The sequence below is a fragment of the Lemur catta genome, chromosome 13 (assembly GCF_020740605.2).
Source record: "Lemur catta isolate mLemCat1 chromosome 13, mLemCat1.pri, whole genome shotgun sequence".
Lineage (NCBI taxonomy): Eukaryota > Metazoa > Chordata > Mammalia > Primates > Lemuridae > Lemur > Lemur catta.
The window spans coordinates 12,095,795-12,384,152 of record NC_059140.1 but is presented as its reverse complement, the minus strand read 5'-3'; the positions used below and the strand labels follow the sequence as shown (position 1 = coordinate 12,384,152).

The 288,358-nt window shown below is 43.9% G+C and overlaps 1 protein-coding gene and 1 long non-coding RNA gene across 6 annotated transcripts; both read left to right on the top strand.

Annotated features, from left to right (window-relative positions):
* The first annotated feature begins 59,047 nt into the window (after positions 1 to 59,047).
* LOC123649373 lies at positions 59,048 to 64,409 on the top strand. The gene is made up of 2 exons (XR_006739000.1): positions 59,048 to 59,284; positions 64,265 to 64,409. It is a non-coding gene; the product is annotated as an uncharacterized LOC123649373 (long non-coding RNA).
* Positions 64,410 to 98,489: 34,080 nt separating this feature from the next.
* On the top strand, positions 98,490 to 261,622 carry ARHGEF7 (Rho guanine nucleotide exchange factor 7). 5 transcript variants are annotated; one of them, XM_045567476.1, is made up of 22 exons: positions 98,490 to 98,672; positions 130,297 to 130,383; positions 170,088 to 170,172; positions 173,832 to 173,962; positions 181,945 to 182,146; positions 196,459 to 196,547; positions 206,915 to 207,009; positions 207,244 to 207,339; positions 222,673 to 222,795; positions 228,938 to 229,076; positions 229,912 to 229,971; positions 230,699 to 230,845; positions 233,059 to 233,145; positions 235,628 to 235,706; positions 235,900 to 236,039; positions 238,464 to 238,688; positions 241,629 to 241,722; positions 245,663 to 245,752; positions 249,081 to 249,257; positions 257,115 to 257,214; positions 257,538 to 257,592; positions 258,776 to 261,622. In XM_045567476.1, exons 1-22 carry the CDS (start codon positions 98,508 to 98,510, stop codon positions 258,896 to 258,898), a joined length of 2,589 nt encoding a protein of 862 aa, XP_045423432.1. In that variant the 5' UTR covers positions 98,490 to 98,507; the 3' UTR covers positions 258,899 to 261,622. The 5 variants fall into 5 exon arrangements, with proteins under 5 accessions (XP_045423432.1, XP_045423427.1, XP_045423430.1 ...); XM_045567471.1 differs by lacking the exon at positions 249,081 to 249,257; XM_045567474.1 differs by lacking the exons at positions 98,490 to 98,672; positions 249,081 to 249,257 and adding an exon at positions 130,050 to 130,110.
* Positions 261,623 to 288,358: the final 26,736 nt, after the last annotated feature.

The window sequence follows — 288,358 nt, the reverse complement described above, 5'->3', positions numbered from 1 at the left end:
TCCCCGCTCCTTGGTTCCCTGCCATGTTCCCTCCAGCTGAAGGAGAGGGCCTTCTCCTGAAGGTCTTCAGTCTCCTCAGCCTCGATCTCCAGGACACTGTGGAATGTCAGGGACCTGTGACATCATGACCAGGAAGTGAGCTGTGTCCTGCCCTGGGGGTGGGGTCATGTCCAGGCACCTGTGACATCACGACCAGGAAGTGAGCCTGTTCTGTCCTGGGGGAAGCTTGTGGCCACAGGTCTCCTGCCTTCTATCCCCCAGTCTGGCCAGTTCTAGGACCGTGAAGAATAGGGGACTGGAGGCCCCAGGGTCCAGCCTCTTTTCTCCCCTCTCCTCTCTCAGTGTCAGCCCCAATCTCGCCCTGGCAGTTGGACTTTCACCAGAAGGTGGAGAACGTGGCTGTGTTTCCTGTCACCCTCCTCCCAGCCCAGGCTCCTAGAGCTCCTGAAGTCTCCTCCATCAGCACCAGGAAGAAAACCCCCAAGGAGTCACTCTGGTCGGCTCACCTGGGTCACATCCCAGCCCTGGGAAAATTCCCATGTCCAGGGCTCAGAGTGGGGTGTCCGGTCCAGACTGGGCAGGGGGTCCTGGATGGACAGTTCTCATACTACAGCCCAGTGGTCCAGAGGGATGAGGAAGTGGTCCTGGACACAACACCAACAGTGCCCCTAAGGCTCAATAAGAGCACTAAAGACACTGGCCTGCCACGGACCTTTGGCTCTTTGATATTTTATTGCTGATGTGAGGAGCTGAAAGCACTTTTACATTTTATCTTATTATTTTTATTTATTTATTTATTTTATTTATTTTTTGAGACACAGTCTCAGTCTGTTGCCCAGGCTAAAGTGCCATGGCATCATCATGGCTCACAGCAACCTCAAACTCCTGGGCTCAAGTGATCCTCCTGCCTCAGCCTCCCGAGTAGCTGGGACTACAGGCATGCACCACTGCGCATGGCTAATTTTTCTATTATTAGTAGAGATGGGGTCTCACTCTTTTTCAGGCTGGTTTCGAACTCCTGAGCTCAAGTAATCCTCCCGCTTTGGCCTCCCAGAGTGCTAGGATTACAGGTGCACTTTTATATTTTAAACATTCTTTTCCACCTCCAAATTTTCATTTGATTCAATGTCAATTAACTGGGTTTTGTTATTAATATAACATTTTCATTGCCCTTCAAATAAGCTCATGGATATTATAATCCAGGACTTTCTTAATGCTTGACACCAGGTCTGTAGACTTTATAATCTAACAACCAATTAGTTGGGAATGATATACTTGGGTCAGGCTTTCTTTTCCTCAGAATTTTAAAAAATTTGTATTTCATTTTTTAGAGAAGTTTTAGTTTAACAACAACAAAAAAAGATTGAGCAGAAAGTTCTCACACACCATAGAAATTTTAGGGAAATACTAAATGTTGCTGTGGAGAAGTCTGAGGCCAGCGTGATTACTGCTGTCTGTGACATGTGATTTGCTTTTGCAGTTTGAACACCTGAAGTATTCTTTCTTTATCTTGAAGTCAGTAGCAAAATTCGGATTTATCTTGATATTTTTCTTGTCCATTAAATTTCACAGAAAAAAATATGTTTGATCTGAAAATCTAAACTTTTAGTTTCAGGAACTTTTCTCATCTCATATCTTTGCATGCGCTGTCAGGATCCTGTGTTTGGTTCTTGACTCAGGGATACCAGTTTTCCTTATACGGGACTTCCTTTGTCTGCCTTGCATGTCTATCAGCTTTTTGCTGATCAATGTATTTCCTTTGTCATCTCTACTCACTGTGGTTTTGTCCGTGTGAGTCATTTAATTTCCAGAACCATCTACTTTATTCCTCGTTTTGAACTATTATGTCTAATGATATTGTTAGACCCTCAATTGAATTATCTACCTCTGCATCCAATTCTATTGCGTTTTGTTCATCCTTGGGCTTTTTTGTAATGTGTTAGGTTTTCCATAACATGAAAAATCATGAGAACTTTCTTCTGTCTCTTGTGCTATGTTTCTTCTGTGTTGTTTTGGTTGGCTTTGTGCCTAGTATTCTTTTTCTTTGATTGTTATTGTTTCAGTACGTTTTTACATTTGCTTGTATTTCTTTCCATCTTGCTCATACTTGGGCAGGTCTCCCAGATGTTATTCTGTTACACAGCGAATGATTACTTGGTTTTCTTCCAATCATCTTTAAATCTGGTTTGTTTCCTCCTCACTTTCCCATACCCTGTTCCAAACAAGAGTTTGAAACTGGGTTGTGTAAGCTGCCTCCTTTTCTCCAGTCTAAGGACTTGGAGTTGGGGAAGGAGGTGGAAGAGGAGGAATTGTAATAGGCTCACATTTTGGGGGTTTCCAAGTCCATAGAATAAATTTCTGCTCCCAAAAAACTTCAGAAGAAAAAAATAGGATATTTTAACTCATTGTGAAGAGATGACTGTTAGAGCATGCGTCTTTCCGGCACCAGATTCCTCAATTAAAGGAGCATTCAAAGCATGTTTGCCGCTGTTTTCACTTATGAAAATATCCTGTAGACCCATAATTTGGCAATATACATATTACCAATTGTTTTAAAACCAGAAGTGATGCTGGCTATTATAATGTAAATTGTTTTCTAAATGAAAGAATTAAAGGAATGTAATTGGGGAAGTATACAAACAGTGCTTAGTTAATATGCTGCTTCTTGCAAAGACATATTACAACTTATAATCTTGCTGTATGAGTATTTGTTGTTAGTGTTTAATCAGGCATGCAGATGTATTCAGGTGTTAAGCCATTCTATTAGCTGGGAAACTGCACTGTTATTTGCTGAGCTGTTTATGTTGCATTGTTGTTGACTCTGAGTTTCTCTTTCTCCCCAAGTTCCTCTTACTCTGGTCTCTGCAATCCATATAATTGTCTTCTTTGCTTTTGTCTTTAGAAAGCTTTCAATAAAGATACTAGGAATGATTAACTGTTGGAATCACAAAGTTCTGGTGCTTGACAGATTGATTGTAGAGACATGACGCTGATGCTTTAAAAGGCAGAAGGGACCTAGATCTACATGGAGGGTCACAGTGGGGCTGTGGCCCATGGCCCTTCCCACCCAGGGAGTCCCCAGGTGGGGTCCGTGCAGACCAGCCCTGCTGTGGACCAGCCTGAGGCCACTGCAGTGCAGGGTGTGGTCTTGGGGACATCAACCTTGACCTCAAAGGGCCATAAGAGTTCCACATTCCAGATCCCTCTACTGGGAATTTCAAGGGTTGGTGCCAAAATGAAATGCCGAGGAGACTCCATCTCTTCTGGGGAAGCCACAGGGAAAGATTTGCCCAAGTAAGGAAATCCCCTTAAAGCCTTCCTGTTTGTTTCCTTCGTCCCTCCCTCCCTTCCTTCCTTCCTTCCTTCCTTTCTTCCATTTTCCTTGTCTTTTCACGGAACGTGTTTTCTGAGGGTCAGGTTTTTCTGTTGCTGTTACAGGAAATCAGATTGGCTATAAATTCTTCCATGGAATAAAATCAAAGCCTTTGACATCTCTGTTTTATTCTCAACAGCTGATAAGTTTAGAAGTTCAGTTTTGAAACCAGTTGTATAAAGTTGCAGAGCTCTTTAAGAAAGCCAAGATTTTTTCACACACATCAGTACTGGTCTGTTAACTGAATTCAATTTGACCTTTTCGGATTCTGTTTTGTGTTGGTCTCCTCTTGTTAAAGAAGAAATCCAATAAAAATTTAACAAATATTAATAATTTTGGCAAAATTGAATATAATACACAAAACATATTGTGAGCTGGCTTAAAATTAAGGAAAGGAAAATAAGAACAGCTTAGAGAGAATTAGGTGCTAATTAAGTACTAGGGGAACAGTCATCGGAGTGGATAAAAAACCTCTAATATCTTTCTAGAAATATTATTTATGTTAACCCATTTCTTTCTTGCACATCTCACTGGCTAATTGAGAAAGCAATGCATCTTAAATCCACATTAAAATGATGTAATATGATAAAAGGAAGAAATGAAAGGTAGCCAAGACACAGTTGCAAATGTGGAATTTTTTTCAATTTGAAATTGAACACTTATAACCAATTTTAAATTTTTTAATTTTTTGTCCAGTAGCTCTTGGAGGTGAATAGACTAAATAATTCCATTTTAATAGGTCTCATCATTAATCTGTGCTCATAAAAGTTGCTTCACTGCAGTAGCGTACCTGAAACTGGAATCTTTGGGTGGTCCAGATGTTCAATGCAAACTTGTCTTACACAAACAGATCTGCAAAAACAATCTGGCTGCTATGGTTTGAATGTCCCCTCCAAAACTCACGTTGAAATTTAATTTCATGTCACATGCCATTGTGACAGTGAGACCTTTAAAAGATAATTAGCTCATGAGTGTTCTGCCCACCTGAATGAACTAATCCTACAATCATGGGCGTAGGTTAGCTATCTCATGAGTTCAGCCACATTTTCTCTCTGTCTTGTGCACCGCCGCTTTCTCACCCTGCCTTGCCATGTGACACTTCCTACCACCTGATGCTGCAGCGAGAGGCCCTCACCACATCCACCCCACAGTCTTGGAAGCAGAGAACAGCCCTCACCAGACACCCAGTATGTCAGCACCCCGATCTTGGACTTCCCAGCCCCCAGAACTGCGAGAAATAAATTTCTGTTGTTTATAAATTATTATTTTGTTACAGCAGCAGGAGTGGACTAAGACAATTGTATTGAACATCTATCTAAAGACATGTTACTTCCTTTACTCAAAATAAGAGATGAAGTGTCTGGAGGCCAGGAGGGCCTCTTAGATCAGGTTCAAACTCTGACTCTGAGATTTGATTTCCTGGCTCCTGTGCTGAGTCTGACTGCTATCTCTTTGCTAGATTTAGGTGTTCCCATCTACCGTTCCCCAGCACAGCCCCATGGCTCTCACCTTGCACATCACTTTGGTTGCACTTTGGAGTCTTGTAGGGAGTTTTAATATGGACTGACATGGGCATGAGGATTTCCAAAGCTCCACCTTGTTTCTCACATGCAGTGAAACTTGAAAACCCCTGGCCTACCCACCCTCCTACTCCCTGTAGCCACCTAGAGTTGGGCTGGGCACCTGCAGAGTTTGTTCAAAAATTGAGGGTGGGCTGGGCACAGTGGCTCACACCTGTAATCCTAGCACTCTGGGAGGCTGAGGCGGGTGGATCACTCGAGGTCAGGAGTTCGAGACCAGCCTGAGCAAGAGTGAGACCCTGTCTCTACTAAAAAAAAAGAAAGAAAGAAATTAGCTGAACAACTGAAAATATATAGAAAAAATTAGCCAGGCATGGTGGCACATGCCTGTAGTCCCAGCTACTTGGGAGGCTGAGACAGAAGGATTGCTTGAGCCCAGGAGTTTGAGGTTGCTATGAGTGAGGCTGATGCCATGGCACTCTAACCCGGGCAACAGAGTGAGACTCTGTCTCAAAAAAAAAAAAAAAAAAAGAATTGAGGGCGATGAAAGAAAGATGAATACCTTAATTGATCTATTTTAAAGTGTTGACTTTTTTGGTTTATATCCACTTGAAATTCTAAACAAGTAAACTCATGCCTGCTTTGAAGAATAAACAAAACTACCATTATGAGGCTATCATCACTTTAGCATATAATTAAATGATTTCTGATAGAAACCAAAACATTTTATAAGCCCAGAATGAATAATCTAAAAGGTCATTCTACCACCATCTTGTTCAGTAACTTGCCACTGAAAAGATTAGATTAATTGCATGTATAATTTTTATCTGCTCTTCACTTACACAGAAGAGCTAGTTTTACAGACAATACACAAATTTATCTTGACAGATGAAATGCAGCCATGTTTTTATCAGTGTGAACAATAATAAAATTTAATTTAAGCCATAAAAACCTCAGACAATTCAGGCATCTTTAGAAGTTATGAAAGCACTGCTTCGTCTAAAGGCAAAGTAGCACTCAATCGCTCTGCTAGCAAATATCTCGTAGCAAACACAGCATGGGTATACTTTAGAATGTAATTAATTCGGTGAAAAATATATACTCTGTAAGTATATACAGTTTTAATATGGACTGACATGGGCATAAGGATTTCCAAAGCTCCACAGTGTTTTCCATGTGCAGCACAACTTGAGAACCCCTGGTCTACCCACCCTCTGACTCCCTGCAGCCACCCAGAGTTGGGCTGGGCACCTGCAGAGTTTCTTCAAGAATTTCAGGTGATGAAGGAAAGATGAACATAGAGTGCCGCCTCCTGCTGCACCAGCTGTGCACACTCACCTCCCTCTCCACACTGACACTCCTCTGCAATATCACAGGCTCTGAGTTCTTTTGTAAAGATCCCTTCAACGTTGCTCTATCCAGTGTTTCCAAAGTTATTATCAAATTGGTGATATGATAATATGTGTTTTTTGTCAACACATTAAATAAGAATGATGAGCGGCTATTTCAGGATACCTGCAACAATTTAACATGGATGTGAAAATGCATGGTTTCTATTGGTGACAAAGTCACAGGGACTGTGGTTTGTTATTTACATTTATAATTGGAGGTAAAGCTAAATTTCAGATAGAGGTTAGTGAAAATGAAAATGGCATTATTTTCTCTTCCAAGTTCACAGGCCCTGTGTTCTCTGTCCGTAGACCCCAGTAAAGAGCCCCCAAGCTAGAGCGGGTCCTGGAGCCTTTCTTTGACTTGGGCTCCTGTAAACACGAGGAAACCAGGAGCTCTCGTGGCGCTGTGGGGGGAGAGCTGCGTTTCTGTAGAGTCACCGGAAGCCTGAATGTACGTGGGTGTCTGGTTCTTCCTGCCCAGGAGCCCGTGCGGTGCCAGTCAGTCTACAGCAGGGACGCCTCGCTCTCCCCCGGCTGTCGGCTGTCGGTGTGAAGGTGGCTGCTCCGTAACCTCCCTGCAGGAGGCTCCTACCAGCCTCAGGGCTCTCTCCCTCTCTGCTGATGGCTGATCAGAGCCCACTTCAGGTGTGAAGGCTTCTCACTGTTGCCCTTCCTGGGATGAGAGTCACCTATTTCCACGGAGAGGCTTCTCTCCGAGTCTCTTGGTGACAGGCATTGAGCAGCTTCTCTCGTAGCCACCTGTGGGTTTGGCTGATTTGTAGCCAAAAGATGGATTTCTACTTCTGCATTTTATCTGGAACTTTAAAAGAAACTTCCAGATGGCATTTGGGCTTTGCTATTTTTGGTGTGATGTCATTAAATGTTGCCTCTAAGTTCAGCAGCTAGGATTTTACTTTTTAATAATAAAAAATATATGGACCTTTAGCCCAGTAGTGCAGAGAACGGTACCCAACTTTTATTTTATGTATTTATTTTATTTGTGTCCTGTGATGGGGTTCAGGACACACTATCCCAAAGCATGGCACCTTGGCATGTGAGAAAACAGCAGACACCTTCCCCGCCCTTCTACCCTGAGGCAGGTCATAAGACCCTCATGTACATCCTCTCTCCAGAGGGAAGGAACAGCCTTCCTCTGAAGACACAGGGACACAGAGAAGATCTGAACACACAGGCCTTGCAAGGTCACCTCAATTTATTACCATTAGGCCATGCTCCCTTTTGTCCAATCAAACTTTCCTATGACTGTCCAATCCTCATCAAACCTAGCATAGTTCTTTGTTTCTTTTTTTTTTTTTTCAGAGACAGGGTCTTGTTCTGTCACCCAGGCTGGAGTGCAGTGGCACAGTAATGGCTCACTGCAGCCTCCAACTCCTGGGCTCAAGAGACCCTTCTGCCCTAGTCTCCGGAGTAGCTCAGACTACAGGCTCGTGCCACCACGCCTGGCTAATTTTTTAAAAAATATTTTTTGTAGAGATGGTGTCTTGCTATGTAGCCCAGGCTGGCCTGGGACTCCTGGCCTCAAGCTGTCCTGCCTCAGCCTCCCAGAGTGCTGGGATTGTAGGCATGAGGCACTGCACGTGGCCTCTGTTTCTTTGGGTCTTTATTTCTGAATACTCCCATGTCACAAAAGACTTACATTAAATACATTTGTATGCTTTCCTCTTGTTAATCTGACTTTTGTTATAGGAACTTCAGGCATGAACCTAGTGATTGGTGAGAAAAGATATTTTTTTCATCCTCTACCTTTGTATCATGTTGAAATGCAAAGGCAGGCAAACATAAAGGGCTATAAGAATTTAGAGGTATTCTGAATAATTAATTTGGAAAGTACTTTCAAAATTTGGGAAAAGCTTCTAACTATTTTTGGAAGGAAGGGCAACATTATACAAGAAAAACCACATTTTCTCTCGTTTGTAACTAAACCATCTAGAGAAGTCATATCCTTTTGCCTTTTCATAGCTAATGTGGCTTCTGACCCCTATAAACTGACAAAGGCAAACAACTTACAGCATGTTGAGGTTGAGAACAAGTTATTTCAGCACCAAGTAATGGAAGGATGGGGCAGTCTTAAGATAAACTCAGCAGAGCTACAAGTATCAGTGCTTCGAGTAGGGGCAAGAAAAGAAGGGGAAAGTTGGAATTAAACTGTCTTAGAACATGTTCAGATTTGTTTCAGATGTCTACCTAAATGCCACAATACTACTCTCAAACTGTACATTCTTGAATTTGAAGGTCAGTGAACCTTAGATAATGCAGAATATCTCTGTAGATCTAATTAGCACTCTTGCTATCTGTTCCCTTTATTCTTCTGCTAAGAATTTTTCAAATTTAAAAGTTTACCATATACAATATCTTGCTGTCCTGGTATCTCTGTATGCCCTACTCCTTGAAATATTGTAATTTATAAGTTTACCCTGTAAACTACCCTTTGTTATACAAAGAACCGGACCAGTTCACCCATTCCCGAGTCCAGCGCCCTTTATTTCCTCCAGGTGTGGCCTTAGCAGAGCTTTCTTTTGGTAGCTGCCTGCATGACTGGCAAGTTGAAATTGGGATGTTTTATGGTCTGTATTAATGGATCTGGTTCTCAGAAACTAAGTTGCTCGCTAAGAAAATTACCCTCTTCATTTCTGTTTTTAGTAGGGAGGCCTTGACATTTGTCCAACAGTTAATGAGAAATTATCATACAAATTTATATTGAATTTTTTTCAGCTCTTTCTGTCTGACATAATGATGAAAATTAAAGAAACTTGAGTGGAAAATGTATCAATAAAATAAAAGCATATTGCAATTATATTCTGACCTTGTTTTTTTCTCTGTAAGTATATATTTTTCACAGAATTAATTATATTCTAAAGTGTACCGTGCTCTTTGTGTTTGCTATGAGATGTTTGCTAGCAGAGCGATTGAGTGCTACTTTGCCTTTAGACGAAGCAATGCTTTCATAACTTCTAAAGATGCCTGAATTGTCTGAGGTTTTTATGGCTTAAATTAAATTTTATTATTGTTCACACTGATAGAAACATGGCTGCATTTCATCTGTCAAGATAAATTTGTGTATTGTCTGTAAAACTAGCTCTTCTGTGTAAGTGAAGAGCAGATAAAAATTATACTTGCAATTAATCTAATCTTTTCAGTGGCAAGTTACTGAACAAGATGGTGGTAGAATGACCTTTTAGATTATTCATTCTGGGCTTATAAAATGTTTTGGTTTCTATCAGAAATCATTTAATTATATGCTAAAGTGATGATAGCCTCATAATGGTAGTTTTGTTTATTCCTCAAAGCAGTCATGAGTTTGCTTGTTTAAGATTTCGAGTGGATGTAAACCAAAGGAGTCAACATTTTTTAAAAGATCAATTAATAATTTAATAATTTTAATTGTTCTCTGAAAATTAGACATGTTCATTGAAAATAAATGCAGAAATTTCTTCCTTGTGGTCCTAGAATTTCTGGCATTAATTCATATGCCTACGTATAAGGGAGATTGTCTGCACATAATTGATCCCATCAGCCTTTACAAGGATAAAATACAAGACCTATGTGTGTGCACGCACACACATACACACACGACACACACACACGTGTACACATATAACAGCAGTGAGCAGGTCAGAAATAGTCCCTGTCCTCATTCTTGGTGAGTGCTGTTCCCGTGGGGAGAGAGACAAGGCCGTAAACAAAGGTGTAATCCCATGTGTTTAGCACTACTGGGCAGTAAAGAAAAGTAAAGGCAAGGCATAGAAAGTATGGAGAAAGAGTCGGGAGGGGACATTTTAGATTGGAGGGTTCACCTAGAAAGGTTGTGAAGTGTTTATGTGTGCATGAGTGTATATGTGTATGTTATGTGTGTACACATGTGCTATGTGTGTGTTATATGTGTACATGTGTGTGGTGTCTGGTTTTTCACAAAGTTCCCATCCTCTCGCAGATCCCCCCATCTCCACTCTCCCCTGCTTGAGCAGCCTCTGTGCTGAGGGGCACATGTGTATAGAGTGTGGTGTGCACACAAACACCACACAGTACAGTGCACACGCACCACACACAATACAGGGCACACGCTCAACAGAGTGCACATACACACCACACAATACAGTGTGAACACACACACCACACACAATACAAGGCACACACTTAATACAGTGCACACGCACCACACACATACACAAATTCACACACACACACACACCATATGTGGACACATACACTGCACAGATAAACACAGACACCCATACACACAATACACACACACACAACACATGATATACTCACACACCATACACATCACACACACCCCACACACACTATACACACACACCACACACATACACACACCCCACACATACTATACACATGCCACACACACTACACACACACCCGACACACATACGATACACCCACTCACATCCCCATCAGGGCTGACTTGCCAGAGTTGCGCAGGGAAGGAGAACAGCCGTGAATGTCTAAGGAATTTCGGTGAGGCTCATTTGTGTTTGTCACGTTGGTGTCTGATGCCTGGCCTTGACCCTGTCCATCTGTTGGTTTTTATATTTCTTCCCTGCAGAGGCGTTTCACTGTCTCCGCTTGGCCTGCAGGCCCCTTTCGTAAGAGGAAAACAGAGATACCAATTCTGGGTTGTTAAGCAGGAGATCGGCTGACAGTGAACGTGAGCATCGAGGTGGCTCCCAGAGGGCTGGAGGCGGCACCACTGGGTTGCAATGCTGAGCTGGGCCAGGGGCTCGTGCTCCATTTCTGCACTGAGTGCCAAAGTTTTCAGATTTTGAGGAACTTGCCAGATTTTAAAAGTTACTGCTTTTTATGTTCTTGCCCTAGAAATTAAAACAGAATTACATTATAACTTTTTCACTCATTTTCAGGAAACAACTTTGATCTCACCCCGCATGCCCCTAATCTTTAAATTTCCTTTCCTGCTACTTTTAATTTTTCCTCGTCCTTCTTGGCACTATATTTCTTGGGGCATCATTCTTCATAATGACTATATTAAATCCAGATTTTATTTATACAAACTTTGATTAATTCAGGGATCAATGGGGTGTATTTGCAAGGTCATTTCCTGTCTTATTATTCCAAGGCCATAACTACGGAGTTTAGCTGGATCCCTAATACGGAAAAAGTTGATTCTAGTTAGTTATGATTTGTTTAACTAATGCCTGGATATGTTTATATTAGAGCTGCATTGAGAAAAATCCATTTATTTTGCACATGTGACGTTTGTGACTCTGACATCACCTACACAAGCGTGGATTCACTGAGCAGCGAACATCTGGGGATGCCAACCACATGCCACTTACCAGGTCGGGCATGTGGTGTGCAAATGTGAGCAGTTCCACTCGGAAGTTAACCGGCTGCCAGCAGTGCCCCTGGGTTCTATGTCTTCTTCTCCCTTTAGGTTACCTTGTGTGCTTCTTGAGCAAGTTTTGGTAATTCAAACCAGGTGACAGTGGGCTTTCTTTAGATCTTGGAGGCCAGATCTGTATTTGTCATGTCTGTAATTACATCTTACAGCTGTTTCCACAGTAAATATTTGTTCAATGAATCAACAAGTTAATAAATAAGTGAATGAGATAATGAATTAGTAAATAAAAGAAAGTTGTTTTGGGCCAAATTCTTCCATTTAGTACAGCATTTAATTTTTGTTCCTGACGGATATCTACAGAGTGAACAGCAGTTTTGTAGCGATGTGAAAAATCATGTTAACCTCGGCCTCATTCCTGGTGAAAGTAAATAGTTCTGAACATTCCTGAGTCAGGATTCAAACTTGGATGCTCTCTTCCTTACCACGCTGTCTCCTGTGGCTTTCGCAATAAACAGAGTGAGAAAAGAGTCTTGGAAGGAGAGTGAGGTGAAAAAGGAAAAGGGTAGCACAGAAGAAGACCCTCTTCCATAAAAACGTATGAGGGTAGGTACGACACAGAAAAGTAAGCGCGTGGACAGAAACCTAGGAGACAATTTGAACTCCAAGCACTGAAGGGACCAGCCTTCTAGTCAATTGTTTGGAGAAGAAATTTGCTTTTTAACATAAAAAGTATCCTTTGTCCTTAGAATGAAAAGCTTCCTTCTTGGCTTATTCTGTGAAGAGGTGGTTCTTTCATTAGCAGACATTGTTTTGAGGATAGAATAACTTAATAAAAATAAAAGCATTTGGAGAGTAAAATCATTGTAGTATTCAAGTTCAAACATATTACAAATGCCAAGTTTTATTAGAAAATCATATATGAAATTCTTATACACATTTTAGTAAGCTTCCATCTTAGCATCTAAACCTGCATTCCCCTTTAACTACCTGAATGCCAGGTATTTGACTTTTAAGTTCACAGTCATGTTTTCTTTTCAAATAGGTTTTGCTGTGGTTTGACTGTGTCCCCCAAAGTTCATGTTTTGGAAACTTCATCCCCAGTGCGGCAGTATTGAGAGGTGGGGCCCAGAAAGAAGTGATTAGGTCACGAGGGCAGAGCCTCATGAATGGATTAATGTCATCATGTGAGTGGGTTAAGTATCAGGAGAGTGGGGTTTTTATGAAAGTGAGTTCAGTCTCCTCTTGTGCTCTCTCTCTCACTCTCTTACCTGTGTAACTTCTGCCATGGGATGACGTAGCAAGAAGATGCTCGCCAGATGCTGGCATCTTGGCATTGGACTTCCCAGCTTCCAGAACTATGAGAAATAAATTTCTTTTCTTTGTAAATCATCCAGTCTGTGGCATTCTGTTATACGACACAAAATGGCCTAAGACAGGGTCCCTTTTCCCTCTCTTTTAAAAGGGAAACTTGCTATATTAGTAAGAACCTCTCATGACCACTAACATTCTTTTTTCCCTTCTTTTTAGTTTTTTATTTTTTCACTTATTTAATTGGCCAATAAAAATTGTATATATTTATGGTGTATAACATGATGTTTTGAAATATGTGTGCATTGTGGAATGGCCAATAAAAATCTTGAAAATCCTCTATGAATCTTTCCTTCTTGCTATAAATAGAGGTCTAACTAATTTGTGTTGACGATAGCTTATTAAATGCTTAGAAGTGAAAGTAGAAGCTGTGATTTGATCTTTTGGGAGTGTTTTTTTGAGTTAAAATTTTTATTTTGAGATCATCGTAGATTCACATGAAGTTGTAAGGAAAATAAGAGAGATTCTGGGTCCTCCTTACCCAGTTTCCCCAAGTGGCAACCTCTTGCCAAACTACAGGATGATATCACAGTCAGGATATTGACACCAATGGAGTCAAGACAAAGGACATTTCTGTCCCACCAGGACCCCAGCTGTTGTCCTTTTGCAGACACACCACCTCTATCCCACCCAGCCCCTCCTCAACCCCCAGCAACCGCTGATCTGCTCTCCTTTGCTGCACTTTTGCCATTTCAAGAGTGTTACATAAGCTTTGGGGATTGTCTTTTTTCACTTAGCCTCATTCTCTGGAGGTTCCTTGAGGTTGCTGTGTGCACCAGTAGTTTGTTCCTTTTCATTGCTGATGATTCTTCCTGTGATTGGACAAACCACAGCCTACTTAGCCATTCACCCATTGAAGGACGCCTGGCCTGGTTCCAGTTTGGGGCTATTGTGAACAAAGCTGTTACAAATATTTATGTACAGGTTTTTGTGTGGACACAAGTCTTTAGTTCTCTGTGATGAGTGCCCAGGAGTGCAACTGCTAGGTCACATATAGTAGTTACATGTTTCTTTTTTTAAGAAACTGCCACAGTGTTTTCCAGAATGACTGCATCCATCTATCTGTCATCTAATCAGCTTTATTGAAATATAATTCATATATCATCAAGTTCACGCCTTTAAAGTGTACAAGTCAGTGGATTTTAGTACATTGGTAAAGTTGCGTAGCCATCACCACTCTCAAATTTCAAACAGTTCTCATCACCACAAAGAGAAATCCCATATTCGTTACCAGTCACTACCCCCACCCCTTGCCCCAGCCCCTGGCAACCACGGATCCACTTTCTGTCTCTGTGAATTGCCCTATTCTGGATATTTCATATAAATGGAATCATACAGCGTTGGCTTTTTGTGTCTAGCTTCCTTCTCATGCATAATGTTTTTACGATTTATCCATGTTGTGACACATGTCAGGACTTCATTCGTTTTTATAGTGGAATAAAGTTCCATTATGGTGTGGATATCCCACATTTTGTTTATCCACTCATCAGTTGGTGCACATTTGGGTTATTTCCATTTTTTTCTATTATGAATAATGCTGTTATAAACATTTGCATACAAGTTTTTTATGTGGAAATATGTTCTCAGCTCTCCTGAGTACATACCTAGGAGTGGAATTGCTGGGTCATATGCCATGTTGACCATTTTGAGGAATTGCTGTTCAAAGCAGCTGCACTATTCTATGTTCCCACCAGCAATGTAGGAGGGTTTCGATTTTTTCACATCTTCTCCAACACTTGTTATTACTTATCTTTTTGATTATAGCTATCCTAGTAGATATGAAGTGGTATCTCACTGAGGTTTTAATTTGCATTTCCCTAATGACTAATAATGTTGAGCATCTTTTCATGTGTTTGTTGGCCATTTGCATATCTTCTTCAGAGGAGAGTGTATTCAAGTCCTTTGCCTGTTTACTAGTGGGGTTATTTGTATTTTTATTGTTGAGTTGTGAGTTCTTTATTTGGGAGGTATAAGTCCCTTATCAAATATATGAATTGCAAGTACTTTTCTCTGGCTGTACCTTTGTAAATTTCCAGCAGTAATGTTGTAAGAGTGACCAGTTTTTCCACTTTCTCGCGAGCACGTAGTGATGTCACTGTTTTTTATTTTAGCTATTCTAATTGGTGTGTGGTGATATCCCACGTGGTTTTAAGTCACATTTTCCTAATACTTAATGATTTTTCAACATTTTTTATATACATATTTGCCATCTGTAGGTCCTGTTTGGTGAAATGTCTGCTCATTTGCCCATTTTCTAATTGGATTATTTATTTCTTTACTGTTGAGTTTTGAGAGTCCTTTATATATTCTATTCAGTCCTTTGCTACACATGTGGTTTTCAAATATTTTTGTCTTACTCTGTAGCTTATCTTTTTATCCTCTTAACAGTTTTTTTTTTTTTGCAAAATAAATGCTTTTAATTTATGAAGTCAAATTTCTCAGTTTTTCCTTTTGTAGATTGTGCATTTAGTATCAAGTCTAATAATTCTTTGCCTAGCTTGAGATCCCAAAGATTTTTCTCTAATTTTTAAAAAAGTTTTATGGTTTTATAGTTAAATCTTTGATCCATTTTGAGTTAATTTTTGTATAAAGTTTGAGACTTAAGTTTGTTTTTTTTTTTTCGTTTTGTCCTTTCTCTACAGATGTCTAATTGTTCTAGCACCATTAGCTGAAAGACTATCTTTCCTCTGTCAAAGTGCTTTTGGACTTGGTCAGAAATTGGTTTGGTGTATTTTCATGGACTTATTTCTGGGTTCTCTACTCTCTCTGGATCTACATGTTTGTCCGTCTGCCAGTGTGAGTCGCCCTGATTACTGTCCCTACAGGGAAGTCTCGACGTTGGGTAGACTGGCTCCTCACACATTATATTTCTTTTGCGAAATTGTTTTATTCTACTTGTCCTTTCCATGTAAATCATAGCATAATCTCGTGTATATCTACCAAAAAATCCCGCTAGGACAGTGATCTACTTTTAAGATACTCCAGGTGTGTACTGGTCTTTCACATCTTTGTCACCACAGGGCCTCCTTGCAGGGGGACAGCCCCACCCTTCCCTCCCACACCATTTTCTTCAAGCCATTTATCACTGTCGTGATGATTGCAATTATTTTAAAAATATGCATGCTAATTAATGACTAAAATGAAAACCCCATTAAGGCAATGCCAAGCAAGGTGCCTGCCACATTGTAGGAACTCAGTCTGAATTGGTTTAGTGAAGGAATCATGTAGGTAATTAGTTAGGGTGATAAGCGAGTCTTTTAAATGGATTCATGAGAACGAATGAAGTCTTTTTTGCCTCTGATGAATTAAGATTTTTTTAAAATAGAAAATTCACAACTAAATTTTACCTTTAAGCCACTGACTGGGAATAATAAACAGAACAGAAATTTTAAAGAGAGCCGTTAAGTGGATGACTATGTAGTATTTGAATTAAATTTGCTTCTTAACAACTTCACTCCTAGGCTTTACAAAGTCCTGCAAAGATATTACCATAGTTTCTTAAGAGCTGTGCTTTCAAGGAAGAAGAATGAATAAATATTAAATGATATGAGTTTTTTATACACCTTATTTGGATAATAAACTTATAATTCCTACATCTATATTCTTCCAATCCAATCTGTTTCATACCTATTATTAGTTCCAAACATCTGGTAATATTTGGGAGGAAAAAAAATGTTGCACTTTAATTCTGCCCTAATCCATGCCTGGCCTTCCAAGATTGCTCTAGGACAGGCAGAGCAAGGCCAGACCACCGGGGCTCCCAGGCCAGGAGCAGCTCTGCAGGCACACCCCGCCCCCCACTTCCCCTCAGGTCTTCCCTACAGCGGGGTCCTCCCTACAGGGGTGTCCTCCCTGGGTGGAGGGAGGTGTCTGTTCCTCACTTTTCACACCCCTTCTCCCCTAGGAGCACAGCCCTGCATACCTACAGATCCTGGCTGTGGAGTGGAGGGTTCCAGGCCACTGAACCTCTGAAGTAGCCCCTGCTCGGTAAATATAACTTGTCCCTTCTGGCAGCAGCAGCTCCACTGGTGATGGTGCAGGTGCAGAAGCTGGAAGAGCCTGCCTGCTGGAGCGGGCAGGACATGCGGCCTGGGGCCAGAGGCCGCTCTGAGGCAACCAGCTTGGTTTCACACCCTGGCTCATCACCCCACTGCCTGGCGCAGACTACTTAATTTCCCTTTGCCTCAGTTTTCCCATCTGTAAAGTGATGGTAATCCTTGCTGAATTGTGGACTGAATTGTGTCCTCCCAAAATTCACATGTTGAAGCCCTAACCCCCAATGTAACTATTTGGAAATAGGACTTTTGGGAGGTAATTAAGGCTAAACAAGGGCCTAAGGATGGGGTCTTAATCCAATGTGGTTGGTGGCCTTATAAGAAAAGGAAATCTCTCTCTCCCCCCCACCTCTCCCTCTCTCTCCTTGCCTCTTTCTGCCTCTTTCCCCCTCCCTCTCCCCCCCCTCCATGCTCATGCTCCAAGGAAAGGCCACATGAGGACGCATTAAGGAGGCAGCCGTCTGTAAGCCAGGAGGAGAGCCCTCACCGGGAGCTAAACCCTGGTGGACCTTACTCTTAAGCTTTCCAGCAACGAGAAAACTGTGAGAGAATAAATTCCTGCTGTTGAAGCCTCCCAGTGTGTGGTATTTGCCCGGCAGCCTGAGTGGACTGGGACCCCTGCCTTTAGGGCCACTGGAAATTTAAATGAGATGATGACTGCCAAGCGCCTGACCCTAGTTCCTACTACCAGAAGAGCTAGGGTCAGAGTCTCTAAACCCTCTGTGCCCCCAGGCTCACTCTCCTCAGCTGTCCCATCAAGGACAGGTGTGAGTCTCTAGAGAAGCCCTGAGAAGGCGCAAGAGCCATGTGCACCTGGGGAGTCCAGGTGGGGCCTGAACTTGCACCCGTCATAGGCTGCAGAGGAGGGTCATTAGAGCTGCCTTTCTACAGACAGCCTCGGGGGCTCTGAGAGAGACTCTGGAAGGAATACCAGGACGAAGGGGCAGGTCCTAAGCCCTGGAAGACTGCCTGGAGAACTCAGGGAACTAATTTGAAGTAGGAGAGACAAAGGAAGACGGCACAGTGGTCTTCAGACATACGGAAAGGTTAAAAGAGCTACTCGGTGGCTCCTGTTGTGGCCTCATGTCCATTTCCTACAGGACTTGGAGTGAGTTCAGCTTTCAGAAAGCTGTTCATGGTTTTTCCCTCTCTCTTACGTATTAACCAAATACCTGTGATTCTCTGCCGCGAACCAGACATCATGCTGGATGCTGGGGTAGGATGGTGAGCAAAGGAGGAATTATCTCTGCCCTGTGGAATGCACAGACTTTAAACAAGACTGCCAATAGTAATAAAAACATGATTAAATTACAATAAGTGCTACAAAGGTGAAAGATACATCTATGGGTGGGGACTTCAAGTGAAGCCTACTTTAGCGTGGTGGTTCTGGGAAATTGCCTTTGAAGATACAGCGTTTAAGCTAAGACCTAACAAACACATCAGAATCAAGGGCACATTTGCGATTCTGTTGAGACTGTAGGAAAAAGTTGTAAAAGACTTTGAAAAAGGCAAACAAAATAAGCAAAAAACCCAACTTAGAACTCTAGAGGGTGTAGAAAATGTCCATAGAGATGCAAATCGTGTTCAGTGGAATGCAACTGATCATTGCCCTATGGATAGCGGCCAGTTCTGCGTCTACTTATAAATTCATTTCAGCACTCCTTTTATGCCCTAAAATGTGCTAGTCCTTTATAGTCACAAATGACTATATAAATATGACTGGAGTCAGTCCTTCCATGGCTAAAAAATTTTGAATTCTTCTTTGTAACATCCATATCTGAATGTCTATGAGCTCTCTCTGGGTCTGTGGGATTGTTTGTAACTCAGAATGGCCTTTTACTTCTTGTGGGAGTGTGTGATGTTTTCCTTCTCTGGATAGCATTAATTAATTAAATGATAAAATCTCTTAAGTTAAAGGATCTCTGTGTGATTGGCTTACAGAAATAAATAAGCACTTATGTAAAGTGAAACTTCTGAGAAAATAAGGAAATTGAACTTAATTGAAAGCATGCTTTAAATGTGATATTTTAAAATATTATATTATTCATACAAAATCTAATTCAGAAATGTTTTAAGAATCCAAGTTTATAAGTGAGGTAAATCTTTGGCAACTGAGACTAGTTCAATCTAGTCTAAAATCTAGTTTTAAAACAGCTCTCCCTGATTTATCAGTGTTAAGTAAAATACTTAACTTCTTGGGTTTGTTCTTCCTAAGCTAAAACAGGTCTACTGATCAAATAAGTTTATGATGCTCCTTTGTAATGTTTAAGGTTATGAAAAATGCACGTTTCTGGTCAAGTTAATTGAATCATTATTCTGATGAGCTTTTTACTTCAACAGCAACTGTGTTTTGTATTGTTAGTTTGAAGATCATTTCAAAGATCTTTAGATAACCTAAGATCTTAGAATGATTTCAAATCAAGTTAATTAAGGTATAATTTTTATATACCTAGATAATTTCTAAGTGAAATAGAATACTGAGACACTGATTAGTAAGCATAATTTTAAGATTATATACTTTCACTTATTTTTGTATGCTAGATAGAGGCTATGTCTTTGGGTCATGTTAATGAACATGTTCACTTTTACCACATTAGAAAGGGGTGTGGACGGCATATAGAAAGCACTGCCCTGCTGTGCTCTGCGGAAGTGCAGAAGCACCAGGTGTCCGCAGATGCCAGCGCCAGGCTTCGTGTGCAGAGCTCAGAGCCCAATAAACCTCTTTCTGTATAGACTGCCAGCCAAGGGTATTCCTTACAGAAAGCAAGTGCACCGATACAGTACTGTATCTTGACTTTATGCTCTTAATTATTTAATGGGGAAAAAGTTTTTCTCACGAATATACTACCTTTTAAAAATATCACATTATTTTCTATATTTATTTTTAAATATTTTATTTTACCTTTGATTAAATACTAACCAAGTTATCTCCTGCACTCCCTTCCCTCCTTCCTGGGGTTTGGGGCAGCGGAAAGATGGGAGCCCCCCACCTGGCAGCTGAGGAGTCCACCCTGGAATCTGGGGCTCCACTGCCAGGGGCCCGGGGTGCCCCGGGGGGCAAGAAAGGTGCACCCGTTCACTCCCCTCCACCCTTCAGTATGAATCATGTCTGTGAGAAGAACTGGGACATTTTACATAAAAAGAAACACAAAAAATATACACAAAAAAAGACATGAATAAAAAAAAAATAAAACTTTCAGAATATCTTTTATACCTAAAAACTGCCTGAAATTTCCCAGAAAGTTCCTGAAAAAATCACAGAAAATTGTTTTCCCACTTTCTAAAAAGATAAGTGCTAGAAGTAGTATTAATAATTCAGGTTGATACTGTTACACGATAAATTTTCATGGGAAGGGTTGTCAAATCAGAAGCAGTATTCAGCCTTACCCAGGTGAAACTTGCGTAGATAAAATACAATTCATATAAATGTTTCAGAAAGCATACGTGTAGTGGGCGGAAGTCCCTTGCTGTCCACAGTACGCTTCAGCCTCAGGGGAACACAGACCAAAACTCTTGAGAAATAGTGTGGCCGGTTTCTTCCCAGTTCTATTAGGCAATGGCAGTAAACTGTCAACAGTCACATCTGTCATTATTTAAACTCCTCTGAACCAAAGGTTTTCAGCTGGGGATTCACAACAGACTTACCGGTAGATGTTTCTCTGCATTAATCGGTATAATCGTGTGATTTGTGTTCTTTGCCCATGGATGTGGCCGATTCCATAGGTGACCTATGGCTGTTGGAGGAGCCTTGCACACCTGCAGTGAAGCCCACAGGGTCATGGCATGTAGTTCTTTTCATATACTGTTGGATTAGATTTGCTAGTATTTTGTTGAGTATTTTTTACATGTGGGTTCATGAAAAATATTGGTCTGCGGTTGTCTTTTCTTGTAATATCTTTATCTGGTTTTGGTATTAAGGTAATGCTGGCTCTATGCAACGGGTTAAAACGTGTTCCTTCCCTCTGCTTCTGTTTTCTGGAAGGGATTTGCAGAAATGGATTCACTTCTTCCTGAAACAGTTCACAGAATTCACCAGCGAAACCATCTGGGCTGGTGCTTTCTTCTACGAAAGGTTATTAATTATTGATTTCAATTTAATAAAGCTTATATGGTAAATTAACACTCTTGCTCACCTATATAAATAACCAGGCCAAACCCAACGAGACCAGCCTTATTTTGTAATCAAGGATAACCTTTGAGGCTGGGCGTGATTGTTCATGCCTGTAATCCTAGCACTTTGAGAGGCAGAGGTGGGAAAACTACTTGAGGCCAGGAGTTCAAGACCAGCCTGAACAAGAGGGAGACCCCTCCCGTGGTCCCCCCCCACCCACTGCACTCTACCTGAGGTGACAGAGCAAGACTCTGTCTCAAAAAAAGACCAAAAAAAGAACCCAAGAAAAATAACCTTTGAGATTACTATAATCACAAGGGAGACTGTAGGGAAAGATTCTGAGATGAGAAGAACAAGATTAGTGAAAGTCTTGTCTAGCTTACCCTCCAAATTACCTCAACCTTTTATTGACCTTGAGCTATTTTATAATTCTGTAATTTATAGAAAACTGATAGCAATGAAGATAATCCCTATCCACAGAAATGCAGATTATGTTTGGTGCAATGCAATTGATTATTGCCCTGCAGATATTGGCTAGTTTTGCATCTATTTGCAAATGCTTTTCAGTATTCCTTTATGACTATAACTGTACTTTGAATTCTTCTTAAATTGTTTAATATCCTACTGGTTCCCTTATTAACGAGTTAAATAGAATCTTTGACATGTATTCATTTTACACTTTATACAAGAGTCATGCCTTTACTTTTTAAAAAAATTGTCCTTTAACAAAAATAATGAAACTTCTCCCCAGAAAATTGCACATTTGCAGTACCTACAATTTAGGGGTATACACCTACAACTTAGGGGTATACAGCCCTTCAAACCCAATAAAACCCTAGGTGTTCTCAGACTTGGTAGGCTAAGAGGACTTGATTTAACTTGCCGTTAATTATTATTTATCTTGTTACCCATGAAACAATGTATTAGCAGGAAGGAAAGTTTATACATTTGGGTATCCCTGGTACGGTGGCTAGCACAGAGTGTGCATTCAGGGTGTTCAATAGGCTGAATTGACAGAGAGCTTCCTTGGGAGGACCGGGAGGGCTCGGCTCATGGTTGGGCCGTGGACCTCGATGGCCACGTTGAAGGTCTGTGCCCGCAGCACTGTGGAAGCGTCTTGGTGAACCTCAGGGCTCGGTGAACGGTGAGACCATGGGATCGGGGTTGTGCCAGGGCCTCCCTAATGGGTCTCACTCAGGAACGTCCATCTGCACGTCTGTGTACCTTAACTAATATTTCCCTGTTGCTCGGAGAGATCAAGGAAACCAGTTATTCTACTGGCATAGTGTCAGGAAGGAATTTTTGGTGGAGTTAGAGACTCTGTACAAAATTCAATAAAAACTTAAAAAATACCTGTTGGATTATCTTTATGAATCTTGATTGTCAGTGTCACCTCAGGGTACAATGTTACAATGATAAGTAACGATGTACATTGAGGAATGCCTTGGAAACAACCCGAGGTGGACAATCGGATGTTCTGATGCTGGCATTGACATGGACGCAGAATAGCGACAAACTCTCCTCCAGCTGTTCTGTACTCTCATCCAGCTAGGCCTCGACATTCAGACTTCAGCGTTCATCTCTCCATTGTCCAGTTTCAGCAGGAATCCTACTAAGTTGGCTTAGTTAGAATCCCTCATATCCAACCATCCTCAACATTTGACGGGCTCCTCCTCCTCCACCCGCCCCTAGGTGATGTCTGAGCACCTGCTCTGCCTTCAGTGAGGATCTTTGCTGGTGGGTTTGGCAGAATCCCCTCCCGCCAATGTCCCCTCTTAGTAATCTCCCTCCACTGACCCCACCCTGTTCCTTGGCTACACATCCCGTCTGCTCCTGCTGTACCTGGGGTCAAGCCAGTCTCTCTGCCCCAGTGCAGTGGTCCCTGCTCCCAGGGTGGTGGTCCCCCTGGGATAGAGTCTGCTTACCGTCTTCAACAAGTGTCATTGAATAACTTTTCTCTCCAACAGTAACATCAGGTGAGTCATTTCAAGTTTCAGGCCTTTAAAAATACAGTGATGGCTGCTGTCCCCTTTTCTCAGAGTTGTGTGAGGATCAAGTGGGATAATGTGTCAAAATATCCTAAAATATTGTGGGAGTAAATGAAGACCATCCACTCGAGAAAAGCAGAGCCTATTTTTTCCAAGCTTGCTATGGCAAGGGAGTCAGCCCCCATTGCTGGAGCTGGCAGAGACTCAAATGGTGGAGGAAAGGGACAGCTTTATAGAGAAAACGAGGCGCGCCCTGATGGGGGCTGCTGGCCAGAGGACAGTGCAGGCAGCTCAGGAGACACGGGGCAGCCTACGTGACACTCCATGGCTAGAGTGTATGCTTGGCTGTCTCGGGTTGGTCTTGTGTTGGAAGTAGGGACAAAAGTTAGGGAAGCTGTCAGTTATTAATTGACCTTGGCCATCATGGGCCGATTGTTACAGAAGTTATTGTCACTAGAGACAGCGGTTATTGTATCTACGTACAGGCGTTGGTTTCTTCGTCATATCACTACAGATTGTGGGTCAAAGTTCTATTTTTATATGTTGTCCGGCCATTGTCCATTTATATATTTAGTTTCTCCACATGTATTAAAGACCTAAAATTCTGAATATGCGACTACACTGATTTATGAGGTTAGTGTTCTATATTTCTCATTAGCATATTTTGAAACAAACTTCTAAAATATTACTTGAACTAAGTAGACACATTCCCAGAAACTTCCTTGAGAAGGCAACAGCTGCTACTATTTAAAGATTTCCCTTAAGTCAACTGCCCGGAAATCTGAGTTCGTTTAACTGTGAAGGTCTCTTCCCGGCTCCTGGCTCAGCAGGTGCCCGTGACAGAGCAGCTGGCTGGAGTTCCTGCCCCAGGGCGCTGCTCAAGCCTGACTTTCAAATCCAGGGTCACAGAATTGGGAAGGAGCTCAAAAAGAGACTCGCCCAGCCCCTGCCCCAGAAGGGTATTTGTAAATTGTTCTTTAAAAAGTTCCATGGAGACCAGCACATGATAATCTTACTCGGCCGCTGATTCTGGGATTTGAACTTCCAGACAAGTCCAGTAGAAAAAGAGACAAGAGTAGCTGAACACCTGGGGGGACTGACCCACTGGAGGACTTGGGGAGGAGGCCTTGTGAGCCAATCTGAGCCTCTGCTGCCTGAGGTCACCAGGAGGCTGGTCAGCTAATGCCCCGCCAGGAAACAGTCTTTTCTGGATTGTTCAGCCTCACAGTTCCCGTACTCAGCAGGCCTTGGCTAAACACTCTCATTCCCAATTTCTCTTTTAGACTTTACTTCCTTAGCCGCAGGCATTGCCACTATTTTTAATAAACTTTTTAAAAAAAAATCTCAAACTCACATGAAAATTGCCACTAACACTACAATGAAATATTTTCCCTCCTAAACCATTTGAGAGTAAGTTGAGGTCACGATGTTCCATAATCCTATCTCATCAGTATGTATTCTTTACAAACGAGGGCTTTCTCCTACACAACTACGAAATAGCTGTCAAAATCAGGAAAATAACACTGTTACATTACACATTATATAATAACAAATTCCAGAACATTATCACTCGCTAATCCATAGACCCAGTTTAGGATTAACACTTAGTCTCAAGTTTAGCAAGACGGTGAATATTAGATTAACAGAATCAAATAAATAGCTTTCCCATAAGTAACTAATAACCAACCCTAAGATGTCATTTTAAAATATTCCTCGTGAGAGGACTTCAAAAAGTTCATGGAAAAAGTGGAATTAGAAGATAAAAATATAAAATGTAAACTTTGTTTCTCAACGTAAGTTCCACCGAGTTCAAGACACTTTGTTCAGTGGCGGCACCAGCCATTTAGTCCATTCCTAAAGAACTGAGGGTGCTGGAATTTAACCCGTCAATGCAGTCTTGGTTACATTTTTAACTGAAGAAAAATGGGTGCCCTTTAAAGACTTTTTAAGATTAGGAAACAAAAAGAAGTCAGAAGGAACCACATCAGGACTGTGGTGGATGCCTGATGATTTCCCATCAAAACTCTCACAAAATTGCCCTTGTTTGATGGGACGGGTGGGCAGGAGTGTTGTCATGGTGGAGAAGGACTCTCTGGTGACGCTTTCCCTGGTGTTCTCCTGCTAACGCTTTGGCTGTCTCAAAACACTCTCATAACAAGCAGACGTTATCGCTCTTTGGGCCTCCAGAAAGTCAACAAGCAAAATGCCTTGAGCATCCCAAAAAACTGTTGCCATGACCTTTGCTCTTGAACAGTTTGCTTTTGCTGTGATTGGACACGAAGCCTCTTGGTTGCCGCTTTGATTGTGCTCTGTCTTCGGCATCGACTGGTAAAGCCAAATTTCACGTCGTGCTGCAGTTCTTCAAAGAAGTGCTTCAGAATCTTGATCTCACTTGTTTAAAGTTTCCATTGAAACCTCTGCTCTTGTAACCCATGGAATGGAAAGTTTAACTTTAATTTTTCAGCCAGCATTGTGTAAGCCGGACCAACTGAGCTGTCTATGGCGTTGGGTATTGCCTCTGCTGTTCACTGTCGGTCCTTTTCAATGACGGCATGAACAAGATGAAGTTTTTCCTCAAGAATTGATGTGGATGGAAGGTCTTCCACTGCAGGTTTCATTATCAACATCATCTTGTTTCTCCTTAAAATAAGTGATCCATTTGTCAACTGCTGATCTCTTTGGGGTTTTGTCCCCACAGACTATTCATAAATCATCAATGATTTCACTGTTCTTTCACCCAAGCTTCACTGTAAATTTCGTGCTGCTTCTTGCTTGCTTCACTTTTAGCAGAATTCGTGTTGCTCTGATAGGGGCTCTTTTCAAACTGATATCTCATCCTTAGTGCTTCAAACTAGATCCTGTTTAGACATGTTATAACAAGTTAATGAGTGTTTATTTGGTGCAAAAAATTTTTGAGCTCCGTGCATAGTTTCTCATGATACACATTTTCCATGAACTTTTTGAAGACCCCTCATAATAGCAAAAACTATATTGCAAATATAACCCTAATACACCCAATGAAAACTATATAAAAGATGTCATATGTTAAGGAAATGTAATAAAGTTGGGTATCTCTTCTTAGCCATCCAGAAATGGCCCCAAAGCTGAAAGGAGCACAAGAAACAGAGATGCTGACTCCAGGACATAAAGTGTGAAGACGAACCCCCAACCCTCTGAATGGGGGGAGAGCTACTGAGAGCATAAAGTACCCACGTTGAGTAGGAAGTTGTGAAGGGAGGATATACTGCTTCGTTTAAAAAATAAAATAAAAAGGGACAGTGCACAATGATTTCTATAGCATTGTTATTGTTAAAAAAAACCATGCACAAACTGACGTTACACATTTGACCACACTACGTACGGTTGTGTAGCCCACAACTGGTCAACGCCGGACTGTGTGCAGCAGTGGTCCCGTGAGATTATAATGGAGCTGGAAAATTCCTATCGCCTAGTGTTTATTATACTATACTTTTAATCATTATTTTAGAGTGTGTTACTTCTACTTATTTAAAAAAAAAAAGCTATCTGTACAGCAGCCCCAGGGAGCCCCTCAGGAGGCATTCCGGAAGGCGCTGTTACAGGAGTGGCTGCCTACTGCCCTGAAGACCCTCCAGTGGGACGAGACGCAGGGGAGACAGCGACACTGATAATCCCGACCCTGTGTGGGCCTAGGCTAACATGTGCCTGTGTGTCTCAGTTTTTAACAAAAAAGTTTAAAAAGTAAAAAAAAAAAGGAGAGAGACAATCTTACAGAATAAGGATATAAAGAATGTTTTTGTACAGCTATACATGTGTGTTTTAAGCTAAATGTTATTACAAAAGCATCAAAAAATTAAAAAAATTAAAAAGTATATAAAATAAAGTTACAGTAAGCTAAGGTTAATTCATTATAAAAGAGATAAATATTTTTTATAAATTTAGCATATCCTAAGTGTACACTGTTGCAGAGTAGTGTACAGTAACGTCCTAGAAGCCTCCCACTCCCTCAGTGACTCACCCAGAGCAACTTCCACTCCTGCAAGCTCCACTCAGGGCAACCACCCTACACAGATGTACCATTTTTAATCTTTTATTCCACATTTTTACTGTACCTTTTCTATGTTTAGATACGTTTAGACACAGAAACACTTCTCGTTGTGTGACAGTTGCCCACAGTATTCAGCATGGTCACGTGCTGTGAGGTTCCAGCCTGGGAGCAGTAGGCCACACCAGGCAGCCCGGGAGTGTATAGCCTGTGCCTTGTCAGGAGTGTAAGTGCACTCTAGCATGTTCCCACAACAACAAAGTCGCCTGACGACACATTTCTCAGAATGTATCCCAGCCATGAAGCAACCCATGACTGTATTTTCCAGGAGAGCACGTGCATGTAACTGTACAAAAGTTCTGGAGAAACCACATCGACTTGATACGAGGTGCCCGTGGGGACATGGAGGAAGGCACTAGGAAGGCATGCATGTTCAAGGACATCTTTAGTGGTATCTAGTATGTTTTAGTTTCTTAGAATTACTTTAAAATGCCCTTGCATTGTTTATGTAAGTCAAATATGATTGAAAAGCTAACTTAAAATTTATGGACACCTTCTCCTGTGGTCAAGCACTAGAGATCAGACCAGGACAAATTCTTGTCCTTTCACGAGTCTCCATTTGACTTTGACTTGCAGAAACATCACTGAAGATGGTCTGAATAACAGAGGGTCATCCTCTCACTATCAGGGAAATACTCACCACAGTCACACTACTGTGCACAAACATCATGGCTCAAATGAAGGAGAGACACAGGCTGGATCCACAGGAACTTGGATAAAAATTTAAAACACTGATGTAAGGCTGGTGGTGGGCACCCCTCCGCTCCCTAATGAAAAAAGGAAAAAGCTCAGGAGACCTGCCGAGAACTATGCCTGCTAGGCCCAGTTGAGTTCAAAGAATAACCACACCTGGATGGTTACCCTGACAAGGGTCTCGGCTCCTGGAGTCCATCACGGTTCCTGGAGTCCACCCATACCACCAGCCCCTCCTATTTCTCCACACCTGCCCTAAAACTGCAATGGAAAATTCCTTGCTCTCTCCGCCATAAATCTTTCCGCCAAAGAAACCCCCACCCCCAGCCCTAAAAATCATATATAAACCCACTCAGACTTCTGGGTGGGGCAACTTCTCAGGTCTCTCTCTCTCTCTCTCCTGGGAGCTGGGAACCTCGCCCATGCCTCTTTCTCTTGGGACTCGTTACCCTCACTCAGGAGCGCTCCAATAAAGCCTCTTTACTTATCCCTTTCAACTCTGTTCATGTTTCTTTCTCTGGTGCCGGCCACTCCAAAAAACTTTACAGCTGACATTAGCACTGCCATTTCTGGGGACACTGGCACATGCTTACTCAGACGATGACATCTAGCATTAAAATGAAAGTTTAAATATAATCTCTAATCATTCCCATTACTATGAGTTCTGTTTTTTTCTTTTTTTATTATTGCTATGCCTGTGTGGGGGGGGTTAAACTAGAGATGTCCTTACCTGTGGACTACCAATCAACCCACTGCAATCTGACTTCTGCCTCTGCAATTGCTCTTGCCTTGTCTATGATAGGCATGCTACTTGCCAAATTTGAGAAATATTTTTCAGGCCTTTTTCATATTCTCTTAGACATTTGATTCTGCTGGCAGTCTTTCCTGAGCTCTTCCATCCCTGGTTCTCTTATTTCTCTCCTAAATCCTCAGTCTCTTTTAGCTACTGGTCTTCTGCCTGTTTCCTAAGCCTGGGTGTTCCCCAGAACTCAGTTCTGGGTCCCTGTGGTGGGTTGCCAAAATAGCTCCAATGCTACTTCCACCCACCCCCCCCAAGCCCTTGCAGTGCGACTTTGCAGGGTGGGGTCTGCTTCCCCACCCTGGAATCTGGGCTGGCCTTGAAGCTTGCTTCGGCCAGTGCTTAGCAGGGGACATGGTGCTGTGTCAGCTCGGGGCCTAGGCCTTGAGAAGCCATGCATGAGTCACCTCTCTCCAAGAACCACACCAGGCAACACGTGAGCAAGCCTGAGCCAGACTATGGGTGGTGCGAGAGACAGCCCTATGGCCCTGGCTGCCCCAGCAGGGCTGAGAGGGGGTGAAGAGAAGGAGGCCCTAGCCTTGGGTGAAAAACCAAGTCACACAATTGGCCCAGTTGTGAAATTGCAGGGTCGGATCCTATTTAATCCTGCAATCTATGTCCTGACCCACTGCCAGCAACCCTAGAAATAGAGTCACCTGGCTGGCCTAGGCCTTTGAGGGACAGCCAAGACCAAAAGAACTGCCCAGCTGAGTTCAGCCCAAATTGCTGACTGACAGAATTAGGGGTGAATAAATGGTTGTTTAGTATGTAGCAAAAAGCTGACTGTAGCAGCCCCCATTAAAGAGGCTCTGATTCTTTCTGGGCCTTCTACTCACAGATGAAGCTTCTGCTCCTGTGACCTGATGGTCTCAACCCAGTCCCCAAAATGTTTTGATTGGATGAAGACACAAACTTTCAAGGGGACACCTGAAGAACAACCATTCTTCAAAGATTTATTACCTCCAGTACATCTTTATCTAGGTCCACCTCCTTTTGTTACAATCATCTCTTAATGTTATCAATATGGTCATTATTTTCAAACTAACAATGATTTATTTGAACAACATAATTGGAAAGATCAGAAATTGAAATGATACCTTTTGCTCCTAATCGGAATAGTTGAATAAAAGAATACACTTGCAAATAAATCACAATGCTACTGGGTTAGCTCAGGTGGCACATGAATTTGGAGCCTGCTCTGGCTACTACTGGTGCCCAGAAACCACTCCAACATTTACTGACCACACAAAACACCGTCTTTGTGGGCTCACGGGATTGGGAATTTGGAAAGGACACAGCAGGGACAGCTTGTCTCTACTCGGTGACATCCGGACCTCAGCGAGAAGGTGAGACGGCTGAGGGGGGGAGCCAATGGCTCAGGACTGGAATGTTCTGGAAGCATCTTCATTATCAGTCTGTGGTTGACCCTGGCCATCAGCTGGACACCAGCCGGACTACCAGACCACTCTCCAGGTGGCCTCTGCCTCGGGCTAGTTTGGGCTTCCTCACAGCATGGCAACTGGATTCCCAGAACCAGAGTCCCAAGAAAGCCAAGTCAAAATGCTTGGCATTTTTATGGTCGTCTATTCTCAGTGGTCACATGACATCGATTCAGCCACACTCTGTTGATCAAGGCTGCCATGATGTCTGCTCAGATTCAAGTGCAGGAGACTGATCACTTGATAGAGGGTGTCAAGGTCATGTTGTTTTTAAGATAAAGCACATGGAATGGGCAATATTGTTGGGATCATCTTTGGAAATTACAGTCTATGAATGAACCATATGTAGAAAGCATCTGAGAATTAGCACATCTGTGTCTTACAGGGAAAGGAAACATGTTACATTATCCTTTGTGAAGTGAATTTAATAAACAATGGGGCTTCTGTGTAGACATTTAGTAGCTTGCTAACTTGATAGGCGGTTAGATAGTCTAGGGCGGTTTCTCAGTCTGGGGCCCTTCTCGCACTAGAGGTCCTTGATGTCAGTAATGAAGGTATTTTTTCATTTTTCAAAGCTCTAAAGAGAAACTGTGCATTGATTGGACATAAATGTAACTGAAGTGTAACTAAATCTTTTCTTTACTTTGGGCTAGAATGTAGACTAACAAAGTTGTGATCCGCAATTATGTATGTTTTTATTAAATAAGAAAACAATCAATGAATGTGTTTTATTTGGTAGATAAATATTTCAAAATGTGAAAGCCCACTCTGGGAGGACAGGGATTGGAAAGAGAAATTAGTCAAAGGGGATCTGGTGATGGAAATTTTGGAGATGAGTATTCCAGGTGGCTTGAGGACGAGCTCGGGAAGACAGGACGGCGGGGAGCTGAATCTATGGATCTGGCTGCTGGCTGGTGCGGGGGTAGTTGGTTAGGTTTTCACTCCTGGAGAACCTTGGTGCCATTAACTGCAGGGCACTTCCCAGTCACATTTGCCAGATGCCTGGATGCCCCCAGAGGCCACAGCTTGGGAGGCAGAAGGAGGGACGTGTTTGCTCTGACCCTGCCAGGACTCAATCAGTGCTGGGTGGTGAGGAGAGGGATGACCTGAGCCTCTTACCGGTGCCACGTGGGGCTCCAGGCTGCACCTTGGCCATCCCCATGGGCAGGTCTGGAGCAGCTTGGGTGGGCCTGCAGAGGTGTCCTGGGCTGGCCTCTGCAGCCCCATGAATGGGTATTGGATGTGGCCACCCTGGGAGGGCATGGACTTCCCAGCAGCTGGGCAGAGCGCCCTGCAGCAAAGGGGGTGTGGGTGGCACAGCGCTGTGTCAGCCCACTCCATCCTCACTCACAGGGACTCTGGGTGGGGGGGCATTTGACATTTCACAGGGTCTGGAATGGGACTTGGAGCCAAACTGGATGGATGTTGAGAGGCTGGGTTGGATTCCATAGGCAGCGCCAAAGCGGAGAGAACATGGAATGTTTTAGATCATGGGATTTGCAAAGGTGCTTTTTGTTTTCCTCGGTATTTTTCTGAATTTCTTAAGTTTTCTAAACTGAATGTGCTTTCATTTTCTGATATATTATAGAAATAAAAATATTTATAGTTATAAAAATAATGAATATTTATTTTGAAAGGTAAGTTGGGCAAGAATAAGGTGAGAAACCAGATGAGGAAGCAGGTAATGTGAGAAAGGGCTCCGCATCTCCGTGGAGGACTGAGTCAGTCTGTGACAGGGGCCAGGGAAGGGGGAGGTGGGGAAGCAGTAACATGGTGACTGTTAGGAGGTAGTGTTGTTGCCACGCCTGTAGGATGGGTTCACTTTGGGGTGTCCCAGTTCAGGGACGTAATTGAGCATGTTCAGGAAAGGACAGCTAAGATTACGAGAGGTCAGGAAACTTTGTCACTCAGGGGAAGGTTGACGGCGCCGGAAATGCTGAACTTGGAGAAGAGAAAACTACAAGAAGGACCTCGCTCCGGGCTGAGTCCTGAAAGAACAGTCATGTAGCAAGGAAGAGGCTTGTTACTGGAAGTGTCAGAGCATCAGTGTGTGGATTTCCATTTCAAACATTCTGTAATTTTAAATTTTTGTTATAATTTTTAGTTTGACAAATTTTTTTTTAAAAGAGGCATAAATATAGTAGAGCAAAGACCTGAGAACTTCCCACCCAGAATGGGTGATTTATAACATGTCATCATATTTGTGCCATCTTTTAAAAATAAATTAAGTAAAACATACAAATAAAGCCGACTTTGCCCTATCTCTACTTCCATTCCCCTTGCCCCAGAGACAATCAGTACTAAGAATCTCACATTTTCTAACAACCTGTAAATGCTCCATAAATGTTTATTTCATGAATGGTCTATTTTGCACATATGATGACTCATGCAATTGGTCCCATGCTGGAAATATCTTTTCCATTCAACAGTTTTTGAGTTTTTTCCATGTTGATATAGACAAATAGCTCATCTTTTTTAACTGCTCTATAGTATTCTGTCGTGTGAATATACGATAGTTTTGACCAGTTGATGGATGCTTAGGTCATTGCCAATGTTTTGCTGTTGTGGAAAATGCTGTAATGACATCTTTGTGTGTGTCTTCCTGTATTCATGTCTAAGAGTTTCTTTACAGAAATAATGTAGAATTTTTACATCATAAGATATGCACATTTTCAATTTTACTAAATGCTCTAAACAAGTTGCATATATAAATGTCTTGGCAAATTTTATTGAAAATCTATTGTGTGCAAAGTATTGTATTAATATTACCCCTGTGAGAATGTGCAGATGAACCAGAGTCCCCTAACTTCGGAGAAGAGCTGCCTGATGATGTGACAGCCCACCTGAGGGAGTAGGGAGGTGCCCATCACCAGAGACGCTTAACCAGAGGCCAGATGATAATCGGTTCAAACAATGAGCATAAGACCTAAATGATTCTCTGAAATCACGTGCATTGAAGATTCAGTGATTGCCTATAATGTTTGTTTATCTTGTCCTCCAAAGTGCTATTTATTTTCTATTTTAAAATTTGCTTTTGTAAGCATAATATATGTTCATTGTAAAAAATTTAAGCAACAAATAATAGTACAAGGAAGAATATTTAAAAATAACCCCATATGTCAGCTTCTCAAAAAATTAAAAATGGAATTATGATATGATCCAGAAGTTTCACTTCTGAGTATATAACCAAAAGAATGGAAAGAAGGGACTCAAAGAGATATTTGATATATAAACACTCATGTTCATAACAGCATTATTCTTAATAGCCAAAAGGTGGAAGCAATTCAAGTGTTCATCTATGATGAATGGATAAACACGATGTGATATATGCATAAGATTGAATATTATTCTGCCTTAAAAAGGGAAGAAATTCTTGCACATGCTACAACACGGATGAACCTTGAGGACATTGTGCTAAGGGAAATAAGCAATAATAATGATAATAATAATAAATGAAAACAACAAGAATAGATGGATGAACAAATAATAATTTCACTAATATAAGGTATCTAGACTAGTCAATTCATAGAGACAGAAAGTAGAACGGCAGTTACCAGGATTGGGGGGAACAGAAATGGTGCATTTGTGGTTAACGGGGGCAGAGTTTCAGTTTTGCAGGATAAGGAATTCTGGAGATGGATGGTGGTGATGGCTGTACAACAGGGTGAATGTAGCTAATGCCACTGAATTGTACTTGAAAATGGCTAAGATGGTAAATTTTATGTGTATTTTACCACAATTGAAAAGAATTTTAAAAAGTAGGTGGTGAGAATGAGAAATGTTATTTTCATCTTCAAGATAATAAAGATCTGTCTCAACCACACATATAAAGAAGCCAACCTAAATATCACCACCTGCCTTTGACATTAAAGATTTGAAATTTAGCAGAAGAAAAAGAAGTGGAAAGGAAGTATTTCTTCACTCAAAGGTTAATAGAGTTTTTTTAAATTAAGAGGGCAAGTCATAATGTTCTTTTAAACTATGAATTTAAATTTTAAACAGTATAATTTGACTTCTGGCTCTGAAAGAATAGGATTTTAGCACTTTTACACTCCTTCCCAACTTCTCTCCCCAACCTCCCAAGTTTTGTAAAGATGTTTAGTCTCCAGGTTCAGAAATGTCCAATCTACTCCGCAGTCACAAAGTGACGGTGCTCTAGCATTAGTGCCATGCTTATGTGTATTCCTTACTCAATACCATTCCATTTATGTGTCTTACTTTCAAGGGATTTTTCTAAAAGAAAAAAAAAAGAATCTATTAATTGACTTTATTTCATCAAGAAAGGGCCAAATGTGTTGCATTTTCTAACTCTTTAGTGTTTGAATGTTTTTCCTGTTGCTTTATACCTGAATGACACCTTGGCTTGGAATAAGTATCTTTGGTTACACTGCATTTTCTTCAGCACTTTGTAGTGTTGCTTTGTAGTTTCCTTTTACTGTATTTTTTGGAGAAGAATAAAATGTTAACCCAGTTTACAACCCTTGATTTTTTTTTATTTTGATTTTTTTTCCCAGTAGACCAGAGAATTTTTTCCTCATCTTTGAAGTTCAATAATTCAAGCAGGCACTTGGCATAATGTATTTTCCAGAACATTAAGCATCAGGGAAATGCAACTTTAAAAAAAAAAAAAACAGTGAGATACACTATACATGCATTACAGTGGCTAAAATTCAAAAGACTGACAGTACTAAATGTTGGTGAGGAGACAGAGCAACTGATATGCTCATACACTGGTTTGGGGACGTAAAATGATCCAGCCACATTGGAGAACTGTTTAGCAGTTCTATAAAAACTTAATCATACACATACCATATGACTCAGACTTTGCACTCCCACACATTTACCCAAGGGAAATGAAAATGTGTCCACAAAAAGACTTGTACAGGAATGGTTATAACAGCTTCATTTTCAAAATAGCCAAAACTGGGGACCGGGGTGGGCGAGGGGATCCTGGTACCTGAATAAACAGAATGTGGTATCTCCATGCGATGGAATACTATTAGCAGCAAAAACGAAGCACTGGCCGCCATGGCAGTCTGTGTGCACCCACTGGGTGCTCCGGGCCTGCAGGGCACTGAGAGGACAGGTCCCCGGTCCAGAGGGCTCAGGAGGACGGGGTCCTGACAGGCGGCCGGGCATGCAGGGGACTGGGCACCCTCCGCAGAGGCGGGGACAGTTGTGTTATTGACCAACCTTCGTTTTGCCTGCTGCCTGGGAACAGCCAAGGCACTGAGACAGCTGGATACAGCAAGGAGGGGCTTGTTAGTCAGGCAGCCAAGCTGGGAGACGGGAGGAAGGTCTCAAATCCATCTCCCCAACAAGCTCCAGGCTGGGGGTGTGAAGGGGAGTTCGTCGGCAGGGGGCTTAGGGCATTGGAATTGCTGACTGGTTGGGTGGGGGGGGGTGAGATCGCAGGACTGTAGCAACCACGTTCTTGCACTGAGGCAGGATCATGGGCACACAGGGTGTGGAAAACATCTTAAAAGGCAGCCTCAGATTTTACAATAGAGGTGTTTTCCACAGAAGCGATTAAGGGAAGTTATAAATCTCATGATCAAACTCTTAAGCAGCAAGGTATTGTAGGGAAGCAGGCTACAGGCAGAAGCTGGTTAATTCTTAACTATAGCTACACCTTGTAAAGCATAGACCTCTAGCAAAGTTTTAACCCCTTGGTTTCAGTTGATTTTATAGGGATGGTTTCAGTTACAGGTGATTCATTCATTCATTCATTCATTCATTCCTTCTTCCTCTCTCTCTCGCTCTTTCTCTCTTTCTTTCTTTTCAGGGTCTCACCCTGTTACCCAGGCTGGAGTGTGGTGGTGCAATCATAGCTCACTGTGGCTTCAAAAAAGTTAATTTTATCAAGTAACATAGTAATTTAATTTAATTAATAGACACCTGGGATTGAGCCTTAGAATTTGATGTGTTCTTTTGTTCTAAAGATTCCGTTTATTCTTTATTTCAGATAAATTTTCTCATATTTCTTCTTCATTTACTATTTATTTTCTGTTTCGTTCTCTATCATCTTTTTTTGTCTTCAACATCGGTTATCTTTGCTCTCACCTCTTTAGATTTTTATCATCTGCATTCACTGTGATTGTATTAAACCTTTCATCTATGCCAATAATTCCCTTTCAGCCATGTCTATTTTGTATGTTGAGTTTTCAAATTTATTAATTAGTTCTTTAATATTTTTATCTCTCTAATTCCATGCTTTTCACTAAACTTTTTCCTGTCATGGTAGACATAGAAAATGATAATATTTTTGCAGCTTATTGATGTAAATGTCTGATGTTTTTGCTGTCAGAAGACAACTTATCCAAGGATCTTCGCTATTAGAGTCCTTTTTCAGCCTTCCTGGAAGCCAAGAATATCTGTATCTGACATAGGTTGGGAAATTATGCCCTGTTTGTTTCTTTGGGCTCTAATGTTTCTTTTAATCTTATTTACTTTTTTAAACACCCCATCTTTTTACTCTTTTGCTTTACTGAATTCATGTTGTTAAATAGTTGTTTTATATCTTAAAGCACTTTTGGAGAATTTACTCCATTTTTGGAGGAAATATCGTGTGTATGTTTGCATGTGTGTCTTTTATGTCACTCTCAAGATATATTTCTATTTGGTTGAAGTATGATTGTATAGTATCCAGCATATTTTTTAAAAAAAACTCTTGCTCATACTTGTGTGGATTGTTTTGATACAGTGCAAGTCACTTTTTCAGCCGTTGGTTGTTCTCTTCATTGTACTGTCATTTGGGGTCTAAGAAGTTCACGTTCTGTACAGTTTTCTGTAGCTCAGGAAACAGGCAGGGAGGATAGTGTCCAGCTGAGGCAACGCTCGGTCTCTATTAGACCACTGGCCCTCCAGTCTCACTTCTGAGGTTCTGTCCCACGTCCACAGCAGTGATGATCCCTGCTACTTGGTAGGCTCCTTCACTCTCCCAAATGCTGCTGGGAGGTTGGGATCGCTGCATCACCGTTTTACAGAGGATGGGCTGGGTGGGCAAGATGAAGGCAGTGGAGTCCACGGGTGACAGGCAGAACAGAGACCTAGACCCAGATCTCCTACTGGCAGTCTGATCTCCTCTAAGCTCAGCTGTCCTCAGGCACGTGGTCATTCCCTCCCCCTGCAGGGGACTGGGGTGCTTTGCCTGGGACTCAGGCCTGGCCCACCATGGCAGGCCTCCCGGCAAGCCATAGTGATTTTCACAGGAGGTGGGCGTGTGAACTGTGAGGAGATGCTCAGAATGCTCACGGTGTTAATCAGAGGAGACAGATAGCAAAGTTCTTTCTGGTGGGGTTGCAGATGGTGTTTCTGGTAGGAATGTTCCCTGCCATTAGGGAAGAGGCTGCCTGTGGGGACAGGAAAGAGGTTGTGCCAAAGACAGAAGCAGAGATGAGAAGCAGAGGGAGGAAAGGAGAACATTTCGGTGGTGTGGGGCCCAGTCTGAATTCCCGGGGCCCTGGCTAGTACAGTCCTCCCTCCGGTCTGGGACCTACTCACACATCTGTGCCAGTTTAGGTGTGAACCTGAGAGCGCCCTGCCCACAACAAAAATGTTGGGTTTATGTGGAAGGATCCCTTTGTTCATACCCATGGGGTCTACGATGTAGCACCAAGTTATAAGCCTTGATATTGAGATAATAGCTGACAGTAGCTGATGCTCACTGAGTCCTTGCAAGGATGGTACATACTTCAATCTTTTAATATCATGTGTGCTGTTTACGTGACATTTACACACATCAACTCATTTACTGTTACGTGTACTATTTTTATTCTGAAATTATTTATTCAATACTACAACTATTGTTTCAATACGATCAAGCTCATCGTGTGATTATGTAACCACACACGCAATGTCCCCTGAGGTTGTATCTTTCATGACCAGCACTTTTCTCTTCTATCCAGCAATGGAGGACCCGCAGCCGATTACCCCATAGGTCACATCTGCCGTGTGCCAACACCGTGTTACGAGCTGGGCCTCCAAGATAAGGAAGAGTCTCTACCCAAAGTCCAGTGGAGGGTGTGAGCGAGTGAGCACACAAGTCATCCCTGCAAGGCGAGAGCTGCTGTGCAGAGAGGGTCAGTGTGCTGGGCAGGGGGAGGAGGGGAGGGAGGGGCAGTGTGCTGGGCAGGGGGAGGAGGGGGGGAGGGCCAGTGTGCTGGGCAGGGGGAGGAGGGGGAGGAGGGGAGGGAGGGTCAGTGTGCTGGGGAGGGGGAGGAGGGGGAGGAGGGGAGGGAGGGGCAGTGTGCTGGGCAGGGGGAGGAGGGGGGGAGGGCCAGTGTGCTGGGCAGGGGGAGGAGGGGGAGGAGGGGAGGGAGGGTCAGTGTGCTGGGCAGGGGGAGGAGGGGAGGGAGGGTCTGTGTGCTGGGCAGGGGGAGGAGGGGAGGGAAGGTCAGTGTGCTGGGCAGGGGGAGGAGGGGAGGGAAGGTCAGTGTGCTGGGCAGGGGGAGGAGGGGAGGGAGGGTCTGTGTGCTGGGCAGGGGGAGGAGGGGAGGGAGGGTCTGTGTGCTGGGCAGGGGGAGGAGGGGAGGGAAGGCCAGTGTGCTGGGCAGGGGGAGGAGGGGAGGGTCCACCAGGTGCAGAGCAGGCTCTGTGAGCCCTGTGTTTCTGGGCACTGACTCTGAGCCTGGTAGAAGCCAGTGAGTGGCTTACTTGAGTTCCCGCTACAGATGCAGGAACAGAGGCGAGAACTCAACCAGCTTTGGAGTGATTAGCATGTGCCCAGCCGGCATCTGACAGTTGTCAGTGACACCAAAGGGGATCTGGGGAGAGAAAAGGTGCGGAGGGAAGCGCTAGAGCTGGGAATGGAATCTCAAAGGATCCAAAGGCGGGAGCCCTGGGCACGAGGCTGGGAGGGCCTGACGGGAGGCCCCCCAGGGGGCACCAGGAAAAGTGTGTCAGCTCCACCTGGATGGAGAGAAGGCATGGCCACTGTCCCTTCATGATGCCTGGGGGAAATGGAGTGCGGGGTGGGGCAGCCCTGGAGGTCTGAGGCTGTGTCACCGGCGTGGCTGTGGACAGGAGAGTGGCCCTCAGCTCCAAAGCTGTCTCACCCTCTGCCGTGGGGACAGCCCCCGCACGGTTCTATCCAAGGTTCTAAAGGCCCCGAGAGAGGCCAGATCTCCACTTAATATGGATAAAGCTGTAAAAATGTGCAGGTCCACCTCGTTTACAGTTTGGTTTTGGCGAAATAAGAATAAAGAAAAAGACCCCATTCTAAAGCAGGCCTGAGGTGGTGCCCACTGCTAAATTATACAGCGTGCGACGATGCCAGGAGAAACATGCTCCATGAACACGGACTCCCGAGTCGGACAGCCCCAAGCACGGCTCCATTCTCGGGTGTTCACCCCTCCCCTGCCCCTGTCCTGTTTGCTGCCAGCGTCTCTCCACACTCTCCACTGTCCTCCTACAAAGTGCGGTTCAGCCCCGAAATGCTCTCCCATTCTGTGCTGCGATGCATTTAATGAAATTCTGTCTAGTACCCAGGGAGCCTCATGACAGGCCGTCCCGAGTCCTCAGGGGCGGTGACGCCTGTGAGCCTGCATACCTACGCCCAGCGCCACGCACTTCCTCTGCTTCCTGGGCTGTCATCCTGGGCCGACACCCTGCTCAGAAGGTGCCTGCTGTCCCCACACCTCCCGCTACCATCACCAGGAGAGACCTGCCTGTCTTCTTGGTCAAAGCCTCCATGGACTTGCCCCTTGTGCATTCAAATGGCAGCAGGTGTGACTGGGCACAGGCGGAGGCCCACTTGACACGCAGCAGAGACCACACCTGGGCTGAGAGACGTTGCTGAAGCATTCTCAGTCTGCCCGGAGCAGCCCCTCCTCCTAGCCTGGTGGCCCGCCATACCTTGGCCAGGACTTGTGGGGGCATCGTCCCCTCTGCACAGAGGCCTGCCTGGCAGCCACCAGGACACTGACGAGCTTGTGGTGCTGGGACAGACAACACTGCCAGACACGGTTTCAAAGGCCGACTTTAACCTCTTCTCTTTCCTCTTTGTCACGGGGTAGAAAAAAGAGCTGAGCCCACGCCCACCTGGACTGCTTTTAGATCTTGGGCGCAGCCTCAGAAGGCTTCCACAGCTCGTGCTCAGATGGTGCTGGAAACGCGGACACCTTTGTACACACGCTGCGCCCGAGTCCTTGCGTCTCCCCCCTTCCTTCCGGCCACAAATGACAACGGTGGCCACGACAAATGTCCAGCTCATTTGAGTAATTGATTTTGACATCTGAAACTCACAGAAATTAGAAATTCTAGGATGAGTCATTGAAGAGATCAAATGAATTTAAATCAATCATCTTAAACAGTAGGTTTAATTTTTAAAGAGGGTTTCGTTTTATATCTCTGGTCATATTTATTCAGTTTTTAGGCTCTGTGCATCAGAGCTTTAATCACAGAATGAATACAAAACGCTCTGGGACTCCCCTGCAGATCGAGATGGACTTAGGAATCCAGGTGACCTGCTAGTGCAGCCTGTCATGAAGTCCTCGCAGGCCTGCCCAGGCCACCCCGCCGGCCGCTGCTGTGTTTCCCGTGCCAGGCCACTGTGTCATCGCAGACCTGAGAGCTCAGGTGTGCTGGCCCCTTCTCTACACCTCGCGAAGCCCCTTTAGAGCGGGCCATGGGGTGACTGAATCTTAACTGTCTTTCAGTGAAGTCACGCTTCTCAAATACTGGCTTCGTTAAGGGAATGACCAGTTAGGCTGCAGTTTTACTCCGCAGGCTTTGCTCTGCCTGGCTCGTTTGCACTCTCAACATAGATTCACTCGTCATTAACAGCTGTTCCACCGATGGATGGCAAGCCGCGCAGTCATGCTAGGTCATGCCCGGCCTTGGCCCCGTTTGAAAGGGTGCAACGGCCTCTCTAGGCCAGTCTGATTTTGGCCTTTTTGTTGTGACTAACGCATTGTGGTGGAGACACCTGTCCACAGGAAGGAGACAGAAGTCCCCACTGACCGGCAGGCATTTGGGCCCAGCTGTCCCTGGCCCTCATGTGAACCAGTGACCTAGAATCCAGAGTCTTCTTGCCAACCGGCGGAAACATCCTGTCACATGTTATTTTTACTTTAAAGCTTTGGCCCGCTGTGGAGGCCGGCGCTGAGATGCCCAGCTGTGGTCAGGCCTGTGAAGACACGGCACTGCCCCGCACGCTGGCAGATGGCTCCGCAGCTCATGCGCTTGACCCTCCCAGCTCTTGCCTCGCTGGGAGGGTCAGCCCCTGACCCGCACCCCACGGCATGCCCCCAGCTCCCCCTGCCTTCTCCCCACCCCTTCAGTGGGACATGACCGCACCACCCAGGGATGGCAGGGAGGCTCGGTGGGCAGTTCCTGCCCAGGCTGCCCTCCCAACTGTGAGGATGGTCAGGCCTGTGCTGAAGTCCCAGCCTGGACCTCGCTTGGTCCTGAGGGCCTTGCCGGGCAGATGGGCAAGCGCAGGCTGGCCTGGGCTTCAGAGCTGGGACAGAGGCAGCTGCAGGGCTCCTTGATTCCTGTCACATCCTCCCCGCTTCTAGGTCTAAACTATTTGAGAGATTCTGTAGGAGGCTGATAGAGTGAGAATTTTACTATTACTAGTCAGGCTGGATTTGGGAACAGAGCATGGACCTGGGCCCCAAACTAGGCTTCCTGCCACATATGCCCCCAAATTGAAGTCACCCACTGAGTCACAGGTGGGACAGTCCCCTGCTAGGGGAAGGTGGGAGTATATGTGTGAAGAATGGCAGGTCCCTCAGACCAAGAGGGTCTAGAACATCCTCTCATGGGGGAATGGCCCGGGCGAGGAGAAGGGGAGGTGCCCCCGAATGACTCATAAAGGTGGCATCTCATTTCACAAGCTGCAGTGGGTTGGGTAGTATGCCCCGAATTCACATCCACCTGGAAGCACAGAATGTGCTCTTGTTTGGAAATAGGGTCTTTGCCAATGTGCTTAGCTAAAGATCTTGAGATTAAATCCTCTTAGACTTAGGGTGGGCCCTAATCAGTGACTTCTTAGGAGAAGAGGAGGGGACACCCAGGATGCAGCAGGAGGCCACACGGAGGCAGAGCCAGAGACTGGAGCCATCGGTGCTGGCGGAGGCCAGGAAGGTCCTGCCTGGGGCCTTTGGAGGGAGCGTGGCCCTGCCACTAGCGAGGGGTCGGGCTTCCGACCCTCAGGACTGTGAGAGAAGATGTTTCTGCTATTTTAAGCCACCCAGCTTGTGGCGCTTTGTTATGGCAGCCCTGGGAAAGGAACACACAAGCCAGGCAGAAACACGGGCGGAGAGAGAATTGTTCCCCCTGCAGCGCTTCAGGGACCCAAGGCTGAACTTCCACAGCCCACCTGGACACGGGGCCCTCAGGGGAGGACGCCTGCCCACTGAGCCCTGTCCCGCTGGGAATACCTTCCCTCCCCACCCAGCCCTGCTCAGCCGAGCCTGCGCCCTCGGTGGGCAGTGTGCGAGTGGGTGGGGGGTGGCTGAAATCTGGGGGTGCTCCTCACAGAGATGCCGCCACCTGAGGGTCCCCACTAACGAGTCTGCGGTGACACTGCACTCAGAATCCCGTCCAACAACCTGTTCCCCGAGACTGGCTTCTCTATGAACAGTGAATCACAATATTGAGTCACGGTTCTTATTAGAGTTGTGATATTTGATTTCAAAATATTTGAAAGTTTACAAATTCATCCTTGGAGTTGATTTAGGTTTTCTCCCACCTTAAGAATCTAGCTCTAATACCATGCTAATCCTCTCACAACAACGACTTACACAGACGGGAGAAGAACAACTTCTCCAGAAGCGCTTCCTCGTGTCTGCGCGCCCCTCGTGCCCGAGCCAGGAGGATGTGGGCTGCAGCCGGCCGCCAGGGCAGGGCCGCTCGGTGTCTGGAAATGGGCTTTATGACATTTAAAAATGATTTTTAACTGTGAGCTTTGATGATGTCAGGTGGCATTTTTATATGAGTGAAACTGTTAGTAAAAAGACATCATAAACGTTCACATTTGCTCACCAATCATGTGTGGGCTGTTTCACATGTTCATTCTTCTCATGACAAGCTTGTTGTCAGCCCTTCACTCCACACCTATCCCACCTGACTCCAAGAACAGCAACCTGGGGTACTCCTCCTTCCTGGCTAGTCCTCTCTCTTGGTTAATCCTCTTCCTGGTTAGTCCTCCCGCTTGGCTAGTCCTCTTCCTGGTTAGTCCTCCCGCTTGGCTAGTCCTCTTCCTGGTTAGTCCTCCCGCTTGGCTAGTCCTCTTCCTGATTTGTCCTCTCCCTGGCTAGTCCTCTCCCCTGGTTAGTCCTCTGTCCATCTTAGTCCTCTCCCTAGTTAGTCTGTTCCTCTGGTTAGTCCACTTCCCTGGTTAGCCTGCTCCCCCTGGTTAGTCCTCTTCCCTGGTTAACCCTCTTCTCTGGGGTACTCCTCCCTCCTGGTTAGTCTTCTCCCCTAGTTAGCCCTCCCTGCTGGGATAGTCCTCCCTCCTGTTTAGTCCTCTCTCCTGGGTTATTAGTCCTCTCTCTGGCAATAGTCCTCCCTGTATCCCTAGCTCTTAGCACAGTGCTAGATTCAGAGTCGGAGGCAAAAAATATCTGCAAAAATTGAGCTAAATATCAAAATACCAAATGGAACTCAATTTTTAAAAAACAATATAATACAATAGTTCTATAGCAAACAGGTTGGAGATTCCTCAGAGAAATAGATGTAGACCTACCCTTTGACCCCAGAAGCCCACTGCTTGGTATCTACCCAAAGGAAAAGAGGTAATTTTATAAAAAAGACACCTGCACTCAAATGTCTATTGCAGCACAATTAACAATTGCAAAGATGTGGAATCATCCCAATTCATGAGTGGATAAAGAAAATGTGATATATATATAAACCATGGAGTACTACTCAGCCTTAAAATGGAATGAAATAATGTCTTTTGGAGCAACTTGGATGGGACTGGAGACCATTACCCTAAGTGAAGTATCTCAGGAATGGAAAAACAAACACCACGTGTTCTCACTGATAAGTAGGAGCTAATCGATGGTCGTGTACATGTGCAAAGAGCTGTAAAGGTCACTGGAAATCAAGGAGGGGTAGGGGGGAGGAGGGAAGGTATAAAAACCTACCTATCAGGTACTGAACACTATTCGGGTGATGGGCACACTAAAAGCCCTGACTTAAGCATTATAAAAGGTACCCATGTAACAAAAACAATTGCACTCCCTTAATATTTTGAAATAAAAAAGTGAAAAAATATAATAAGATAGTGAGGAATCAGTTGAGGAATGTGAGATGACTGTGGTTAAAAATTTTTAAAGCTCAGTTGTTCTAAGCTTACATGCAAAAGCAGCCTCCATGAAGGACAGGAGAGACTTAAATTTAAGGAAAAATGTAATGGCATAAATTATATTTAAAAACAAAGTCTAAAGGAATAATGACAAAGGATAATATAACTAATACATAAAGAATGCTTATAGATCAATAAAAAAGACAAATGTACTAGCAGGAAAATGAGCAAAAGACAGCAGATTATACACAAAAATATATAGAAAATAAGTATCCAATAAGCCTATGGAAAAAGTTTATTCTCACAAATAAATAAATGAAATTAAAATATTATATCTTCCCAATCAAATTAGCAAATATCAGACAATTACCAACACACTGTTGGTCAGGGTGGGATTTGTACGCCAGTGAAAGTGCATGCCAACAAGACATCCTCAGACAGCAGTTTGGCAGTTCCTTAAAAAGTCTTTGACTCCTGGCTTCCACTTCTAGGAACTTAACCTAAGGAATTATCACTGACGTTTACACAGATTTGTCTATTATTATTTTTATATATTTTTTAAAGACAAGGTCTTGCTCTGTCGCCCAGGCTGAAGTACAGTGGCGTGATCACAGCTCATTGCAGCTTTGAACTCCTGGGCTCAAGAGATCCTCCTGCCTCAGCCAACTGCATATCTGGGACCACAGGCACACACACCCACACCCAACTAATTTTTTATTTTTTGTAGAGACAGGATCTCGATATGTTGCCCAGGCTGGTCTCAAACTCCGGGTCTCAAGTGATCCTCCTGCCTCGGCAGCCCAAAGTGCTGGGATCACAGGTGTGAGCCACTGCACCTGGCCCTCTGTCATTATTTTAATATGATTATTCGAATCCATGAGAAGTTGAAAACAACCTGTATTCATCCATAAAAGAGTTTAAACAAAAATGATGGTACTCTGTAAGATGAAACACTGTAGTAATTTTAGAAAATCTACATTTTAATAATCATAAACATATCTATTGATATAGGAACTATTCACAATATAATATTGAATAATAAAAGGCAGATTACAAAACTATATGTAGCATGATTCTATTTTTATGTTAAAAATTCTGTACATCTAAGCAAATGTAAAGACTCAAGGTACATACCTCAAAATATTAACAATCATTTTGTCTGTGTAGATAGGATTATGAATGCTTTTATTTTATACCTGGGCTGTTCTGAATTGTTTCATTTTTAAACTTATAAGTAAACACTATTACTTATAAACAGATCAAAACTATTATTAAAAAAATTAAGCTGTAATAGTGTAATAGTAAAACAAGTGGTAAAGTTACTAAATTTCAATGATATTCAGGCAGGTAGCTGAGCTGATACGAAAAACGTTCAAGGACATTTTTTGTGCACACACTAATCAGTGCATGTTCTTTCCCAAGTGGTACACAGTAGTCAAATTTGACTTGCGCGTTCTCCTAACGGAACCACAGCGTGGCTCTTCAAAGCATCCAGCAGTGTACAGCAACCTCTCTGCGGAAGACTGACAATCACCAATGACTTAGAGCTTTCCCAATTTGGATGATTTTGAGGAAAGATGATTTTCTTTGCTTAAGTTATGCAGATGAGCTATTGGCTTCAAATTCCAACATAATTACCTCTCAACCACTTTCCAAAACATGGTCTCTTGACTCTTGGTATTTTCAGCCGAATATTCTGCTGTGGGTCCATCCTGCGCCTTAGCGCGTGTTCAGGAGCATCCCGGCCTCTGCCCACTGATGCTGGTAGCACTTCCAACCCAGGGTGACAACCGAACATGTTTCTGGACATTGCCAAATGTCTCCTGGGGGGCAAAGTTACCCCCGGTTGAGAACCATTGCTCTAAAAGAAGCATTGTTTCTAAAAAATAGAGAAGCAGAAGCATCTCTTTACCTCATTTGCATTGTTTTCAAAATCACCCCTAATTTTGTAACACTTTATGCACAGACATATGAAACATGAAATATTATACCTGTAGTGTAAAAAGAAAATCAAAGTCTTTCAGGGCCACACCCCTCAACTCTTTACATAAAAGAGAAGGTAAAAGTCTCAGGCCCCTGCGAAGAGCTGGACCCACAGATCATCCATTAAGGAAATTCCTTGCTGACCTCCCAAAGCAAGGACATGCAACTGGCACCTATATCTAGCACCTAAAACTAAGCCTGTTCATCCCACACTAGTAATGAATTACGAGTTTATCTCCAGGTGACAGAACTGGAGACAACGGAATCAGACATTCTTCTACCTGCGCAGGGACATTCACATAACTGATGTTCCCATCACCCCCTTTTTCTCTTCTAACATTGCCCTGATTTTATGTAAAGTGTGGATTTTGTGGGCTCACAAGCATGTAACTGTTTTGCCTCACCCTGTCCTTTTCCTTTCTCTCTTTGCCTGTCACTGCTGAGGTTTCCAACAGCCATAGCTTGTCTGTGGTTCGTGTGTCTTCCCGGGTGTCCTCAACTCTGGCTTCATAAACCTCCACCGATTGAGATGTTTTTCACCTCAGTCATTTACTTGGGTGACACCTTCTGCAAAGGTAACCCCGCCCTCTTTTTATGTCTCATCCACCCAGTAAACGTGAGGCAGCCGGTGCAGGCGGAGAGGCTTTGCAACCCGTCTCCCACCTGGGAACACGCTGCTGTGCGGTGACCTGGCTTACGCTGGGTTTTGTTTTGTTGATGGAAAAAAACCCAAACTCTGTACAATAATTTAAAGAGGTTTATTCTAAGCCACATATGTGTGATCATGGCCCAGTGAGCCACACCCAAGAAGCCTTGAGCAAGTGCATTCCCCATGGGGGTTACAGTTGGTTTTTTTTTTTTTTTTTTTTTGAGACAGAGTCTCGCTCTGTTGCCTGGGCTAGAGTGCCATGGCATCAGCCTAGCTCACAGCAACCTCAAACTGCTGGGCTCAAGCTATCCTTCTGCCTCAGCCTCCCGAGTTGCTGGGACTACAGGCATGTGCCACCATGTCCGGCTAACTTTTTCTATATATATTTTTAGCTGTCCATATAATTTCTTTCTATTTTTAGTAGAGACGGGGTCTCGCTCTTGCTCAGGCTGGTCTTGAACTCCTGACCTCGAGCGATCCTCCTGCCTCAGCCTCCCAGAGTGCTAGGATTACAGGCGTGAGCCACCGCGCCCAGCCTACAGTTTGGTTTTATACATTTCATGGAGACGAGAATTACACGTGAAATCGTAAATCAGTACATGGAAGGCATACATTGGTTTGGCCCAAAAAGGCAGGACTTGAGGGAGGGATTACAGGTTATAGGTGGGTTTAAAGACTCTTTCACTTGCAATTGGTTAAAGAAATGAAGCTTTGTCTAAAGGCTTGGAATGTTTTCAGTAACTGATGACCCGCAGGTGTGGTTTGAGCTTGTCTTGCATAGCCTTAGGCCTGTTAACTAGTGACAAGGGACATCTCCAAGAAGGGAGGAGGGCATGATGTGTCTGACCTCCCTTATCATGGCTAGTAACTCAGCTTCAGGGTATTTCTGGGGTCCCTTTGGCCAAGAGGGGGTCCATTCAGTTGGCTGGGGGCTTAAGATTTTATTTTAGTTCCCAGTTTCATTGTTTTCATTGTTATGTTACTGTATTTGTATCTCTCTCTGGCTTGTAGCTTTGACATTTGTTGACTTAGAGGATAACAAGGGCTGCCAAGCAGTTGCAGACTCAGTGGCTCTTAGGACCAGACCGGGGAGGTAAGTTAGGGGAGCGTGGTGAGGCCGTCGGGAGGGTGGGGACCCACGGTTCTGCTCTGGGTGACAGCAGGATTCTCGCACAAATGCCCACCCCGCATTGCCAGGTGGCGCTAATGTTTTAAGATGAGTGAGAAACACATATTTTATGTCAACTCTTCCTATTTTTAAATGTGCCTAACCAATTTAAAAGAGATTAAAACCACTTTTCAGCTCCAGCAAAACCATTCCGCAGGCCAGACACAGCCCCCTGGTCTGAGGCACCATCTGGTCATTAGGAAGCCGCATGCCACTTGCTTCTACACCTGCTAATTCTTAGGTCTGGAGCCAAGAGGAAGACACACAAAGCCTTAGGGGTAGCAAAATGCTATTTATTTGAACATCTGGGTGCAGAGGGAGGAGGCCAAAAAGAGCCTCCACCCTGAGGGAGGGGAAGCTTTGGGTTTTATAGGGGTTTTTCAGGGGGGCAGGTAGAGTGATGGGGCCAGAACAACTGCTCTAATGAATTCTTATCAAACAGCTAGTTCCTGGGACCCTTGCCTGGGTCACATCTGTAACTCCAGTGTCCTTATCAGGAGGTATAAGGAATGCAAGTTCCCCTCTTGCATTCCATTCCTTTATCTCCCTAGGGGTCTGGCAAAGGCTACCTGCCTCATGCTAATAACCCTCAGGTCAAAGTGCTCAGCTTCAGACATAATGAGCTGCTTGCCAGATTGGAACTGTGAAAACTCTAACTCTTCCAGTCACTCCAAAGAAGCCTCACTATCCTGTCTGGCAGGTGAACTAATCAACTTGGGTAAAGCTCTATTCACAGGTCCGTCCAACTCAAAGAACACTGTGGATGGTTTGCACGTCTTCTCCCTGAAGTTTCTGAAAAGGTAACCATGGGGGCCTCGGATCAGCCGGACACCATGCACGGAAAGTAGACTGGCTTGAGCTGAAGTTACGCTTAACACACTCCATCTGCCTCTGCTGTGTTGAATTTCCAGGGTTCTCTGTGACTGGAGGAATCAGGGCGCATTTCTGCCAGTGCGCATTAGGCTTTCTCTACCTCAATGTGATAGGAAATGGAAGAAGAAATTGAGGGTGGGCTGCTAACGGGCAGGAAGCCAAAGAAAAGCTGCAGCCCATATAGAATTTCCACTCGTCTGAATTCTAGTTCCCTAAAATGCCCTAGGGACACTTTGCAAGGAAAATGACATTGATATTTCTATTGAATGATGATTGATAGTCACATACGAAACTAAGATCACCAGCGAAGGAAGTGAGCACATAAAATAATCAACAACTTGGAATTTAGACTCCACTTCAGACCTGGGCTGGGATTTACTGAGCTGTGTTTGGGCGCATTGGTTGGCAAAGTGCCTCCATCTTCCAGCAAAAATCTGCTACATTCTTAACGCTGAAATAATTTTTGACTGAAATATGTGGTCTTCACCAGTTCTATTCAGTTTTGTGTAACTTACCTTTGTCCATAAGTGGTGGTAGAAAAGCTGCCAAAAAAATTGAGTTTATAAAAGCTTCTGAATTTCTGGCCCAATGTGACCCCGGAATGTTTGCAAGATTCCATTGTTAACTAAAAAAAGATTGACAGGGAGGTCAAAGGAAATAGCATTTATTTGGGAAACAAAGAATTGCAATTTGGGTACACCAAATCAGGGAAACCTGGAATAGTGTCCCGTAAGGCAAGTGCTGGAGGGGTTTTCTACAGGGGATTTCTATACAAAGTTGTTTTTGGCTATAGTGCATTGGCCGGGCAGAAATCCCAAATCCAATACCTGTTCTGATTGGGTCGTTAAAGAGGATACTCCCAGCTGAGAGATGTTGGAGGCCAGCGGATACTGACTTCAGTTGTTTATCCAAGTCTGTTGGAACATTCTGTGGTTTGACCTTTAGCAGGTGTGCGTGTAATCCTCCCGCAGTCTCCTACTCCACTTCAGACAGTCTTAGCCTTGGCTACTTCATGTTCTTTCACACCATTAACTCTAATCCAAACAGCGGTTATGAGTTTCAGACACGTACAAAAAATGTTTGCTAGATATTTTGCAAATGCTTTCACGACAGTGTATAATATGCTATCTCAAAGAAAGAAAGAATGGTGCTATTTAAGTTAGATACCAGTCTAATGGGCTTTTTCTATTCATACATATTAATTTTGTGATTCAGTTAAAAAAGAAACCACATACAGTAAATCTCATGGCTTTCTATGTCCTATTTCCCAAGGAAATAGGACAAAGCCCTCCTTCCCCTTTAACACTACTTTAAAATGTTCACTGGTGACTATTTGTTTGACAATACCTTGTTCTCATTTTTGTTTCTATACTACCAATAACTTGAACTGTTCCCATAATGGGTAAGGGGACACTGAAGATAATGAGGAGAACAAAACATGAGATCAAGAATATTTAGGTCAGGCTTTCTCAGATGACATTTCATAGGGAAATTGGTTGATTCTAGTCAAATTAGAAACTTTAAAATAACTTGTTAATAATTAATTCTGTTTTCAAATTTGTTGTCCAGTACACTTTAACCCTTTAAACATTTTTTTGAATAATATAAACAAATTAATAAATATATAAGTGGGGAAAGAGGAAACACTCTATTAAAGTAGCAGGAATAATGGATTCAGAAATTGTTATGTGACAACCATCATGGCCATCTGACAAGTGAGATAGCAGGATAGGTTATGGGTTATCTACATTGTCTCAAAGTACTCTCCATAAAATGATTATTAATTACAAAGGTTAAAAGGCAAGTTTGCGGCTGAAAACCCCAACAGACCCTGTCTTGATCAAAGCTGATGCCACCAGCAATAGGACACATGGCATCATGTGTCCCGGGGTAGAACACAACAAGGACTCGAAACTTCTGTGACTCACTTGATGCCTGACCTTGGCCCTGATCATGAAGAAGAGCAAGTCAAGCCATGTCACAGTGTGTTCCACAAAATGACCAGCCTATAGTCTTCAGAAATGTCAAGGTCATTAAAAATGAGAATGAGGAATGTTCCAGATTGAAGAGACTAGAGAGACACAGTGACTGGGGATAAAGATTAACCCTAGACTGGGTCTTCTGTTAAACACAACATTGGGGAAGAGGAAGCTTGGATGAGGTCGTGAATGAAGGGTGAGCAGGCGTTGTTTGCACTATTCTTGCAACTTTTCTGTAAGCTTGAAATGGCCTCACAACAAAAAATTTTAAAAATTACTGAAACCACTGCCCCCCATAGCAATTTGGTCTGTGGCAGCAACAAGCAGCAGAAATGGTGGGGCTGACATGGGCGCAAGTCTCGTTCCACACGTTGATAGTTGTGTGATTCTGGGAAAGTTACTTACGCCTCTGAGCCTGAGTTTACTCACCTGTGAAGCAGGGACAGTCTTAGAACCTCACCTACAGGAGAAGTGTGATATCTCCTGCAAGCTGAGCTCAGTGCTCAACACGTGGAAAACACTCAATAAACCGTAGTCACAGTGAACCATGCAGTAGTTTTCTAGGTCCACCACAACACAGGACCACAAACTGGGTGGTTTAAACCAGCAGCAATTTATTGTCTCACAGCTCTGGAGGCCGGAAGTCTGGGACTGAGGTGTTGACAGAGTTGGTTCCTTCTGAGCCATAGGGCAGGATCCGTTCCCCGTTCCTCTCCAGCCCCTGTGTTGCCAGCAGTCCTTGGAGTTCCTTGGCTTACAGAAGCATCGCCTCCCTCCCCTCCTTCATCTCCACGTGGTGTTCTGTGTGCTGAGGGTCTGTGTCCAATATCCCCTTTTCGTAAGGACACCAGTCATCTTGGATTTAGGGCCCACCCTACTCCAAAATGCCCTCATCTTAACAAGTTACATCTGCGCTGACCCTATTTAAAAATAAGGTCACATTCTGAGATATTGGGAGTTAGGACTTCAACATGTGAACTTGGGGAAGATGCAACTCAACCCAGAACAAACAGTGTCATTATTATCAGCATATAAGAGAAATCCAATCCTACCTCGTAGATAAGCCACTCCAAAGAATTTTTGGAGTGAGGACAATTTGTCATTATTTCTTTGATTTCATAACAGCTCAACTCTTGCAGGGTAGTCTGACCTATCAACAAAACTAATTAAAATTATCTGTCTTTTAGAAAAACTTGCAATGCTTACTCGAGATGCCAGGAGACAGCAAACACTCCAGCTCACCATGAAAATCCCACCAGATGGGATGGTGGCCTAGAAACAGTTTGTATTTCTGAGTAAGAAGACAAATGTGAACATTAGGATCCCATTCCTTATGGCTCTAGCTTTGGAGAGGTTTGTGTCTAGCTCGCACTAGAGAGAGGGTAAAATCTAAATGAGGTGTGAAGAGTTAGGATGGCCACAGGGCCCCTGTAGTGTGGATCTCGGGTACTCCCCCATAGAGGGCCCTGGGCAGCTGTGTCCGTGTGGGGTGAGACCCCAGGCTCGGGCCATGTGTGAGCACTTGGCATGTGTGGTTTGGACTGAGAGCTGTGTGGGCTGCTGAGCTCCCGCCTCCTGGGCCTCTGCCAGCCCACAGCCGTGTGTCTGCACGCTCTACAGGACCAACACAGGGAGTCTGGCCTCCAAAAAGGAAGGTGCAAGACAGCTGTGGAGTCTATGGGCTGACGCCACATCCATTTACCCACAGCGAGCAGCCTAAGCCAACCATTTTTCCCTGGCAGGGAGAGAGAGAGAGGGTGTGTGTGAGTGTATGTACATAAGCACTTGTGTGTTCCTATGTTTTTTTGTGTAAAGGATCACCAGAAAAAGATGATTCCCTACCTACTTCTCTTCACTCACCTGTCAACAATCCCTGACATTTTACCCTAAATAATTTCTTGTTTGCTAACTTGCCCTATATTCCTGGGAAGGACAGTTCATCCACTCATTCACTGAGCATTTATTCAGGTCTTGTTTATGCAAACAAAGCACCATGACAGGCATTATGGATATGACAAAGTTTAAATCATAGGCCCTGCCATCATTAATCTATAATCTCCTTAAGGAAATTGCTCACGGACTAGGAATAAAAGCAAAAATTACACCAAAGTCCACAAAAGAGGTATGAACCCTGTGTAACAAAAGTTTAGTCTCAAAATATTGTGGACATTGACTAGATACATTGTTAATGATTTTTAATTTAATTCTATTGCAATCAGTGAAAATATTCTGTAAGAGTTGAATCCTTCAAAATTTATTGAGACTTTATGTTCCTGCTTGTGGTCTATCTTGGAGAACATTCCATGTGTACTTAATAAAATGTGAGTTCTGCAGTTGTTGGGTGTGGGGTTCTGTAAATGTCAATTAGATCAAGGCAGTTAATAGCATTGTTCAGATCTTCCATGTCCTCATTGATCATTTGTCTAATAGATCCACCAATTATTGAGGAAGAAATGTTGAAATCTCCAACTATGAATGTGAATTTGTCTATTTCTTCCTTTAATTCTGTTAATGTTTGCTTCACGTATTTGGAAACTCTTATTAAGCACATACACATTTATGTTTGTTATGTCTTCTTGAAAAATTGATTCTTTTATCATTGTGAAATGTCTCTACATCATTGTTTTGTAGTCTATTTTACCTGAATATAGCCACTCCAGATTCTAATACCATTTGCATAGTAGGTCTTTTTCTTATTACTTTTAACTTATTCATATTTCTATATCTACAATACATGTATTATTAAATAGTGTGAAATTAGGTCTTTTTAAAAAAAAAATCTAACAATCTCTGGAGTGTTTAGTCCATTTACATTTAATGTAATTATTGATACAATTGAATTTTGGTCTACTATTTTGTTATTTTTTTTTTTATTTTTCCCATGTTTTGTCTTCCTCTGTTCCTCATTTCTTGTTTATTTGGGGGTAATTGAATATTTTTTATAATTCTCTTTTAATTTCTCTTTTGAATTTTCCATTAAGCTGTTTGTGCATTTTTTCCATGATTGCTCTAAAGTTAACAGTATAGATTTTTAATTTACCACTGTCTAGAGTTAATATTGCACCACTTTATGTAAAATATAAAAAACTTTGCAGTCATATATTTTAATTTATTGCCTTCTTGATCTTTATTCTATAGTTGTTATATGTATTACATCTGTATGTGTTATAAATCCATGATAAAATGTTATGAATTTTACTTGAAATAGTCCCATGTATTTTGAAGAAATTAAGAAGAAATTATTTACCCATTTATGTATAATTTCTGTGCTCTTAGTTTCTTCTGGTATCATTTCTTTTCTGCCTGAAGAACCTCCCTTAGCACAGATATGCTAGTGATGAATTCTCTCAGCTTTCATTCATCTATCTTCATTTCACCGTTATTCTAATAGATATTTCTCCTGACTTTAGAATTTTGTATTGATAGGTTTTTTTGTCCCTTCAACACCTTGAGGATGCCATTCTACTGTCATCTAACCCCAGTTCTTTCATAATGAGAAGTTAGTGGACATCTACTTGACTGCCCCACTGTATCTAATGTGCCTTTTTTCTATTGGCTGCTTTTAAGATTTTTCTCTTTACCTTGATTTTTAGCAGTTCCACTGTGCCACATGTGGTTTTCTTTACATTTTTCCTGCTTGGGGTTCACTGAGCTTCCTGGATCAGTAGGATGATTTTTTCACCAAATTTGGGAAATCTTTAGCCACTATATTTTCAAATCTTTTTCCTGCCCCCATTTCTCTCTGCCCTCCTTCTGGGGCACTAATTATATGTATGTTAAAACACTTGATATTGTTCAAAATGTCACTGATCCTGTGTTCATTATCTTACCCCTATTTTCTTTCTGTTCTTCAGACTGGCTGAGTTTTACTCTTCTATGTTCAGGTTTGTGAATCTCTTTTCCTGCCATCTATAATCTACTGTTAATCCCCTCTACTAAGGTTTTTATTTTAAATATTATAGTTTTTAGTTCTAGAATTTTCATTTAGTTCTTCCCATCGTTTTCATTTCTCTCTAAAAACTCCTTATCTGTTCACTTCTTCAGTCCGTCTTTTCCTTTAAGCCCTTTAACATATTTACAATAACTATTTTAAAGTGCTTGTCTGCTAATTCTATCATCTTGGTCATCTCAGTGTCTGTTACTATTTATTACCTTTTTTCTTGAATATGGATTACATTTTCTGGCTTCTTAACATTCTTTTAATTTGTTATTGTGAGCTGGACATTGCTATATTGTAGGGATTCCACATTATGATATTTTCCTATAAAGAATGTTGAGTTTTGCTTTGGATGGCAGTTAAGTTACTGGCAATAGTCTTGATCCGTTAAGGCCTGGTTTTATTCCTTGTTACAGTTGGTCTATCTTGGTTGTGTCCTAAGTCCTGGAGTGTGAACATTAGTCTATGCCATAGTCCTTAAACCTAAGACTTGGTGGCTCAGAAGTTTTCCAATAAACCCATGCCTGGGCCATACCTCACATATTCTGATTTAATCTGACATCTAACCCAGATTTTAAGGGTTTTTTAATTTTCCTAGATAATTCTTAAAAATTAGCCAAGGGTGAGAATTACTGATTAAGCAAATCATGGTAATTTTACTTTCCTTGATAATAATTGGCTCATGGTTAGGTGTACGTAGGCCAATTTGGACCAATGAGCAGATTGTTCAGAACTTCTGGGGAGAACTTTCTCTTATCAGATACAAACAAGGAATCATCATGCCCTAATTACCACCAGCAGTTATCCTATGGCCACGAGATAAATCAGCCTTGATTGACACTGAGTTTATAAGCACTGGGGAGAGATAGGTCCACCCAGGTCTACGATGACCTAATGGAACTACTGAACCAACCTGAACTAAGTCCAGACTTCTTGTTGGTGAGATAATAAATATCCCCAGTACTTAAACCATTTTTAGTCCAAGTTTTCCATGATTTGCAGCCAAAGATACCCTGACGGAAAAAGCTGCTTCTTCACGGTGGAGTCGACTCGGTACCCAGAGTACTAGAAGGCAGCTCCCCACCCGAGAGCAGAGCGAGAGAAGCAGCCAGCGCTTCACAGAAGGAGGCAGGAGGCAGGACCCTGGGAGCTGAGCAAGATGCTCAAAGTGTCCTCTTGCCTCCTGGACTCTCAGAACTTTATTATTGTTTGGAAGTAAAAGTTAGGATTTTTTTTGAACTATACAATCCTCCTTTTTACTCTTTTTGAGGTAAATAGTTGAAGAGAAAATAGGCATACCTCTGCCCTGTAGGACTTTGCTTCCTGGATATTGGGGGCGGGCAGGGCATAAACAAATCATTCTTGACTTCCCACTGCACTGCCCTCACTTCCAGTCCTTGCCCTGTTAAAAGCCCTACACAACTTATTCCGACTTGGAGACCCGACCTCATTTGTCTGGATACTAAACATATTTGCTGTCAGATCTTCAAGTGTGTGAGCTGCAAGGGGAGCAGATATACCGTCTTGTCTCCCTCCCTTCTACGGCCAGTGTCAGAGTGAGGTGTCCTCTCCCTGCCTCACCCGTCATTCCCACCTCTGCCCCATGAAACCATACGCTTTAAGACCACCAATAACTTCTCAACTTGCAATCCTACTGACCTTTCCCCAGTCCTCATTCTACTTCCACTCTTCTGTGTTGTGCACTACTAGCCACTCCTTCCTTTCTTCTCTCCTCCCTCACTTCCACAGCACTCCCTGCTTCCACTCATCTCTTAAATTCTGGGAGCTCCCCAGGGCCCTGCCCAAAATACTTCTCATTCCACACACTGCACACCCTCACTGAGCCTTCTGACCCCACGACTTGAAATTTCACCTTTTCATCAGGGTCTTTGATTCCACTTTTCTCAGTTCCCACAGTGGTGTTTCTGGCTCCCAATCAAACATCTTCATTTGTTTATCCCTCGGGTACTTCAAGCATCATATGTCCCAGACAGAATGTTCATTTTGGGACATATCTATTCCCTCTCCCATAATATCCCTTTCGTTTTACCTAGTTGTCCAAACTAGAAATTCATAATTACAAATTTCCATCCCCTTTACTCCCCAAATCCATCAGCTCACTGAGGCCTTTTCATTCTGCTTACTGATGTTGCCACACATTTTGCACCTGGGACAAGGATGGCCTGGTGTAGTTGGTCTGTTGACTCTTCAGGGTGGCCGAAGCATCAGTCCCAGCACAAGAAGGAACCGGATCTGTGCCCAGTGCAGGTAGAGTTTGTCGTCTGAGGATGCATTTCCACCCAGGCGCTCAGAGGAGGCCTGGGCTGTTGCTGGGAGGGTGCTGATGGGGACCGAGAGTCCGAGGATCTGAGGGTGAGGAGCCCCCGCCCCTCTGGGATCTCTCCTCCCACATGCTGCAGAGGAGGCAGTGAGTGCATGGCCGAGAGGGCCGTCCAGCCTGCCAACGGGCCTGCAGTAAAATATTCTCTCTTCATTTAGTAAAATAGACCCATTATGCCTAGTTTCCAGAGCTTTCTACTGAAATATGAATGAGAGTCCACAGAGGCACAGGGTGGTGAAAATGTTCTATTATACTAAATATAATGTAATTGCAGCAATGAAGAGTGGTTACATGACTGTATACATCTGTTGAAACTTATCAAATTGTACACTTTAAATTGGCGTGTGTATGTAAATAGTGTCAAATTGACTCCTCAAAAAAATAATAAGAGCCTGGTGTTTACCACATGTGGGAGCCAGACATTACAATCCTTTTAATTAGCATCAGTAAGAAAGTGGGAAAAAGAGTGAATATGACTGAGTTATTCAAATAAATAAATATAACCAGACAAATGAAATCTTCAAATACGCATATGGAAGCTGCTCACCCCCACCCCGCACCTACTCTGTTTACCACGCGGCCCAGGCTGTGAGCGTGGGCTTCACACCTCGTCTTCCTTCCCCTCGGCTCCACGCTCAGTCTGTGCTCTGAAAACACTGTCGCCTGGATCAAGCAGGGACTCTGCCCCTGGGCTCTCCCCATCACAGCCTCCCTGTAGGTCCCCACCCCTCCCACCTCTGCAATGACCTCACACTGGATCCTCACACTGGCTTGGCCTTGTTTCTGTCCCCAGCACCGTCCCTCGGCACTGAGCATACAGCGTCCTGAGGACACGTGTGCCGTGAGGTTTCCATTCTTTTTACATACTCTGGGATGGAGCCCAGATCCAGCACGAGCACGTGGAGACCCACATTCACTCAGGGCTGCGCCCATGCACCTGCTCCCCTGGGGAGAGTCCTGAGGCTCTGAGGCCCTGTGGCTGGCCAGTTAGCCTCCCTGGCGCCTTGCTTTCCTCATCTGCAAAATGGGTATCATGGTAATAAACGACAACAGCAATAACAATAATGCGTCAGGGTTTTGTGAGTGTTAAAGGAGTTAGTATGAGTTTGTTCAACTTATAACAATGTCTGGTTTCCCACAAGGAGAGATCGGTAATGTGAGCCACTGTTATTTGTGTGACTTCTTGCCTCACAATTTAAACTTCAGCAATAATAAAATGTGTGCTTGCTCCAACACACAAATCCACACAAGCCCACACACACCACTTGCATATGCACAGACATGCACATGTACCACACACACATACACATGTACATACCATGAATGTGCACACATCCCACATACATGTGCACACAGATACAAACACACCACACATACTTGTATACACATGCATACACATGCTTATACCACACACATATACATATACACATTGTACACATACATACACACCATGCACATCACACATGAACACTTGTACACACCCCCAGGCCTGGCCTCTTCGCTCCCCACCCTGCCCAGACGCTCAACCTCCCACCCCCAGGTGCTGCTCATCCACTGAGAGCAGCTTGGGACTCACCTTCCCCACCAGACTCCTCTAGCTCCACCACACAGGGGGAACCCCTGTCTGCGCTCTACTCTGCCACAGCGCTCACCACAGTTACAATGAGATGCCAACAACTGCCCTGGGAACACACGGGTGGCCCCTGATGACACCGGGAGCAGGGAACTGGTAGCTCTGCTGAGCCCTTCTTGCCAGTAGGAGTGGCTCCGCCCCGTCGAGGAGGCCGACCCGCTTTCCTGAGGAGCCTGCAAGGCCTCCCCGGAGCAGGTGTCTTGCGTGGCCCTGCTGGTCCTGCTCGGCGCCCCTGTGGCTTCCAGGCCTAGAGCCGGACTGGAGCGCCGGCAGGGGTCGCGGGGTGCGCCGCGCTCCGCAGGCAGGTACGCAGACAGCGGTCTGGGGGCGCGTGTGGGAGTGGACGTGGAGGGTGTGGGATGACAGCAGAAGGAACATGATGATGCCGGGTAAGGTGGGTTATTGACGAGGGGGCACCAAGCAGAGCTTCTGCCTCCGCGTTTCAGTCCGGGAAGCCGGGAGGGCTGTGCGGCTGGTTTGGCTGAAGCGCAGCCTGAAGGCGCCTCCGCTCAACGGAGTGAGAGCGCCGGCCCGCCTGGGCGCGCTGCGGAAGGGGCGTCCGGGGGCTGGGGGGACTCGGTGGCAGAGTGATGGGTCCTGTGAGACCTGCGCATCCTGGGACGGTCTGGAGGCCACAGCGTTCACGACTGTGAGAAATAAATCCGTGAGGGGGGGATTTGCACCCTGGAAGAGCTCTGCGGTCGCTGTCCCTGCAGGCCAGCCCTCCCAGGGGGAACTGCTGCCACCCAGCGGGAACGCGGGTGCGCGGGGAGTCGTCGGAACAGGTGGCGGAGGGGCCGCCGAGCTCCACCGCCGAAGGCCAGGCGGGGCGGCCGCCATGGGAGCAGCAGAGACAAGGGACAGTCAGGACAGTGTGACTCGCGCAGAGACACACGGCAGGGGGTGGGGGCGGCGGACTTACTAGAATGAAGTAAATTCCTTCTGGATCTGTGTGAACACAAGAGTTCTAGGTCAGGTGAACAAAAGTCACACGCACTTGAGTGAATCATAAGGAGAGAGCGTCGTTGCCCCTAAAGCAATTCCCAGACTTGAGCCAGTTTATAGACCCAGACTCCCCGGAAAGAAGAGAGGCTGGATGTGCCCGAGGACAGGCCGCGCCACACTGCCCCAAACATAGACTGTTAATCTCTCCCCGTCCTCCCCCAAAGGGACCTATGGCCTTTTCCCGATGTAACCGTGCACTGGGAGAAAGGAAATAATCAGACCTTCAGGGACTCCTGGACCCTGGCTCTGAGTTGACGCTGATTCCAAGAGCCTTGAAACGTCCCTGTGGCCCCAGTCAGAGCAGGAGCTTGTGGAGGTCAGTGGTCAAGGAGCTTAAGGTCAGATCCATCTAGCAGTGGGCCCAGCGGGTCCCCAAGCCCACCCTGTGGTTACTTCCCCAGCTCTGGGGTGCACGACTGGAGCAGATGTACTCAGCGACTGGCAGAACCCTTGCCTGCCTGGACCTGGGACAATGCCATGCACATATTAGCTTCTCCAGAATATCGTGGAATAGAAGAACAATCTAAAGAGTTAGGATGTTTTTGAAAAGGGTAAATGCATAGGATCTGCTGCAGCTGAGTATATGTTTGCAGCTGCTGGTGTGTGTCTGCCGTTTGTCGGAGCTCTTGCTCAGCGAGACCAGGTTGGCCAGCGCTGCCTGGGCCTCTACAGACAGCCCCATGGTGGGGCAGCTTCCTTTCACTGGCTGCAGTTGTGGCAGCTGCTGTCACTCCTAAGCCCCAGCTCACTGCCCTTTCATCCATGTTTTAGGATTCCTCACTAAGCCCCTGAATAGCCCCTTGTTAATTTAGGTCATCTTGGAACATGTGGTGCTCTTTATTTCTCAAATATTTGTTGAGAAAAGATTCTGAGTCACGACTTCATTTGTGATTCCATCTTCCCTATTTCCTGGCTTCCTTGGTTTTGATGTGGGGATGTCACCCCATATTTTTAGGGCAAAGTCTCCATGACAATGACTCACCCATGTTGAACTCCTCTTGCTTGGCCACATTCTTTGGCATTGCCTTACGGCCTTGCAAAGAGTAAGCAGAAATTTTAAAGTGAAAGATGGCAAGTAGAGCAGTCTGTTTAATATTTCTTTCTTGGTCCATAAAACGAAAACCATCACATTTTATCTCTTTACTTGTTATAGACACATGTATCCAATCGCCTATAAATATTTATGCCACTTCATTATATATCAAACATAAAACAAATGTTTAGGGAAAAAAATTCTCCAGGGAGCTCTTGATTCTACAAAGTAAGAAATTATCAGTCCAGCTCTTGTGCCATGACAAATTGGAAACTAGGGAAGTAGTGAATTGCCCAGGATTACATAAAATATGATATAATATCAATAATTTTTAACACACTTAATTTACACAAGAAATATGAGAAGACGAATGAGTACTGAATGGGAGTGTGAGGTACAACGGGCGTAAAACAGGCGTCAGGTGAGGGTGCAGACCCACCCCTGTCCACTGGCAGGGCCTCAGCACCTGGCATGAGCTGGGTACTAAGTCTGGACTTGCCAAATTGTCACTCAGACACAGAGACTGAGCTCAGCACCACTCCTGTTGCACTTGCTCATATAAGAGTTGACTGTATATAAAACAGGATATCATATCTACCATCCACAAGAAAATACTAAATCATTGTCATAACTTGGTTATAAAAATAGAAATATGAGGTGAGAACACACAAAGTCTGGCAAGACGAATCTGAAGCTCTTTGTGTACATCTTCTCCACTTTGTTACTTAAGATATGAGTCTCTAAAAAGTCTTTAGCTTTATCTCTTTCTTGGGAATAGAATTTGTACCTCAACATATATACAGCTGGGGGGAACCCAAGTGACGATGACGGCATTGAAATGCCAGAAAACAGAAGAGTTCTGAGGTTCTCTGATCTTTATCAGAAACAAAAGGAGAGTGTACTTATTTCAAAAATAAGTAAGTTCCAATAAATTGAGAAGACTGAGGGTTTTTTCTTTTCCTGTAGATAAAATCAGTTTTAAGGTTCTTTCTAGAACTGCAAAGTCATAGTAAAGGGAAGAGATTGGCTCCTATGTTAGTCAGGGAGGGCGGTGGGCAGACGACTGGGTGGTACTGTCGGGAGGTCTGGCAGCAGCGAATCCCTCCCCAGCACCTGGAAAGAGGCCCCAGGGCCATGGGCCCCAGGGCCGAGCCCCTCCCTTTGCTCCATCTACACTCCTCGGCCGCAGAGCGCACAGCCAGCCTGCTGGGAAGAGCTGGAGAGCTCGTGGAAGGTGTGGTGTAAGAAGGGCGATAAGAGGAAGTCCGAATGCGGCGATGTCCAGCATGGAAGAAGTATATGCTCGTCAACAATGAACACAGCCTGTCAAAACGTTTTGCCAGAAGTAGAAGTAATGTAAGGTGCAGGGAAACCCTCCAAGACAGCAGCTCACAGAGGTATCTGGGGAAATATCTTTGGCCACCAACTATAGACGTGCACTGGAAAACAGGCTGCTGCTTGTAACTCAGGCCCACGTCTTCCAGGGAAGGCAATCACAGGACATCCACTCGCGCCCAAGATGCTGAGGAAGGCTGAGAACTTGCACAGCCCCGTTCCCCGTGATTCTGTTCTCATCTCATTTTCCCCATTCTGTTCGGTCTTTGCAAGTGGTTTTAGCTACGCATGGCCTCCAGGGTCATGCCTCTGTGGCTGACTCCCAAACCCACGTCCCGCCTGGGAGAGCCCTGCAGAGCCCAGGTGTTTGCTGATTTAATTACGTGGCTGCGTACTGCATATACAACAGCCCAGCCCAGCGCAGCACCACGTGTCAGATACAACGGGCCTCCTGCGCTACTCTTCTCCAATATTTCCTTGTTTACTTGAAAAGTTTAGGATCATTTTGCCAAATTAAAAATTATTTTTTATTTTTTATTTTTTTTGAGACAGAGTCTCACTCTGTTGCCCGGGCTAGAGTGCCGTGGTGTCAGCCTAGCTCACAGCAACCTCAAACTCCTGGGCTCAAGGGATCCTCCTGCCTCAGCCTCCTGGGTAGCTGGGACTACAGGCAGGCGCCTCCACACCCGGCTAATTTTTTCTATTTTTAGTTGTTTGGCTAATTTTTTTCTATTTATAGTAGAGGTAGGGTCTTGCTCTTGCTCAGGCTGGTCTCGAACTCCTAAGCTCAAGCAATCCTCCCACCTCGGCCTCCCAGATGGCTAGGATTACAGGCATGAGCCACCGAACCCGGCCTAAAAATTAAACATGTATTTTGGTTGGAATTCCTCTAAGCTTACTAGTTGGTTTGGAAAATATTGACATGTGTTTTATTTGTATTATTTTTTTTAGCTACAAGGTCTCGCTCTGTCACCCAGGCTTGAGTGCAGTGATGTCATCACAGCTCACTGCAGCCTTGAACTCCTGGGCTCAAGTGATCGATCATCCTGTCTCAGCCTCCTGAGTAGCTGGGACTATAGGTGTGCACTACCATGCCTGGCTATTTTTTTAAAATTTTTTTGTAGAAATGGAGTCTTGCTATGTTGCTCAGGCTGATCTCAAACTCCTGGCCTCAAACGATCCTCCCGCCTCAGCCTCCCAAAGTGCTGGGATTACAGGTGTGAGCCACCGTGCCCACCCTTGACATGTTTTATAATACTCAGCTTTCTATCCATGAACCAGGATATGTCCTTCTATTTATGCAAAGTTTCCTTTAAATCTCTCAAAGAATTTTTTAATTTTGCTCACACAGATCATGCACATTTCTCACGAGCATCTCTATTCCCTTAGATTTTATGATACCAGGCTCTATCGCTGCCCTTCATCTCAGAATACTCCTGTCTTTTTGTCTCAGCTAACTCCTTCCCCTAAATAATTAAGGTTCCCAAATATTACAGAGCTTTGAGCCGTCCCCTTCCATCCACTGGATAAGGCTCCCCTCTCCCCAACGTGTGCAGAGCAGAGACAACATTCATTCCACTGTGGCCACCTATGCCCGTGTGACAACCTGGCAAAGAGGATCTGTGTGGAGTCAGATGTGCAGCTTCCAGTCATATTTTCCTCCACTTTTTTCTCCCTCTCATGGGCTGGGAAATGGCTGCACGTGGATAGCGCCTCGCAAAGAGAAGGAAGCTTTACATGGAGCCTGAAAGAGCCCACTCGGCCCCTGGTGACGCAGCCCTGGGCCCCTGGCAAGAGAGAAACAAGCCTCCCACTTGGCGAGGACACTCTATTTCTGGGCTGTTTGGTAAATAGCTCAGCGTGCACCTAATTCACAGGGCTGAGCCTCTTGCCCTCGTTGCTTTCCCTACAGATCTTAACCCTGAGCGACATCGGTCACTCACGTGGCCTCAACGTCCAGTCAGGAGCTGATCATCTGTAAACAAAGAGAAGCTGTTGGAGAACCTGTACTGCCCTCTGGATTTTTGTGCCAATAAATCCAACCTCCTCCCAAGTTATTCCAAGATGTCTGTTTGAATACCTTGCACTAAAGGTGGGGAAAGTTGGCTCCGTCATCTTGTCCACTCCCCATCCTGATTTGGGGTAGAACAAGGTTGCAATTCAGAGCACATACGCTGAAGCTGGATGCTCGTGTTCATGTCCTAGCTCTGCCTTTACATACTGTGAATGTGAAAAGGTCACTCACTCTCCATGTGACTCAATTTCCTTAAAAATAGCAGGGGTGTTATGAGAATTTAGTAGCTCTGTGTGTGTAACATGTGTAGAACTTTGGCATGTCCCAAGTGCCACACATGCTGAGGTTACTACTGAGGCTGCTGCAACAGTTCCAGTCACGAAAACTCACTGCTCCCGGGGCCTGCACCACCGTCGTGGTCCTAATCTGCCCCCCAACTCCCAGCCCATTTCCTATACAACACCAGAATCCCCTTTCAGAAACACAAATTTGAAATTTGAACACATGACTCCATTGCTCAAATCCACTCTGTGTCTTTCCATCGTGTGAAACCCAAGCATTTTGGAGCAGGGTGCCAGATGGTTCTCTGTCACCTTCCCAGCTCATCTCCTGCATCCCACAGAAGCCCCCGAAACTTTGGGACAGAGGGACATTATGTTTTCAGGTTGGTAAGATTAGACCCCTACATCACATACCAAAATGAATCCCCTTAGATTACAGACCTGAATGTAGAAATTAAAATGGTAAAACCACTAGATAGAAATACATCTGATGGCACGATGGAGAAAGGAGAAAGGCACATCTAATGTTAGGTGACAAAACAGCACATAAAACCAGTCCTAGAATACATTCTTTATTTTACTTTTAAAAACGTGAACAAGTAAAGACTGGACAGCCATTTCCCAAAATGATAACTGATCATGGATGATTTTAATTTTGTCTTATTTTTTTGTGTTTTCCTAATTTCTACAAAACTCACGTGTGGCTCTTAAAATAAGAGAAATGCCCTCCACAAGAAGTGTTAACTGGTAACAAAGTTGAGCCCACGCGGCCACAGGGAACAGCCCCAACACCGGGCCTCAGCCCGTGTGGACTTGCCTGGGTTCCAGGCTGGCCCTGGGCACAGAACCCACCAAGTGTTTGGGGCTGGTGGCTGTACATGTTCCTTACAGGGTAGTGTCAGGGCTCTCCTCAATTCTGATAAGATGGGCAATTTTGAGGACAGCTCCGCAGAACAAGTGAACTTGCAGTTTGCTTCTCGGCTCTGGCACCTGCCTTTGGGTTCGTGGACGCCGCATTGCTGTTGTCACGGTGCCCCTCCCCTTCTGCAGAGGGCATGAGGCCCCTTCACTCGTGCATTTCTCCCTCTGTGACGTCAAGCTTGCATGCCAAGGGGCAGTCATGAGGGGACCAGGCTGGCCAAAGAACACTGATGGTGTAGGGGCCCCATCCTGGCCCCTGGACATGAAGGTGGAAGGGCCGGATTGCAGGTGTGTGTGTGTGCACATATGTGTGTGTGCCTGTGTGTACACGAGTGTATTGTGTGTGCAGTGTGTGCACATGTGTGAGTGTGTTTGTATCCGCATGTGCATGTGTGTGGAGTTGGGGTGGCGGGCTGCAGAGAGTCCAAGGTTGTGGGAAAAATCAAAGGACACTTGGGGAGGGGTGTCCAGAGCCGGGGTAGGGAGTGGCACTGGACACCAAGGACGCTTCTAGCACCTGCTCCAGGCGGCCGTCTGCTCACCCCTCTGCAGACCTGGGTGTGCGATGGGTTCCCGGGCGGTTTGATCGTGCCCGGGGCGCCCTCTGGTGGCCTATGTTGTGCTCCACGTCCGGAGACCCAGAATTTACCCGCTTAGAAAGCCCCAGCAGGCAGGGAACGCACGGAGCATCTCTCAGGGGCCTGCTTCCTGGCACAGGAGCAGAGTTTGATCGCTACCCACGAGGGCAGGAATGCGGAGGCAATGTGTGTGCTCAGGTCACCATCTGAGCCTCCTCAGCCAGCCTGGATTACAAAACAAGGCTCTGTTCTTTCATCATCAAAGCAGGTCTGGCCCTGATTGCTCACCTCTTGCCGTTCCTCCTCAGTTTTCCACCTCCTGTGTAAGTCCAAGCACCCGGGCCAAAGAGTCAGCCTCCTGGAGAGACAACCGTGAGGCTGGTTACCCAGAGGAGGCCTTGCTCTGCTGTCCTCGCTCTGCCTGCCGTGTGGGCACTGTGAGGACCAGGCCATCTCTGCACACTCTCCCCACCCCCCACCCCCGCCGCCGCGCGTGGAGCAGGCACCGCAGAGCCACCCCCAGGGGGAAGGGGGGAAGGAAGCTGTCTCCCTTACATCCACCCCATGTCCCCGACACAGGGGCTTGCGTGGCCCAGCTCTTCCTCGTGTATCCATGCAGCTCATGTGTGTGTGCACACATGGACACACATGCACACCTCCTCACACGTGTGTGCACACACACCCCTATATCTCCCCAAGACATGCTCACAAGGACAAATTTAGGGAAGAGCATACGAAAGAAGTATTTGAAAATTTCCAAGAGGTGTCACATCTCGTCACCACCATGCTCTTGCTTCTAAGGGCTCCCCGGCCAGTTCTGCTGGAGCCTCTGTTTTGAAAGAGCAAGTTTGTTCTAGCATGATTTAAATGTTAGAAAACAGTTTGGTCCTAATGCAGACTTTGCATTTGTTTCAGTGTGATTTCATGCACTGGAAGCATCAGGTGAAAGCAACAGACTACGCCCAGTGGGCCCGAGCCGAATGGGAACACAGAATGCACACACGCTTGTCCACAAACATTCACCGCCCTGGTGTGTGTGCCAGCCATGCCTAGCCCTGCTGCCACAGCTGATGGGACCGGGACACACTGCTCCCAGGATGGGGCCCCTTGGCATATCAGACATTTCAAGCTGAAGGAATTTGAGGAACGGCAGGAGCAGGAAGGCTTTTCTGGCCTTCCCTGGGAACGGGCCATGAGACCCTCCTGAAAGAGGTGCCCTCCCTGTACCTGGGGGTCGGCCTTGCTGTTCCCCAGTCTGCTGCACTCAGCCCATACGCTCATCCTATCACTGTTCCCATGACTTTCCAGTCTTCAGCAAACCCAGGGGTCCCCACTCCCTTTTGAGGGCTCCCGTGTCAAGTAAAATCTAGGTTAAATAAATGTGCGTGCTTTTCTTTTGTTAATCTGTCTTTTGTTACAGGGCCCCAGCCCAAAACCCAAAAATATGCAGAAGCAGCAGGTATTTTTCTTCCCCTACACAACTTCTGATGTGATTGCAGGTAAATCACACACACACACACACACACACACACACTTCTCAAGGGGTCATGGATAGTGACCCCAAGGTCCACCTCCACAGGAAAACGCCAGGGTTCTGGTGGCAAAGTGGCATGTTTGCAGCGGCGTTCATGTAGTTCTTAACCACTCAACACGCGCACAACTGTGTTCATGTTTTTTAGGCTCATTTTTTAATGTGTCACTGAGGCAGGGTTCAAGTGCTGGGCCTCTCACCCTCATTTTTCCCAAAACCTCTGTGGCTTTTTAAGGCACGATCGTGCAGGGCATGGTGATTTCTAGGACTAGATATGATATATTACAACAGAGCTGGTACAAACATACATACAGGACAAAGAATCAAAATCAAGATAGCTCTGGAATTTAAGTTTTGAGGCAACACCTCTTCTGTGAGCACATTTTAATAAGAGATAAAATATAAAAAGAGAATGTTAGAAAGACATAGCAAGGTTAAAAATCATAATCAATATCTCCTGGGTCTGAAAAAAAGAGCAGCAACATAAAGTCGGCCTGGCTGAAGTTTAGATCCCACCACGGAGCAGGAACAGGAAAAAACTTAAAACAATAAAAATAAAAAGCATCTTGGAAATTAAGGTATGCTAGCAATGTTTCTAATGGAGATATCTGAGAACGATCAGAATTTCTTCAATAAAAGAATAGAAAAATAAGCTGTAACATATTCATTTATTGTTAGTCTATATAGCAGTTAAAATAGCAAGAGCTATGTCTGTTAGTATGTATGATAAGTCCCCAAAATGTTACACTGAGTGGGGGAAACTGTTGTAGAATGACATACACAGTGACATCATTTGTTGAAAACATTTTAAAATTAAAAAAACATTATGTATCAGTGGTTGGCGAATTACTGCCTGAGGACCAAATTCAACCTGCCGCCTGTTTGTGCAAATAAAGTTTTATTGAAACATGGCTGTGCATGCCCATTGGCTTGTACATTGTCTGTGGATCGTTCATGCACAACAGCAGAGCTGAGTAGTTGCCACAGAGACCATATGCCCACAGAGCCTACAATATTTATGATCTGATCCTTTGCATAAAAAAATTGTTGAGCCCACATTACACATTATTTATGTATCAGTATACACACACACACACACACACACACACACACACATGCTATAAAATGTAAAACTAAAAATATGCTTGGGATTAATCTTACCTCAAACTTGAGAATTGTAGATTTCTCCTGGAGAGATGAAGGGAAGGAAAATGGGGCCAGGGAAGGGTGCTTAAGGGGGCTCCAGCTGTATGTAACATTTTTTCATTTAAAGAAATGTCTTAAAGCAAACATGGTAAAAATAATGATTTGCTTAAATGGGCAATGAATACACAGTTATTAATTAAATTCTCTGTACTTTTCAGTATTTTAAAAATATTTTATAAGAAAGAGTATTTATTGTGAGAGCGGAAAAAATGAGGTCAGTCTCTGTGCCTGGTGGGAACAGTGTCCGCCCTGCGTTTTTATGTGACAATCTCAGGGTGCAACGCTGTGTGTCTGTCGTGCCAGTGATTGTGCAGAAAGAAAAGGAATCCCTCTTTATAGAGAGAATAACTTTTTAATACCTTTTTGTGTTTGGGGAATTTTTTACCATGTGAATGTACTAAGATAAAAAACTAAGTGCTAAAAAGAATGACTAGGAACATGACACTTAATCTCCTTTTATGCCAGATGTTATTTTCGGACTTGTCACACTATCTCCAGATCCTTTGCCCTTACCAACTGCAGAAAAGCTTGGGACTGTTTTAATCACTCAGTCAACAGGCATTTGCTAAGCATCTACATATCCAGGAATACACGCTACTCAGCCCTTTATTTATGGAAATATGCATCATAACTCTCATCTCCGAGAACACAGTCATAAAGCAAGAATGTGTGGTGCAGATGTGGAAACCACGCTCCCATGCGCCAGGAATGGCTGAGTTGGAGACGCGAGTGAACAGATTTACACTCCAGCTCACACGTGTGTTCCCGGGTGCTGCAGCTGGTCGCAAGGGGCCTGTCTCCGACACGAACGCTGCGTGTAAGTGCCCTGGGAGCACAGCTCGCCTCAGAGAAACCAGATGGTTCTTAAATTAGAAAGGCTACCACGGTTCTTCCTCACGCTGGAGTAAAAGTAGCAGCTTTACTCATCGCCCCGCCCTGTGGCAGGTGCCTGGCCCCCTCCAACGCAGCCTGAGCCCATTGGGGGGGATCACAGCCGGTCTGCACCCCAGGGGGTAGAGGAGGGGGAATGATGCAGACAGGACTTGGACAGGACTTGGCCGGCCTTCGTCTGCTTGTCAAATAGCTCATCAGCAGCTCACTGGGCCCAGCTCACGCCTCGGGTCCTTGTCGAGGGTAAAGCACTGGCGCCATCTCTGTTCTCTGTTTCCCTGAGAGGCAAATGGCCTTACTTTTATTTCTAGTTGAGTCAATTAAAAAAAAACCATTGCATTTCTAGCTGTCTGAATGACCAAGTAGAACTCCTGGGAAACTAACCCTTAAGTGATGTGTCTGAAGTTGTGCTTCATAGGTAATCTTACTACTGTGACCTGTGTATTGCCCTAAATACTGAATCAGATACTGTCTCCACTGTAGAAACATCCATCCTACTAGAAGCAAAACGGAATGCTGGTCTCCTACCCACTCGGGGGTATAGCCCAAGTGTGAGTGATGTAGTGCCTGTTACTATAATCAACTTTTGGCTAAATCCCTTCCTTAAAGATGTGAATCTTGGTCTAGCGCATCACTTTGAAATGCCATATTTATAGTATCATGTACACTTCCAGCTTAACATCCTATAGCACCCTAGGTGCACATGTGGCACGAGTCACCTCACACTCTAGACTAGAAATGGCAGGAAGAACGCTAACCTTGTCCTTGCAGATTTTCTCAGTTATCTCTAGTACATAGTGCGTATGTGTAGAGGAACTGGTAGGGTGTAGGAATGAATGAAAAGAGGGAATATTTATTTTCCCCACTTCACATGACCAGCAGTCAGTGCCACTCAAGCAGCAAATGCCATGTACACATCATGTACTTTATCCATCATAGCAAACCCATGTGCCAGAAATCACCTGTTCTATTTGCAGGCAGACAGAGGCTCAGAGAGATTAAATAACGTACAGTTTTACATCTCGTAGGCACCGGAGCTGGGATTCAAACTCACTTCAGAACCTGTGCTTTACTAGCACACACTGTGGCCCTCTGTCTTCTCACTCGCTCCGGTGTCTCCCACCCAACAGGTGAGGCATGGTGAGGACACTTGATGCCCAGGCCTCTTGGGGACGCTTCCTTGAGTAAAACAAGGCAGGAGGAGAGATCCGGGTCACGCCTGGATGGCCTACACTGCCTTTTCCTCTTCTCCTCATTTGCTAACCACGTGCAGGTTTACTTGGAGGCAGAATGAGCATGTCTTGTTTCTTTACGTTCTCTGGCTTAATGCCCTTCACGTCTGTGGTTCATCAGATGGGCAGCACGTGCTGTAGGACATACTTTGCCCAGCCACTGTCACAAAGTGCCACACACTGAGTAGCTTCAAACCACAGAAATTTCTTCCCTCACAGTTCTGGAGGCCAGAAGTCCAAAATCAGGGTGTTGGCAGGGCTGTGCCCCTCTGAAGGTCCCTCCTTGTCCCCCTAGCTTCTACGTGGCAGCTGTGGCTCACGGATGGAGCAGTGGCCCTCTCTCTGCCTCTGTCACCACGTGGCCACTTTCTTTGTGCATTTCTGTGTCTGTGTCCTGATCTCCTCTTTGTATAGGTGCACCAGTCACGTGGGTTAGGGCCCAGTCTGCTCCAGTGAGACCTTGTCTTAACTAATTACATGTGCAAAGGCCCTATTTCCAAATAAGGTCACGCCCTCAGGTCCTATCTGAAGATAGACTTCAGCCTATCTTTTTGGGTGGATGACATCCAGCCTGCAATGTACATCACAGGTGGGGGGAGCTGTGATGACCCCTCCCTTGTATTGTGCAAGGGCCATGGAGGCTCCAGAAACCAGCTCTGTGCCCCTGCATGGCCACTGCTGCAGCCCTGCCTGTTCCCGGTGCACCCTTGCCACAGGCTGCCCTCCCCCAGGACCACGCTGGCCAAGCCCTCACCATGCCCGCCTCTTGTCCACCCTCTGCAAGCTTCCCCTTTCCCACCAGGGCGAGTATCGACCTAGGACCCTTCCTCCTCCTCTTTCCGGGGGCACTGGCACACGGTTCATCCCCACCCTGCAGTGCTGTGTGCCAGCAGGTCACTCCATGACGCAGTGATTCCAACATTGCCCCTCAGGTGTGCCATGGAAAACGGGAAGAAAGATGAAAAAATAGGAAAGGAAGAATACAGTGTCCTGAAAGCCAGAGATGGAAAGAAACAATAAAATGAAGATTTTAAGTGGAGAGGAAGAGAAAAAAATGTCAAAAAGAGAAAGAATGGGGAGGAGTTTATGAAACGAGTTAAATGAAAACAAGCAGAGTTTGTTAAAATATCTTCCAGGCCTTCTCGCTAAAAATAAACATGTAAAAGTAAGCCAGTCACAAAAAGACACACACTGCAGAACTCCACTTGCGTGCGCCCCTGGGGTAGCCAAATCAGAGGCAGAGAGAGGACGCGGGTGCTGGGCGGGTGCGGGGTAGGGGTCAGTGTATAATGGGGACAGAGCTTCGTTATGCAAGATGCAAAAGTTCTGGCAGCACAACAATGTGACTGTGCTTCACACTACTCAACTGTACACTGAAAAATGTTTAAAGTGGTAATTTTTTTTTTTTTTTTTTGAGACAGAGTCTCTGTTGCCCAGGCTAGAGTGCTGTGGCGTCAGCCTAGCTCACAGCAACCTCCAACTCCGGGGCTCAAGCAATCCTCCTGCCTCAGCCTCCCGAGTTGCTGGGACTCCAGGCATGCACCACCATACCCGGCTCATTTTTCTATATATATTTTTAGCTGTCCATATAATTTCTTTCTATTTTTTAGTAGTGACGGGGTCTCGCTCTTGCTCAGGCTGGTCTCGAACTCCTGAGCTCAAACAATCCTCCCGCCTCGGCCTCCCAGAGTGCTAGGATTACAGGCGTGAGCCACCGCGCCCGGCCCTAAAGTGGTAAATTTTATGTTATGTGTATTTTACCACAATTTAAAAAGATAAAAAAATAAAAACAGATAAATAGATAAAGGTATGACATGTTCTTCAGTGTGGCCCACAAATGGCGTGCCTCTGCGCCTGCCCACCGCTCTGGCACTGAACCTTGTGCGGTGCCTCTTTCTGGGCTACCTGGTACAAGCGCCCCGGGCTGGCTCCCCCAGCCGGTTTCCACCCTCGCCGGAGCTTTCCGGGGAAGCGGGGGATGTCCGGGGAATCCAGGGCCAAGCTGGACAGAGCGCAGGTGGCGCTAACTCGGAGAGAGAGACTTTTTTAACTGAGGGAAAATGAAAGTGGCCTCGCAGGAGAAGAGCATTCGGCAGACGGTTTGGAAGGGAGGCCTCTCTGGAGAGGACGGAGGCCGGCGTGCAGATGCGGGACCGTCCGGCCCGCAGGCGGCGTCCTCCAGCAGCTCGCGGGAGGCACCGGGCTGGCTCCCGCGACCCCTCCTCCACCGCGGGGAAACGCGGTCCACGGGCGCGAGCTGCCCGCGCGGACGTGCCAGGGGTATAGAGAAGTCACGGACAGAGAAAAAAAGAGCAAATTGTGGCTTTAACCAGGGTGCCGAATCGACCATAGGAAGGACTCACTTGTTTATCTCGTTGCGTCAAAGTTGTCACTCCCGTTGATCCCTCAGAGGCATCAGTGAGCTGCAGGGTTTTATGGATCGTGTCAATGTTAGGAGGTGCTGGAGCTAATGACTAACCCCTCAAAGCTTCTGAGAAGTTATCAGTGAAGAAGAAAACCCTTCCTTCCCTGGAATCCAGACATTTGAAAAACAACATCAAGGCTCACAACAGAGCGTTTTTAACCAAATGTGGTGCAGCAGAATCCAGATTTCTTCCCCAGATACCTGATTCCCTCAGAGGACTTCTTCGCTGACAAATAGCTAACTTTCTTCAGCAGCTGCTTTGCATTGAGCTCGGTAAGGCGGAAGCAGACCCCAGAACTGCAGTCGGGGACTCCCATTTTGCTGCTTCCACGTGAGTGACCTTGAACCTTGGGCTTCAGGGCGAGGAGCAGGAGGGATGCAGCCCTGTGAGCACCCAGATAGTCGAATGTCAAACGAGGTACACACAGTGTTCTGAAACAAAGCTGCAATTATTACAGCTCTTTATTTACTTACCAGAAAAAATGATCACAACTCCAACCTCTTTCTGACTTTTTCTGTTAAACTTTAATGCCGGTTTATAAGTTCTATGAGCAGAGATGAGCGTTGGCGCCTGTAATCGTTTACCTGATTTCATGTGCTGATTCCACGCTGCACTTACCACTGCTGACCAACAGGGGGTGTTCATGAACAGCTTGACTGTGGTTGTCATCAATAATAATCATTAAAAAAAACCATATTTAGGCCGGGCACAGTGGCTCGCGCCTGTAATCCTAGCACTCTGGGAGGCCGAGGCAGGAGGATCATTTAAGCTCAGGAGTATGAGATCAGCCTGAGCAAGAGTGAGACCCTGTCTCTACTAAAAATAGAAAGAAATTAGCTGGACAACTAAAAATACATAGAAAAAATTCCCCGGGCATGGTGGCACCTGGCTGTTGTCCCAGCTCCGTGGGAGGCTGAGGCAGGAGGATTGCTTGAGCCCAGGAGTTCGAGGTTGCTGTGAGCTAGGCTGACGCCACAGCATTCTAGCCCAGGTAACAGAGTGAGACTGTCTCAAAAAAATTTTTTTTTAAATTAAATCTTACAGAGCTTTTAACAGGCTCAATAACTTCACGTATGTATTCTCGAGTCTCAAAACTAGTTTACCAAATGAACGTTAAAGGCTATAGATGTATCTTTGAGCCAACTCTTAACTTGAAGTATAGCATATATACAGAAATGTTCACAAATCCTAAGTGTAAGCTGCATACATTTTCACAAAGGTTAACACATCCTTGGGACCATCCCCCCAGCCAAGATACAGAACATCACCAGGAGACACCTTCATGCTAACCCTTCCCAGACATTATCCCACCTCAGTTCTAAACTTCATGCAAATCGAATTATATAACTTAACCTGGATTCCTTTGCTCAATATTAAGTTCACAAGATTGTCCGTATTCTGAGCGTAGCAATGTTCCATGGGGAGTGTGCACACTCCACTGTGTGAATGAATATACCACGATGCTATTGCGTCCAAATGACTGCAAACAAGCATTTGGGCTGCTTCCAGTTTGGGGCAATCATGAACGATGTCGTGATGAACCTTCTTGTGCATGTCTTTCAGCACACATCTGAATGCATTTCTGACAGCTGTGTATTTAGGAGTAGAATTGCTGGGTCGTAGAGTATGCACATATTAAACTTCAGGATATACTGCCAAACAGGTTTCCAAAAAGGTTGTAGAGTTTACCCTCCCACGGGCTGCATATGGGAGTTCTGTCGCTCCGCATCCTGACCAACATTCAATATCATAAATGTATTTATTTATTGCATGAAATTATTGTGGTTCTTGATGTATAGCTTTTCTAGAGTTTTCCAAACAGTATAACCTTGAACAGACACAAGGAAAAGAGTATCAAGATTTAAGAACTGTATAAATTACAAGGACACGGAATATGTATTTACTGTATTCTAGTGCAAGGGTCCCCCACCTATGGTGAGTTGTATAATTATTTCATTGTATATTACAATGTAATAATAATAGAAATAAAGTGCACAATAAATGTAATGTGCTTGAATCATTCCCAAACCATCCCCCCTTCCCTGGTCTGTGGAAACATTGTCTTCCATGAAAACAGTCCCTGGCGCCAAAAGGTTGGGGACCACTGTTCTGGTGGATCTCTTAAGACATTTTTCAAATTGAGGAGTTCTATTCTTTTATTTTATTTTATTTTTTGAGACAGAATCTGGTTCTGTTGCCCTGGGTAGAGTGTAGTGGTGTCATCATAGCTGACAGCAACCTCAAACTCCTGGGCTCAAGAGATCCTCCTGCATCAGCCTCCCCAGTAGCTGGGACTACAGGTGCGTGCCATGATGCCCGGCTAATTTTTCTGTTTTTAATAGAGACAGAGTCTTGCTCTTGTCCAGGCTGGTCTTCAACTTCTGAGTCAAGTGATCCTCCTGCCTCGGCCTCCCAGAGTGCTAGGATTACAGGCAGAGCCACTGCACCCAGCCCTCAGAGGTCTATTCCTGACCAATGGATGGCATGTGGGTACAGTTCTTTTGCTTTATTCTTATACCTAGTAATCCCATACTAAATTTCAATTGCCGCAGTGACTAATCCCCAAGTCCTAACCAAGCATCCCTGTTGGGAAGGCAAAGACAGTTCAACTTCATGTCAGAACCAAGTCTCCTGTGCACTAAGGAGGCGTCTTCTCAAAGCTCGGCAGGCGGGAGAGCATCGCTCCCCACATCTCACCATCCCAGAGGTGCCCCCTGTAGTACCAACTCCAGCATCTTTCAGTGCTGTCTCAAAATGAAATCAGGAAGTAATGAAGGGGCGAGAAGGAGAGAGTGCAAAGGCTGACAGTGTCTGATTTGCCTTTTTTTTCCAACACTAATGTGGAGACTGCATGTTCTGCTCAGGCCCGGCTCACGAGTACTGAAGAGTTAGAGGTACGTCTGCAGTGCGCAGAATAGTTAATTTCACTCTTCTTTAATGCAAATGAAGAATGCCTTTTCTGGACTTCAGGAGACATGACTTTCACACAAGCCGTCTTTCTTTGGGAATTCCGCACGTGCTCTGAGCAGAGGCAAACGCACCTACAGGGTCTTCTGCAGGCGCTATTGGTCACGGCAGCACCTGCCTTCTCACTCACCTCTGTCACATGGCGCCTCACTAGCGCTCCTGGGGGTTTGAGGCTGATTTCTCCAGGTAAGCCCTGCTCCTCAGATGTTCCTCCCCATCCATCTGTGGGCAGAGCCACGTTTGCGGGATTCCCAGCTCAGATGTAGGAGTGATCTGTGGCCGTGGGACGGAGCTGCTGGCCCCGCAGAAATCTGATCTGTCAGGACCAGGTTCTACCCAAATCAGCTGATTAGAGTATGCTTTGGGGGACCAAAATAATAATTTTTCCTATTTTTGTAAAGTTAGTTGTAAAGAAGAATTCTTTTAATTTTGTTGTGGTAAAATATACACAACTGGAAATTTACCATTTTAACCATTTTGAAGTGCACAGTTGAGTGGCATTAAGTTGTGCAACCATCACCACCATGCATTTCCAGAACTTCCATTCTTCTCAAATCGAAACTCTGTCCCCATTAAACACTGGCTCCCCATCCCCCAGCCCCTGGCACCCACCACTCTACTTTCCATCCCCGTGAGTTTGACTAATCTAGGTACCTCATATAAGTGGACCCATACAGTATTTGTACTTTTGTGACTGGCTTATATCATTCAGCATAATGTCCTCAGGGCTTATCCATATTATAGCATGTGTCAGAATTTTCTTATTTTTTGACACTAATATTCCATTGTATGGATACACCACATTTTGTTTATCTATTTACTATTTGTAGACATCATGACATTCCACTTCTGCATACTTCAGGGATGTACTTCTTAAGAATGAGGATATTCTCTTATATAACCATAATGCCATTATTATAATTAAGAAAATTAACTTTAATTCAATAACATAATCTAATATACAATACGTCTTCATGTCTCCTGAATTGTCCCCAAAATGTCTTTTTATGGCTGTCTTTCAATTCAGGAGCCATTCAAGACTCACTTGTTGAATTTTGGGTTTGCTTTTCTCAACTATGCTAAGAATCCCTGTGGAATTTTATTTTCTGAATGTGAAATGAAGTAGGGATTGAATTTCAATTTTTTCCATGTGGACAAGGCCAGCCCAGTGCCGCTTGCTGGACAGCCATCCTTCCCCACTGGCCTGGAGTGTCGGCAGCTCTGTCCTGAGGCAAGGACCCATATCGTGAGTGTGACTCTGAGACCTCCATGCAGTTCCATTGACCAGCGTGTTTATACTTGGGCTAGTACCAACTGTGTTACTGACCATAGCTTTGCATTAGTTCTTGACAACCATAAAGGCAAGCACCCCATCCCGCATGTCTGGGTATGTTCCACCTGGTCCTCTTCCACCTAACTTTTAGAATCAGTTTGCCAGCTGGGATTCTTAGTCATTGAATATATGGGTAAATTTGGGGAAAATGACATTTTATGGCATGGTATATCTATATTTCAGTCTTCTTTAATGTCAATTCATATTATGCAATATTCTCCATAATATTCTTGCACATCTCTTATTTACATTTATTCTTAAATATTTTTATCACAATTAGCTAATACCTTTTTTATTATACTTTTAAATTTTTATTGCTGGAATATACAGATAAAATTGACTTTCCTTACGTGATTTTTCTACCTAGTAACCTTAGACATTCTTTTATTTATCCTATTGATTTATTCATAGATTTTTGCGGGGGAAGGTGGGAGTTCCATGAAGACAATCATATTATTTGTAAACAAAACAATTTTGTTCCTTCCTTTCGAATCTTTATACCTTCTGTTTCTTTTGATTTTTGCCTTTTATAGTTGGCTGTAATCTCTTACATATTTTTGAATAAAATCTGCGAGAATGGATATTTCATTCCCAATTGTAAACGGAGCACTTTTTACTTTTGACAGATATGTGTGATTTTGCTGTAGACTCTTGCTGTAGTTTGAAAATGTCACTCCAAAATTCAGGTATTACCAAATCAATGCTGTTAAGAGGCAGGGCTTTTAAGAGGTGGTTAGGCATGAGCGCTCCTCCCTCCTGACAGGGATTAAATTCCTTATAGAGACTGCACTCAGCACCGGCCTGTCCTTCTGCCTCCCTGCATGTGAGGACACAGTGCTCCTCCCCTTTGGAGGGTGCGGCCCTCGCCAAACACCAAATGCTGTGACTCGATCTTGGGTTTCCAGCCTCCAGGACTGAGAAATACATTTCTGCTCTTTATAGCTCACTCAGTTTGTGGTGTTCTGTTACAGCAGAACACATGGATTAAGACAATAATACCCTTTTTCATGTTAAGGGAGGTTCTTTCTACTTACAATTTGCAAAGAGCTTTATTATGAATGTTGACTGTTAATGATTTATTTTTTTCACCCACTGAAGTTTATCCTATTAAACTGACCATAAACTCAAGGGATAAACCTGGGTTTTTGTGTTTATTATATTTTTTATACATTACTTGATTTGCAAATATTTTGTTTACAATTTTCATGGTCCTACTGGTGAGCATTATTGGCTTGAGTGTTACTGGCCTGTAATTTTTCCTTCTCACACTACTCTTGTCGGGTTTGGATGCCAAAGCGATGCTGTCAATGACAGGGGCTGGGGAGTAATCCGTCTACATAAGTCAGGGAGGGCCTGACTGCAGAGAGTGCAAGACTTGCCTCAGAGAATCCTCTGGGGAATAAACACTCCCCCATAATCTCAGTTCCCTGGTAATCAGGACCAGTCGCCCAGGCAATGACATATGCCCCTGCTCTCCTTTGGGTCCATGGCACAGCCATGTGGCAGCCTCCAGTGCCAGGAAACATCTGTGTGTCCTCTGGTACATAAAGGAATCTTCTTCCCTTTGTGCCTGAGCCAGAATTGCAGGGATGGACACTAAGCAATTGCAAGGGGATCGTGAGGATGATGGTGAGTGGGGGGGTCCCACTCCTACCTCGTCTCCTGGCTCCCAGACCCACATGTTCTGGCTACGGGAAAGCAGCACCATGTATTGGTCATATATTGATCCGAGTCTCACCACGTCCTCTAGGACTGTCAGTACTGGGTCTTCAATGAGCCACTTGCCCATTGTATCACTTTGGGTATTTTCAAGAGATGGGGCGCATGGTCAGACTGATAAATTTCAGGACATGAATCCATTTTCACAATGAATTGGCTAGAAAATCAGCCCATTGTGAATTTATTGGGAATTCCACAAGTGCGTGGCTGACGTTTTGGTAGAAGCAGTCAGGATGGCCAATCGACATCCAGAGTCAGTGTCCTCCTAGTGAGGACATGTCACTGCTCTTCCTGTGATGGCCCAGTGTGATGGGATGGTGCCTCCCAGAGGGCTGCGTGCAGACTTTGTTGTTGACAGATGGCCCACTCTGCAGGGCTGTAGCCAGACAGGCCTTGGTGCAGGAAAGCCAGTGCTGCTGTGCCCTGCGACCATGACCCTTATGTTTGTGAGCCCACTGAGTGAGGACCTGGTGGCTCGGGAGAAAGGCCGACTGACACCCACAAAGTGGACTGCCACATCCACCCCATCGTTGAGCACCTGCCTACAGCGTTTGTACCCCGGAGACCACTTACCCAGGACACACATTTATGCTCAGCACCCCCACCCCATTCTGGGAGCACCATTCACATACCTCTACCTTAGACGTCCCTGTCACCAATTTCCCAATCTTATTCTTTTCCTGTTCCCAGAATCAATGTAGATCCGTATCTCTGTAACTCTCATCTCTGTCCAGGTGAAATGAAAAACTAGGTGCATTGCTCTGAATTATTTCCATAGAGAGGGCTTCCCTTCCCTTCCGCAGCATCCTCCATGGCCACCCCAATGGGGCAGTCGTAATGCTGCAGGCATCCACTTGCATATTGGGGGAATCATCTCCAAACCAGACCCAAACCATTTTTTTCCCTCAATCAACTGGTCCTTGGCAACTCCCCAAGAAACCAAGAATGTAATTTGAGTGACTTGTCAATACAGCACAAACAGGTGCTATGAGAGTCTGGCCGCTAGCACATGCAGCTAACCTGTCTTCAGGATCTGCTCAAGCCTGTATCATATTTCCAACTTCCACGCATGATGGAGGGCTGCTCCCAGGCCTGGCTTTACTGCTCGGTGGGGCAAATGGCTCACACCACAGTGACACATTTATAATGAGCTTAAGTCACATGTGACTTTGATATCCTATGGCAAGTAGTCAACCTCTTCCTGGCCCCAGCAAGCCAACAGCATTTTCAGAAAGGAAGATAGTTATCTGCAAGAAAGGACATAAATTTGTTCCCCAAATCTAATGGTCTGGCTGTGACCCTCCAACTGGAGACACCAGGGGCTTTACACAGCATCTGTCCCTGATGCTTCAAGCACCATTGGATCTGCTGGATCACGTCCAAGGGCAGCTGGCAGATCTACTTGAATCTCCTGCAGAATCATCTCTTGATCTGGATCCCATTCAAATCTGGCAGCATTATTGGCTAGTCAGTGCATTGGTTATGTGTGGACATGCATTCATTTCACTGTAAATCTACCTAGGAGTGGGCTATTTGGACTTATGGTAAATGTATGTTTAACTTTATAGGAACTGCCAAAGTGATGTCCAAAGTGGCTGCACCATTTTGCCTTCCCACCAGCAGTGAATGTGAGTTCCAGTGGGCCTAATCCTCACCAGCATTTGGCATTGTCTTTTTTTTTTTAAAGCCATTCCAAAGGTCATGTACTGATAACTCACTGTGGTTTTAAGTTGCATTTCCCTTACAACTATATGCTCAACCTGTTGAGCATGCATTTATTTGCAACTCACATATATTCTTATTTTTTTAAAGCAAATTTTTATTGCATTTACTTTTTTTACTTGAGATGGGGTCTTGCTATGTTGCCCAGGCTCATCTCTAACTCCAGGGCTCAAACAACCCTCCCACCTCAGCCTTCTGAGTAGTAGGGATTACAGGTGTGCAACACCATCCCTGGCTCCACATGCCTTCTTTAGTGAAGTGTCTGTTCAAACATTTTGCTCATTTAAAAAATTTGCATTGTTTTCTTATTTTGATTTGGAAGAGTTCTTTATATATTCTGGATACAAGTCCTTTATCAGATGTATTGTTTGCAAATGATATCTCCCAGTGTGTGGCTTATCTTTTCATTTCCTTACCAGTGTCTTTTCAAAGAACAAAGTTCTTAATTTTTCTGAAGCATAATTGATTAATTTTTTCTTTTATGAATAATGATTTTGGTGCCATACTAAAGTAATCTTTGCCTAACCCAAGATCACAAGGTTTTTTTTCTAAAAAGTTTTTTGAAAAGTTTTATAGTTTCAGGTTTTCCAGTTAGCTCTATGGTCCATTTTGAGTTAGCTCTTTCATGTAATATGAGAATATCTCTGTTTTGATTTGGGTTTCTTTAATCTCTCTCTCTCTCTCTTTGATCACTGTTTTGTGGGTTTTTAAGCACACAGATCTTGCACATATTTTGTAAGATTTAAATTTAATGTATTCCATGTATATTATGTGCCCCTAAGTATTTCATGGTTTTTGGTGTTATTGTAAATGGCCTTATTTTTAAAATTCCAATTTCCAATTGTTCATTGCTAGATATAGAAATATAACATGTTTTTATGTCAGCCTTTTGTCTTGTATCCTTGCTAAACTCACTTATTAGTTCTAAGAGCTGTGAGAGTTGTCAGAGTCAAAATGGAGTCATTTGTGTTTAAAAAAAAAAGGAAATAAAGAAAAGGAAAAGAAAACCTTGACACATAGGCAGGGAAGGCCATGAAAGGAGGATCCTCGTGCATAAATGTCTAATAACAAAAACTATCACAAAAGACTGCAAAAACCACAACCTTGCACAAATGTCATAGTAACCCTACACAAAAAATACTTCAGCAAGGATATCTGTCCAGCAACAGCGGTCCGACCTTGGAGTGGTGCCTGTCCCATTGTCACCAATGATGATTACCTCAAAACAGTTATGTAAACCTCCTCATTTTCCCTTCAAAAACCTTTGTCTTCCTTGACCTCCCTAAGTATGCACCTAGGGATGCCATGCATACTATGGCATGCATAGTCTTATCACAATGCCTACTCCTGAATAAGTATCATTTTCATTTAGAGAAACTCTCTCTGTTTGCTATGTAGGTTGATAGAGATTTTTGGGGGGGAGGGAGGAATTCTTTCGGTTTATCTACATAGACAAACATGTCATCTGCAAGTAAAGAGAGTTTTATTTTTTGTTCCCAACCTGTATGCCTTTTATTTCTTTTTCTTTCTTATTTCACTGTTGAGGACATCTAGTACCATATTAATAGAAGTGTTTGTTCTTGATTTTAGGGGAAAACAATCTTTCACCGTTCAGTATGATGTCAGCTGTAGATTTTTTTGGTAAGTTTTTTTCTCAGGTTTAGGAATCACCTAGTTTGTTGCGAGTTTGTTTGGCAAATGAATGGATGTTGAATTTTGTCAAATGCTCTCTGTGTCTATCGAGATAGTCATAAGGTTTTTATTCTTTAGTCTACTGATAGGACCCATTGTATTGTTTGATTTTTCAAATGATAAACAGGACTTGCATTCCCGACTTTATATGAACAAGTAAACCTCACTTGGTCATCATGAGTTTTGGCTCTTTTTTTGTATATTGCCAGATTTGATTTGTTAATAGTTTGATGATTTATGTTCATGAAAGATATTTTATATTTTAAGACTTTATATACAATTTTATATTTTATGGCTTTATATATAATAAGTTGTATAATAAGTGTTTTCTTCTCTCCCATATGCTGGAAGAGCTTGTTTAGAAGTGATATTATTTATTTCTTCAATATTTGGTAGAATTCATCATTGAAACTATCTGGGCCTGAAGTTTTCTTTGTTTGAAACATTTTAAACTGCAACTTCACTTTATTTAGTTGATATAGGGCTATTCAGATTATTTCTTCTGGAATGGGCTCTCCTAGAGTTTTCCAAGTAATTTGTCCACTTCATCTGTTATTTTTGGCGCATGACTCCTCTATGGCTGTTTCTTTCTGCAAGCAAGGTTTCCCAGCACTTCCATAGATGAACATTTTAAAAGGGATAAAACTGGTTGCTGCAATGCCCCTCGGAGGTCATCCTGCGCTCCAACGGGCATTTAGACCCACGAGAGTACCACGTGCTGCTCCAGCTTCAGGTTCACAGCAGGACGCAGGACAGGACACAGATCGTCAGCACCCTCTATCCATGGGAAGAGTCTGCGCAGCCGTCCAGGTAGCAGTTTAGGGGTCACTCTCTGGCCCCAAGTGACCAGTCAGTGTGAGGAGACAGGACTTACGCAGGCAGGGATGTGGAGTGGACCTGGCTTAAAAACCCAGGTCCCAAATAGGCACAGATATCTTTCCTAACAATCCCCCAGGTATGGCTCCCAGGAAGTTCTCATCACCTCCTGCTCACGTCGTTGGTGGGGAAAGAATCCGTTGCCCTCAACAGTACGCAGGGCCACTCGGGGCTGCCCCTGGGGGAGTGAACCAGCAGGGCTGCTGGAGGTGGGCATCATGGGAACAAGAGGGAAGCGGCCCCTGGTTCCAAGGCAGAGAGGACTTCTTTGAATAATGCTGTGGGTGGGCAGGGAGGTGGAGCCATTCGGCTGAGGCCAGGTGGGTGCGGGCGGGTCCAGCTGAGGGGGGACTTACCGGATGGGGAGCCTGTCCTGCTGGCTGGGGGCAAATCTGGCAAGGACTTGGAGCCCTGGGAGGCTCAAAGACGTCCAGGCAGCGCATCTTACAACACCCAGGGTGGGGACGTGCTGAGTTGGAGGTGTCACTGCACTGTGGCCTCACCAGTCACACCCCCCAGGTCCAGATGCAAGGAACCAACCAGGGTCATTTTCATCATAAACAGTGTCACCTAGCGACGGCACAGCGGGCACTCACCTCTCTGAGGCTTTCAGGGCACAGAGGTAGGAAGTTCCAAGGTCGTTTCCAGGGTAACAGAGAAAACTTTAACACAAAACCTGGAACTTTGTCTCAGGCTAGCCATAAGAAATATTTACCCACAGCTCCATGAACTAATTGAAAAAGTAAAAGAGCCCTATCCATCTCATTAAAACCATTATCTCCAGAATGATTTTTCGTATTTAATACTCAGTCATAAAATTGGTGTGCGGCATTGTTTTTATCAATAGTGAGCTGATAAAAGTTATATAGAATAAATGTTTTTGACAGAGCTATCTATATGTATTTTAAAAGATATATTTCTATTTAGATATCTATTTTGGCTACAGATAAGTACACTAGAGTGATTAATAAAAGTCCTTCAAGTATAAAAGCATATTACATTAAGATAAATTCAGTGGAGAACGTATATTAAAAATACAATTTTAAGGAAAAAAAGTCAAATGTAAAAGTTCAGACTTTTAAAGAAAAACCTGTGAGTACATTTTAAAATGTATAATGGTGGGTATGAAATTTTTATAGTATAAAGATTCCATTGGATATAATTAAAGGAGTGATGTGAGTTTGTCAATATTTATAATACACTGAAAATTACATCTTTTGTGACTATTTTAACATGCTGAAAACTTTTGGATGTTGATTTAAAAATATGCAAGGTTATAGCAATTTTCCATGAGTAAAAATATTAAAGAACCCCAACTCTAAACCCCAGCTCATGATCAGTTTGATGGTTGTATTTTGGGGGTGTCACAGGGCAGACATCAAGAGTGTTCATCACCGGCCCATTGTCTGAGATGTGAACAATACACTGTGTTCAAATAATTTCCGTGCATGGCTCTCAGCCTCAGGCTATAAATGTACCAGTGTGGAATCTTCTGTTGCTTTTTTTTTTTTTGACACAGGGTCTTGCTTGCTCTGTCGGGCAGGCTACAGGGTAGTGGTGTCATCATAGCTCACTGTAACCTCAAACTCCTGGGCTCAAGCGATCCTCCTGCCCCAGTCTCCTGAGTAGCTGAAACTACAGGCATGAGCCACCATACCTGGCTAATTTTTCTATTTTTTGTAAAGACGGGGTCTCGCTCTTGCTCGGGCTGGTCTCGAACTCCTGGCCTCAAACAATCCCCCTGCCTCAACCTCCCAGAGTGCTAGGATTACAGGCGTGAGCCACCGCACCCGGTCTCTACTGCTTTTTAATAGTAAATATAGTGAGGTTTTAATAAGCTAGCTTGACAGAATATTAAAAATTAGTAGGATGTAAAATACATAGGCAACTTGAGAATAATTTTAAAGTGCCAGTGTAAATACATTGAAAGTCTTATTCTGTTTGTGAGTCTGGGTTTTGGACACTTGGGTTACTAACAAATTCCTTATGTACAAACAAGGGTACATGTCTTAACTTTGGTATATCCTTGTTAGGAAAATTGTCCACAAAGTTTGAGCTTTTTCTAAATAACAGAAACATCACTGAACGGATGAGTAGGTCAAGCCAACACTTTGATCCCTTAGTCGGCTTGTCGTATGCTGTAGTCGTTGAAATAGGTGGGGTCCAGGAGATGTTGATCCTCACAGCCCAGCAGGTGTGGAGGCTGCACGCTCTGTGTGTGCACCTCCCCTGAAGCCCTTCCCGCACTAGCCACCTGCGCTCCAACATCACCAGCCCGGCGGTAGGGAAGTGAGAGAGGCTGCCCTCTGAGCTCGTGGCTGCAGATTCAGGGCATCCCAGCATGGGGCTGTGCTGTCTCTGAGTGACCGGCAAGCAGGGAGAGACCCCAGGGTGGGAGGACGCCCCTGCCAGGGAGCAGGCTGCTCCCTTTCATGATCTCATCATTGATCCCTGCCACAAACTCGAGGTTGACCCACAAAGCTAGGAAAGTGTTGAACTACTCAGGAGGAGGAACAGGAGGGACAGGACATTTTCAGACCAGGCGGAGCAGAGTGTGGGGAAGCATCTGGCCTAGAGCAACGTCTCATGACAAGGTGCTGTGTGGGCTGGACTGTGTCCCCCAAGTTGAACGGGGTTGAAGCACCAACCCCCAGGGCGACTGTATTAAAAACGGGGCTTTTAGGAGGTAATTAAGGTTAAATGTGGTTATAAGGGTGGAGTTCTAATCCCATAGGGTTGGTTGCCTTATGAAAAGAGGGAGAGACAGACAGAAAGTTCCCTCTCTCTTCCTCTTCTTATAAGGTGGCCAATCTTCCTTCCTCCCTCCTCTGTGAGGACACAGGGACAAGGTGGCCATCCGCACTCAGGAAGGGGCTCTCACCAGAACCTAATCGTGGGACACCCTGATCTCAGACTTCCAGCCTCCAGAACTGGGGAAATAGACGTGTGTTGTTTAAGGCCGGCAGTCTCTGGTATTTTGTTACAGCAGCCGCAGCTAAGACAGGTGGTAGCTCATTTGCAGAAACATTGTTTCACAGCCCGGACCTAAACTGTGCAGGACCAGAAGCTGGCACTTGGCCATCTGCAGGGATGGGTGGGTTCAAACGAACCAAACCCACAGCAGACTGACGCCTGAGTCACATCACTGGTTTATCGACTGAGTTAGAGAACATGGTGGTCGTGGGGTCTTCTTGCCAGCACCGAGGCCCCTCTGCATCGGCACAGGTGACACAGCCAAGGAGTGGGGTGTGGGTGGTCCCCTCGCCGGGTCACTGAGCTCTGAGGGCCGCAGGTGTCCACAGGGCTGGCCACCAAGCGGGTGGTGGCCTGTGCACCTGGCCGTGCCCTTCTTAACCAGTCCTGGGGTCCAAGACGGTTTCTTGCTCCCTGGGTTCCATTTTCTAGCTTCATGCTGACTTCCCCATTTTGCTGGAATGTTCTCTTTACAGAAAAGAGTCTCCAGTTTATTAATAAGCTGGCCTCAGGAAGGATGAAAACAGAGAGCGACTTTATTCTTTCTCTCCAAAGCCCCTTTAAACAGGTCTGTCCACGCTGTCTCTGCAGGCGTCCAGGAACGCTCGGGAGATGTAGGGCAGCAGCCAAGGCCTCGCTGGGCGTTGCCAGGTGCAACAGAGCACCACGATGTTGGTATAAGAAAAGTCCCAGTCATCCTAATATTAAATCTTCAACTTCTCATTCAGTTTTAAACTCTCCTCCCCTGCCTGTCCGAGCCTGGACTTAGAACACAGGTGGGGAAGGGGTGCAGAATGGAGGAAGGAGAGCGATGATGACAGGGAAGTCCTCCCTTTTGGGTAGAACTGGCGTCTTTGGCCAGTGCTTTTGTGGGTTCTTCGGAATGTTCCTGCACCTGTACAGCATTCAGAGATAAATGCCCCTCATTCTCTGCAACTTAATGCAGCCTCTCGTTGCACTAATTGTCATTCCTCTGCTTTTTCTGCTGTGTAGCTGTAGTTATACAACAAATAATTGGGCTTTATTTTATACGCACTGATTTCACACTCTTCATATTTACTATCTCACTGATTTCACCATGATCCAAAAAGTTTCTACTCTAATTTTACCAAGCACTTCCCCAATGTTTCCCACATTGAGAAATAATGCTGCTATGAAAACACGTATGCATATTGCTTTTTCTTCATTTGTTGCACTTCCTTATCCTAATACTTTACTTCTAAATCATCTTTGGCCTTACAGTGAAAATATTTGCTATCCCAGATTCACATTTTCTTAAAACTGTCTCTACTCAGATCTCTCTGTAAACCTATCCTCTTTATCTTTCTGTTCTTTCCACCTTTCTTTCTTAATTCTTTTGATTAACAACTTTTCTATTGGGCTGGTTATTCCACTTCTTATTTTATTAGCTCTTTTTTGAACCCAACGTTTCACTTTCTCACCTCATCTCTACCCAGTGTCCTGAGCTAAGGGCCCTCCCTCCCTCAAACTGTTCTGTGGGGAGTGTGGCTTTCTCACCCTAGGCTAATTTGCTCACACTGTCCAAGCAGAATCTTAATAAAATTTAGCACTTGGACAAACATACAAAGTCCTTGTTTTTTAAGGGACTTCGGTATTTTCAGTAAGTTGTGGCTACTAAAACTGGGTTCACATTAATCGAACCCATAATTCATTTATGTGCTTTTTTTCCCTCCTGGGATATGTAAAACAAACAAAACCCAGAAATGAGGCAATTAGAAACGTTTTCCCTTTGAAAGTAAAATTTACATCCAAATGGCCGAAGCCATTTATAAAGCAAAAAATACTCGTGTAAACTTTGCTGCCCTAGTACAAAATATGACAGGCAACTACGGAACTAGGGAGGTCACCACATTATTTATTTGTTGGTATTTGCCTCTGTTCTGTTTCCGAAAGTACTTCTCCAGTAGAATTTTTTTGAAGTTTGCATGGAACACAGGTAACAGAAATAATGGGTATTTTTAAAGAAAAATCAAAGTGCCACCCATTTTATTTTTTTATTTTTTAGAGATGTGGTCTTGCTATGTTGCCCAGGCTGGACTTGAACTCCAAGACTCAAGCAATTCTCCAACCTCAGCCTCCTGAGTAGCGGGGGCTACACACATGCCACCATGCCCAACCACCACCAGTGTTTAAGGCCATGTTTATTTCAAGCTTTACAATAGAGGGACAGTCCTCTCTCAATCCACGATTGCTGTCTCTGCTGTGTCACACTCAAGCAAGGGTACTGAGGACAGCACTCAAGGGCATTTCCTAGATGAAGTCACATGAAGAAGAAAACAGATTTTATTGGTAAAACACTTGCTTTCCAACAAGCCTTGTCTATTATGCCATCATTATGATTTACTCAAACAAGAGATTACTGGAATAGTCCAATCTTTAAGTGCCTGTTGCTTTTTCCTAAGTAGGTTTCTTGGGCCATAGGATACCCTCAGCATGTGTGTCCTCTGCTCACGGTTGCTCTGAGCCAGCACCGCCTTAACCTGAGGCCCACGGACACTGCCCCAGGAATCCAAGTGCTCTCTGAAATCTGCTGTCTTTGAGGAGAGTTTACTTATCTTTCCTTAGATTCTCAATAAGCTTCTTAACCCGAGACCATTAAGAAAGTGTGTGAAAAGCCTGTTTCAGAACCTCCTGTCCATGCTCCTGCTGGGAATGAAAATGGTGTGAGGGTCTTTCCCACTCAGCCCAGGGGATCCGGCACCTGCCAAGTGGTTGTCACTTGTGTTCCACAGAAAGTATGTTTTCCACAAGAAATGGAAGAGTTTTACTCAATGCAAGTGTGATTGAGGAGGGGTGAGGAATTAGGAAAGGGAAGGAGAATACAGGACAATAACTTGAAGAGAAGATGGTAGGGTTGTAGAGAGGTTTTTAAACACAGGGAATGTGTGGGGGGAGGGGGAGTGGGTAGGGGTGGAGAGGAGAGGGTGGGGGTGGGGAAAACCGGGAATATTTGCTAGTAGAAAAGGTGAATGTGCCCGTCCTGAAGGCAGAGAGAAGACAGAAAGAGATGGGAACATCAGAACACCATCCAAAGGACAGGAGCAAGAGCTCTGGTGTGAGGAACAGCCCCCTGAGTGTGCACTCCAGGCATGTATGTTCTGGGAAGGAGGACACAGGAGTTGGAGGTCAGGGTTCACAGGGGAAGAAATGCCGGGGCAGTTACCCTGTGGAACGGGAAGGGGCTGCCACTTGCCTGAGAGTTTTCTGAGGCTTCCTTCCCTTTACTTTGGCCATAAAATAATGGAACAATTGTTTTAACCACCATTGTTTAATGGTTTTTAACAATCATTTAAATCATTTTAGGGAGTTTTAAATGCAACACAAAAAATTACTTTCTGAAGCTAAAAAAAAAATTCAATGATGAATTAGAGAACATTCAAATATTTGGACTAGAATATAAAATAGAAGACAAATCTCAAAGAACAGAGTGGAAATATAAACACCTAGTGGAGATCATGAGGGAAAAAATGAGAGATATTGAAGATACATAAAGAAGAATTAACAGGAAGATAATAAATAAATCTAACTTAAAACAAAGGGATGAAAAAGGTTGAAAAGGACGACGTGGGCAAAGAGTTAAATCAGGTACATGCAGGTAAGAAGAAAACGCAACGGCAAAGTATTAGACCAGCTGAGCTCAAGGCGAGAAGAATCAGAGTGGAGATGTGTACCATGAATTGATCTCAGGCACAACCTATGAAAAAGACATAAAAGTTTTCCATCAACCTGTGCATCAAACATCATATAGAATTTTTTTTATGATTTGGATTTTAGGGAAAATGTGATTTAAAAATTTATGTCTTTGAAAATGGACATTATCTAGTAGAGAAGAAAGGTGGGGACAAGAAAGGACTTAAAAACTATGTGGGGCCGAGAGCGGGTTTGAAGCAGCAGCTCGAGGGGATGTTTTGTGGCCGTGGGCCGGTTCTGTGGCCTAATGGTGGTGGCGGTTAGGCTGTGTGTGCTTATAGAACTGTACACACACACACACACACACAAAGTGCATGTAAAAACTGGTGAAGTCCAAATAAAATCTGTAGTTTAGTTAATAGTATCGAACAGGCTGGGTCAGGTGGCTCACGCCAGTAATCCTAGCACTTTGGGAGGCAGAGGCAGGAAGCTTCCTCAAGGCTAGGAGTTTGAGAGCAGCCTGAGCAAGAACATGACCCCCGTCTCTACAAAAAATAGGAAAAAAATTAGCCAGGTGTGGTGGCATGTGCCTATAGTCCCAGCTACAAGGGAGGTTGAGGCAGGAGGATCACTTGAGCCCAGGAATTTGAGGCTGCAGTGAGCTACGATGATACTACTGCACTCTACCCAGGGCAACAGAATGAGACGCTGTCTAAAAAAAAAAAATAGTATCAAACCTACATCAATTTCCTTGTTTTGGAAATGTACCCAAGTTATGTGAGACATTATCATTGACAGAGCGCATGAAGAGTACATGGGAACTCTCTGTGCATTTTGAAGCCTATTGTGGATTTAAAACTATTTTAAAATCAAAAGATTTCTTTTAAAAAAAAGCACAAAGCTTTTCACAATATAATTATATAGTCTCTTGAACTGAGTATATGCATTCTTTCATGGAACATTTGAAATCCTAGAAAGTTTTGGAAAGTAAGAATTTATAGGCTCAATTGCCTATCAATGGCCAAGAAACACCCAATTTCTTGATACTTAAGAAAACATGTTCCTCCATAAAGATTTTGGTCAAAGAGAAGAACCCTCATGCACTGTTAGTGGGAATGTAGATTAGTATAGCCACTATGGAGAACTGTATGGAGGCTCCTAAAACACTAAATATAGAACTGCCATATGACCCAGCAACCCCACTACTGGTATATGTCCAAAAGAAAGGAAATCAATATATCAAAGAGGTATCTGCACTCTTATGCTCTGCAGTTCACAATGCCAAAATATGGAATCAACCTAAGTGCCCATCAGTGGATGAATGGATACAGAAAATGTGGTTTATATATACAATGGACTACTATTCAGTCATTAAAAAAAGAATGAAATTTTGTCATTTGAAGGAACATGAATGGAACTGGAGGACACAATGTTAAGTGAAATAAGTCAGGCACAGAAACACAAATATCACATGTTCTCACTCATATGTGGAAGCTAAAAATGTTGATCTCATGGAAGTAGAAAGTAAAATGATGGATACCAGAGGCTGAGGAGGGTGTGTAGGTAGAGGGAGAATGAAGAAAGATTGGTTCATGAGTGTAAATATACAGTTTGCCAGAAGAAATAAGACACAGGTTTTTTTTTTTGGTTTTTTTTTTTTAAGAGACAGGGTCTTGCTCTGTCACCCAGGCTGGAGTGCAGTGGCCCAATCATAGCTCACTGTAGCCTTGAACTCCTGGGCTTAAGCGATCCTGCTGCCTCAGTCTCTTGAGTAGCTGGGACTACAGGCGTGTACCACCACGCCTGGCTAATTTTTAAAATTTTCTGTATAGCTGGAGTCTCACTATGCTGCCCAGGCTGGTCTTGAACTCCTGGCCTCAAACAATCTTCCCACCTTGGTCTCCCAAAATGCTAGGATTACAGGCATGAGCCACTGCACCCAGCTAAGACCTAGTGTTTGATAGTTCAACAGAGTGATTACAGTTTACAATAATCTATCACATATTTCAAAATAGCTAGAAGAGAATAATTCAAATGTTTCTAGCATAAAGAAAAGATAAATATTTAAGGTGATAGATTTTCGAATTACAATGATTTGATCTTTACAAATTACATGAATGTACTAAATTACCACATGTACCTAAAAAATATATGCATCTATTATGTATCAATAAAAAATAAAATTATAAAAAGATTTTGTCAAAGAGGAAATCAAAAGGGAAATTACAAATCTCCTTGGGAGTAATGAAAAAGAAAGTGCTTTCTAATAAAAGTCATGGAAGATGGGCATGGTGGTGCATGCCTATAGTCCCAGCTACTCGGGAGGCCAAAGCAGGAGGATCGCTTAAGCCCAGGAGCTCAAGACCAGCTTGGGAAACAGCAAGGCCCCATCAAAAAATAAAAATAAAAATAAAATAAATAAAAACCTCATGGGACACAGTAAAAAATATATTCAAAAGAAAAAAGTAATTGGGCATTCATCGTGGGAAATGAATAAAGGCACTGAAGAACTACAGTGGATCTGAGATTTCCTCCTGCTCGCCAGCTAATGCTGTCAGCCACAGGTCTATGGATGCTGGTAGAAGACACATGACTCCTGGGTCAGAGACAAAGGACTTCATCACTCACAGCTGGGCAGGCAGCATGGTTTGCAGGTTCACCTCACTGCTCCCCTTGCTCCCAAGTCCCACAGAGGCCATGCACAGCTGAGGGACCACAAGCTTAGGAAACCCCAATCTTTACAAGCACTGTGAGCAAACCTGCCCAAACTCTGTCCCAGAAGGAGACATTACTCTTAATCTATTGGTCAGCAAGCAAATCCACCTCTGCCTGGGAGGGGGACAATATTTCCATCTTCCAAGGCTGTTTGTTATGAAACACTCTTGAAAAGGTGGTCTGGAACAACAGCTGTCATTACCTGTGCTCAGATATTCAGAACTGTGAGAGACTCATGGAGAAAGGTCTCCCACCCAGTACAAAAAGATAAACTAGGAAGAGGGAAATAACTAACTGAAATGCACCAAATGTATTTTTCAAAGTCCATGAATTCATAATGGTTTTTAAAACAAATCACTGGTTTCCTCTAAAGAATGCTAGAGCACCGACTCGTGATGCTAGAAACTGGTAAACAATGGAAAATGAGTGAGCATTTATCTTGTCTTTCCTGTAGGAACTATATTTCAGAATACACATACAGTTGATACAGAACAATACCTCCTGCAGAACTGAGCTGATAAATAACTGAGCAACTATCAAGATATGGCAATTCCAAGTGAAATACTGAATCTAGTAGGAATTATTAGTAACTGCTGAAACAAACAGATGACGATGGCTGGAATCATAATGGATTGGTCTGGATGATAACACCAGAACCCATCAATGGATTTCAGCATTACAAACAGGCCCCAAGACATCACACGCCTCCCACGTGATGTCACAGGAAGTTCCACCTCCCCTTTCTCTGGTGGAAATTTCTGAGGCAGGGTCCTGATGATTTCTCAAAGAGTCCTACTGTGAGCTGAATTGTGCCCCCCCCAAAGATATGTTCAAGTTCTAATTCCCAGAACCTGCAAATGTAACCTTATAGAAATAGGGTCTTCGCAGATGTGATCAAGTAAGATGAGGTCGTCGTAGGTTAGAGTGGGCCTTAATTCAGTGACTGATGTACCTGTAAGAGACAGAAATTCAGACACAGACACATAAAGGGAGAGAGCACCATGAGGAGACAGTCTAGGACTGGAGTGATTCATCTACAACCCAAGGAAGGAGCCCCGAGGACTGCCAGCCCTCAGCACAAGCTGGGACACTAGCCTGGAGCAGATTCTCCCCCATAGCCTCCTGAAGGAGCCAACCCTGCTTGCACTGTGATTTCAGACCTCTCACCTTCAGAACTGAGAGAGAATACACTTGTGTTGTTTTGAGCCACCCGGTTTGTGAGCCTTTGTTATGGCAGCCCTGGGAGATGAAGCAGGCTCCAGTGGGACTGTGCCCCAGGTGCCCTTAGTAACCCATGCCTTGACGCAGCCTCACTTTAGCTTTCTCCTTCCCCATCTCCTCTTCCCACTTCCTCCTCATGCTCCTGGTGATCACCTCCCAAATAGGCAGCCTGTACAGAGGCCATTGGGGTGCCCAAACCAGGGCAGGTGGTGTCAGGGGGGACCTCGGGAAACAGACACTCAGGAAGGGAGTTTCAACACACATTGTTCACTAGCTAGATGGCACAGCCACAGGACGCTGCATCAGTCAGTGTTCTCCAGAGAAACAGAACCAACAGGATCTATCTATCCCTCTCTCTCTCTCTCTATCTCTATCTATCTATCCATCTATGTATATATCCATCCATCCATCCATCCATCCATCCATCTACCCATTTATGTATCTATCTATCCATCTATCTATGCATCCACCCATCTATCCATCTATCCATTTATCTATCCATCTATGAATCCATCTATCTATCCATCTGTCTATCTATCCATCCATCCATCTATGCAACCATCTATCTATCCATCTATCCATCCATCCGTCCATCTATACATCTATCTATGCATGTATCCATCTATTTATCCATCTATCTATGCATCTATCTATCTATCAACCCATCTACCTATCAAGTTGTTATGAAGAATTGGCTCATGTGACTATCAAGGCTGCCAAGTCTACTCTGCAGGGTGGGCCAGCAAGCTGGAGACCTAGGGAGAACTGATATTCCAGTTCGAAGGTCATCGGCTAGAAAATTCTCCTTTACTTGGGGGAAGGTCTGTATTTTTGTTCTATTCAGGCCTTTAACTGATTGGATGAGGCCCATCCACCTTGGGGAGGGCCATCTGCTGTACTCGCTTTACTGATTCAAATGCTAACATCATCCAAAGACACACTCACAGACCAACCCAGACAAATGTTCAACCAAATATCTGGGCAACCCATGTTCCAGTCAAGTTGACACATAAAATTCATTGTCACAGATGCCATTGTTCATGCTACATGAGGTGGTACAACTCCTATTCTGTACCTTCATGACGATGGCACCTCTCATCTGTGCTGAGCTGGAATAAGGAGCAGGTGCCATGGAAGCACTGGCTATGAAATAACTCAGTGCCTGAAGGGCCAGGGCTTTGCTGAATTAGAGCTCACTGCCCTGGGGATGGGAGTCAGTGGGTACCCTTCCTGACCTTTAGCCAAAAGACTCTGAGACTCATTGCACTGTGTGTGTGAGAGGCCCCCAGGGATCGGAGCCCAGGTGCTCACTGCATCCCCCGACCTTTTGTCCATGCTCTTCCCTCCTTCACTGTCCCTCCTGGGACCACCCCTGTAAGCTGCTGGGACCCAAGCTGTGGGCTCGGGATCTGCTTCTGGGGGAAACCCAAACTAGAATAAGTATCTTACTGACTTTATGTTTCCTGTTATACACCACATTGGTAAAATGTTTTCTAATCTTGCTTAATTTTTCAGCCATGTATGTTTATAAACTAGTTTTCCTGCCTTGAGTCTTTAATTTTTAGCATTTGACCATATTTCTCTCAAATAAGTAGGACATTGTCTCATAAAATAGCATACAGTAGATACATGAGATATATGAGTTGCACAGAACTGCTCCTTACTGCATTCTTCAATCAAGATTGAAGATTTTTTTTTTTTAGATTTTGATATTTTTGTAGTGACCCAACACAAGCTGAGTCAGCACAATTCAGCTGAGCTTTGGTAGTTAACTGGTGTGCAGCTGAGTTTGTGGGTGTCCGGCCAACGACGACCTGGAATGCAGCTACCAGGCATTCACAAGCAGCCAAGCTGTGTGTGAAGCTGACATCCTGTCATGGGAAATGAAGGGACTGAGGGACACAGGCTTGCACTGAAAGCCACTCTATGCTCTTTTGAGGTGAATTAAAGGGGCGGCTGCAGGCAGGGCCAAAATTCTTCTAGACAACATCTTAATCGGCTCTAACCCAATAGACCAGTGAGTGGTGGCTCCAGACTGTACTCCACAGCACGTGTCCTCTGTAATGGGAACTTGGAAACATGTTTAGGAAAGTCTAACCAAATGCTGCCTTGGATACTAAAACAGCTCAATTAAGCACCTAAAAATATCTATCTTTGAGCAATGTTACTTTCTAGAATCCCTTCCAAATAAACTTTTTTGAAATTAATGTATGTCCAAGGTAGAAGAGAATGCTATAAAGCATTTCAAAGTCTGGGCTTCTCCCAAACTTCTCCCAAAAAAGACCAGCTATAAGAGTTGGCCTGTGCATCTCCACCCTGACAGTAGTTGGCCCCACGTTCACTGATCTCCCAAGGCTACTCCCTAGAGCTGGCTTCTTCAGAACACTGCACTGAGTCAATGTGAATTTTGTTCACCAGCTTGTAAACTCCAGACCTAATAGAATTTGAAATTGTAGGGACTGTATTCTAAATTATTTCTCCAGTTCAGTAGTAAGGGGAGTAACTAGGAATCCCAGAGGGGGATGACACCCTTCCTTGGAAAAGACTCTGGATACAAATCTTGACATAGCTGTTAACTGCTCTGCTGTTTCCTGGAAGGCTTACAGGGGAGCAGGAGAAAGTGGGCAAAGTGTGTCGTCCTGGAGTAGCATAGCTGGGCTTTGAGCAGGACATCTCACCACTACAATGATGTGACGGGATGCAGGTAGAGAAAGTACTTCGTAGAGTGTCTAGCAGATAGTAGCTATTATCACTGAGTATATTGCTCTCATAATCGAGAATTCATACTGATATTTGAATTATTTTGTGTTTGTGTTTGGAAAGAAAATTTTAACCACTTAACTCAAAGCTGGAAACAAATGCAATTAATGGTTGCAAGAGAAGTACTCTGGAAGAAGGCAGAGGAAGAGGACTTAAGCCTTTCATTATTTTTGATAGCTTTATATGGTTGCCAGCCTTCGTCATTAAAAGGATTAATATACGTGACCGGCACATAGTAAGCTCCCTATAGGTGGTTGCTAACGATGCTATTTTAAACTGCCAGGAGAAGTCAGAGCTGGCCAACCGGGAGAGCACTCAGGAGTGTGGATGGAGTAAATAGAAATCCGTGTCCTTCTTTAAGGAAGAGGCTCCATTCCTTCCTTGGCATGCAAATGGGTAAATGTCATCAGCGGCTTGAAGAAGCTTGCGCAGCAGGCGGCAGTTGATGTCTGAGTTCTTTGGAGGGGCCTGTGCGGAGCGCGTTCTCCGCCCGGTCTCCAGCGGCGCAGCCGAGCGTCCTGTCCTAGTTGGGCGGTTCTCATGTTCCTTCCCGATCCTGGGCGCAGACCCCCTTTCCTGACCTTCCTCCCACAGGGTTTGCAACGTCACCATCTATGTGCAGAGGAGTCGCGCAGGGCTCCGGGCCGGCGCCCGACGGGCCGAGCCGCCCCTGGCCGCCCGGGGAGGTCACCGGCGCGCCGCCCGCCTCCCGGCTGGGGCGCACGCACGCCCGCCGCGCCGCCCGGGCGCCCGTCCCCCAGGGCTCCGGCAGCCTCGGGAAAATCAATTCCTCCCCGAATTGGACCCATCTGGTTACAGATTTAATTATCATCTGTGTTCCGTAATTATTGGCTTGCAAGGTAGCGAAGAGAAACAAACGTCTCGTTTTCAGCATCCTCCCACCCCCTGAAATAAAACTGGCAAAAATAAAAAGAGCATTCTGGGAAGCGCTTAATAATTCAAACATTCACGAACTGGAAATACAAACAAAGGGTTCGGAGCCCCCAGGCGGGGCGCGGGGCGCGGGGCGCGGGCTGCAGGTGAGCGCAGGTGCGCGCGGCCCTGCTCGGCCCCGCACGGCTCGGCCCGGCCCGGCCTGGCGCGGAGGCGGCGCGGGGCGCGGGGCGCGGGGCGCGGGCCGGCGGGCGGCCGCGTCTTTCTTCTCCTGGCGGTGATGTCATTGGGCGAAGGCGGCCGAGGCCGGGGGGCGGCGGCGGGGGCGGCGCCGGCGCCCGCAGGTTCCTGAGGCTCTAATGAAAAGGCGCTTGACAGCGGGCCAGGACGCACGCGAGGCAGCGCGAGCCGGGCCGGACCTGCTGGGCCGCGGAGCCAATCGCCGGCGCGGCCCCTCCATGGGCGAGGGGGGCGGCGGGGGCGGCGGGGGCCGCGGGGGCCGGCGCTCCGAGGTGAACGGCGCGGCGCCCGCCCTGCCGCCCAGCCGCAGCGATGAATTCCGCCGAGCAGACCGTTACGTGGCTCATCACCCTGGGGGTGCTCGAGTCGCCCAAGAAAACCATCTCGGACCCGGAGGGCTTTCTGCAGGCGTCGCTGAAGGATGGGGTGGTGCTCTGCAGGCTGCTGGAGCGCCTGCTGCCCGGGACCATCGAGAAAGTAAGTGCGGCCGCGGCCCCCGCCCGCGCCCCCGCCCCGGCCCGCTGCGGCCCGCCGCGCGCAGAGCACTTGGTGCGGCGCCGGGTTCCGGGCGGCCGCGCGCCCTCCTTTGTGCGCGGACCCGGCGGCGCGGGGCCGGTGGCGGGAGCTCGGGGGGCGCCATTGTGTGCGGGGCGGGGGAGGGGGCGGGGGACCGTCCTGGGAGGGGGGAGGGGGCAGCCCGGGAGGGGGAGGGGGAGGGGAGCCGTCCCGGGAGGGGCGGCCGGGCGCGTCCCCGCGGGTCGCGGGAAGGAGAGTTCTCCGCGCAGAGACAGGGTTTCTGCTCCGCCCTGAGGTTAAGTTGCTCCTCCGCGTTGGGAGGTCGGCCGGCTCCCTCGCCGTGACCTGATCGGAAAACCTGCTTCCAATACCACGCAGTTCACTCCGCTGGCTTTGTTTGAACAATTTTTGTCAGTGGCATGCGTGAGAGTTTCACCCTTCCTCGGTGCAGTCGACCAATTGTGCATTTTTAAAGATGCATCGTCAGTAGCCGAGGCTGGGCTGTGAAATGATTGACCACTTTCCCCACGAAGGAGTTCCTCGTGGACCCAAGCCAGGAGGGTGGCACACACAGGGTTTAAGAGCCCTGCCATTCTTCCACGCTCGTTTACAATTAATTCCAGATTGCATTTCCAGGTTCATACCTGATTGGGGCAAGATCCTCAGTCCTGCAGACACTGCCGCTCTCCCTCCTGACTGGCGGTTCCCCAGGGCTGGGGAGTGAACCTTGACCCGAATCTCTGGGAGTGATTAAAGTTTGTTTTCATCTCCCACGAGCTGAGCCGGGGCCAGGGGACAGGAAAGCCTTTAAATAGATGGCTCCCTATATGTCAAAAACACTAAAATCTCATCCCAACATTTTTTTTTTGCCAGTATATAATGTTAAGATCAACAGTTCCTTAAAAGGTGTTAAACATAGAAATTGAAGTGCACCATCATAAGGAAGAACTGCTTCATTTTGAAAATGCGGTATATTGTCCCCAGTGCAGGAAGACAACTTGTTAATGAAATACTACTTAAGTGACTTGAAAAAGTAAAATGTTTACTCTTAGTAATAAGTTTGTCCATGCTCTGGTGCTACGTTTAAAATTAGGTCAGAAAACATTTTATTTAGTCTGAATTTCGCTTGCATGCCAGTTTTAGGCATTTTTCTTACTTGGAACATATTTATGAAAACAGAATCCGCATTTTAGAATGAATAGCTGCCTTCCTGTCGTGAAATAAAAATGTTGCTGATAGATGAACCTGATGTCATAATAAAATTATGATTTAAGACAGGACTAAGGAGCAGGATCTAACTTTCAAGGCACTCAGAATATTCGTTGTCATCTGGATGTCGGTACCTCTGGTAATAAAAGACAGATGTTGAAAAGCGTTGAAATGCATGCTAAGTTTACCAAAATAGGCTTAAATAAAATACTTTTCCATTTCTAAGAGCAAAGCTTTAAGAAACTTCATATACTGTGTTGATAAAAAACAAGTCACCGTCAAAGCATATGTTATTTGGCATATTAACTGCATTAATACTGATTGGCAGACTTCAATAATGATTTTCTTTTAAATTCTAGCAAGATTTTCTTAGAAAACTGTAGCATTCCTTTCATCTCTAAAACAACAGAGAGGAATGAATAAAATGTTTAGCTTGCAGAAGCCAAGTTGAAACCACCCAACATATTCTGAAACTCGAGTCACTTGGAGATCTCTTAGTTTGAAGCTGGTCTGTTATTTCCCTGGAGCCCCAATAGGTTTATTTGAAACTGACTGTATCACAGTGAAAGCTTACGGTCACAGCAGCAAATTATAGACAGTTGCTGATTCTCTGTGGTTCAAAGGTAGGTTTTTGGAGTAAAATATTAGCTATTCTCTGCCTCTAAATCCCTGGGTTTTAGAAGTTTCAGGAGTTTCTTCCATTTCCTAGGAATAGTTATTTATTTGAGCTTTTCAATGTTTGCATGCATACCAAATAATACATGCCACAAAGCACACATGTTAAATAACTTTTACTTAAACATGGGACTTTGAGTCTGAGGATGTATTTCCTTAAAAAGGAATATTTGAAAACTTAACTGAATATTTGTGTGGAATTGAAAAGGCCTTAACTTGACCCATCTGCCAAGTGAGTGCACTGACAACTAGCGAACAGTGTAAGCTGCCTGCAAGGTAACGTTGCAGATTCACGACTTGAAGTTACCCATGGTATTAGGGATAAGCACAAAATTGAGAAAAGTTGCTGGAGTGGCTCTGGTTTCCCACATGTCTTTTATTAAGGAACCATGTGCTAATGTGTTTCTTCCATTATGTTCATTTATTCTGTTTTAGAGCCGGGAATTGGCGCAGGGAGCAGGGGGACGTTCACTGAGTGTCAGATTCTTCTGCTCATTTAAAGAAAACATTCCGTCCAGGTTTTTGTTTATGAAGTTCTACCGCTTTTCTTCTAAGGTGGAAGGTTAGACGGTGAGAAGAAGGAATTATGGACTTTACATGAGCAGTTCAGAAAAAAGACCCTTGTCTTTCTTCCCACCAAAGTCCTCTGCTGCACGGGAGAGGAAAATGGGATTTAAAGTTTCCCCATTCTTTGTGTCTGAAGACCTTGCACTTCTATTTTCCCCACAAGGGCCAGAATGTTTGGCTGGTCTCTCCACACTCTGGGTTTCCCTCACTCCTCTCGTGATCAGAAACACTCTTCTTATAAACGCACACTTTAAACATCCCTGGGTTATTTAGTCAAAGGAGATGAACTCAAGATAGACAAATCTGAAAGGATAGAAAATTACTATATGATTAATATAGTACATTTTAAAATCATGGAAATCATGAGATGCTGTTTTAATTTCACTTGTAAATGTAGCAGATGAAGTCGCTTAATTCACCATGAAAAACTCAAGGAACTTGGTTCTCTCTGTGTCCCAGGAGACAGAACATGGAGCACCTCCCCGTGTAATCCATGTGACCTGCTCCTTAGGAGACCCTGGCTCGATATTTGTGGAATGTAACTGAAAGTCAGATGCTACCCTCTGGTCTTGCAAGATGTCCTGGGTGTGTGGGTACATTTGTCTCTCAGTTTTGGAGGCTGGAAGTCTGAGATCAAGGTGTGGGCAGGGCCACGCACTCACCGAAAGTGCTAGGGAAGGGTCTGTCCCAGGTCTCTCTGAGGCTTGCAGCAGCCCACTTCTAATCTTCATGTGACGTCCCCCTGTGGTCTCTTCTCTGTGTCCAAATTCCCCCTTTACACCAGCCATATTGGGCCTGCCCTACTCAAATGTAACTCATCTTAATCAATTACATCTGCAATGGCTTTATTTCCAAATACGGTCACATTCTGAGGTCCTGGGGTTAGGACTTCAATATATGAATGTTGGGGGAGGACAATTCGGTCATAATTAGGATTCGTAATAAATTTGAACCAAATCAGCTTGTTCAGTACTTACCTGCCTGCACGATGCCAGGTACTAGGGGAGATTTAAGAAACTAAATAACAGGTTCTTAGGGATTTTAGTATAGGAGAAAACATTACTTTAAAAATAAGAACAAGGCTGGGAGAGGTGGCTCATGCCTGTAACCCTAGCATTCTGGAAGGCTGAGGCAGGAGGATCACTTGAGCTCAGGAGTTGAAGACCAGCCTGAGCAAAAGTGAGACCCCTGTCTCTACTAAAAATAGAAAGAAATTAGCTGTACAACTAAAATATATATAAAAAAAAATAGCGGGGCATGGTGGTGCATGCCTGTAGTCCCAGCTACTCGAGAGGCTGAGGCAGGAGGATCCCTTGAGCCCAGGAGTTGGAGGTTGCTGTGAGCTAGGCTGATGCCACTGCACTCTAGCCTGGGCAACAGAATGAGACTCTGTTTAAAACATAAATAAAAATAAAAACAAGAACAATATTAGGCAGAAGGAAATCAAGTCATGTTAGATATGACTGAAAAGAATCAAGAAGCTAAAGGAGACCATTGATGTCCCTGATATGTGGATTAGAATACGGTTTGCATTTCCCCAGACTGTAATCTGGCAGCCCGAGGTGATGTTCCACAGCCTGCAGATATCAGCGACTCTGATAGAGCTTTCTCTCAATTGGCCTCAAGACTCACTTTCTGCTTGGTCTCAGGATTCTGGAGCTGGCTAGGGGTTGAGTGGGAAGGAGAATGAGGTCCCCACAGCACTTGGGCAGAAGTTATACGTGCCCACTGCTAGAAACCTGCCTTTCCTTAGGCCCTTCGGCCCTAAGAAGGGTGTGGTCAGTGATGACCGGTGGTGATGGGAGCGGTTCTCTCTCAGGCCTGTGCGGCCCGTATTCGTAAAGCCTTGCTCACTGGTTGACACGTCACTCATAGCGAAAAGTTACAAAGTGGCATCTCCAGACTGTGCTTTTAAGGAGACCTCTTTGGTGATATCAAGTTGCTTCTAACTAAACTACTCTGATTAAAGCTTCAGAATAGTGAATTTTGCGTTTACTTTTGAAGCACGTGACTTTATAGTCCTGTCTCAGCCTTGAACCAGTGAGAATCTTGGGTTTCAGGCCTGGAGAAGAGGTAGCTTGAACTGCATTTGCTGGCTCATTAAAAATAAAGCAAACACACTTCAATTCAATTCAAATCAGGAACACCTGAGAGCTAGACTAGGAACTAGTGTTTATGTTGGCATCATACGTGCATATGAGTGCGTGCATGTGGGCACACACACAGGAGTATACATACATCAACACATGGATACACACACTCATGCACACACGTGCACATACATGCACACAAACACACACACAAACATACATGCACACAAATATGCATGCATACACACATATAAACACACACGTGCACACCCCTCGACTTGAGTCTGGGGGTAAGGATTGCCACTGGATGGCATTTCCTCAGGGGCAGCTGCTCTGTGAGCTGTGCTGCCCCAGGGAGAGGCCCTGGTTCTAATAATAGAAATAACTCCGGAATCCGCCTGCTCTCTCCCTTTCTTTAGGCACTGTCCGCCTTTATATACATCTCTTTTAAAGAAAAATAAAACGTCTGTCCAGAGGTGCAGGCACTGTGCTGCCTCCCAGGATGCCCATTTGGTGGGTGGGGACCCTGGGGCCTGGCACTATGCCTGGCCCCAATCACCAGCTGGCACGTGGCAGTGGTAGAATCTAATCCAGGCCTGTGACCTTCCCTGAGACAACAAAACTGCTTCTGCCACCTATGCCGAGTCTAGGGGAAGATTGGTAGCTGCTGCCTTCAGGAACTTACAAACCAGACCAGGAAACCAGACAGGCAGACAAGGTGACTGCACCACGTGGCACAGGTGACAGTTCCACACAGGTCACAGGAAGGAGGGGAATGGAGGCGGAGTCATCGAGAGGTGTTCTGGCTGCCCAGGATGTCTGGAAGAAGCTCTGTCCTGGGGGTGGACGTGGATCCAAAGGCTCCTGGGGGGAGGCCACCTTGCCCTGAGGAGTGCTGTCCTCGCAGGAGGGGCCTCTGAAAGCACCTGCTGTCCCTTGGCTGTGCCCTTCTGCTTGGGCAGGACGTGAGCTACACTTGCCCGTGCCGTCTGTTAACTCACTGTGGTACCTGGGGCTTCCCCACTGTTAAGGTTGCATTTATATCAAGATTTAGAACAATATGTGAATATATGTGCACAAACACTTAAGATTAAGGGACTATATAGATAATATTTAATGAATGTCTCTCTTTTCAGAGGCAACTGATCACTCACTATAAAATGCAAGAAACGGAGGAGTAGGGGCCCTGGGTTGGGGGGCAGAGCTGCTTGTTCTTGTTTTACAGGGGTGTTTAGCCTTTTGGATCGGAGTTTCGCACGGGCTGCAGATCTGCCATGTGTCTGTCACTGGGTGGAGGATGGCAAAGGTGCATCCTTCCTCTGGGCACGCAGCTCTGCCACGTGCAACGCCAGGGGCTGCTCCCTGCCCAAGACACCGTACGATGTGGCCCTCGTGTGTGCTTCAGAGGTGGGCAGAACTGGCTTCAATGTGGCAGCACTTGCTGTGTGACTTCAGACAGCCTGCCTAACTCCTCTGAGTCTGAATTTCCTCCTCCTAAAAATGAGGTGAATGGTACACGCTGGCAAGAGTGGCCTGTTGGGGCAGTGAGGTTGTTCCAGGGTAGCGAGCGGATGTGCTGGGCACAGAGTAATTCCTCAGTATGTGGTATTTACTATTTTATCAGTTGATACTGAAATCTTTCCCCATTGTGTCCAGAAAACTCTAGGCCAAGATTTGAACCTGAGAGGCACCCAAATCCAGGAATACTGCTTTATTCTCACAACCGGGCAGACTCTTACAACTTTTGGGGCCGGCGGTCCCTCCCGTCTCACCCGGGACAGACCACCATTGTCTGGGCTGGTGGAACCGCTGTGCTTAGCGCCAGGTCCCGGCACAGCTGCTGGGCGCAGGCTGCAGGCACGCAGCTGGGGGGCTGAGCTGGTGGGGCTTCAGGTTTCACTCGTCTAAGGTTTCATGCGTGAGGGGCCAGGAGTCACAGATGGGAAGTGGGGGCCCTGCCAACTCCACCCAGCTCTGCAGAGAGAGGGCCCTGTGCTCCTTCCTGGCTTCAACTTCTCACTTTTCCCCTCCTTCATCAGTTCTACCGAGTTAGATTCTTAGGAGAATTTATTTCTCGATGTTTTTCTGTTCTAACTTTAGCTCTGAACTTTTAAAGTTTTATAAGCCAAATTGGTAGCGCTCAGCCCCATTTTTGAAGGACAGTCCTATGTCTGGGGGGTTCTAAAGGACCAGGGGACAGGGGGGTTCAAGTGGAATGTGTACAAAATTCATTTCAAACACATTTATTTAAATTTGCTTAAATCTAATCACCATTTTTATCAGGTTCCTATTATGTGCATGCTAGTGAACCACATCATACGCACGGAAGCACACGCACACACACGTATTCTGTGCCACCTTTTCAGGCAGGTCAGAAGACAAATGATGGGGTTTTAGCTCTAAAGTATTTGCGAGTCCTCAGCTTGAAGAAACATAGAGGTCATCCCGTCCATACTCCTTGTTTTATAGATGGGTTAACTGAGGGCACTTATGTGTGGTTGTGTAAGTTGTGCACTGCACAGTCTTGGGAGAACCATTCACACTGTAGTCTAAGTGAATGTTGCTCCCAGGATTGTGCTGGGAGGTGGCCCTGGGGTAGTGATGCATAGAAGTCAGCTTCCTAGGACACAAAGTAGAGCAGAGGAGGGTTATGGTGGATTACAGAAGCGGTTCCAATTCTCTAGCCCTGCCGGTAGTCACACCCCTTGCAAAGTGACCGGTAGCTCTTCCATCAAGAGGTGGAGTCTTTTTCCTTACTTCCTGAATCTGAGCTGGCCTTGACTTGTTTTGGCCAATGGGATGTGGCAGAAGTGACTGGTGTCAGTTCTTAGCCTAGTACTCAGGAGGCCTTGCACATTGCTGCACTCTCTCAGACCCTGCCTCTGCCACGAGTTCAGGCCCAGGGCCGGGAGGCTGGGTATGTGGGGCCACATGGAGGAGAACTCAGTTGTCCCTGCCCAGGCCATCCTGGAGCTGTCTGCAGCCAGCCAGCCTCACACACTGGAGAGAGACTGGCCAGGGTTGGCACAGCTACGTGAGCAAGACTGACTGTCATCTGCCACTGAGGCTTCATGGTTTGTTGTGACACATTACTGTGGTCACAGATAATATATATGTGTGTGTGTACGTGTGTGTGTGTCTGTGTGTATATTTATGCACCATTCTTAACTAGGGAACCACGCATATGCATAAATAAACTCAATTCCAAACCATTGCTTACACTTTTACTTCAAATACCCTCTATATCCCTTATTTCTAGAAAAAAAATATATTATTTCTTTGATAAGTTCTTCCCCAGTATTTTCTCTATTCTCCTTATTTAGAAGTCTTATTAATACTAATCAGAGATCACATCTGCTGAGTGCACACAACATGCCAGGCACTGTTCTAAGCACTTTACGCACAGTAACTGGTTTCGTCCTTGTCACAGCCCTGGGGGAGGCACCACCACATCACCTCTGTTTTCAGGCTGAGAAAGGAGGTGCAGGGAGGCTGCAGCCCCGGCTCGCTCCTTGATGGGCAGACGCTCCCCGCTCCCCTCCTGGACTGAGCCTTGGATTCTCTAACTTTCTCCACTTGTATCTTCCTTCTGCTTTCTAAAGACATTTCCGTCACTTTTCTTATGAATTTTTTATTTTGCCTCTATTTTAGCTATTATTTTTTTTAATTTCTAAGAGCTCTTTTCTCTTGTAATCTGGTTTCTTTTTCTTTCTCCTCCTCCCTCTCTGTCCTTCTCTCCCTCTCTCCCTCCCTCCCTCTCCCTCCCTCCCTCTCTCTCCTCCTCCTGCCTCCCTCTATCTCCCTTTCCCACTCTCTCCTTCCCTTTCTCCCTTTCCAATAAATACCATCCTGCTCTTGCTTCTGGGCAGTTCCTTCTCTTACTGTGGATTGTCACTAGTTTCCGTGGAGGATTTTTTCTTCCCTGCATTCGTTGACTCTGCTTCCTCTGAGCTTTCTTTTGGAATTTGTTTTCCATGCTGGGGACTTTACTCAAGTACTTAATACTTGATGGTCTTTAAAGAGAGAGGCCCTCAGATGACTAGGAAACGTGGTGTCTGCTGGGCCAAGGGGCCGGTGGTGGTCAGGCGACACCCAGAAGTCTGGATCTGTTGGTCTTCTCCCAGGCCGTCGGCCTCTGCAGAGGGGCACCTCCAGCCTCTGTCTTGTAGAGCAGTTTCCACGTGGCACCCGCCCTGCCTCACCTCACTCTGCATGTCTGCTCGCCCCAGGTTCTGGCCCCTTAGGCTCACTTTTCCCCAGAGGATAACCCTCAGACTCCTGCAGGGATGGCAAGAGGGGTGGCAGGGTGTGGTGGGGCTGGGCTGGAGGCCTGTGTCTCACACTGAGGCCCACAGTGACCTGTCTCAGCCTCTGCTGCCCTCCCACCCACAATGGCTCGAGGGCTCCTGCCTGCAGCCACTGCCTGGAAGCACCTTCCCAGTCTCTGTTGAAGCCACTTCCAGCCTTCTACCTGCCTCCTGACTCCTAATGGTGGCCTGGGGTTTAGATGTTGTCCAGTGTCATTAGAAATAATCCCGTGTTTCTTATTCTCCTGGATGCTCTGGGGGGGATTTTTCAAGAGAAGTGAGACTGAAATAATTTTACTTTACTGTTTTGGGACTGGAATCTTTATATCATTAGAAAGAGAGAGAGAGAGAGAGAGACAGAATATCCATGTCCTACTTCCAGGCAATTTTGATCTCTTTTCTTGGTGTGAGTACTTTAATGTTATAGTTATTTAAAGTGTTCTTTTCCCTGTTGCTTGGTGTTTTGTGCATAACTTTATTATTAATATTACAATGGGAACAGTTTTGAAAAAGGGGCTGATAATATTCCTATCTTTTCTCTAAAGAAGTTATATGTATTTTAATTCAGAACCCCAACAAAGTGTATATAAAAGCTGTTTAAGCCTCTTCCAGTTTATTAAATTGCTAGTGTAAAGTGAGAATCCGCGGTTGCATGTTTGTTTCAAATTTGCGTAGTGTCTAGCTGGGAAGTCTTGCTCTGACAGTATGATTTTTGTTAGCGACGCCTTCTTTTGGATTATTTGTAAATACCATGGCCTGAGATGGCCTTTCTCCCTCAATTCTGAGTGTTCCACTGCTAAGTTCCTATGGGAAGACATTTTCCCACCAATTTCCTGTCCTTAAAGTAGTTTAGGTTTATAAGAGGCTTTTAAGTGCCCATTTGTAGTTAGCAAATTTTTCAGAAGTCTTTTGTTAGGAACACAGATTTTCTGAAAAAGCCTATTGCTTTCTGAACACATGCCAAAAGATTATAATTTTGGCATTCCCTTTAAGGAAGAATGTTACAGTGGTTTTGGCAGAAAATTAGGAGTTTCAGAAGAATATTCATAGTTCTAATTGCTTTTGTTGCTGTCCCTCCAGCAACAGTAAGAGTAAGAGACCCACCTGAACATAAGAAATCTTAGTCCAGGCCTTTATTTTTGTTGAGTAATCTCATTGTGGTTTTTCTGTGGTGCTGAAGAAATTGCCTTGTTTAAGACCTGTGTTTGTGTAATTAATCTCATAACACTTGGTGCTGGGAGCAGATTTCTTCTAATGGAAACACATTTTCTGGTTATAGTTGCTCTTATTTGTTAATGCATTTTTGTTTCTTTTGAAAATAGGCTGTATAAATAGAATGTGGTCAAAGGTTAAACTTCCAGAAAATGGCCCAGGAGCCATATTTTTATGTGACAAAAGACTAGAATTGAGTGTCTTTCAGACTGTATCAGTCGATGACAAATAGAGGGGAATGAGGGTTCATTTATCGTACCTCTGACAAAGCACATTCACTTAGATTGAACCTGAGTAATTGCTATGTCAGCCACCCAGGGCTGGCTCTTCAAATAAATAACTGTGGGTCTGGAGCACCGTGAGTGAGTCTTATGAATTGTCAAAATGATATTCTGGGAGTGATATTCTATGTGGATTCACCATGTACATAGTTAAGCCTTTTGCTGTCTGTGATGGAGCTTCTACCTTAAGAAACTAGGAAAATAAGATCAAATTAAACTCAAGTAGTAAGACAAAGAGAATAATAAAGAGCAGAATGGAAATCAATGACATAGAAAACAGAAAATTACTACAGAAAATCAACAAAACCAAAAACTAGTTCTTTGAGAAGAATCAATAAAATTAATAAATCTGTTGCCAGAACTGGTCAGGCAAAACAGGAGAGAAGACACCAATGACCAAGACGAGGAATCACCACAGATCCTACAGATATGAAAAGGACAATAAGTGGATATTATAAGCATTTTATGCCAATAAATTCTACAACTTAGATGAAAGGGACAACTTCCTTGGAAGACACAAACTACAAAAGCTCACTCAAGAAGAAGTGGATAACCTCTATAACTCTAAATCTGTTACAAAAATAAATTTCTAGATAAAAAAAATGCCAGGTCAGATAGCATCACTGGTGAATTTTACTAAAAGTTTAAGGAAAAATGATGCCAGTTCTACTCAAATTCTTGTAGAAAATTGGAACTGAGAGAATACCTTCCAACTCATTCTGTGCAGTAAGCATTGTCCTGATAATAAAACTTGACAAAGACAATATAAGAAAAGGCTATAGGTCAATAACTCTCATGAACGAAGACGTAAGCCTTCAAAACAACATTTAGCAAGTCAATTTCAGCATCATATGGAAAGGGCAGTATGTCATAACTAAGAGGGGTTTATCCCAGGAAATGAAGGTTGGTAAGACATTTGAAAATCAATTGATATAATTCATGATATTAACAAAAAAAGAAAAGCTATAGGATTACCTCAATGGACGCAGAAAAAGGATTCAACAAGATCCAACATCCCGTCCTGAGTAAAAACTTCCGGCAATCTAGGAATAGAAGGAAACTTCCTCAGCCTGATAAGGAGCATCTGTGACCACCTATAGTCAATGGTGAAAGACTGAAATGTGCCCTCGAGCCACTTCTGCTCACCCTTGTACGCAGGTCTGAGCCAGAACAGTCAAACAAAAGGAAACCAAAGCCATCCAGATCGTGTGTGGACTGCGTGATGGTCCATGTAGAAAATTGGATGGAATCTACAAAATAGCTGCTAGAATTAATAAGTGAGTTTAGCAAAGTTGAAGGATATAATATTAATATAGAAAATCAATTATATTTCTACATATTAGCAACAAATGATCAGAAATTGAAATTAAAAATACCATTTACAATAGCAAAATAAAGAAAAGGAAAGAAAGCAAAGAGAAATGCTTAGGGATAAATCTGAAAAGATAAGAAAGAAGTGTACATTCTAAAACAAGATATTGCTGAGTGAAATTAAAGACCTAAATAAATGGGGAGATACATAGTGTTCTGGATCAGAAGTCTTGCTTTTTGTTAAGATGTCAGTTCTCTTCACATTGACCTGTAGGCTTAACACAATCACAACCAAAATCCCAGAAGTTTTTTTTTTTGGTAGAAATTGATGAATGATTCTGAGGAGTCCATGGAAATACAAAGGACCTAGAATGGCCAAAACAACTTTAAAAAAGAAGAAGAAAGTTGGAGGGCTTGTTTTTGAGGCTTTTCATAATGCTGCAATAATTGAGGCAGTATGGTATTGGCATAAAGATAAATAGATCAACAGAATGGAACAGAGTCCAGAATTAGACCCACAAATACACAGACAACTGATTTTCAATAGAAGTGCAAAGCCAATTCATTGTCAAAAGGATACTCTCTTTAATAAATAATACTGAAACAGGTGGATATCCATACTTTAAAAAATGAACTTTGATCTTTACCTCTCACAGTATACAAAAATTAACTTAAAATGAGCCATAGATCCAAATGTAAAACCTAAAACTAAAAAACTTCCCGAAGAAAAGGTAGGAGAAAACATTTGTGACTTTGAGCTCAGCAAAGATTTCTTAGATGTGACATCAAAACCATGATCCATACAAGAAAGAGTTGGTAAATTGGACTTGAAATGAAGAACTTCTCTACTTTGAAAGACACTTTTAAGAGAATGAAAAGACAATCCATTGACTGAGAGAAAACATTTGCAAATAATATCTGTTTAAGGATTTGTATTTAGAATATATAGAGAACTGTCAAAACTCAATAAGGAAACAAGCAACCTAATTTTTAAAATGGGCAAATGATTTGAATAGACACTTCACCAAAAAGGCATACAGATGACATATAAGCTCTTGAAAGGAAGCTCAACATTATTAATAATTAGGGAAATGTAAATTAAAACCACAATGAGATAGATACTACTACACACCTATTATAATGGCTAAAGTTTAAGAGTCAGCAGACTAGGCATGGTGGCTCATGCCTGTAATCCCAGAAGTTTGGGAGGCCTAGGTAGGAGGATTGCTTGAAGCCAGGAGTTTGAAACCACCCTGGGCAAGACATAGGGAGACCCTGTTCAAAAAGAAAAATTAGAAAAAAAATTAGGGGTGATGGCATGTTCCTGTGGTCCCTACTTGGGAGGCTGGGGCAGGAGGATTGCTTGAGCCCAGGAGTTTAAGGTGGCAGTGAGCTATGATAATGCCACTGCACTCCAGCCTGGGTGACATTGCCAGACCCTGTCTCTAAAAATAAAAAATAAGTAAGTAAACAAATAAATAATAAATGAGAGTGATTGTACCAAGTGTTAGCAAGTATGCGAAGGAACTCGAACTGTCATACACTGATGGGGGGAATGTACAATTGTACAACTGCTTCAGAAAACAGTTTGTCAGTTTCTTAAAATATTAAACATATATCTACCAAATGTTTTAGCCATTCCATTTCTAGGTATGCACCCAAGAAAATGGGAATGATATGTCTATTCCAAGTCATGCGTGTAAATATTCATAGTGGCTTTATTTTTAATAGCCACAAACTATTAAAGACATGTAGGAAACAACCCAGATGTTTTTCAGTTGGTAAATGGATAAACAAATTGTGATATATCCACATAATGGAATACCACTCAGCAATAAAAAAGAATGGTCTGTCACATGGATGAATCTCAAAATTATGCTGAATAAGAGAAGCTAGACAAGAAGGTACATGCCATGTAATCCACTTATATAATCTTTCTAGTGACAGAAAGTAAAGCAGCTTGCTTGAGGCCATGGGGCTGGGGGAAGTGATTGCAAAGTAGCTACTTCTGGGTGAGGGGTAGGGTCCTTATCTGGATTCTTGTGATGGTTTCATTAGAGTTCACACACATATGTCAAAACTTACCAGATTGCACACTTCAAACGTAAGCAGTTTGTTGTACGTCAGGGACGCCACAATACGGGGTGTGTGACTGTCCTCCCCTGAGCGTAACTGCGTTTTCCTTGTGTGAAACGGAGCTTTCATTCACTTCACTGGCTCTCCCCTACTTTTGAACCTAATTGTGAATCTAGGAAACGTGTAGAATTTTATTGTACAAAGGTAAGTAGTGTACTTACATTTTATCGGGGGGGGGCATGATTTATTATTAGAGAGCTCATTTATCTATTTATTTGTTTATTTTCCCTTCAGATGTTTTTTCGGCATCTACTGCGTTTCAAGAATTGTGCTAGGCACTGGAGATTTAATGATTCACAAAATAGACTAACATACTCCCTAGTGGGGGAGAATAACGTTAAAGAAGTTACATGAATTGATTGTATCACAGATGAAATAAGATCTGAAGGCAAGAAACAGATCTCCAGACACGTGCAGCAAAGGCAGCGGGTTGAGCCTTGGCAGGTGGGGACAGGTGGTGGTTTAGGAAGGCTGTCCTCAAGAAGGGGTACTGAGGTGAGCTCTGGCTGGAGGCTGATCAGAGGAGGGGTGTGCACGCGCTAGACAGAGGTGTCCCTGCAGGGCCTGATGTGTCAGGAGTGAGGAGGAGAGGCCTGGATGGCACAGCGCTGGCACTGAGGGGGCCAGGCAGCGTTAGGGTAATTCCAAGGTTTCCGGCCACATAGCAGGACAGATGGGAGTGTCACCCCTGAGGAGCCCTGGGTGAGGCCTAGGCTTGGTGCAAGGAGATGGGGAATGAGTCGCTGCTGAGTGAGGAGCTGTTGGAGCTTAGAGCAGCCCAGACTGGCGTGTAAACCTGGGACTCATATGGAGAGATGAGAATCGAAGCTGAGCTCTCCTATGTGGAGGTGATGGTGCAACCTGGGGAACTTGGAAATTGATAGTGGGGCAGGGCGGGTGAGCTGAGAGATGAAGAAGGTCGGTTCAAGGCGGTGAGTCAGGAGAGGCACTGGGGGCCAGACGTCAGGGAAGGAGGGCAGGTGAGTGCCAGCCGAAAACCTTAGAGAGGGCACTGTTAAAACCTGTTCTGGGGCAGCAGGCATGGACAAACCCAGGTCTGTGGGCCCCCTCTGCCTCACCACCTTGCTGGTGACAGCAAGAGCCACGTGCTGGAGTGATGAGGGGAGCCCAGGGAGGGAGCCGTGAGCCTGGAGGGCAGAGGGAGCAGGGCGTGGGAGGCGGGGCTGTGACTCCATGCCAGCGGCTGAACACTGGGTGCCCATCGAAACCCATCGGGTGTTGGGACGTGTGCAGGGGAATGAGGAGGCGATTGTGATGCTTATTGACTTTCTTGAAAACTGTTAAGAGGAAATTGACCTTCAGCCTACTTCTCTCAATAAAAGAGGCTCCAGAGAACATATGTCTTCCCATAGCTTCAGGGAAACGTGGCCATGATATTTTTTCTTTCATTTTCCTGGTGTTAAAATATGTTCTTTCCCTCACTATGGATAAGTCCGTTAGTTGAAGTCCAATGAGTGTTGTGTTGAGCCTGAACAGTTGTCACTCTGAGAACTTCTAAGATTTTCATCTTTATCTTATAAATATTGTAATAACAGGTGTTTAATCTTTCCCCTTTAATTCATTTGGTAATTAATGGTTTTTAAGGATGGCGACACTGCTAAAAACTAACTGCTCTCTGCTGTGTCTCTGTTTTGCAGTTGACATTTGACAGTTCAGATTTGGTACAGTTAAGGCATTTTAGGAATGTTAATGTACAAATTTTAGAAAGTTCAGGTGCAAGTTGAGGATGATTTGTGTTATAATTTTATGAATATACATGTATCTCTCCTGGAATTTGTTTTCTCTTTTCACTTAGAAAATGCTCACAATGTGTTACACATCATGATAAATGAAGGGAGGTAACAGTAGATCAAGTGGTGTTTTTTGGGAATATAGTTCCTAAATAACTGCAATAAATGTAAGCAATGTTTTGGAGTATTATATTTCCAATTCAAAAGATTAAAACAGGCAAAATTCAGTTCTGTCTCCATGTGTGGGAGAAGTAAGCACACCAGTTATTTTTTTCTCCTTAATCCTTTGAGAGGATGGTAGGGAGAGAGTGTTATTAGAAGTAGGGGTGGGGATGTTGAGGAAAGGAAGAGTGAGAGTGAGATATACACTTATGTATATGCCTATATATACACACACCATACACATACATACACATATATATGCATATATACACATACACATATATGCATATACATATACCTATATATACACATATACACACATATACAAATATGCATGTACACACATACATATATGCACATATGCATGTATAAACATATGCATATACATACACATGCATGTACACGTATACACACATGTACACACATGTACACACACACATAAAGGAGCTTATGGGCTGAAATATCTGGTTGGTTTGGTTTTCCTTCTCTTACAGTCAGAACTGCTCAACGTTTCTGTCCGTTGCATATAAAAATGCTGGTGATGTTACCAACGTCAGAGTGAGTAGCACCTGTGTTTCAAGTTGCCTTCAAGTCATAGTGGTCCTTCACCTTCCTTACCTGTGGTTTGGGTGGTGATGCGGATCCTGAATGTGTGTGTGCATCAGAATTGCCAGGAGGGCTGGGAAGCAGTGCTGGACTCCACCCCGGGTTTCTGACTTAGCAGGCCTGGGGCTGGTGTGAGACTCTGCATTTCTACCAAGTTCTCGGGTGAGGCTGCTGCCACTGCTCCTGGGACCACCGACTCAGCCCCCTGAGCTAATAACCCAGCAGTGCCACAACCTGGGACCAGCCTCCAGGAAGACAGGACACCAGGCTGTGCTCACCTGGGTGCTTTTCCACAGGCTGCTTGCTCACCTCAGTGTGTCCCCAGTTCATGGTCAACAGGTCTAACTGGTGCCTTCTTAGTTCAAGACAGAACAGACCTGAGTGCTGTGGGCTTTGGGGCATTCAAACGTGGAGAGAGAGGACCGTTCAGCCACGAACAAGGATGAGATCCCGTCATTCTCAGTAACATGGATGGAACCCCAGGACATTAAGTGAAATAAGCGAGGAACAGAAAGTTAAACACTGCATGTTTTCACTCATATGTGGGAACTTTGCAACTCAGTGGCCATTTTTTTATTGAATTAGAGAAAATGATGACAGTTTTGACAACACCCTACTCCCAAGTCTGGACGCAGGAGAAAACACTAGATTAGGCACAGAAAGAGCTGGGTTCTGGTCAGGAGACCTGGTTCTGGTGGGCATGCTTTGCCCAGCAGCTTTGCCGGAGTGACTTTAGTGACCATTTCTTCTCTCAGTGAATAGTGCTGGATTCATCTGACAAGAATTTCCAAGCAGCCAACATGAAGAGGCTTCAAAAAGCAATTGCAGAGTCTCTAGAAACAAATGAAAAAAGGGAACATCTCAGCAAAGAAATAAGACTTGTAGAAAAGAAACACATGAGAATTACAGAACTGAAGAATAGAGTAACTGAAATAAAACTCACTGGATGGGCTCAGAAGTAGAGTGGAGATGGCAGAGGACAGAGTCAGTGAGCTTGAAGACCCACCCGTGGAATGCGCTGGCTCTGAACACAGAGAAAACATGAAAAACGGGCAGGTTGCCCAGAGTTGCACATGCTTCCTGACGCTGTCAGGGGACGAAGTAGGCAGCGTGGAAACAATGACCTAAGTGGAGTTTTGGCAAGGCCCTTTCTTATTCTCTTGTCTCTCTTCCTGCCCCTGCCTCTCCCTGTCTCTGTCTTTCCCTCTCTGTGTCTCTGTCTCTCCCTGTGTCTCTATGTCTCCCTCTCTATTTCTCATTCTCCCTCTGTGTCTCTGTCTCTCCTCTGTCTCTCCCTCTCCCTCTCTGTTTCTCCCTCTCCATGCCTCTGTCTCTCCTCTGTCTCTGTCCCTCTCTGTGTCTCTGTTTCTCCTTCTCTGTCTCTCCCTCTCTGTCTCTCTGTCTCTATCGCTCATCTCTGAAATGTCGGAATCCTATGAGGTCTCCAGCAGCTTGCTTTGGCCTCCTGGGACATTTAGGAAGCTAATGTAAGGCCACCCTAACCCTATTAAACATGCAGGTCTTACGGATGGCTGCATAATGCTCTGGCTGGCAGGAGCCTGATGTGGCCTGAGGGAGCAGGCCAGCTGGTTAGGGGGACACCCAGCCTGCGGCCAGCGATTTTCCTCAGTGATAGCAGCTGTAACCAGAGCTTGCTCTCCACAGCCCTTGCTGAACTGATGCCCTGACACACACACAGAGGAAACTGAGCCTGGACCTGAATACGGGCAGTCCTAGGAGAGCTGGCAGCATGTGGGCAGTGGCCTTAGGCAGAACCAGTGGTAACAGGATGTATTATTCATCACGCATGGCAGGAAGGGGTTAAGGTTTTAAGGTAAAACCAAGGGAACCTTTCATTTCTCTGTTCATTTTGCCTGCAGCAATTATATTTCCCGGTGTTTTTCAGGAAAGTTCCTATCTTAAATATTCAATTCTTGTATTAGACCAGTTATATTACTTTTTGGTTCTGGGTGCTATCTTAGCATCACTTAGCTTCACTTCTGGTAGTTATAATCATGATGTGTCCTAGGCACCGGTCCTTAATTCATGAATTCACTGAACAAATAATCTATTAAGTGCCAGCCTATATATGCCATATGTTAAGATACAACAGTTGTCCAAACAGACCAAATACTCTGCCTGTGGAGCACATACTGTATCGTGCAGGGAGATATTCTGTAAACACACCACATACATAAGGTACGTGGTATGTTTGCCAGTGATTTTACGGAGGAAAGCAGCAGGATGGGGCATGGGAGTGCCAGCAACTAGGGCAGCACTGCAGTTTTACATTGGTCCTCTCTGGAGGTGTTACTGGGAAGTGGCGTTTGGACAGAGACTGGATGGATGTGGGCAGAGGCAGGAGTGATGTGAATAAGTGGGAGGAGAGTGTATCAGGCCGAGGAAGCAGCTGATGCAAAGGTCCTGAGGTAGGAGCCTGCCTGGAGAGTTCCATAAGAGCAGGGGCCAGTGTGACTGGGGAGAGTAGCAGCTGGCTGAGGAGGTCATGAGGGAACAAGGGAGCAGATCGTGCAGGACCTGCTTCCCCATTGTGAGGACTTTGGCTTGTTATTATTATTATTAGACCTTAGTTTTGGAGCAGTTTTAGGTTTCCAGAAAAATTGAGCAGAAAGTACTGAGAGTTCCTATATACCCTCCATTCACCTCCTCCTTCCCCTACTAACATCTTGCATTAGTGTGGTGCGCCTGTTACAATTGATGAGCCAATATTGATATGTTATTATTAACTAAAGTCCACATTTAGAGTTCACTCTGTGCTGTACATTCTTTGGGTTTTGACACATTTCTATGACATGTATCCACCCTTTAGAATCTAGTAGTTTCACTAGAACCTGGTGTGCTGTGCCTAGGCATCCCTCCCTCCCTTCAGCCCCTCTCAACTACTGATTTTTTTATTGTCTCAATAGTATTGTCTTTTCCACAACGTCATAGAGTTGGAATCTTAGCGTGTAGCCTTTCCAATTGGCTTCTTTAACTTAACAGTATGCACTTAAGTTTTCTCCATATTTTTTCATGGTTTGATAACTCCTTTCTTTTTATCACTGAATAATCCCATTGTGTGATATGCCACTGTCTGTTTATCTATTCACCTATTGAAGCACATCTTGGTTCCAAGTGTTGGCAACTATGAATAAAGCTGCTATAAACAAACATGTGCAGGTTTTTGTGTGGATATAGGTTTCTGACTCATTTGGATAAATACCGAGTAGCACAATTGCTGGATTGTGTGGTAAAACTATGTTTAATTTTGTAAGAGGCCGCCAAACTGCCTTCTCAAGTGGCTGCACCATTTTGCATTCCCACCAGCAAAGAAGGCAAGTTCCTGTTGCTCCACATCCTCATCAGCCTTTGGTGTTGTCAGTGTTCTGGATTTTGGTTATTCTAATAGGTTTGTAGTGGTATCCCATTGTTTTAATTTGCATTTCCCTGATGATGTATGATGTTAAACATCTTTCATATGCTTACTTGCCATTTGTGTATCATTTTTGGTGTTTTGTCTGTTCATATCCTTTGCCCATTTTAAAAATTGTTTTTTTTTCCTCATTGTTGAGTATTAAGAGTTCTTCATATCTATAGAATACAAGTCCTTGATTGGATGTGTGCTTTACAAATATCTCCTCCCAGTCTGTGGCTTTTTTCTCATTCTCTCAAGGATTTTGGCTTTCCTCAGAGTGAAATGGGGAGCTTTTAAGGGTTTTGAGCAGAGGAGTGACATTATAGGCAGATTACAAATAAAGAAGTATTGAACAACACAGAATTCCTGCATACAGGTTTAGTGCCTTGTCTTTAAGTAATGAAGGTCAGATTTTCTAAGTGGTTTCTTAAAAATTTATTTCCCTAGTACAGACTGCTACACACTTTATTCACAGCTATGGCCCTCTTTATATCAGCCCATACTCTCTTGATACTTGAGTTTTGAGTGACAATGATCTTTTTATCTTTTTATTACTCACAGATAATATGAAAGTCCCTCCTGGCCCCGAGTTCTCCATGCCAGAGGCTTTGACAGCCCACAGTGTCCTCGGCCAGTGTTGCTCCCACCCTCTCGCCTCTCTCTAGGGCAGGGCCCAGGTGCTGCTTATAGAGAGATATGCTTGACCGAGGCATCCCCAGCCTCCCTGCCCAGGTGTTTTCCTCTGTTGAATGGCTCCTTTTGCTTCGTCATCTCACCAAAATGAGCTGGCCCTCCTTGCATGCCTGAAATCCCCTGCAATTCACATGTGGATTAAAACAGATGTTTTTCCTAGGTGGTCACGTCCAGCCTCATATGGCTCTGAGGCTTTAACTTGCCATAAATGCAGCTTCTTGGGCAATTTAAGAACCAAAGACAGATTCCTTAGCCACAGGGATGGGAACAAAGCCAGGGCACTACTCCAGAGCTTCCCCCGCTGTCCACTGGTTTCGCTGTGTGTGGAGTTGGATGGCCGGAGGATACCTCAGGAGCACATGTGAAGTGGCGTGGCAGCTGTAAAACCCTTGGAGACATCTGAGAACACAAATGTCAACCATAAAAGACCATCAGAGACTGCAGGGACACGAGTTGACATTCCCACCTGAAGTGTCTTGCTCAAAGGTAGGATGTTGGTTTGCCGGGAGGCAGAGAGCAGATAGATATGTGGGTCTGCATCCCAGTCAGGAGACTGCATGTGTTCACAGGGCAGACGTGACTCCGCCTCTTTTAGAAGATTCTGAGCCTGACTTGCCCGCACTGTGACACCAGTATACACAGCAGCCACCCACTTTGGATTTACTAGCACCTTTCTCCCGGAGGCCACAGGCCTTCTCCATAGGCGTCTTCAGCAGTGGACAGTAAGGTATCACAAACCATTCTGAAATACTTTCACTGGGAGAGGAAATAGATGCCAAAGGATCAGAAACCATACAGAAATGAAGAAAGAAGAAAGTAATCAGTGGCTCAGATTTACAAAATGCCATGCCATGATTTATGGACTGTTTTCATTAGGTCACAAGCATGAGGATGAAAGAAAAAAAGGATGATTATTCCATGTGGATAGGTGAAAACTTTAAAGAAAAATCTCTGACTACAACCCTCAATTTGAGTTGTCTTATGAATCTGTACTGTTCTCAGTTTTCCTCTATTAAGATCCTTCAGAGGCACAAGAATGGCATCTGTGAAAGGAACGTAACGAGACTTCACGGTGGCTCCTCCCAGCCGCATGTGCCTCCCTGGGTCTGCATCACTGCAGAGACTGACGTCCAGGTGTGGTAGGGTGTGCGCTCTTGTCCAGGTCACTCTCACTTGACAATTAAGATACAACTGCTATGCTTTCATCTGACATTGGGAAAACAAAATACAACTCAATGGAGAAATTTATTCTCGGTTATCTGATAAATGTTTTATCCTTAGTATTTTCTTATCCATTTTTGGCATTGGTATGAATTTGGGACTATTGCCACGGGCTCTGAAGGGATTTATCACGTGCTTTTGGAGTCCGTGGGAACCAGGCCTCAGGGGACACGAGTCAACTTAAGCTGTGTAATCTTATTGGTCTCTCCTTGACATTCATGTCTCTGGCATATCTAATTTAGGCTGGGAACTGGAGATTTTGTGTATTTGTTTTTATTACTACCATTTATAAGTTGGCCAGTTCCATCCTAATGGAAAACATTTTGTTTTTCCCCAGATGACTGTAGCATTTCATCTAGGAGTTGGGTTTTGGGATATGTTGAAGAAAGCAAGCAAAAGAAAAATATATATTATTAAAGGTTTAAATTTCTTTCAATAAACTACTTATTTACTAGGCTACACATTTTTGGGGAGTAGCTTACTTACCTGGTATCAGCAACAAAATCCTTGAAATTTCTGTCTGTTGCTTCATTTGTTTCCAATGGATTTGGACGAAGAGTTGTCCAGGATAACGCCAAGGGAGCACCGCTGACCTGTATTTTCACTCCACTTAACATCATTAACTGTGGAATGAGCATGGAGTGCTGTGGCAGAACATACTTCCTGAACAGAAGACAGCTGCAATATAATTAGAATAAAGCAATGACTACCATGTAATTAAAAATTAGATGAACCATTAAATGCTAAGTAGACTTTTAGAAGGTGAAATCCTAAAGCTCTTAGGAACTGATAGCCAGGCTGGCTGAGGACTGTTTTGTACATGGAAGGCACACTGGCCAGAAGGGAAGAACAAGATAGTTCTGCTTTTTTAACGTATTTAATAATATTTGCACATGGTGCAAAATTCAAAAGGTCCACTAAGGAGACAGTGAAAAGCAAGTTTCCCCTGTTGCCCTGTCCTGCAGGCCCCATTCTGCCCCCGTGTGGGCAGCCCTTGTCAAGTGTCTGGCATATATTTGCAGAGATAACTCCATGCATTTCTAAACACCCACATGCATTTTCTTCTTGCCTTTTTCTTTTCTTTTCTTCTTCTTCTTATTTTTTTTTTAACACAAAAGATATATATCCATACTGTTCCCCCTATCCCTCCAAGCCCCCATAACTTAGAGATTGTATTATAACATATCAGGACATAAAGCTGCCCCTTTTTAAAAGGCTGTGTGGTGGTGGTGGAAATACTATAATTCATTTAATCTGTCCTCTAAATCTGCAGTTGGTACCAGTCCTCGGCCTGTTAGGAACCAGGCTGCAGAGCTCTGCCTCAGCCCCTCCCCCAAGGGGGGGTGCACAGCAGGAGGTGAGTAGCAAAGCTTCATCTGTTCACATGTATTTCCAGCCACTCCCCTCCCCATTGCTCGAAACACTGCCTGAGCTCCCCTCCAACTCCTCCATGCCCACGTCTGTGGAAAAATTCTCTTCCATGAAACTGGTGGTCCCTGGTGCCACAAAGGTTGGGAACTGCTGCTCTAAATTGTTTCCTATCTTTTGCTATTATACTGCGGTCTATTTTTAGCTGCCACAAGGAAGCTCTCCAGTTAGGGGCCCAGCAGAAAACAGATAGCTGGCACACTAAACACAGGTGTTGAAGAGACTATTTAAGAAGTGAGGGCAGGGGCCCCTAAGAGATGTGGAAGCACCCTGGGGAGTGATCGACTCCCCCTGGCCTTAAGGGAAACATGGGGCAGCAGGGTTCCTGGAGCCGGTGAGAGCTGCAGTTACCAAGAGGCTCCTGGCAGAGCTGGGATCTTCCTTCAGCAGAGGAGCACAGCCAGTGGTGTGCTAGTAAATGTGTAACAGCTGGCTCTCTGGGGTGGGGGCCCTGATCTGCAGTGTTTGCTGATTTCGGTGGTGTGAATACTTTCGTCCTGGATGATCTCAAGCTACCAGCATGATGGGGTGAGACACACACTGCCAGCTCCTGTGAGCCAGCTCCAGCACACAGGTGCAGCCCCCATCCTATCAGCTGCTCACATGTTCTGCCGGGGCCTCCTAACAGCTGGACCCCTCCAGAAGCCAGAGAGCAAGCGAGCCGGCTGATGTGTTCTTTGGAGGTCAGCCTTCCAGAGCATGGAGAGGTTGGTGAAGTACATAGGACAGGTCATTTCACCTCTCTGAGTCCCTGTTTCCTCATCTGTGAAATACCAGAACTACCTCAGATGCTTTCTATGACGGTTTCCACAATAAGGTTCTTTCACTTACTCTATTTTTTTTTTTTTTTGAGAGAGAGTCTCGCTCTGTTGCCCTGGCTAGAGTGAGTGCCGTGGCGTCAGCCCAGCTCACAGCAACCTCAAACTCCTGGGCTTAAGCGATCCTACTGCCTCAGCCTCCCGAGTAGCTGGGACTACAGGCATGCTCCAGCATGCCTGGCTAATTTTTTCTATATATATTTTTAGTTGTCCAGATAATTTATTTCTATTTTTCTTTTTTTTTTTTAGTAGAGACGGGGTCTCGCTCAGGCTGGTCTCGAATTTCACTTACTCTATGATGGGTGAGTCTGGTGACCTAGCTGGCTTAAGTCACTTAGTGGACATTTGCTGACTGTTTAATGTGAGATGCCTGCGGGCCCCTGTAGTTGGGGAGCTTATGTCTAATGGGGGAGATAAGAGGTACACAGGTAGGCCCAGCTATGTGGTGGGTGCTGCAGACAGAACTGCAGGTGTGCAGAGGAGAAGGTGATCCTTTCTAGCTGGGGTGATGAGGCTGTTGATGGCAAAGATCTGGGGAGACCTTTGTTCTGTGGTTGGGAGTTTGAGTCATTTTCCTAGTGGAAGAAAAATAGGACATTTCTTGATTAACAGTTCAGTCTACATATACCACTAGTTGGCTAAGCATAGTCCTGGTACTGTCAGCATCTCCCAGGAACTTGTTAGAAATCCAAATTCTTGAGTTGCACCCCAGACATACTGAGTCTGTTATTCCAGGTGGTTCTGATGCACGTATATATTTGAGGAACAGTGAGGTATACTGTACCAGGTTCCCAAACCCTGCTGAAAATCAGAATCAGATGGCGACTTTCAAACACACACACACGCATGCACATGCACATGCATACACACGCTAACACTAGGCTCCTGGGCTGTACTCCAGACCTGCTCAATCATAATCTCTGGGAAGTAGGATCCCTGCAGAGTTAAGTGTTTCCCAGATGTTATAAACTGTGACCTTTTTCTACTTTTGATTTTAATTGTTGAGGTAACATCGAACCTGTTTTTCCTTCTGAAGCAGTTTTGTACTCAAACCTTAAACACTTCAAAGTCTCACTGAGGGAAGGCAGCAGCTGTCTTAGTTGGCATTTTGCTGTGACTGGGTAGGGTGGAGTTGATTGTTCCCAGCCTGGAGTAGGTGGGCAAGGAGGAAACTGGGCAGCTGGAGAGGCCTCTGAAGTCTGACCTTACCATTGCTTGTGATTAATTTGTGACAAATTTTCACATCAGATACACCCTTTATCAAATATTAAGTACAAAAGCTGCATTTTGAAGGAAAAGGTTTTGGGACTGTCTGTGCCTCTGCCTGATTATAGTTTTTGATGGAAAAGCCTGTAGTTTATTATTATGGAGAATTTGGGACAGGATTTCTGGGAGGCAAACTGGGCAGAGTTGTTGGTCATTTGGGGCCTGAGTTCTTGGAATGCTTCTGGAGAGTACCTGGAGAAGGAGAGCTCTTCCTCTGAGTTGTGAAGGCTTTGGTGATGATAAATCAAGCCGCTACGAACACTCTTGTACATGGATTTCTATTGACGTATGTTTGCATCTCTTTTGGGTAAATACCTAGGAGAGGAATTGCTGGGTGGATGTTATGTTTAACTTTGCAAGAAACTGCCAGTCTTCTGTGCATACCCTTTACACTCCCACCAGTCGTTCTGGGAGTTCTGGTTGTTTTACATCCTTGCCAACACTTGATATTGTCAGCCCCATCCTTTTGATCCACTCTGGAGGGTGTGCAGTAATATCTGTGGTGTTAATTTGCATTCCCCTGATGACTAATGAGTTGAACTCATTTTCATATGCTCATTGACCATTTGTATAGCATGAAGGGGGACTTTTTAACTTATTGTATCCTAACATTCCAAATGTATTTTTTTCCACTTCAGTTTTACCCGTGATCTCAGTTGCCTTTGTATTACTCACCATCCTTGAAAACACCATGAACTTCTAAACTGTCACACCTTTGAATATGAAGTTCCATCTGCATTTTCACCCTTCCAGGCCCAACTCAGTTGTCACCTTTTATGTTGGTTAAGCCTCTGGCCTCCCCATCTCTGCAGAATATAGGTTTCCCTCCACTGTACTTCCAAGGTCCTGAGCAAACATTTGTGTGGCTGCACTTGCCATGTTGTGTGCCAGTCTTCCCTGCCTCACTGAGGGCAGGGACCTTGTCTCACTCTTCTTTGCATTCACAATACTTATGACACGATCTGCCTTGAAATCTAGGCCAAATATTGCTGAATTAACCCATCATCCATTTGATCCTCGTGGCAGTTCTGTGAGAAAGGCTGAGTGCAGCCTTAAATAAGAGATTAGGGCATAGACCCAGAGGGCTCAAGTGACTTGTCCGAGGCAACACAACCTGTTTGTTACAGAGCCGGGTACTACTTGCTATAAAGTTTTGACTCTCTGACATTACAGTTTTCCAAACACATATGTTGTTTTACGTACACTGTCCTTAGAACTAGATAGCTACACGTACCCATGTACATGTACAGGAATACTTTTCAAGGCATATGTAGGCATGGGATACTTTTCAGGGAATCCACTCCCAGACCCTCAACTTGCATATGCACACACCTAAAACTGACTAGCCTTAGAAGTGCCTAAGGCCACGGAAGACAGGAAGCTCGGTTAGTTGTCCCAGCTCCCCTTTCACTATGACCTTTCTCCCACTTCACACACAGGGAGCCCTTTCACCACTGGTTGTCTTCCTGAGGTGTGCTGCTGCAAGGTGGAAAACTTCCAGGCCATGGAACAAAGGGACAATTAGAAATATACATGGTGTTGAGAAGTCAATGACTTTAAAATTTTAATTTATGACATCATATCTGGACTTTGGCTATATGACTCAGAAGGCTTCAAAGAATTAGTTACAATCATAACAAAACTCCTTTAATTTCCAAGTATTATTTTTATGAACAAGGCTTCTCAGTGTTTATATAAAAAAACCCCCCTAAGATAGGAAAACAAACTGATGCTGGACCATTCTCACTCTAGCAAAAAGTGATAGTTACTCATGGGTACATTAACTAATTAAAAAAAAAAGCCCCATACATTCCATTAGGATATACATTTCCAAATAAAATTTTAGTTTTTATATTACTTATAAAAAACCAAAATATATTGTTTCCATCATTTGTATACTCACAGTAGTTGTGTGAACTCAGTTCAGAAGAAAAATCTTAACAGTTAGATCCTTATGGCTTAAAAATCTTAAATGTAGGGTCAATTCTCGTTATTTGTGGTAGTTATGTTCTATAAAGTTACCTTGAACACTGAGTTAGTGACAACTGCAAGATTGCTCCTAGGGGAAATACAGGGTGAGGTTCTGGTCACATTTTGTCAACCAATCAATATATAACCTTGTTTTATGTGTATTTTTGTTTGAAGACAGCTCATTTAATATACATTTCTTATGAATAATTATATGTAGTATTTCTTTATAATAACATTATTTCAATTACAGCATCATGTAATGTACTCTACCATGATTGTGCTAGTTCAACTCTTTCAGTCACACACACACAGTACACACATACAGTACTCACATAAACACAGATAATAAACACATATAATGCTGTGAACACATACTTTATACTATATAGCACAGTAATGCAAATACAGAAAGTCCTGAAAAAAGCATTAAGTAAAGATTAAGCATTTAAAGTTTTATAAAAACTAACTGAAATCTTCTTGTGGATGGAGCTGTAGGACATATGGTGGTCAGCACACTGTGGCTTAACCTCCTGACCTTGGCTTGTCCCAGGAAAACCAAAGGAGAGGTTGATAGAACTTATCCTACAAAAGAGGAAGACATCAATGAGGGTGGCATGTTGTATTCTGGAAGATCTACCTTAGGAGTTTGTCTTTTGCAACTTGTTGATGGTGTTGGCAACTTCCCTTCTCAATATGGCTTGAAAAATTGCTTTAGCCTGGTCTGCCTCGCTTTTCGCCTCAAATCTTTCAGTGTCTCAGAATAAGGGACAAATGCAGTGGAAGTTAGGCACCTAAATGTGAGGCTGCATTCCAGCATAGGGTCACATTCTTTCATGTCATTGAAGATTTTTTCCAAGGCAGAATTCCATTCTGATATTTTGGCTGCTGTGAGAGGGACAATTCTTGGAGTCCTAGGGTGACTTTCATCACTGTCCTGACTTTCATCACTGACTCTGATGCCATGTTTTGCCATCTCATCCATGTCTTTTTTGGTGGGTTCTATTGCCTTCTCTGCCAAAATTTCCTCCACATCTTCTTCCTTCATGTTATTGAAACCTTCTCCACTTATTTGCTGTGCAATATGTATTATGTTGTTGACATTGTTCTTTATATTTTCTGTAACACCATCAAAGCCTTCAAAATTTTTCACACAGTCTGGCCAAACATTTTCCCAACAGTTATTGATAGTGGCCTGCTTAATGCTGTCCCAGGCTGTGCCAATATAATCAATAACATTGTGTATAGTGATTGATTTCCAGTATCTATCATGGTGGTTTCCTCATTTGCTTCAAGAGCCTCGCAAGCCTTACTATAAAGCTCCTTTATGTAGTGTGCCTTGAAAGTTTTTATAATGCCCTGATTGAGGGGTTGGATGAGAGATGTAGTATTTGGGGGCATGAAAAGAACTTCTATGTTGGGGTGGGCAATTTCAAGTTCTTCATGGCAATGAACTGGGGCATTATCCAAAACTAATAAAACCCTGAAGGCAAGGTTTTTGCCCTGGAGATAGTGTTCAACTTCTGGGATGAAGCAGTGGTGGAACCAATCCCAGAATATTTCAGACACCATCCATGCATTTTTGTTCCACCTCCAATGGACTGGCATACACTTCAGGTTTTTCACTTTAAGTGCTCGTGGATTTTGGACTCTGTACACCATTAGGGGTTTGCACTTAAAAGTCGCCCTTAGCATTGGTACACAGTAGCAAGGTTGCGTGATCTTTGAATGCTTTAAAGCCAGTGGCTTTGGAGGTCATTTGCATTACATAGGTTCGTTTGCCAACATTCTTGTAAAACAAGCTAGTCTCATCAGCATTGAAAACCTGCTCTTCAGCATAACCCTTTTCATGTATAACGCTTAGTAGGTATTTTTTAAATTCTTCTGCAGCCTCTTGATCTGCAGAACCTGCCTTGTCTGCAAGTTTAAAATTTTTCATGCTGTATCGCCTTTTGAAACGTGCAAGCCAGCCCGCACTAGCTGAGAAAGGTTTAACATTTTCCTGGCCCTGGGTAACATGGCTGTAAATTTCTTTGGCTTTCAGCCTCACAATGCTGTCCACTATACTTTTTTTATTGGTAGTCATCTCATGAATCCACAAATTTAGCTGCCTTTCCATCTTTTCCATAGCTTCATCACGCACCATAGATGTTACTTTAGCACTTTCTGGAGCAGCCTCACGTACAGATTGGCGAATCTCCTCTTCCTTTTTCTGCATGTACCGTATTGTTGATTCATTAACATTGAACTCACGGCCAACAGCACTAAAACTCATGCGAAGCTTATCTAACACACGTATTTTCTCTGTAAGACACATCACAGCCTTCTTGCGCTTAGGGACTTTAGACAGCATTTCAGCTCTACATTTGGGGGCCATTTAAAACAGTGAAATCACCATTAAAAAGCACAAACATTTGAAAAACATGGCACTAGATAGATAGAGAAAAGGACATTTGTTTACAGTATGAGTTTACATGGCCTTGTTCGAGCTCCGCTGGGAATATGTAGACAAGGAGATTCAAGTTTTTCACCTCTGTGCACATGTCCATAAATGAGTGAGAAAGTACCACAAGTATTGATTTTTGGGTTACACATAAATTTTAGCAAGTAGGTGAGTTCACAAATATAGAATCTGTAAATGATTATTGTATTTATAGGGCTCTCTTGCCAAAAAAGATAGTGTGATCAGTAAGATTCTCAAGCATAAAAATAGATATTTGGATACAATTCTTTGGGGGAAGTAGAATGGAAATAAGTTAAAGGAGAAAAGAATTAATGTCTGACATCTGACTTGTACATAAATTTTTTAGATTGAGAATGGGTATATATTTCTATTATATTTAGAGTCTATTGGGTAGATTTTTAAAAAAATGACATTAACAGTTTAATTTTAAAATGCCATTATCAGAGTATCAGAAATTACATCCTTTTGCAACTATTTAAAATTATGAAGAAAAAACTTAGATGGTACATAATTTTTGAAAATTCTTTTAGGGAGAAGAGGGGCAAAATGGGCCAGGGCGTAGCTTCGGTTTTGCTGTTCCACTGAAAAACAAATTTGTTTAATTTGGAGAACATATCAGCACTTTTCATTTCATTTCTCTTGGCATCTCTGAATACCCTGGTTTTGGTTTGTAATTTTAAAAGATTTGAACACTCTAATATGAAACTACAGTATTCCTGAGAGTGGCCTGATGGAATGTCACAATTTTCCCCTACAGAAGGACAAAAATGCCTTTAATGTCCTCTAATGCTAGAGTACTAGATGATGTTTCAGTGTAAATGCCAATACTTAATGTCTTCATATACAATTTAGAACAGAAATTTTCTTAACTAGTTAAAATGATTCTTAGATTAAAAAACAAAACCACAGAGCTTTTCTGATGTCTCAGGCTTCTCCTTAGATTTTTCTAGTTGTTGGTACTGTTCCTGGTTTCCTAAAAGTTTCTTGCAATGGGTGAGGTCCGAACACTTTACGCGTGTAGCCGGTGGCCCTCACAATTCTGTGTTGGACCAAAGCACTAGGCAGGCTGCGTGCACCTGCTCTCCACTCTTCCATATGCCAGTTTCTTCTCAGCTGACTTTATTAGCTGTCATGTAACCGTCTCTTAATCATTCGTGAAGCACATGGCCTCATTCGGGAAAAGAAAACATTGCACTTTAATCCCAACATACATAATCTATGTTGCTTAATTATTTTAATAAAGTTTTCACGTTAGAATAATAACTGCACTCCCCATGAACTTAGGCTAGAAAGAAGGGACACCAGGTTCTCTCCCAACCCTTTTGGGGATGCTCAAGCCGTCAAGGAGGAGTTCTCCGGGACCCCTCTGGGCAGGGCAGGGTCCACTTTGGCGAGGTTGAGGACCCGGCGCGGGGAGTTGGCGGCCGCGCGTGGGGACCGACCGGTGCGTTGTGTCCGCGGGGGCGAGGTCAGCACTGGGCGCCGGGAGGAGGCGGCAGCGCGCGGGGCCTGGTGGGATGGGTCTGCGGGGCCGAGATTGAGGCCGAAGATTGGGCGGGAGGAAGGCGCGCCCGCGCGTGGGGACCGACCGGGTGGGCTGCGTCCACGGGGCAAGACCGAGGCCCAAAACTAGGTCTCAGGAGGAGGCCGCGCCTGGCCAGACGGTGGGCTGCATCCGCGGGGTCGAGGACCCAGGGCCTGCCGGAAAAAGCCGCGCAGGTTCGCGGGGCGCGGTCTGAGGGCGTCACTTCCGGCGCCGGACCACTTCCGGGTGCGGGAAGGGGCAGAGATTGGTGCAGCAAGGGAGGAAGGAAAGAGGGTGAGGAGAAGCGGCGGCCAAGCGGCCGGCGGCGGGGACGGCGGGTTTGCTCCGGGCCGCCAGGGGCTGCTCGCCCGGTCGCCCGCTCTCCCTGTCGGGGCCGCCCGCCGGGGCCCGCGCTCGGCCTGGTCCGCGGCCTGCCCGCCGCCGGCCCGCGGCGCTCAGCGCTTGTGCTCTGTGTTGCAGGTCTATCCGGAGCCCCGGAGCGAGAGCGAGTGCCTGAGCAACATCCGCGAGTTCCTGCGCGGCTGCGGGGCGTCCCTGCGGCTGGAGGTGAGCGCGGCGGCGGGGCCGAGGGCGGGCCCGGGAGGGCGGTGGCGGGCTCGGGGTGGGTACCGGTCTCCAGCCGGGCCTCCTGCCCACTCTGCGCCCGGGTCTGACCGGGCCCGGCCGTTCCGGGGTCTGGGGTGTGCAGAGCGGGGCGTTGCGGGTCCAAGTAACGGCCGGCCCAGAGGAGGCGGCGCCAGGGTCGCCCCAGGGCAGGGAGGAGCCAGTGAGTGGAACCTCAAACCTTGCGCTCGCTCAGGTGGGGAAGGGTGCTTTTAGCTTGTGGTGCCGGTGACACACATTTTAAAATCCGTTTGTCAGGGGTGTGAACCGAGGCACCTATTTCAGCCTGGACTCTGTGTTTACTGATTCCCGTAGGATTTTCGTCCAGGTCTGGGTCAGTCCTCAGAATCCTCAGCAGGTGATCAGGCAAAGCCTGGCCAAATGGGCCAAAAAAACCCCTCCTAGCCTCACTTCTTTCTTTCTCTGCCTTTTTTTTTTTTTCTTTTTTAATCTCGGACCAGAAATTGGGTCATTTTACTGGGTCTCTAACACTTAATGTTTAGGTTAGAGGATTCATATTACTTGTATTTGGGGTTTGTAGAACATGCTTTTGGGGAACATACCGGGCGGGGTGTCTTCCATTTTGCATAATGTTTTGTCACCTTACCCAACGTTATCTTTTCGGATTTTCAGTGGCAGCTGTTTGAGAATGGCTATCTTTCATTTTATTTTTCCATTCGGGATTTTTCTTATTGTTGGGGTAGTGCTTTAGATTCAGAAATCTTTCTTGGAAACTGCAGGCTGAAGTGGTTGCAGTTCTGTATTTAAATCTTGCCTTTTATGTTGCCGCTTTACCACTCTTAGCTTCAGTTTCCTTATCTGCAGACTGAGACAAGTTATGCCAAGCTCCTTGATAACAGTACAGTTGGCCCTCTTTATGGTATCAGAGGGTTGTGCATCCGTGGATTCACCCAACCTCGGAAGGAAAATACTGGAGGAGGGAGAAATCAATAAAAACCAACAATACAACAATAAAAATAACACAAATAAAAATACAGTATAATAGCTACATAGCATTTACTTTGTATTGGGTATTTGTAAGTAATCTAGAGTTGATTTAAAGTATATGGGACTAAGCCATTTTATATAAGGAAGTTGAACATCGAGGGTTGTGGTATCTACAGGGATTCTGGAACCAATCCCACCTGGATACCAAGGGACCACAGTATATGAAAGCATCTCTGGTAGAACCTGTTCTATTGGCATGACCCAGTAGAGGTTCCCCTTCCTGAAGGATAGTCTCTCGCTATAGGCGTCTTGGGAAAAGAACTAGAAGTCATCAAACTGTAAGGGAAGATTATGTGGAAAGCTTATTTAACTGAAATTAGACATGTAGGACGGGATAGAGATTAAATACCACTGTTTTTGTTAGCGACTATAAACATGAAGATATTTATTGTTGGTAGTATTTGATGTCTGTGAGGAAATAATTACAGGTAAATGAAAGTGGATTGGGGGAAAGTCCAAGAAATTTAGGGCTCTTTAAAGGGGGTGGGGGGAAGACATTGTTTCAATAAAGAGTAAGGTCTTTCCCTTTGTTGTATCAGCTTTGTCATTATATAATCCAGCTTCCTAATTTGGTTGTGATAATATGCTTTGCTAGTAGCAGTTTTTACTTTTTCTTAGCCTTTGTTGTGGGATTTTATCATCCTCTTTAAACTACTGAGTTTTGCTTATGTTATTACATTATTGAATTTCAATTTGCACATTAAGATAATCTGACAACCATAGTGTAAGACTTTTAAAGAAAGTATTGTTTTAAAGAAAGTTGAGTGTTAAACTCATTTTTAGTTTTCCAACTGATGTTTTATATAGCAACTTTTTTTTTATAATTTAGTTTATTTACAGTTGCTCTAGAAGTGTTTGTTCACTAACAAATCCCAAGCATTTAGAACAGTGCTTGTCATATAGTAGGCCTTCAATAAATATTTGTTACTAATTAAATGAGCTTGAAGCTATAGTTGATAGCAAATATGTTTCATTTTAAAGAAAAAAATCAATTTTGACTTATTTTGTGCTATAGAGTATGTAATTTAAAATAGATGCAAATGTTAGTATTAGCATTTTTCAAGCTTAATATAAGTCACACTTAAAACTCCTAATTACTCAGGAGATAAGAAAATTTTAAGAAAATAGCACACGAGAAACCTCATAAATTGTTCAGTCACTGTGATTTTTAGGAAGTTACCCTGAGAAAGGAACTCTGTGCCTAACTCCGGCTTTCTAGCCTTGTAGTCCGTGGTGTGAAGGGACAGGGCTGTGTCCTGAAAGGCTTGCCCTGTGAACCACAGTGCAGCAGTTTCCCAGTGTTTTTAAAGAGAATTGCTTAGGGAGTGGGGAAGGTAGGACCTTGTGCTTTTGAAATTTGTCTAGCATTTACACATTTCATTTTCACAAAATTCCAAAAGGTGGTTGACTGATAAGAAACATTTTGAAATTACAAACATGAAACTTAAAACTGATACCTTAAATTCTAGATTAGCTTTTTCCTTGTACAGTTATAAATATCAGGGAGCTTTTTTGCAGGGATTAGTTTAGATTGAATTGTGTTTGTAGCAGACTGTTTTTGGTATATATATTTTTTTGTTTACTGCCAGTTTAAACTCTCCTAAAAGTCCTTACAGGAAAAGAGGAACTGAACTTTATGGTTAATGTATCAGTTATTGTAATGCATACACATCTTAATTAGCTATAGAGAATCAGATATTATCCCCCAAAGAGTTCTAATTATGAAAGGCGTTTTATAAATTTTAAAGGAATATTGTGCAGTTTGCATTGTTAAAATTTGAGAAGCATTGTAGGTTTTAAGTTGTAAAACGTTTTTAAATTTGAGAAATTAAAAAAATTTTAAATTTGGACAATTTTGTGTTGGAAAGCAGTGCACACAGCTTAGATGGTGACCTCTTCATATTCTTATAACTTTTTCTTTGCTGTTCAGCCTGTGTCTTTTTGAATCTTTTTTCTATTAGGATAAATATAAACTGGGCATAGCAGTGCTAATTTCCCTCCATTGTATCTCAAAAACAACCAAAATAATAATTAATCATAACAAGAATAGGAATGATGATGATGATGTGTTTAGAATTTCATTTAGGGAGAAGTGACTTAGTGAGGCAAGCCAAGCAAGTGAGAGGACATTTCTTTGCACTTCATCAGAGAGATCAAGAGTAATTTCTGTTTTCCAATATTTTGCTCTGTTATTTCTGAATTCTAATTTAAGTGTTGCAGCTACTAGGGTATGTGTATGTGCACACGCACTTGTGTTTTTGTTCCTTCAAAGTCACAATAAATTAGCTTCCAAGATTTTCCCATCCAATACAGTATTATCTAATTAAGCATCTGATAACTGTTGAAGCAGGTGACACTAGCAAAAGCAGAGTTTGTGTTCCTAGGAAAACATCATCATACTTGTGACGTGTTTACCAACTTTTTATTTGAAGATCTAAAGTTAAGGATATAGTTGTTTAAATGTACATCGTTAAATTAAGCCCACATTATTAACGTGTTTCTGGGATGTTAGCAACAACATTATTATTTATTATAATATAGCTATGAATTTTGATGTAGTTCTGTTTGAAGGAAAAATGCTGTTCTCAGTATTTAGTTATATTCACAAATATTCAGAAATATATATATAATATGTATGGTTTTTATATATAAACTTTGAAAAGTTGACAAAAAAGATTAACTTCAGCATTTTTATAAACTCTGGTATCTAAGTTTATTGAATTTTCCAGCTACTCTAAAGTCTAAATTATAATTATAAAGTGAGAGCCATATTTGTCTTGAGCCATTCTCCTTCCCATAGACATTTTTCACAGTTTCCTAGCATAATCTTCTACCTGGGTGACAATCAGCCATACTTGAAAGCAAAAGAGGATTCTTATGGATGACCAAAAAGGGATAATCCTGTCTGATAGTCTAATATTAATGAGACTTTTTTGCTTAAGAACTGACTGTGCGCTTCCATACAATGTTAGCCTCATTGCTTTCAAAAGAAAAACGAAACATTTCAGATGAAACTGGATGGACCTGTTCTCATAGTTGCCAAGAAGGAATAAAGCCAGTCTGTCAACTGAAAGCAAACCACAACTCCTTTTCTCATAGGCTATTTCTGGAACAGGCATGTTTAACCTGATAGGAAAGGTAATCCTAATTCAATTGATCTTCCCAGCTTCTTGGCACATCAGCTAATACTAAAATTATCTTCCGGTTTCAGAATCACTGTTCATTTATTTAACTGTTCTTCTGGAAAAGTGGAAATTGTCCAAAGTCCCAGGTGGTTCAGAGAAGAAATCTGCTCTTTTTCCATCCTCACCCTTGGAAATTTTTGGTTAGCGTTTTGGTCTCTCAGATCAGTAGAGGATGAAATGTAGCACTGCTATTCACATGCAGCTTCTCTCACAATCCAGTTTCTTTTTATTTTCTTTAATGCATATATTTTATTTTCTAACTGACAAGTTGCATATATTTATGGGGCACAAGGTAATGTCATGGTACACGAATACATTGTGGAATGATTAAATTAAGCTAATTAACATATCTGTCACCTCACATATTTATTATTTCTTTGTGGCGAGAACATTTAAAATCTGTTTTAATGATTTTGAAATATGTGTTACAATATTAACTATAGTCACCTTCTGTACAATAGATCACTAAAACTTATTCCTCCTAACTGAAACTTTGCACCCTTTGACTAACATCTTACCTTTCCGTGTCTAACCCCTTGCGACCACCATTCTACTCTCTGCTTCTAGGAGTTCAACTTTTTTAGTTTCCACATTTAATATAAGTGAGATCATGTGGTATTTATCTTTCTGTGCCTGGCTTATTTCACTTAGCATAATGTTCTTCAGTTTCATCAATGTTGTTGCAAATGACAGGATTTCCCTTTTTAAGTCTGAATAGTGTTCTATTGTGTATATAATCCACATTTTCTTTATTCTTTCATCTGTTGATGGACACTTAGGTTGATTCCTTATCTTGGCTATTGCTCATAATGCTGCAGTGACTGTGGGAGTGCAGACATCTCTTCTACATACTGATTTCAATTCCTTTGGGTATATACCCAGAAGTGGGATTGCTGGATCATATGGTAATTCTATTTTTAGTATTTTGAGGAGCCTCCATACTGTTTTCCAAATAATTTACATTCCTACCGACAGTGTATAGAGTTTATTTTTCTCCGTACCCTCACCAGCACTTGTTACCTTTCATCTTTTTGATAATAGCCGTTCTGACAGGTGTGAAGTGATATGTCATCTCGATTTTAATTTGCTTTTCCCTGATGATTACTGATGTTGAGCATTGTTTCATCTATCTATTGCCATTTGTATGTTTTTTGATTATCCTTTTTTAATTTGGTTGTTTTCTTGTTTGAATTTTTTATATATTTTGGCTAATTAGCCCGTTATCAGATATCTGGTTTGCAAATATTTTCTTCCAATCTGTGGGTTGTCTCTTCACTCTGTTGATTGTTTTCTTTGCCTTGCAGGAGCTTTTTAGTTTGATGAAATCTCATTTGTCTTTGCCTTTGTTGCCTGTGCTTTTGACATCATATTCAAGAAATTGCCAAATCAATGTGGTGGAGCTTTCCCCCTGTTTTCTTCTACTGGTTTATAGTTTCAGGCTTATGTTTAAGTCTTTAGTTCATTTTGAGTTGATTTTTTTATATGGTATAAGGGCCCAGTTTAATTTCTCTGCACGTAGATACCCAGTTTTCCCAGCACCATTTATTAAAGACCGTCCTTTCCCCTTGTCTGTTCTTTGTCGCAGATCAATTGACTGTAAATATGTGAATTTAATTCTGAGCTCTCTCTTCTGGTCTGTTAGTCTATGTGCCTGCTTTCATGCCAGTTCCATTCCGTTTTGGTTACTGTAGCTTGGTATAATATATTTTGAAATTAGGTAGTGTGATGCCTTTAGCTTTGCTCTTTTTGCTCAAGATTGCTTTGGCTATTTGGGGGTTTATGTGGTTCCATATGTATGAATTTTAGGATTGTTTTTTCTGTCTCTGTGAAGAATGCCATTGGAATTTTGGTAGGGATTGCATTGCATTTGTAGATAACTTTGAGTAGCATGGACATTTTAACAACACAGGTTGAGCATCTCAAATCTGAAAATCCGAAATCTGAAATGCTCTAGAATCTGAAACTTGGTGAGTGCCAGCATGACACTCGAAAGAGATGTTCATTGGAACATTTTGGATTTTTGGATTTGGGATGCTCAACCAGTAGGTATAAAGTACATATTCCAAAATCTGAAATTCAAAACACTTCTGGTCCCAAGCATTTCGAGTGATACACTCAACCTGTATCACTTTCTAAGAATGTATATGTGATGTTGAGTGGCAAAAAGCAGGCTTGTTGTGGTGTGGTTGCTGAACGGTTAACTTGGCATACTCACTCTGGTAACTGTGATTTTGATCTTCAGCAAACTTTTCCCCCTGGACTCTTAGCTGCCTACGTATATGAAGTGTCTGCTTCAGGGAGGCAACATAGTATAGTGACCTGAACCCCTCTGCTGGGTTGCTGTCCCATGCTGCTACCATGTCACTAGCTCTGCCATCTGCACATTGGAAATATAGTAATACTTGTCCTTTGTATTTGTTGTGAGGTTTCAGTGAGTTAATGTAAAGCACTTGGAGCAGTGTCTGCAAGTTCGAGGTGCCAAATAGATATTGTCTGTTATTATTATAGTCATCATCATTCTTTTTTTGTAGTTCGAGCCATGTTGTATATTTTTTTAAATCTTTACTAAGTAATCCATATTCATTATATAAAGTTCAGGAAATAGAGTATGTAAGAAGAAAATGAAAAATTGTATAATGCTAATGCTACTATCTAGAGATAACCATTGTTAAAGTTAGTAGTATTTCTTTTTTGGTCTTTTTTTCTCATTGTGCATATATAAATATACTTTAAAAATGTCCATGACATCATAGTATGCGTAATGTTTTGTAACATGCTTGAACTTGGTATGGTGACTGGGTTTCCATGTTAAATATTTGTCTGCTACTTTCATAGCTGCCTCTTAGTGGTAAAAATCCCCATTTTTGGATATAGAGGTGGTTTCTAAGTTTCCACTGTTGTAAACAGTGGACTGTGTGATGGACATTTCTGTATAAAACTCTTCACCCTTGATTGTCTTTGTGGGATGCATTCCCTGATGTGGCACTGCAAGGTCAAAGGTGAGGACTTTAAAGGCTTTGGACACCTACTGCCATACTGTCTCCAGAGAAGTTCTGTCACTTTGCCTTGCCAGTGGCAGTATATGAAAGTAGTCTTTTCCTGTCTGTCTGTGACTGCCTTGTACCTGTTGTATGTAGGGAAGATGGAAACCTCGTGGGTATACATTTTGGCTTTTTTTCTTGTATCTTGCTCAGTGCCCACATTTCTGGGTACACTGTAAACTAAAGTAAATGTGAGTGAGGCACTCAGAATTTCTTGCATTGAACTTTTGAAGAAGGGTGTGAAAGAAAAGCTGCTAGAATAGAAAATAAAAGTCGAAAACCCCAGGAGTTTGTAGTGCTACCTTCCAGCTGTTGCACAAGTAATCTGGTGAAGTGCTGAGTAGGGCATTCTGGGGCCGCTTCCATGCAGGCCGTAAGTCTGGCTATAAGCGCATCTGGAGACTGTTTGCAAAGGTGAGAGGCCTGGGTTTTCTGTGTGTGTGAGTGATGAGATTTTCATTTTCTCTCTTTAAAGCTGGGAGAATTTGAAAGGAGTTCAGGTGGGCTTTCCAGCATTGTAAATGAGCTGGGTGATTTAGTGAGTTAGAGGTTTTGGAAAAGAAATCGCCTTTCCTGTTTGTGAAACACTCATCTTCCTTGTGTATTTCTGAAGGAATACCTACTTTTATTTATTATGCTGCTTTGTCTAATGCTCAATTCTCTTCATAGTTTTTTAGCCGAGTTATGATTGGCTATGTTATGATTTTGCCCAAAAGAATATTTAAAAATACTCTTCCAAGAATTAAAACATTAGGGACACTGCTGGTGGGACTGCAAATTAGTACAACCTCTGTGAAAAGTAATATGGAGATACCTCAGAGAGCTACAAGTAGAACTACCATTTGATCCAGCAGTCCTATTACTGGGCATCTACCCAAAAGAACAAAAGACGTTCTATAAAAAAGACATCTGCATTAGAATGTTAACAGCAGCACAATTCACAATTGCAAAGATGTGGAAACAACCCAAGTGCTCATCAATGCATGAGTGGATTAATAAAATGTGTTATATGTATACCAACCATGGCGTTCTACTCAGCCACAAAAAACAGTGGTGATCTAGCACCTCTTGTATTATCCTGGATAAAGCTGCAACCCATTCTACTAAGTGAAATATCACAAGAATGGAAAAACAAACACCACATGTACTCACCATCAAATTGATTTTAACTGACCAACACTTAAGTACACATATAGTAATAACACTTATTGTGTGTTGGGCAGATGGGAGGGGGGCCATATTAGGAATACTCTTGTGCAGTTTGCCTCTTTCTACTAAGAACGTAGCACCTTGCATGTAGCTGCCATTGTGGTAGACACATACAGGAGCCAGACAGATGCATGAGACACATTCCAGAATGAAAGGTCCCAAGTGACAGAATGCCAGAACCACTGCTTCCTCAAGGGAAACTTGCACAATACAAGTGAGATGGTGTGTGTGAGCACTCTTGGGAAGGAGTGGTGTGGAGTTTGGGTAGGGTGACAAGGTGACTATCTAGCTTCAATAGGGTTCCTTCCTTGGCAGAGTGATCTCTTTCTGATCAATTTGTCTCTGGAGGGTTCGGGCACCAGGAGTCTGAGGAGGGTCCTTCTCACCGAGGTTCCTTCTCCCATCCAGGTCATAAGGAAACCATTTGGGCTGAGATGGCCAGGGTGATGGAAATGGAAGGTGCCAGCCTTCCCTGTGTCTGTCTCTGCGCCTGCTGCAGTCTTATCCACTTGGTCTCTGTGCTGGGTGACAGCTGTGGCGGCCTCATTTGGGTGGGGTTAGGGAGTAGGGGTCCCCTCAGCCACCCAGCAGCTGCTGCCATCAAGGCTCAGAGGATCCCGCCTCCTGCGGATTTCATCAGGCTGTTCATGCTGCCTTTGTGATGAACGTGAGTGGAGAATTGACTTTTTTCCCTCCATGTCCTTATGTTCTCAGAATGTCCTAAGAATGGAGGTGGCAAGAAAATTTCAAGTAGAAGAAAGACTTAGAATGTTAATAGGGAAATATGAGGGTTTCCATGTAAAGGTAGATAAAATAAGAATTGTTAAGGTTCAGTCTTGAAAGATAGTGATCAAAAAGAGTATCCTTATACATTATAAAAATTTGAAGCTTGCTAACAGAAGTTCAGTAAATTCTCCATCCCCACCTCCAGTACCAAATCACAGAATCTCAAAACTTGGGTTTAATCTTTTGAAGCTTGAGAGATGGGAAACTGACTGAAGGAAGTATTAACAATGTAAAAATGGCATACTTCTGTAGTCTTGTTGTGTTAACTCTCAAGGATGTGGTGCCGTGTTGAAAGAATAGGTTCCTTAATGATGGATGTACAGTGAGATATTTGTGGACGCCGGGGATGTGTGATGATGAAAGGAAGGGAGATGATGCGGAGCTCCTCCAGTGTGTTCTTTGGTGCCTGTGCCAGAAACAGTGCAGAGACAATAGCTTACTATGGAGAATGTGAAGCAGACCTCATCATTTCTTTTCAAATCAGTAGTTCTGAACTTAGGGGAGCTCAGTAATTAGGGAAGGTGGTGTAGGTAAGAATAATGATGACAATAATGGATGCTTACCTTGGGGATGTGTCAGGCACTGCTGTATCCATTTACTGCGTACTAATTTATTTAATCCTCAGAAAAGTAGCTTCACATTTGAGAAGTGTCATTGTTTGCGAGACAAGCAAGTCATGTTAGGAGTGACTTTTAGAGGTAGTTACTGCCACAGAGGCCCTTTCTGGTCCTGGCGCTGGTAATGAGCATGCTGCTAACGCTACAGGGACCTTGTTTTGGAGACATTATGGGAAGATTTTTTTTGAGAAATTAATATTTTGGAGTCATCCTTCTCAATTGTAAAATAATATTTATGCTAGTAAGTCAATAAATATTTAATGAGTACTTTCATTTGTGGGACAACGGTCTAATAGCTGCAGGTAGCTTGGTGAATTGAGGTGGGGGGGTGGTTCCTGCTCTTACGGAGCTTACGTTCTAGTTGGAGGAAACAGCTAAACAGAGGGATCCATGCGTGGACAAATGAAAATGTCATGTCTGGCGGTTGTAAAATATCATCTTCAGTGAGGTGAAAGAGTGGATGCTTACTTAGATAGGGTAACTCAGGGAAGGCCTCTGTGAGGAGGTGACTTTAGGATTTGCTCTCACAGCCAACATAATAAAAATATTGGCTGGTCTGAGAAAGACCAAACATAGATGTCAAAATTGCTTTTCTGTTTACTTGAATGCTTTCCTCCTCTGAACTGGAATTTATCTTAGTTTTATGTCTGGCCATAGGGAACCTGGGTGAGGATTGGTCAGTTTTTTACCTGTGCAATCGATTGCCTTGCGCAAGGCTGACAAGGTCTTCTGGCCTCGACTCGATGCTGTGTGGCAGGGGAAAGCATTCACGGCACATTTAGGCCAGGTCCACCTTCTCAGTAGAGGGTTTGTTGTTGGGAGACGATGGTGTTGGTCACACCGAGGGTCTGGCTGCTGCCTGTCCTTTGTTTTAGTGGCAGTTCCCTGCAAGCAGTGTCTGGCTGCTTCGTGTCTGAGTCGAAAATGGGAAACCTGCTTGTTGCGTAACTGGGGCAAGGAGTTTGATTTGGGAGTTAGTTTATGGTAGATAAATGAATACTTGCCCTCAATCTTTTCTGTTTTAAATATTAAAAACAGCAGTGATAATCTTTAATGTTTTAAAACGTTTTATCTTTGTATTGATTGTATCCATAAGAAAAATGCATGCTTACTAAATACACATAAAATAGGGAAACTGAGAGTTTTATATGCACTGGATTTTTTTTTTTTTCACCATCTTGAAATTTGTCAAATAAGGGCTTCAACAAAGATGAAATAACTGGCTTTTACCTTAAGCTTAAGTCTGCTGATGCACTCTTGTGTGACTTTTGTTCAGGGTCTGTATAACCAGATGGAATTACCTGTGGTATTCACAGTTGCCCCAGTAGGTTTTTGTCAGAACATTTTGTTTGTGATGAGGAGGCTAAGTTATTTTAAACTGTGTGGGTTGGTACTGTTTTTAACATTAAGGTGTAAGGTATCTGGGCTTTGGTTTTAGCCAGAGCTAGCCTGGGGAGCTATGTATGAGTGCAGTGATGCAGGCACCTGTGGAGGGGTGGCACAGCTGGGTGGGGCTCTTTGGGGACTCTGAAAGCAAAAACAATAGAAAAAGTGGAAAGCATTAAAAATGTCTCATTTTTGATTATAGAAGTACACTTCAATATTGCTACAGATTATATACCTAAATATTCCTTCTCTTCACTCTTTTAATTTGGGAAGTTGGTTCATAGTGTATGTGTTTCAGTTTGCGTGTGCTTTTTTTAATGATTGAATAGCCATGATCTTTAAAATCAGTCTGGTGAATGTTTTTCTAATTGGGAAAGGTTTTTAAAGGATGATACAAAAAGCCATAGAGGAAGAGATAAGTGAATACAGCTGCTGTGGGTCTGAATGTGTCCCTCCAAAATTCATATGTCAAACTTGTAACCTGAAAGGTGACAGTATTAGAAGGTGGAGCCTTTGGGAGGTGATTAAACTCATGAAATGGGGTTAGTGCCCTTAGAAAAGAGACGCCAGAGAGATCCCTCACCCTTCTGCCAGGTGAGGGTATAAGGAGAAAGTGGCTGTCTGTGAGGAAGCAGCCCTCACCAGACATTGGATCTGCTAGCACCTTGGTCTTAGGCTTCCAGCCTCCAGAACTGTGAGAAATACATTTCTGTTGTTTATAAGCTACCCAGTTTATGGTATTTTGTTAATAGCAGCTCAAAGGGACTAAGACAGTGGCAAAGAGCATAAGCAAGTGGTGCACTGAGAAAAGATATTTATAACCTTGGTGAGGGGCTGATATCCTAAATATATAAATAGCTCTTGCAAATCAATAAGAAATACTACAACAAAATAAATTCATTTCTATAAATGGAAATACTAATCATTCTTGGGGGAAGGGGGTCTTCATATAGTCTCTGTGGAAGTGTGGTCCTGGAATTGTATATTCTGTTAAAATCCCCTGAAGTCAAGCAATTCTCTAGTTCCTAATTGTGTGGTTCAGTTCTCCCAGGCTACAGGGAAGTTTATTTGACCTCATATCACAGTGTCACCTCTGACTGCACCTGGCCTTGACACTTTTGTGGGACCACTTTCTCAAAGGCACCTCAAGCTATAATAAAATTTCCATTTGAAAATCCAGCCTTTTTTTCTTTGCAATAGATTTGAACCATCATTTGCACACTTAGTGAAAGCACTCTGGAGACTGTTAGTGACAGAAAGAGGGGTTACAGTGCTGCACACCAGGGCTTGATACACTATTCTGTAAAAAGCCAGATGGTGACTGACTTCGGTGCTGGGGCAGACCTCGTTTGCACTTATTCTGCGATTGTCCTGTGACAGCAGCCAGAAATGGCTTATACAACTAGACATAGCTGTTTTTCAGTTAAACCTTATTTTTTTCACTGATTGACTGACTGACTGAGACAGGGTCTTGCTATGTTGCTCAGTCTGGTCCTGAACTCCTGGCCTCAAGTGATCCTCCTGCCTTGGCCTTCCAAAGTGCTAAGATGATAGATGTAAGCCACCACGTCTGGCCAGTTAAACTTTACTTTATGCTACTTTTTTCTTCCGATTATATGAGAAGTGTATGTATATAGGTTGAGCATCCCAAATCTGAAAATCCAAAATTTAGTATACTTCTGGTCCCAAGCATTTCAGATAAGGGATACTTAACCTGTTTATGGAAATAAAAACTGCAGAGAAGTATATGAAAAAAAAAATCACTCCATTTGTATCATTAATAAGTTAATATATTGGCATATTTCCTTCCAGTAACTTTTAGTGCTGCACACTCACACCCACACCTTTTTTCCCTTTGTTTTCACAAAGTTAGGGTCAGAGTACACACAGATCTTGCCAGTTACTTCCCTGGAATGTCTTGAGGTGCATCACATGCTGCCTGAGAGCAGAGGGCCAGTCCTGGTGGAACAGGGCAGCCTGGGTGGGGTGACCTGCTTGGGTGGTCTGCTCGGCTTCTGGAGAGTGGAACTTGCCTTTTGCACTTTGCCCCCTTTTAAAAGCCTCCTGTCACTTTTGCTTCTTTGTCTTCACAGAGTTGCAGGGTCAGACTGGGAAAATCAGGGAATCTGACAAGTTCTGATCCTCAGTGTCTCACTTTGGAGGATAGGATGCCTCCCTTTGTGGCGTCAGTTGGAGACACTGTACTGTAGGCTCAGCCCCAGTGTAGTCAGAGCTGCTGGGGTCACAGTGTTCCCTGGTGAGGATGGAGCCTGAGAAGTTTATCCATGGACGGCTTTCCCAGGGTTTGGCAATTTGTGAAGTGCGTTTGGGGTATGCTCTTGGGGTCCCCTTTAAGCCGGTTTGTGTTTGATTCTGAGAGAGTTTGGGGACCACCTCCTCCACGCAAGTAGAGGAGCATTATTTGCTGCCCTACAGCTTCTCTGACTTGTGCTCTCGGGGAGGCGGCTCCCTCCCTGGCTGGAGCTGGTATCTGTGTCTCTACATGTGGTCCTGGAATGTAGGGGGCCAGAAAGTGAGGAGGTGGGGCCCGCATGGCAGGTATGTCATGTGGGTGCTGTTTAGGTTTTCCAGGCTGCGTAACTGCTTATGGTGGCATGTGCATTGACTGGGTCAAGATTGTGTAGTGTTACTTTGTGACAAAAAATTTACTTATGTGACTTAATTGTCCAGACAAGTTGGTCTTAATATCATGTCTGGCATTAATAATTCATAAGGTAAATTTCCCTACTTGGTCTAGCATCCCAACCCCTCCCTTGGAAGATACACAAAGCACCTGAAGTACATAAGGTGGAATCGTAGCTTGTTCCAATATAAAGGGTTTGTTTTAAAAAGGGAGTGGTATTTGATGGTGTTTAAAATCTAAGGTATTTTATAGAGACTGCTGAAGATATTTTGGGATGGGAATAATAAAAACTGGTTACTATTTTTTTTCTCAGAGCTTATACTGTAACATCATTTATTGATTTTCACATTTAACCATGCTTTTAAAATGTCCAGCATGTAGTACCGATGAAATTCCTCTGTTGGTGTTCTTGCTTGGTATTAGCATCTGTGTCTCTTCCTGATTCTAGAAAAGGCTTGATTCATCCCCTGTGGACATTGACAAAGATTTCTGCCCACCAGAGAGGGAGGCCCCGTGTGGTCCCCTGACACCCCCACCAGGGATGGGAGGCCTGGTGTCGTCTCCTGCCATCCCTCACCAGGGAGGGGAGGCTTCATCTGGTCCCCTGTCACCTTCTGCCTGCCACTTTTCACTCTTCCTTTCCTTCCCCTGCTCTTGCCCTTGTATTTTTTGACTCCCGGGGCCTGCGAGGAGCTGGGAGGTGCCCTCATTGTCCAGTGGGAGGGGCGTGGTTCACTTCAGTTCCCCCTAGTGCTTTTGCCAGCTGGTTGTCTCAGGGTGGACGCCTGTGGTCCACTCTGCCTCAGCTTTGTGAAGCATGCCTTCACCCCGCCATTTAACCACATACAAGTCCCAGCCTTTCCAGCTGGTGGCATCTCTGCGCTGGGGGTGATGAGCAGAAAGCTCCTGGAAAGCACCAGTGGGTGTGCAGGGAGGGGCTGGGTGTGCAGGGAAGGGAGCTTGCTAATAGTCATGGGTTGGTTTTGTCCAGCACATGCGCCATTGTGTGTCTGGGAGAATCGAAAGGCTCTGTCTGTTGTGTGTGTTTTCGGGGGTCTTTCTCTGTCCTTCTTTGCTTTTGTTCTTTTTTGGGAGCACAGTGCAGCGTGCCTTAGACTCCTTCCTCTTGTAGGCTTGATTAAATTCCATTTCTGTCTCTTACAGTGTAGACCGGCCTTCGTGAGTGTGGCCGTTCACCCTTTGCTGCCGTAACTTCTGGTTGGCTTCTCTAGACGGTATTTCTTGGTGGTGAACTGCTTCTTTTTGTTCCGAATAGTTCACTGACACAAGCAGTAGGGAATTGACTGAATAATTCAGCAGCTGCTTACTGAGTGCCCATAGTGTGTCAGACACTTTTAGTAGCTTTGGATATGCAGCCCACAGGCAAGTGGTTGGGAATATGCAGAGAATAAGCAAGGTGACAGATGGGAGAATTCTTAATGATGGCGGAGCTGTGATGAGGACAGTGGTGGGAGGGTAGCCAGGAAGTGGGAGAGGTTGGGAGAGTGGCAGATGCCCTTTGAGATCAGAAGCCTGGGAGCAACTCTCTGGGGACCTTTCACCTGAGCGATACCCTGGGAAGGCGGGAGCTCCCAGGCAGGATGGCCGGCACATAGGCTCGGAGTGGAGTGCAGCTCTGCATCTTAGGGCCAGGCCGCTGGGCCCACGTGTTGCCTGAGGGTGGGTCATGACCTGTTAGCACATTTGCGCTGCTGCCAGTGCCCGTCCGTACTGGTGCTCTTCTGTGTCAGGCACTTGCAAGGTGCTTGACACATGCCACTTCATTGAGCCCTCATACGGCCCTGTGAGGGGGTACTGTCCATGCCTCTTTATGGGTGAGGAAACTGAGGCACAGTGGTCCAGTCCTTGTTGAGGCCACACAGGTAGTCTGTCACTTGCACTGCGCTCTTCTCAGGACTCTGAGCTCCCCTCTGTGGGGACAAACTCCTTAGGGATTTTAAGTTCCTGATCTGTTTACTCTTAAAAGAATATGAGTATTGCTGCTGCGTAAAGAATGAGCTGTGGATGAGCAGTAATGCTTTTTGTTGTAAAGTTGCTGTTTTTGAGGTTCACAGGGCAGTTTCTGTTTCTTGCCACTTCTGTGTGGCACTTCCCTTTCAGATGTTGAAAAGGGTGAGCTGGTGTGACAGGCCAGGCCCTGGGGTTCGCTAACTTCCCCCCATTCTCTCCTCTTTTTATGTGTGCTGGCACCTTGGGGGTGGCCCAGTGTCCTGCCACCTGTCACTACTTGAACATAGCCCTTGGGAGGGTTGCCATCAGGCAGGGGTCTCTATCAGGAGCCTAACCAAGGTGGGCAGGACCTCCGTAACGGGACCTTTCCTCCTTCGTCCCTGAAAGCTCTAAGGCTTTCAATTCTATTTGTGTGAAACTATTTGAGATGTCCCTAAATAGTATTTGTTAATTGGCTTGTTTTACAAATATGTGGCATGTGTGCTAGGTGCAGTTCTAGTGGCTTCACGTATATTAACTCATTTAAACCTTATGCCAGCTCTTCAGGTGGGAAATGGAGACACTGGAAGATCGCACAGCTAGTGCGTGGTGGAGCCGGCCGTGAGCTGTGCTGTGTCTGCTGTGTGGGGCCCTTTCTGACACACTTCTGGACTCGGTGCCAGGACCACCCTCCCTTCTATGTCCGTGGGCCTCATCTCTGCTGCCACTGCTTGTTTTTGTTTCTGGCTGGTGTTTTCCGCTGGCCTTCGACTATCTGTGGTACTTGCAGCAGGGCTGTTGTTGTATACCTGTCTCCCTTACCTGATGGTTAGCTCCTTGAGGGCAGGCTTGGTGTTTCACTGAATAGGCAGTAAGTAGATAATTTGTTGAATTGGTGAAAACCCATAGAGTGCCCCATCTAGGGACTGTGGGGTGCCCTGTCTAGGACAGCTGGTGAAGGGACTCAGTATGTCTGCAGCAGCCCATCTGTTCTCTCTCACAGCTTAGCCTTTTCTGACCCCCACCATTCAAACCTTTATTTATTACTTAAACTTGTATGTTTTATTCATTCTGTCAGGGCCTTCAGAAACTGATTGTAGGTGAAATGTAATGAGCAAGTAGCCTTTTTATTTATCTTCACGTCAAGTAGCTTATGCAAGTGCCGCCATTTTGTCACCTGGGTGCAGCTGTTCAGTTTGAGAGAGTAGTGCTGCCCGATCTCTGCTCGCTGTCGACTGCCCTGGCTCCTGGTTCTTGCCACTGGCTTGCTTTTGGTGGAACTTGGTGGAAGGCACCTGGGGTCCTGCAGGCCCCATGTCTCTGTTTTACTGGGAACACTCTTAGATTTATTTACTACTCTAGAGTTTCTGGGTTGGAAAGGGCCTCCAGTCTGGTTAGGAAATTGTACTTAGCAAATTTTGATAGCTCTAGTACAAGAGAAGATGTGAGAAGGCCCCGGAGGGCAGCAGCAGGCACAGTACATACTGTGTGGCCTCTTGCCCTTGCCTTCAGTGGCTTGTGTGGGGGCAGTGTGCCCCGCAAATGTCCAGAGCTTGTTCAGATTCGTAAACAGGATCAGGACGTTTCCTCAGTCCCTACTATGGGGACCTTGAGGAATCTTGGAAGGGTGGCACATGCATATTGAAGAAATGCACGTGTGCTTTTTGTACTGTCATCTTTTGTCTCTCTGCCCTAAGAGGAGCCCAGATTCTTTCTCCTGTTGCAAACTGGTGATGGCCTGTTGGTAGTTTTAGAAGCTGAGCTCAGGTGAGGGTGTCTGGCAGAGATGTGCCATCAGTGGGTAGGATGTGTGCTGCGTGCAGTTGGAGTCCTAGAGCAGGTCTGTGCTCACTGAGAAGGTGAGGAGGTCCCTTCTGCCCCGAGTCTGTGCTAGGTCCTCCAGAGCTGTGCAGGTGAGTGTGCAGGTTCCCACGATGCTGCGCAGCAGTCACATTGGGCAGTAGGCAGTGCCGGCTTGTCTGGACTCACCCCACTGACCACACCTGTCTCTGGGAGTGTTGCTGGGAAGGCCTCTCACTGGCACCAGGCTGTCATTGGCCCAGGGTGGGTAAGGGATATGTTTTTCTGTGTGTGAAATATGTACTGTCTTAAATATATTAGGTCAGATGCATTTTTTCAACTTGCTGTTGAACAAGCACGTTTGGTGTTGGACAAATGGGAAAAACGCTTTATAGAGGGTATGTTTTTATTTTCCAGCAAGTCCTCATGAGAAAATTACACAGTCAGCCATGACCGATGAGTGGGAACGGTGTGTACAACTTGAACTTGCAGGAAGGTGTGGTCTTGAGAGTCCTGAAGTAGCATACATGCCTGTTCCTTTGTCCATAAAAAACTCTGCAGTCCCCAGTGTCTTGCCTTTTGACCACATTGCCCTCTTTTCACTGCCTGTGTCCCACCTTTACTAGACTTAGGTCTAGTAAAACAAATTTCTTTGATTACCAGTTAGTCATGACTTTTACATTTTCATTTAAAAATAAGTCAAGAAAATCCCAGATGACCCTGTAGGAAGGGGAAACCCCCTGCCTCTTTTCCTGGACAGGTACTTGCCCTGAGGCATTCTGAGTTCCCGGGAGTTCCTTTATGTCTTGGGAACCAGCGAGAGGACGGGTTCCCAGTGAAAATTAAAAGAAAAAAAACAAAAAACTGAGTCCTTTTCAGACCATATTTAGATGTCCAATCTGCATTTAGTATGTTTTAAAAAATAACTTCTTATCCAGAAAATGTGTTTCCAACTAAATTTATGTTAGTCTGTATTGTGTGTTTTCTCTGATAGTTTAGAGAAACTATCTGGTCCTTAAGTTTAGAAGTGATATAATATTAATTCCTACTGGCATTAATATTTTTCTACTTCATTCTGAGGCGAATGGAATGTTTATTCTTGCCTTTTAGGGAAGGCTTTTTAGGTTAGATTGGGTAGTATCCACTTGGGGTTCAGAGTGTGGGAGCTTTTTTGAAAAAAACAAAACAAAGCAAAAAACAGCTTCCAGGGTCTCCCTGGAGAGTTTCTGATTTAATTAGTTTGGTATTTAACGCTGACCAGCTGGGCCCTTTAAACTAGGGTTTGGTGAGGAGCATGAGCGGTCAGCTGGGAGAGGGAGCCACTGACATTCCCATGCTGTAGAAGAGCCCGGAAATCCTGCTAGCTTCAGAAAGACAAAGAAAAGTATACTTTTGTCCAGCCTTCTCCCTGCAAAACTAGGCCAGCCCAGTTGTGCTGGGAGTTTGAGGCAAAATTAGTGTGGCAGCACTTGAGGTCTTTAAGAAATGGTGGAGTGCTTGTTTATGGGAAAGGCCTGTGGGTGATGAGTGAAATGCTTTTGTTCTTCTTGAAGGAGAGGCCAGGGGTAGTGAGGGGATGCCGGAGAGAGCCTCTCAGTCAGCTCTGCCCTTAATGTTTTTTAATTTTGAAAGTTTAAAACTAACAGAAAGGTTGGAAGACTAGTGTAGTAGTAAACACCCGTGAGCCTTTCTCGTAGATCACTAGCACTTTGTGAGTTCATACACACCTATTTATACCTTATTTTGCTGACCATTTAAACCACATTGTAGACCTCATGAGCCTTACCTCTGAACACATATATCTTAAAAGAAAGAACATTCTCCTACCTAACCATGTTCTGTTATCACACCCAAGAAATTTAACATTGTTTTAATAATATTATCTCATATGTAAAATCCACATTCGCATTCTGCAATGGTCTCACAGTGACGTGTATAGCTTTGCTTTTTTTAAAATGTAGGATCTGAACAAGGATTGTGCATTATGTTTGATTTGTCACGTCTCTTTAGTTTTCTTTAATTAGAATTGTTCCTCTGCCTTTATCACTTATGACTTCGACATTTTTTAAGACTCTGGGCTTGTTATTCTGTAGAGTACCCTACAGTCTGGACATGATTTGATTCAGGTTAAACGTTTTTGGCAAGAATTCTACATAGGTGGTGTTCTATACTTCCCATTGCGTCATATCAGAAGGCACTACATTGCTGATGGTGCTAAATTTTATCATTGGATTAGAGTGATGTCCACCAGCTCTCTCTGTTGTAAAGGGTACCTTTTTTCCCTTTGTGCTTAGTAAGTAATCTCTGGTTGATGCTTTAGAACTTGTGACTATTTGGCTGCCAGACCTTTCACTTGATGCTCTAGCATCCACTGGTGATGGATCCTTGCCTGAGTGACGTACTGTTATATTTTGGTGGTTGCCAGATGGCCTTCTGACTTGAGGCTTTCCCTGGGACCTCAAGCTCTGGTCAGTAAGGGACATCTGTGAAGAGAGGTGGTGTTGGGCATCTAAGCTAGAAAGTTGTGTGCATTTTGGGATGTGGAAGAAGAGAGCTTTACTTTCAGGAATTTGAAGATTATATGGTATCATTGTGAACTTAGCCATTTATTTCTGAGCTCTATATTACTTTTTTTTTTTTTTTTGAGACAGAATCTCACTCTGTTACCCGGGCTAGAGTGCCGTGGTGTCAGCCTAGCTCACAGCAACCTCAAACTCCTGGGCTTAAGTGATCCTTCTGCCTCAGCCTCCCAAGTAGCTGGGACTACAGGCATGCGCCACCATGCCCGGCTCATTTTTTCTATATATATATCTTTAGCTGTCCATATAATTTCTTTCTATTTTTAGTAGAGACGGGGGTCTTGCTCTTACTCAGGCTGGTCTTGAACTCCTGAGCTCAAACAATCCGCCCGCCTTGGCCTCCCAGAGTGCTAGGATTACAGGCGTGAGCCAGAGCGCCTGGCCTCTGTATTACTTCTTTATGAGCTTTTTATTATCAAGCAAAAGATTACTCAAACATTAAAAGTTGCCGACGATTAATCTGTTGCAGTTTATTTTCCAGATAATAAATCCCTCACTATGTTGCATAGCTTTAATTAAGTTATGCACCATACCCCAGGCTCAGACCAAGCCTTGAACTGAATTTTATCCATGAGAACTTGAGTAGTGAATAGAAGAAAAAATTAATTGACAAGGAGGGAACAAATAAAGATAGACATTTTCCATATGAGAAGAAATGGTGGAAATACAGAAGAGGTAGAAATGTAATAAAAATTACAAAAACACACATCAGCAGGTTAGTGTTATAGTAATAGCTGCTTCCTGAGTGTCTCCTCAGTACCAGAAGCACCACAGGCAATGTTGTGGGGTAGATGCAGTTGTCATGTAACACGGAGGAGAAACTGAGATGTCCAGACCCCGATGTGTAACACTGACTAAGTGGCACACTTAGTTGGTGTTTGATTGCAGGTTTATGGAAATTCCAAAACTTGTAAATTGACAATTAAAGATCCGCTCCAGCAAGGGAATGGGAGCACAGTTGGTGGAAGATAATAGATACTTGGGCATTTTATCTTTATAGGGGACTATGTACAGTAGTAGTCATAATGTTCTGCATTTTGAATTTTTAGTAAGTGTGTTCACATAGATGATGTACATAAATAATCTGCACCATGCAGTTGGAAGGAAATGTAAGATTTAAGATGTATAATTGCAAAAATGTCAGTTTTTAACATTTTTTGGAGTTACACCATGATTGGGGTGTGGTGTATAACTTAATTAAAGCCATTCAGCATAGTGAGGGATTTAATACCTGGAAAATAAACAGCAGGTGAATCGTCAGCAACTTTAATGTTTGAGTAAATGCTTCCCTGCATTTGCTAATTGTTCATCTCTTAGTGGTGAAGTATTAAAAATTCAAACTATACAACAGTTTCGTGGATTCTGTGCTGGTTATACTGTAAAATGCATTTTTTTATTAGAGATCGTGGTCACAAATTTGAACATTGATCAGATGGAGGTGTTACAACGACTGGGACAAGGCAGCTTCGTGATTGCAAAAAGTTTCAAGTTGTCCCAATTTCAAATTTTACATCCCTTTTCTACGAGAAGACCTGGAAACTTACCTTCTTCCTGTTCTAGTATTTTCTTGAACTCTTGGTTTAGAACTGGCCCCTGGAAGAGGTGAAGGTCATTTCATGAGACTTTGAGCGTTCTTAGGAAGAGGTGGGATGAAATCACGAGATCCTTTGACCGGAGCATTTCTTGGATAAGATTGTGTTCTAAAAAGTTAGGGAGCATAGTTTGGATTTCAGTGAAAGTGGAGAACTTGAAGTATTTCCCTAGGTGATGTTGATCAGTTTGCACACAATTATGAGATTTAGTGAGACGTGTGCCCTGACCCGAGGGAATATACAGGTGAACAAAGTATCTCTGCCCTGAAGCATGGAGTGAAAGTGAAAAAACAAACCTGTGTGGCCAAAACGCACGTCTGCAGCTGTGAGTACTGCCAGAGTGGGACAGATAACATGGGATTGGGGCTTAGGGAGGAGAAGCAGCACTTAACAGGTGGAGAAATGAAAGAAACCTTAGGTAGGCGATGGGACAAACATCTGTGTGGGTAAAGGCTGTTACAGCTTCTCAAGTTCAAGTTGCTTTGTTGAATTGAACCAACAAAATGTCTGGATTTCATGAACTGTCCTAAATGGAAATTAAAGGGAAAACTGAACTGTCTGCAGCATTCTAGTCCTAACTGCTAGGGGATGTGATAACTTGACCCTGATACGTGTGGAGGAAACACATTTGGTAGAAGGAGCTGGATAGCAGCAATGGAAAATTAGGGCTGTTGAAAGTAGGAGCGTGGTGTGGCTAAAAGGAGAGAGAGAGAGCACAGCAGGTGGCTGTCGTGTGGTTGATTATGCTGTAGACTGCCCAGCCAGGCACTGTGGCGAGTGCTTCTGCCCTAGAGCTCACCCCCAAAGTGGGACGGGGAGCTGTGATAGAGGGATGCTGCCTGGCTTTCTGCACTTAGCGAGACATTTGTTGAAGAGACTTCTGTTAAAAGTTGAGCATGTTGTCTGCTAAATCTCTTACCTTCATGTCTTTAATCTTAAAGAATGTAGGAAAGAAAAGGGAAGAACTGTTAGTACAGTCTGATCTATGGAGAGGGATTACTTGGGCAGCAGGAGAAACAGGAACATTGGGGGAAATTTTCAGTGTTATCTTGGAGATGTAATAGCTGTGAAGGGAATGGTCAACTGAGGTAGACGTGTGCCTGAGCAGCTCAGAAAGCAATTTTATTTATTTATTTATTTGGGAAATAAAAAAAATTCAAAATTTATTTTCCAACAGCACCAGCAGGTATAACTGCGGAGGTTTCTCCATAGGTCATATGTTCACAAAGCATTACCAGCTCAACAGCTAGAAGCCACTGGTGTGTTCTCTGTAACAATAGCCATGTCACAGTGTAAACAGGTACTGTTATGGTGTTCACGTACAGTTTTTTTTTTACAAGGAAAGGCACATCTAGGCCAAAAAAACCTTTTGGATCCAAAAGTCAGATGCAATAATTAAGAGACAAAACTTTGGGTAACAGTCTTTATTCACATTTTTTTTTTTGAATTTACATTTCAATAAGGGCCTTCCACATTAGAGGGGAGGGTCTTTCTTTCTCCCTCTTCCTCAGACTGTTAGAACAGTATTTCATTGTTTGCTCAATGTTGTTAAATGTACAAAAGATTAAAAATAGGAATCACAAAAACATCTTGAACATGCAGCTATTCCCAGTAATACATCAATTCTTAAGTTTAAAACAGGGCCTGGGAATACTTCAGCAGTCATAAAATAGGAAAACAGACACTACAGCTACAAAGATAAAAAGTGAGGTAGATAAATTAATGCTTTCACACCCAGAACTTGCCTGTTCCAGCTTTGTTGCCTTTGTATAATGCTCACGAAAAAAAATTTTATAATTACTTGGTATAAGTCAAGCTAAGGAAAAATTTTAAAACTCAGTGTGTGAACCTGTGATAAGAAACACACCCTTCTATGAGTTTCTTCTCTGGAACAAACATTCTGGTGGTCAGAGGACGGAGGCGTCTGGGAATTGGGCAGTACCTCGGCACTCGGGGCTCCAACGGAATGTGTTTAAATGAGCAGCAGTACACACATTGACTCCCTAAGGACTAAAATAAGTCCACTTGAGGGCTTTCTACTGAAGGTTCTAACGTCGAAGGAATTTTGTTATTCTACATTTTTTTTTTTGAGGTACAGTCGTTCCTGGGTATACACAGGGGATTGGCACCAGGACCCCCAAGTATACCAAAATCTGTGCATACTCAAGTTCAGCAGTCGTTACTGTGGAACCTGAATATGTGCAAAGTTAGCCATCTGTACACATGGGTTTGGGATTCTGAGAACGCTGTATTCTCATTGGCATAGTGTATTTTCCATCCATGTTTGATAGAAAAAAGCTGTATACAGGTGGACTCGTGCAGTTCAATCCTGTGTTGTTCATGGGTCAACTGTACATTCAAAAAACAAAACAAAGTTGAGGACAGGGTTGGGGGCATATAAGACAGGTCCCTAAAGAGATGACAGGCCCTGTCCATTTTCCACATAATTACCATGGAGTATACAGTACCCCTGCCCCCAGTTAGGCTAAGTGGTTGACTTTTCCACTGTGGTTCAGTAAGTTCCAAATGTTTCACCTTGAAATAGGTGACAGTCTTTGGAAGTAATCACTTCTGGGTGTACATAGTTTCTGTGTATACAGTTTGTTGCAAATAACAAAGCTACTTTTAGGACTCTATTCTTTCCAAAAAAAAAAAAAAAAAATCTAGTCTGTATTTGTTTTGGTATGAATTTTTAAAAAATATTTCTTTCTTTTTCTTCTTTTTCCTTTTTTTGCAAAACAGCATAGCAACAATCGTAATTGTAGGACTGAGACTGTGGTGACAACTATAAACATCATTTGCATATCAGTAAGAGCAAAAACCGGAGGAAAAGATGGGCTCTTTAAGAAAACAGAAAAAGCACAGATACTAAAGATTGCGCTGTGTCTGCACTCCTCCTTCCACGCAAGTTCCCCTTTAGCTTAGCTGACTGAGGGTGGTGTTTCCTTCCATAAAATCAGGGAACTGGTGTTTGGGAGCGCTGTCAGTAGCACCAGTTTTCGCATGTCGGCACTGATACCTGATTGGGAGCCAACTGTCTGGGACATGGTGGCATTGTTCACAATGGAGTTGGGGACCTGGAGGGTGGGAGCATTGCTGCTCTGGATCACAGATCTCCGGCCAGACCAAGGTTGAGATGCTGATGCACTGGCTCCACACGGCAGTGTCGACATTCACCAAAGGGCTCTGATGTCCTTGGGAAACATTTCCGAGACCCTCTTTCCATCTGTACCTGACAGCTGTGGTCTTCTCAATGGCCAGCTTCCTGTCACAGTGTGCCTCATTGTCATTTGCCCCTGTGCCATGCAGTGGACCATCAAGCTGCCTTTGGTGGTAAAAGCTTGCCCACACATGTGGCACCCAGAGGGCTTCTCTCTGGTGCGAGTCCCCGCATGAATCTGAAGAACACTAGAGGAAGAGTTCACCTTACATGATTTTTTGAGTTTACCATGGTGCTGAAGCGATACGTACTCAGTAGAAACTGTACTTCAAGGACCCATACAACCATTGTGGTTTTTTACTTTCAGTATAGTATTTGATAAATTATATGAGATATTCAATGCTTTATTATAAAACAGTCCTTATTATAAAATGGCCCAGCTGCAGGCTAATATAAGTGTTCTGAACATGTTTAAGGTAGGCTAGGCTAGGTTATGACATTCGGTAGGTTATATGTATTGAATACATTTTTAACTTAGGATATTTTCAATTTACAATGGGCTTATTGGGATGTAACCCCATTGTAAGTCAAGGAACACCTGTATAGCCCTGCAAGGTAGAACCAAGGCCAATAAACAGTTAGAGGTAGAGGCAGACAGAGTGCTTGCAGTCACGCTATAGGCACATTATGTCATTGTGTTCATGCTAGCAAGCTTTCTTAAATGGTGCTTATTTTGAAATACATACGCAGTGGGCATATACTGGGAATTAGAAATTAAATGGAGAAGGGCAGACAGATGTAGCATTTAGGTAGAAGTATTGGCACCTCCGATTTTTTTAAATAAAAACATTCTCAGTGAAAACATTTGGTCAGAAGCTTATTTTTTTTTGACTTTCTTTCTGAAGCTGTCTGGTGAGTGTTTTGATTCTATCTGGGTCTTTTCATGGTGTCTACCCTCAAGTCTCCAACACCACCTACTGCTCTGTCTTTTCTGTCACTCAGACTTCCTTTGAACTTTTTGTGTTGTCTAGTGAAAGTTACATTTGCGTGGCATTGGATCCTTTACAAGGTACTTGTACTTCCCCATCGTACTATCTAATTTTGTTACGAGGTCCTGTGGATTTTACCCATAAATCCTCTTCTAATTCATGTCTTCTCTTTTCCATTACAGCTTCCTTAGTTTAGATCTAAGGGAGGGGGTTTAGTACACTTGTCCTGCCTTCCACCTCCCCTACAGCCCCTTCTGAAGCCCAGTTTTTGCTAACTGGACTGTTTTGGGATTTTTAATTTTTCAGTAGTTACCTTTATAATTGTAAATAATATATCAGAAACATGTATTTCTTGGCTCATCATCTTAGATTTCCCTCCTATATGAAAGATGAGGACTCTGACTCCACGAGGCCTGCCGGGGAGGCTGAGGGAGTGCTCTGTCATGGCCAGGGAGGGGGTGGGCAGCAGGCTCCCCACTTGGCCTTTGCTGGTGGGGGTGGTGGGACTGCAGTTTTTTCCCTTGATGCTAGATTGGGTAGAGTGATTGTTGTTTAAGTATTCTGTCCAACTGGGCTGTCCCTGTCCTGGTCTTTGGCTAGAGAGGGAGGCTTTTCTTAGGGCTGTTTTTGTCTGTGCCCCTTGGTGTTTCTGGGTTGCCAGTTTCTTTAGCACCCAGTCTGGGGCACTGGAAGCAAAAAGAAAACCCAGAGAACCCACTGGCATGTTGCTTCTCAGCTCCTGAAGCCCTTAGCCATTGTCTTCTGCTCTCTGAAATTCTGAGTGTTTATTTTATATGCAGCATCCAGGGCTTTTAGCTGCACTTAACAGGAGAGATGGGGAAGTGCATGTTCTCCATCTCATCGGGAGCCCAGGTCAGTTCTCCTCTGTGCTATGCTGATGTTTTCTGTTGGGTGCGGCCTTGACCTTGGTTATCCTGTTTATGAATAAAGGCCTGACCGATTGTCACCGTAGCTGACGTGACTGTACAGCCCTGTGGGTGGGAGATTGGTCGCAATGGCTTTGCTGTAGGGCTGTGGCCGGGAGCAGGCTAGGAGAACTGGATGGAAAGGCTCTGGAAGGATCTCCATGGGCAGAGCTGAGGGAGAGACCTCTGCTCCCGGTTTCCCACTTCATATCCCAGAAGGGGCACAGTCCAGGCTGCAGTGGAACTCGCAGGGGAGCTCACTGTTGGACAGACTTGCCTTTGTCGCTCTTCCTCTCGGTGTCAGTTGGCCTAGCAGTGCCTCAAGTTCATCTCATGCTACAATCTGGTGCAGATAGCTTTTCCCTTATATAGCGGTCTTGGCTTCTTCTCCAAAAGGAAGAGGTTGTCATGGTGTGATTCCCTGTGGAGTGTTGTGAGTCCCCCTCTGGTGTTGGGTGACTCTCCCTGCTGCTGCTCTGAATGCTGTTAGGTCACTCAGGGTCCATCTGCATCCTGTCCTCCAGAATTTCCTCAGACCTTCTTTAGATGGCTCGTAGCTTCCCCTCCTTTTTAACACTGTAGTGGATTCCTTCTTTATTATTGTGTTTTAGAGCTTTTCCTTTCCGTCATTTTAGGGACACCTTGGGAGGGATGGGAGGTAAGTATGTGTTTGCAGTCTTTCTCAGAGCTGGAGTTTTGTAGCTCTTTGCTCTGTGTTTTAAAGTCATTGCCTTTATAGGCCTAAGTGCTGTCACCTCACTCACCGTTGGCCTGAGCAGTGTCGTGCTTCTGCCCACATCCTCCTTGGTAGTACGTTTGCTTTCTGGTTGCTCTTCCCAGCACACGTTGCTAGCAATTGACGACAGAAGTCGAGGGATCGTGTGAAGGCTGTATAGGATGCCGTGTGTGTGCCGTAGGTTGTGTCTGAGACCACCTGTCCTCCCGTGGGTGCGGCCCAGCCTGTCCTTCAGTGCCCATGGCTCCCCTGGCCACCTGCTCCACGAGTCCCTCCCCTAGCTGGCTGGCAGTGAGACATCGTGGGCACTGCCAGGCTGGTGGGCTCAGATCTTGGTTTTGCTTTTGTAACCTTTGTCATGCTGTCTTTTGGAGGCTCATTTTTCCTGTCTGTGAGATAAAATTGTAATGCCGTCTGCTTGCTGTGAGGTTCTGGCTGTGCAGCAGCCAGTGTGTCACACAGTGGTCCTCAGCAGGTAAGCCTTGTCCTTCTCTTGCCCTGCCTGGCCGTGCTGCAAATTGCTTGGCTGTGGCTGCCTGAGCGGGGGAAGGAGGCGTGGTGGCACTGTGCAGAGAGCCTTGTCCTGCCTCACTCCCTATGCTGCACTCCTGCTCCCCTCTCTGCCTGCTCCTTCTGCCCCTTCCTGGAAACTACCTAAAATATTTGGCTATTTCTTTTTCGAATGTGTGTTCCCCAGTCCTAGTGTTTGTGTGTTGATATAGTGGAATACACAAAATTAAATAATATTTGATTTTCATTTTAAACTGACATAAATTGTTTGGGGGCATGTTGGATGAAAGTGATATAATTGATAGAATCCATCATCAAACTTTAATTTTATCCCTGGGGTGTAGGAGTAGGTGGAATTAAGTACAAAATCTACAGAAGCCAAGAAAGTGAAAATTCAGTGCTGGATTTCTGTTGTTCACATATCCCCAACAATATGGACCATTTGCATTAAATTTAAATAGCACCATTTATTTAAGATGCGTTTTTTTACTCTTGTTCTAAAATCACCAATTTCCTTTGACAATGTGATAGGACAAAATTATATTTTTAAACTTTGCAAACCACACTCCAGAACTGTGCCAAAAGTAACAATTTCTTGTGTCAAAAATAGCTTACTCATAAACCCATTGGGGGAACTGAGCTGTCTTGCGGCATTTAGACTATTAAAGCTTCAGTGGTAAGTTGAGAGAGTCCTCCTCTTTGGTCAGTCTTGCATTGCAGGGGTCTCTCCATTAGTGTTGATGCGGCGGAAAGTGAGGAGAAAGAAAAAGAAGACTGTTTCTTCTCCCCATTTCCTGGTATTTTCATGTTGGCTCTACCCAGAGGTATAACAGCTGGTGACATCATTTAGGTGTGGGTCATTCTGCTTTTGCTTTTATATCAGTCTTGCAAGGCCAGTTGTGGCTGGAGATGTCTGAGTTTGGCCTGGCCACGTTGCTGTGTTTGTTGGTGAGGGTGTCTGGGAGGAGGTGTGTGGGCAAGCAGTCGTGATAAAGTAGAGATAATTACAAGGAGCCATTCTGTGTGGGATCACCCTTGTTTGTGTTGGTTTGGCCATGGTGCTGGGGTGATGCCAGCCAGCTCCAGGGGTGTCTGAACCTTTGTGCTGGATGTTACATGTTTACATGTGGGTTTGTCCAGTACTGGCACATTACTGTGGGCTTCTCCTTTCCCTGCTCTGTCTGCTGGGCCCCAGGAACATGGGATGTAGGCGGGATGTATTGAGGGTGGTGCCCCAGGTGGTGATGTTGCCTCCTGAGGGAGACCATTCCTGAAACTGCAGCCCACACTGAGGAGAACAGAGTGAAGAGCTGGAGAAAGCTTCCTGTTTGTGAGCTTGTGGCTCTTGCTGTTCTTGACTTGTTAGTTCTGTGAAACCAGTAATTTCTTGTTTAAGCCAGTTTGAGTCAGGTTTACTTGCTGAAATGGAAAAATTAGGATCTTCACTATATGATGTATAACGTGGTATATTTTGTGATGTAAAATTGGTTGGGCTGTTTTTATTATATGGAAGATGTTCCTGATCTATACAGCCTGTGAATTCAGAAGCCAAGGTGAGGCAGACTTGCTCACGCTGCATAGAGGTGGGGGGGCCTTGCACATCTCACTGATGTTTACACATCCTCCTGCTACCTTGAGGGACCCTGTGCCATTTCCTCGTCAAGTTGTGTCAGCACTCTGCAGAATGGCTGTAATATCTGACATAGCCAACACGAAGGTGTGGTCCCTCAATTTGAAGAGGAAAACGCAGGATTCCAGTAGCCGGTAGATCCCCTGGTGGTTTTAAAGTGACGTCTTTGCTAATCCTCCCTTCTACACATGGAGCCTTGTTCTCTTTCCCTTGAGTATGGGCTGGACTGGTGACGCTAACATATAGAATGAATAGAATGTGATGTGCATGACTTCTGAGGCTAGGCCTTACAGTTCCTGACATTGCCGGCTCTAGCTTGCTTCCTACCTGCACTCTGGGATTGCTCACCCTGGGGGGCCATTGGCCATCCCTGAGGCCTCCTGCCCACAGCCATGCAACTGAGCTGTCTTGTTAGCACGTCCTCGGCCCCACGGAGGTCTCAGGCTGCCAGGTGCCGGCAGCTGAAGCTGACTTCCTGACGAGAGACCCTGAGGCACGTGTACCCAGCTGAGCTGCTCCCCAGTGTCGACACATGGAAGCTATGAGAGAACATGTTTGTTGTTTGAGCCACTGAGTCTCAGAGCGAGATGTCTGTGAACATGGATGACTAGTGCAGGTGCATAGAAGTTAGGTGGAGCCATGGCACGTGCCGTCCCTCCCGGCTGCCTTCCATCCTTTCCCTGCCTGCGTTCTTCCATCAGCCCAGGCTGAGCCTGGAGTCTGCTGTGAAAGAATGTGCTCCTTTAGGGCTGACTTGCAGACATTTGTGTGTTCTTTTTCTTGGAGACTTCTGTAAAATAGCAGCCGTTAGCCGTTACGTGAATCCTGTGCTTAGAATTTGGAAAGGAAAGAAAAACCTTGTTTACTGCAGTCGTCTTATTCTGAATAACAGATGATTATCTGTCTTAGCCAGCTAAGAGTTACTAACTTTTACTACGCAGTGTTAAAATAGCCTTCACTCTAAATGACCTAACTGCTTCATTTAATGAGTTTTGGGGGTTTTGTTTGTTTTTTTGATTTTTGAAGACGTACTACCTCTCCTTTAAGAATAAATTCTGTTGGGGGTAAATATAGAATAATGGGTGGAAAGCCACCTTTTGCTAGGTGATGCTGTGTTAGTACACAGCTCCCACATCTCAGTGCCTTACAGCCTCAAAGGTTTATTGTTCCAGTTTTTTGTTAGCTGTAGATGAGGTGTCATTCTGCTCCAGGTGTCTTCTTTATTCCAGGATCCATGCCGATGGGGCAGCTCCATTTTTGGCCTTGCCTTTCTCATTTAAAGGAAAAGAATGGGAAATTGGTTGAAACACCCAAAGCCTCATCATGCCTCTGCTTAGGACCCGTGTGCGTGGTTTCTGCTGAGGGAAACTATTCATCTCTCATTGTCCAGAGCAAGTCGTGGCCAGGCCCGGGTCACTCTAATGGCCTCTAATGACTCGTCAAGCCCCATCTTCCTCATGTAAAAAGTGTGCCCTCCTTATGTCAGATGTTAGTTCAGGAACCAAACTTGATAATAATTTGGCTACTACAACGTAACCATAGAATAAGGAGCATGCCAAAATAGAGTTCATTTAGAGGAATGGCAAAAGTTAAGGCTGAGAGTTGAGTATGGGTCAGATAGTAAAGGCTTTGTTGATCGGTTTCAGCACTTTCAGTGACGAGTGACTGACGATGTCTTCTGTGGGGTTGGGGGCCAAGGAGTGATCACTTTGGGCCTGGAGGCTGGACAGTGGGGGAGGAACACCAGCAGCGGCTCTGGATACGGGGATGGCTGCCTGGTGTGGATGGTGGCCTCATCTCTACATTTGTACGGACACATCCTCTTCCTTTTGTCTGCTCTGAAGCCCACATCTCCACTGAGCACACACAGTTGTCAGCTTCTCTGTGAAACCCTTGCTGACTGGTGGTGTGGGTGCTTGCTTTCTGCTACCAGCCTGCGAGCTCCTTGAGGCCAAGGATGAGGCCCTCCTGCTACTCAAGCACAGTGCAGTGCTGTCATTGCAGCCTTTAGCCTCTTCTAAGGACTGGTCTCAGCTTGTATGCTACTTTCCTGTCTTTGTGTGTCTATAGAGAGGTATACCTCTCCTGCCTCCCAGGTGGGAAGGGGATCCTGACAAGCTTTCTGGGGATTATTCTCTGGAGAGAGCCCTGGTGCTTTCCTTGCTGTGGCTGGTCCACCAGAGTCTTTCATCTCTCTCCTGTCATCTCCATACTTGAGCATCCTTTCTCCATACTCCTGTGCAACCAAGTGTAGGAGATGCAGCTGCAGGATCGAGTAATGCCTCACTCACCTTTGTGAAGTTTTAACTTTTATTTTCCTATTTTTTCTCCTTCCATCCTTAGCTAGCTTCTGAACTTCCCACCCGTCATCTTCCCCACCCCCCCCCCGCTCCCCTTTTTTTCCTCTTCTGCCAGCTCTCTTGACCCTTGCTCAAAGTCAGTTGTCTTTTTTTTTTTTTTTTAAACAGTACAGAGTGTCAGAAAAACCCGTGAGTTTTATAACTGGAAGTGACTTTGGAGGTTAGCTAATTCAGCTTCTCTTCTGTCCCAGATGAGGGATGTGACACTCACAGCTAGACAGAGATTTGTCCAACAAGCAGGTGCCAGCTGCTTAGTGATGGGTTGGCTCTAGTAGGCTCCGTGCTCTTGGACTGCTGTTGTCCATGGGGCTACAGATTTTACGGCATTTTCTGTGTTGTTCTTGTGTTTGGAACCCTGGTTTTCATTTTCCATCAAGTTTGCTGTCAAATTGTATCTCCTGTAAGAGGATATCCAAGACTAGCCAATTTTGTTCTTAATTAAAAAAATACCAGCCCAAATGAAAACAGCCTAGCTTGTTCATTAGTATCTTTTGGATGCGCTCTCTTTTGTTTATGAAGATACAATAATTTTAGCCCTTTTTCTGGATTATGTGACTCCAGGTTTTTTCTCCAACAAAGGAATAGAATTTATATCCTTGTGAGAGAAACTGGAGGAAAAGTCAAGCCCATGCCTGATTTGAGAGTTCCTTGTGAGCACTAAGTTGAATTTTACAGGCGAGGCCCTGTTGGTGACAACAGCCTGTGCCCCGCCTTGAGTTTAGTAATGCCTTGGAAGAAAAAATGTTTACGCTGATACTAAGATTGTAGCAATCCTTGCTTTGATAGATCCAAGGAGAATGATATAGTCTTGGCTGGAGTCTTTTCCCTCATAAAGGAAGTTGTTACTTTTGGGATGATTCTGTCATGTCTGTACTTGAATATTTCTTTTAAAACATTTCTACTTGTAACTACTTGTTGAATACTCTTTCATCAACTGGAACTTTTAGAATATTTTTTTCTTCCCATTAAAAATAGTTCAGTGTTGTGCTTTTCTCTGGGTAAGGTGGTAGAGAAAGCCAGGGCCTTCAGTTTACACAATGGTGGTTCTTGGTGGCTGTATGGCCCTATCAGAGTTCATTCCAGCAGGCTGCAGGCATCTGGGAGCTCCATCTTCAGTCTGCAGGAGGTGGGGGGAGTCTTGCAGATCCCAAGTTGGGTTCCTGAGACTTAGCTTATAGCTGTGTGTGGCAGGCCCACATGCTGCCCTGTGTCAAAGTGCAACCTCGTTGGCCTGCTGCCTGCCTGGAAGATATGCTCCCCCACATAGGAGAGGCAGGGCTTTCCACACCCAGCCTGAGATTTACTTTTCTGTCCTCCGGTTGCCAGGAGGCCCAGGTGACCCCATCAGGACCTTTGGAAAGGATGTTGGTGGTGCGTCTAGGCAGCACCCTTACACCTTAGCACGGCAGGTGGTCTCTGTCTGCTCTGCAGGAGCCCTGCAGCCCAGCCTGCCTGAAGTCTCTTGTCTTCCTGACACTTCCTTCAAGGGCAGTGTGGTTTGATTTTGCCACTGTGCATTGTTCACACTATGTTAAAAATGAGCTTAGTCAAAATTGCTGTGATTCCCACCCTGAGAGTTCACAGTGTAAAGGGCATTGGGTGGTGGTTCCATGTTGGGGGACAGTGTGGGGAGTGACAGTTCTGTGTCACTGGCCCAGAGAACTCAGGGGAGGTGGGGAAGGGCAGTGAGGGCCCAGCACAGCTCTCTGGAGCCCCACTCGAGCTTCACATGCGGGCTGGCAGGCTGCACTCCCATTGTGAATTTTGGGGTGGTAAGGGCAGTCCAGGTTCTCTACTGAAAGATGAAGTCAGTCATTATGTGCATATTGGAACAGGGGTTTGTGTCCAAAACAGCTGCTTCGAGGCTGGGGCTTCTGGATGGAAGCCTCAGCGTTTTGGTGGAGTAAGGCAATCTCCTAGGGGTGAGAGGTCGCTGTGTTGATACCGTTAGCTGTAGAAGTCATGCACATGTGCTGTGTTTGCGGTGCATGGGTGTGCAAACATATGATCCATTCTTGCACAGTGGCTGAGAGATGTGTGAGGTCAGGAGAGACCACTGGGCTAGGAATGGGGCATCTCCTGGGACCTGTAGGCACAGCTTATCTGTTCCTGATCACCCTAGTCACAGAGGAAGCTGCTGCACTGATGGAGCCATCTTTCCATTGAGAACTGTTAGCATTTGGAAGAATAGCCTTAGCAGGAAGGAAACTTCTCTTGTTTCCTTCTTCTTGCTTGGAACAGCCTCCCCTCACTTGGCCAATTCCTACTCATCTTCCAGGACTCACTGCTCCTGAGGCTGTGCTGGCCACCTGCTGCCCTGAGGGGCTGTGCTGCCATTCCTACTGAGCTGGAAGGCTGTAACCTCCTTACATCTGGCTTTATATCCCCAAAGCCTAACTTCTTTTTCTTTTTTCTTTTTTTTTTTTTGAGACAGAGTCTCACTTTGTTGCCTGGGCTAGAGTGAGTGCCATGGAGTCAGCCTAGCTCACAGCAACCTCAAACTCCTGGGCTTAAGCGATCCTACTGCCTCAGCCTCCCAAGTAGCTGGGACTACAGGCATGCGCCACCATGCCCGGCTAATTTTTTCTATATATATTTTTAGTTGTCCAGATAATTTTTATTTCTATTTTTAGTAGAGACGGAGTCTCGCTCAGGCTGGTCTCGAACTCCTGACCTCGAGCGATCCACCCACCTCGGCCTCCCAGAGGGCTAGGATTGATTACAGGCATGAGCCACCGTGCCCAGCCAGCCTAACTTCTTTTAAAACTCATTTTATATTTTTGAATATGCTGTCATATTTTTATTTGTGATATATTCATCATGACATCCTACTCCAAATACTTCAAAATGCATCTTTCTAAAAATAAGTCCATTTTCTGATGTAGCAGAATGGTATTGTCATACCTGACAATTTTAGTAGTGATTCCTCAACATCATCTAATACCTTGCCTGTATTCACATTTCGCCAGTTGTTCCTAAATGTCCTTTGTAGATGGTTCATCCAAAACAGGGTCCAGCCCAGTGCCACTCATTGCACTTGGTGGTTTTGTCATTTAAATCTCTTTTAATTGAGAACAGCCTTGTTTTCCATGGCCCAGATCTGTGGGTGGGACTTAGTGTCTGGCTTTCATAGCTGCTTGTTCCGTGAAGACACAATAAGGAGAACCGGAGTGAGATTCTGAAAACATTTTTTCATGCTCTGGTCAGGGTAGGGATTTCCCATAGTTATTAATGATGCTCAGAGGTCAATCAAGAAGTGATGCCCTTAGTCCTCATGGATGCTGTGGTCTTCTGGCCCAGAACCGAATTCTCGGGCTTATTGGTCTGGTTGGTCTGTCTGCCAGTGGGCATCCAGGTCTCCCTCTCTCACCTGGTCCCTGTGGACCAGATCCTCTCTACTATGCTCATGGCCTCTGACCGCTGCAGATATCTTTCTCTGATAGTTTCCTTGTGTCTCACTTCTTTCTTCTATAGTCTGTAACCTTCTGCTAGCCTTCTCTGTTTATTTTATAGCCAAATTGCGTGATATATGGCCTGTGTATTTCATTTCTAGAAGGCAAGATACTTTTCCTAAACAATACCAGCTGCAGTTCAGGTTCCTAAGAAGCAGTTTCTGTAAAGCTGTGCAAAAGACATGGAGTCTAACAGATGTACTTTCATTTTTTATTAACAAGATTGACAGTCAAGAATCTCAGTCTTAGTAATTTAGAAGAGAGTTGAAAAAGCCATTGTACTTTTGGGCTTCATTTTTATCTCTAAAATGAGAGGGTTGACCTGTAAGGACATAGATGATTTTTCTCTCTGTTCAGCAAAATTGAGGGCTTTTTTTTCTCTTGTTGATTATTTTGCATTTTAAAAAATAAGAGTTTTCCTTGGCAGAATGTGGTTATCGTGGGTCAGTTTTAAGAGGGGACCTTGGGGACATGGTGCCCTTTACTTTTTGGAAGGTGTGAGGCATTTGCGGGTCTGCTTCCCGTGTCACACTGTCCTCACTGACTTGTTCCTGCTTCACATAGAGAGGATTGCAGGCACAGCACAGTGTGTGTGGGGGGGGGGGCTGTGAGGCAGTGGGGAGAGCTCACCCTCAAGGACTCTGCCCAGCTCCCAGGACCATGCTGCCCACCGCCTCCTGCCCCCAGCGGCCGTTCTGTATTGCTTCGGCCTTACCTACCTCCCCTTGCAAGGGGCAGTAGAAACATTTTAGAAAGTACTTTTGTATCTTACTTTGAATGCTCTGGGTTTCTTTTATCCCCGGCTTCTATGTGGTTTGGTATTTGTTGTATTTCATTATGTGGTATTGTTTCTATTGAAAGTAAAATATGAAAAATAAGCTATAAATAGTAAGTTTAATATTATGAGCTTTTCAGTAGAAAACTACTAGGGTAATTTTATTCTGGGACTGTGAGAGTATTCTATTGCACATTTAATTCACTTAAATGTAAAAGGCTGAGTGTAATATACTTTCCCAAATGGATAGATTCTAAAATGTATCAGGTGTTGAGTGTCCTCTGTGTCATGTGGCCACCCTTTCTCACAGCACAGTGCTAGTGTGGGCGTGTTCACAGGCAGTGGGAAGTGTGTACGTGCTGGCACTGAGCCTGCTGCCGGGCAGGACTCAACAGTGACAGGGAGGCACTTCTCACCCTCTGCTGTACACTAGACTTGTGTGGATGGGGTTATAATTCTGGTTTTTGGATCCCTCCCTTAGAGATTCTGAGACGCGGCTTGAGTATTTTGCCCAGGTAAAGTCTCCCAGGAGGTCATAATGTGAAGCTCATACTGAAAACCACTGCTCCAGGTGCCATCTGAAGTACGGTTTGGGGACAGTGGATGGTGGTTGTTGCTTCCTTCCCTCCTCTCGCTCTTGCTAAGAGTAGAACTCTGCTGATTTTCAGAATGCCCAGCATGTCAGGCTGGAGAGTAGGCCGAGTCCTTTTGAAATCATTTATCTCCTCTGAAGCACCAAGTAGCCCTGGGGAACAATTCAATGTGTTAAATGTTACAGTAATTATTTTTGGGGGAGAGCTTGCTATAAAAGTTCTGAGACTTTCCTCTTATTCCCATAGTGTAAACTTTCTTTATACTAAGATTTTTCTGTTTTTGCTTTGATTCCTATTTCAGGAAATAGTCTGCTATCTTCCTCTGGAGAAGTACTTCAGTCAAAGCATTTTATTAACTTAGAATGTGCATTTTCCCCTCTCAGTGGCAAGCATTTATCTCATCACATTGTTGAGTTTCCTGTCTAGAAATGTGGGGGGGGGGGTGTATTCACTTAAGTTCTGATGTCATATTGAAGCCCCATTGGTGAGCACTTTCAGCCAATCAGATGCTTCCTGGTATCCAAGTAAGAAAGATATATAGGTCTGGAATAACAGGAAACTTCATGTTTTTAACATCCTGTTATTCTGGGTTTTGCGACTTACTGCCTCGCCACAATGAAGGTTAGTAGAAATTTATATATATATTTCTTTTTGGAGAATACTATTTAATTCCAACCTCTAGAATTAGATCTTTAGAGCTTAAAGACATTCGGATCACCTACTTAAATATTTATTTCACAGTTAAGGGAAGTTTTATATTTTGCATAAAGGAAGCTTTGTATATTAATGTTAATACTTTTATTGTTTTTTAAATGCAGCTTAACTCATTTTTATCATTCAAAGATGTAGATGGATATGTCACCTTAGATAATGCTCTCATTTGAGTTGGACTTTCTTTTTAAATAATATTTATTACAACAAATGATTTAAATTCTGTGTTAAAGATGGTTCTAAAGACTTCTAAGGAGTATTTTTTACAGGAAAGATCTTGCTTCATGAAATCATTTACATTTTGTACTTTATATTAGAAATGGCGTCAATAAACATGTAGAATGCTCACATGTATTCACATCTTTTTAAGTTTTATGTTTTCATTTAATATTTTCTTGTGAACTTTTAAAAAGTAAATTGTAATTTTTAGCTCCTTTCTTGACTCTCAGTGATTTGGTGATTTTCCTCCTTGAGGTAGTTTTTCAACTTCTGGATTTTTTTTTTTTTTTTTGGTTTATTTGTATTTAAATATATCTCATGACTATTTTTACTCATTAGTTCAAAAATTCTAGGCAGAAGACCATTAAGTAGAGGTGACTTTTGAATAATACACGGGACTTACTCAGATTTGAATCATTTTATGTAGCATCTCTTGATGTGAACTTCACTCACAGTAACATTAAGCACCCACACAGTGGATAGTTGGATGGTTTGGTGCATTTATCCATTCATACCTGTGAGTTTTTCTGTGTGCTCACATCTTACTAGGTGTTGGGAAATGTACAGTCTGCCTTTGAATGTCTTTCAGTCTAGGGAGGTGTACAGACATCAGCCAGTGAAGTATTGTGATAAATGTTCTGGGGGAGCCTGGTTGGGGACCTGAGCAGGTCTGGAGGGGGCAGCAAGGCTGTACATGGTTCTGTCAGGAAGTGAGATGAATAAGCGTTAGCCAGGAAGCTGGTGGGGGCTGGGGGCAGGAAGAGAAGGAGAAGGGAGTTCCTGGCAGCCTCCGGTGAGAGGAGCACAGGATGAGGGCAGAGGTGACAGAACTGGAGAGAAGCAAGGCCTTTGCCCTCTGATACTCATTCCTGGGGTGACCTCAGAAAAAATAGGTTATCATGATAGACATTTTGGTATCTAAATATGACTTTCTGATATTTGTGCTTCTGAAAGAAATGTTTTCCCAATGTTTCTGGGACAGAGTTGTGGATGATTTGACTATTAATTTTATTTTTGCTTGAAGTTATTTGGTGATCAGAGCTAAGCTATATGTAGTCTTAAGACAGTATCTGAGATGAGAGCTGTGTGTGTTTTGGCACATCTGTGTGTGCTGTCATGTATTGAGGCAAGCTAGTGCACTCTATCTTTCCCAGCCAGGGCGGGTGGTGTGACTGACTCTGGCATGGTCCTGGGGCTCTAGATATCCCAGTCTGGAGGGGATGTGGTCTCGGCTGGGCCTGGTCTTGGCCTCAGCTCTGTGCTGGAGGTGGCTGCCCCATCTTCACCCTGCTCCTCTTCTGGGATCTGTTTCTCCTTCCTTCCTTCCTTTTACTCTCATATCCATTGTGCTCCTGGATGGCTATGTTTTTCTTTTGCTGTAGTTAGCTTTGGAGTCGACTGTCAGGTTGCCTTCTTTTCTGTGACTAGGAGAGAACATCTGTAGTCTGCCTTGTGCTGTGGCTGCTGCATTAATCTGAGGGTCGCAAAACCACCACTGAGATTTCCTAGCACCAGCAGCACTCATCTGTGACAGAGCTCACACCACAGGGTGTGAAGTTGGGGTGGGGCAGGGCTGGGGCCCAGGGATTGACTGCGCCTGAGAAGGGGACTTCTGATTGGACTCCTTACCCGAGGACCCGGGCGCTGAACTCACTTGTCTTACTCTCCAGGGTGGTGCCGCCTCTTTGTGATTTCAGACAGAATGTCCTCACTTTGCAGGGAGAGCGTAGTTCATCCTGCACCCAACATAAGACTCTACTAATTTTGCTTGTTTACTTTTTCCTTTCAGACTTTTGATGCAAATGATTTGTACCAGGGGCAGAATTTTAACAAGGTCCTCAGTTCCTTAGTGACTCTAAATAAAGTGACAGCAGGTAAGACTCTTTTTGTTGAACTTGAGGGGGTGGGAAGAAAAAAGGGCGGAAATCACTGTTTTTCTGTTAGCAAGGCCAAATGAACATTATTGACTATAAAAAATAAGCTTCTAAAAAATAAACAAACAAAAAATAGCTTCTGTTGCATTACGTTTTTGATTGTTCCTTTTGCTGTGATTTTTTTCTTCCTTACTAGAACAGAGTCTTCCTTTTTAGGTCCTCCAGTGACTATCAGGTGTTTTCCTTTCTGTGGGTGGGGAGGTTTCTCACCTGAAGCTACAGCAGAGGAAAAATGTTAGTCAGCATAGGAAGGCTGGTGGGCTGTCTTGGAGCTAACAGCACTTTTCTCTGGGTTTTTATCGGTTCTTGTTGCCTAAAGCTCGTTTCTAGTGAGTAGTGTGTTTCTGATCAGTGGCCATGACAAGGATGTGGCCAGTGGATTGGCATCCACAGTGAACCCCTACGTGCCTAGGCATGTGGTTTGCGTGGTCTAGTCCCAGTTGTTCCTGAAGTGGAGAGGAGGTGGGGACATGGTGTGCCCCTGTCGTGGGCTCTCAGACCATGGTGAAGACAGGAATTGTCTGTATGAGGTCCCAGAGAGAAGGCCCACACCTTCCCTTGAACCCTGAGGACTTAAGTCTTGGATCACTATGTGGCTGAAACAAGAGGGCACTTGAGTTGCTCTTTTATTTAAAGTAACTTTTTTTTTTTTAATTATCTTTATAGATTTTAAGTTTCAGATTTGTGGGGGAAAGTGAGATGTCCCTTTCATGTAGAAACCTCTTAACTTTAATTTGTTAAGGTTTCTTCTCAGTCTCGTCTAGCCTTTCAGACAGGGTATACTTACCTCCCTGCATGTAGCAGGGCTGGAGTTGTGAGCCCTTTGGGCTAAAGTTCCTGTCTCTGGGAAGTGTCCTCTGGTGCAGGGACCTTCCTTGACACCACTTCCCTGCACACGCCTGCTGTGACCACTGTCTGGGAGCCGGCCCGCCGCTGGTGCCCTGGGTGAGGAGTGCTGGCTCCCACTGCTGGGAGCAGGCGGAGACCCCAGGCAGAGGTTTGATGCAGTCGCATTTTCATAGCTTGACTGCTGAAGTTTCAAGTTGCACGTTCTTATGTCTGTTCATGTGAAAGCATCTAGGAGACAAGTATTTAAAGGGCAGAAATAAAAAGATGAATATGAATAATTAAAATTGTTATATCATTTAATGATGTTTTGCAAATGACCGGTGTTTTATAAAGGCAATGAATTAGACAATAAAGCTGCCTTCTCTAGCCCTACATTATAAAAATGTTAATAAACAGATAATAAGGAAGAAAGCTATTATAGTTATGGATGATATAGAAAGGGAAATACGCTTAGAGTAGATTACACTGGAATGTAGTACAAGAAATGCTGTTGTGAGAGCATGCACAGAGGGTGGCATGCTCGAGTTTCCGCGCCGTGTGGGTGTCTGCCTGCAAGCTGCTTGCATTCATCTATGCCTCAGAGTTTTGAGTGACAAATCATCTAATCAATACAGGGACAAGAATGGCACAGATAAATAAGAGCTACAAATCATCCCTAATGTGGCCCCTCTGCTCTGCTGAGTATTTCTCCAGAGGGTGCTTGATTTTGAGCTTCACCGTAGGTCCTTTCTCCGCGTGCAGTTTAAGCAGAGGTGCTAACAGGAAGAAGCTAACAGGAGAGGGGCTTTAATCCATACACTCAGTCCCATGGTCCTCAGTAGTCAGGGATTGAAGTACTGTGATTTACAAGTAAATAGTAGCCATGGAAGCGGGGGCAGTAGCTCTTGGGCATACGTCACCATCCATTGGTCTTTTTTTTTACCTCCACCTATGAAAAGTATTTCTCATATATTCTTGATATCGTTGGCTGTGCATTGGATGTAATATAAGTGGCATTGTTCTTTACAAAGACCAATTTGGAAGCTGTGAGATAAACTTGGTACTTTTAGCTTTTAAACACCATGAGTAACCCCTCTCAGAAGGAAATTTTGCTTTTCTGTTTGTTGGCTGCTTGTTCTTGCTCTTGTTTCAGGAGTCATTGTGATGGAAATGACCATTCCTTCTTAGATTTCTATTTTACCTGGTTGACTTCAACAGTAAGACTGCTGCCAGAGTTGCTGTAGGCATTCTTGGGAAAATCCTGTGCTTATCTTCCCTCTGCTACTGTCACTTAAAGAAAACCATGTGTGTACCAAGGCACTTATTAATAGACACATTTAACTGGACAGAAGACAGCCTGGCAATGGGGATGTCCTCAGGATTCCATAAGGCCAGGGCTAGCAGAGCACTGCAGGGCAACGCAGGTGGCTCCTGTGGGCAGCATCTGCAGGCAGTGTCCTTTGTAGCTGGTTTTGGGCTTGGGTTGTATAAGGCCCTGTGTTCTCAAGTAGGACATGCTCTGTGGAGACTCTTGAAGCCCTGAGCAGGACCTCGAAAGTGTAGGGTGCTACGGAGGACCTGGGGGTATTCAAGACTGCCGGGATAGCAAGGTGGTTGTAGGGCTCCCACGTGCTGCCGTCTGTGGACTCAGGTGGGGGGGCACACAGGAAGGACCTGGACTGAAGGGCGAGGACAGTGGGTCCCCTTGGTGCAGCCCTTGCTCAGCTATGAGCTGGCTGTGCCATGAAGCGCTATAGACCTGAGGTTGCTGCATCCTAAGTGTATCAAGAGCACCTGGAAATCTGAATTTTTCTGTGATATCTTCAGACTTTTAGATGTTGGCAGTTAATTCAAAATTTTATAAGATACGATGTAAGCCAATCCAAACAGATCTGCCAGAAAAATAGAACCTGGAGACTATCAGGTTAGGGGCGCTTTCACAGAAGGCTCCTGTGAGCTGTAGGACATTGCTGAGTATCTTGGAACAGCAGTTTCTTTAGAAAACTTTTCCACAGTCTAACTTTTGGTTTTTGTTTTTTAAGAAAACTTGTCCACAGTCTAATTTTTGGTTTTTGTTTTTTAAAAAAATCGACCACTTTTAAGAATGGGGTTGCTATCATTTACTTGTTGGTTGGCCTGAGTGGAGTGTCTTACCATGAAGGGAATCAGAGAATGGAAATAAGCCTTTTAATGTCTGTTTCCTTCGATCTCTCAATAGCTTCATGAGGTGAGTAGAGCCTGTGCTGCCTTAACTTTGAGGAAATAATCCTGAGAAGGTTCTCTCTGGCTGAAAAATACACAAGGATTTTCTATTGGTTTTGAATAAGAGTCTTTTCTTTTCATTGCAAAATAATTCGTGTTGCTTACTGCATGACATAGTCTTGGAAAAGTGGACATATGGTGGGGTTGCATTGGAGAGTGAGTACTTGTTCTCTGCTATGTAATCAAATTTGAGAGGCTGGTTTTTTCCAGGTAAAGGGAAAGTATTAAAAACAGTTATAAAACATTTTAAACACTTTGAAAAATCATACTAGAGAAGAACGGATTAGTAGTTATCTCCCGATAATTTCTGGAAAGGTAATCGGGGAAATGAATGCAAGTTATTTATGTAGCAGACAAAGAATTTGTTCTTTGTTTACTGCATAAATAGCCTGCTTTGTTGTGGTCTCTTGGTGTGTCCCTCCGTGCTGCCCTAGTTTTAAAGTCTAGCGTGTGGTGCAAGTGCATAGTATCAGGCGTTTCAGCTCTCTCTGTGTGTGTGACCTTTTCAGACATTGGACTGGGAAGTGATTCTGTATGTGCTCGGCCCTCATCTCATCGAATAAAGTCTTTTGACTCCCTGGGATCACAGCCTTTACACAGTCGGACTTCAAAATTGTTCCAGGGCCAGTATCGAAGTTTGGTAAGTTTGAGAGATTTTGTTATTTAAATTCAAATCTGTTTGGGGGATATGAGTGAGTATAGATGTATCTGGAAGGGTACAGATGCCTCTATTAACAGAGCATTAAACAGCCAGAAGATGGTTTGACTTTCCTGCCATTGTTCCTGTAATCTGGTTTGGCATTTGCTCATTACCGAATTACTGAATTTCAGATATTATGCTTGATGAGTAGTTTTGAAAAACTTGTTAATTTTCAAGACTCATGACTCTGCTTGTCCAGAAAGATGTATGCTTTAAAATACTACCCTGGTCACTTCTGTTATCTGCTGTGCACAAATATACAGAAATATATATGTAAAGGTACTTACTTGCACAAAGAGGAGATGGTTAAAACAAAAGAATCCAATGGTAGCTTTTTTCTCCTTATGAAAGTGTGGGTCAGGGTGCTTACTAAGCCAGGATGTAGTTTACAAAGAAGGAAATTGCTCATAACTTGTTGTGACTTGGGGAAAGAAACTTAGATGAACAGTCTTCCTGGAACGTGAAGAAAAATCCATTTTTAAATGCTCAGGACACAGGTTGTGAGGAAAGAACACCAAATGTAACAGTGAAGTTGGGAGTGAAGAAAGAGTTGGGGAACGGCTACGTACAGGACCAACTGGAGTGTGCCTGGGAGGAGCCCTTCCCGGCAGAGCTGCTGGCCGCTGCTGGTGCTGGCCACCATCGCAGTGCACGCTCCCTCTCTCCAGCCAGTGGCTGGTTGGCAGTTATTTTGATGAGATGCCAGAGACATGACTTCTTTCATGCAACATCTTTGTAAATTTTTTAATGTTAGAAACATAAAATGATTGTGCAATGTGAGTCTAAGGAAAACTTGATTTCTTGTAGTTTTTAGTGGACCATGGCTTTTCCTCTGCTTTAACACAGAAAGGAATATTGCTAAGTAAGCTAATGGTAATCCTTGAGAATTAAAAGTTAATTTTGATAGAGTTGTATTTTGCAGAGGGAAACACACTTGGCTATAGTTCACAAAGCAGTGTTGAAAACTGAAAGATAAGAAAGGAATATAATTTTTTTATGTTCCTGAGCTTTTTGAATTCAAGCTAACTCCCGTTGCTGTGTTTCCTTGGGTCTGTGTCTGTGTGCAGTGCCACCTGTGCCGAGTGGCCTGACCCTGCCCAGCCTGTTCTCTGCTTTGCGTGGACCTGGCTCCTGTGGTCCTCACAGCAACCCCGTGAGGTCTAGCAATGGCCATTCCCTCTGCCATGTAGGAGTTTAGTGCTAGAGGAATTTTGTGGCTTTGGGAACATTATGATTCCAAATTAACGGGAAGTATACAAACCACTTTAAACAGATTTAAAATGAGCCTTATATAAAATACATGCGGAAAACATAAGAGAAATCAGTATGCTTTGGGTAAAGAAGTATTTGCTGTCTCGCCTATTCACCCGTGGCAATTTCCATCTGATTTTTTTCTTTTTTCTTTTTGAGTAAAGGAGAACTCAATTATAAATGTATAATTTTAAGTAAAATAAACTTAAATGTAATGTTGATAATGAGTGTTACTGAGATCATAATAAGTATAGGATTTTTCATTAGTTAGAGAAATTTTAAGTTGCACTAAAAGTAAAAAGACTTCAGCCCTCTGACCTGTGTGAAGTCTTTTGTGGCTGTGATTAGTCTCTTGATTGGCTGCCAGTGAGCTGACTTCTCCTTTATGAAACATGGCAAGACGGTTCTTACCATGCTGGGAGAGAACAGCTGTCTCTTTGCCATTAGATTTTTCTGTTTTTAGTTTAATAATGGTACTTTGAGATAGCTTTCTTGGATTAAAAATTTATAATAAAACAAGAATGGCAAAATGCTTATTTAAAGCTAAGTGGTGGGCACAAAAAGGGCCATCTATCATTCTCTACTTTTGCATGTGTTTGAAGGTTTCCATGATGACAAGTTAAGCTAAAAGGGCAATTTGTAGTTTCTGGAACGTCATTTTTGTGATCTTATTAAAATAAAGCTTAGCTTTGAAATTGTGTAAGACACTCCCATCCCTCAAAAAGGATCAGTATTTTAAGGGTACTCTTTTAAATTCCTTTGCTCACACGTTGCTTATTCATCACTGGCATTTCTTTCAGTTTAAGAATGTCTCACCTGACCACCACCTTAGTCGCTAGTTGTTCTCATAAACTTGTTTTTAATTTGTGAAACTGGCACCTTGCTGCTGCAGGACAGATTTCCTGCCTTGGGATAGAGGCAGATTTGAACAGTTTGGATGTTTTGTTTATTGCTTTGCACTGAAAGGCAGGTTTTGACTTCTGCATTTGGGTGTCTCTCCGTTGTTCCGTGATTATTCCTTTCTGTGGGAGATTTCTTCTTACCCACTTTCAGATGCCCTCTATTAATAAATTGAGCTCTTTATCCCACTCTGCTCTGTGATATCCCTGTTACCCACAGAAAGAAACTCGGTACTTAAGAGTGTGGCAGACCAGGCTGTAGATATGGGTATATAGTTTTTCTCATAGATAAGGTTTGATTTCATACTTTTTTATTCAAAAGAACTTTCATTGATACTCCTGGAATTTCTGGTATCACTGCCACGCCCACAAGTCTTCTATCTGTTGACTGCTAAGTATGAGGTGAGCTCCTGGCGTTCTCAGAGTTTGGGGATAGTATTCGTGAAGTGGTTGTAGGGAAAGTATTTGTGAGGTAGTTGCTTCCGCCATCCTTCATTTCTGGGAGAAGTGACTAGATCTCTTAAAGCGTTTCCTGTCCCTGGGATCTCCTACCACCTCCAGGGTCCAGGGGCCTGGACATCTGGTATCATCCCCATGCTGGAAAGTAGCCTTGCTTTGGTACCAGTTCACAAAGTGTATTTCCAAGGCATGCAAGAAATTATATCAAAATTTTTTTTGTTGGCCGGGCGCGGTGGCTCACGCCTGTAATCCTAGCACTCTGGGAGGCTGAGGTGGGTGGATAGCTCGAGGTCAGGAGTTCGAGATCAGCCTGAGGAAGAGTGAGACCCCGTCTCTACTAAAAATAGAAAGAAATGATCTGGCCAACTAAAAATATATATAGAAAAAATTAGCCAGGCATGGTGGCACATGCCTGTAGTCCCAGCTACTCGGGAGTCTGAAGCAGTAGGATCGCTTAAGCCCAGGAGTTTGAGGTTGCTGTGAGCTAGGCTGATGCCATGGCACTCACTCCAACCCCGACAACAGAGTGAGACTCTGTCTCAAAAAAAAAAAAAAAAAAAAAAAATTTTGTTAAATCTTTTTAATTCCCTTGTTCAATAAACATGGAAAATACTGTGTGTCTTTAATATGCCATAGTTTATCAATCTGAAGACCTTTTTCTTTTAAACACTTGAACACATCTGAAAGCATGCGTCTTACAGTTGATGGTATGCCATAATTTAATTGACAGTACTTGGTAGAATGTAAAATAATGGGGCATGTCTAATTTCTGGCATCTTCTCTTGGATGAAATACATTATGAGGAAACTGAAGCTTAGAGAAGATAGGTATTTACACAAGATCAGAGTACTGGGAAATATTAATAGTAAACATTGGAGGAGGAATTGGGTCTTTGACTTCTTGACAAGCTTTTCTTCTTCTGTAAATGAAATTATAGGTATAGGTACTTGTAGGGAACTGAGGAGAAGGTGGAGTTTGTGTGAAGGTGGCACTCTAGGATGTCCCAGTTTAGGATTGTTAGGATAATTTCAGAACAGTGGGTAAATTAAAGTACTTGATAAAGTTGAATATGCAAGATATTGGTGGGTGGTGGTTTAACTGTAGGAATTGAGAGTCCCTTAAGAAGGGACTTGGTGGGTATAGATTACTGCCTGGTGAGGGTCACTTTTCCCCTCTGGGCTAGGGCATGGTGAATAATTGTCTTCAGTCCCCTTCACTTACTAACTTATATTGACATGCAATGTACGTGTAAGAAAGTGCATGTGCTGTATGCATACAGCTTGATGAGATTTTACAAAGCCAGCATTCCCATGTGAGCAGGACCCAGAGGAAGAGACAGAACATGGCCAGCCCCCGGACTGCTTAGTTGGGTTTGCTTTTCCCAAGGACATGTGTTGTCCTGATTGCTAATAGTAAAGATGAGTTCCACTTGTTTCTGTATTTTATATAAATGGGATTCTACAGCATATACTTCTTTTACAGCTGACTTCTTTTGCTCAGCCCATAGTGATTTAGGCTGTCATGGACTGTCATGTTGAACCAGATGAGCTGCAGTTTCAGGAGAGCTTTTTAAAAAAGGGAAAGGGAAAAAAGACCCCATGATAATAAAATAGTGATTAAACACAGCTTCCCGTGACACTAATGACGGTGGATGGAGCCCTCCTTCCTCAGCCCCTGTGAGGTTAGGCTGAATTGGTGCTCTAGAGTGTGCATCGTTTGCCCTGTCTCGGCCCTTTGCCGTCTGGTAGACTACCCCTTGGGGCATGTGCTCTTTAAACAGTATGTCTTCAGAGCAATATCATGACTGAAGAAACCTACATATTCTTCAATATAATAACCACTAAAGAATGGAAATCTGTTGAATTGGGAAATTTCATAGGGCTCTGGAATGGCTCCCTGGCCTCTGTACCTTTCTTCTGTTCCTCTCCCTTAGCTGCTGTCCTTTCCTTGCTCTGTGGGGTTTTGTTGATGAAAATGTATGAGAAGTCAGGGGTACTTCCCCCACTTGTGCCTTGAATTCAGAGAGCCACCTGCCTGTTTATCATGTCCTCAGTTCCCTTGTGCCTAGTTCAGGCTGGTGTTGTGCCCACGGGGCCGGATGGAGGGCTACCACCTTAGGGAGGGACCTGCCTTGCACGCGTGTCCCTTTGCTCTCCATGGATGTAGTGTTGGAATTTATCACCAGGATGGGCCAGCTTGTCCAGATGACTTTGGATTAGTTACAGAAAGGAAAAGTGGTGAAGATCATAGTAGAGAGCTGTTGAGTGGTGATAATAGTTTGCAAAAAGAGAAAAATGATACAGCATAGTGAGCTCGGGCAGTGCTTTACCTCATGAGAGCAAGAAAAACGTGACACTTCCAGATTTGCACTTCAGTTGCAGCAGCAAACTTTACCCTGCACCTCGATTGTCAGAGTCGCCCTGAGCAGCGTGTCTGAGCTGATGGTGGCCACCTGGAGCTTTCGCTCCAGACACTGAAGAGAGATTTCGTCGTTAAATCTTAAACATGTGTGAAATATTTAATTTAATTTGTAATTAATATTCATCTGTAAACACATTTAAGTAGATAATAAGTATTATGTATTTGGGAGTAACGTTGTCAGCTTCTCCTTATTGAGGATCTGCAGTAGCCCCATCACTGGTGCTTTTTCTTCTTCTTTAGTTATTTACACATGCCTGTAGTTGAGAATCAAGTAATTTCTTCCTATTAGGAAATACAGCAATGAAGACAAGCACTTTTGATTTTTTTCCATTGATTCTTTCTAGGTATTTGCCTGTGTGTCTCTAAATGCCTCTTCTGTTTTTTTTTTTTTGCTTAATTTGAAGGTATTTGCCTGTGTGTCTCTAAATGCCTCTTCTGTTTTTTTTTTTTGCTTAATTTGATGTGTGATCAGTGTGGGCCTGCAGTAGAGCAGGGGCTAGCGCGCTTCCCTCCCCTGGCCCTGCCTTCTAGTGCCACTTTCCCCATGGCCAGTTTCCACCATGTCTTTAGTTAGATCAAGGTTTATTAAGATCACAGTATTATGACTAGGTAAATAATATTCATAGCAGAGCCATGTTTTTTTATGTATACGCGCGCGCGCGCGCGCACACACACACACACACACACACACACAATATGTGTCTTTCTCCTTTCCTAATATTTTGTTTTCTGGAATTAGTAATTATTTATTTACTTTTCTGTAAACAACTTTTGTAGGTTGCAGACCTGGTCTTTTGCCTATTTCTAAGAATCTCAATACGTTCAAACATTTTAGGTATTTTTTTTACTTTCATCTTCTGGAGGATGCCCTTGAAGCCTTGTGACCTACTTTAAACTCTCTTGGTTGTAACTCTCTTGGTTGCGATCCAAGCTCTCACACAGCTGTTGTCTATGAGATTCCTTCCTCTGACCTGTGTAGGTCTCCTTTACCTCTTTCTTCACATCTTCGTTTTTATCTTCATTAATCCCCTTATTTTGTAGGAGCACATTTTTCTCTAACTCCTTGAGACAGGGTGCATGGGAGGTAAATCTATTGAGAACTGGAATTTATGCAGATGTCTATTTTATCATAATATTTAGATTTTTTGTGTATTCAGTTTTCAGAAGTTTAATTATGATATGACTTGGTCTGAATTTCTTTAAGTTTATACTATTTGAAGTTCGCTCAGGTTCCTGAATCAGTATACTTATGTCTTTTGCTCAGTTTGGGGCATTTTCAACCATACTTCTTGTACTGTCTTTTATTCCTGCCCTGCTTCTCAAATTCTGCTTCAGAGGCTGTTGATAGTAGTGGTAGATCTTTCATTACTTCTTACAAGTCCCTGGGGTTCTGCTTGCTTTTTTCAGTCTGCTTTCTCTATGTTGTTGAGTTTGTGTAAATTTTACAAGTTCTATTTTTTTTTGAGGTTTTGATTTTTCTTTTTGTTGGTTTCTAGAGAATTTGTAATTGTTTCTTGAAGGCTTTTTGTGATGGCTACTTGAAAAAAACGCTTTTTAGTGATTTCCATGTCTGCTTCATTTCATTTTATTATTGGCATTGATTGATTGTCTTTCTTCATTCAAGTTGTGATTTTCCTGTTTATTGGATGAGGAATGTTTTTGATTTATTCCAGACACTTGGAAGAGTGCTGGACCCTGCTTCAGTCTCTGTCTTATCAGGCTGTGTGGCTGCTGTTAGCTATTAGTTGGCTTTAGTCCCAGTGACTGCTTAATTTTCAAAGCCTTGTGGTGGTGTCTGCTCATCTTCATCCACCTGGTGTGGACCTAGTTCCTGCTGGGATTTGGCTGCTGCTGCCATGGGGCCTGCTGTTGCTGGATGGGGGGAAGTGATGATGGGCCTGCTCGTGGAGGAGGGGATGTGTGTCCAATTCTGGGCCTGGGTCCTCCCTGTGGCTGGGTGGAGGTGGGAGATGCTGGGCTGCCCTTCTCCTCACTCCTGTGGGCAGCAAGGGCAGGCTTCTCCTGGGATTTCTTTTGGTCTGCTCCTTTCAGCAGCTTTGGGTTGCCAGCCTTCCCAGAGCCCAGTACAGGGTAGGTAGAAATCAAAAGGAAACCATAGCCTGGTCTGCCTTCCTCTTCCCATCTCTGAGAGATCTGGAAATATGCTCAGTCTCTGAGAAAAATACAAATTAAAATATGGGGCACCATTTCTTCCCCTTAGTTTAGAAAAATGAATACCTTTGCAATATTTAGTGTTGGTGAAAGTTTGATGAAATAAGAACTCTTAGATACTGTTGGTGGGAATGTTGCTGGGTGTACATTTGTAGAACATTTTTGGAGGGCAATTTAGAAATATATATGAAAATTTAAAAATGTTATCTTCTGTGTTTTCTGACCTGAATTTAATGTATAGGGTTATTTACAGGTATGTTCAAAGATAAATATACAAATATTTTTAATGCAGCCTTGTTTTGCAAAGCAAGGAAAATACTGTATATGGCATATGGAAAAATACTGGAAGTAACCTGAAAATCCATTAATGGAGAGCTGATTCAATAATTAATGGTACAGTCATACAGTATGATATTATGCAGTTATTTAAGTAACTATAAGTACTGCTGGAAAAATGACTGCAATGTATTAACTTTTTGTAACTTGTAGAGAAGTATGTATCATATAATTCTATATAAATGTATGTGAAAGTGTATGTGTGTTTATGTGGGCAGAACAGTGCAGAGTAAGACCTTTTAAAGCGTCAAGAGGATGTCCTCTGGGGGCTGGAATGAGGTGGGTGGTCATGGTGCACTGGGAGAAGAACTGAGAGATTAGTGTAAACATGGCTCTGCTGCTCTGCATTGCGTAACTTTTCTCCCACCTCTCCCCCTCTTTTAGGACATGACGGATCACAGCAACAATCAACTGGTAGTGAGAGCGAAGTTTAACTTCCAGCAGACCAATGAGGACGAGCTCTCCTTCGCAAAGGGGGACGTCATTCATGTCACCCGTGTGGAGGAGGGAGGCTGGTGGGAGGGCACACATGGTGGCCGGACAGGCTGGTTCCCCAGCAACTACGTGCGTGAGATCAAGGCCAGCGGTAAGTGGCCAGGCCTGACCTGTGGGTGGAATGACTGGTTGAGGAGGAGCAGAAAGAAAGAGAGGAGCTCAGCATAGTTTGTTCTCCAGTTGAACTTGTATAGACCACCTGGTCTTAGGGTAAAGTTCTCTGTTGGAGGGCATCGATTTTTACCTTATTCCCACATTGCGGTGCTGGGGTCAGGGTGTTTTCTTCCATGAGAACATTTTCTAGGGGCAAAGAGAAACATCTCAAATCTGTCAGTTTTTGTTATTGCAGTTATACTTTTATATTGAAATAAAATTTATCCTTTTTTAGGACTAATGTTAGAATTTGAAGTTTGCAATATGCAGGTTGTATTTAATTTTTATTACTAGGGGTACTTTTGCCAATCATGTCCAGTTAAGTAATTTTCTTTGTATTAGTAATAGTATTTTAAAGTACACCACTTTCATTATATTTCCTGCAGTTACTTAACATTGTTTTTACTGACTTTTTAAACATAATCATGTCAGAAGGAGAACAGCAGTCTTTGGCATGCTTTTATTGCTGCTGAGTTGTCATTCACATTGTGGAATTGAAAGTTCTCTCAGAGGCTTGCGGTTTGTGACTTATTGTCACGACGGTATGGCTGTGAAAATTCTGTAAAGCTGGTGATTTGAATGCCCAGCAGATGTTCTCTGTATTTACAGAATAATAGACTATTACAGCAAATATATGTTATAACGTATATACTCTCCATCTCCCCGAATACAAGTATCACTCAACCATTCCTCATTCCACGAATCAGCATCATTTATTGAGAAGAAACTCTGCAAAGACTGCTGGTTTTTATAAATGTAACTATATAGTTCTTGCCTTTAAGGAGCTTACAGTGGATTTATTTATTTATTTGTTTGAATTTGCTTTATATTGACCTTGGTTGGAGGTGCTCTTAGGAGATGGAAAAGTAAGATGCAATTTCAAAAATAGTGTCAAAAAGGGGAAGGGCGTGGGGGAGTGGAGGGGGGGGGGTGAGATTTGTTAAATGAATCTCATAACTTTACTTTCATGTTGCTCCATATTTGAAAGATACTATTGTGTGATATAGTTTCTCTGATTGTCCTGGCGGAAAAGAGAAATTTTATAGAGAATAACAGATAAATAGGGAAGTGTGGAAAAAGCATGTTGTAAAACCAAAGCTCTGCCTTGGGGCTTGGGTGAATTAGCCTCAGAGCCACAGGTGTTTGAGACGTGAAATGAGGATGATGATTCCTTACCGGTTGAAGTATTGTGGGGGTTAAGTTGTTAAGGTTTGTATGGCATGCATGTTCTATGGTGCCTGGCACAGAGTAGGAGCTCAGTGAATGTTAATTGCTGCTATTTTATTTTTTAAGGTAACAGGAAAAAAATTTATAAATGTGAATTTGACAATTTTGATATAAAAATATTTTCTCACCAGGGACATCAAAAAATGAATATTTTAATAAGGTAGCAGGCAGCCCTTTTTTGTAAAGTTCTTTGGTATTGGACTGTTTAGGAATAATAGGTGCTTGTTCTCTTTTTAATTGTATATAAACATATACATATAGAATATACAATTGACCATCTTAACCATTTTTAAATGTACAGGTACAGTTCAGTGGCATAAAGTATATTCACATTATTGTATAACCCTCACCGTCATCTATCTCCAGAATTTTTTCATCTTCCCAAACTGAAATCTGTCCCCATTAAACACTAACTCCTCATTCACCTCTCCAGCCCCTGGGAGTTCCACTCTCCGTCTCTATGAATTTGGCTACTCTGGGGATCTCATATAAATGGAATCGTACAGTACTCGTCCTCTAGTGATTGGCTTATTTCACTTAACATATGTGCTCAAGGTTCATCTATGTTGTAGCATGTAATAGTTATTAATACCTTCTTTTTAAAGGCTGGATAATATTCCATTGTATGTAAATACTACATTTTGTTCATTCATCGGTGGATGGAAACTCGGGTTGCTTGAGCCTCTTGGGTACTATGAATAATGCTACTAAGAACATGGTTGTATAAGTATCTGTTCAAGTCTTTTTATTTCTTTTCAGTATATACCCAGAAATAGAATTGCTGGATCAGATGGTAGTTGTATATTTAATTTTTGAGGAAGCGTCATCCTGTTTTCCATAGCGACTGCCCCATTTCACAATCGCACCAGCAGTGCACAAGGGTTCTGTTCTCTCCGCATCCCCACTGACTTGTTTTCTGTGTTTTTGGTAATAGCCATCCTGCTGAGTGTGAGGTGGTATCTCATTCTTGCTGTACGTTTTGTGGTTGCCAATAATGATAATAAAAAGCAGTATTTTTATTATAGTAATAAAATCAACTCAGGCAAGATTTTTTTGTCTGCTTATTATGTTCTGGCTACTGTATAAAGTGCTTTTTGTTTACGACGTCAGTTCTCACCATAACCCTCAAAGACAAGTATTGTTGGGATATTAAGAGGGTACAAATAAATGACATCCTTTAACATGTGTAGAGCCAGCTGAGAGCGTGACACTGCTGTCAGGCTGAGACGATATAGGTGTCAGCTTTACAGACGCAGCCATGAGGAAATACAGTTCGGTCTGTGACTCAGTCGGGCAGCCTGGCACTGCCCTGCTTGAGCCTGCCTGGAGACCTGAGGCTGGGGCAGCCTGAATCCATGCTCCCGGCTCAGCTCTGTTCTGGGCCCCACAACAGTTGGAGAACTCCTTCTCCTAGGGACCAGGGAAAGGGCTGAAAGGCCAGAGGTGGCTCCAGGGGACCTTCCACCGTTGAGCCAGGGCAGAGGAGGGATGACATCGTTTCTCACCTTTGCCAGGGGAGGGGTGAGTGGAGCAGATCATTAGGCCCGGAGCCTGGCCCAGATGGGCACCTTTGTTAAGGCTGGTCTTTTATAGCTGTCACGTGGCTTGCTTTATATTTCTTATGTGAATACTCATTTAAATGTGAATACTCATGTAAATGTGAGTTTTTGTCTGATTTTGAATCACCATATTAAAGTGCAGCTGAATGAATTTTTACTTTTCAGTTATTTCTCTTTGTGGATTTTTCAGAGTTAACCCAGCATAAGGAAATTATACTGAAAAGATAGGGTTTGTGGATCTCAAAATCCTCTTCAGGTGACTTCTGGGAGTGAGTTTCACGTATTTTTGAGTGTCTTCAGTGTCGTCTTTTGGTAGTAGTTCATCTTACAGCAGCTATTACCTTTTTCAAGTCCACAGGAAGGCGTGGCATGGAGTGTGGGCCTGAGAGCCAGCAGTGGCAGAGGAGGCTCTGAGAAGGACCAGTGTTACATGTGCAGAAATGTGGACCCTCACTTTGTTCTAACTAGAATTCCCATTTTTGTATCCTCTGTGTTTCTGAGTATGTGTGTGCATGACCAGCTTACATGTGTGCATGTGATGGATGCATCGTTATCAGAGAGCTCTTTGCAGGGGCCACACTTAATCTAGAGTTTTGGTACCAAACTGAGACCTAAGAAGCTTTGTTTGGAATATTTTTTCTTTTTCTCTTGTTCATTATTTAAAATATAAGAAATGCCATATTTGCTCATATTTTTGATTCCTTATGCTAAATTTTCTTATGTGACGGTTGAACCAAGGGAATAACCTCGTTAGGGAATAACTTCCCATCCCTCGTGTTCACTAATTATGTGAGTATATTGTATGGAAAGTTATGCAGGTCTGATTTTAAATGTGGGCATTTAAGACAGGTGCGAAACCACATTTTTTACAGTGTCATATCGTAGTTAATAATAAAACTCTAGGTTCACCGTTACAGCTCAGTACTGCAGCACCCCCTTCTCCACAGCTTCCCTTTCTGCTCAGTTGCCTGCAGCCAACCTCACACCTAAAACAGGTAAGTACAGTATGATAAGATATTTTGAGAGAGAGACCACATTCACGTGACTTTTATTACAGTGTTTTGTTAAAATTATTCTCTTATTATTGTTCATGTATTACTATGCCTAATTTGTAAACTAAACTTTATCATAGGTGTGTGTGGATAGGAAAACACATAGTACTATCTGAGTTTTTGACATCCGCTGGGGTTCTTGGAACACATCCCGTGTGGATGAGGGAGGCCTTCTGTAATGACATTTTTTCCGGTAGCTTGCCTGACTTTCTGATTTTGGAATAAGTTTTGCTTTCTGAAGAATATATTTAAATAAGGCTTGTAAATGATAGTGTAAGAAGTGCTTACTTTTCTGAAATCAAGATTGTGCCAGGTTCCAAACTTAACAGACTTTTCTAACTGGTAGTCACGTTAGGATCATTTCTTTGTGAAATAAAAACACTTGCTTCCTTTAAATTGAACATTTTCTTATGTATTGTGTTTTTATTCTTATTGAATAAACAGAAACTGAGGTCTGCCTGTAAATGACAATATTTTTTAGGCTGGCTTTCTCCAGATAAATTCTCAAGGTTGTGCAGTGAATCTCTTCTACTTCCCTGGGAAGTACAAACAGCCACTGGTTGCATGCCCTCTTGCGGTGGCAGAGGGAAGTGCTCTCGTCAGGCTTCACCATCGTGTATTGTGCTTTTCACCTGTGTATGGTTTCTGGTTTGAAATAGTCCCTCTTTGGAGACAAGTACCTTCCAAGATTCTGTATAAGGATTTTGCTAATGTTTGCATCAAAAGGCACTGTTATTTTTGAGTATATACAATCTTAATGGAAGGTACACAATTGTTACTTAGCATTTATTTTCTATGTACCTTTGTTTTGGATATGTGAAACCCATGGATTTCTGCTGTATTTTATACACACAGATACGTACATGTTTTACACACACACCCTCACCACAACCAGAACTTCCTAGATTCCAGGGAGAGAAGGCAAGAAAGAGAGAAGCAGCAAGGTTCTGGTAGTGCGTGGTGCTCGTGGTTGCTGTGGTAAGAGAAGGTGAAGGCACTCAGTCGTACGTGTGCATCATGTGGGGCGCAGGGAGACGGCGAGGGGATACCACCAAGGGCTAAACTGGGCGGAGGTGGGCAGAAGTTGCATTCTGTGTCCTTATAAGTCTGGTTTTCTGTGTATGCGTATATGCTCTCCAGGTTTCTTTTAGATGATTATTCCTAATGTGCTGACTTTAATTCTCCCATTTCTGAACAGCTCATTATCTGTTGCACAGTAAAGACATTTTTTTTTTTTTTTTTTTTTTTTTTTTGAGACAGAGTCTCACTCTGTTGCCGGGCTAGAGTGAGTGCCGTGGTGTCAGCCTAGCTCACAGCAACCTCAAACTCCTGGGCTTAAGCGATCCTACTGCCTCATCCTCCCGAGTAGCTGGGACTATAGGCATGCGCCACCATGCCCGGCTAATTTTTTTTATATATATTTTTTAGTTGGCCAGATAATTTCTTTCTATTTTTAGTAGAGACGGGGTCTCGCTCTTGCTCAGGCTGGTCTTGAACTCCTGACCTTGAGCGATCCACCCGCCTCAGCCTCCCAGAGTGCTAGGATTACAGGCATGAGCCACCGTGCCCGGCCGGCATTTCTTTTAAATGTTATTTTAGGAGCTGGTTAGCTTGAGATGATGACTTATAACCTCTGGCGGTGATGTGAGAACTTAAATGGGTTTATCATTTGCTGGTACACAAATCTTTAATGATTCTTAAGTTTGTCACTTTTTAATATTTTCTTGTTTATTTTTGACATCAAAAAGCAACCACATGCAACTGAATTTTGGAGGCTGCTATTAATTTAGCTGTGAAAGAACAGTGTTTCATATAAATATGATCTGTGCAAGGAAAAGGACAAAGGTTCCTTTGTATCACTGGAAATAAGCCTGTTGTGTAGCTTGTACTCTTATGTGTGGATTGGGTGTGGGCAGGTGCACATCTGTGTGTGTGTGTGTGCATTCGAGTGGTGCTAAGTTTCCAAAAGCACCCAGGATAAGGCTGTACTAGAGGATGGGTATCTCAGCACTGTTTCTTCCAGATACAAATTTTTTAGAGGGAAGAGCATGCATTGGGAAGATATGGACCTCTGACGCAGGTGTAGTGAACTATGCACAAAGGAGACTGGAATTAGGTGGCTTTGAACTTTGTCTAGAATGTAGAAGTGAATATTCTTAACATATGAAGTGTATACTCACCCAAACATCAATGTTGTGGTATGTGGGAGGTGGTTCTTTGACTGTGGCCATCTCCCAGTGACACATCCCTCAGATCAGCTGGCTTGTAGTAGTTTGGGGTAGGGTGGTTAGTCTTCCAGTATTAGAGGTTTTCTTTTAAAAAAGTTTTATTTTTATTCATGCTAAAGTAGGTAGTGCAAGCATGTGACAAAGCAGGCAGGACAGAGGAAGTTGTGTGTGAAGAGCAGAGCACTCTCCAGCCCCAGGGAAAGCCTTGGGTGGGCTGCTCCTTTCCTAGATAGCTGCCTCATAGCTCCTGCAGTGTGGAGACTTCTCTGCTTTGATTTATCAGCGTATCTCATTTTATTAGCTTCATTCCATTGTGTTCTTTACAAATTGAAGGTTTGTCCTAACCCTGCATTGAGCAAGTCTGCCAGTGCTGGTTTTCCAACATGTGCTCACTTCATGTCTGTGTCACAGTTTGGTAATTCTCACAATATTTCCACCTTTTTCATTATCATATCTGTTATGGTGACCTGTGATCCAGAGATCTTTGATGTTACTATTCCAGTTGTTTTGGGACACCACAAACTGTGCCCGTATAAGATGGTGAACTTAATTGTTAAATGTTGTGTGTGTTCTGACTGCTCCACTAGCTGTTCCTGTCTCCCTCCCTCTCTTTGGGTCTCTCTATTCCCTGAGCCACAACAATATTGAAATTAGGCCAATTAATAACCCTGCAGTGGCCTCTGAGTGTTCAAGTAAAAGGATGATTTGCACATCTCTCACTTTAAATCAAAAACTGGAAATAAGTAAGTTTGGTGAGGAAGGCATGCAGAAGAAAAAGTTGGAAACTAGGAGAGGTTGGTTCATGAGGTTTAAGGAAAGAAGCTGTCTCCGTAACATAAAAGTGCAAGGTGAAGCAGCAAGTGGTGATATAGAAGCTGTAGCAAGTGATCTGGAAGATCATTGATGAAAGTGGCTACACTAAGCAACAGATTTTCAGTATAGACAAAGCAGCCTTCTGTTAGAAGAAGATGCCATCTAGGACTTTGATAACTAGAGAAGAGAAGTCAGTACCTGGCTTCAAAGCTTCAAAGGACAAACTGACTCTCTTGGTAGGGGCTAATACAATTGGTGAATTTAAATTGAAGCAGTGCTCATTGACTGTTCTGAAAATCCTAGGTCCTTTAAAAATTATGCTAAATCTATTCTGCTTGTGCAGTATAAATGGAACAACAAAGCCTGGATGCCAACACATCTGTTTACAGCATGGTTTACTGAATATTTTAAGGCTACAGTTGAGACCTACTGCTCAGGAAAAAAAAAGATTCTTTTCAAAATATTATTGCTCATTGACAATGTACCCGGTCACCCAAGAGCTCTGATGGAGATGGACAAGGAGATTAATGCTGTTTTCTTGCCTGCCAATACAACATCGTCCTGCAGCCCATGAATTAAGTAGTAATTTCAACTTTCAGGTCTTATTTAAGTAATACATTTCATAAGGCTGTAGCTGCCATGGATATGGGTGAAATCAATTGAAAACCTTCTGTAAAAGATTCACCATTCTAGATGCCATTAAAAACATTCATGATTTATGGTAGGTAGTCAGAATATAAACATGAACAGGAGTTTGGAAGAAGTTGATTCCAACCCTCATGGATGACTTTCAGGGGTTTAAGACTTCGATGGAGGCCAGGTGCAGTGGCTCGTGCCTGTAATCCCGGCACTTTGGGAGGCTGAAGTGGGAGAATCACTTGAGGCCAGGAGTTGGAGACCGGCCTGAGCAGTGTGGCAAGAACCCTGTCTCACAATAAAAGAATTAGCTGGGTGTGGTAATACACACCTGTACTCCCAGCTACTCAGGAGGCTGAGGGAGGAGGATTGCTCGAGCCTAGTAGTTTGAGGTTGCAGTGAGCTATGGTGATTCCACTGTACTACAGCCTGGCTGACAGGGCAAGACCCTGTCTCTAAAAACACAAACAAATAAAAAACCCACTTCAGTGGAGGAAGTAACTGCAGATGTGGTAGAAGTATTAAATGCCAGGAGAATTAGAAGTGGAACCTGAAGATGTGACTGAATTGCTGCAACCTCATGATAAAACTTCTGTGGATGAGGTGTTGCTTCTTACGATTAAGAAAGAAAGTGGTTTCTTGAGATGGAATCTACTCCTGGTGGAAGATGCTGTGATCATGGTTGAAATCACAACAAAGGACTTAGAATATTCATAAACGTAGTTGGTAAAGCAGCAGCAGGATTTGAGAGGATTGATTTCAATTTTGAAAGACGTTCTATTGCGGGTAAAATGCTATCCAACAGCATGGTATGCTACAGAGAAATCTTTCAAGGAAGAGTCAGTCAACATGGCAGACTTCATTGTTGTCGTAATTGATTAGATTGGCGCAAAAATAATTGTGGTTTCAGACCATGAATTTTAAATCATTGTAACTAGGCTCAAACACATCTTTATTAGTCAAAGTAGGAACCATTACAATCAACACATTTTTGCCAACGAGAAATAAGTTCGTTTATTCCTGTAGCATAAAAATCCATGCTTTGGGATTCAGTGAACCCTTGGAAAGCATTTTCTACATCCTGCTGGTTGTGGAAGCGTTTTCCTTGCAAAAAGTTGTCAAGATGCTTGAAGAAGTGGTAGTTGGTTGGCAAGAGGTCAGGTTAATATGGCAGATGAGGCAAAACTTCATAGCCCAATTCGTTCAACTTTTGAAGTGTTGGTTGTGCAACCTACGATCAGATGTTGTCGTGGAAAAGAATTGGGCCCTTTCTGTTGACCAATGCAGGCTGCAGGCGTTGCGGTTTTCAGTGCATCTCATTGATTTGCTGAGCAAACTTTTTAGATGTAATGGTTTCCCCGGGATTCAGAAAGCTGTAGTGGATCAGACCAGCAGCAGACCACCAAACAGTGACCAGTGACCTTTTTTTGGTGCAGGTTTGGCTTTGGGAAGTGCTTTGGAGCTTCTTGGTCTAACCACTGAGTTGGTCATCACCAGTTGTCATATAAAATCCACTTTTCATTGCACATCAAAATCCAATTGAGAAATGATTCACTGATGCATACGATAAGAGAAGATGACACTTAAAAACAATAATTTTTTTGATTTTTCCGTCAGCTCATGAGGCATCTACTTACTGAGCTTTTTTGCCTTTCCAATTTGCTTCAAAAGCTTGATGACCATAGAATGGTCGATGTTGGGTTCTTCAGCAACTTTTCGTGTAGTTGTAAGAAGATCAGCTTTGATGATTGCTCTCAGTTGGTGGTTGTCAACTTCCAATGGCTGACCACTGCACTCCTCATCTTCAAGACTCTCATTTCCTTTGCAGAAGTTCTTGAACTACCACTGCACTGTATGTTTGTTAGCAGTTCCTGGGCCAAATGCATTGTTTATGTTGTGAGTTGTCTCTGCTGCTTTATGACCCATTTTGAACTCAAATAAGAAAATTGCTTGAATTTGCTTTTTGTCCAACATCATTTCCATAGTCTAAAATATAAAATAAACAGCAAGTAATAAGTCACTAGCAGAAAAACATAAAGTGAGAAATGTGTATTAAAATGATGTATAACATAACCACACTTATTGAAGAATATATTCCAATATCAAATGGCAAATTTCAGCAATGCTAAAACCAAAATTTCTTTTGCACCAACCTAGTAAGAAGTTGCCACAGCCACCCCAGCCATCAGCAGCGACCACCCCGATCAGTCTGTAGCCATCAACAGGAAGGCAAGACCCTCCACCTGCAAAAAGATTGTGACTCGCTGAAGACTTAGATGATCGTTAGTATTTTTTAGCAATAAATTATTTCAAGGCGTGTAATTAAGGCGTGAACATTTTTTTAGACATAATGCTATTGCACACTTACTGGACTACAGTATAATGTAAATATAACTTTTATATGTAGTGGGAAACCAAAAAGAGTATGCAGCTCTCTTTATTGTGGTTATCTGGAACCAAACCTGCGGTGTCTCTGAGGTATGCCTGTATACCCTTTAGATCAGTGGTCCCCGACCTTTCTGACACCAGGGACCATTTTCATGGAAGCCAGTTTTTCCACAGACTGGGGAGAGGGGATGGTTTCTAGATGATTCACGCACATTACATTTATTGTGTACTTTATTTCTATTATTATTATGTTGTAATATATAATGAAATAATTATACAACTCACCATAGGTTGGGAACTCCTGCATTAGATGATACCTTTTGACTCCACATCTTCTCTTCCCTCTTTCTTTCTTCAAAGCTGTTTATATTTTGTTCTTCTGTTGGTTCCCTTTATTGGCAATGCTAAATAATATACTTCAGTCTTATTTTGTATTTCAGTAACATTTGGTGGTTATCTCCTGGTGCCCTGTTTTGTAACGTGAAGATTTACCTCAAGCCTCTTCTCTGCCCTTCTGCATTCTGGCTTTGATCAGCTACATTTTTCATACTGATTGTCAAGGTTGTTAACAGTTGCATTTGGTCCTAAAACCACAACCAACATCCAATCAATAAATGTTTACTTGAGTGATCACTGTCGTGGGAACTAAGAAATTCAGCAGTGGGAACACCAGCCAGGTTTCTACCCATAAACTGTGAAGCTTCTCTGAGATGGCCTGTATAGCACATGAAGTAAGGGGAAGGGGGTCATCCTCCGTGCTCTCTGCTGCATCCAGAAAAAGGCAGAGGTTGGGGGAAGCACTTTCATAGCATGAAAGAGACTTAGAGGCACAACAGCCAGATGCACTGTGTAGACTTTGGTTCCTGATTCAAATAAGCCAACTACAAAAAGGCATTGTGGCCGACAAGGAGATTTGCATATAGACTAGACAGTAGATAACATTAAGGCATTATTATTAATGTCAGGTGTGATAATGGCCTAATGTTCAGGTTTTGATTTCAAAACAAAAAAGGTTCCTGTGGCAAAATGGACACTGAAGTATTGATACGTAAAGTGACATGGTTCTGGGAATTACTGGTAATGCTTCTAGAAGAGCATGGGGAGGAATATAATAAGACTAGCCACAGGTTGATGACTGTTGAAGCTCAGTATGAGTGTATATGTGGTTATTCTCTCTATTTTTATATATATTTATACATTTTTGTAATAAAGTTTAGGGGAAAAACAGTGATGGCACAATTATAACATTTTCAGACAAAGATCAAGTGTTTAGTATAATCTTAGCAAATCATCACTATAAAGATATTTGATAAGGCTGCTGAACACTGACAGGAAGGGGCACAAGATTCAGGAGACCTGGGGGCGAGGATGCTGGTGAGCACTCTGTTAGAGGGAGTTAGGATGAGTATTGTTTTGGGGGCCAGCACTGGTCTGAATGAAGCAGGCAGTGTTGATTAACCCAGGCATTGTTGGGTCACTTGCACGCATGGCAGATGGAGGGGTAGCCATGGCCGGGTGACTTTCAGTCAAGTAGAAGAGGGAAATAAAGACAAAACTCTTTATTACAAAGCTCTTATTACTCTAAAAAAAGGCAGAAAAAAGCCTTATGGTAGTTGAATCACTTGAAATTGCCAGTGTTTGACGTCCTTCGCCTTGGGCAGACAGGAGTGGGACATTATGTAATACATCAATCTTAGCCGGGTGCAGTGGCTCACTGCTGTAATCCTAGCACTCTGGGAGGCCAAGGCCAGTGGATCGTTTGAGCTCAGGAGTTTGAGAGCAGCCTGAGCAAGAGTAAGACCCCATCTCTACTAAAAATAAAAGGAAATTAGCTGGACAACTAAAAATTTATAGATAAAATTAGCCGGGCACGGTGGCACATGCCTGTAGTCCAAGCTACTCGGGAGGCTGAGGCAGGAGGATCACTTGAGCCCAGGAGTTTGAGGTTGCTGTGAGCTAGGTTCACCACACAGCACTCTAGCCTGGGCAACAGAGTGAGACTCTGTCTCAAAAAAAAAAAAAAACAAAAAAAAAACCCATAAATCTCCAAACTGGCACCCGCTTTAGCCCAAGGACTCAAGATTTCTTTAGTTCTGGAAAGTATCTTGTCCAGAAAAAGTGTTGGCTTTTGCTCATTCCCTTTATTTTCTTCTGAAAATCCTATTAATTGTCTTACTTTGGCCACGGTGGCTTTTGCTATTTTTCATATTTTTTTGTTTCTTTGTTTTGCTCTGCTACATTAATTTTGAGCCCATTTCTCCAATCTTCCTTTTAGTTCATGAATTTCCTCCTTGGATGTTAACCTGCCTGTGGAGATTTTCATTTTAGTTGCTGTGTTATTTATTCCTGGAAATTTTGCTTCATTCTTTTTCAGATGTTTTTAATTTTCATAGTGCCTTTGTAATTCATTGTGGTCTTAATTTCTTATCTTTCCTGTCATTTTAAACGTAGAACTGATTCTGTCGTCTTTGATTATCTTATTATTTCTACTCTTGGGGTATGAGTTTCTTTATATGTTGCATCTACTTACACTGTTTTGGAGGTTCTTAGCTACAGATAAGAGAGCGAGAAGGAAAGTGTGTTAGCAAGAATAGATTGGTTTTCCACTTTGTATATCTTACAGTTTAGAAACAATTTGTTTCCCACGAAGTTCTGTTTTTTATCCCAATGGGCAGAGAGAATTCCTTCAGCTAGCAGTGACATCTGTTTTGTTCTTTATTTTCAACCATTTGGAAAAACTTCACAGTGAGGCATTAAAGGAAAATGTATGTAAACAGCTCCACAGGAGAAGGGAATCCAAGGTTAAAGATAGTAAGTTTTGTTTTGGGCATTTTGGGCTTGTGTTGCTGAGAACATACTGGGGATATTGAATAGGCAGTTGGCGTTGGGAGCCTGAAGCCCGGGAGTGTTCGGGGTTGGAGGTACTGTTTTGGGAAGTACTGCCTGAAGCCCTGGGACTGTGAGATTGTGGATGGGGGCAGCATGGGGAGAGAAGAGAGGAGGACCAAGGAGAGAGATTGTGGACAGTTGCCACTCAGGTCCTGACAGCTTACCGGAGGGAGGGTTGTGTTCTGCTCAGTAACAATGACTCTCTCACACAGCATGGTTCTTGCAGAGGAGGCGGGGCTTGAGGGGGATGGGTGTGAACGAAGTCCCCTAGGAAATGCTCATCAGAGTTTCCTGGGAAAGAATGTGGAAGAAGCCTCTTTCTTCTCTTTGTCCCCACAAGCTTTGATTTGACACTGTGCCCCTATGTATAGCCCTGGAGAGCCAGTGATAGATACATATTCATCTGCCCACCTCATAGAACCAATGGTAGACACACACACAGCCCATCCATACCACCTATGGCAGACACACACACACACATCCCGTTCATAGAACCTGTGGTGGACACACACACACACCTCATCCGTAGAACCTATGATAGACACACAACACACCATCCATAGAACCTATGATAGACACACACACACCCTATCCATAGAACCTATGATAGACACATAACACACCACTCCCCATCCATTAGAACCTAGGATAGACCCCCCCCCACACACACACTCCCCATTCATCTGTGGAACTGATGATAGACACACACACCCCATCCGTAGAACCTATGATAGACACACACACACACCCCATTCATCTGTAGAACTGATGATAGACGCACAAACACAGTGCCATGTTTTTGTTTAGCAAGTACTTCTTCAGTATCTATTCTGAGTAAATATGATGAATAAAAGCAGTGTGATTTCAAAACACTGGAGTCCTTGCCGGAATCATGACAGCTTTAATTGTTGTGCCTGATGTGGAGGTTCTTAAAGCCCTGTGTTTTTTTTCCTGTTTGTGCCCCTGCTTGAAGTGATTTTTCTTTTCCTTCCCATCTCCTGTGTATGATGGTTATTTCAAGCTTTGAGCCAGATGCTGCTTGTTTAGAGTTCTTTGCAATCTGAGTGATACAAATCCCTTAAATTTAGTCTAGAACTGTGGATCTTGATGTTTTAATACTGTTAGATATCTGCCAACGTTTTCTCCTGTTTGTGTAATGCTGCATATTCACACACTATTAAGTGTATGTGGAACTGTAACTGTTCTGGTTTTGGCTGACACTGGTGGAGCAGAATCACTCAGACGTTTCCACTTGCACCTGGGAGAATGGTGTGGGCGATGGGTGTGCGGTGACTGTGGGACTTTGGTGAGCCGAGCCTGAGAGAGACCCTGCTTTCCTTTTTGGTTTGTAGATTGAGTTGTGGCTGCCTGATGAGTAGCCTTGGGCTGCATGAAGGGCCAGTGAGTTTTGTCATCCCTCGTGTTGATCAGTAAAACTCCATTACATTTTTATTTCAGAAAAGCCTGTGTCTCCCAAATCAGGGACGTTGAAGAGTCCTCCCAAAGGATTTGATACGACTGCCATTAACAAAAGCTATTATAATGTGGTGAGTAACTGTGAAACATTTTTATTTATAATGAGTTTTTTTAATGTCTCTAAAATTCAATGTAGAATTTAAGTTAATTACCTAGAATACAAAGAAGGAAATAAATATCATCCATTATCTGCCACACAGATATGACCGCCATTAATGCTGTGGTGTATTTCCTTCTAATCTCTATCTATGTACTTCAGCGATTTAAGGTTTTGTTTTAATATTGTTATGTGGGAGTGTACCTTGGTGTTACATAGCATAGTGCTGTGATTATCTCCTCATACCATTACAAGTTTCAAAAATGAGATTTTGAAAGGTGTATAATGTGCTTTAAATCTTAATGTAGACTTTCCCAGGATTGATGTACTATATATCAAATGGCATGGAATTAGAGGAGCATGTCTAGATGGTATACATGTTAAAGACAGGTGTTTCTGGATCCTGAAATTTGCTACATTTTGAAACTTAATACAGTCAGTTTGTGAACTTAAAAAAAATCTGTGATATTAGTCTGTATAACCTAAATCTTTGTTCCTAAACAATTACATATGCTATAGAAATGAAAAATATGTTATTTAGGTAAAATTTTAAGTTGCTGGTATATATCTAGTTGGTATGATAACAGAAGAATAAACTCTCTAAACATGTATGTATTTTGAATTCTGTTTTAAATATGCATTTATTTTGTTATTTCTTTCCCCACTCCCAATCTTTTTTATTTTCATAGTCAGGAGATACAAATATGAACCCGTGAGACCTTTGAATTTTTGATGTGAAATAGCAATTGATTCATGTTTCTTTGCCACAGCACTTTTATCGTGTTTCATTTTCTGTACTGAAATGGTCTAAAATTGTGACAAATGTGAGTATGAATCAGTTCTACCACGTGGACCTATTTACCACAGTCTTGTACTGTGGGTCTTACACATTCAGCTTTCTCTTAAGCATCTACCTTCCATTTGCTTCAACAGAACAAATTGGCCTTGGGGAAAACTTACTCATCTAACATGTATTCATCAGGTGCCTACTTTGTGCCAAGCACTGTAAAGGCACTGGGGATATAGCAGTGAAAAAAATGGCAGAAGTTTCTCCCTTTGTCGAGCTTACGTTTATGTGCGTGGATACGATTGTTTTCTCTCACCTCCTGCGTCTGTTTTTATTGCCTTCTCTTTTTTCATAATTCCATTTCTCCACCTCTTCTCATTAACAGGTCTCTTCGTGCATCATACTCCTTAATTGACTGCAAAATGTTAATTCTTTGACTTCTTTTCTTTGTATTTGGTCACCTCCAGATTCTTCTTTTCCTTAGAAATCCTTAGTTGAGTCTTACCCTCTACCCACCCCTTTTTCTGCTTTCTTTTTACTCATCTTCATCTGATTATTTGGACTCTGACTTCCACCTCCACTCTCTCAGCTTTCAGAGGATCAGACTCCTTGTGGAATGTCTGCTGACCTAAAGTTCCGTGTGCTGGCGGACTTGTGTTGTGCTCTTACCTCTCTGCACGGTCTCATGCCTTTTCCTCCTGGGATGTGTTCTAGTTACTTCTTTGCTTTTTAGAATGTAATGTGGTATATGTGTGGTTTTATGTACATGGCTACAAACAAAAGCAATAAAAGTCTTTTATGGGTCTCATGGTAGGAAAACTGAAGTTTTATCTCCTGGAGCTGCCTTTTCCCCTTGCATTCTTGTGTGAGATGTTGCTTTTCTGGGGAGGGCTTCATGTGTGAATAAAGCAGTCATAATCCACAGTGATGTAGCAAAGACAGAGTTACTTTACTACTGTTGTAGTTCATGTTCAAATAATTGTGTTAGAAGAAATGAATTAGTGGCTTCTAAACTTGTGCCAACAGCATTTCTTTAGTTTCTCCATCAATCTTTCTTCCATTAGATACTTTGTAAAACTAGGCAACCATGCTTCTTTAGAAATCTCGGTGGTTTGTTTTTCTTTGCATTAAATGTTCTGTACTGCTCTTCAGATTGAAGCATGGTCAGCACTTTTTTAGTTTTCCTTCTCTCACTGTCCTTACATAGAGAGAGTAGCCTATATGTCATATAGATTTTTTTCTTTGTGTCCACCAGCTCTTCTATGCAGAATGATGGGAAAACACCTTGACCTCAGAATCTTATCTAAATTGTTGTTTATATAAAGCTGTATTAGTAAACAGTACATGGTAAAGTTGCAGTTGTGTTATAGAAATACATTCATAGAAATCATAGAGAATCATCTTTTGGCATAGCAGTCTCATTTTACAGTAGAGAAAACAGCCCTAGAGGTTAAATGATTTGTTCAAGATCACACACTGGTTAGTGACTAACCCAGGAATCAATTTCAGCTTTCCTGAATTTTGTATTCATACATTGTACAGAAAAATAAAAATATAGAACAGAGTACCCCATATAACAAAATACAGTAGATAATGTTACGCATTTTGTACGCCCTTTTGTAGTTTTGTTTTCACAGAAAACTATGAGGCATAGGTATTTTTAACCTTACGGAGAGATAAGAAAACTTTCTGAGAGGTAAGATCAATGTGGACTGATGGTGTTAGGAAAAGTTACATGAATGACTTAAGTCCCAACTTGAGATCAGTATAGAGATACAAAGATTTTGAAATTAAGAGACAATGAGAAGGCAGGTTTGAGTGAGTATAGTTATGTGTCTTTCTGCTATTGTACAATGGTTAAGACAAACCAAAAAACACTGGGAAGTAAAAAGTAATTCTTAGTAATTTATGACCGTCATCTTGGAACATTCATTATCTGTTTCTCTCCTTGCCTTCTGGCTGTGCATATGTTGGTAAACGCGATGGTGTCCCGTAGGACTCTTAAGGCTCTGTTCATTTTCTTCATTTTTTCTCTCTGTCCCTAACAATAATCTCTATTGATCTCTCTTCATGTTTGCTAATTCTTTCCTTTACCAGCTCAAGTCTTCTGATGAGCCCTTCTTGTGAATTTTTCATTTCAATTCTATTTGATTATTTTTCAAGTCAAATGTAGATAGTATTTTAGTCATTGTCTTCATACTTTAATTCTTTAAGCATAGTTTCTTTTAGTTCTTTGAACATATTTATAATAGCTACTTTGAAGCCTTTGTCCAATATCTGAGTCCCTCAACACAGTTTCCATTGATTGCCTATTATTTATGTATGTGTGTGTGGGGGGTCACACTTTGTTTCTTTGCATGTCTCATAATTTTTTAAATTGAAAATGAGACATTTTAGAAGATCTGTTTTAGCAACTCTGGATACTGAGCTCTGCACCCGTAGGATTTGTTGTTGCTGCTGTTCATTCGTTTTGTGACTTAGCTGGACTGATTATGTAGTTGGACTTCCCCACAGTTGCTGATGTCTTGTTTGTTTAATTCTCATTTTTATTTTTAAATCTCCCTTCTTAGGATCCACAGTTGGGCAGCATAGTTTAGTATTCAGCCAGATTGATGAAAGATTGTGCCTAAACTCCTTTAACCACTTAGGTTCCACTCTGTGCTGGTGGATCTGCATGTGGCAAGGGAGTACATTAGAAGCGTTAGAAGGTGTGGGGAGGCTTACTTTTTAAAGCTTCAGAGGCCATGGAAATCATAAAGAAGAAAAAGATCAAAATCTTTTAGGCTACATACTTAAAAGTTTAATAATTTTTTTTGCCTTCAAACAATACAAATCAAATTATAATTTACAAGTTACACTTACAAGTTGGGAGATTGTAACAGATTTAATACAAGGTTTTTCTTAATGTCTAAAGCTCATTAAGACAAATGCATTAAGATTAATAGATGAATGGGAAAGGATGTGAGCAATTTAGAAAAGGGTAAATACTAATGGCTTTGAAAAAATAGTTAAATTTACTATAAAAAACTTGATAGCAATATTTTATATATCCAGAGAGCAGAGATTTGAAGAGAAAATCTGCAGTTCTAATGGTGTAAATGTAAATCCATAGAGAGTTTCTAAAAAGTAATACAGCAGCTATATATAAAATTCGGAAAATGTTCAAGCCCTTTATTCTAATAAAGAGCTCTACTTCTTAAAATCTACTCCTAAGAAATACCTGAAATGTATTCAAAGATGTTTGTGTAAAGGTGTTTTCAGAGGATTATTTGTTATAATAATAAATTGCAAGCAACTTGAATAAACAATAGTACCAGAATGATTAAGCGATCAGTGCTATGTGCATTTGTAATTATTAAAATGTACAAGAACCTTTAAAAATATCAAATATATATTTTCATGCTAAGTGCAATAAGCAGATTATAAAATGACTTAGGTCATATGATATTAAAGAGTTGACATGGAAAGCGGAAGGCACTGTGCTAGAGGATGCTTTCTTTTGAGTGGCAGAATTTTGTTAATAGCTTCTTACTAATGTAAGCAAAAGTGATTTTGGAGGAGTCCTTTGGCACCAGAATGTGGAATATGCTGGAGATGGAAGCAGAGGCCTTAGAGGCCCGTGAGGAAGTGCTTGTGGAACACAGCAGGCACACTTTATTTCGTGTCCTTGCAGAGTGACAGTGGAAGGAAGAAGATGAACAAATCAGTCTGTTAGCAGTATCTTAGGGTGCCCTTGTTGTAGGTAGCTCAGCTAAAGTCAGAGTGGCTTGGTACCGTGGAAGGCTTTATGTGGTTGTCTTTGCTTCTTAGCAGCAGGTATCTGGGAGGTGAGCCTCTTAGCTGCCTGAGCAGTTACTACATTTGCAAGATGAGGTGGTAATGCTGGCCTTGGCCTTGTAGTATTTTTAAGAGGATTAGGGATTGGCCTTAAGGTGCCTAGCAAGGTTTTGGACACTTAGGGGTGTCCGTGGTTATCGGGAAGAGTATTTGGGGCATTGGGAGCAGAAAGCATTCCCAAGGCCACCACACCATTCTGTTTGCAAACAGGCATCCCGGTGGCTTTTGAGGATGACCTGTGAGAGCTGTAGCCAGAGTGGCATGATCATACAGTTAAAGGAGGCATGCTTGTGATGTGGTAGGCCCCAAGCTTGGCAGATTTGCCTGTGGAAACACATTCGTTGCACCCATGACCTAGGGACAGGCATCTTTCCCAGTAGCAATCAAAGAAAGGGCTTGGATGCCCAGCCCTGGAGAGAATGACATTGTTGAGTCACCGCTTATGGGGGATGAGGAGTGCCCTCCGTCTGCTGACCCTGGAAGATACAGGTCTTATGGCCTTCCATGTTCAATGACACACTATGGCTTTATTTTGTGGCCTTCCACTTTTATTTAGTGCATTATGTTGATACTCTTTATGTATGGAGACAAGAAGTAGTTCTTCCACTTGTGCCAAATATCACAGAAAGGTGGTATTGCTTTTTCCTTTGAACTATTGCAAATATGATGTAATAGGTAGCAGTCATTAGTTTTAATCCATAAATGTACAAAACAGACATGTTTTTATAGTCAAATGCCGTTGCACACTTCCACAGATTTTTCCTGTGCTCTAGAGAAAGACCGCACCTGTTTTTTCCTTCCCTGCTGCTTTAGTTTCCTGCAGCCTCTGGATGTGAGGCCAAGGAGGAAAAACTGAGCCCCTCTGGTGACAGGACATCTGTCTCCATCCATCAGCACTAATCGTAAACCCTGGTTTTGCTTGATCTTTTTATCTTCTGCTTTTCCCTTGACTTTTCTCTACCTTAATCCAAGATTCCTTTTAAATGTTGTGACAACCAAAGTCTCTGCTTGGGCCCTGTAGGTGGATGAGGTTAATTATTAGGTACCTTAGGAAATTGGGGAGGGGTATGCAGCTTGATTTCCACGTGGATCTCTCCTTTCTTGTATCTCACCCATATTTGATATGGGCAGTGAGATGTCTGCTGGCTTCTCTAACAAAGTTTGTTCCCCATTGCTTTTTATATAATTTCCTTGTTTCATATAGACTAAGATTATGTAGATTAAGGTTTTCAGTTAGTAGCAGGAGCCCAACACATAGTAAGAGCTAAGTGTTGAATGAATGAATGAATAATTGTTTACTCGTGGGAAAGGCTTTCTTGTGAAATAATTACCTCCTCACTAAAGGATTCACTCAAGAAGCAGCTCCAAATAGGATTCCAGATTTGGATTGGAAGGTTGTACTAGGTGCTGAGTAAGATTCCTTCCTACCTTAATCAGGGACTAATACTTGAATAACTATCAACCCACTAAAATCCCTTTTAGTAAAAACAGGAAACAGACCAGTAGACTTGTCTAGTCACAAGTAGTAAGTGGCAGAGCCAGGATTTGGGCCCAGGTCTGCCTGGCTCCAAAGGCCCAGGTGTTTGTATGTCACCATCTGTTGTGTACAAAAATGTGTATTTGTTAATGTCAGCTTCCTTCTGTGACTCATATCACAGTGGGACAGCAGTAGCTATTGTCTAGTAAACTTCTAACATTTGGAAGAAACATATTCCAAGACCCTGTGAATTCCCAAATTTACAAATACTATAATAACGTAATTTCTTCCAAAGATGCAGTGTTAGGAACATATATGTAGACCTCCAAATTCTTTTTTGACCATTAATGTCATTAAGTAGTTATTAAGTATTGGGTAGTTATTGAGGACAGGCAGAAATCAACAAACTATATTAAATTGGTAATGGGGGGACAGGTCACTGACTACTGTATGCCATGTTGTTGTGAGCTATGGATTTATGGAGCTAGCAGGGGCTTCCGGGATTGCTTTCATCAACACCCCTTCCTTTCCCTTCCCTATAGCCAAGTGTTTATTAGAGATTGAATTGTGGTGAAGTCCTGTCTTATAATTCACTTTTTGGAAATTTAAATTCTTAAAGTTTAAATAGACTGGAGTGAAAGGAAAACATTGATACATGATGGTATTTTCCCTTTATGGTGATGCGCAGGGCAGGGTTTAGGATGGTGGTAAGTAGTAGGGGTGGAAGAGGGTTTAGGACAGTGGTGGGCAGGGAGGGAGGAAGAGGACTTAAGGTAGTTGTGAGCAGGGAGGGTGGAATAGAGGTTAGGATGGTGGTGGGTAGGGAGGGTGGAAGAGAGTTTAGGATGGTGGTGGGCAGGGAGGGTGGAAGAGGGATTAGGATATAGTTGTGCCACTGTTTAGTTTTTCCTCTTGTGCTTATACATTAGGATTATGTTGTGGAAATTCGGTTTAAGTTTATGATGATAATCTTTTATCTGGGATGGAATCTAAAATAATGTAATGTTTGTTCTTTTGTATATAAATGAGTTATTAATTTTTAAAGAGGTATTGATGATATATAAAATAAAACATGTAATATCTACCAAAATTTGTGGTGAAAGTTGTAACCCGTTTGTTTGTAAAATCAGAGATAATAAGTACTCCTTTAATGATACTACTAATAAAGTAAGTGCCTGTGTGCCTGTGAGGTAAAAAAGCCAGTCCTTTTTGTCCTGCTTTGCTTTAAGGCTGACAGTGTAGTTTATTGTCAGTGTGGCATGACCAATGCTGCCCACCCCCTGAGTGGCACCATTGTTTGGCTGGACTTGACTCTCCGCCTTGGGACTCAGGAAGCTCTCCCTGGCTGAGCTCAGCTCTCTGGGCTTTCAGTGTTGTGGATTGCAAAGGCTGCCTTTTCCCTGAAAACAGCCCACGTTCTCTGGCTTCCCAGCCTTTGTGTGATGGAGCTGCGGTGGCCAGGCTGCGAGGTCTCATGGGGTCCTGCAGCAGCCAGAGTGTGCAGAAGGCCAGAAGGAGAAGAAAGGTGATGACTGGCACCCACGGATGTGCTGCCGAGGTCAGGAAGGCGAGTAGCCTCCCGGCAGAGGGGACGGTTGTGCAAGCTTGAGCCAGGGAGCCAGCCTGGCTATGTGTTTGTGGAAAAGCTGTATGTGACCATTATTTGTTTGGGAGCATTACATTTAGTAGAAATTTTTAGCACATATTTGAAAATAGTGTTTAAGACTAGTGGTTGAAATTAACCAACTTAACTATTTTAATAATGTAGCTTTTTGGCAGAGGGTTCTTTAGAATTGTTTCTGGTACCTTCTTATGGGAAACTTTTATATTTGCATACTATGCTTAGTGCCACGACTGAGGAAATGTCATTTAGTTTCATTCTGCGCATACCCATATGAGCGATGGTTTCTAGTGGTTATTTTCTTTCCATACACATAGGAAGATTTTTCTGTTTGAAAAAGTAGGTGTATAGGTTTTCAAGCATGTGTTAAGCATTGTTGCTTAGTAGATATCTGATATTTGTAATTAATAAACTAAATCATGTTTCTTCTCTTTGTTTTAACATTGCAGAAGAACTTTTCTTCTTAAACATCTTTGACAGATTTTATTTTTATTTATTCTTTTTCTTTTAGTTCATGGTCCCCTTATGCTTGGCTTGCTTCTCCTGTTATTTTTGAATGATCAGGTTTGGTTTAAAGCTTCTGAGGATACAGTGGCTGGTGTCAGTGTGTCCTCTTTCCACCAGGCCTCTGACATTTGTGCTCAGCAAGTGTTTCTTAGAGGGAAGGCATTGTGATTGTGGGATCAGCATCCACATTTCCCCACAAAGGAGCAAGCTCTCAGGGGCCCCTCCTCCTCTGGCTCGCCCCAGTGGTCCCGGGCCTATGAACAGCCCCATTCAGGGAAGAGCCGGAGTTCAGTGTCTCTGAGGGAGGAGCCTCTGGTTTTTTTCATCTGAAATAGTTTAGTATGTAAGTTAAATAACTTATAAATAAATAAATAAATAAATAAATAAATAAATCAAGTTTGCAGATACTCATGAATGACTATATTCTCTCAGAGTTTACAGTAAACAGCAGTGAACAGAGTAACAGTCCATGTTGTATTTATTAAGGCTAAAATTTAAATTCAACTTGATGACTTTTTTCTTAAGTGTTTAAATTTACATTGGAGGAGAAAACTGAGCATGTTTAATATCTTTATTCTGTACAGTTTCATTTGCATGATTAATTTGGAATATTTTGGTTAGCTTTGGAAGACAGACAGCATGTAGCTGATGCACAGAAGACATATGTGATATGGTTTTCTGACTTAGAGAGTACTGGCTCGTAACAGCGGGGAAGGAAAAGGAGCTGAGGGAAGGATCTCACTCTGTGCACTTGTGTCAGGTGCTGTGGGGCCCTGGCTCCTGTCCTCAGCCTCACCCCCAGAGAAGGTCAAGTGAGGGGTGCCATAGCAGAAGGACCTAGGGCCACTCTGGCTCTGCTCCTCACCTGCTGTTTCATTTGGGCTAAGTTAACCTCTGTTAACGGAAATGTTTTTGCGAGGATTGGAGAAAGCAGGTGCAGAGCACCTGGCTCAGTACGGGAGTGAGATGAGTATCCTGTCCTGGTAGTTGGGCGCCCCGTGCACCAGAGTCCTTTTCACACCCGCACTCCACATCTGGGCTTTCACTGGAAGCCCCAGGTGCCTTCTTGTCCTGACCTGTGAGGTGCCTTTGCCGTCAGCGATTGCCGGTGGAAAGTGTTCGTGTTTATTCCAGATGTTTTGTCCTTTATATTTATCTGTCAGTTTTTAGGGCTTAACTAATTTTGGCTGAATTTGCTACACCAATACAGGATATCAGGAAACATTTTAATTTTAAGGTTATACTTTATTCTGCTATCTTTAAATAAAGTAGTGGTTATTTAATGATTGATTGATAAACCCTTAATTTTTAATAAATATAGTATGTAGGATATCTGAGACTATCATATTCTTTCATGAAAAAATCTTTAGTTCCCAGAAATTGATTTCAGTTTTTTAGATGCAATCTAAAGAATAGTTTGTTTTTTTAATAGAGATATACTTCACATATATTAAAATGCATAGATTTTAAAGGTACAGTTTAATGAGCTGTGACAAATGTATAAATTGTGTAACTACTACCCAAATCAAAACACAGAACTTATCATTCCAGAAATGTATCTTCTGCCCCTTCCCCACTGTCCCTCTGACCGCTGCCACCTCTTCTCTGATTTCTGTCACCATAGATAAGCTCTCCCTGCTCTTGGACTTAGCATAAATGGAATTATGCAGGATATGCTTTTGGGGAATGGCTTCTTTTGCACAAAGCAACATTGTAGAGATTCATCCATGCTGTTGTGATTATCTGTGGTTTCTCCTTTTTGTCTGAATAGCCTTAGCTCAGACTTTCATCAGCAGTGAGCTAAAAAAATAAATAAATGAAAATAAATGAATAGAGTTGGCATTACTTACCTAGTAATGGAATTCATTCTAGCCTTGTTCTGAGTATACCTATGTCAGATGTGGATGGCAGTAAAATGAAGTCAGTTGTGTGGCCTTTGTAATAATACATGGATTTAATAGTTAATCACAAGGAATTATATTAAACACATTAGTATTACATGGAAACAACAGTATGAACTGAACAATGGTGATGAACTTTCCAAAGTTTATAAATCTTAGTGTTTAGTAACACTTGAAATGTCAAATAACACTTATTCATCATTTATTGTAGGTGCTACAGAATATTTTAGAAACAGAAAATGAATATTCTAAAGAACTTCAGACTGTGCTTTCAACCTATCTGCGGCCATTGCAGACCAGTGAGAAGTAAGTTAGATGATAAATTGCATTAATTGTAAAATAGTCTTTACTTTAGGCTGTTCTCTTGTATTTTCAGAAAATAGAGGGTGAAATATGGAACAGAATTCAGTGTACCAGTTTAATTTGACTTAAGCAGATTTGTTTATTAGGTTAAGACTTCAGTAGGGCGTTGGATGGCAGAGGAGAAGAATATAAGTAAAACTGTTTGCATATTTTTACTGTTGTTTTTCTTGGCTCTAGGTTAAGTTCAGCAAACACTTCATATTTAATGGGAAATCTAGAAGAAATATGTTCTTTCCAGCAAATGCTCGTACAGTCCTTAGAAGAATGCACCAAGTAAGTAAGATGCTAAAACTCTGCAGTCCCTGGGTCACTGTAGTCGGTATTTAAAGAATCAAGTTCAACATAATTTTAGAATTCACATTTCTAAAGATGCAAACTAGGTTATTTTAAATCTTTCAGGTAGATCAACTTTTATAGTAATAGCTGTATTTTAGACTGTCTCGTTTTTATAGCAGGGACCTTCAGGGAAAGGGTGAAGACTTTACAGGTGATTTTTAAAGCATTCCAAGGAGGAAGAGTAGGGATGAAGAACCTCTACAAGAGAAAGGAAATGTGCTTTGCAGAGTGTAGAGGTGACGTGCAACTCAGCTCCTCACGTGCCCTGTGTGCTGCAGACGGATGCCTTCGAGGAAATGAGGAAATGCGGAACTGCTTCTTGAAATACATATAACGTGCTATGCTGATGTCTTAGGTTTTGTCACTTTTCCAGCATTTTCTTTTGCAGGGGTGGAGGCATGTTCCAGATGATCAGTCGTCAATTTTTTCTGTGTGACTATTTAAATTCTTTATTTACATCAGACATTAAAGGACACTTACCAAGTGCCTGCTAGGTATTGGGTGACTTAAAACAGTAATGCACATGAAAAGTTTTAGGTTTTAGTCCACCAGGTGATATTTGATATTTTTTTACTTGTGGATTTGATAAAGGAAGGTGACATATTTTATTTTTAATTTTTCTTTGATTTTTATTTCTATAACCACCAGAAGGACCAGAACACTTCTTTCTCTTAAATTTTGGTTGGTCTCTGGTTTCCCCTCCAGCTGTGTCTTTTTAAATCTTGGCAGTGGTGAGGGAGAAGCCTGCCTTTTGTTCCACTAGTTCTTTAAATTGGTGACAGTTTGCCATGATGAAAATAGGCTTGTTCCCCTACCTCTTTGGCTAGGCTTCAAGGTTTTGTCAATCCTTCATAATGGACGATATGGCAAGGAAAGCTGAATGCTAGAGAAACTAAATACTGGCTTTCAAAGAGAAATTCATATTCTTTTTTCTTTTGCAGCATTTTAATTTTGCATAAAGTAGATTACTTACGTTACCATGAAAGAGTAGTTTGGGAATCACTTTGCTTTTGGTGAATGAAGGTCATTTGCTGGCAATTTGAGGTCTTTGCAAAGGGCCATATTGTGCACAAAATGGAAGTAAATGTTTGCCTCTGTTTTTCTCACTGGCTGTGGATAATATAGTCTAAATAAAGTAATATAGTATGCCTAAAAAGTACATTTTGCAGTACCACTACTGGGCACTGTAGCAGCACTGTGAATTATTGTACTCTCTTTACTGATTAAAAAACTGAATTAGAGGGTGGTAAAGTATTAATAATAGGCTTGATGTCAGACATCTAATAATGCTTCAGTCTGTATGTTATCTCTGAATTTGGGATGGCTTACGTATTATTTTGATCAAGTTCCTCAAATTCATGCCACACGCATACCAGGTGTTGGAGTTCTGTGACGAAGTGGAATGTATGAGATTAGCTTTCCTTATCAACTATTTCCCTTCTCTGCTTTATCATGAATATTCTGAAGGTTTTTATCTTTCCATTTTGGGGACTGTTAGTTTAATCTCTTTGTTCAGTACCACTTTATGGCTAACCAGATGCCACGTGTATATAGTAGTTTCGTGTTCATTTCCTTTGGTTGCCTTGTTTCTGCTGCAGATTCAATTCCTAGATTTCCAGCAGCACCTTTCAAAGCTGCCTGTTGGTTAGACCCAGGAGTTGGCAAACTATGGCCTATGGATCACATCCCTCTTGTGGGCTGTTTGTGTAAATAGTTTTCCTGGGATGTGCCATCGTCTGTGTGCTGTTGACGGCTGTGTTCACACTGCAGCAGGAGCAGCAGCATGGTAGTTGTGATAGAAACCTGTCTGGCTCACACACCCAGAATAATTTACTACTTGGCTTTTTATAGATGGTCTGCTGACCCTCAGGTAAGCCGTGCTTTCTCTCCCTTGGGACTCTGACCCAGCCGGAACCTCTCCACCACTGCCCGGCTTTCTGTGTTGGGAAGTCTCCTTCTCCCGTGTGCAGCCCACATTTACATTTTCTCTATGGTTACCACGTACAGTGCCTTTCTTCCTTCCTGAAAACTCAAGTTTCTATCTGGCGTCCTTTTCCTTCAGGCTGAGGAACTCTTTTTAGATTTTTAAAAATAATTCAGGTGTGTTGATAAATTCTCTCAGATTTTGTTTATCTGAAAATGTCTTATCTTGCCCTCTTTCCTGACTTTTTTTTTTTCTTTCTTTCTTTTTGTTTTTTTTGCTGGATACTGAATTTTGGGTGAATTGGCTTCAGCACTTGAAGAATTTTGCTCACTGTCTGGCCTTTGCTGGGTCCAGCAGTCAGTCTAGCGATGGCCTTCGTTATGTTCTGATTGGCACGGTTTCCATAGCTGTTCACCTGACTGCTTTCTAGATTTTGCCTTGAGTTTTGGTTTTTAGCATTTTGACAGTGATTATCCTGAGTGTGGTTTTCTGACTTCTTGAACCTATAAATTTGTGTCTTTTACCAAATTCAGAAAATTTTTGGTCATTATTTCTTCAAATATTTTTCTGTTCTATTCTTTCTGCTCTTCTTCTGGGGCTCCAGTTACATGTACTTAGACCTTTTGATGATGTCGCACTATCCCTGGAGCTCTGTTCTTTTTTTTTTTTTTCATTCTATTTCTCCTTCCTTTTCTTCAGATTGAATGATATTTGTTGCTTTGTCTTCAAGTTCCCTGCCTGCCTCTTTCCTCTGTTGTTCCCATGCAATGATTTTTTAGTTTGAGAAATTGTTTTTTTTTTTCAATTTTAGACTTTCTATTTCTTCGTTATACTTTCTGCTTTTCTGCTAAAATTATGTATTTGTTCATTTACTGTAAGCATATTTTTCACTCATGAAGTTTAAAGGGTTTTAGGAGCTCTGTGCCAGGAACCAGGGACAAAGACCCAACATGTTTAATGTGCTCCCTCAGGAGGGCCCCAGCTGGGCGTCTGCTGTGGCTGGGCCCTGTGAGCAGGGAGCAGGGAGCAGTCTGCACCCAGAGGGCAGGCCAGCCCTGTCCTGGGACCTTCTGTAAGAGTGGTTGGAAGCCACTGGGGATGAATTTTAAGCTTGGCGGTGGCATAATCCATACATCCCAACCTTTTTGGCAGCAGGGACTAGTTTCATAGAAGACAATTTTTCCATGGACTGGGTGGTTGGGGAGTGGTTTCGGGATGATTCAAGCACATTATGTTTATTGTGCAGTCAAACCTCTGTTAGTGATAATCTGTATTTGCAGCTACTCCCCAGTGCTAGCATTACCACCTCCACTCCACCTCAGATCATCAGGCATTAGATTCTCTTGAGAAGCATGCAACCTAGATCCCTTGAACATGCAGTTCACAGCGGGTTTTGAGCTCCTATGAGAATCTAATGCCACTGCTGCTCTGATAGGAGGTGGACCTTATGTGGTGATGTGAGCCATAGGGAGCAGCTGTAAGTACAGATGAAGCTTGGCTCGCTCACTGGCCCACCACTCACCTCTTGCTGTGCGGCCCGGTTGCTAACAGGCCACTAGTCTGTGGCCTGGGAGTTTGAGACCACAGTCATAATCGGTGCTCCCATGTAAAGTGAACTGTCTGCTCTGTGCAGAATAGGCTGGGTTGGGTGGTGGAAGGCACAGGGATGCAGAGAGACCAGAGAGGAGGATGTTTAATCTTATTGGGATTCTTTCTTTCCATGTTTAATAAATGTCTTTTGCCTTAAAAGCCTCTGACTAATAATCATTTGTAGTGATTTTGTGAAGGTGAAAGTAATAGTGACTTCATTTTTTTGTTTGCATTAGGTTTTCTAGTTAGTGCCTTAGGGAAGCCACTGCAGCCTGGAGTCTCTGTCTCCTCTCCACAGCTCTCACCAGCACTGGGAGTGGGTCCGCTGCTCTCACGTTCACTTACTCATGTGTTCATTCATCTTCCTCCTGTGTCTGTGGGTTTGTTTTTCCCTAAGAATTACTCCACACCTAGATCTCTTCTGTAGTTTATACGACTTTTTCCAAGCATTCTTTTGTCCTAAAAAGAGATCTCTTTCTCTGGTTGCCACTGCAACTGGTTCTTCTGAAGTGGCGGGAGCTTCCTGGGGCCCTTGTGAGATTCCAGGAAGCACTCTAGTGGGTTCTGGCTCAGTGTCAGGGAAAGGCCTAGATGGCAGTTGGTATGGAGCACTGGTTAAAATGGTATTCATATTTCTTTCTGCTTGTAGAATAGTTACAGACTCAAAATATCCAAAAACTGAAGAATAGGACAAACTGAAACTTCATTGTCATTCTCTTCTAAACTGTGGTTTATAGGGAAACAGGGGTATAATTGGGGCTGGGATCGAGAGCCTGCCTGCTTGCTTTGGGCAGTGAGGTCACGGTTCAGCCTCAGCAGAGGCAGGGGTGGATGGTACAGGCAGTGGCCCTTCCCCCAGAGATGCCCAGTACTGAGGGCATTACCATTATTGGAAATGAAGTGATTTGCAGATGTGTAAAAAAAGGGCCCCAGAAGAGAGCACTATAGAAGAATTCCATAGTTCGTTAGGAGAGTTTCTCAAATACCATTTTACTGGCAGCTCTTGTCTATCTTATGTGTGTACTATTTTAGCTATTACTTCATTTGCAGACACATTTTCTTTTGTGAGTCTTATAAATAATTATATAAGGTGAACTTCCTTATGTAGACCTACCACTTACTGATTTCCTTTTTTTTTTTTTTTTTTTTTTTTGAGACAGTCTTGCTCTGTTGCCCTGGCTGGAGTGCAGCAGCATTGTCGTAGCTCACTACAACCTCTTAGGCTCAAATGATCCTCCTGCCTCAACCTCTCGAGTAGCTGGGACTACAGGCACACACCATGACACCCAGCTAATCTTTCTGTTTTTGGTAGAGACGGGTCTCACTCTTGCTCAGGCTGGTGTCAAACTCCTGAGCTCAAGTGATCCTCCCACCTCATCTTCCCAGAATGCTAGGATTACAGGCGTGAGCCACCTCGCCCAGCCTATTAAATTATTAATATGTTTCTGGCCCTGTTCTCAGTTCTTTATATGTATTAACTAATTTTGTCTTTTCAATGACCCTGTAAGGTAGATTTTTAAAGGTAAGAAAGTCAAGACACCAAGAGGTTGAGTAACTTGCCAGAGTCATGAAGCTAGTAGTAACTGGTAGAGTCACAGTTGGAGCCAGGTTGTCTCCATTCGATGTAGTGTGAAAGAGTAACTGATTCTGAGAGTTCCTCCTCCTCAGGGAGAGTGTCAGGGTTATAGTTTTACTCCTCTGGACAGCAGCGCTCACCAGTGGGCTCTGCTCTGCTTCTCACCTGCTCTCTGCTCACCTCCATGGCCTAGTGGGGCCCACTGGGGAGCCTGGCCCCTCCCTCTCCCAGGCTGCCTTCTCCTGTTGAGAACAAGCCCTGCCTCACTTCCAGATAGGGCAGCTGTAGGGGGTTGAGACGGGGCGTGTTCTTAGGATAGCCTTTGAATGCAGTTTTCCTTTAAAATATTATTTTAAGTGATGGAGAATTCCCTGTAATACATGATTCCCTATAATCTGCGTAGATACTTTACATTATGGCTTAAAGAGTCTTTGGACTGGTCTGGAAATGTGGAACTGTGGCTTATAAAATTGCTTCTATGGGAAAATGAATTCCGAGAATCTAACACTATCTTCAAAACAAGTTTTTCAAATAAAACCCATTTGGTAACTTGGGGATTTGCTTGTATTTTATGATAAAAAGCAGGTTAAATTCTGTTAAAAATAGAACCTAAGAAGTTCTCTTTTGGAATATCCTTGTTATTGTACCAAATTTTATTTTTATTTATTTGTTTTGATAATGACTCAGTACTCTTCTGATACCCAATAACTCTCTGGCTCTTTGTTAAGTGTAGATGCCAGAGTATAAGCTGGTAGACAGTGGGCGCCAGGATTTGCTGTATCCCTCTCTCAGGTGGGCAGCTCTTAAAGCAGCTGGGGCACCTGGATCACTGTACCCCCCCCCAGGGCCAGCGCTATGCCAGGACTTACACACCTAATTTTTCATGTATGCAACAGTTGCTTGGGGTAGCTGTGACTCCCTTCACTAGTCCATTCTGGGTCCTTCCTTCCCACCCTCCCTCTCTTCTGTTCTCCCCCTCCCTCCTTCCCTCCCTGCCCCGCTTTCCCTGCCCCTTTCTTTCTCTTCTCTTTTCCTCTCTCCCTGCCCCCTTCTCCTCCCTCTCTTCCTTTCTCACTCCTACTCCCTCCCTTCCTCCCTTTCCAGGCCAACACCACCTGCCCCACCCCTTCCACTTGCTCTTCCTCCTGCTTCTGCTCCTCCTCCTCCTCCTCTTCCTTTTCCCCCTCCAGATGTGCTTCATGCTGCTTTGGCTCCTGTTGGCTTTGGTGACATTCAGGACCAATAACAGCCTCTCACAACCCAGTTGTGATTAAAAATGTCTCATAGCACAACTTCCTTGCTTTTGCTTTATGTCACAGTGTGATATATGGGGCACCTTTTCATCTTGAAGTTTCACTTGAGCCTATGATGGTTCTCCCATGGAATAGAGCATACTCTGGCTGTCTGGACGTGTAGCCACAGAGCCACCACCCATGGAACTATAGGGGACATACCCTTTTTGTAGCAACGGTTGCTCCATGATGGTGCTGGTTCATGGGTGCTGTTAGGTTACAGGGCAAGACCGTGTCTTATTCTTTATGTCTCCAGTCATTTAGTTATATAATTCTAATATGTTGTGGATTTTCAATAAATAGATGTTGAAAATAGTAGATTAGAGAAAAAATTTCCTTCTCTAGAGACTTAATTTCTCAGCATATTTGTTGTTTGAGCTATGTCTTGTAAAACTGTTGGAACTGCTGTATTTATGATTTTCAGCTTCTATTCTGGTGATTTGAGTCAAGTTGATTAGGAGGATTTTGGTGTCACTAACACATGCATGCAAGGTTAGGAGGAGGCTTTGGCCTTAGAGTGAAGGTGTCTGAGGGCAGGGGCTGCCTGGGGTCGCAGGCCAGGCTGGGAGGGGAGCTGGGAGTGGCGGCCAGAGGAGTGGAGGGTTAAGGGTTCAGTTCTAGAGTTGGACAGCTTTGCCCAAAGCTCACCTCACATTCCTTTGCTGGGTTTGCCCCAGTTTGTGAATGAAATCACTTGATATTCTTGAAAAGAGCATCTGTTTTCCTTTAGATGGGGCACTCCTTTCTCACCCTCCCAGTCCTCAGTCTTTGTTTTACCATCTGCCCTCAGGCTTCAGGACATTTTGTCACTGGTTATCTGGGAGAAAGTTTTCTGTGGAAGGTGAGAATACCATGCTTTCTTTTTAGTTCTTTTCTCTTTGTTCTTGGAGATGTTTGACAGCTGGCTAGCTATGGAATCAGGTTGGAAGTAGAGAATGATTTAATGCAGTGGTCCCCAACCTTTTTGGCACCAAGGACCAGTTTCATGGAAGACAATTTTCCCATGGAAGGGCGGGGAGAGACAGAGCCCAGACAGTGACGCAGTAGATGGGGAGCAGCTGTAAATACAGATGAAACTTTGCTGGCTCACCCGCTACCCACCTCCTGCTGTGCAGCCCCACCGTTCCTAAGTTTCATGGAAGACAATTTTTCCATGGACTGGAATGGGGGTTCGGGAGGGAGGGGATGGCAGAGCTCTGCGGCCTGGTCCCTAAACAGGCTTCAGACTGGTGCCAGTCTGTGGCCTGGGGGTTGGGCACTGCAGATTTTTTTTTTTTAAGACAGAGTCTCACTCTGTTGCCTGGGCTAGAGTGCCGTGGCGTCAGCCTAGCTTACAACAACCTCAAACTCCTGGGCTCAAGCAATCCTCCTGCCTCAGCCTCCTGAGTAGCTGAGACTACAGGCAGGTGCCATCATGCCTGACTAAATTTTTCTATATATTTTTAGTTGTCCAGATAATTTCTTTCTAATTTTTTAGTAGAGACAGGGTCTTGCTCTTGCTCAGGTTGGTCTCAAACTCCTGACCTCAAACTATCCACCTGCCTTGGCCTCCCAGAGTGCTAGGATTATAGGCGTGAGCCACTGCGCCTGGCTGGGACTGCAGATTTAATGAATGTAACAAATGGTCTACACATCATTCTAGATCTTATTTTTTAATGTGAATGTTTTGTTTTTTCTAAAACAAGTGGAGGGGAGACAGCTTATTTTTAACCACCAGCTAGCTAAGACTGTCTGCCTATATTTGGAATGGTAGAAAACAACGAAATGTATTTTTAACCTTACTCTTATCAAACAGTAATCAATTACTTGGCAGGAGGCTGTAGCTATATCATAAACTAAAAAAAGGCAGGAGAGTTTCACTTGGAAGGTGAAAGAGAATAAGAGAAATGGACTAAATGTTCAGGAAGGAAATGTTTTGGATGATGAAGGAAGCTTGAAGGTTCATAAGTAGTAGTTTGGGAGGTAGAGTGATTGCAGTGTGGGCACTTGTACATTTTTAGCCACCTCACTTCCTTGTCCTGTCTGGCTACCTCTGGCACATCCTTGCTGGCCACCCTCCAGGTCCCCTCCTGAGACCTTCTCCCCTTTCACTATATGTGACGCAATCTCCACCATCCCAGGTCTGAAGTGTCACGGAAATCGGCCTCTCTGTATCAGGTCTCGATCACTTGGCTTGTTTTCCAACATTATCGTGCCTGTCTCTGGAGAGACCTTCAGTGGAGGCAACAGGAACCCACTGGCATCCCTCCCTTCCCCTGCTCCAACTCGTAGCCCTCATCGCCCCCACCTGTGTATGCTTTCTAAAACCCTGGGTGCACGGTGAGCTCTTCTCCTAGGTGTCTTTCTTGCTGGGCCTGTCCGGCTTTTCCATCAGCAGGGCCTCTTTCTGAAACAGTTCAACTCACAGACTTTGGGCGGCACCTCTTTCTTCGTTTGTTTGTTCACAGCACTGTTTCACCAACTGGTCTCTGAGACGTTTGACCAAGACCTGTTAAAATCATGAGAATTTTTACTTCTTGAAAAAAGCCAATTTAGATGGGAGCTAGAAAAATGGGTCTCATGAAGACAGAGAGTAGAATGTGGTTACCAGAGGGCGGGTGGGGGAATGGAGGGAAAAAAAGAAAAGAATGTAAGTGTACTTACTACCACTGAACTGTACACTTAAAAATGGTAAAGATCCTAAATTACATATGTGTATCTTACCTCAGAAATAAATTTTTTTAGAAGCTAATTTAGAAGTCCAGTTCCAAAGTTGTGATCTTCTGATGTCCCTCCACAGGCGGGTGCTGGCCCCTGAGTCTCCCCCACCCCTGCACTGTACCCCAGCTCCCTGGTGGGGCTGGGAGTAAGTTCCCCACAGCTCTCCAAGCTGTTCCCCCCGTCTGGGTCCACTTCTGCTGTCCTGTTATGGAAATCCTCCACGCTCTTTCAGGCACAGGGAGCGTGTCGGTTCTCACCACAGCCTTCTCTGCTCTTCTTGCGTTTTGTCTGCCTGTATGTGTGGATTTTATTTTAGTGCTAAACTCCTTTTCAGTGTATTACAGACATCAGTAGACTGAGTTCCTGTTGTTGCTTCCTGAAGGATAGGACTTCAGTTTACTGAAGAGAATATTTAAAAGTGTTTAATGTAATTGTTACATTAGTTAAGTAAACATTACGTTGATTTTGTTAAAAGATTAATTATAGAGCTTATCTTAAGTAAATGCATTTTTGCAAACTATTTGGACCATTACTGTAACATTTTCATAATAACAGTAGTATTTGTTTTAGGTTATTATCAGAATACAGATTTGAAACTAGAGGATATAGTTTATTTTGTTTGAAAGCTTTTTGAAACGTCCACATAGTTCAAGTATGGGTGCTATGATCTAGAGATATTTAACTTTGGAGTCAGACTGGCTTTTACATAGAACATACTTCTGGTTCTGCGTGGTTCATCTTTGTTAAGCCACAAGGAATAGTACTTGTTAATTTGGGGTGGTTTGGGGTTTACTGTGCCCATTTGTTGAAAATGATTCAAGTTCATGGGGTTCAGCCTTGTGGAGCCAGTGGAGGGCATGGCCACAGAGTCTGGACATGGATGCAGCGTCAGATGCTGGTCCTCAGCCCTGGGCTGTTGGTGGGGGGGGTTGTCTAAGACATCTAGGAAGTGGTGGTGGAGCAGTGGCATGTGCAGTGGGGTCCTGGAGGCACTGGTGATCAGGACCTAAGTGTCAGCCCAGGGAATGAGCCAGATCGGAAGAGGGGTCAGGGAAGAGTCCTGGAGTCCTCCTGCTGTTGAGGAGGGGATGTACACTGAGGTTTGCCTAGTACGTGGTTGTGTCTTCATGTAGATCTCAGTCTCCGTCTGAAATTGGTATTTATTACAACTGGGAACCTTTCCCTCTGTGTTGTTAGCAACATCATAGGAATAAATGTGTTATGGGGAAAATTGTTTAGCAGTTTTCTGGTTTCTCAAATGTTTTTGCTGGGACCCAGTCATTTTCACTCTGCGAGTGGAGAAAGACCCCTTGCACGCACTCTTTACCTGTGTTGTTGATGTGTGATTGTGGCTGTGATCAGACTGTTAGTTGACTCATCCTGACACCATACCTGTTATCAGGTCTCGGCCCTGGCTGTGCTGCGGATGGGAGCTGCTGGTGTGATGCTCGCCTCTTTTGGCAGCCTCAACTTTTGGCCCCCCGTGGGGCCCTCCCTGCACATTATCACACTCTGAAAAACCACCTCTGGAAGCACAAGAGAGAGCCAACATGAAAATCCTCTCTTTTAATTCTTAAGTCACCTCTGCAGTGATCCCTGTGGGTTTGGTGGTTTTGTCCTGTGACTTCAGTTTTCTGGATGGTGCATGTTAACTGCACTGAAGTCTTAGGACTCACCTGACCTTTCTGAGCCTCCTCTGCTGGTGCCGTCCAGTGAGTTAGTGCTTGGAAGGGCTGTGTAAACTGTGAAGTTGTTTGGTGGTGGCAGTGTTAGCAAATTTTTGGAGTAATGTTTTGGGACTGAGAGAGGTAATAAAATCTAGCACTCAGGCTCAATGGGGAGAAAGGACCAGGAAAAGCTTGTACAATGAAGTCATTGTTCATTTATAAGCCATGCTAACATATGACTTAATTGTCATCAGGTGGAAATATCACACAGGAAAACCTATTGATCTGGATTTTAGGTACATTCTCCATTTAACGGGTCAGAGCTGTGGCATTGAACCAGGTGGGAAGTGAAATCCTAACATAGTACATGGCCCAGCACTGAGCAATGTTTATGCAACCATTATAACTTAACCCATTTTAGGTAGAGCATACCTAGTAATTTTCCTGTGCCACATCTCTGGCAGCATTCTCTTCTTGTTGATACAACTGTGGCATCCCGTCATTACCCAGTTACCTTCAATCCCTCTGCTAGGCACTCAGGGTTCTCTCTCATTCTAGAACTCAGACTCTTCCTAGTATTATATATTTCACTGTGTCTCTGAGTGTGAACATCACCTGCTGAGATGTCAGCGGGTAATATTCTCCAGATGGATGTATCTTAAGTGCCTGGATCCTTAAAGAAAAGAGAAGGTACTTGTTAGTCTTTCAGTGACGTGTACTTGTGCTTGGTTGCCGGGCCTCCTTGGCTGACAGAGTGAGGGGCTCTGTGCTCCTCTGCAGGCTCTCAACTCATGTAATTGTGGTGACATATTTTGTCTTCTATTCAGTTGACTTCACTTTTAGGATAGAGAGTATTTCTTTTTAAATTTGTTTCCAGTGCCTTGTTATGGTGCTGAATAAATATGGTAGTTGAAATTAATTTGTTGAGTCAGTGACTGTTTATTCTGCAGATAGAACTCTGGCTAATCCCTGAAGCTATGACAACCCCACTTAGCAGTTCTCACTTGGAAATAAATGTTAGTAGTACAAATGTTGGCTTACGTCAGTTAAGTATAAATGAACTAAACAGTAAAACAGCATAATAAGAAATGCATAACATGCCAGAGTTTAGAAACGTGACTTGGATGAGGTACACCAGCACTGCTCAGTAGAAGTTTTTGTGTTGATGGAAATGCTGTGTGTGTGCTGTCCTGATGCAGTAGCCACTAGCAACACAGGGCTATTGAGCACTTGAAAGGAGGTTAATACAGCTGAGAAAATGATCATTTAGTTCTAATGAACTTTAATAGAAACAGTCCCACGTGGCTAGTAGCTACTGAATTGGAGGACAAAGAAGAATGGTTGAAAAGCAGGTAGGACAGATTCTCATCTGGGTGTGGATCTGTTCATAGCAGTTACCTGCATCAGCTGCTGGCGTTTGGGCATGGCCTCGCCATAGCAGCCAGTCCCTTGCTCTTTGGGGAGCTATTCTCACCACTCTGGGTAGGGACGTCCTGCTTAGACACAGGCACAGAGAGGTGGAGAGAGGGAGAGTTTTAAATAGGGAAGGTGGGTGTCCACCTTCTTTAGTACAGCAGAGGGAAAGGATTGGTAATTGGAGAGCACTTAGTATCAGTCAGGTGCTCTGTCTACAGAGGTTCTTACATAGATCAGCCTTCTGAACCTTTGCTCCAATCATGGGTGGGATATTTTTATCTACACTTTGCGTTTTTATTATGTGCATTATTTACATTAACTACATTTTACATCTACATTTTAGAAGCAGAGATTTATTTTCACATCTTGCCTGAAGCCCATGTTTTTTTAAAACTAGCATAGAAGGGAACGTAGAAAGGAAGACCGAATGTGCTGGGAATGATTGTTTGGAGGAGGACAGGATAAAGGGAATGTGCGTTGTCTTGCTTCCTTGTGCCTGGGCCTCCCACAGTCATTATTGTAGCACATACTGGTAAACTGCTCAGGAGATTTTCTTAGATTAGAAGAGGAACAGCCTCTTAGAGCCTTGATGAACAATAAGGAATGAATAACAATTGTTGAAAAACAAGGAGAAGACCAAGTTGCCAGGAGTCTTGAGTGCTTGGTGTTTTGAACGTGAGATTTTCCCTAATATTTGTAACTCAGTGATTCTCCAGCTTTGACTTTGTCCAGCCAATACTTAGCAGCCTCAGGATAGAAAGCAACGCTAATTAAGGACCAGAAATTCACAGTGTGAGTCTCCTCACTGCTGGGGGTGTGGAATTCAGAGGAAACACCCCAGAGACTTGCTGGAGGTAGAAGTAGGGCAGGCGTGACCTGAGGCACCGCCTGCAGCGTGGAGGGCTCAGCACTGAAAGGCCTGCTAGGCCAGTGGCACAACAGGAGCCAGGTATGCTGTAGTCTGAATGTTTTCCCCCAAGTTCATATGCTAAGACTTAATTGCCAATTGAATGGTAGTAAAAGGCAGGGCCTTGAAGGTGGTGATTAGGTCATGAGAGTGGGGCACTCATAAATGGGATTAGCGCCCCCTGAGAGGTCTGAGGGAGCTTCACATCCCTTCTACCCTGTGGGCATGCAGCCAGGTGCCAACTTGGAAGCAGAGACCTGGCTCTCATAGGCACAGAATTTGCTTGTGCCTTGACCTTGAGCTTCCAGAATTGTGAGCAGTAAATCTCTGTAGTTTATAAATTACCTAGTATAAGATGTTTTGTTACAGCAGCAGGTGGAGACTAAGACAGAGTGCTTATTGGAGGGAGCAGCAGTTGCAGGGCCTGGATCTCAGGCCAGGATGTTGGATGGCATTATCTTCCTCTTTTTTTGCATAACTCCCACGTTTTGGTCCAGCACATCCTCCAGGAACTTCCTGAGGAAAGACAGCATGGCAGGCAGTTAATCCTTGCTGGCGCTCACTTCTGACCCAGATGGAGACAGGGTTATAGGAAGAGATTTCCCCTGCTGTTCTAGGGGCCACTTCACTGGCTTCTCAGCTGTGGGTTGTCAAGGAGTCCCACTCTGTTCTAAGTCTCTGCTCCTCATGTGCAACAGGTGCTTCGCACTCACTGCTTACTGTGTCCTTGTTTCTGAACTTCAGCACGGTCATATGTGGCCTCTTTCCACCCCGTGCTGACACTTGTGAGCTCTGTCCCCTTGATGCTCATGTCTCTCATTCTTTCTGCTTGTGTGATAATTTCTTTGGTTTACTTCTGTTTATCTTTTTGGTTTTCTGTATTAGGAATTTTTATCCTGATGTGGAATGGCTTGCCCTGGTCTTAGAGTTTTCTCTGTCTTTCCCATTAATCTGGGGTATTTTCAGAACTTGACTTTCTAAACTTCCTATTGACTTTTTCAATTCTGCTGTCATTTTTTAATTTCCTAAGGCTCTTTAAATTTTATTGTGAATGTCTTACCTTAATGGCATCTTTTTCTTCAAGAATGTAGCATCTTCTGTTATTTCACTTACAATTAATTGTAATTCTTTCAGATAATTTTGTGTACCCCGAATAGTAACTGTCATATCTCCCTTTCCCCTTCTTGCTCCTTCTTTCGTTTCTGTCATTCCTATTAGATTTTGTTGTTGTTGATCCTTTTGTGCCTTCTTACAATTAAGATTGGCATACTAAAAGCACTTTAGAAGTGCTGGCCGTAGCTTGAGACTGGTTGACTGTTGTTGAGGAACCCCTGGGGTTAACATTTTTTTGTCACTTTTTCTCTGGTATGATGCTGTAGGTACATATAGACCTTCCCGTTACCATTCTGGGAATCTGGTGGGCAGAGGTGTGTAGGGAAGGTGGGTCAGGGATCTCGGGGGGCCCTGCTTCTGGTTATTGCTGGTCTCCTCACCCCAGAAACCCTCAGGTGGGCATGCTCCCATGTCACCAGACTCTCCCACATGGGCTGACTGCCCCAGGCCCTGACTCCTGAGGCCTCCGGGGAGGGCCTGCCCATTCCCCATCTACTCTTCTGTTTCCAGTTTTGGTTCCAGTCTCTCTTTCTGTGTTCTTTTTGTTCTTATGAGTTTATGCTTTTTGAACAGTCCTGTTGGTTGTCATGGTGGCGTGGATTTGGAAGGGAAGGCACCTGGTAGGTGTGCTCTGTCTTCAGTCTTTAACCTGGAGCGAAAGGCGGCTTTGGCATTCTTTTTTATATCAGTCTTGGTGCTACTTCGGTAGAAAACCTTACAAACCATGTAACCACATTTGATAATTTTCCTTATTTTATGCACAATTTAAGACTCCATGATATCTGTTTTTCTCACTGTCCAAAGAACTTGGACTTCTGGGTTTTTTCCTCTGTGCTGCACGCAGGTCCAGGCAGTGTGGACACTGCCAGGAGAACTTTATAGCAGCACTTCTTTCCAGGAGTTTTTTTCTCCCTGCTAGGTTCATGTAGAAACAGATGTACTCTGGGATTTGTGCATCTTGTTCTCACAGATGGGGTACAAAGGGAGGTCTTTCCTACCTAGAGTATTGCGTGTCTGTCACTTAGCAGTTTTCCTGCTGTCTGTAAAACTGATGACTGTGTTCCTTTGTGCTGTTGTGTCTCCAGGTTGCCTGAAGCTCAGCAGAGGGTTGGAGGCTGCTTTTTAAACCTGATGCCACAGATGAAAACCCTGTACCTCGCGTATTGTGCCAATCACCCATCTGCAGTGAATGTCCTCACGGAGCACAGGTTGGTCCACATAGACTTCTGAACAGAAGGGAAGGGGGGCAGCTCTGTGTCCTTCAAATATCACATGAAATCATATAATGTGAATATTCACTTGATTATTAAATGAGGGTAATTTTAATTATTCCTCAAAATTAGTCCTTGAGAAATACTGATAAGAAGTCTTTGAAATACTGGTTAGTTCTTACAAAAGGAAAAGGATCTTTTTTGAAGTTTCCCCTTCAGCCTGGAACTCTTTGGAAAGTGAGTTGAAGGAGCTGGCAAGTGTTCTGGGATGTAGCCACAAGTTTAATCAAGACTACTGGAATCCTGTTGCTCTCTATTCATAAAACTGGAAGTACTTGAGACTGAATTAGATAGGCTACAAGAGAAAGTGTGCCATTTCAAATGAGGACAAGGTTTTTACAGGCAAAATATTAAATTGGAGACCATTTAGCTTTTCTACCTGAAACAAAATTAAAACAAGTGACACAGAATGTACAGATTTTTTGCTAGTTTTATAAGACAAGGCAACGTTTGTTTCCTATGAGTTGGAAGGAGAGATTGCTTGGCTGTCTTAGTTACCAAATGTTGGGGTTGAGGACTGGCTGTGCCAGGTGACAGTGCAGACGGCTAGAGCTCAGACTTAGTTTCTGCTTCTAAAGAAGAGACAATACTTTTCTTAATGTTTTAGAAAAAATTTCATCATTTCTTTCAAAATCAGTAGTTCAAAGATTTTCAAAACCATAAATGGGAAAAATAGCGTTTTAGTAGCATCACAATAAATGCCGTTGTGCTTCTAAGTTAAATATTTAACTTTGGCTTACTGTTAACTAAACATTTCAATTTAAAACTAAAGAAAAACCCACCCTTTTTGGTAAGCAGGCATTGCTCCCCCGTTGAGAATGCAGTTGAGGAGGCTCCAGTATGGATGGCATTGTGTGGATGTCTTTGCAGTGTGTCAGAAGTGGTGACAAAGCAGACTCGGCTTTGGGCCCTGAGGCTGCCCCTGAGCTGTGGGACCTTGGGCAGGTGTCTTCATGTCACTGGGCTTCAGCTCCCCTTCCTGAAAGAACTTACCCCAAGGGTTATCATAAGCATTAAACAAAACACGCATAACGAGTCAGATCCAAGTGAACATGATAAATGCTCGATAAATGCTCATTGTTTTGTTGCCTTATATTGTTAAAAAAAATGAAATGTCCCTTGGAATTTACTGTCTCCTGGATGTGCTCAAATATTAAAGGATTAAATTTTTTTGAACTTCCCATTTGTGTTAGAGCATCTCCAGTCCCGAAAAGAAGCAGCAGCAACAGGATGATGAGAAGAAGCGAGGTTAGAACACTCAGCAGTCACAGAGCAGAAAACCCAGAGAAACCCTCCCCCAGAGCCTCCCGCTTGGTCTTTCTCCTCATCACCCTTCTGGGAGTGTGGGCTACGCTGGCAGTGTTTCTTCTTTAAAGCGTCAAGCGTATTTTCACTTAGTGCTATACCATCTACTCCTGGGAGTTTATAAATTTCGTGAAATTTCCACAAAAGCACAATGCAGATATTAAATTTGTATCTCTGAAAATTCTTTAAGAATTATTGATGGAGTGATGAGGGAGGTAAACAAAAATCAAGTGGGATGTTAGAGTATACTTTTAAAATCCCTTTTTTTACCTTCCCCTCCCCCTTTTTGGGAGGGGGAGTTGGTACCATAGGGCGAGCTTGGGAGGATAGAAAGAGGGCAGGGTGGACAATTTTGGGGGAAGAGTCTAACTCAGTACTTTCCCAGTGGAAGTGAGAACCTGTCCTAAAGATGACATTAAAAGCAGCTAAGACTGTTAAGAGTTTCCTTAAATGTTAAAACTTTCAAGAGAAATGTGTTATGTTTATCTTCTCTGCTGTTACCTTAATGACTGACTGTGTCATGTCTGAAAAGTTGGTGCAGCATTTTCTCAGAAGAACCAGGGGAAAGAATACAGATGAGGTTTTGAGGTGGGAGAGTCTGCATGTCCTCCAAGTGGCCTGCTGGGTGACAGAGTGGGTAGACTGAGGCCAGGCTTACAGCAGTCCTGAGGGAGTTGCTGTAGCATTGGGTTCTGGGAGTCCAAGCCTGCGGAGAGGGAAGTTCCCCCAGAGCTGATGGGTGCAGGGGTAGTGGGTTGCTGCGGGGATGCCGTGCTCGTGTACCCTCCTGAAGTCCCTACGCCCAGAGCTCCCACTCTGCCTGCCACAAGTCACATCCCATTCCCAAAGTGTGAGTCCATGAATTGAGACGATTTCATGTGGCTGATGGCTTCTTGTGCATTATGGTAATAGCAGACGTCGTGTGCCCATGGCTGTCTATTTTAAATGAACTGTGGGTTTCATAATTTGTTCTGTAAAAACTGATTCTTTTGCAGCAGTGTGTTGCTCTTCGCTTGGCTCTGTGGTGATCCTTCCTTGTGTCCTTCACAGCCCTCAGTGCCTCCGAGTAAGCACAGAGGGCCCTTGCTGTGTGTGGGCTGCCAGTGTCGGGAGCAATGAAGCTGAAAGAGTCATTGTTTTGTTGAGATAGTTATAATTAGCTGTTTTGTTTTATTATGGCACTAAAATTTTTTTTAAACTACAAAATGAAACTAAAACAATGATCTATAAAAATTCATAAAATTCTGTTTCTTCTCAACTGTGTATATATTCTGGCATTATTGAATACTGAAAGAAGTTACTTTTGTTCGCAAAAATTTCATTTTTTGTTTTAGAATTTTTTTGGGGAGGAAGGGGAGTGATGAGGGTATCCTGCTTTAAGAAGTTAGGTGACATGTACTCAAGATGAAGGTGATGGTGAAAGCAGAACAGAAAAATATTCAAAACTTGTTTTTAACTTTCCTTAATTTCTGGATATACACTCAGTTTCTCTGCCATAACTATAGTTAGGAAATTTTACATGTAGCCCAGAAATATAAATAATGACCTGAATAGTCTTTTTCTTGGTTCTTATCTTGATGGAAAAGGCCCTTCGTGGATTAGATTTAAAGGAGTTGAAATAAATGTTCAGTATCATCAAGTTTTTTATGGGACTGTGCCTGATAAATTTTCAAAACTTAGAGAATTGTTGGTAAAACTTAGTTTCTCCCGTCTCAGTCGTTTATTTGGCTCTGCTCGTGCTTTAGGGATGGAGAGTGAGCAATGTGAGGAGCAGAGCATTTCTGAGTAAGCGTGTGAGTGGGGGGCGCTGTGGGTGAGAGGCACAGCATTGCCTATGGTCACAGGGCGGGCGCTCCGTCTGCACAGGCTGGGCCCCACTTCACCCGGGTTGTCATCCGTACCACACCGATAATGGTGCGTGCGTCCCCCCACCTGCAGTGGTGTTGGGGGCACGAGTTGGGCATATACTCGGGTGCTAGCACGGCAAGCGGTCACATTGCTGCTCCTCCCTGTCCTCTCTTCTGGCGGTCCTGCTGTCCTGGTCTCCTTTCCCAGTGGGAAGGTTGATGCTGAGGAAGGCAGAGGGTGTCTCCATGTGTGGAAATCATGGTGGACACGGGCTGGGTACACAGTGGCTTTGATGTCAGTGCAGTCTCCAGAGTGAGTAGTACCATGTCCACAGCAAGGTCCTGGAGGTGGCACTGTGCTTTGTTTAGTGTTCTCAATCCTCTGATTTTCCCAAGAAACAATTTTTAAAAAGCACAGACACAAAGATGTTGAGTTGCATTTGCCCACTTTCACACAGATACAAACACCCCCACAGACACACACCTAGAAGTACTCTCACAGCTTCCGTGCTGATACTTTTTTAAATTGCATCACCATGATGGGCTGTCTTACAGGAATAAAATAATTATGAAACCTTATATGTAGAATTGAGAAAATGTTTATTATATGTGTTGATTTTTCAATACATAGGATTATGTAAAACTTTTTCCCCTTTTTATAATTTTCCTTGGTTTTGATAATATCTCTTAAATGCGTGTGTATGTTTGTTTAAAAAGTGGATTTCTGACAGGTGTGGATTGGTAGGCAGAGGTGCTGCTAGCTACATCATCACTGGGTTCACGCAACACAGTAATGCCCTGACGCCTTGCTTAACAAGACCACCACAGTTTTTATAGAAAGTGTTTAGGTGGAAGTGCTTAAGAAACATAAGTTGTTAGTTTCCACACTGATATCTGAAACATTCTGTTTCTTAGTTGGTCTGGTTGAGGGAAAAGGTCTCCTCCTGGGAACTCCCCGAGGACAGAGTGGGCGCCACCCCAGTGCTCCTCTCACACCTCCCACAGGAAGCCCTGTTCAGGCTGAACTGTGAAACTGTCAGTGTTGACCATTTTTGAACTCACAGTTTCCTCTGGTTTAGCCTAAACATTGTATACATTTTCACCAGGAACACTTGGTGGGCCTGGTGTCCCCAAAGTTCAGGCAGTGGCAGGGAAGGCAGGAGGCCTGGCGGTGGAGGGTCCCTGTGGGTCTTATGAGACTTGAGTGAGGACAGGTTTCTTTTGTACTTTTTCTGTTAAGATTTTCGTATGTGTTTTAGGGTGGCATTTATATAATACCGAGGAATAAGTATCTTTTCCTTTTAAGTAAAAACCTCTAGAGTAGGAACAGTTGTTGCCTGGGATAAGGGACATGGGTGGCTTTTGAATCCTGCTCTACTGACCAGAAACCTGTACCTCAACCTCCTGGATGTATTGTGGGCCCTGTGGGCTGGTGCCTCGACCTGACATGGTGACTGGGGGCCCCTGTAGTCTCCCGGATGTGACATGGGCCCTCTGGGCTGGTGCCTTGACCTGACATGGTAACTGGGGGCCCCTGTAGTCTCCCGGATGTGACATGGGCCCTCTGGGCTGGTGCCTCGACCTGATACGGTGACTGGGGGCCCCTGTAGTCTCCCGGATGTGACATGGGCCCTCTGGGCTGGTGCCTCGACCTGATACGGTGACTGGGGGCCCCTGTAGTCTCCCGGATGTGACATGGGCCCTCTGGGCTGGTGTCTCGACCTGATACGGTGACTGGGGGCCCCTGTAGTCTCCCGGATGTGACATGGGCCCTCTGGGCTGGTGCCTCGACCTGATACGGTGACTGGGGGCCCCTGTAGTCTCCCGGATGTGACATGGGCCCTCTGGGCTGGTGCCTCGACCTGATACGGTGACTGGGGCTCCTCCTGGTCTCCTAGACCTGATGTGAGCCCCCTGGGCTCGTGCTGCCTCTTCCCCACCCATTGTCCCAGTCTGACATCTAGAATCTAGAGGGCGCACACAGCATAGGGATGCTGACTTGGGCCTGTTCTGCGACAGCGATGGAAAGTGTGGCCTGTAGGCGGCCATCAGCAGTCACAGATGTGTTGGTGACAGAGCCTGACCCCATAGTGGCCCAGTTGTGCCATCTGTGTCATTCCAGAGTTCTTCAGGCAGAGATGGTGCATGGAAATAGACGACTCGGGGTGCCCATGGGAGAAGTTAGGTGACGTGTAGTTAAGATAAAGATGATGGTGAAAACAGAACAGAAAAATATTTAAAGCTTGTTTTTAACTTTCCTTAATTTCTTGATATACACTCAGTTTCCTCATCTGCAAACAGGGATACCTTTCTTCTTCACATATTGTGAGCATTAAAGGTAAACACGTGTTGACAATTCTGAAGCCTTGAATGAGTGGCATTGTTTTATCGTGCGGTGGTTGTGCACCCCTGACAGGGTCGTAGCCGGCGTGTGTCAAGCTCAGGGTTTGGGGTGTGGGCTGGATGAGTGAGCCCTGGGGCCTGGTGCTTTCACTTGTGCAGCGGGTCCACAGTGTTCTTTACTACAGCTGCTCGGTGCTGGTTGTTACCAGCTTGACGTTCTTTCTGAGGTAATTAGGATTTCTTCTAGCTCCCAGAGTGTGTGCTCACCTTAGGACATGTCCCGTGGTGTCGACAGGCCGAAGGGCCTTTATGTCAGTGGAAGTGCACGGGGACACAGGCGTTCTTTGTCATGCACAATTGCTGTGGCTCACATGAGAGGAGTAACAGGACCCTTTGGGGCTTCCCTGTGGTGTTTCAAGATAACCAGCACAGTTTGGTTGTAAAAACTATAGCCTTCCAAATGTTAAATGCATCACTCAGGTTTCACGGGTCCTGGCTGTTGCTCGTGGTGGTCAGAAAGCCGTCCTGCTTCTCATTGCTAACCATGCGCCTTTTCTCTCGCCGCCGCGCTGCGTGCTGCCCAGTGAGGAGCTGGGAGAGTTCATGGAGGCGAGAGGTGCCAGCAGCCCCGGGATCCTCGTGCTGACCACAGGCCTCAGCAAGCCCTTCATGCGCCTGGACAAGTACCCCACGCTGCTCAAGGAGCTCGAGAGACACATGGAGGTACTGCCTCGTCACTCTGCTGCTCGGGCTCCTGTCCAGGGATTTGTGGCATGGTCAGACTTGGCTGTGATAGAAATGGTTATTAATGGTTTATTTTAGAAGCCAGAACCAAGAAAGAGAGTTCACCAAGAGTTTTTAGCATAGTGGACTTTCAGAATGATTTTGTTGAATATTAAGATTTTTCCCCTTTTCCCATCTCTACAGAAAAGCATCTGCCCTTCATCTCCATTCCCTCACCCACTGTTGCCAACTAAAAAGTTTCCCAAAGTTGTAAACAAAAGCTGATTTCCAGATATCATTGAGCTGTCATGTCAGGAACATTTAGCTACAAACAATTAGTGCATAAATTATAGAGTAATAATAGTAAAAGAATCATTTAATTAATGATTGTAGTTATCTTATTTTCAATTGATAGGTTGCAGGCCTGGCAGAAATTTGAGTTGAAGTTACTTCTTGGCTTGGGTTGGCAGACCTTTTCCACGAAGGGCAGGCTCTGGACTCTCACAGCTGTGCAGCTCTGCCGTTCTAGTACAGGAGCAGCCAGAGACCACATGTGAGCTGTGCGTGTGGCAGTGTTCTGATAAAACTTTATTGGCTTAACAGCTTGGTTTGCTCACACCTGCTTTTGGGTATTCTGTCCCAAAGTATTTTCCCCTAAGTCGGTTGGCTCAGTGATTCCCTTAAAGAATAAGAGATGACACTTTAATGCTGATTCTTAAAAAGGGCTTGTTAAAGGTTGAAAAGTGTTTGAAAAATTTTAAGCTGATCTAGGGAGAGTGCCTTTTTAAGAAAAACTTCATTATGAAAGCTAATAGTGTGTTTCTTTTATTCAAAGGATTATCATACCGATAGACAAGATATTCAAAAATCTATGACTGCCTTCAAAAATCTTTCAGTAAGTGATTAAACATATTATGGGTTTTTTTTCCCCTCAGACATTGTTATGGCAGATGAATATAGAAGAATTGTCACCTGAAAAAGTTAGATGATAAAAAATTTACTTGTGAATTCAGTGTTTACTCAGATGAAATAAAAACAGATAGTCGGCTTTCCATGGCTGGTAAATGGACACCAGAAAATTGATACAACAATTATTTAAATTTTAAAAAGGCACAACACAATTGATGTTAGAACTACTTTAAAATTATTTAAAACATTTTTTTAACGTCTACACACAGTGTCTTCAGTGACATACTGTGAAACAGAATACTGGTGGTTCCATTTCATCTGCAGTTGTACTGTCTCACCAACTGCATTTTTGAAATGCATGCCTTACTCGTAGCACAGGTTCTCCTTGCCCTGTTTTCCTCTTTTCAGTGTTCTATTGGCAGACACTAATAAAACCAGACTGAAAATATTTTCCTTATCCAGTCTACATTTCTTCTTCTTAAAAGTGGCAAAATCTGCTATATTTTTCTGAAGTAGTGTTTAGTATTCCAGAGCAGTTGTGTGTGTTGTTTTTCTTAATTCCATACAATTAAGGAAATCATTGAACAGATTATCTGTCTTAAGAAGTAAGATACAAAGCAGTAATTACCTTGAGAAGAAGTAAGATACTGTGGCCAAAACATAAGATTCTGGAAGTTTGTGTCTCTTTAACAGTGTTGTTCTGTGTCTCTCAGGCCCAGTGTCAAGAAGTCCGGAAAAGGAAAGAGCTTGAGCTGCAGATCTTGACAGAAGCCATCCGGAGCTGGGAGGGAGATGACATTAAAACCTTGGGCAGCGTCATTTACATGTCCCAGGTCCTGATCCAGTGTGCGGGAAGCGAGGTACTGCAGTCCACATGCACACCACATGCATATCCAATGCATGCTTAGGATCTCGTAATACAAGACTTTAAAGGCATGTCAAGCAATGACAATATTTAATAGGAATTCTGTCTTAGGTCATAATTTGACAAACATGAAAGAGGCTACAGCATATTAGAGAGGCTTAGAGCTGAGTGTGGGCTTGTTGACCAGTTTAGATCCATCGAGATCAGTTTAGTCCAGAGCCCACATGAGCTGAAAGAGAATGCCCAGGCAGGACTTGTAGGAGCTCTCTTTGTACATTTGTGCCACAGAGTCTTGTGAACTTGTGGTGCTGAGGCTGCTGCTCTCAGGGAGCTGCTGTTCTCTGTGGTTTGGGTCATTGTCCTTTTCTGTTAATGTACACTAGTTGGCATTTGCTTAAGGGAGCTAGGTTGAAGTGAGAGAGCAAATCATATGTTTGTGATATCCCACACAGTAAAAATTGAACAGTTTGTTTCCCAATTCGCATTAGTATACATTCATTGGGTTGCTAAGCAGGTACCACTTTCTGAATTTTATTATACCTTTGCAAAAATATAATTACCATGACCAAAACACGCTAATGGCCCATTTTCAAACATGAAACTCTTAGAATAAGAAAACTGAAACTTAATACTCACAATGTATTTTCCTTCTCACCTATAAAATTTTGAAATATCACTCCCTCCATTTATTTAAAAGGCTTGTAGTTTGGTTACCATAAGAAACCATGACTTTTCTTATTTACAACATCCAGAAAACCCAGATCTTTCCAGAAGCAGTTTGTTTCTTAATCATGTTCTTTTTAACTTTATTTAAAATAATTTATGGAAACTCTCCAAAGTGTGTTCTTTTTTTTTTTTTGAGACAGAGTCTCACTTTGTTGCCTGGGCTAGAGTGAGTGCCGTGGCGTCAGCCTAGCTCACAGCAACTTCAAACTCCTGGGCTCAAGCGATCCTACTGCCTCAGCCTCCCGAGTAGCTGGGACTACAGGCATGTGCCACCATGCCCAGCTAATTTTTTTCTATATATACTTTTAGTTGGCCAGATAATTTCTTTCTATTTTTAGTAGAGACGGGGTCTCGCTCAGGCTGGTCTCGAACTCCTAACCTCCAGCGATCCACCTGCCTCGGCCTCCCAGAGGGCTAGGATTACAGGCGTGAGCCACCGCGCCCGGCCCAAAGTGTGTTCTTTGTGATACTAGATCCATATAATGTTGGTGGGTGCTATTCCAAAATTGATTCAGTGTTGTCTTGATCACAACTGAAAAGATAAAGTGGAAAAGATTCTTTATGACAGAACTCCTTGGAGCCTTTGTTCTGAATGTTCCCATTGTATGTTGTGATTTTCCAGAGGAGAATATATTAATAGTGAATCATTTTCAATATTTTTGAAGTATAGAAGCTTTTTTTTCAAAGTACCTTGCATAGGTCTAACGTTCTGAGGAATATGCTTGGGGAAACTGCTTGCTAGCATTCAGTTCACTTTTGGGGGCAGTGGTTTGAGTGTCATCGTGTGAAAAGGACTGCCTGGCATGTCTAGGTCTCCTTTTGTACTTGAGTTGTGGTCTCTTTGACTTTTTGCTTCCTTTGAAGCCAATGATTTTTAATACATAAGTAATGTTTTTAAGTCTTTCATGTAAACCAGGTAAAGTTTATGGGGTGGATGAAACAACATCAAATTGACATATTGAGGGGGTTTAGGGAAATGCCGGGAATTATTAAAAGACCAAAATTGATTTTAACATTTTATCCTATCCTTCCTTTAACTTGAAGACTCCACCTGTTCCTCCTTCCCATGCTAAAAGTTTACAGGTTCTTTTTCTCTAAACCACAGAAAGAAAATTTTAGATTAACTGAAAATAGTTAATGGCAGAGCTGAACTCCTTAACCAAATATTTTTAAGGATGTTACACAGGCTACTTGTGAGCCCGAGGTCTTTTAATCATTTAGTTTACTTTCTTACCTTTTTATTTTGAAGAATTTAGCAATCCATCCTAAATGTTAAAACTCTCTCTTAATCACATGTTAAGACTTAATACAGAATGTATCATACTTTTGTTTCCATTTACTTTACCTAATAAAATTTGGTAGAAATACCTAAACAGGAAATGTAGTATAATGTTTCATAGGGCCTGATATAAAGTATTTGTGCTCACATGTGTAAGTAGATTTTTTTTTAAGTTATTTGGATTTGTTTGTTTTTTATATTAGGAAAAGAATGAAAGATACCTTCTACTCTTCCCCAATATTTTGCTAATGTTGTCTGCCAGTCCTAGGATGAGTGGTTTTATCTATCAGGTAAAACACATTTAAATTTCTATTTTATTGTTTATTGTGAATCTGAGAATCATTTTCAGGCTGGCTTTGAATTTTGTGTTAAATATTACTTGTATCTATGTATGTGCCATGTGTAGTGCTGTATGTGGAGTATCACATATTCAGATATGGACATACAGCTCCTCTCTGTGTTTCAGTGTGACTGTACAAGCATATCCTTATGTTAATTCTAATCAAAAAAGGAAGTATAAATTTTCAGAGTAACCTTTTCAGGGTACAGACTTCTGTGGTGCACATTGGTCTGTGTCATTGACACATATCATTTGTGCAGAGTGCCTGACTTCTGAGCTATAGTTTTCTACTCTACAAAATGGGTTGGACAAGGGACTATGGGTAAAGTGGGAGAGTGTGGGCTCGGATCTTTTATAAGTGGTGCAGTACCACCCAAATACGTTAGCAGATTTCAGGTAATATAAGGAGTAATGTGATTGTTTAGCCTTTTTATTTTTTAATCATTTCATTGCTTTTCTTTGCAAAAACATGACAGCTGATCTGAGGAGGAAATGCAAGGGGGAGTTCTTTTCTCTTGCTACACTAATTTATAATGGTGGTATCAAGTAGCTTATGTTTTTTTCTGTATGTTTAGTAGATGCTCTTGGCAGGTGTTACTGTTTTTCTTTCTTTTAAGTTAGAGAAGCTAACACCCTTCTCATCAACTTTTTGAAGACTAACCAGTCGCCAGATACTACTGCAATAGAAGTCACCACTTTGCATTCTCTGAGTTGCATTTCTGTACAGCACATGTTGTCTTGTCTTGTTCCCAGCAAGAACGTTAGAGAACCCTGAGTCATAAGTGGACTCAGCTTTTTTGTGCCTCCATAGAAGGTTTTGTCTGCCACCCAGTGAGGACAATTATTCTGAAAGGAGCACTTTAATATTGCTAAAGCAAATATATACAGATAAGCTCAGAAAAATAATGCTTTAATTTGTAAGGCTACTGCTGAGGAAAGGTTATCTGTGGCTGAGATTGTACCTAGTAGGATTTTCCTCCCAAACTGGCAGCTACCCCTTTGCTAAACCCGAGTCTTTTCCCATCAGCACTATCTGGCCTTGGTCTAGGGAGAAGAGGTTGCCACTAGGACACCTTAGGCCCCTGCTTGTGAGGCTGGGCCTCAGCAGGGTTTGCCATTGATGTGTTGACTAGGACTTCATCCCAGCAATGGAGTTTTATTTTCCCATTCCCAAGTTTCCTGGGAGGTGGTTCTCTTGGTGCAGGGACCCACAGTCTGTATCATCAGTATTCATTCCTGCTATTAGGACATTGGCTTTGCTGGATGTTAAAAAGTGTTAGATTCAGCGATACGCTGGTGTTAAGATATGCCAGGTTAAACAGTTACGCAGTTTTATTTTCTATAGGACTTCTCAGAGCTGTTGAAATACATATGTGCATTATGACTCTTGGAAAGGTATACACAGTTTGTAGCATTTTTCAAGTGCACTTGACCACGGAAGTATGAAGTCTGCTGTGCTTCAGGGTAGGGTTTCTCAGTCTCAGCACTGCCATCAGTTTGCACTGGGCAATTCCTTTGCCTGAGCAGGGACTGTCCTGTGCACTGTAGGTTGTGGGCAGCCTCTCTGGCCAGGCTGTGACACTGCTGCCTGTCCTCGGTGGGGACACATTTCCCACACCTTGTTTAGAAGCATGGCTTTCAGAGGTGCTGATACAAAGTCCTGCCCCTTGGCTGACTAATTGTTGCCCAGGCAGTTCAGCCCAAAACACCTATAGACTTTGACTAAAGACTGGGTTGTTGGCCGCTGCATACCATCGTTTGTGTCAATTGGGCCACGTTACTTTGTGTTCACTTCGGCTTTATTTGTGATGAGCAGTTTGTATCTCCTTTCTGGTGTCTCTGCATTGACATTGCCTGTTTCAGTTACCGATTTCTTCCCTTTTCAGGAAGGATGGGTTCGTCCACCATTTTCTGCACTGTGTGCAACATTTAGTATAATGACTTATTTTCTCCTTGGTAGACTACAGTGTAACTGTTAGACAATTCCTATGCTTGCCTCAATTTCCCATCCTTATTTTGCCTTCAGATTTGGAGCTTCCTCTGCATTTATTTATGAAGCATATTCAGGCTTCTTTTCTACAAAAAGTCATTTAAAACAGCTGCTATACACTCTAGTTTTTAAAATCATAATATATAATGTTTGTGTGTCCTGGTATTTGTGTTTAGAGTTGCTCATCAGATGAACTCTTTGTTCTGGATTGGTACTCTGTACCTTTTTGCCAGTTTAATTTCTTGATTAAAGTACAGTATGATAATTTCTTATTTGAGATAGATTTTTGTATTGTACATGCATCTGCTATAAACAAGAGCTTTTCTGGTGCACACAGTTCCTTTGTCATTCCTAAAATCATTTAATATTTACTTTAATAATGGTACCTTCTTTACTAGGAAAGCACTAATTGTTTTTTTTTTGTGGGGGGGCTCTTTTTTAGGGAAAGCTACCAACGACAGGAATGACAATCACAAAGCTTGAGGACAGTGAAAATCATAGAAATGCATTTGAAATATCAGGTGATAGGCACAAACTGTGTGAATGCTGTCACGGGGACGAGAGAGGTAGCTTGTCATCCGCATGCAGGTTCTTGCTTGTGTATTTCAGAAGGTGATGTTTAAGCGGTGCTGAGTGATACTTGGGGGGTGTGTGCATGTGTGCACTTTCTACCTGTATTTCCACTGTGGCCTATTTTGTTCTTATCTCTTTTAGGGAGCATGATCGAGCGGATATTAGTGTCATGCAACAATCAGCAGGATCTGCATGAGTGGGTGGACCACTTGCAGAAGCAGACAAAAGTCACATCTGTCGGAAACCCCACCGTGAAGCCTCACTCTGTGCCCTCCCACACTGTAAGGGCTCTCGTGCCTCTCCTCCTTCCAGACTAAGCGGGGGCTGCCTGGGGTTAAACTGTCCACTCAAGTGCTTTAAAGCTTAATCAATATTTGGATCAAGAATGCAAAATACTTGCTTCATATTTCTCTACAAGTATTTGCCCCTCGATTCATGATGACCGTTCCTATGAAACAGCCCTAAATTGTGCATCCTCACACGGAATTCGGGGATGCTTGGTAGGAAGCTGTCTCTGCTCAGAGTGGCCACTAGAAGACTATCGTGGGGAGTTTTGTGCAAAACCCCCCAAGAACCACCACTCCTAGATGATTTTCCTGAGAATTTTAACTGTAATCATTATGTTTAAGAAAACACAAAGTAAGTCATGATGATGATAAGGGCCAGATTCCTGTTAAAGGCATAACTTATCATTTTTGACTTATTGTTTTAAGAAATTCGTTTATCTTTTACTTGGAATAGCTCAACTGCTCTTTGGAGTTTTAGAGACTTCTATAATATTTCAAAATAGATCAACACCAAAGTTTCAGCGTTTAAACTTCTCTTTGCTGATATTTTGTGCTTAAGAACTTGGTATTATTTTAATATTCATTATCTTTATCAAGTAATATTGAAAAACTGGGCAAACCTTTTAAAGAATAAATTAGGATTTTGTAGGCATTTTCAATGTGTAGATTTTCCTCACATCCCTGTTAGCTTATTAGGATAGTTCCTACCCTGTAGCTCATTTTCTCGTTTGTTATCCTTCATATTAAAGCTTTAGCTCAAGAAGGATTGCTGTAGTGTAACATTTTGCTCGAAGTTTCATGGTCTCACTATTTTTACAACACAGTTTGGAGGTTAAAACTACTCATTTGCTTTAGCTGACATTATATTTTGAATGGTTATGCCATTTGTAACTTCTCTATTCTTTTAAAAATACAGAAACACTTAGCTTTCAGGGCACTAAATTTATCCCTGGGACATATGTATGTACATGTGTGTGTTTGTAAAGAATAGTGGAGATGCGTTTTCATTCAGATTTTCAATAACACCCTGAAACTCGACTTTATAAAATTTCCTGTCAAGGAAACTTTTCTCTGTGGCTGAGCCCTCCATCTCAGTGTTTGCTGTCATGTCTCTGGTGGCTGGGAAGGTGTCCCTGCAGCAGGGCAGGCACTGCGCCACCTCCCGTTTGAAATGTGCATTCTAGGGAGTCTCTTGTGGGATTATATATCCTCCCTGTGATCCACCTGTATCCAACTTAAATCATATTCTGATCTTAGCATAAAGCATACCTCTTTTGACTTTTTCAAGTAAGGCGAAACAAAACCAAACATTACTTACTATGACATTATTGCTAGGAGGGATGTAGTGTATAATTTTATTCACCTGTAAGTTATTTAGTTTGAAAAAAATTACTTTGTAGTAGATGTGTAGCATGATACGAGTCTCACACTTCCCTCCCCCATGCGAGGGCTGGAATGTGATCCTTGAAAAAATTTATTCCCTTGTTGAAACCATGGTATTGACTGTTGGGGAGGCTTCCCTTCCACTGTGTGTCAGATGTTGTTGGAGTCTTTAGGATGGTGACCTCACTCAGACTTCAGTGCATAGAACCGTTCAGTGCGCTCTCCCGCTCTACTGTTACTGACTGATTTAAGGTCATTGGCGAGTGTTACTTATGTAATTTTTCTCATTTATCTGTCAGGGTGATGGAATATTTTTGGGCTTTCCAGGAATATAAACCTCATTAGTAATACCTTCCCCTGAGAAATTAGATTTTTGAATAACTTTGTTTTGATTAAAGCTGAGTTTTTCAATAAAATAATTTATTTTATTCCAACTATTAGCAATTTTCTATAAAGAGTCAGAGAGTAATACATATTTTTGGCTTTATGGATCTGTGTTGCAACTGCCCTTTGCCCTGTAAATAGAGAGGAGCAGGCCTGCTGTGTGCCAGGGAAACTTATTTTTTTAAAAAAAAAAACAGATCTAAGAGTCAGGCCCCAGTTTTTTCCAACCCTTTTATCACCAGGTGGTGAACAATATGCAGGTGGGAGGGTTACCGTCCCCTATAGTCTTGTTTCTGGTTCAGGGAACACCTATTCTTGTGAAATTCTGATATGCTAAGGAAGTAGATTTTTCAGATCTTACTCTGTGCAAATAAATGTGGCCCATGGAGTGAGTGTTTGAGTGTTGGCCGCGGCAGAGAGCTGCCTCTCCTGGCCAGAGCAGATGCTGTGGGGGAGCCCACCCTGTGGGGAGGCTTGTGGCCTAGAAACTGAGTGCCAAGAGTCAGAGATCTAAAAGAAATGATAACCCGGGGCTTATGTCACTTGAAGTGTTTTTAAAGAACGGGATAAAGTATAAATGAAGTGTCCTTTTGCGAGCATGCTGGAGTCTCACGTTCTGTCTCTGCCCTTCCTGCTCTGTGCCCTTGGCAGCTCCCCTCCCACCCGGTCACTCCGTCCAGCAAGCACGCGGACAGCAAGCCTGTACCACTGGCGCCCACCTACCACACGCTCCCCCACCCCTCCCACCATGGCACCCCACACACCACCATCAACTGGGGACCCCTGGAGCCTCCGAAAACTCCCAAGCCTTGGAGCCTGAGCTGCCTGCGGCCTGCACCTCCCCTCCGGCCCTCCGCTGCCCTCTGCTACAAGGAGGTGAGGTCCTGCAGCTGCTCAGACAGCTGGATGACAGTGAGCATGCCTTGAGATCGGTCCCCTGTGCATAACGAAATAGAGACTTGCTCTCTAGAACCATGAAGGAGGGATGCCATCCTTCTCTTGTCATTCACTCTGTTGCTTCGAGGGCCTGGGAGGTCTGCAGTAAACCTGCACGGGGAGGGTGTGTGCAGCGTCCGATCCTCTCTGACACGGAGGGACCTTTATCTGTTGACCCGAGGAAGGCCCCTGCGGGGGCAGGAGCTAGGAGGAGGCTGAGCCCGACATGGTTTTTTAACTTCTAGTTCATGAGGGATGTCACTTTATTTCTGCATGCTATTCTCCTGCACCTTAGGACCTTTTTTTTTGGTTTTGATCCTGTCTAAGAATCCTACATTTTGTCACCAAAAGCTATTTGAGCTGAAGAGAACATTTATAAACAAAAATGAAAAAAAAATTATTTAAGGCAGCTCCTCTCTTTGATGTGTAGGAAATCATCATGTGGTCTTCATTTTTCTCCATTCTGATCCTGTATTTTGACATTTGTTAGGTGCAGTTAAAATCCAATTATTATCCATAAATAAGTATTAACAATTTCATGTACCTTTACCTAAGCCAACTTGATGAGGAAAGGAAGTGTTTTGAGAAATGTATTCTGAGAAATATTTTCACTTGAGGAAGCTGATAATTGAGTGTGGTTTTTGTGAGATTGAATATGGTTATGAGCGTGAGAATGAGCGTGGTTATGAGTGAGAGTGTTGGTTATGAGCATGGTTATGAGTAAGAATGAGTGTGGTTATGAGTGTGAAAATGAGCGTGGTTATGAGTGAGAATAAGTGTGGTTATGAGTGAGAATGAGCATAGTTATGAGTGAGAATGTGGTTATGAGCATGAGCGTGGTTATGAGTGAGAATGAGTGTGGTTATGAAAATGAGTGAGAATGAGTGTGGTTATGAGTGTGAGAATGAGTGTGGTTATGAATGTGGCAATGAGTATAGTTTTGAGAATGAGTGTGATTATGAGTGTAGGAGAATGGCATGAGCAGGAGTGTATGAGAAGGAGTGTGGTTGTGAGTGCGTGTATGAGAATGTGGTCATGAGTGTGCATGGCAACGAGTGTGGTCATGGAAGTGAGTGTGGGTACCAGCGTGAGTGTGGGCATGAGTCAGCATGGGGATGAATATGAGCACGAGCTTGAGTGTGAATGTAAGAGTGTCATGTGAATGCAGTCGTGAGTGTGAGCAGGAAAGTCAGTATGTGAGTGTAAGCGTGTGTGTTGGTGTTGCGACCCCATGTCCATCCAGTCTAGCCCACATTTGCCAAGGGAGCTGGAGCAGACCCTCTCTATGTTCCCACTAGTGGCCCTAAGTTTTTTAAGACCCGTGGAAAAGTACTATGTAAGAAATTATAATCAAAGCTTTCCTTTTTTTTTTTTTTTTTAGTTTTTACTGAGTTTCATTTTATGATAGATATCTTGCTGGTAGTCATGTGCTTAAGTTAGAATTTTTTTTATCATGGGCAGTTACTTGAAGAACATGGGTGTCCTTTATTATGTAGGTCAGTATGTACAGTGTAAAGAAAAGTGAGATATTGCAGGCAAGAGCTGGTGGAGATTAAATTACTAGGGAGGAAAATTGGGGTAAAACTGTTGGGCAAAGAACTGCACAGGGTGAGGGAAGAGGTATTGAGGTAAACATAGATATTCTGAGTTTGATAAATCTGGCTGCAGTTGCTTTGCCAGACTCTACAGGAGAGGAAAGGTGTTCGAACTTCTAATTATTGTTGGAACTTCCAGTATTACTGATGCCTCTGAATATCGAGTGATCTTACAGAGTGGAGTGTCAGGAAAGAAAGGTCATGCAGAGCCACACAGCAGCCCGTGAGCCTGGCGCTAGGAGTCACCAGTAGGGTGTGCCGGCCAGGGCCCTGACACATGTGCAGGGGCTGGAGGTGGCTTGCCCAAGGTCATCTTCTGTTTGCTTTGAATTCAGGAAGCCATATAGCAAGTGTATGTGTTTCTTTAGGAACTGATTTCTGCTACATTTTTAAGAGCTTTTTAAAATTTTTATTTTTACAGAAAAGATTTTTAAAAGATAACTTTAAAAATCAAGCTTTGTTCTCTCTGTGTTTTCAGTCTGGTTCATTCCAAAGCACATCTCACGTTCTGAGTTTTGGTTACGGTTCACAAGTGGTTTGTATGATGGAAATGATATGGATTTGGCCATTTTTGATACCGATATTAATAGATGCTTGTCTTGCTCACTTAGTTTTCCCTTTGTCTTCTGCACTGTGTAAGGAGATGTGTTCCAGAGGTGAGGGTGGACCGTCCCACTTTGGACGTGCTCTGCACCAGTGTGACCGTGCATGTAGAGCGCAGCCAGTGCGAGTCCCTTGCACTGTCCTCTGCACTCCAGGCCAGGGAGCATCACTCACTTTCTCTTCTTTTCTCTTGCGACTTCAAAAATCTGTTCTTAAAGTTAAGACTTGTTATTTTTACTTGTCTGTCTTTTAAAAAATATCCTTAGTTTCCTTGTCTCTTTCTAGCTGGCTGTGCCAGGTGGGTCTGCTCCAGAATTGGTAGTCCCCCACCCCCAGATGTCTGCACAGGCCACCGGCCCTTTCTCTCCTCTCCAGACGCCACCAGCCTGCCTGCTGTTAATACCCCTGTTGTCATGGGATCCAAGTCACGCGAGGATTTTTATTAGAGTTAAGAAACTTTAGCCAGTGACTAATACTGAAAATGCCCTATTGACTTTAAATGAACGTTCAACAGCTAACAAAGAAAAATAAAAGTATGAGAGAAGTAGGAAGCTCTTAACAGTGGTTATAATAATTTAATATTTCTCCGTTAATTAACAGCAACCCTTTTTGATACGCCAGTAGAAATGACTGGCTTTGGCCAGTCATGTTATGGCAACATTTTTTCTTTCTCTTTCCCTAGGATCTTAGTAAGAGTCCCAAGACCATGAAAAAGCTGCTGCCTAAGCGCAAGCCTGAACGGAAGCCTTCGGACGAGGAGTTTGCCTTGCGGAAAAGTGAGTGCCCTTGGGTGCATGAGGAGGACGTGCCTCCTTGTTGTGCAGCCACAGTGGTTATGGGAGGGAGCGGGTTGGTGGCTTTCCATGGACTACACCGTGAGGCAGCGAGAGAAACAAGCCGCTGTGCGTTTGCCTGGTTGGGCAGGGGCAGTTTCTAAATGTCAGTGGTGACACGCACGTGCTTCGTAGCACACACAGCCTTGGAGCCCTGCATTTATCTAGGAGCCTGAACCGGGGCTGGGCTTTAGCTCTGGGGGTCCTGCCTGCTCTTCTGCTTTAAGTGCTGTGATTCCCAAAGCGCACTCTCCACCCACCAGGAGCGTGACTTACTTTCTCAAGTCAGAGTTACACCGATCACCCTGTTCTTTTGCTGTGGGTCTCTTTTCTGCTAGAGATAGGTGTGTGCTTGTCTCGTGTCCACCACTCAGGGATGGACATAGGAGAGGCCAAGGCAGCATATGACCCAGCTCCAGGTCTCTCACACAGCCGCTCACAGTGAGTACCCTACACCCATCAGGTGCTCACGCGATGACTTTGGAATGAGTAGAACTGTTTCTAGAAGAAGTGATTAGAAAGATTTACTGTCGTCCCCCGGCCCATTTCTTCCAGTGACTGGGCCTTCCCTAGGGGTGACCGCTGGGAGGGGTGCTCATGGGCAGAGGCTGTGGGGTGCTTGGTACTGAAGGAAGACGCTGGGAGGGGAGATGGGCCAGCCTTAGGGAAGGCCCAGGGTCTGTCCCCTGGGATCTGTCTGACTCAAACTGCCCTGTCCGGTGCCCCTCATTCCACCTCCCCCAGCCTCAGGAGGGATTGTCAGCGAGCTGGCGGGAGAGGCCTGTGTTGGGTCTTTGCAACTGCCAGTCATTTCTCCTCCTCTTCATGGCACCCATCGGGGCCCTGAGGGGATCCATTTCCACAAGGAGGCTTGTGGGAGAGATGTTTCTTTTCATGAGAACTTGGGGGAAAGCGCCAGAGTGGCCCAGTAGCTGCAGCTGTGATGGGCCTCCCCCCGTCTGCTCAGTGAGAGGACGGCTCCTCGACTGTGCCAGTGCATTCCCTCCCGACCTTGTCTCCCAACACCACGGCAGCAGGCACCGCAGTTGGGTCCCTCCCCTCGGCAGTTCAGGTCCTGACCCTAGGGCAGCGCGCTCCAGAGCCCCTCCCGAGGTGGGTGAGGCCGGGGGTCTAGCAGCAAGACCCAAGACCCAAGACCCGGCCGGAACGCCTGCCCGGTCTCCCCTGACTGGCTGTGCTGTCGATCCTCTCAGAAGGGGCCAGAGTCCCTGACTTGGGATGTTCTGTGGGCCACCTCCTTCCACAAGCAGTGTCTTGGCACCGTCCATGTGAAGTCCTGATGGGCGTCAGGACCTGGCTGCAAATGAGTAGTCGTTCACTTGACACGTCCACACCTTCATGTGCTGGGGCGAGGGATTTGTCAGTGGCTGAAAGAGAAATCCTGTCCTTGTGGAGCCTGCATTTTGGGAGAAAGATCCAGACAAGGAACAGAACAGGGGGGCGGGCGATGAAGTGTGTGGGCTGTGGAGTGCCGCAGAGGCCTGGTGGGGAGGGCTCAGGGGTTGTTGGTCAGGGGCATTGTGAGTAGAGACAGGTTGAGGAAGCAGCAAGTCAAGTCTGGGGAGGGCGCTCTGGCCTGGTCACAGAGACCCTGGACAGGAGCCCCATGGTGTGTTAAAGGGACAGTGGAGGCTGCTCTGTGGGCCAGAGCTGTCTGCCCCCCGTGGAGCAAGCCATGACTTGGACGCCTTGAGCAGTGGGCAGCCACAGCTCAGTTTTGTATCAGGGACCTGATTGCCATGTGGAAAGTGGATGGCCAAAGATGAAAGCATGGAATCAGATTGTGAGGGTGAGAGGTGGTGGGCTGGAGCAGGTGTTCGGTGAAGATGAAACTTGCAGCAGTACTCAGCTGGCGTGATTTGCCCCCAGGGGACATTTAGCAGTGTCTGAAGACATTTTAGTTGTCACAGCTGGGGAGGATGCTGCTGCTGTCAAGTGGTAGAGACCAGGGCACTGCTCAGCATTCTACAGTGCACAGGACAGCTGTCCTCGGAGCGCCGTCTGACCATGGTCAACAGGGCCACGGCTCTCAGCTGTGCAGCGGCAGGGTGTGTCCCATGAGCTGCAGTGGGAAGGAAGCGGTGTCAGGTAGACAGCCCACACATGGTTCTGACCCTCGGGAAAGTTCGGGGCTGGTGCTGAGAGTTCCAGAGTGTACTCAGGGCTTAGGTGGCATTTCAGGCATAAGGTCGCATAGACACAGAAGACAGGAAACAGAGGGCCTGAGATGGTCTTAGCAGGTTAGGGAGAGGAATTTAAGGAGGGACCCATGGGATAAACTGAACATTTAGTGTGGACTGAAAAGTAGTTTGATATAAATGATCTCTATGTAAGTAGTGCCTTGTGCATAGTAAGTACTTAGTAAACTTTTGGCTGAGTCGATGACTGCATCTGTCTCACTAGTTGTTTGAAGTCAGGTTGTAATTTTGTTAAGTTACTTTAAGCTTTATTACATTCAGAATCCTAGACATTTTTCTAGTTTGTGAAACAGTGCCACAGAGAAAATGTGTGCTGTCCTCTCGTTAATGAGCTCTCGTCCTACCTTTGTGATGAAAAACCCATCAGTGAGGGTGGTCGGCCGTGGGAAGCCACCGTCCTCAGTCTTTCTTTGCCTGTTGTGCCTTGTCTTAGTCAGTGGGACAGGTCATGTCCCCGTGAAGATCGTTCTCCTGCCTGTGGGATTGCTGTGCACGTGCCCTTCATGGGATCCAGCTACTTAAATGTTGCCTTTCTTACTCTTCAAAGAGTAGCTTATAATAGGAAACCTGTTAAATGATCCCAGTTAGTGAAATTCAAATCTTTTTCTTAATAGCTCTTAAACTTTTGATACTATAAATACTTAGTTTGGCTTGTATGTATTTTACTTCCTTAAAGTGACATTGAGGCTTAACAAATTATACAGCTATAAATATTTTCACCTTCCATTCTTTCCACATTTTTTGTTAAAGTAAGCCTTTTAAAATATTTATTCAAGTAAAATCTTAGAAAATATAGAAAAAAAATATAGAAAAGAAGCAGTTTACCCACAAGATCGAGTCTGGGTAGTCTGTTTGATACTCAGTCAGCACTAGGTGGGTGTGAGGCTCTGCCTGATGCTGCTGCCACTGGCTGCTGTTACTCCAGAAGGTTCTACCCTCAGAGCCTGTGATCGCTAAGTGGAGATGAAGCTGTGTCCAGATAACCCACCATTTAAGGAAGAGCTCTGGAGTAACACCTAAGGTCAAGCTTTACAACAGCTTTACAAGCTTTACAACCTAAGGCTTTACAACAGCCTTAGGTTAAATTCTAGTGGGATTTTGTGGATCAGAGGGAATGCTTCTAGAGCCTTCGATGATACGGTCAGACCGCCCTTCTAGAGAGCCGTGCCTGTTGTGGCTCCCACCAGCCAGCTGAAGCTTCTCCTTTCCCTCTGTCCACGTCAGTACGAGATCACAGGCTTGTTTCTGTCAGGCTGGTGTGTAAAAACATGAAGACAGTATTCAAGTGTTCATTTCTTGTTTTCGTGAGACTGAGCGTCTTTCCTTATTTACTGTGTTCTTATTTTGTGATGTGCTTATTCCTCTTGTTTGCCCTTTCTGATTTGGAAATGGGGATGCTCTTTTCTTATGGGTCAGTAGGCAGCCTTTGTGAGTTAGGATGTCAGCCCTTTGCCACATACATTGCAGATAAAATGTTTTTAAAAAACTAAAAACTCTTTTGAATGTAACTATTTTGTAAGTATTTAGAAAACAGTTACCTGACAAGAAAATAAAAGGAGAGGTTCTCTTAATTGTCACTTTTGGCTGAGTTGCTGACTGCATCTGTCTTGCTAGTTGTATGAGTGACTGAGTTAGATTGTGAAGTGTCATGTGTCTCTTGACAGGCACGGCTGCTTTGGAAGAAGATGCTCAGATTCTGAAAGTCATTGAAGCTTACTGTACAAGCGCGAAAACACGGCAAACCCTCAATTCAAGTAAGTTTCACAGTAATTCCCTGGGCATTGGGGTGATTTGTTCTGTTTTGTTTCAAGTGACAATCTGAAGGAGACTGCACTCTGCCTAGTGCAGTGCGCCAGTGGGGAGCAAGCAGTGTGGCTGCGTGAGCCTCGGGCCCTGCTCATCTGAGCTGTAGGCAAAGAAGCCGTGCGTGATTTTCTAGATAACGTTGTGCTACAAAATATTTACGTATCAGGTACAGCCAGAAAACTTACTTTGCTTAAAGAGGATGTGTTTAAAAGACAGTGGAAGATTAGTGCCTTTATTTCAGCTATTTAAATTATTGTTATAGTATTGAGATTTTTTTTTTTTTTTTTTGGCTGCTTGTTGTCCAAAATATAAAGCTAGAGCAAGGCTTCTTTTAGCTTTTTCTTTTTTTAGCGATTGCTTTTTTCCCCTTAATTTTCAGAAATTAACAACTAATGTATTTGGTAGATTTCTAAACCACAGAATTTACCTGTGTCTTATGTGTAATGTCTGTGAAAAAATTTTTATCCAGTGTGTGAACAGGATGGCTTTTTTTTTTCCTTTAACTCTTCCCCAGTGGTTGAAAGTGAAACGCAGTGTGGTGGCAGCTGACGGAGCAGTGCGTGCTGTCTGTTCAGGGAAGAGGCTGCTCCCCTCTGCAGGCGTCCCATGCCCAGAGGGCCGACAGGTTGTGGGCATGCAGTGCTGGGCATGGGTGCCACAGCTCGTCCTTTTAAGTCCTGCTGCTGCTTTTGGTGTTTTTTGTTCTTCTTTTTTAAAGAACTGGATGATTTATATATTACTTCAGCATAAAAACCTGTTTTCTATTAGACTTTAAGATTCGATTCTCTTTCCACCTTGACTTTGGGCAGATCATTTATCTCACCTCTTCATTTTCGTCACCTGCAGTGTGGGTTCGAATTAGTGTCATGTCTTATTTTAACCTAACACTAAAAGAAAGGATAAGGTGGGGAAGGACTTTAATTGTTTTACTTTTGTCGAAGAGGACAGCTGTGACGATAGGGCTGGCAGGGTTAAATCCCAGGTAGAATCTGTGGATTATCTAGAAACATCTTTTTTTACCATTTCCAGTATTTACCAGTACTGTACCATATCCCACCTGTGACATTAAGACTTTTTGCCAAGGGTCAGCACTGTCCTTCTTTTGTCCATACTTCAGTAGAAACACCTATTTGTAGTAATACTTAGCAGAATAGGGAAGAAATGAAAAGGCCTGGGTAAACTGTCAAAATGTGAATAAGTATATGTATAATCGAGCAGTAACTTATAAATACACATTGTGATTAAAGGTATTACATTTTCATAATTTGACAGTGATTATATTTTAAATAATAGATTATAAGATACGGCCATAGAGTTTTGGATTTTGAATTTGAAATTTTTTTAAGTCATCTCAATTTCAATTACTTAAAATTTTTTAACTCAATAGTCTCAGTTAAACAGACCAGATTCATTTGGCCGTCCATGTTCCTGGGTTCTGCATCTGCAAATTGAACCAATCGTAGATGAAAAATATTTGAAAAGAAACAAAAATAATACAGCAATAAAATAATACAATTAAAAGTCAATACAGAATACCAACTATTTACATAGCACTTACATTGTATTAGGTATTATAAGTACTCTAGAGATGATTTAAAGCATATGAGAGGATGTGTGTAGGTTATATCAAGGACTTGAGCATCAAAGGATTTTGGTATCTGAGGGGAGTCCTGGAACCAATTCCCGGAGCATTCCGAAGGACAGCTGTATGTGAGCTCCGTGTGTGTCACAGCGCAGGCCACGTGTCTTCATGGTGAGCGGCAGTGCCCTGTGGTATGCCTGTGGCTCTGCTGCTTCCAGCTGCCTGAGAATGGCCCGTAGCTCCTTTTCTTAGGTTGCCTATATTATGTATTTTCATTCTTCCTGTGCAAGAAAAGCTTCAGATGATACACTGATTTCTGTTTTTAATCAATACTATGGACAAACAACCCTGGGGTCTCAGAGGGCTTATTACATATATATCCTTAAACTTAACACTCTTTAAAAACCAGGAAGTAAGAGGAGAAATCGATTGTGCTGGAAAGGTGGTATGCATAATCAAGACTTGTGGAAACGGGATCATCATCAAAGCAGCTCTTTTTATATTAAGTGCTTAGTACAACAGTTTTTGGAAGGATAATATATATTTATGTAAAATTCACCTCTGTTCAGTCTATATTTAGATACCAAGAAGACTTTATAAACCAGATGTCTTTGGTCTTGATTTCTGTCTCAAGGAATTAATGACCTTCTCAGACTCTTGTTGTGGTGTGAGAACAGAGGTCGTTTAGATGAGAGGCAGGAACAGGCACGGAGTCAGTGGCTGCTGTGGTGTGTCGAGCACCATCACGCCTCGGCACAGTGGGCCCAGCTCCCCAGTGAGGGCTGTAGCCCTGTGTGCCTCTCAGCCTGCTCCCTGGCCAGGGTCATTGCTCACAGTTGGCAGCCACCCTGGAGTTATATCTCTTCTACTGTTTTGTACCACTTCCTTCTGTTCTCCTTTTATTGATAACATTGTGGCATTACCAGTTCACGTCTGTTCCTGACAGCAAAGCTTTGCTTCAGGGTCAGTGACAGAGCAAACAGAGTCAGTTCCCTGCTGTCCCCACGCCTGGTGGTGAGCTCTTGCGAGCCCTAAGAGCAGGTAGTGGGTGCTGGGAAGGCCGCGGGCCCTGGTTAGTACCTTTCTCTCCTCTGAAATTTTCACAGTGGTTATAAATTGATAAGGTAAGTTTAGATTCTCCCCACCCCCTGGATTTATAGTCTTGGTGTAGTTGAAGTCAGTCAAAATTCCTTTGATGTTATTTTGCATTTAATACATCTACTTATTGAATAAGAAGCCATTTTTAAGTAGCCACATAAATGGTGCCTTTTACAGATAATGTCCTAAATGAGATTATTTGTTAATAGAATATAGAATAGAATTGGTTAATTGCCAAGTGTTTATAGAATCATCTTTTGGAGATGGGTGTAATTTATAAAAGATTTCTTAAATGCTTTATAGCAATATGTTGAAAAAAGAGCAATTTGGAAACAATATCATGTGTTAGGCTTATTTAAATAACAATTGATCTGATTTTATTGTAAGGGTTGTGCTAATAAGTTCATTATTAAAACCCAGCCATAAATAAGGAGAAATATGCATTGTTGCATTTTTTAACAGTATTTTCTCTTTTCCTTCTCTTCCCATCACCTTTTGCTTTTGTTCCATGTTTTTGGTTGTGGCTCTTCCTGTCTGTTCTCCTTCTCACCCCACCCTGCCTGTCACACCTGTCACGTCACCCCACCCCGTCTTAGCATGGCAAGGCACTGACCTGATGCATAATCACGTCTTGGCTGACGACGACCAATCAAGTCTAGACTCCTTGGGTCGTCGCAGTAGCCTTTCTCGTTTGGAGCCTTCAGACCTCTCGGAAGACTCTGACTATGACAGTATATGGACAGCCCATAGTTACAGAATGGGTTCTGCATCTCGTAAGAGCTGTTGCTCATATATCTCTCACCAGAACTAATGCACTTCTGAGCTTTTCTTAACAAATGCTTGTGGTATCGCAGCCTGCTTTTCTTAGATGTTTTCTTGCTGTTCCTTGTCTCTTTTATGTGATATTTTAACAACTTTTGAGAGTGTTCCTGGTATTTCCCGTTGTACTTTGTGGAGGCTTAACTGCCACTTCGAGTTTACATTAAGACCCTGACTGCTGAGGGTGGTGGTATGTTCAACAAGCCTGTACCTGAGGGTGCTTTTCTCAATGGATATAGTTGTTCTATAGCTCCAAATGGTTTGGGTTTTTTTATTCTCAGTGTAGCAACTGTTTCATTTCTTTTTGGATACAGCTGTATGAACACTTTTATATTTTATACTGAAACCACACAGGTTTGTGATCTAAGTGCCACAACATGGAGGAGACCCTGGTTTTATACACAGGGACCTAAATTTTTCACGTGTGATGAACACGTTGATGAAGTAGTTGTAGAGAGACAAGAAGATGTGCAGCAAAAGCACTGGGCCAGTTCCGAGCTTGTGTTCTGGTAATCATGCAGAATGGTGTATGGCTCTGGACCTTGGCAGGTGCACAGAAGGACAGGCGTCACGTGTGTTCAGAGATGTCCTCACCTCACGGCTCTGTGCTCTTCCATGTCCTGCGTTGTGGCCGTGAAGTGGCAGAGCTTACTGTCATGACTCAGATGTTCACACTCATCTTCACACCAAACTTTCCTGAACTGCAGTGATTTCTATTATATGGCACTTAGCAAGCCTATACTACTCCCTACTAAAGCCTCTATAGTCTAAAATCTGAAATATTTAGCCTCTACAAGTATAGACTAGACTGCGTTCAGAGAGGCCTTTGGTAGACTTAAAAAGTCGAGTGCTTTGGCTTCAGTCATAGCCTGGCTGGCCCCTGTCATCCGTACTTACGCTGTCTTACAAGAGCCATGAGCACATTCTTGTTTTCAGCAAACCAGCTGCAGTGAAACTCCATTTACAGCAACCCGTAGTGTAAAATCTTAATGCTGTATTGTATGGGATATCGATATCGAAGTCCACTGAAGACTTACTAGTTGCCATGTAATTCACTTATAAGAAAATCTCCCCCACTTTCCTGGGATTTGTTGTAAGGAGTTTTCACTGGCCTCACTCAGACTAATTTCTGCTTCAAAAAGAACTGAATGTGACATGTTGCATTCAGTTGTAGCATCAAATCCACATCTGGTCATCGCTTAAGAGGCCGAACTGTGTTCTCTCCCATGCATACACTCTATTCAGTGTTAAAATGGAAGCTTATGGTTGTGTTGTAAGTATTCACTGAAACAGGATGCCACAGTGCATCCGGAATAACGTTTCTTCCTTCCTTTAGGGTGGCTGTAATTCCAGGTTGCCGCTATTTCTTTTCCTACCACCCCCTCCTTCGCCAAACCCATGTATTCAGTGTTCTGATGTTTGCGCAGAGTGACCTCTGGTGCAATATCAGTCATATCCTGGAAGCTGGTTCCTGCTGCTCACAAGCCCAGAGGTGCTAGTGAGATCCTGGCAGTAGCACATTGTGTGGAAAGTCGGGCAGCTTCTTTCTGCATGGAATGGGGTGATGGCACAGAAGTCATTAGGGCCACTGTTCATTCCCAGGTAGCATCTGAACTGCTCATGCCAACTGGAGATTTCATATTTTTATATCAATTAGCATAAATAAGAAAGTCGAGGAGCAATCTTTAAATTTAGTCAAAGCCCAGTATTAATCTCCAGTAGAGATGGGTTTTATATATGTCCAGCCAAATAGCAAATTGAATTTTGGAGAAATATGATGATAACTATGAAATTTATATACTTACTCAATATCATACAATGGGTTTAGAAGCAACCTTCAGTTTTATATTACATAGAAAATCCTCTTTTCTAATATTAATAGTAGAATGTCTTTTTGTTTGCTTGGAGACTGATAATTAGTGCATTGGTTTAGATGCCTTTGCCATGCCTTAGTAAAACTTGGGTTGCCTGTCACGTGCTATGTATACCACACATTGGAATACAGTTGCTGCACTTTTTTTTTAATGTCAAGTATCATTTGGTTATCTTAATGAGACATTTTCATTGATATTCTATACACCAAAGTTTTGACAATTTACCATCAATGCTTTTTGTACCAGTTACAGCATTTTGAGGATGCTTTTTTGTTGATGCTAAGATCACTGCAGAATAATAACCTTTTTCTTTGTTTGCATTTGTTTTGAATGTCTAACACCATTAGTTTTTGTGACCTGGTTAAGAAGTATTTGTGCCACAGGCCCAAAAGACAGTTCTCATGTGGCAGTGGTGATACGGCATTCAAAGGGCCAATGTTTCTATTTTTGTGGAACTTTAGTTATGCTGATAATAGTATCTTCTGTTTATGCAGTTCTGTAATATCTGTGTGTACAGTTAGTATTATGATGAAAGGATGAAGAATCTGAACTCGAAGGTAGGTTTAAGCCATCATCAGGCCCTTTGCAAGTGGCCTAAATGGTGTTCCCATTGAAATAACACTTGCCACATTTATATAATAAGCTATATTAATTATGTGTTTTGCATAAAATTGTCAAAACACAGTAATGTATACATAGTGGTATAAGATCTTGAAAAATATCTATATATTGTGCTCTTTACTGTGAATGGGAAAAGCCATTTTTAGTAGGTGATTACCATTTGAAAAACATTGGATGTACATCTGAATGTTGCATTGTATTGTACAGTATGCATATTATTGTTTGTGGTTGCATATGGCAATGAAGTGTTTGTTTTATAAAAAAAAAATCTGTTATGTACAGTTGAAATAAATTTTGCATTTGCTAGCCCGTGGCTTTTAATATTTGTTACATGGGGGAGGGGGAGTAGCATAGTTTGCAGTTGAATGTGATTTGGCTGTTCTTGCTGAACAAAGGCAGCAGGCCAGTCAGTAGCACACTTTCTGTCTGCCCTGAGTGAAAAGGTTGCACTTCCTTAGGTTAAATATGTTCAGGACAATACCAGTTCACTCCTTATACATTTTTATTTCATTTGTTTACCTCTTCCATTTTTTTTTTAAAAACAAGTTTTCAATCACTGAAAAGTTTGTCTCCAGAAAGTATTATTTTTGTGTGTGTGCATAAATGGGGAAAAGCACAACTTTAGAAGTTTTTTATTTAGCCTAAAGTCAGTTTTTCATTTTTGTATTATGAAGTGCATATCAGGCTAAGAAGAGAAAAATGAAGCAGAATAAAAGAAAAGAAGTTCTGTGACAGGTGCAGGGCTTGGACAAGGTGCAGACAATAAACATGGAGAACGCTGTTTTCTTTTCCTGAGAAAAATAAATTAGCCATAGATAACAAGGTGACCTAGATGACTTTTGAGAGATTTTATTAAATAAAGTTTTTATAGTATTTTTGCTCCATTACGAAAGTTATTTTAGTTTCAGTTGATTATAATTAGATTCAGATGTTAGAAATATAACAACTATGCTAGACCTCTGGCTGGATAGGCAGGTATTCTTTTCTGACAAGCTTAAACTGATTTTAGGCTTTTGGTGCAGGCAGACTTACACATTCATGCACACACACCACAAAGCACCTGGATCTGGCAGTCGGGCTGTGTTACTCCTGAAACATTTAGTTGTGTGTGTCAGATAAGGCATGGTATAATAGCCAAGTAACAGCTGAGAAGGGTGCTGGGACTGAGCTCCTGCGGCTGTCCCTGCTTTGTTACTGCCTGGGCAAGTCATCTCGTCTATAAAATAGAAATACTGGATTAGATCTGTGTTTCTTAAACTGAGGTCCACATTTCTCTAGGGATTTGTGAATGTTTAGGGGAGGGGAGGTAGAGTTCTCAGAAATATCTAGAATTTTAACTTTCGTGCTCATATTAATACAAGCATGTCCCCAGGCTTCTGGATCACACCTTTGAGTATTGCCATGGGACCCCAGTGCCTGCTGGTTTCTCCAGCTGCATGGCACAGAGTGACCCTGACAGTGTAGTGTGGAACTGGCATTGCAAGTGCTTCTCGGCACGCCTTGGTGGGAAGACACCAAGCATCTGCAGACACGTTCTTGGAGTCCTCAAGTTTGAGAAGCACTGGATTTGGTTGGTGTTAAGCATAAATTATTATTTCATTATATTGATGGTTTTTTTTATTCTCACCTCCATGCAGAAACATTTAATAACAGCCAACCAGCAATTCTGTGTATGTGTTTATAGAAACAGACAGATGATAGGTCAGTCAGCACTTCTTAAGCTGTTATCCAGAAAACCATTTTTAGGATTTTAATGTTAATATTGATGTACAAAAAAGTACACCACTCAAAACGAGTTTCAGAAATGCTGAATTAAAGAATTTTTTTGACAAACTTCATCAAAATCTATATTGTGCCAAAGGTGCACTAAATCTCCAAGAAGTGGCTGTAGCATGTAGCATTTCCCAAAATGATGTGTTGCAGAACCCCTCTCATCTCCAGAAACACAGAAGTTTAGGAAACACAGATCTTGACTGTACTAGAACCATCATGAATGTGTTCATCTGTGTCTGAGCCTCTGTTAATGGGATTTTAAATAAAGTGATAGAACATTCTGTGGTAGTTCTGTTGTTAAATTGTTTTTCTAATCTAGGTCATTTGGGGAAAATGTGTTTAATGCCTCTAAAAGTACTTTAATAATTTCTGAGATAACATATTAAATCTGTCTACTTTTTAAAACATTGTTCTTAAAGAAATAGCCCACTTATTTATAAACCTGGCTAGAAAATATTCTTTTGTGTTTTTTTGAAAGTCTGCAGTACTTTTCAGTCATTTTAGAAAAATACGTTATATTAACACTAGACATTATTAGCACTACATGGATTTTCAGGCAGACTAATCTTCATTTATAAGCCTCCTAACTCACCATAAGAGATCCATCGATGCCATTTTTCACATTAGTGCATTTCAGGAATCAAGCAGTTAGTACATCCTGTCTATAACATCACATCCTCAAACTTATATTTTTTATAATAGATCAGTAAGTCCTCGTGTGCTTTAAATATATTTGCAAAAATAAGGCCAGTGTCATGCATATGCAGTCATCATACCAGTTCTTACAGGATTTAGCTCCTCAGATTAATAATGTTGCATAATGGAATGGCTTTTATCTATATGAATTCATCTGTGAAAAGATATTTATAAAATGTAAGATTCAAATTAATCCTCAGAACACCTTTGGAGAAGTGGTTAGTTTTGTTGTTTTATTTTGTAAGTAATGAAGTTGAGACTCAGTGGCTTAAGTGATGAAGTATCACCACAGAGTGTCCTCATGGCACCTCTGCATAGACATGTCAACATCCTCTGTGATTCTATTTTATATGTCATTTGAAAACCTCACTGCTGGAAACACATAACGTAAACAGATTGTTTAAGAAGGTAGAAGTGGCAGAAAAATTTAAAAGAAATACAGAATTTAAGTTGCCTGAAGTGCAGTTACATAAAAACTTTTTTTTCAACTTGTCTCATTAGCTAATCCATTTGAAGAAATGTGTTGCAAATTGAATGTGAGATACATAAATAATACCTTTCTTTGATTTAACTCAAACACAGGCATCAACTATCTAGGCTCTCAGCAGGTCAACAAGGTAATTAATAGCAGTGGGAAAACTATTTCTGGGCAAATAGCACATAAATTTTTTTCTTCTAAAATCATGGGCAACTTTCACTTTTGTAGCAGAAGCACAGGAAAATTCTTCAGCTGGGAAGTACCCCCGCTGTCTCTGTAAATGTCTCACATACCAGTTTCCATCCCACTCACTGTTTTCCTGTGTGGCCCACACATCTCAGCAGCATTGCCCATTAACCAGGAGAGGCTAGAAGGTAGGCCCTCAGTCCCCAGGGTTCTCTCCTGTGACCTCTTGGAGGTGCAGGTGCCCGGAGCGGGCAAGGCTTCTTTCATCCAGAAGGGACATTTCAGCCCTGGTCTCTTGGAACTTGTCAGATTTCTGGGGAGACTGATATTGTCAGCCTAGTGTTTTCAAAAATCGGTTTCTTTCTGAAACCCTATCTTGCTGCCGTCCTGTCTGAATGTTCTGTCTGAAAAATTACTCCTGAGATGTAGGTCACTGTACGTGAGGGTGGGTGGAATGCCGCCTTGTGAGGGTGCGTGCATGAAGGTTCCGCCTCCACACACAGTGATAGGTTTGCTACCAGGGGTTTGTAGCACAATGTGAACATGTCATTAGAGGGGCATCTTTGAATTAGTATTTGACAAACCCATTTATAAACATACGGGGATATGCCAGCCCATTACAGCTTAAAACAAAGTTCCAAGTACTGCATTTGATCATAAGACTGAAATTATTCTCAATACCCATAAAGGCTCTTCCCTTTATTGGTGTAACATGTGTCTCTCTTGGAGCTTGTGCTGTGTGACATAGCATTGTACTTGATTGCTCACCCCGAGCTCTGTCTTACCTTCTTACACCTGAGATGACGAAGGAGCTTGACATCTGAGTCTTGCTCAGTTCCTGACCTTCTCATTTCACAATCTGAGATGGGATGGAGCAGGTTTTGCAGATTCACAAAGGGCAGCACATGGCCAGGGAGCTCCACACGTGCCGCCGTGGAAATGGTTGAGATACTCTGTGCATGTCAGGAACATTTTATGAGCCCTCTTGTCATCAAGCTTTGACAGTTGTTGCTAATCTTGTTCTGTTCAGAGGAGTGTAATCATACAGTAAAATGCTGGTAAAGCTATTCTTGAAAATCCTGTCTTTTAAAAACATTTGTATAATACGGACTTTCCCATGATAATGAGGGTGCACAGCAGGTGCTGTTCTTCTAATCTAACAAATTTTTAGGAAGACAGACGAAAGGCGAGTGGGAAAAAACAAGACCAAGCAAGTTGAACTACCACTTCTATAATTAATGAACGTACCTCAACCATTAAATATACTTTTTTCGTTGAGAAATGCTTATCACAATACCAATGCAAGTGTTTGTGTGCTGTGGTAGATAATCTTTCCTCCAATTTGCATCTAATATAATATTTCAAAATTGTAAATGGTATATGTTATACTGTATAATCTTTAAGAAAATATTCTTTTCTTTAAGAATATGATTTGATTCTCTTTCCTTACCTTTTAAAATGAGTATTTGGATTTCCCAATTAATTTGTAATGTATGTATCTTACAGCAACCAAAGTCCCATGTAGGCTTTTGTTCAGGTGTTAGTTAAGTGGTACAAATGTTCCTCTGACATTGTGAACAGTTTACTTTCATTTAGAAAAGTATTTATATTCTGGGGAATGTAGAATAAAGTTTTCATAAAAGAACCAAGTAATACATTTCACTGTTTCTAAATCATATGCTATATCTTTATTTTTAAATGTTGCCATAGAGTTAAATATTTTAATTTCCAGCTCTTCAATTAATAAACACTTACTGTGTTTGTTCTGCTTGGTCTCTCTCATATGTCTTTCTGACATCTTTGAATAATACAATGACTCAAAATGTAGATGAATGTCCAAGGAATATGATCAGAACCTTTAAATTACCACCGGTTGAATATTTTTGGGTTTAAAAGATTTCATAATCCAGATTCAGAAACTGCAGTTTGTTAATTTGCAAAAGGCTGGTATTTCCTCTGTGAGGCTTTGGGCATGGGAAGGCCTGGGCTCAGTAGACAAAACTGGCCAAAGATGCCCTACTCTAGCTTGTCTTGATGAAAAATTTTTATTACATAGTCACTGAAATGTAGTATTTAAGTAGTACTGTGTAGTCAAGTTCTATTTCTTCGTTCTGCTGTGATACTCACCTGAGGTTATTTTTCTGTTTTTGTTTTTGTTTTTTTGTTTTTTTAAATCATCTTAGGTTCACGCAAAGAATCTGCTCCACAAGTTTTGCTTCCAGAAGAAGAGAAGATTATAGTTGAAGAAACTAAAAGTAATGGCCAGACTGTGATAGAAGAAAAGTAAGATGTCTTCCGGTGTTTTAAAGCAGGCCTCCAACCCCACAGTGGGTAGCGGAGTCAGGACAATTCCCCGAGGGGCTGTGCTGTGGCTTCAGAAACTGCATTTTAAAAGTTTTCTCATAGGTTAAAGTTAACTTTGACTAAGAGTTTAACCCACCACATGCAGAAGTTGGTTGTTTTAAAGTTGTAGATTTAGCTATGGCAGTGAGTAGGGCCAAGCAGCCCTGGTCCCTTCTCTTAGCCTTGTGGCGTCTCCTGGTAAGTTTCTGTATGTTCTCTTGATGTTCATGCTGTTCATGTGTTTGTTCTGTTTCCTATTTCAGGAGTCTTGTTGATACTGTATATGCATTAAAGGATGAAGTCCAAGAATTAAGACAGGTGCGTCATAATTAGTTTTTTAATCTTTTTTTTTAATGGGAGGAAAAAGAAAACATTATATTAAAAATAAAACTGATTGTCCATAAGCAAAAAAATACTAAAAGGAGACCATGTCTTTCCGAATTCCAGCATATAAAACCATTGGTCTTCTGTAAGTGTGATAGACCAGAAAATGACTTTTTAAAGTGACTTGTTTAAACTCTTTCTTTTAACTAGGTTGTTTTCGATGTCATAAACCATCTCAAATTCTATAATTTAAAATATCTAAAATTCTATCTAGTTAAAAGTCCTATTAGAGGCCCCTTGTGATTAGTCTCTGCCAGTGTACTGTCCTTGTGCTTCAGAAGCCAGTCAGCGGGTCAGTTATACTTGGCTAACGAACCAGGTGTGTTTGTGTATCAGTGTATAATTTGTGTGTGTAAATGGCTTTGGTCTGCTGCCCAACAAGGTGAGGGAAGGTTGAGGGGTGTAGGCCGAGGAGCAGCCTGGGAATCACATGGCCTGGGATGTGGGGGCTGGGTAGAGAGCCAGTGGCCACCGCGCGGGTCTGGACACGCTCTCAGCCGTTCTGAGCAGTGTTCAGAGTGGCTTCCAGGTACTTCTCTTTCTTATTTGATGACATCCCTGTTCACGCTTCGCCCCTAGCAGCAGCAGGACACTGTGTGTGTGTGTGTGTGTGTGTGTGTGTGTGTGTGTGTGTGTGTGTACCTGCTACATCCAAGAAATGCCTGCGTTCACATGCACAGAGGCAGGTTCTTACTCATTCACTCCTGTGTTCATTCAGTGGCTGTTACTTCCATTGTTCTATGTAACTCTATAAGGTACTTATAAGTGTAAAAAGAAGCGGTTGGATGGTTGCTGTCCCATTTGCTCTTTTCAGCCATTTTCTTGTGGTATGTTATAGAGAGATTCTGTCACTTATAAAGTGAAATAAATATGGGCCATTAGGACTGTTTTTCCATCTGCAGTTTGTCTTGGCTTCCAGGAACTGTGTAGTAAAGAGCACCTCAGTGTCTTTCAGGTGGCTGAGCTTTGCCGACCCCCGACCTCCCAGCCCACAGGCAGGTGCACACTGGATCTGAGTAATCCAGGTCCCGAGGTCCCGGGAAGGATGTGCATCTGGGAAAGGAAAGCCTGCCCGTGCCAGCAGTAGTGATTGTACTGTGGTCTGCTTGATTTACAGGATAACAAAAAGATGAAGAAATCTTTAGAGGAAGAGCAGAGAGCCCGCAAAGACCTGGAAAAGCTGGTGAGGAAAGTTCTGAAGAACATGAATGATCCTGCTTGGGATGAGACGAATCTGTAAGGACATCCCTCATTCTTTCTGTCGAAGACCAGCTCCAAGATCAAGCCGGGAACTCCTGAGCCAAGCCAGGTGCCATTCAGGACTGCAGGGCAGAGCTGGACACAAAGGCATCTGCTCTCTGTGCATAGGAAAGCTGGGGCCCGACACAGAGAGAGTTGAACGGTCAGACCATTACTGACGAATCCAGACAGGAGACGCATACGCTGAGGACCTGAGCTGTGTTAATCTCACTTCTGCTACCATCTCAGTTACCTCATTTTGCAATAAGTTCAGTGACTGACTAAAAGTCCTGGTTTTCCAGACTTTCAATTGAATATATAAATATTATATATACATGTTTTTTGTAAATATTCCATTTTGGATGCATACCCAAGGTCGTTGTGTCTGGGCTAATCCCCATGCTGGAATTCCCTTTCCACTAACCCTTGCCACCATGTGAATTAGAAGCCCTGTCCACGTACCCATCAAAAGCAGAGGTGTGGGGAAGTGTCCGGTAGATGCCCGGTTGGTTCTGCACCACCATGCTCTCTACAGTGCTATAAAAATACTTCCCACTCCAGTATGTCTAAATAATTTAACCTTATTTATATTGCAAAGATGCTTCCATCCCATTCAAAAGTCTTCTCGTAAAGCAGTATTACAGTCCCAGACCCACCAGGCTCCGAGGGCAGCACGCTGGCTGGCCGAGACTCAGCCCTGAAATTGGGGGAATCTCCTGCACTGCCCCGTGTCCACCCAGAAGATGCCTGCTCTCACCTGCCGTGTCTAAGTACCACGGCTGTCAGAGTGTGCTCACTGCATTTTGGGAGATCACCCAGACTTTTCTATATAGGCTAGTTCAGTAATGTGACAAAATGCACTGTTTCTCCCTCCCCCCCACCTTCCACAAAGAGAGATCTTAACTAGAACCTGTAAATAAAATGTGTTATTTATTATATCTCACTGCAGCTGATGACAGCAGACGGAGGTGATGCTGTGACGCTGATACTGGCGGGTAGGGTTTCCCTGTCAGGCGGCGTCAACCCTGAGGTCTGCTTTGCCATCAGGTGCAGCCAGCGTGGCTCAGTGCTCACTAAAAATAAACTTTCCCTCTTTCAGCAAGAATAAAGCAATATACATCTTGAGTTCGACTAAGTAATGAAAGCTTAATTGTGGGAACATTTCCCCCACTGTGTCCAAACGCAAAAGAGACGAGGAAGGAAGCCTTTCTGCGGCCCGGCTTCTGGGGCTGGTCTCTTTCGGGCCCTGCTGGCTCTGGAGAGTCTGAGCAGCCCTGGATGGGAACCGCGGCCCATGGGCCCAGGTTTTTGTTCTTCCGCAATAAATAATGGTGACCACAGGCACTTTCCTTTGCTTCCCTTCCTCTGAAGAGGATGATTTTAAAGTGAGATAAACTGTTTCATAGAACAAGTGTTACATATTTTAAAACCAAAATCGCAACACCGTGCATTTACAGAGGTCTGAGAACAACTCACTTGGCATCAGATGTGACTTTTTCATTCTCAATGTGTTGGTCACATTGCCCTTTAACTGCACCCAAACCTTTGTATCCTGATGCCTTTGAACTGGGCGGCTTTGGAGATGGTTTGTTTTCTGGCTGTTGATGGTTCTTCCATCCCTTGCTAATCCCAGTCTCTGTGCCCGAGCAAGCCTTGCCAGTTTCCTGCCCTCACCCGGGTGCAGGGTCTGTCTGGGCCCATGCTTCAGAACCTGGCCACCTTACTGGGACCTTTAATGAGAATTGCCAATTTCCTATACCTAGCGTTTTATTCACTAGTGCTGGGACAAGAAAAGATTGAGTCTTCCCCCGCCCGCCCTTTGGTAAGCTCTTTTTTTATAAGTCATTCTTTTGGTGATGCATAAGACATTGCAGTGGAAAACAATGAAATTCGAGTGTATTGAAGTTTGCTGTCGTAAGCAGATTTTAACTCAGGAACAACTCTCCTCCGATCTCTCCACCGCTTGTGACAGGCAATATTGCTGTGCCGCCCTCCCTGCCCAGAGCTAACCCCAGCCTGTTCCCTGGAACCATTAACGTTGCTGTCACGTCCCCGGGACGGATCTCTTACAGACCTGCCTTAATGATTAGATTGGAGTATTTCGTAAGAACACTTGTGTTTTTAATGTCTCTTCCCCCAGAAGGGGGTGGTCGTTGAGATCCTTGTGTTAATGCCTTGCCTTTTTTTTTTTCCCTGTGGATCCAGTATCTTCCTAGGCTTTTTAGGGAGCAGAAAAAAATGCATCTGAGAGCAATTCTTTTTACAAACCTGCCCTGTTGTATATAACTGTACATTTCACCGTGTAACCTCCCAAGGGGGTGGGAATTTGATACAGAGGTTAAAGGGGACACTATTTACCCAAGGGTTACTCCTTTGCTCTCACCTTTTATGGATGAGGAGACGAAGCCATTTCTTATCCTATAGATGTGAAGCACTTTCGGTTTTAAACGCTGTTGCGATGTAGCATCTGAAACCCATTTCACTGAACTCGGTGACATCTGTGCTTGTCCACACGCACTGGGCCTCTGGGGCCTGGGATAGCTGCCCTGGTTTGTGTGGACTTCTTAATGCCAGCCGTTCTTCACTTCCCGGACAGCCGGGGCGCCCGCTGGCGGCCTGCAGAAACTCCTGCTTCACATGTCACAGGCGGCCCTGTGGGGCTGGGGTGGGCTGCTACCGTGTTGATGCTACGTTGTTGTGATTATTAAACTGATTATTTTTCTTATGTCACAAAATACGTCACTTTATCTTCTTTGATGTGTTTGTTGTATGTGTGTGGGTGTTAACAATTTGTTTTGGCTTTTTTAGATTTTCAAGTTCTGGTGTGAATTTTTGATACTGGAAAATACCATGTTTGCCTTTAAAATCTTGAGTGTGAGAGTATTTTGAAGATCAATAGGATTAGAACAGAAAACTGAAAAGTTTAGGGAAGGAAGGGGAAGCAACAGGGCACACCGTCGGGCACAGCCAGGATCCTGCGCCCGCCGTGCTCACAGCGATGTCCGTGTCGCAGGGCGTCAGTGAGCCATTTCGTGGGGCTGAATAAATGAAAGCATTTGTGAAGACGTCTGTGGGGGTCCCTTTTAGGAATTGTCATAAGACAAAATTTCTTGTGTGCTTGTCTGTTAAAGTCTTGCCCTTTGTTTCCTCAAGGCTGGGGCGGGTGGTCCCTGTTGAATGTGTGCCGGTTGAGGTGCCGCTCATTCCAGTAAAGACGGGTGGAAAGTAGTATTCAGGTGAAAAAACGAGCTGCTAGTTAGAATTACAAAGCTGGGAGTTGTATGGAAAATCCCGTTGGTGCGTCACCTTCTTAATCAGAACTTTTATCCTTAGACCTAAGGAAATTAAGCTAATAGCATAGTCACCTTAGGAACTTTGATTTAAAAGAAAATTTTTTGTTAGATAACCTGGTAACTTCTGTTTTGAATTCTACCAGACTTCAGGGAGACAAATGATGGTGTGTACCTTACTACCAAGTCTTTCTGGATATTGTGATTTATGTCTGTACAATGCTTTAGATTTTCCAGCCCTCTGAAATTACTCCTTGGCCATCTGAAAAGCAAACCTGTGAGGCAGCAAGGACAGGCAGTGCTATGCTCAGAGATGCAGGCAGCACAATCCGCCCCGTGGGGCTGGGTGCTAGGTGCTAGGTGTCCCTACGTCATAGCTGGGCGTGAGCTCAGGTTGAGTCACGCGAGCCATAGTTTAGGTTAGGATGAGGGAGCTCGTGACTCTGAGCCTGGTGTCCTCGTCTGAGTGTGGCACTGATGAGGGTCTTTCTGCAAAGGTGGCAGTGAAGACCAGGTGAGGAAGCCCCTGCCCCATGGTACATATGCCTGGCTTGGGTGGTAGCCCTAGGCTGCATTGTGTTTCAGCCGTTTAGGGGGTTCCGGGGCAGCTGTGCAGAACACCTAGCCAACTAGAAGTTCTTTGAAGAACCCAGGTGAAGCCAGTATCTAAAATTTCAAGGATTTTAGTTTTTCAGGCCAAAATGAGTAGCATTGAAAAAGTCATTTCTGTTAATTTGCATTGTAACTAGCATTGTGGATATATTGGACACCTCATTTGAATTGTCTTATTAGAAGGGTATGCATTTACATTTTTCTTGCTAGTTTTTATTATAAAAGTAATAACCTGCTTATGATGAAAACATAAACAGTCTGCAAGAATATAAAGTAAAAAGTATATATTCCCTCTCCCAGTGCCCTCTCCTTATTCCACAGAAGTAACCAATGTTATTTGTTTTGTATATTTTTTTGTTCCTCCTTCTGAGCAAGTGCCAGTATGTGGTGGTTTGTAACCACCACTCCCCCCCTCCCCCTGGGAGATGGTATTGAATAGATTCTTCTCTGACTTATCTTTTTGAACCTTATGTTAGCTGTCTTTCCACATAGGTATATATATTAATAGATTGGACCCCGTTATCGTTTTTGAACGCTACACATGTATCCATTGCTCGGATGCACTGCATTTATTTTAGTCAATTACCAGGAGGTATTTGGGAGGGGCAGTTGCTATTGCTGAAATGCTCTGATGCACATCCCTGTATATACAGCTGCACAACTGTGTGAGCACAGCTGTATGATTAACTTCTAAAAATGTTGGTATGCGTTTTTAATTGTGACTGAATTTGCCAGATGGCTAGAAGGTGTTTTAGAAACGATATCCTTGGCAAGTTTACAGTTGCAGTTTCTCGGAGAAGGAATCGGGCACAAATGCCATCCGAAACATCTTCGTTCGTGATGCCTTCGGATGATGGTGTTGACCCCATGTGAGCACGGTCACATTAGCATGGTTTGGGAGAGGAGAAGATCTGGGTAGCACGTGCCCATCCACCTCTGTGGTCCGTTCCTTCTTGTCCCTGGGCTGTTCTGTCACGTTTACCGTTCCCATTGCGCTGATCTTTGTAAAGCAGGTTGTGGGTAACCTTCCCTCTGGCTTTGCCGCCTTCCCTGGAGAGTTACTCTAAAGCAAATGTTTCTCAGCGTGTGGGTTGAGCGGGGCCTTCCTTGCCAGCTCCTGGGGAAGCGGCAGTCTCTGCCCTTAACCCTTGGGCAGGGGAGACGATTGCTGAGGGTGCCATCCGGGACTCTGCATTTTTAACGTCACTGGGAGTGTCGTGTTGGAGGCTGTAGTCATAAAGATGCCCAGGAGAATAATGTCTGTGTTGAGCAGACAGGCTGGCTGCTCTGTTCAGGTTGTTCACATTTCTGTATGGGAGGCATTTACTTAAGTCTGAGCAGCTGCGTGGAGGACCTGTAACTATTTGTGGCTGTGAGCTTCCCACGCTGCTGCCGTTGCCCGTCCTGCCTTCCGTGTCACCGGTTAGAGGACACACCGTTCTTGCTGTACCACTAAGAAAAGCTGCTGCCCATCACAACGCAGAGGGTCATCAGTTCTAAAACGTGTGCAGGTTTTAGAGGAGCTTAGATTTTTTAGAAGCAGGGAAGGTGAGATGAACTATGGCTCTTGGGGTCCTGTCCCCAGCGTTCCCTACCTGAAGTCTCTCAAGTGGGGCTCCACTTCCTCCCCACTCTCAGCAGATCTGGGATGTTACAAAGAAGGTAAATCCCACTGGATGGGAACCACCTTCCCTTCCTTTTACCAAACCCACACACCTCCCTCCGTCAGACCTGTTCCATGATCTTGTTCCAGAAGAACCACCCTGGGCCCTGCAGGAGCCTGACTCCTTCACCTGCCTCCCGAATACTGGGTCTTTCAACCAGACTCTTTGCTTCTCTTGGATGCTGCTATTTTTTTTTAACTTTTTTATTAAGGAAAGTGTCAAGCTTACGTAAAAGTAGAATAATGAATGATGATTGCTCTCCAAGACTCATGAACATTCCAGACTGGTCTCTTGTCCTAAGGAAAATTGCAGCGGTGACTCAGGAGGACCTGTGTCCGAGGGCCCCTGTTCTGGGAGGGGCAGCTGGTGTCTCCAGGGCCCTGGTCCCTTGGGCCCGAGCCGTGGCTGGCTTCCCTATTGTGAACGTAACAACAAGGTTGCTTTCGTTCCACGTTTCCCAGCCACCAGCCTGCTGCTCTTTCCCCTCCACAGACAGAATGCTCAGAAGCATCTGCACTTTGTCCCTCGACTTCCGACCCCCTGCCCTCCCCAGTGCCTGTGTCCTGCTGCTCCTTGGGACCTGCCTTTGCCCATGAGTGGTGTGGATTTGTGCCCGCAGGCTGCTCCTGCTCTGCTCTCAGCCCCCCATGCTGACCTGCGGGGTTCTGTAACCTTACTTGCTCCTCCTACCCTTGGGGGTGTTGGCATTCCCTGTGCCCAGGACATGGCCCCCACTAGCCTGGTGAAGCCTGATTCTCTCAGACTCTGGCTTGGTCTTCATTTCCTTCCCTTCACTTCCCACCGTGCTGCACTCGAGAGTGGTGATGGCGTCTGCATGCGATGACTGTGGAGTCCTGCAAGCCCCTGAGGCCTCAGGTGGCATCTGCTTCTGCCATTCCTGGCAGGCGTGTCTGCAGTCGCGTCACAGTGCTGCACGGGAACATGTGAATGAGGCAGGTAGGGCTGCAGCAGGAACACGTGTGCATACCGTGTGGTGCATCTGGTTCTGCCTGTTTTCTTCCCTTTTGAGCTCTTTCATCTTCAAAATTGCTATTTCTGTGTGCTCTGCTCACATGCCGCTCACCTGTAGCCAGCGGTGCTAGTCTTGAAGGCTCCTTCCCGTGCGGGAGGGGCTCTAGCCAGCGGGGCTCGAACTCTGGCCTGCGCCCCACAGTGTGGCAGGCCCAGCCAGGACAGGTCTCGCCAGGGGTGGTAGTTTCACAGGTGTATACAACTCTCAAAACTCAACAGATTGTACATTTTAAGTGGGTATAGTTTGGGTATGTCAGTTAATGCCGCGATAAAACACTTCAGTAGAGCCAGACGGTTTCCTGAAGGCTCCCACACGGACAGCTGTGTGCCGGGCGTCGGTGCGCAGGGCTGGGCCCCCTCAGGTCCCGCTCCTTTCATGTCGTGCTGAATGGGATTCGAGGCCAAGAGGGCACTGCGAGGAGGGTGCCATTCAGGTGTTGCAGCTTGTCTCCATGCTGGAGGATCGACCCCCACTGTCCAGTCACGGTTGACGCAAAGACATTTTAGATTTCTGGGACTCTGCTCTGCATTCACAGGAGGGAGAATTACGGTTCCCCTCATGGTAAATACCTTCACGATGAGGGTGCCTGTTGGGTGCTTCTGGCGTGTAGAGGTAGAGTCCAGCATCCTGCAGTACCTAGGTCAGCCCCACGACAGAACTGCCCTGCTCGAGATGTCCAGAGTGCTGAGGTGGAGAGAATGCGAGTCAGAGCTCGCACGAAGGCCTCAGGGGCCAAGAACATGGGGAGACTGAGGCCACTTCTCCCCTGGGGACACTGGACAGTCTTAGGGGGATAGGCACACACTAATTAGTCTGTTGACCCCCACCTGTGGGTTGGGGCACTGGGAGACCCTCAGAGGGCAGCACAGCTCATCTTAATCCTTGAAAACATACAAAGGGCCTGTGGGGTGCGTGTTTCCAGCATCTGGTGTGAGTAGATTCTTTCTGGAATAAGGTAACATCCTAGTTCTTGTCACAATTGGAATAGCAAGGCCCATGAAGAGACGTGGTGACAGGGACAAGCCAGGAGGGGCAGCGGGACAGTAGCGCCTGGATGGCAGAGGCTGGAAGGTCCCTGCTGTATTCATGGAGCCAGTTATGTATATCAGCAAAGTACTGAAAACTAAGAAAGCTCATGTTCCCTAAGATCAGGAACACAGCAAGAATGACGTTCTCATGCACACAGGACCCAGCAGTCTTGGCTGGTGCAAGGAGGCAAAAGCGAGTAATAAAGATTATACGTATTGGGAGGGAAGCAGTGAGGCGGTGTTTCTTCCCAGATGTGATTGTCTGCACAGAAAATCCCAGCCTATCTTCAAAAAAGCTGTTAGAATTCGTGAGTCCCTTAGGTTACAGGTGTGGGAGACAGAACAATGGCCCCCAAAGATGCCCATGCCCTGATTCCCAGAACCTGTGAATGTCACCCGTGGCAAAGGGACTTTGCTGGTGGGGGTTAGGCTGGGATCTTGAGATGGGGGGATCTCGGCTTGCCCTGGTGGGCCCGTGCCATCACCATGAGAGGGAAGCGGGGGACCACGTCTTGGGAGATGTGGCAGCGGGACAGCCGGGATGCAGGCTGCCCTGGGAGCCGGAAGAGGCAGGTGTCCTGCTCTGTAGCCTCCAGAGGGGGTACAGCCGTGCTGACACCTCGACTTCAGGTCTCTGGCCTCCAGCACTGGTAGGTAATGAATTTGTGTCATTTTAAGCACATTAGTCTGTGGTAATGTGTTACAGCAGCAAAAGGAAACTAACACACAACGTCAAGATACAAATCAGTCGTAGTCTATATCTAGCAACCAACAGTTGGAAATGAAAGTTTTAAAAATAGCATTGCGTGTACCATCAAGAAACAAATGAATTTTGTTACGAATGTCAGCAGAGTACTGAAGACTAGCATGCACTTCACAAGACATTCAAGGCTTGTATACTGATGACTACAAGACATCGCTGAGATAAAGAAGACCCAGATGTAGACACACGTTAATACTGTGGGTCAGAATGCCCAGCATTGCTACGATGTCAGTTCTTACCAAGTTGATCTACATGCAGAACAGCCAGTCTCTTAGCAGTTCCTCATAAACTTCAAATATACTCACAACCCACTGGGAATCCGCTTTCTTGATAGTTGCACAAGAGAAATAGAGTTCTGTCCACATGAAGTACTCCACTGTTGACAGCTTTATTCACAAGAGCAAAAAACTGGAGCTAGACCAATGACCGTGAAGTGGTGAAAGCACGAGCAGATTGTGGTGCATCTCTGTGCCGAAGTATGGCCCAGCAGCGAAAAGGAACAACTTCTGATGCACACAACAGTGTGAATGCATCGCACAAGTACTGTGCTGGGTAAAGGAAACCAGAAGGAAATGTGTACTTTACAATTCCATTTATAGGGAATGTCGAAGAGGCAACCATAGTGTCAGATGGCGGCTCAGTGGTTGCTGTGAGCTGGGAGGGAAGGAGCGGCAAGTGGGAATTTGGGGGATGAATAAAATTTGTTCTTTGGGGAGACCAATGACTAATGACATTGATAAACTCCTGGCAAACAGGCAAGGAAAGTAAGTCACATGTAACCCTTGTTAGAATGAAAAGGGAGATAACTACACATTCTTTAGACATTAAAAAGATGACATAAGGATATTATGAATACCTTTATGCAAATAAATTTGCAAACGGAGGTGAAATGCTTCAGTTCCTAGAAAAAGAGTTTTGAAAACTGGCACAAGGAAAACCAATATAGTAAATATATATAGCTATTAAAGAAATTGATCTTATACTTTAAAGACTTGCACAAACATACACTTCCAGGTAGTGAACTGTAGCAAACTGAAAGTTTAAGACAATTTCTTCCAGAGGTTAGAAAATAGAGTAAGCATTTGCAAATTCATTTTACAATACCAACATGACCTTGATACTATTAATAATACCAAATAAAACAAAGGACAATTTTGGGCAATGTCATGAATAAGAGATGCAAAATATTAACATAGCAAATTGAATCAATGTAGTTAGAAAGGTCATAGTGTATATGGTAACCAAGGTGGGTTGATTCCAAGGACACAAGTTTGGTTTAAGAGTTTTAAATAAAAAGTAATTTACCACATGTACAGAAAAAAAGAAAAAGCTATGATCATATGCTTAGATTAGACACATTTGGTAAAATTCAGCATCCATTTGTGGGGATGAAACCAATAGCAAACTAGGAATGAAAGAATTTCTTTAGTCTGAGAACATTTACTAAAAAACCTATTGATATATTAATACCAACATCATATTGGCAAAATATCACCCTCTGTTCCCCAGTGCTTGCTGGTGCAGTAAGGCATGGATAAAAGGAGGAAGGGCACAAAGTTTGTAAAGAAACAATGAAAACTCATTATTTTCAAATTATACTATTGTATGTGTAGAAAATACAAAGGTATCTACAGTGAATAATTAGAATTAATAATGGTGCTAGATAAAAGATCTATATAGAAATTGATTTTCTCTAAATCAGGAACAAATGGGAAATAGAAAATGTTATCTTTTTCATTAACAAGAAATATCAAATAGGAATAAATAAGATGCAAAATATGGAGAAGACCTTAACATAGAAAACTACGAAACATTATTGAAAGAAATGAGAGAAGGTCTAGGTGGGGTGATATGTTACTGGGTTAGAACAGTGGTCCCCAACCTTTTTGGCACCAGGGACCAGTCTCATGGAAGACGAGTTTTCCACAGGGGTGAGGGGGGAGGCTGTGATGCGTGGCCCAGTTCCTAATAGGCCACAGACCAGAGGTTGGGGACCGCAGAGGTCAAAGACTCGATATGATAAAGATGTCATTTCTCCCCCATTTGCTTTATGGATTCAGTGCTATGGCCATAAAGCCCTATGAGATTTTTTTTTTCCCTTTTCTGGATCCTGAAAGATAATCTCTGCAATTTAGGTGGAAATGCAAAGTGCCAAGAATAAGAACCTCATGAAGGTGAAGAACAAGGTGGAAAACTTGCTTTGGGGATGACGAGGGGGGGCGTTAAGACGCTGGGCGGTGCAGGGGCAAAGCAGGGTGCCCTCACAGACCCGTCCACCTGTGGACACGTGTGTATCAAGTGTTGCCCCGCAGAACAGCGAGGAGAGGACAGTATTGTCAGTAAATTGTTGTTGGTCCATTGTTTTTCCTCATAGACAAATGTGAGGCTTGACTCCTCCCTCACACCATACACACCAATCCTGGCTGCGTCCAATTTTAGATTTAAGTGTGAAAGAGGAAGCAATGAAATTGTAGAAGATAATGGAGAGTATCTTCGTGATTTTAGGGTTAGGGAAGACTTAGGATGCAAGAAGCTCTAATGACAAAACAAAAAATTAATACATGCGACTACACGGAAATTAACGTTACCTGCTAATGGAAGCTGCTTGCCAAAGACACCATGTAGAAGATGCAGAGGCAGAGCCCGGAGTGGGAGCAGGCCCTGGTTACACACGTCACGCACAAAGGGCTGTGTTCAGGCCATATGGGGGACTTCAAAAAGTTCGTGGAAAAGTGGAATTAAAAGACGAAATATATAAACTCTATTTCTCAACGTAAGCTCTGCCAAGCTCCAGACACTGTCGTGAGCAATGACACCTGCCATGTAGTCCGTTCCTAAAGAACTGAGGGTGCCAGGAATCAGCCACATCAATGCGGCCTTTGTTACGTTATCGACTGGAGAAAAATGCATGTGCTCTGCAGACTTTTTAAGTTCAGGAACCAAGAAGTCAGGAGCCAATCACGTGGTCAGGTGGGTGCCTGATGATTTCCCACCCAAATCTCCCCAAATTGCCCTCGTTTGGTGAGAGGGGTGAGCAGGAGTGTTGTCATGGCGGAGAAGGACTCTCCGGGGAAGCTTTCCTGGCGTTTTCCTGCTAACACTTTGGCTGACTGTCTCAAAACACTCCCATAACAGGCAGATGTTATTGCCCTTTGGCCTCCAGAAAGTCGGCAGCAGAGTGCTTTGAGCATCCCAAAAAACTGTTGCCACGACCTTCGCTCTTGACGGCTCCGCTCTTGCTTTGAGTGGACACGTCCCCCTCTCGGGAGCCACGGCCTTGATTGTGCTCTGTCTTCAGGATCTACTGGTAAAGGCACATTCCCTTTCCTGTTACAATTCTTCAAAGAATTGCTTCAAGACCTTGATCCTGCTCATTTACAATTTCCATCGAAAGCTCTGTCTTGTCACCCGAGTGGAAAGTTTGCTCAGCTTTAATGTTTCAGCCAGAATTGCGTGAGCTGAACCAGGTGAGATGTCTGTGATGTTGGCTGTTGTTTCTGCTGTCAATCATCAGTCTTGTTCAGTTAGAGCACAAGCAAGATTAATTTTTTTCTCCCAAATTGATGTGCATGGTCTGCTGCTGTGGGCTTCATCTTCAACATTGTCTCGTCCTTTCTTAAAGCCGTTATCCATTCGGAAACGCTGATGGCTATGGGGCATTAACTCCATCACTTTTCGTAAAGCACCAATGATGTCACTATTCTTCCACCCAAGCTCCACCGTGCATTTCATCTTTGTTCTGGCTTCAATTTTAGCAGAATTCATGTTGCTCCAACAGGGCTTCTTTTTAAACTGGTGTCTCACCCTTCTTAGTGTCTCAAACTAGAGCCTGTTCAGATGTGTTAGAGCAAGTTAATACGAGTGCATTTTGGTGCAAAAAACTTTTGGAATCCATGCATAGTTTTTTCCTAATACGTATTTTCCATGAACTTTGTGAAGACCTGGCATACAAGACATTCAATAAATCCATAAGAAAAAGACAACTTAATCTAAAAAACAGTTCACAAAAGAGAATGTCCAACATGGCCAATAAACATAAAAGGTCTTTGATCTCATTTATAATCAGGGAAATGCAAATTAGAGTCCTGATATTATGCTACTAAAATAATGCCAAATTAAAGTTATTAATAACACCAAGGATTTCTGAAGGCGTGGTGCTCGCAGACACTGCTTCTTACTGCTTCTTACAGGGCGAATTGCCACAAACACGTTAGAGTTCAGCATTAGCCAATAAAGATGTTCAGCTCCCAGGTGTGTTAATTTTCTGCTGCTGTGACAAATTCCCGCAGACTTCATGCTTGAAACAGTGTCCCCTGATTAACTCCCAGTTTTTCTAGGTCAGGGGCCCAGACGTGGGTAGTGGGTGTCCTGCTTGGGGTCTCCCAGGGTGACATCAAGGCTCCAGCGGGACCACGTCCTCTGAGCTCGGGGCCTCTCCCAGCCCACGGTGGGTGGCAGAGCTCAGCTCCTTGCTGCTGTAGGACGGGCCCATTTTCTTGCTGTCAGCCAGGTCTGCTTCCCTCCAGCCTCACTGGCTTCCGTCAGTCTTTTCAGGGCTGAGCCGGCCTTGCCCCAGGGCCTTTGCACGTGCCACCCCTGCAGCCTCAGATGCACTCGCCTCCCCAGGGGCCTCTGCTCACCCTGGCAGCAGGGAAATTGCCCCTGCCCAAGTGCTCCCTGACACACTCTGCCTTGCTCTTCTCCATAGCGCCTGTCTGCCCTGACACAAATCTGTCCTGTCCTGTCCTCCCTTTCATGGAGGGGACTTGTCCGTGTTGTTCACTGTTGCATCCACTCGTGCCCAGCAAAAGCCGTGTCCCAAGGAAGGGCTGAGGCATGGAGGAAGTGGCAGGACTCCAACCTCTGGTCTCGCAGTGGGGCTTGGTGGGCAGCAAGGGGGGGGTGTCCCACAGGGAAGGTGGGGCTGAGGTCCTGGTGTCCCGAGTGCAGTCCTGCCCTTGGAGCTGCTTCCCTGCCAGTTAATCTGAGCATCCTCTGTCCTCTGTGCAGCCAGCAGAATGTGGACGCTTGCGTCGCTCTGAGTGTAGCCCTGTGTGACGTCCATGTGACCTCACGGGGCTGTGTGATGTCACAGTGGGCGGGGCCAGCTGGCCCTGGCTCCACACTCCAGTGGCCGTGACTACAGACCGGAGAAGGTGGGCAGTGTCTTGTTTTATCACGAAGTCATTCTCCACTTGGAGCAGAACTGAGGGGCGAGCGGCTGAGGGCCCAGGGACCTGGTGGACAGGTGAGTTCCCAGGGACCCTCTTCGTGGCAGGAACAGCCCTCCCCGCGTGGCCCCATTCCTGGCGGGCATCCCCGAGGTCCCCAGAGCTGAAGGCTTCTGTTTTCCAGTCTTGACCACTCTGACCACCTGTTAGCACCATGATGAAATACACGGTGGACATCAAAAAGTCCCCGCAGCAAAAAGTCCCCTCTTGAAGAAATTCGCAGGTGACATAGAAAAGGCCACTGCTGGGGGCTGTTGTCATCCACGGTGTTGACAGTCCGAGGCTTCCAAGGGAGGCAAAGACATTTGCGCTTATAAAATAAACTGGGGAAACACTGGGGTCTAAATTTTCTTAAATTTCATTACAAAAAACCACCCGAACCTGAGGTTTTGCATGTTAAGAAGTAAGAACTATGTTTAACTATTTCCTAGGTTACGGGGTCAAAGGCGTTTTCGCTCTGTGGTGCCCCGTACACCCTTCCTTTACTTTGTAACCGGTTTTGAGGAGTAGGTCTTTTGTTAAGGTCAAACACCTCTCCGCAGCCAAGCGCCCTTTCCCATGGCTGTCTGGTGACTGCGCTGGAGACAGATGCGCCCCTGGGATTGGCAGTGTGCGCACACAGTGGGGTTGCGTTGACTTGAAACCAGGCCGGGAAAGTTCTGGAAGCGTGTGCCTTCCCTGGGTGGGGAGAGGCAGACGCTGCCTCCCACTGCTCGTGTTTCTGTGTGACTCGAAGTTCTTTCTCAGCTGATCTTGTATCCATGTGCTACTTTTGTGATAAACCAACTACGAGAAAATGGAAGGAAAAGAAAAGAAATTTGGTTTTCTTTTTTGTTGCTTTCGCTTGGGCGGCAGACGAGGGAGCATTGCCAGGCGCCGGCCAGGTTCCGGGAGACCCTGTGAAGCTGCCACTGCCCCGAGGCCCCGGGACCCAGCAAGCTGGGCAGTGGCATCTGCTGGCCACAGTGCCTCCGGCTCTCTGTCACACCGGGGGCAGGTGCCTTCTGGGACAGGAGGAAGACGCCTAGAGGGTGCTGTGCTTTCTGCCCCAGAACGCACGAGACGGGTGCCTGGGGGCCCCGAGGAAGTAGCGAAGGCTGCAGGGAACAGGTCTCTGCATGTGGCCAGCGGGGTGGCCCCTCTCTCTCCTGGACACCCTGTAGCTGGGCCAAAGTCAGGGAGAGCACGGTCCCTTCCCCAGGCCCTCCTGGGCAGCCTTCCTGGCCCCTGCTCCAGGTCTCTGGGCACTGGGGCCGCTGGGGACCTGGCCTGGCCTGCCAGGGGGAGCTGTGGCCGCTGGAGGCTGGCGCCCTCCCTGGGTGCGTGGGGCCGGGTGGGGCTCTGCCAGGGTGCCAGGGCAGGGCCGCACTGCCTCCGGGGGCACACCTTGCCAGCAGGCCCCGGCATTTCTTGCAGTGCTCCTGCCACTCGCTGCCCGCAGCCCGCGCGGCTCTCCCGGTGCTGGAGGATGAGTGCAGGGAGAGGGCTGGGCGCCTCCAGCCTCCTTGGCAGACTTTGATGCAGCTGTTTTGTTGAGAGTGTTTGTTCGTTTAGGCTTGTTGGGCAACTGTGAAACGGCAAGGCTGGGTTTCGTCCTGTGTTGGAGCCGGCTTAGGTGACTGTGTTGTTGGAGGGTACTGGCGGGTGGGGCCGCCAGGGCGCGACAGGGTGCAGCCAGCCCGCGGGGGCCTGTCCTGTGGTGCAGACCTGCCCCCCCACCTGGCCCTGGCCCGCTGGCAGGCACTGTGGGCGAAGGTGCAGAATGAGACTTTCCGAGTGAAGGGACGAACTGAGCATCCTCTGTTCTCTGTGCAGCCAGCAGAATGTGGACGCTTGCGTCGCTCTGAGTGTAGCCCTGTGAGATGTCCACGTGACCTCACGGGGCTGTGTGATGTCACAGCTGGTGGGGCCAGCTGGCCGTGGCTCCACACTCCAGTGGCCGTGACTGCAGACCAGAGAAGGTGGGCAGTGTCTTGTTTTATCACGAAGTCGTTCTCCACTTGGAGCAGAACTGAGGGGCGAGCGGCTGAGGGCCCAGGGACCTGGTGGACAGGTGAGTTCCCAGGGACCCTCTTCGTGGCAGGAACAGCCCTCCTCACGTGGCCAGATGTAGACAACACCCCCGGGGGCTTCTCGTGGGGCGTCCAGCCATGGCCAGAGGTGCTCGTCTGTCGGATTTGTGTATCACCTATTGTCTGTTAGTTGGTCTGTCTAAAATTAATGTCAATCCCCTCACAAAGTTGCCATGAAAATTAAATAAAATAGTTCCTGCGGCAGTGCCTGCTAAACTGTAAAGTGCTGTACACATCTGAGTGTTCTTCTGGGAGTGGCTTGTAGGAAAGAGTCAGGTCCCAAGAGCCAGCCGAGCTGCTTCTGCCCTCGCCGTGGTGCTGGGGAAGGGCCCGGGCGGTGGACGCTTTTGGGTTCTCTGCCCCCGAATCCCGTGGGCTTGTGGCCCCCGCGCTCTCCAGGCCCCAGTTCAAAGGCCGAAGTGCACTCGGGACACGGAAACCGCACCTGGGCCCTGCACACCTCGCGTGAGCGCCCCGAGCCCGCGGGGTCCGAGCCGGCTTCCTGGCGGTATGAGCCTGCGTCCCCTCACTCCTCCTCGTTTTGATTTCTCAAGCTCCAAACCGGTATCTTTTGTTCTAAGACAACTTGACCTACGGCTTAAAACTCACAGTATCAAGAAAATAGGTCTCCCGTTTTAGAGAGTTTTACCTTGTTTGTGACACCTGCCGGGAGACACAGTAAGACGGGGCACGGGCAGGCGCCGAGGCTGTGGCTGGAGGCACGTTTCTGTCGCTGCTGCGCTCAGAATCCCACCTGGGCTGGGCTCCAGAAACTGCCACCTGGTGTGTCTTGCCGTCCACAGCGTCGCTGCCCTGGGGTCTGGCAGTGGCCAGCGTCACGACCACCTTTCTGATGGTGAGTTCTCCCCATGGGGGCAGTTCTAGATGCTTCCATGGTGCCGGTTGCTGAGTCAGCTTCTAGAGGAGAAGATCCGCCGTCGCCAAGACCCGAGGGGGCACAGGCAACGTGAGACGAGAGACAGGGCAGGCGGGGAGCCAGGGAGGCCCAGGTGCTGTCCCCTGTCTGGGTGTGACACCCGAGGCCCATGGCTCTCCTCTAGGAAGTCTTCCTGCAAGTGTGGCCTTGCCAGGCAGAGAGGAAGCAGTCTAAATAGAAACGCCACAAAACGTCAGCTGTGTCCAAAATGGGGACACCCTGCCTCCGTTATGTGCCGCCCCAGGCCCTGTGCCGCCTGACCCTTTCCTCTCTTGCTGCAGAAGCGGTGAAACGTGGGTGACAAGCTCTTCCCTGGTGTTGGAAAAACCCTAAAGCATTCACTGTCATGTTGGCATGGGCACATTCAGCCCCCAGCATGGCTGGCCGGTGGGGTGGGTGGGTGTCGGTGGCACCTGGGTGCCCCCTCCAGGTGGCTCCTGGGGTGAGTGCGGGTGAGCAGCTTACCCGGGACCTCACAGTCTTTCTGGGCTGAGGAGCAGGGTGGAGGGGGAGGCGGGGAGTGCACGTGTCTGCGAGACTCCCCGGGGTCTAGGGGGTTTAAGGGGCTGCATGGAGATGCCACGAGAGGTGCAGGAAGTAGCAAGAACTCCGGGGGAGGCAGGGGGTGGGTTCAGGGGGGCCCAGGGTGCTGGTGGGATTAAGGGGTGGGGGGGGTCAGGCGTGGCTAGCAGGAAACCAGCTACTCTTCCAGCTTCCATATTAAAACCGTCGGAGTGGGAAAGAATGTCCTGAAGTTCGGCGGTGTGTTAGCGTGGTGATGTGGGAGACGTGAGTCAGGGTGTGAATGCAAACGACGCTGCACGCGGTGGGCCGTGTCCCTGGGCTGTCGGCTCAAGCAGCCCTTCCGGAGCCCGTGTGAGGAGCACGGCACCCGGGGCCTCTCCTCCCTGGACCCCAGCTCTGCCGTGCCGGGTCCTGTGATCCTGGACCTCGTCCGGGTCTTCCCAGATGGAGAGGAAGAGTCCACCCCCAGAGCCAGCCAGGGCTTGCGGGTGTTTGCTACTGTGATTGTCACCATTTATGTCATCGTCCCAAAGTGGAGGGGTGGCAGGACTCTGGACTTTCGGGAGCTTGTAAAGCGGCCGGCACTACGTCCATCCTGGAGTTGCGCTCCCACAGGGAGGCTGTTGGTGCTGCCATGAGACCCCTGAGTCAGGTCCCTACACCTGGACGTCTGGAGGCAAAGCAGCGGAGAGTCACATTCCGTGCACACGGCCACTGCACGGAGCCAGGAGCCCGCGTCTGTCCAGCCCACAGCATATGGTCGCTCCTCCATCCTGGGGCCCCTGTGAGCCCGGCTGTGCCACGTCAGGGCCTGTCCCCGCCAGGTCAGGGCCCTGCAGGGTACCCCTGTCCCGGAAGCAGGAGGTCAGGAGGAGCTGCACGCTCTCCCCCATACAGCCTGGGGACACGGAGCAGCAGAGGTGAGCTAGGGGTGTCCTGCCCCACTGAGACCCTGCCGACATTTCTGGTGGCATGTGGCGGGCTGTGGCGGGCCTGGCGTTGGCACGGATGTGGCAAGAGGATGAAGGCCACGTCATTGCAACCTGCAGTGGGGCTTCTGGGGATGGGAAGTAGGGACAGCAGGTCTCACTGGAGACCCTCAGTCTGAAAGACAAGTCAACCCTAAGGAGAGCAAACAGGGTGCCTTGAGGGTCCTCTCCCCGCCCCATCACCTTGTGACATGGTGGAGACCCCAGCAGGTTGGTGCAGAACTGCCGTGGGGACATGGCGGTTCCCGGAGGAAAGGGCTCTGCCAGTCCCACCTGCAGGTGCTCTGGGAGCCCCTCTTCCTCCTGGGGGTGCCGTGGGAGCCCCTCTTCCTCCTGGGGGTGCCGTGGGAGCCCCTCCTCCTTCCGGGCAGCTTGTTCAGCATGGTCCCCAGCCCTGGGTCCCCTCTGTGGATTTGAGGGGCCACATCCCAGGAGCCAAGCGTGCCCTGGGCTGCTCGGGCTGCTGACAACAGTCCCTGGCCAGGCGCTGCCTCTGCCTTCACTCCACACACGGTGCACGCTCGTTATGTTTCCTTTTGGGGGGAGGGTTTGAAACAGGCATTAAACTTTGTGTCCTTTTGCTTCAACTTTCACATTCTGAGATAATCCTCGCCCGTGCTGATGATGTCTCCTCCTGTGTGCCTGTGTGTGAATTAATCGCAGATTCGGGCCTGAGCCCCCAGCACCTATGGGGTCACCCGCGCCTCTGCAGGCTGAGATGTACAACCTCCCCCTTGGTAGAGGACCCCGCATTGTTCTGTGTAATTAACTTGACTTTATGTTGCTCAGAAATTTAATTCATTCCAGAGATTCATGTGATGCATAATTTTAAAAATAACAAAAACCACAGAGGCCCCTCCCGACCACATTCTCCAGCGTGAATGCGAGTGCCTTTGTTTTTGGCGATGACAGTTCTCTGTGTGTGTGTGTGCTCTTGCAGTGTGCGGCATTCCTCTACAATGTCACCAGCGACCGGGGCAAGGAGCTCGGGTGCTGCTGTTACAAAGGCGTCTGCTATGAGAAAGCGCTTCCCAGTAAGTACCCAGCCAGGCCACTGCACAGTGATTGCACGGTGGCCAGGGACCACACTGTCCCCCACCCCTGCCTGTCCTCCTTCCTGGGGTCTCTGCTTGCTGGAAACATTTATTTCCTCTGGTCACATTATTCTGCACATGATTCTGCTAGTGGGGACAGAAGACTTTGAGGGAGGTGTGACCTGGAGGGCCCAGATGGGATGGCCTTGATATGGAGGGGATAGTTGATGTCCCTCCTTGAAAGAATTTGTCTCTGGGAGGTGAGGGTGTGTAGACAGCTGGGCTTGAGGAACAGCGCCACAGAAACAACTGGTGAGGGCCCGGCAGGCTGCTGGCATGGTCCGGCCAGGACTCCCTGAGGACAGCTGAGCGGCTGGACGCTGTCTGGGACCTGCCCTAGGCTGCTTTAGCCCACACCTCGCACCCAGAGCCCCCCTAAGATTTGCCCCAGCCCCTCAGGCACAGGGGTGGGCCAGGCAGGGGGGAGTGGAGGGGAGGCCCTTGCAGGTGAGAAGTGCTGGATGCCGACCCTGACCAGCGCCAGGCTTGGGAAACACTGGCCTGGACCTCCGTGCCCCGGGCTCCTGCCTGTACCCCCAGCGCCCGTGGTGGGTGTCACGTCGCTCAGGGGGCTTCTTCATTTCCTTTACTGCTTTCTCCTGCGTTTTCAGCCAGACCGAGTCCCTCAGAGACAAAGCACGGTGTCTACTTCCTCCCCTGTGCTTAGGGTGGCTCAGGAGGGCAGGACAGTGGTGACTGGGGAACATTACCGAGGACTCACCTACCCTACAGGAAGAGAAGCAGGGGCAGGATGCTGGCTCGCTCCCGGGCAGGAAGTCTGTCTTGCTGAATGCTGAGGATTTCACGCTTAACCAAAAGAAGATGAATTTTGGCATCTCAAAAAGAGGCAATAAGAGGCCACAATGCATGCTATCAATAGTCAGGAAGATTTTCTGATCATGTCTCCCTCAGATCTTGATTTTAGAAGACTTGGGGGACCAGACTCTGCTTCCAGGAGACCCCAAGATTGAATACCTCCCCCTGCCTGCAGATAGAAACAATTGGAAGTTCTCTTATTTTCTTTTGGCTATTATTTTTATTTTTTTGAGACAGAGGCTCACTCTGTTGCCCGGGCTAGAGTGCTGTGGCATCAATCTAGCTCACAGCAACCTCAAACTCCTGGGCTCAAGCAATCCTCCTGCCTCAGCCTCCGGAGTAGCTGGGACTACAGCTGTGCGCCACCACACCCGGCTAATTTTTTTTATTTTTAGTAGAGACAAGGTCTCGCTCTTGCTCAGGCTGGTCTTGAACTCCTGACCTCAAGTGATCCTCCCACCTCGGCCTCCCAGAGTGCTAGGATTATAGGCGTGAGCCTTGGTTGTTATTTTTATTGGGATGAAATTCTCATACCATAAAATCACTGGCTTTTCATGTATGCACAGAGTTGTGCAACCATCACCACTCTTTAATTCTAGAACGTTTTAGCACTACCCCCCACGCCAGCAAAAACAAACCTCCTCCCCATTAGCAGTCAGTTCCCATCGCTCCCCGTTCCAGCCCATGGCAGCCACTACTCTGTCTCTGCGGGTTAACCAATTCTGGACTTTCATATCCATGGAATCACACAACGTGGTTCTTTCACTTATGTAGTTTTCAAGGTTCATCCACGGTGTGGCATGTATTAGTACTTCATTTCTTGTCTATGGTTGGGGAATATTCTGTTGTCTGGATATGCCACACTTTGTTTATCCATTTATCAGCTGATGGATATTTGAGTTGTTTCCACTATTTGGCTATTATGAATAATGCTGCTCCGAACACTTCTGCCCAAGTTTTTGTGTGAACATATATTTTCATTTCTCTTGGATATATAACTGGGATGGGAATTTCTGAATCATATATTAACTCTATATTTAAATTTTTAAGGAACTTAATTGTTTTCCAGGATGGCTATGCCATTTTATAGTCCCATCAGCAATGTATGAGAATTCTAATTTCTCTATACTTTCACCAACACTTGTTGCTGTCCTTTGGTTTACAGCCATCATAATAGTGTGAAGTTATATCTCATCGTGGTAATGATTTGTATTTTCCTAATGAATAATGATGTTGAGCATCTTTGCATGAACTTATTGGCTAGTCGTATAGTTCTCTGGAGAAAAGTTTATTCAAATCCTTTGTCAGTTTTTAATTGGGTTAACTATCTTTTTACTATAGAGTTGTAAGACCTCTTTACATATTTTGGATATTAGACCCTTATCTAATAGATGATTTGCAAATACTTTCTCCTACTCTCTTGGTTGTCTTTTCACTTTCTTGATAATGTCTTTTGAAGCACAAACATTTTTTATTTTGATAATGTCCATTTTATCTATTTTTCCTTTGGTTGTTTGTGCTTTGGTGTCATATATAAGAAACCATTGCCTAATCCAAGGCCACAAAGAGTTATACCTATGATATCTTCTAAGAGTACTATAGTTATACCTCTTACATTTAGGTCTTCGATCCATTTTGAGTTAATTTTTGCATATGGTACAAGGACAGTATTCACTTCATTCTTTTGGATGGGAATATTCTGTTGTCCCAGCATCATTTGTTGCAAAAATTATTTTTTCCCCATTGAATTATCACCCTTGTTGAAAATCAATTGCCCATAAAAGTAAGAGTTTATTTCTGGACTCTCAATTGTATTCCATTGATCTATATGTCTATCCTTAGCAGTACCCTGTAATTTTGATTATTATACCTTTGCAGTAACTTTTGAAATCAGGACATGTGAGTCCTTCACTTTTGTTGTTTTTCAAGATTGTTTTCACTTTTATAGGTCCCTTGCATTTCCACATCAATTTTAGGATCGGCTTGTCAATTTCTGCAAACAGAGAAAAGCCATCCGGTATTTTGATAGGGATTGTGTTGACTCTGAAGATAATTTGGGGAGTATCAATCTTCTGTTCCATGAGCAAGGGATATATTTCCATTTATTTAATGGAAAAGTCTTTAATCTCTTTCAGTAATATTTTGTAGCTTTCAGTGCACCAATCTTGACCTTATTTTGTCAAACTTATTCTTTTTGGTGTTATTAAAAATGAAATTATTTTCTTAATTCCATTTTCAGAGTGTCCATTGCTAGCATATAGAAATACAATTGATTTTCATATATTGATCTTGTATCTGGTAACCTTGTTAAACTCACTTATAAGTTCCATTAATTTTTTAGTTGATTCCTAAGGATTTCCTGCATATAAAATCAGGTCATCTGCAAATAGAGGTATTAATAGTTTACTTCTTCCTTTATAATCTTGAAGGCTTTCATCTTCTTTTCTTGCTTAGTTTCCCTGACCAGAACCTTCAGCATGATGGTGACTGGAAGTCGTAAGGGCAGACATCCTGTCTTGTTGCTGATCTTTGGGGGACATTTTGGCGTTTCATCATGAAGTGTGATGGTAACTGTGGGGTTTGACAGATGCCACTTATGTTGAGGAACTTTCCTTCCCTTCCTAGTTTCTTGAGTGTTTTTATCATGAAGGGGTGTTAGGTTTTATCAGATTCTTTTTCTGCATCTATTGAGCACCTTAATGGAGCTTTTTATGACTCCACATGGACTTGACTTACTGTCTACTGTCCTTTAATTTCATCCTGAAGGACTCCCATTAGTGTTTCTCGTAATGAAGATTCACCAGTGAAGAATACTCTGACTTTGCTTATCTGAAATGTCTTAGTTTGTCTTTCATTGTTGAAAGATAGAGTTGCTATATGTAAAATTACTGGTTGACAGTCATTCTGTCAGCACTTTGGATGTTTTGTGTCATTGCCTTCTGGCCTCCCTGGTTTGTGATGAGAAACTGCTCTGAATCTCAGGGCTCCTTTGTACACAATGTGTCAGTTCTCTCATGCTGCTTTCAAGATTCTCTTTTTGTCTTTGACAGTTTATTGTGTCTCTAGGTGTGGATCTCTTTTAGTTTATCTTGCTCAGAGTTCACTAAGCTTCTTGGATGTTTAGATTAACGTTAATCAAATTTAGGAAGTTTTTACCTTTATTTCTTCAAATATTCTTTCTGCCTCCACCTTACCTCTCTCCTCTCCCTCTGGGACTCCTGCTGTGTGTATTTGGTATCCCTTATGGTGTATCACAGGTCTCTAGTGAATGTTTTATTTCTGTTACTGTACTTTCAGCTGCAGAATTTCCGTTGGATTCTTTTCTTAATAATTTCTGTCTTTTTATTGATATTCTCTATTTGATGAAATATTCTCATCCTTTTATTTCTTTATACATAGTTTCCTTTCGTTCTTTGAACATATTTGAAATAGTTAATTTAAAGTATTTGTCTAGTAAGTCCAATGTCTGGGCTTTCTTAGGAATAGTTTCTATTGATGGCATTTTTCATGTGCATGGCTATACTTTATCATGTCTTTGCATATCTCATATTTTTGTTGACTATTGGACATTTTAAGTAATGTAACATAGCAACTCTAAAAAGCAGATTCTTCCACCTCCCCAGTGTGTATTGTTGCTGCAGTTTGTTATTGTGATTATTGTTTATTTGATGACTTTTCTGAACTAAATCTATAAAGTCTGCATTCTGTGGTATGTGACCACTGAAGACTGCTTGGTTAACCTACTGGTCAGCCAATGACTGGACAAAAATTTTCTTATGTGCCTGGAAACATAAGCCTCTCAGACTTTGTGAGGGGCTTTGTGTGTATGCTGGGGCATACCTTTGACACTCAGCCAGATAGTTTCCAACTCTGCCTTAGCCTTCAGTTCCTGCTTATGCAGAGCCTCAAGGTCAGCCAGAGGTGAGTGCTCAGTGCTGTACTAGGCATGTCCAGGGCCCTGGGCTTGTCTATGGCTCTTCAGATTCCCAGGAATATGTCACAGCTTTTCAAAGCTCCCTATGGACATCTGATTTATCAGATTTGCCTTTTAAGCTTTTTTTTTAGCCTATTGTTTTCCCCAATTGCTATCCACCACTTTAGCCAGTCGTGATTTTCAACAACTGCCTCTGATTGTTTTCGACACATGCCTGGGAAAAAAGCTATTCTTGCTAAATGAACTCAGGTCAAATAAAGACCGTCTTCCAGGGAAGCACTGGACAATTCTCTGGCAATGGGGTTTTGAAGGAGCTCCCGCCCTGTTCTGCCTCCCCCACCAGTGGCTGCTGGTCTTCACCATGCTTGTGGGCTGTTGATTTCCAAGGCTACCATCGAGCTGGAGGGTGGGCAGGACAGGTGGGGACAGGGCTAGTTAAAATGTCCAAACTTGCTGTTCTTACTGAGATTCAGCTGTTCATCTTGAATAAATGATTTTCTGTAATGATTAAGCTTTTGGTTAATTTCTAGACTTCTGAAAAAGTTTTTTTTCTGATAATTTTTGACAGAGTTCTTGTTGTTTTTATGGAAGAAGGAATGGGGTATGTGGCGAGGACCTTACTCTGCTTTTTGCTATTATTAATATCACCTTGAAAGTTAATTCTGGGCTTTACTGAACCTCTGTTCTAGTTGTACACAGTTGGATAATGAGAGTTACAAGACACGGTGCCTTTTCTGAAGGAGTCCATTCTCCTCCTCATGTCCTCTTGTAAGTCCTATGGCCTTTAGCTAGAACGTTAATTAAGAGACCTTTTTGAGTCCCAGGCCCTCCAGTGTTGAATGTTCTATCATAGTGGTACATTCTACAGTTCATTTTCCAGGGTGTGTAACAAGTACTCCTGGGGTTGAGTTCATGGCACTGGGTGGTGATTTGGCCATAATTTGCTGCTTTTTGCATTTGTCACCCTTTTGCTATTTTGTGGAATTGGTGGTTTGATGCTCACATCTCATATGTGGAGAGCAGCAGACATTCACAACCCAGCTCTCTCCATCCCCAACATGGAGTTGCACTTAGAGAACTGCAGTCTCCTAGGCACTTACGCAACTTGGTTTTTCTGAGAAGTCTACTATATGGGGCTCCTAAAAGTAGGAAAAACTAGTATCCAAAATATATTTGAATTTTTTCTTTCAATCTTCTCCATATACAGATGTAGAAGATGTTCAACTCCCAGGCCATGTCGCAGAGCTGGTTGTGGTCTTTGGCAATAAATGACCCCAGTTTCCTTATATCCCAATGAAACAGAGACCCAATGTGGCAGAATGGGTCACTCTAGGAAGACCACAGCTAGTAAGGCAACTCAAATCCAAGCCGCTGCTGCTTTTGTAACGCATCCCATCCTCTGGGCATATTTTCATTGGATTTTTATGCAGGCGTTGGCCATTATGTAAATGTTGGTATGAATATCCAACATTGTTTAAGTTGCAACAATCACCTAATGCCTGTCACTCATGTGGAAACAGCCTCATCTCCATAGTGCCTTCCTTAGTGGTGTATGGAACCCAGGAAAGAATACTGGCTTTCCAGAACTTTTGCACTTGAAACAGGGCTCACTGTTTACAAGTGTGTGTGCCATGTTTGCATGGAAGCAACTATTAACCCTCTTTGCATCCTTCCCGTTTTAATAAATGGGTAGCATGGCTGTGCTTTTGCTTGACTTTTGACTTTTTTCCAGCCTGAGGGGTTGGCCCATCTGTGGCAAGGGTCTGGGCAGCGAGCCCTGCACTTGGGTTCTCACTGTGCCCTCAAATTATTTTTCATTTCTTTGACATCTTTCTCATTCAAGATGACGAATGAACCTTTGTGCTGTGCAAGTTGTAGTATTCAGTGACAGGGTATTATGAGTTCTTTGTGCACATAATTCCATGTTATGAAAACCTTTCACCAACTTCTTAAATTGGCTGGTTTGAAGCACACATTGTGTTATGGCATAATCTGTATTATTAAGACTATGAACTTGGGGAATTAGCATTAGATCTTTCAGAAAGAATTGGGAATTCAAAGAGAAAGACTTGCCTTCATTCTTCAGTTTTGATTTAGGGTACATTATGTAACATGTCATTTCTTCTAAGTATTTGACTTTAATTTCTTCATGGGACTTGCTGAGATGATTTAAAAACTTTTGTTTAACTACATTTGGGGAGAATTCACCAAGATTTTCCTTCAAGAAAATAATCCTTTTCTTCAGTTGTTGCTATTTCTGAAAGATCAGCCATAATGTGTGGTTTATGATTAGTCATGGCGTGTAACAAAGTGTTGTTAGACAGACACTGTTCAGGGAGAGCCACAGAGATTCAGTCTGCTTGGTAGCTTGGTGCAGAGGACGAGGACTCCAAGCACATACAGATATGTGGGAGCCGGACTGACAGTGGGACACCAACACGTTGACTAAATACGTGTGTCTCAACAGGACTTCACTCATATGTAATTGTTAATTTATTCCGTGAACTAAGACACAAAGTAATACTAAGGAATTTCCCTGAAATTCAAGAATTTGAGCATTACCTTCTTGTCCCTTAAAAGATCTTAATTCAGTCTTTCACTTTATTCATTCATTTCTATTCCATCAATTATTTGTTCAGCATCATTTAAAGCATACTTTCTCTGTCACGCTCTATGCAACCCCTTGTATTCATTTTCCATTGCTGTGTGACAAACTACCCCAAAAGTTAGTGCCTTAAAGCAGCAACTTAGAGGCTTAGCAGGTGGTTTGGGCTTGACGGTGTCATGAGATTGCAGTCAAGATGTCAAGCGAGGCTGCAGTCACCTAAAAGCTTGGCTTCCACGATGACTTGCCTTGCTGGGAAGCCAGTACTAGATTTTCCTAGGAAGCCTCTTCTCCTTACCACGAGGAGCCTTTCCCCAGAGCGAGTGGTCCAAGACAGAGCAGGGTGGAAGCTGATGTATTTTTACCTGGCTTTGGGATTTGCACCCTGCCACGCCTCCTCTGGTGACAGAGGTCGGCCCTGTTCACTGTGGGAGCATCTGCCTGGGTGTGGGACAGCAGGAGAATCACTGGCACCAGCTGGAAGCTGGCACGGAGGCCCTGGGGATGCGAAGGCCTCACCTGTTCTCCCAGGTGAGGAGATGCCCGTGGGAAGGTCATCACCTGAGAACGTAGCCGACCAATGGAGCAGACCCTCACACGGGCTCCCTGCTTTGTTCCTTGGCCATGTAGGAGCCTGTCATCTGCCAACCACATAACACCTCTCTCCCTCCAGCCTCTCCCTGATTACTTGGTCATTGAGCACCACTGCATACTTTACCGTCACTCACTGAGGTCACATTGGTGTGGGATGAATCAAGGACTTGGGGCTCCATCATGAGCTGATTGGCTCCAACCCCTCTCGGTCTTCTGACTTCGGTCCCCACGTTTGGGATCCGGGTGGCCTCGTCCAGTCCTGCAGACCCCATACATGGGGCTGGTGAGTGCAGGTCCCATTGGAATCCTGTTCGTGAGAAGGCCTGGAGGCGGCCCACTGTGGCCTGCCCTCTGTCTTGCATGGAGTTGTGCTTGCCCAAAACGTACGTTGAAGTGCAAATCTCTGGTACCTGTGAACGTGACCTTATTTGGAAAGAGGGTCTTTCTAGACGTAACAAGTGAAGATGAGGTCTCACTGGAGTAGAGTGAGCCCTCGATCCAGTATGACTGATGTCCTTATAAAAAGAGAAGAGGAGACACAGAGACAGAGAAACACAGAGGGAGACCATGTGACCGCGGCAGCAGAGATTGGTGCGAGGCAGCCACAACACTAAGGAACGCCAGACATCATGGGTGGCCCCTGATTTGGGGAAAAGCAAGGCAGCCTCCTCTCCTATAGCATTTAGAGACCCCGGCCCAGCCGACACCAGGTCTTAGACTTGGCCTGCAGAGCTGGGAGACAACACATTTCTGTTGTTTCCAGTTGCTGGTTTGCTGTGGCAGCTCCGGCAAACTAGCGCACCTTGCAGGGAAACCACATCTGACAGTGTTATTGCTGGGTAGACATTTGAAAGCAATTTGGAGGGAGGAAGGGGTGAGGGAATTGAAGCTAATCATGTCACTCGAGTTAGGCACTGGCAAGTAAGCCAGTTTCTTTCCTTTGAGAGAGTAAAAAAGCAATTAGAGAAAAAAATAATAATGACAGTAATAACAACAAAAAGAACTGTGCACATACTGTCTGCCAAGCCCTATGTGAGGAACTTCACTTGCATTAATTTTTTAAAAATCCTCACGTCAACCTGATGACCAGAATGTAGAAGGATGAAAACTAGGGTGGTAATATTATTTGGCTACAGGACTTCAACTGGAGCGGTGCTTGTGCAGAACTGTTAGGGCTGACGCGGGTCCAGTGACCAAGACCCTTCAATCGGGCTGAGTCCTGAGCCAGCGAGCAGAGGGAGATCGCAGCGTCAGTCCCCAGAACCAAGCTGGCCTCTGTGTTGGGCGCAGGGCGCTGCAGTCCCCTGGGAGGGGGCGCAGGAAGGGGGTGGAGCAGCCACACCCGGTTCCTCCTCCCACCTCACCCCTGCCTGGGAGTGCAGAGAGACCGAGACTGTGCACTAGCAATGCTTCTGCTCAGGGAAATATGGGGAGTAGCGGTCCCCGCCAGAGTCACCTCAAAAGACTCTGCTCCTTTTGGGGGTGGGTTTAGAGACATGAGCAGCTTGGGGATCATGGAGACCCCTTATTAAGTCAGAGAAGCTCAGTCAAGACCAGGGGAATTTGTCTGTCATCCCCACAGCCTTTTCCTCATGTCAAGTTTTGGGGAGGAACTTCCTGGGTGTTGAGGGACTGTTTCCAGGAAGATGGGGGCAGGGTGCGAGGCCAGGGTGGCCGCAGGAGCAGAGGAGGGGGTGCCCCTGCCTCCGCCACGCCCCTCAGTGGGCGGGGCAGTCACAGGTGTCCTCCAGGCCGCGCTGACCCCAGCCTGGGCTGGCGTTGGTGCCGATGCTGGGGCAGGTGTGCAGAGGGGGCAAGGATGCTGGTGGCGAGGTGCCCCGAGGGGGCCGCGGCCCTACTTGGGGAGGGTTAGCTTTCCCTTTTCCTTTCTTCAATTAACTTGGGTCCAAATGAACTTGCCTTGCAATTTACATGCAGGTGCTCTCTGCCTTGATTGTGATCATCACGGGGGTCGTTATCATCACCATCATCTACAGGTTAGTCACGCTGTCCTTTCCCGCAGACACGCAGAGCTCCAGGGCAGGGGGACACTCACCATGCCAGCTTCCTCCGGGCTTGGTGCTGCCGGGCTGACCCGGAGCAGCACTCTGCGAGCCTGGGGTGACACGAGCTGGCCTGGCAGGGGGATCCATGGGTCTTCTTTTGTCGGTGGAAACCATAACCGACGCCCAAAAAAACCGAGCTCCTGAAAGTCTAAGTGCTCTATGCAGCCTGTTCAGAGGCCGTCACTATCCCCGTCCTGGGAACTGAGGA

What these genes read in the sequence shown, in the direction of transcription:
- ARHGEF7 (XM_045567476.1), top strand. Translation starts at nt 98,508, where the DNA reads ATGAATTCCGCCGAGCAGACCGTTACGTGGCTCATCACCCTGGGGGTG. An exon ending in GGGCGTCCCTGCGGCTGGAG is followed by an intron (nt 130,384 to 170,087) that starts GTGAGCGCGGCG and finishes TTTTCCTTTCAG; the next exon opens with ACTTTTGATGCAAATGATTT. An exon ending in AGCTCGAGAGACACATGGAG is followed by an intron (nt 229,077 to 229,911) that starts GTACTGCCTCGT and finishes TTTTATTCAAAG; the next exon opens with GATTATCATACCGATAGACA.